This window comes from Rhinopithecus roxellana, chromosome 18 (assembly GCF_007565055.1).
Source record: "Rhinopithecus roxellana isolate Shanxi Qingling chromosome 18, ASM756505v1, whole genome shotgun sequence".
Classification (NCBI taxonomy): domain Eukaryota; kingdom Metazoa; phylum Chordata; class Mammalia; order Primates; family Cercopithecidae; genus Rhinopithecus; species Rhinopithecus roxellana.
Window position 1 is genome coordinate 41,655,816 of NC_044566.1, and position 288,358 is coordinate 41,944,173.

The following is a 288,358-nucleotide window of genomic DNA, read 5'->3' on the forward strand; positions in this document are numbered from 1 at the left end:
TGTGAATATATATTGGTCATCAGTTGCATTCTATGTCGCTATTGATGTCAGAATATGTGTGCATTGTGAGTTATAAGGGATGTCCTCAGTTTGGACTCCGTCCTCATCACTAAAAAGGTGCACAGTTTTAGGCTCAGAATATGAATTTGTTGTTTTGGAGAACGCTGTAATGAGTTAAAAATTTAGACATTTATTTAAAAAGTTAGAGCCATGAAATTTGGGGGTTTAAACTTTTAAAAATAACATTTTAATTGAAAAGTGATGTTTGTTTGGTACATGGTTTTTAAGAAGAAAGTACATATTTCCTTTCATACTTTAGAGAAAAGCATGGGCCGGGCACAGAGGCTCAGGCCTGTAATCCCAGCTCTTTGGGAGGCCGAGGCAGGCGGATCGCCTGAGGTCAGGAGCTGGAGACCAGCCTAACCAACATGGTGAAACCCCGTCTCTACTGAAAATACCAAATTAGTTGGGTGTGGTGGTGCACATCTGTAATCCCAGCTACTACATAGGGAGGCTGAGGCACAAGGATCACTTGAACCCAGGAGATGGAGGTTGCAGTGAACCAAGATCCCACCACTGCACTCCGGCCTGTGCTACAGAGCTAGACTCTGTCAAACACACACACACACACACACACACACACACACAAAATCCACAAAAACCTACATTTCTTTTTTTTTTTTTTTTAAAGAAAAGCGTGATGTCTCTCTTTTATCCCAGATCCCAGGGCGTAACTGTTAACATTTCTTGTCTATTCTTGCAGAATTTTTCCATGCAAAAACAAGTTAATGTCTTATTTTTGCACAATTGAAAGAATAATGTACATAACTCATGCACTTTGCTTTTCATGTTTAATCTCGAAGATAGTTAAATTTAGCAGCACTAAATTTATCTCCGCCCTCTGAAAAGGTTTTTAACTTCAAACCTGTTTCCCATGGGGTGAGACAAATATGCTGCAGTTGATTGCAGGACACAGCTGGTGGAGAAGAGGCCTTTCTGGCTGAGGAAAGGCGCTTCTTGCCAGTTTTGGGGCAAAGAGCAGCAGATTGGTACCGCTCTGATCTTCCCTCTTCCCCAAAACTACTGTAGAAGATGCTGTGGTGTATAGCGCAAATCCCCAGGTACACCATCATCTTACTAACAGCTACAGAAGCACCCCGTTATTCCTACAGAAGCACTACATTATTCCTGTAGGATGGGATCCAAAACCCCCAGTGAAGGCCTAAAACTGCAGATGGTACAAACCCTATATATACTGTTTTTTCCTTTGCATGTATATCTATGATGAAGTTTAATTTGTAAATTAGGCCCAGTAAGAGATTAACAACAACAATAATAAAATAGAACAATTTTCACAATATGCCAGCATCACTACTCTTGCAGCTATTAAGTGACTCATGAGGAGTGACTTCTGCAGTGACTCATAAGTGACTTCTGCAGTGTGGATCCGCTGGGCGAAGGGAGAATTCAGGTCCTTTGCAGGATGAAGCTGGATGGTGCAAGAATTCACACCACTCAGAACACTGCACAATTTAAAACTTACGAATTGTTTGTTTCTGGAATTTTCCATGTAATATTTTTGGACCAAGGTCGACTGGGGGTAACTGACACCTTGGAAAGCGAAACTTCGAATAGGGGGAGCTACTGTACATGAGAAATGTTACCCATTATTCCCTTGCTCAGACATACATACCTGTTTCATTTTTCTCTGATCCTTTCCAGCCTGTGGCTGTATGAATGTGTATTTTTGTGGTTGTTGTCACAATTTAGACTATTTTGTCTGCTCTTCTCACTTAACATTGTCAGAAGCATGTGCTCCTTCATATTGAGAGCTATCAGTGTTAATGGAGGCATGATATTTAACACTGCTGGTGTACCAGGATTAGTTATCCATTCCCTAGTGTGCAGTATTTAGGTTATTTCAAGCTGTTACTATAAATAATGCTACAATGTGTATTGTATATGGGCCATGTATACAGAAGTTTGACACAGTGATTGATGTACATATACAAACAGATGCTTTGTATCTAAAGAAAAAAATTTAGATGCAGGAAATTATTTTTAGCAGAATACCATGTAGGTAAATTTAAAAGGCATAAAGAACAACAGGATGTATTTTGCAAGGATACATGTGTATTTAAGGCCATGTCAAGCACATAAAGAAATGGGTGTCTTTACATACATGTGGCCAACAAACATGAAAAAAGTTCAGCATCACTGATCATTAGGGAAATGCAAATCAAAACCACAATGATATACCATCTCATGGCAGTCAGAATGGTGGTTATTAAAAAGGCAAGAAACAACAGATGCTGGCAAGACTGGGGAGAAATAGGAACGCTTTTACACTGTTGGTGGGAATGTAAATTAGTTCAACCATTGTGGAAGACAGTGTGGTGATGCCTCAAAGATATAGAGCAGGAAATACCATTTGACCCAGTGATCCCATTACTGGATATATACCTAAAGGAATAGAAATAATTTTATTATAAAGATACATGTATGTATATGTTCATTGCAGCACTATTCACAATAGCAAAGACATGGAATCAACCCAAATGCCCATCAATGATAGACTGGATAAATGTACGTTTACACCACGAATACAATGCAGCCATAAAAAGGAATGAGATCATGTCCTTTGCAGAGACATGGATGAAGCTGGAAGCCATTATCCTCAGCAAACAAATGCAGACACAGAAAACCAAACACCGCATGTTCTCACTTATAAGTGGGAGCTGAACAATGAGAACACATGGACACAGGGAGGGGAACATCACACACTGCCGCCTGTAGGGGGAGGGTGTTGGGGGAGGAGATCATTAGGGAAAAGAGTTAATGCATGCTAAGCTTAATGCTTAGGTGATGGGGTGATAGGTGAAGCAAACCACCGTGGCACACGTTTACCTATGTAACAAACTTACACATCCTGCACATCTGCCCTGGGACTTAAATAAAATAATAAAAAACAAACAAAATATGGGTGTCTTTAATATGGAGAGGAATGGGAGAAAGGAATGGGTAAGGAATGAGGAGCAGGAGAAATTAAATGAGAGGGCCAAGCTCATACGGGTAATGGTCACTATACTCTGTGAATGAGAAAACGATGAACTCTGCCCTCCCTGTAAATAATTTCCTTTATCATTAAAAAAAAAATTATATAAGTACCTTTTTGAAAAGGGTACCATTACTGATAGACTGACTCCAGATCCCTATTGTCTTCAAGGTAAAGTCTAAGGTGCTAAACTTTGAACACATGGCCCTTGAGATCCGGTCCTGGCTGGAATCCCCAGCTACAGTTCCCACTACCTACGTCGCTCTCCATCCAGTCCACAGTGTGGCCACAAGGAACTGCTTGTGGTTCTCTCTTCTGTCACATCTAGCACTTGGTATTGTGTCCCCAATGCTGAGGCCATTCTGTTCTCCACAAGCCTCATTCCTTCCTTTCTCCCTTACCCTTTACCACTGCCAGGACAACTCTCACTGATCCATCAGGTCTCACTAAGTGCCTTCTCTTCCTGCCTCCTAATACCCTCCCCAAGAATAAGTGAGATGCCTCCAATTTCACCAGCTGGAGGAACCAGTCAGTTCCTAGAGGGAAGAATAGCATCTAGTAATTCACCACTATATTGTCAAAAAATAACAATGGCTTCACTGAGTACTAACTATGCTGAGCACTGGACTGAGCAATTAATGCAAATGACCTCTTTCGGCCCTCCAACAGCATTAAGGGTAAGTATTATTGGGTCACCCACATTTTACAGAGGAAGAATGTAGAGTCGAGAGAGATCAAGTACCTGCCTATGATGACATGACTAGCAAGTGGCTGAGCAGGAATTCCAACCCGGGCCTTAGGACTCCAGAGATTGGGCTCTTCACCTTCCTTCCCTCCCTGGTGTCCCCATGCCTGGGACAAAGTAATATGGAAACATAGCGTGTGTTCAGCAAATATTTTTTGAGTAAATATTTATGCAGATAGCTAGGCAGTCGTGGCTTGTGGTATTCCCAATTTTATAAATCAAAACAAATTGATTATATCCAGTTGATAATAAAATAGTCTGTGAATTACTTGCAGTACTAGTCTACTAGTTACACTAACAAGAGACAAGCAGGTTGTTCTTCAAACAATAAAAAGAGAGCAGCAACTTTAACACCTCTGAGTAGAATATTTGAGACTCTTCTAAATGCTGGAAACAGTAAATGTTTGGTTTTTAGTAAAAAGAGAAAAAAGAAAAACTGGGTGGAGCACAGGAGAAGAAGTCAGTGCCAAATAACCTTTAGGAATGCTTAGTGGCAATTAGAGCAGACAGACATTGTACTAAAGGTAGTGGAATAATATTTTCTCCTCTATATTATTAGAAACATGTAAGATTGCTTCTTTCAAGACAAAATTAAAATTTAAATCCACGTTTATCACCATTTTTCTCAGGAGAAACGTTTGTTCTCTTTTACCAAATTTTCCTGCCATCAAATGCTCATCGAGTGACAATAGAGAAAGCACCATAGTCCTCAAGCATCAGATTGGGAGAAGAGTTTACTGTCAGGTGCATCAACTGTGTAGAAAGGGGACCAGGGAGTATGAGTAGCACTGAATCATTCTTTCTGGGAAGAATATTCCCTTTCTGTTCTCTCGTAACCAACCCAACCTAAAATTGAACTGTAGTTGGCAGTGTGACAAAAAGGCACACATAAACCTGTGAGCTCTGCCCATGATAGGATAAGAATGACTGAAGCTATTGAGGAAGGAAAAAGGGCAGCCCCTGACACCCAGAAGCTGGCCTGGCTTTCACAGGCCTACCCTGTGATTCTCCTATTAGACATGAACCATCTCACAGAAAACCAGCCTCTGACCAGGCTACTTTGAGACTATGATTAAATAAGACCAAGCAAGGCCAATTCGTAATTTTGTCTAAGCACAGACAAAAGCAAGTCACTGTACCACCCACGAAATACCAAACACCCTATCTCTTGGCCAAAATGAGTGCTACTTTTTTACCAATGACGACTTTATTCTCACTATAATTTCCCCTTCCTATAAGAGTAAGTGAGATCCCCCATTACAGAATTGCTCCACTTTCTAACAGCATCCAATCTAGAGGGAATCCCTGCTGCCTTTGACTCTGCCTCAAATCACCCAGTCAAAGCCCAGATCCTATAAGGTCTTTTCTAACACCCTCTTACTGAAACACCCTTGATTCCCGTGACGTGTGTTCTCCCTTGCTGCAACAAGTAATGAGCCAAACGTGTTCAACTACAGGTGACTTCTGGCTTCCTTAGCTGAAGAGTATTGATGCTATGTTTACACATTTCCATATGCGTATATGTGTGTATAGAGTTATAAGTGTTACATTTATTTATATAAAATCAAGGTAACTAGAAATTCAGGCAATTCAAACTCCAAAGTATACTTTTCTGGCTGAAGTATCTGTAGAGGTAGACTACCAGAATTAAATCAGATAATCAGATAATTACATATTTTGCTGCCTGGCACCCTAGTAACCATCATACAACTCATATAATTTTAATAACTTGATGTCCTAGTTATTCTCACCTAATTTGCTTTTATATATGCTATTAATATTTTCTACAATGCAGTGTGTTCGAGATTTTTTTCAAGCTATGCATTTTTTAACATGATGATAAATGGAGAAACCAAAATGTTGGTTACTTTAAAAAAATTGTTTTTCGAAGCAGGATATAAACTTTTATAGAAAATATGATCACAGGTAAAAAGAATAATAAGAATAAAAGGGTGATTACTAAAGTCTAACCATAGTTGCACTTGAATCATTTCAACTGTGATATATTTTCTAATATTTTTAATATTTTTAATTTGATGGTGGAAATACTATTAATTTCTAGTTTCATTTTACCCTGTTCTTCCTCTTAGGTGCCTAAACAATGATATTCTGATTTGCTTTTGGTAAATCTTAATTACTTTTACCAACAGTCTCTACAATTAAGAGGCTTAAGGAGACATGCATTACTAAAATCAAAGCTGTTCATATCTGTTGCTTTCTCACTATAACTAAAATACTCTTCAAATAGTAATAAGATATTTTATTAATTCATGCTAACAAAACATCTGTAAAACAGGAAATGCAAGTACTAAATATGGTTTGTTGCTTGCCAAAGATTAACAAATTTTTCTGGTAATGTGAGTATTTCACCCAATGTTTTGCTTAAGAGCCAAAACAGGTAATATTGACTGAGTATTTAAAGAGAAAGTGTTGTAACTTCTACAGAATAATGTCAATTTCATGTTGACTTTTGCAATTATGTTGATCCTGCAACAGCAACATTTCTGAAAACTTAGTCTTCTTCATTTGCTCACTACATATCTCTAATTATTTGAGAATGTAATTCAATTAATAAACAAATTATTCTTTAAAAGTCCTTATAATTTCTCTATTTTTAGCATAAACATGCAGCGCATTTAAAAAAATATCTTTATGAAAACATTTAGGCAGAGTAAATGAGTCTTTTTTATTTCTTATTAAGATTATACTAAAGGTGAAGATTGTAACAAAGCAAGCATCCTTTGTTCTGGATTTGGAAAGAACCCAGAGATTTAAAAAGGATTTAATATTGAGTTAAAGTGTAAAAGGATTGCTCTGTACTTAAAGACTACAATAATCGTTCTGTAGGATTTAATATTGAGTTAAAATGTAAAAGGATTGCTCTGTACTTAAGGACTACAATATTTGTTCTGTAGTAATTTCCATAGCAATGGCAGTAATTGATTAAATTGTAACTAAATTGACAAAAAAGTGGCAAGCCTGTAATGAAACAGACTCCTTGTCACCTGCTTGTGGATGGGCACTCTCCAGACATTGCTATCTAATTAAAATGTGGATTAAGATTTAAAAAATTAAGAAGTATGAACAAGCTATGGCATAACATTTCTGGTTTCAGAGTTAAACACTGAGTTAAAAGGAGCTTTATTGCTGAATTGATGTTCAAATTGCTCAGACCGTTAAGTATAGACTGGGACAAAGAAGGTATAAATTTGGGGATAGAAGAAAAAAATACTTTTCTTGTTTTTTACATAATCTGAACAGTAGTTTAAATAAATAACAGAGGTTAGGACAATGATTAAAAGGAGTGGCCAAATCTTTAGACATCCCTTGCTGAGCTTTTGAGCATTTTTTGTTTGTATGCTTGCTATTTTATGATATCAGTGTATTTGAAGTTGCCTCCGTTTCTTATTTCTAACATCAGATGTGTCTTCTGTGAGCAAACATCCAAATGACATTACTGTGGTAACCATGTACAACTCAGAAGTGATTTTCTACCATTTTTTCCGGGAATGATTTGTTTAATAATAATCAAACTCTTGAAAAACAGAAGCTACTTTACGTATGCTTCATATAGCAATGTCCAGATCAAGCTATCATTTTTGGAGTCAGTACACAAAGGCATTGTTGACTTCATTAGGTGCAAATAGCAGCCTGTCTTTCTGGGTATGCTGGAAATTTTCAGGCAGGAAATAAATGAGATGGCCCAAGTACATAACACTCCTGCCTCAGCAGCAGAGCCAACTCCACAGTTTAGTTTATTCACTAAATGTGGTAGCTCCAGCAGGGGCGGGGGAAACTCTGGGCCCATTGCACTGATCCTGTTACTTTTCTTCCTTAGTTTTATGTTGTAAACCAACTATCCCCGAGATTTATTTTCTGATCTTTTTTTTTACTATTTCATTTTCCATGTTGGATAAATAAGTTCAGCAGAAGCACATGTTTTGATGATTTTGCCTAGATTAGCTATATGAAGACTATAAATTGTAAAGAGACTCCTTTTTTTTTTTTTTTTTTTTTTTTAACCTTCAATACACTCTGGGATGAATTCCTAGGAGTTAGTAGAAGCTGTTGCTCTAATATCTTGTAGAGCCAGATGGGAATGGGCCCTACAAGGAGGAAATGTAAAAAGAATAGCTACTTCAAATGAGAGAAGTTTTTCATAAAAGACAGGACATAACTTAAGAATGCACTAGAATCTCCTGTAAATTTGTATTTGATGCTTGGTCAGTCTCTTTTTCTCTCTCTCTCATGATCTGGACCTGAATTAGCTCATCAATATTTAATGATACCTACTTTGTGCCAGACACTGTTCTAGTTGCTTGAATTACATCCATAAATAAAACATATTAAAATACCTACCCTCCTGGAGTTTATATCTAGTAGAGGGAGACAGACAAACAATACACATAATAAATACATTCTGCAATGTGATAGAAGGTGGCTGGTGCTGTGGAGGAAAGAAATACAGCAGAAAAAGGAGATCTGTGAGAAAAAAGAGGAAGGTCACTATTTTAAATAAAGTGGTCACAGTGGACTTCATAAAGAAGCTAACATTTGAGCAAAGACTTGAAGGAAGAAAAGGAGTTAGGTGTGTGAATACCAGAGGGAAGAGTGTTCCAGGCAGAGGGAACAGCCAGTGGAAAGGCATTGCAGCTGCAGCCTGCATGGCACGTTCAAGGACAGCAACGGAGGCTGTGAACTGAACAAGAGGGAAAGGGCAGTAAGAGGTAAGGCTGGAGAAGTGAGGACCTCACATGCCATTGGCAGGGATGAAATGGGCACCACCAACGGGCTGGCCAAGGGGTGGTAAGAAAGCATAAGTGTGTATAAGAGGACAACTTCAATCATTATGCAGCCAAGGGCCAAAGCTAGAACAACTTCAGTTGCAATAAAAAACCTAAAAGAAGCCTGGGGTTTCTCAAAATGTTTTTACTGTAATCCACAGTCAGAAATACATTTTTGGGATGACTTTGCAGTCACACAAAAGATACATACATTATTAAAACAAAGGTTTCATAAACCTACACACGTTGTGCTCAATGTATGCTAGTATCTTTGGTACTATTCTAATCTATTAGGTTTCTTTTCTTTATTCAACCCTAATAAAATCTATTAAATTGATTTTATAACCTAGTAATGACACTTCAAAAAGCATTGCTATAGGCAATGTGATCATTTTGGCTATACGCTAACGGATAACATAATCACATCATTGTCAACCCTGAGCACACTTTGGCTAAAAACCACATTGGGGCTAATTACTTTAAACAGAGAACCACCATTAGCTCATTAATCAAAACACAATGTATATATAAGATATTCTGCTTTCCTGACAGCTGTCATTATGTAAAAATATTGTGTGGGCTGGGTTACCATGAGGAAATGTAAAACATGTGAAATTCGGGTACCTCATTTCTGACAGGCAGCCAATATTTATGGTAGTTGGCTAAAGAGATTTTACTTCAAATAAACAAATGTTTAATGTTTCCATAAACACATAGACATGACCCTAATTAGTAAATTTACTAATAGATTTTGGTTCATTATCTCCAGACCAATCTTTAGATATATTTATTTTTAGAAAACAGTGAAAACTTTACAACCGTGCCTCAAAATATTTTGAGAGTTTCTTAAAATGTTTGAAAGCAGCACGATTTTACAAGTGTATAAGCATTGATACTTTTCCAAACTGTTAAATTGCCCTTTCAAAACTCAGAATTCATTTTCAACTAGATTCTGGTTTTAGATATTTTTTTCTGCTGCAGAAAGTTCTTAGATTTACCATAAGATGGGTTCAAGTTTTTTAATACAGTCATGTACTACGTGATGACATTTCATTAACAACAAACTGCATATATGACAGCAGTCCTGAAGAATATAATATAGTATTTCTACTGGACCTTTTCTATGTTTGATATGTTTAGATACACAAAGACCATTGTGTTTCAATTGCCTACAGTATTCAGTACAGTAACATGCTGTTCAGGTTTGTAGCCTAAAAGCAATAGGCTATACCACACAGCCTGGGTATGTATGCCACACTATTTGGGTTTGTGTAAGTACACTCTATGATAATCACGCAACAATAAAATCACCTAATGATGCATTTCTCAGCATGTGTCCCTGTTGTTAAGTAACACATTACTGTAGATCCATAAGAGAAATCTTAAAAAATACTGTCTTAAGTATAAGAAGGGTCCAGAGTGATATGTAAACTGTGGTATGATTTACATAAAGAATATGAACACTTCAAAATGGTGCATATTGTATATGGAATTTATGTAGATATCCCATGACATAAACATGTATATGATATATATGTGTGTATGAGATATGTTCATTATATGTATTTCTGTGAATATACGTATGTATTATTTTTAAACTTGCCAGGAAAAAAAATGTCCCTGACTTCAGAATAGTCATTACTCTTTGGAAGGGAAAACAGGCAATGGTACAAAGGCATCATTCACCTCTAACTATAATATTTCAAATTTTAAAAGAAAATATTTAAAGCAAATGTGACAAAATGTGTCTCTACTTTCTGTATGTTTGAAGAAGAGCTTACTTCCTTATAGCCAGTACTGTAGATAGCCATTTATTTTCAAACAGAGACCAGATATAAAACACAACACCCATGTCTTTAACTTGTAAAGAAGATAAGCTGGGAATACATGTTTTTAAAAACAGTTATATGGTGTGGACACGGTTTTCAGCAAAGAAAGCCCTAGTTCCTGTTTTCACTTAGGGTTGTGATAAAGGGAACAGACTTGAGTGGCAGACAGAGATTTAGATTAGATATTAGAAATAACTTCATATCTCTGCAAGACACTTAAGACTGCCTGGGGATTTTGAGAACAAGAACTTTGCTGAAACAGCTTAGGCCCTACCCTACTTGGAACTAGAAGAGATTATCAATGTCCCAGTGGTCCTTTAAAATTTGAGATTCTGTCTGCCATTTCTATAGACATGAAGATCTTAACTGATCTACTCAGACTCTATAGCAAGGCAGAAAGAAGGAAGTGGAAGAGAACCAAAACAAACAAACAAACAAAAAAACTTGGTCCTCAGCCGTCAAGAGCCTGTTTTAACATTAGAAGCTAATGGTACTCTAACAGGACAGTGGCAATGAAGGCCCTGGGGAGGGGAGGAAGGCAAAGAGGGCACCACTTCACTTGTACTCTAGTTATTTCTATCCATCAATCAGTAAGCTTGTAGAGGAGCTTTCATCTTCCATACGTGCAAGATGCTCTGTAGAATGCATGTAAGAAAGAAAACCATCATTACTTATTCTTAAACAGCTTATAATCAAATTTGAAAAGATCCACACATTAAATACGGAAAAAAAAAAAAACTGTAACACAACAATCGGTGGCACAGTTGTGAAAGCAAGAAAAGGTAAGGACAATCAGTATGGGCTAGACTCATCATGAATGAGAAGGCATTTATAAAGAGCCCCATAGGATGAATGGAACTTGAACAGTCATGGGAGAGTTGGTTGAGAGGGCATTTCAGGTATAGGCTAAATACAGGCTAAAACCTGAGGGAGGAGTACTCCTGAACATCAGAGCGTGTTGTTAAATGGAAATTTCTGGCTATAGTGCAGATGTTTTAGAGAATACAGGAGGTGATGAAGTGAAATAGCTGAATAATTGGTGGTCACAGATTGCTTTTTATTTATTTATTTTTAAATTTTTAATTTTTGGGGGTACATAGGTGTATATATTTATGGGGTACATGAGAAATTTTGATACAGGCATCCTATGTGTAATAATCACGTCAAGGTGAATGGAATACCTATCACCTCAAGCATTTATCCTTTGTGCTACAAACAATCCAATCATCCTTTTTCAGTTGTTTTTAAATGTATGATTAAATCATTATTGACTACAGTCATGCTGTTGTGCTGTCAAATACTAGGTTTTATTCATTCCAACTATTTTTTTTTTTGTACCCATTAACCATCACCAGTCCCCGCCACCTCCACCACTACTCTTCACAGCCTCTAGTAGCCATCCTTCTACTCTCTATGAATTCAATGATTTTAAGTTTTAACTCCCAAAAATAAGTGAGAACATGCAAAGTTTATCTTTCTGTGTCTGGCTTATTTCACTTAACATGATGACCTCTGGTTCCATCCATGTTGTTGCAAAGGACAGGATCTCATTCTTTTTTATGGTTGAATAATGCTCCAATGTGTGCATGTACCACGTTTTCTTTATCTATTCATCTGTCTATGGACACTTAGGTTGCTTCCAAATCCTGGCTATTGTGAATTGTGTTGCAATAAATGTGGGAGTGCAGATATCTCTTTGATATACTGATTTCCTTTCTTTTGGGTTTATACTCAGCAGTGAGATTGCTGGATCATATGGCAGCTTTATTTATAGTTTTTTTGAGGAACCTCCAAACTGTTCTCCATAGTGGTTGTACTAATTTACATTCCCACCAACAATGTGTGCGTGTTCCCTTTTCTCCACATCCTCGCCAGCATTTGTTATTGCCTGTGTTTTGGATATAAGCCACTTTAACTGGGGTGAGATGATATCTCATTGTAGTGTTGATTTGCATTTCTCTAATGATCATGATTTTGAGCACCTTTTCATATGCCTATTTGCCATTTGCATGTCTTCTTTTGAGAAATGTCTATTCAGATCTTTTGTCTATTTTTAAATTGGGTTATTAGATTTTTTTTCCCTATAAAGTTGTTTGAATGCCTTACATTTCCTGGTTATGAATTCCTTGTCAGTTGGGTAGTTTGCAAATATTTCTGTGGGTTTTCTCTTCATTTTGTTGATTGTTTTCTTTGCTGTGCAGAAGCTTTTTAACTTGATGTGATCTACAAAATACTTTAAAAATCAGCCAGAGAATTCTAAATTTGAGGATGGCAAAAAGAAACAAATGTCTGTTCTTAAGTAGGTCAAGGATATATTGAAAATGACATGTCAAAGACTTCTTTAGCCACAACTTTCACAATTATTTCATAAGGATTCTGCATAAAATAAAATTCATCTTGCTATTTATGCTTTTTTTATATTAAAATGTAGGGTGTTTTGTTAACTGACTACTTGATTATTTTATAACACACTTAAGAAGCCTAAATATAATCAGATAAACTCAACATCAGTAGGACAACTGATGCTGAACCTTAACTTGGAGCTTTAAACTCTTTCCCAAATGGTTTGTCCTTTAGATTTTCACTGCATCTGAGCGCTGTGAGCTAGTTATTTCTCAGAAAACACCAATAACAGTAATAACAGCTAATATGGCAAAAATAAAAAATTCAGACGTCTTAACTATAGACTCTTAACAGTTTTATTTCAGATTCCCAATACAGTGTTTATATAATGCTCATGTGCCATTGAGAAGGGGTGCTGGAAGTGAGTGTGCAGCCTCAGTGTACCAGGACAGCAAGTCAAGCACAGAACTGAAGCCTTGGGCTCTGTCCTATCTCTAGGTCTAGTCTATTGTTTCTTAGTCATTTCCCCATTGTAGGTTTACCTAAAAAGAGGGGATTAAGCTGAATAAACTAAAAGAAAACCACAACATTTTTCAACTCAAACTTTATAAAACTACATTTATTCATGTTTTGGGAGTTCCAGCATGAGCCTAGCTTGACATTGTAGGGCATAACAGGGCCTATTTGTCAGGTGGGTAGGAAAAGTCTAGTTGCATAATTCTCCCAAGAATTCTCTTGGGAGAATAACCCACTAAAAGAGTTGAGCTCACACCCTTGGGTCAACCACAGTGCTCTAGCACTGGAAAAAGAGGACAGCATTGAGTTATATTGTTTACTACTTAGAGCTTCTTCTGGCCCAGTCCTTGGGATTAGTAGTTAAATTCTAGGAACATTTCAGAGACATTGGAGTACAAATTACTCCTAAGACCACTTAAATTAATTAAGTAGTTTCACCTATGAGGAATCAAAATACCTGACTCAAGCTTCTGTATGCAATAAGAACATTCATCTGCATCACTGGATTTCAAAGGTAGGGCAGCATTAGCTTCATCCTAAGACTGGTTCTCCTTGTGCTCACAATATGGCTGCCAGTGGCCATGGGGAATATATACTTCCTGGTTTACAACGTAACATGAAATATGAGTCCTTCTTTTTATTCTGCTTATTTCATCTCGAATTATGGTGCCCGTCCCTGTACTAATCTCAGAGGGTGGAAGACTGCCATTGGCTTCAACTAATTAGGTTCTATCCCCAGTGATCCAGATATGGTCAGTTTCCTCTGAGGTATTTGGAAAATAGGTAGTTTTCTGATAATTACTTTGGTTCTCTAAAGTACTAATGAATATTTTGCAGAAAGCGAACACCTTCCATGACTCTGACTGGTGTCTGGACTGGTGGGAGAAGAGAGCATCTGCTGGCTGATGAAATAAACTCACCTTGAGGACATCAGAGCAGGAGGTTGTTGACAAGCACGGGTGTCTATAATAGTCTTGGAAGAGCTGAAAGTGTTACTGGCGGTGAATCTGTATAGGTCTGCAGCAACCACAGTTCTTGCCTTCTCAGAAGAAAGAATTTGGCTCAGGGGCATAAGGCAGAGTGAGAGACTGAGGCAAGTTTTAGAGCAGTGGTGAAAGTTTATTAAAAAGCTTTAGAACAGGAATGAAAGGGAGTAAAGCACACTTGGAAGAGGGCCAAGCAGGCAACTTGAGACATCAAGTGCACAGTTTGACCTTTCGACTTGGAGGTTTCTATACTGACGTACTTCCAGGGTCTTGGGTCCCTTCTCCCCTGATTCTTCCCTTGGGGTGGGCTGACCACATGTGTGCTAGTGCTTGGGAGGGGTCGCATGCGCAGTGTGTTTACTGGAGTTGTACGCATGCTTACTTAAAGCGCTCTTCTCTTACCAGTTGATTGCTCCTAGAAGGTCATATACCAGTCAAACTCTGCCATTTTGCCTCTTAATGCGCATGCTTGAACCCACTGGCCCAACTCCTGAGGTCTTATCCGGAAGCTGCTGATGACTAGTTTCAGGTGTTTTCTATCTATTGAGAGGCTGCCTTTCCCTGGCACCTGGGTTTCTCGTTCACTGCTATTGACTTGGGCTGAAATTACATGTTACAGCAGGAAGAAAGTTGCCTAAGAAAAGCTATCAAACACATGTGAGGATTGGAGACTACAGCAAATGCACAAGTGATGAACCTGCTGGCTGGGATATGAGATGAATGAAAATTCAAGAAATATATTTGGACAGACCTCTAGAGATTTGGCAAAAGTAAAGAACAGCAGACACTTAAAAAAGTGTTTTTCCTTGATTCGTGGTATAATTATTCTTCAAACCATGAATCTAACCCATTTCTTGATAGGTGGGTTTGAACTGCAGAAATTCTGTTTCAACTTTTACCTCTTCTGATGGCATCATTTTAATGTTAATGCATGTTGATATATGTCTCCTTTCTTTAGCAATAGGACTTCCTTGAGCTGATTAGAGTAGCTGTGCCATCTGCAAAAACCCTACCTTAATGCACTACTTTAAAACCTTAACAACCTTAATGCATCTACTTTGCATGTAAACAGGGAGCATTGCTGTGGCCTAACTGAATTTCTATGCCTGTAAGTGTGGTTTCCTGAAAAAGAAAATGAAACCCTGTCTCCTTGTCTTTACAGCATGCATGCATGCTTTTTTTTTTTTTTTTTTTTTTTTTTTTTTATTCTGTGCGTCTGAGTCACACTGAACAACGCTCTTTCTACTCCAAAGGGAGAAAATAAGTTAAATTTATGTTTCATGCCTGTAAGGCATTTTAAAGTTAATCGGGCCCTTTGGGCCTAATTTAATTTGTGTAAGATTGCTGTTGATGATTAGAATAGCTATTTAAGATTTTTGTTAACAGTCTGTTACGTGGACTTAATGGAAGCACTCCAAAAGCAGTCTGTTCACTTTCCCCTGTCAAATTCAGGTTACAGAGCCTTCGCAGATGTCAGTAGACATCAATACGAAAAGGGGATAGAACACAAATTAAAATCAGAAGTGTACTCAAACTGCCAGTGTTGAGCTTTGGTTAAAAACATCTGTCACATAAAAGCAAACACTCAGAGCCGTTATGTCTTGTAACAGTTGTCTTTATTTTTCATATCTTTGGCATTTTCATCATTGCATGTTAGTGCTGTCTTTGGAATTCTTCATACAAGTGATTGCTTTTTTAACATCACTGATTTCTCTACACAAACATTTGTAAGGCTTTTGTCCCAACACTACAAAGAGAGAATGCCCAAGCAGAGCTGGAATTCTAATGGTCTCATAGAATCTGAAAAATCGGCTGACCAGGGCAGAGCACTTTAGTGAAGTGAATGTATTTGACTCATCCTGGCCAATATTAGATCAAACTCTCCCTTTGATTCCTGCTACAAGGTTATTTTTTGTCATTTCAAAATTTACAGCTACCATTCTTATTTTACAGATGGCAGTGATCATAAGAAGCCCAGGTCTCCCTTTGGTACAATCAAGGAGATTTCAGGATGCTCTTGAGTCACTCTCCTGATATTTGTTGTAAATCATATATATATTTTTTCAGAGTTAAGACTTTATTTCTCTCATTACTTTGTTTCATAGCTTTTACAATTCCATTCCTTTATTCTGTTTTCATTTTCTGTTTTCCAGGCGTTGTATTTCAAAACCATGGCCCTTCTATTTCCTCTTTCTTATTGTTTTTCTATTCCGTGTCTGCTTCTGCCTTCCTTAATTTTCTTTCCCCTCCTTTACTCTCATTTCTTTTACAGAGTGAGTGATTTCTGTGAAAGCCTGGCAGGTGTCTCATGAGCTCCCACTAAGGATGCAACCACCAAAGGCAAGATCAAGAGACAAATGAGTACCACCTCCCCCAGCACCATGTTCCCCTGCCCGGGAAACACCACCTGCTTCCTATGTGGCTGGAGGGGTGGGGGCTGTGCACAGCAGCGAAGATGCTAGAGATTACAGGCAGATATTTTGCAAATAATCTTTAAAGTTATTGATTCATATAAGTGGAATATAAGATTTATGTTAATCCTATTCCTTAAATCAGAAATCGCTACTGTTATACTGTTTTATGCAGTAGGTAATTTACATTAAGAAAAAGGATTAAAAAAAAAACTAATAGGAAAGTTTGTGGATCATCCCATCCCAGCCCACTTTCTTTCTGGTCACCTCTGACTGGTCACCTCAACCTTCTGCTTTCTTATGCTGCCATTTGCGCCATGCATGACATTATATCAGCTCTCTCTTTCTCTTTGTTCAGAACAAAATCCCTTTTATAGTAAAGTGGAGAAAATTCTCAATGCCATGAATGCTGAGTGAGACTCAAATACAAAAGCCCTGCAATCACATTTCCCCCATAATTAATTATGTAATTATAAAGCTTTGTCAAGCCATTGTATTCCCCCTCAAATATATTTTAAAGAATTTTAAAGCTTTTGTTTCTATACCCCTGACAATAATGATAAAACACCCTTACCTCTCCCATTTCCACGTGTCTATCACCTTTTTAATAATACTCTTGATAAAAACATGAGATCACTGACATTAAAGTAGAAAGGTCTTGCAGCTTTTTTCCTATTTACTTAGATTTGCGGAACTCTAATTTGATTGTGGGCATCCTTTATAAGGCTTGTTCCACCCTCTCCTGTGGAGCCGTACCAGCTGTGACTCCTGTTTTAAGAACTGTGTTCTCTTCTCTGTTGCAGACCTACATTATATTTGCCTTAGTGGATGGGCTGCTGATCAATGCTAATAGCTGGCTCTCAGGGGAGAAAGAAAAACCACCTGTGGCATCTGCCGATTTCTGTGGTGTAAATACTCTCAGCTCTGCCAATTTCAAGCCATCAATTTGACATTGCTGAACCCGAAGTTGGCAAGGGGTGTGCACAATTGGCTTTTGTGAGCAAGTAAGAGTTGTCTTGGGGATTATTAAGCTACTCAAGAAGCATTTGCCTACTGGCACCCACTGCTTTTTTAATATACTCTGGGAGGAGAGGGTATATAAAATAGTGCTCTTGGCTTAAGGGGTTTACATTCTAGCCAGGGAGAAAGAGCCCAAAGCAATGACCAGAGAAAGCAGAGAGCAACCGTGATCCACAAACTCCACTGAAGGGATTCAGAGAAAAGCCCTCAAGAAAGGCACTTTAGCAAAGAAAGTGTGTTTAAAGGATGCAGAGGGTTTCATGACATGGAGGAAAAGGGAAAAGGCATTCCAGTCAAGGGAAGGCTGGAAGGTTGGAATAGACATGGAGTGTTCTTAGAAAAGACAAAACAGAGTCTCAGTCACCGAGACTGCCTCATGATCCAAACAGGAGGTTTTTGGTACTATGACAGAATATTCACTTCTCTGTTTACCAGGTACTTTTACACACATGTTTCTTTTGATCCTTCCTATAACTGTAGGACATTGGTAGAATATAATAGGTGTTATTATTATTATATTCACTTAGCAGAAAAGTATACTTAGAAAAGTAAGAAAACTAAGGGAAGTTAAGGGCCCTTGTGGACCCTTTTAAGCCAGGCCCAGAATGCTGTCTCCCCAGCATTGCACCCCAGTCTTATAACAGCCCAGTCTGCTCTGAGGACCCTCATTAGGCAGTCCTTCCATACAGTAGCCTCTCAAACTGCAAGACCTTTCATTGCATGAGCAAGATCCATTTTTCCTTACAACGAAACTGAAGAACTGCCTCAATGGCTTTACAAAGAAAAGCAAAGTCTATTTCTCCTCTAATGTCTGTCCTGAAAAGGGCTTTGGGAGCATGGTGCAGTGGAAGAGTCATTGAGCTGGGTATCAGAAGAGCTAGATTAAGGTTTGGGATCTGATTCAGGTTTGGGATGTGTTGGAGAGCTCTGTAATATTGGGCAGATGGCTTAACATTTCTGGGTTTCTGTATGTCATACAGGAACTGATGAGTTTACTTGCATGGCCTCAAATGTTCCTTTTATCCCTGAAAAGCTGCACTTCTAGATATACTAAAATGCCAATCAAGAACTATATCATTACATGGGCCTCCAGAGAAGCCCGGGAGCCTAGAGGAGTTGAGTGTGTTGAAGGTTGAAGCACAATTACCTTACAAAATAATTGAATTGAAGTTGTTGGATATTACTTCCTCAAGATGGCTTTTTTTTCTTTTTTTTGCCTGGGCTAGAATGCAGTGACATGAACATGACTCATTGCAGCCTCAACCTCCCAGCTCAAGCAATCTTTCCACCTCAGCCTCCTGAGTAGCTGGGACTACAGGCATGTGCCACCACACCCAGCTGATTTTGTCTTTAAATTTTTTGTAGAGAGGGGGTCTCCCTATGTAGCCCAGGCTCAAGATGGCCTTCTAATGGAGCCAATATCTATATATTCATTCAACATATTGCAAATAAACTTTGGAAATAAACCAGTTATGCGAAATAAAGAAGTAAATAAATTATTAAATGAATGGTCTTACTTTATTCTTTCTCCTCTGCAGGCTTCTGCAAAGGACTTGAGACAACTCACGATGAAGTGCTCTGTATTAGTCAGGGTGATATTGATTGCAAGTGACAGAAACCCAATCAGAAACTCACTGGAGTCATGAGGAACACTTATTGGCTCAGATAACCTAACCACTGGATGGGCAGGGATGTATCTGGTTTGGGAGCAAATAGTACCAGGTGCTGAAAGTAGCTGTCTCAGACTCTGGTCTATCTGTCTTTCTGTGTCACATTCTTTCACACCTTGGAGGTTGTGGCCATCTGGCTTATCACTGGTCAAGAAGATGCCTCCTTCATTAGTTCTTTGATTTCAATTTGAAATAATGCTAGTCAAAGACTCTGGCCTTCGGCAAACACCATGGCAATGGTCTGAGAGTGGCAGAAAGCAGAGGTTGACTGCATTAATAAAATGACAAGGTTGGGTTGGGACAGGTGGGGAGAAGGGTTTATCTAAAAGAAGGTGCTGCTGCTACCAGAAGAGGGAGTGTTGGGCTGGGGGGACAAAATAAAAGATGTCCACAACAGATACGTAAATAGAATCATTAAATAAAGCAGGATGGGATGGAAATGAGCAGGGTTTGTTGTGTAAGAAAACCTAAATTAATTATGGTAGCTTCAGTTTAGCTCTCACATATGTGAAAGTCAAGGTAACACAGAGAAACCTATCATTTATAAACAAAAGGAAGCAAACATTCTCCTATGTGTAAACTGTACTATGATACTAAAATAGGTTTACAGGAGTCATTCAATGGACAATATCTTCTACAGTGATTTTCAAAAAAGATGCAAACAATTTTTATTCTGTCATATCTTATGTTAAAAAATTATATTTAGAGCATAATATTAGCTCATATTTCTTTTAGGTCTTCATGGTGTATTTAGGATGATAAATAAGGTATATCTGGGGAGATAAATCCAGGTATATAGCTTTCAGATGATCAAATCTATTAGCACATCCAATTAATGGACTATTAATGATACCACATTTTTATCAATGTGTAAAGGTTATGTTTGCTCTCATTTTGAACTTTTTGTTCGTGTAGAAGACTGGAATGATCATATTATGTGACACTGTGTTGAAGAGAGTCACTGAGAAAGGTAATGTCAAGTTACAGGGAAAGTAAGAAAGACTGGAACACACTGGGACTCTGCCGTAAACATAAAAGACAGGCATTCAGAACAGTAAAGAATTGTACTCAAATTGTTCGAGTACAAACTGTGTGACACTGCGGCACTGTGTTAGGGAAACCAAATAGTGTATTCATTGGCAATGTCTTTTATGGATACCAGGAGATATTGTTAGTCAGCTATAGTGCAATTATTGTTGATTTGTTTGGTGTATTCTTAATTCATTGAATCTTTTGAATTGTGCTACTCCAAGTTCTAGTAAATACTAGAACATATTTACTACTCAAGTATTCCAGTAAATACTAGAAAGTATCCAGCATATTCCAAAAGATCGAGAGTCGTTGACTTAGTAGACAATGAAAATTGTTACCTTAGTTGAACGAATTTCAAACTGTATGTGCTGTATCTCTGGGGGCAGAGGGGAGAAGAGTGACTCCATCACAGTCAGGTAGTTCCAAATGTATCTGTTGTGCATATTTGACTTGCACATAATTGACTTTTAAAAGAAATTGTCTTTAACCCAAAACAAAACACCTTGAAAATCAGTCTTAGACTGTCACTTTTATTTTTCTAATATCTCTTAGTATTCCTGGACTTTCAAAATTGTTCTATTAAGGAAATTCTCAAACATCCAAAAGTAAAAAGACAGTATAATAAACCCCATTTACACAACATTCAAATTCATCAATTTTTAACATTGTGTTTTTCTTGGTTTTTAAAAAATATTTCACATAACTGATCCAAAGGAATTTTTTACACATAATGTCACCATAGAATGTTAGACTTTTTTATTAAAAAAAAAACCTGATTATAAATATTTGCACATGTATAAGAGGAGTTTTCAGGAATTTGACAGGGCACACCTAGAACCACCAGGGTGGTGCTCAGGACCCACCAGGTACACCAAGGACCCACCAAGCACAGGTCCAGCCCCAGTTGTCCATCTTGCTTTATCTATTATTCACTGTTTTTGGTATCATATTGTTTTTATCCATAATTATGTCAGTAGTATATAAATCTAACAGAGGAGGATTTTTAAAAGCCACAAATCCACCATTCCATTATCACACCTGACAAAATTAACATTAATTCTATTATTTCACCTATTATGCAGTCCATGTTCAAATGTCCCCGATTTTCTCAAATATAAATATTTTACAGTCCTGTTGAAATCACAGAATAAAGTCTACAAATTGCATTTGGCTGAAATGTCTCTTAGGTATTTTCTAATCTATGAGAGTTCCCACTTCCCCACTTTTAGTCATTTTTTTGTTTGTTGAAGACATTGATTCATTTGTCCTGTAAAACTTCCGGCATGTCAGATTTTGCTGATCGCATTAGATTAACCAACCCATGAATCTAATAACTTGTTCCTTTGTATTTTTCATGAGCTTGCTGCCTGAGTGTGAAGCTTGCTTAGATTCAGATGCATTTATTTTGGCAAATACTCCATAGGTAGTATCGTGTGCTTCCCATTGCATTCCATCAGGCGGCACATGAGGTCTTGTGGTCCCATTTTTAGAACTGTTAACATTGATCAAGGGTTAAGTGTTGTCATCTAATCTACCCTTTCACTAGTGTTTTCCTGAGCCTCTGACAGATGTTTCATTGAAAATGAGGTCTGGCGTGCCCATTCAGTGGAAGCATTTTGAATTTTTTATTGATTCTTAAATGTCCTTTCTCATGGAAGCCTTCATGCCAGCCAATTAAAATGGCAACTCCCCACTCTCTATTGGCCTTCTCTGCTTTTTCCCTTCCTCCATGGAATGTATTAGTATTTTAATCTTTTATAAACACATTACTTATTTCCCCCAACCATTGTATAAACTCCATGAAGACAAGGATTCTTGTTTTAATTAGTAGACTTTATTTTTTAGATCAGTTTTAGTTTTAGAGAAAAATTGAGTAGAAAGTACATAGAGTTTCCTTATATGCCCTTTCCCATCTCACCCTAACCCCCTAAGTTTCCCTTGTTATTAATATCTTGCATTAGTGTGGTACATTTTCTACAATTGATGAACCAATCTTTATGCATCATTAACTTAAGTTTACTCTTTGTTTCGTACAGTCTTATGGGTTTTGACAAATGTATAATGTCATGTACCCGTATTATAGGATCACATAGATGATCCTAAAAAATCCCCTATGCTCCACCTATTCATCCCTCCTCCCTCTATCCCTGAACCACTAGCAACTTCTGATCTTTTCACTGTCTCTATAGTTTTGCCTTTTCTAGAATGTCTTACAGTTGGAATCATACAGCATGTTGTTTTTTCAGACAGGCTTCTTTCATTTAGCAATATGCCTTTAAGTTTCCTCCACATCTTTTTGGGCTTGACAGCTAATTTCTTTTCATTACCACATAATATTGTACTGTCTGGATATACTACAGTTTAGTTATTCATTCACCTACTGAAGCCATCTTTGTTGCCTCTAAGTTTTGATAACGACGAATAAAGCTGCTATAAACATTTGTGTGCAGGGTTTTTTGTGGACACACATTTTCAACTCGTTTGGATAGATACCAAAGACTGTAATTGCTGGATTGTATGGTAAGACTACGCTTAGCTTGTGAGAAACTGCTAGACTGTTTTCCAAAGTTGCTGTACCATTTTGCACTCCTACCAGCAGTGAATAAGAGCTCCTGCTGCTCCACATCCTCACCACCTTTAGCGAAGTTTCTGTTTTGATCTTTTGCCCATTTTTAAGTTGTGTCGTTTGCTTTCTTAATGCTGTTTTAAGAGTTCTCTGCATATTTTTGATGTAGGTCCTTTATCAGATGTGTTTTGTAAATATTTTCTTCCACTCTGTGACTTGTCTTTTCATTCTTTTAACAGGGACAGTAGAATTTTTAAAAAATCTGCTTTGTTTTCTGTCTTATCTCTAGTGCCTAGAACAGTGCCTAGTTTATAATAGCTGGTCAGTCTAGTGAGTGCTTGCTGAAAGTGGTCTATATGCCTTAGATACAGCTAAGAACAAAGTTGACACTTGATTGTAAAAACAAAAGAGCTGATCCAATTGGAGGACTATTCCCCTCTTCACAGAATTAAAGCTTTCATTGACCAACAGTTCTGATTTTATCAAAACATTCATACAATTGAAAGTCTTTCTTTCAAATTGGAGGTATTCTTAAAATAATCTAATTTGTTTCACAGTTAAGACCCTGAGCCCTATTCACAGAGCGTCAATCTCTGCTCTCCCAACGACCACTTGAGGCCTAACAGAATGACTCTCAAGTTCTTATTTCTCTGAGACATATTCTCTGGTATTTTCTTTTAGGGTTAAATAATGAAGTATTCAGACATAGAAAATTATAAAAATATCACACATTCCTATTTTCACCATATGATAACATTGAACTGGTTTTTACATTTTGTCATGTTTGTTTTAACTCTCTCTCATTCTCTCTCTCCTCCTCCCGTCTTTCTTGGAATAAATATTAAAGGAATGGCTGAAGCCTCAGATACCTCATCCCTACCTCTGTCTCTACCTTCATTTTCCCTCATTAGTACCCATGATAGTGAAATTGATGTATAATTTCCATACAAGTGTTTGCAATTTTTTATGTATTTATATAGACACAACTCGCATATTGTTTTTTGTGTGTTTATAAAATGACCAAATATTATATTAATACTAATTGGATCATTCTGGGTGGTAGACACTGTGGTGTGGCCCACCGGATCTTCAGGACAAGGCACTTGCTCCCTCATTTGGAGATGTAAGCTTAGAATAGCTTCCAGTTGAATCTCTCATCGAGAATTCCCTTTGGCCATAAGCCTTGCCCAAAGTCACACACCATCCCTATGAGCATCCACTGACCATTGGCTGGGAGAGGGGATAGGACATTTATGACACTGGAGTAAGGGAGTATTTATTAAATAAAGTTTTAAAATATAAATCACAAAAAGAAAATGAACTTGAATATCTTAAAATTTTAAAAATACCTCTGCACAATAAATGAAATCATATAGTGAAAAAGCAAGATACAAACTAGCATATTTGCACAGCAAATACAATTATTAGTACATAAACAATTCCTATTCTTTCTTCAATAGGAAGATCTGGCCTTCCTGGCTCAATTCAGGGCTACTCTAAAGGGAGATCCCAGCTCCAGAGCTCCCCATGGGCTTGACTGAAGCCTCTGCTGCAACTGCATTGTGGTTCAACTTCTCCCTCTGCCAATCACTTTCCTCACTCCCTGCAGGGTTTTGTTTTTTTGTTGTTCTTGTTGTTTTGTTTTGTTGTTGTTGTTGAGACAAGGTCTTTCTCTGTCACCTAGGCTGGAGTGTACTGGTGCAATCTCAACCTCCACCTCTCAGGCTCAAGCAATCCTCCCACCTCAACTTCCCAAGTAGCTAGGACCACAGGCATTTGCCACCATGTCCATGGAGTGGATGGGAGTCGTACACCAAAAGCTGGTGCCAGGGTAGGAGAACTGAGAAATATCCTCCCCAGGTACTCCAGGTCATCCCAAAGTACAAGAAAGTAGCCCACTGAGCACAGGAATTAGGCAGGAGAAGTGAGAATGATTCTCCAAGGCATATGAAGTTTATCCGTTGCAAGGCAGTCCCCATTACACACTGGGGGCAAGGCAGGAAAGCTGAAAGAAATCCCTTCCTAAAAACCACGGGGCTTTCACCAAATGCAAGGCAGCAGCCTGCAGTAGCCAGAGGCAAAGCAGGAGAACTGAGAGAAATAGATGCTCCCCCAAAACCCTTTCAACTCTCCAATCCCCTCAACCCTACCCACCCACCTCACCCCAACCCCCATCCCACTACACAGGGTCTTTACTGAGTACATTGTAGCCACCTATTGAATGCTAGAGGAAGGGCTATCTCAAGGCTCTGAGATGTGAAGGCAGAGTTTAGGAAAAGAAAAGGCCCTAGCAGCCCAAGAAGTTGGTGGCTGGGCTGTAAGGCATAAAGAGAACTCCCACAGTTCAGAAAGTTGGGGGCTGGGCTATGTGAAGCTTGGAGAAATTTCCAGAGTCTTACTGTCTCTACGATTCCAAGATATACTGAGAGAAAAGTACTTGATCCTACTTTTCAGATATTAAAACCAGTCAGGAACTGAATTCCAACAAGCTGTGACAAAGCTCAGACCCAGCCCAACCACACAGAGATCAGATGGACCCTGTCTCCAATCACAGGGGACTGACAGAGCCAGGGCTTTGCCATTTTATAGCCATCAGTATTATTTGCCTCAGTCACTATTGTTGTTTCTATATGAAATGGTCAGCATTCAACAAAAAATGTGTATATGTATCAGCAGTGTTTGATTGTTTTAACAATGTTTATAGACAGATGATAGACAAATAGATACTAATACCATGTTCATGGGTGAAAGATTTAATATTATTAAGACATCGGTTGTCTCCAAATTGATCTATAGATTCACTGCAGTCCAAATCAAAATCCCAACAGGCTTTTTTATTTGTTTGTTTTTGTAGGAAATGACAAGCTAATTCTAAAGTTCATAGGAATGTAAAGCATCTAAAATAGGCAAATTAATTTTGAAAAAGAAGAACAAAGTTGGAGGACTGAGATGACCTGATCTCAAAGCAGAGTGCAAGGCTTCAATAATCAAGACAGTTTGATATTGGCACAAAGACAAAGAGATAATGACACAGACATTAGGTCCAGAAGACAGTCCAGTAATAGACTTTCACATATATGGACAACTAATTTTTGACAGTGCCAAGGCAATTCAGTAGAGAAAGGATAGTTTTGCAACAATGGTGCTGGAACATTTACATATCTATATACAAAAAACCCCCAACATTGATCTGTACCTTGCTTCACATGCAACAATTAACTAAAAATGAATCTCATACATAAATGTAAAATGTAAATCTATAAAACTTCTAGACAAAACATAGGAGAACATTTTTGTTACATTGGGTTAGGCAAAAATTTCTGAGATGCATATATATATATGCAATGCGCATATATATATGCATTATATATATAATGCATGTATATATAACCACATGGATGAATCTCAAATCCATAATGATGAGTAAAAGAAACTAGATAGAAAAGACGATATATGTATATACTGTATAATTCCATTTATATAAATTTCTAGAAAAAAATTAATCTATAGTAACAAAAAACTGATTAGAGGAGGGAGCATTGGACTGCAAAGGGACATGAACACACTTTTGGGGGTAATGGAAGGGTTCTGCTTGGATTATGATGGATGTTTACAGGAATGTACATCTGCCAAACTCATGAAATTATACACTTAAAATGGATGTAGATTATTGTACTGTATTGTAGGTTATATTTCAATGAAGTCATTTTTACAAAACGGAAATACACTGTTATACATATGCAAATAAGTAACAAATGGTTTGGACGATCACTTCTGTACAAGAACTTTACATTTTCTTTTATATAGCTCCAGATTTTAAAAATGTGCTAGAAAGTATATCAATGTATTTCTTGTAAAAACTTAAATATTTAAAAAATCCAGTTTTATAACAAAGATTGGGGAAGTTGACAAAGATTCTGATTGGCCACACTTTAGTCAGGCTCCTGAAACTTCCTCTAGGCCCATCTGGGCACTTCCTTGTAAAATCCAGTTTTAGAAAAGAGCCCTGCTCAGTTGGTTTAGCAAATGGTCCCATGCTCGATATCTGATCACCCTTGATATCTGATCGGGTTCCTCATCCTGTACCATTCCCCTTCCCACCCTGGGTGATGTCTGATCACCCTGGCCTGTCTTCAGCAAAAAATCACATTAAATTGGATTAGCCAGAATTCCCCTTACCCCTGCTATTTCCTCCTGGTCATTTTCCATCCACTGACCCCTACCATGCTGCTTGGCTATAAATTCCCACTTGCCCATGCCATGTTTGGAATTGAGCACAATCGCTCTCTCTCACTGCAAGACTCTGTTGCCATGGTTCCTACACCTTTCACAATGCTCTTGAATAAAGTCTGCCTTACTGTGCTTCAACAAGTATCATCAAATAATTTTTTCTTTAACAAAGTACAGAAACCTTTAAGAAAAATTACAGATTACTCATAATCTCATCACTCAGGAAGAGCCTTCTTAACATGTTGACTTAACTTAAATCAGTTACATGTGTGTGTGTGCTTGGGAACATGACTGTACAGATGCACATAAAATTGAGATCATTCTGTATGTAATTTTTGTATCAGGATTTTTTATTGAAGATTATAGAATGAGCATTTCCAAATGTCTGTACTTATTGTTTGAAAATGTGATTCTTATGGGAGCATATGGAATATAGTTTCTACTATATGGAAACACCATAATTTACTTAACTTATTCCTTATGGTTGGATATGTAGATTATTTTGAAAATTATAAACAATGCCCCAATAAATACACATATATGTTAATCTTTTCATGCATCCCTATTTGTTTTCTCAAAATAGATTTCTAGAGGTAGAATTTTTGGATCTAAAGCAATACAGACACTACTCATTTTGCACAGTTCTGATATCATTGAGTTTCTGAAAAACATGGCATCATGCAAAGAAAGAGCTGCCTGCATGTAAAGGCTATTGATGCCTATGACCATATCGCTCTTCCAAAAATAGTACCAGTTTACATTTCCCCCAGCAATCTATGCTATACCCCAGCCAAATCTGGATAACATCACTTTTAAAAGTCTTTGATAATTTGAGAGGTAAAAACATGGCATTTAATTCTTAATTTATTTTTCTTTATTATTAGAATGGTTTAACTTTTGTCATATTTATTGGTCATTTGTATTTCCCCCTTTGTGAACTGTACCCTGCTTTAAATCTTGAAGCAAAATGCTCTCCAAAGGCAAAATGGAATTTTCAAGCTATCTCTATAACAATTCCTCTACTCTCTCTTTCTGTAAAACTTTTAAATCTTTAGAATCACTAACATAAAATATTTAAAACTTATCTAGGATAATATCAGGAAGTACAGAAGCAGTGAATAAATGGTCCATAGTAGACAAATGCTGCTGGAAGAGAAAAAGTGAAACAGAAATCTAAACCTATCTTCCCTTAGCTTAATTCAAAGCTTTCAACCCCATAACGTTTGAGTGGGCTCATTCTCAATAAAACCATATCTTAGATACACAATTTTCCATTTCCTGTAAAAAGAAGTTATAGTTTGTTTCAAACTGTAGTTGTTGGAAATACAAATGTTTCAGGTTCAATGTATATTTATAATATGTAACTTTCTACAATCAATATCATAAAGACCTGTTTATTTATATTTATTTATTTATTTATTTATTTATTTATTTTAAATATTTTTTACTTTTTTTTTTCTTTTTTTTGAGACAGAGTCTAGCTCTGTTGCCCAGGCTGGAGTGCAGTGGCACGATCTTGGCTCATGGCAACCACACCTCCCATGTTCAAGCAATTCTCCTGTCTCAGCCTCCCGAGTAGCTGGGATTACAGGCACATACTACCACGCCCGGCTAATTTTTGTATTTTTAGTGGAGATGGGGTTTCACCATGTTGGCCAGGATGGTCTTGAACTCCTGACCTCAGATGATCTGCCCGCCTTGGCCTTCCAAAGTGTCGGTTTACAGGTGTGAGCCACTGCGCCTGGCCAGAAGACATGTTTGAAATGATGAAGTTTATCATGAAAAGGACTATGTCTGATCTGAAGCACATCTGTTAAGATAGGGCAGACAATATCAAACCCAAATGGTCTTTCAGTTTGAGGGCTCAGCAAAGGCCGGGGGCATAGTAGGCATTCAACAATTAAGTGCATCAACTGGAGTAAAGGATATCTAAGTATATACTATTCCTACATTCTTAGGATTTTTGTTTTCATTTTTTAATGAGGCGATTTACAGACTACATAATTCACAGGAGCTACGTATTCAGTCTAATAAGTTTCGAGAATTATTTACTGCTATAAATACTGATATTATCTCTGTGGCTCTGAATAAAATCCTCCCCACCACCATGCTTTCCCAGATATCAATGAACACTTTTTTCTTTTCACCACCAAAACCAAAATATGCTTTCATCACCTCAGAAAGTTCCTTTGTGTCCCTTTTCAATTAATTACCTACCTCCTAAACCCAGAGGCAACTGGGTTTCTGATTTCTGTCACCATGTAGTTAGGTTTTATTGTTTATTGACTTAAAGAAACTGAATCAGCGGTATGGAATTTTGTGTGTGGGGGGGATTATTTTGCTGAATATGACATTTTAAAGTTTCATCTCTGTTGCTCTGGGTATCATTCCTTTTTACCACTGAGTTGTATTTAACTGTATGGATATCCTACATTTGCTTATCCATTCTCCTAATGATGGATATCAGGTTATTTTCCATTTGAGGCCATTATGGACAAGGCTGCCATGAACATTGCTGCATGTTTTTTTATGGACCTAAGTTTTTTGTTTTTTTAGATAAATTCCTATGAATGGAATTGCTGAGTTACGGTGGGAATGTATATTTACTTTTATAAAAAATTGCCAAGCACTTCTCCACACTGGTTTTATCATTCTAAACTCTCACTAGCACTGCATGAAAGTTTGAGTTTCTCCTCATCCATGCGAACATTTATTGTCAGGCTTTTTTATTTTAACCATTCTTGTGGGCATATTGTGGTGTCTCATTATACGTGTGTGTGTGTGTTTTAATGAAGATACAAAGTTTAATGAGTTTTGACGAGTATATAAAACCAGGTAATCACCGTGTAAAACAATATACAGAGCATTTCTATTATCTCAAAAATTTCCTTCTTTTAGTTGGTTTTCTTCTTTGGGAGACAACTACTTTCTAACTTCTATCATCATAGAGTTTTATCTCTTCTAGTAATTTAAATAAATGGAAAAATACAGTGTGTTAGTTACCTACTTCTGCATAACCAGTTGACACAATCTTAGGCTTAAAACAACAGCCATTTATTTTATTTTCTTATTTATTTATTTATTTATTTATTTTTGAGATGGAGTCTCTCTCTGTCACCCAGGCTGGAGTGCAGTGGTGTGATCTCGGCTCACTGCAAGCTCCGCCTCCCGGGTTCATGCCATTTTCCTGCCTCAGCCTCCCCAGTAGCTGGATTACAGGCACCCGCCACCACGCCCAGCTAATTTTTTGTATTTTTAGTAGAGACGGGGTTTCATCGTGTTAACCAGGATGGTCTTGATCTCCTGACCTCATGATTCATCCGCCTTGGCCTCCCAAAGTGCTGGGATTACAGGCATGAGCCACTGCGCCTGACCAACAACAGCCATTTATTATCTTACATTTCCATAGGTCAGAAATCCAGCAGAGCATGGATGAATTATCTGTTCAGGGTTTCACAAGGCCAAAATGAAGTTGCTGGCTGAGCTGAGAATCTCAGCTGGTTCTCTTTCAAGCACTGATTGTCAACAGAATTCCTTTTCTTCTCATCCTTTCCACTCGGACCCCTCTTTCCTCAAGCTAGTCTGAGTTCTTCTCAAGCTCTGAATTCCTCTGCCTTCCCCTTCGGTCTCTGCTTTTAAGATTTCCTGTGATTAATTGGTTCTACTAGAAAAATCCTGAATAACCTCCCTATCTTAAGGTCAACTGATGAGTAACCATAATTACACACACAAAGTCCCTTTTGCCACATAATGTAACATATTCATGAGTATAACAGCATAACGGTCATAGGAGCCCAAATTTTGAAACCTACAGTAAATACTCTTTTTTTGTTGTTCATTTGCTGCAATCAAATTAATATCTGATTGCAAGATTCAAGCATATTTTTACAGTTATCAGCAGTTAAAAATAAGTTTTGAGAAGTATTCCATTATGTGAATATATGATAGTTTGTTTAATCATTCTCTTCGTGGATTGATAGGTGTTTTTCCAATTTTTGACTATTGTAAATAAGAATGCTAGGAATATTCTTTTGCAAGTTCTTTGTTAACACATGTTTGCGTTTGTCTTGGGGAGTAACTAGAAATGTAATTGTTGAGTCATAAGGGCTTTATATGTTTAATTTTATAAGAAACTTCCATTCTCCAAAGTGCTTGCACCATTTTTTTTACACACCCACCAGCAATATATAAGACTTTCAACTGCTCATAATCTCTCTACATTTGTTGTTGTTTTTTTGTTTTTTTAAATCATTCTAGTGGCTGTAAAATTATATCACACTGTGGTCTTAATTTGCATTTTCCAGATGACAAATGAAATTCACCTGCCATTCTTGTGCACAGTTCTTGCACATCTTTTGTCAAATTTATCCCTAATTATTTCTTGCTTTTTGATGTATTGTTAATGGCACTTCTTTTACAATTTCAATTTCTTATTGTTTGTTGCTGATATAGTAAAAAAATTTTGATTTTGGGTATTGACTTCTATTCTGCGAACATGCTGTACTTGTTTATTAGTCCTAGTGATTGTTTTTTGTAGATTCTCATTCGATTTTCTACATAGATGGTCACGTCGTATGCAAATAAAGATAGGTTCACGTCTTTCTTTCCAATCCATGTACCTTTTATTTATTTTTCTTGACTTATTATGCTGATGAGAATCTCCCAGAATAACGTTGAATAGAAGTGATAGTGGATATCCTTGCGTTGTTTCCAACCTTAGGGGAAAAAACAATCTTTATCATTAGTATGGTATAGCTACAAGTTTTTCATAAAGGCACTTTGTCCACCTGAGAAAGTTTCTTTCTATTCCTAGTTCCCAGCAAGTTTTTGTTTTTGTTTTTATCAGAAATAGATGTAAAATATTGTCAAATGCCTTTTCTGTATTTGCTGATATGATGATAGTTTGTTTTAGACCACTATTTTAGTGTATTTCATTGAAATACTGTTCATTTTTCTTCAGCATCTTTTCTGCTTGTTTTGGTTTGAGTGGGTTCTATTTATCTACTTCCGCCCTACAATCTCCAATCTATCATTAAGCCCATCAGTTAAATTTAAGTTTCAGTTTTTGTAGTTTTTACTTCTAGAAATTCTGTTTTTTAGAGTGTTCATTTCTATGTAGAGATACCCTATTCTATTATTCACTGATACCATAGTTTCCTTTAGAACTTTAAATCTCTTTATAATTGCTGTTTGTAGTCTTTGTTTGCTAATTCCAACATCTGAATCAGCTTGGAGTCAAATTCCATGGACTGTCTTTATTTTCTTAGTATGGTCACACTTTTCTGTTTCTATGCATGTTTAGTATTTTTTGTTTAGAGACTGGACATTGTATTTAGTACATTGTGGTAACTGGATTTTGCGATGTTCTTCTGAGGATGATAGGTTTTTATTCTATGAGACAGTTGATGTGTGTGAATTCCAGCTGCTAACTTTCCTGTTTCACACGCGCTGCTGAGATTGTGCTCAGTTCTCAGGGTTCTCCTTTTCTGCTCTCCGGCCTTGCCACTGCATTATTTGTTAGTCAGTCACGTCTTTGGGTATAGATGGGGCTCACCCTCTCAGTGGTTTCTTTGTTTCTAGGTATTCCCCTAGTTTCCAGCTGTTCTGTTGTTCTTTATTCTTTATTCTGTTCTTTATTCTTCAGGGCCATAATGATTCACCTTCCTGCAGCCCAAGTTGTTGCATGGTTGGGAATGTGCTTGGAGAAAGAAAAGAGAAGAGAAAAGAGAAGGGAAGAGAAGGGGAGGGGAGGGGAGGGGAGGAGAGGGAGGGGAGGGGAGGGGAGCGAGAAGGGATGGAGGGAAGGAAGAAAGGAAGAAAAGGAGGGGGAGAAGAAAGAAGAAATAAGCAGAAAGACAAAGGAAGAAAGAAAAAAACAAAATAAATACGAAAGAAGACCGACACCGAAGAAAGAAGCAGAAGACAAAAAAGAAAAAAGCTGGAAGGAAGAAAGGAAAAGAAAAGAAAAGAAAGGAAAAGGAAAGAAAAGAAAAGAAAAGAAAAGAAAAGAAGAGTCAACGAAGCCACAGATCTGGTCTCATGTAATTTTTGTCTTTCAGGACCAGACTTCTTTCTGCATGCTTATTTGGTGGACCACTAGGGTCTCCTCCATGCCTTTGGAGTTTGGCTGTTAGTCAGGGATTTGAGCAGAGTGTATGTTCAGAACTTGTGTTTCACTTTTTCCCTTATGCTTTCCCTGCCAGGATTGTCCCTTTAAATTTCCAGCTGCTTTTCCGTCCCTCAACTCTTATCTCTGGCACCTTTAACTAATAAAGATGTGGTTTTCTTCCACAATTTTCTGTAGCCATAGACATAGGGATTGGGCCCTGCCCTTGGGCCAGAAAGCCACAAACTCATTTTACCCCTTCTAATTACAGGTTTTTATACTTAAACTTTCCTGCAGTTTCAGTCAGATCCAGTTTTAAGACAGACTCACTGTCTTAAAATATTTTTATTTTATTTTACCCAGTTTTTATAAATGTTGTTTGAAGGGTGGGTTCATGTGACCCACCCTGTTTACTCCTCTGCTATTACTAGCGGTAGCAATTGATAACTATCTTCTTGTACAATTTAAAAAATATAATTGGAATCATTGTATACAAGTTCTGTGACTTTTAAAAAATACATTATGCCTAGACTATTTTTCCATGTCAGTATGGTAAGTCCTCACTTAACATCGTGGATAGATTCTTAGAAACTGCCTGTGACTTTAAGGAAACCAATGTGTAATGAAACTAATTTTACCAGAGGCTGATTGATATAAATAAGAGTTAAGTTTCTATGGCATATTTCTGGTCACAAAAACCACCAAACTTCTAAATAAAGACCAAAACACTTTTCAATATTAAAATTTGAAATAAAGATAAGCTATACATACATTTAAGAAGGATTAATAAAAGCAAGCTAATTGCATTATTTACCTGCTTATTCCATTTCACAGTCCAGACTGGCTGGAGCCTCTCCAGGCAGCGCAGGGTCAAGGCAGGAACCAGCCCTGGACAGGACACTATCCCATTGCAGGGTGCACTCTCATACACGCACACTCACCCAGATTGGGAGACTTCAGACACGCTAACTCACCTAATGCGCACCTCTTTGGGAGGTGAGAGGAAACCGGAGAACCCAGAGAAAACTCATGCAGACATGGGCAGAATGTGCAAACTCCACATGGTCAGTGGTCCCAGCCAGGAATTGATTTCTTTTTTCTCATCAACACGATAACAAAACAATGTTGAACAAAATGACGTTATTTGAGGACCTGCTGTACTTAGATTGTTCTTTTTAATGGTTTCAGTGTATTTCTTAGTGTGATATACTCTAAATTATTTATTCATCTCTAATTATTCAGATGAGGCTAAAGAAAATGAGCTTAACAAAATAAATCAAATGACTGAGGCTTAAAACAATTAATAGTTTGGCATTTACATAATGTAAAGCTGACTCTTGAGCAACATGAGTTTGAACTGCATGAGTTCACTTATGTGCGGATTTTTCTTTCTTTTCTTTTTCTTTTTCTTTTTGATTAATTTATTTTTTTGAAGTCTCACTCTGTCACTCAGGCTGGAGTGCAGTGGCGCGATCTTGGCTCACGTCAACCTCCGCCTCCTGTATTCAAGTGATTCTCATGCCTCAGCCTCCTAAGGATTACAGGCGCCTGTCACCATGTCCAGCTAATTTTTGTATTTTTAGTAGAAACAGGGTTTCACTATGTTGGCCAGGCTGGTCTTAAACTCCTGACCTCAAATGATCGGCCCTCTTCAGCCTCCCAAAGTGTTGGGATTACAAGTGTGAGCCACTGCGCCCGGCCATGTGTGGATTTTTCAACCAAATCTGGATCAAAAGTACAGTATTCCTAAGTATATAAAGAGGGACGGCTTCTCCTGCACTTGGATTCCTCAGGGCCCTGGCAGGACGTGAGTATGCTTGGATTTTGGCACACGCGGACGTTCTGGAACCAGGCCCCTAAGGATACAGAGGGACAACTGTACTGACAACAGGTACACACAGCATACCTAGATATACCCATGCCTGTGTTTGTATATGAAATATAGCCTTGCTGTCAAAAGGATGGGCTTTTTGTACCCAAATCAATTGCTTCTCAATGGATCCTCTTGTCTTGTCTTTCTGTTTCCTAGGGCTGCTCCTGTGCAATGAGGAGTAAGGGAGATGGCTCACAGCTGGTCTCTACACATGTTAGCTATTTGCCTTATTACACTCACAGACAGGGCAACTTAGAGTACAGTAAGTTTCTCTATTCTACATCATTTCTTTGCCACATACAACTATGTCTTTTTCTTCTTTTAGCGATGACTATTACTTTTCTCTGATACCTCTTTAAGCTATATAATGCCCAACATTCTATCTTAAGCAAAATACTTAACCACACCACATCTTTAAAACCGGAAAGACCTACTACAATTTTAAGCTATAACTAAAATTTTGTAACTAAACGCACCTCATATCATATCCCTACAGATCCAACGTGCATTATCAGCATCCCCGAAGCTCAAATTTGTGCCATGCTCCCGTGGTGCTTTCAAAATTCCTGGGGCTGTTAAAAGGCCCTGCAGCTGTTGTTTTCATTAGCACCTGAAGTGCATAGGGGGTGCTCCGACATTATTTGTAAATCATCATCTAACTGCCTCAAAATGATGCCAAACACAAATTTTCCCACAAAGGAAATTGTGTCAAAGTTAATTCTTCAACAGTAGCTCTTAATGCACCAAAGAAAATTTATTTGTATTCGGCTTATCTTCTTTTGAATGTCATGAGTGATATATAATTTGATTAAAAAATTTGCTTCTCCCCATTCCACTTTTTGTTTTTTTGAGGGGAGGTTTTATTACTATTATTATTATTATTATTATTGTGAAAAAACACATAACATAAATTTTAACATCTTAACCTTTTTTTTTTTTTGAGAGGGAGTCTCACTGTGTTGCCCAGGCTGGGGTGCAGTGGCGCCATCTCTGCTCACTGCAACCTCCGCCTTCTGGGTTCAAGTGATTCTCCGCCTCAGCCTCCCAAGTAGCTGGGATTACAGGTGTATGCCACCTCACCCAGCTAATTTTTGTATTTTTAGCAGAGATGGAGTTTTGCCATGTTGGCCAGGCTGGTCTTGAACTCCTGCTCTCAAATGATCTGCCCACCTCAGCCTCCCAAAGTGCTGGGATTACAGGCATAAGCCACCACGCCCGGCCCATCTTAACCATTTTTAAGTGGCATTAAGTACATTCACATTGTCGTGAAACAGCTCTCCAAAACTTTTTTATCTTGCAAAACTGAAACTCTATGCCCATTAAAAAAAATCCTCATTTTCTTCTGCCTCCAGCCCCTGGTAACCACCATTCTGCTTTCTGTCTCTATGAATTTGACCACTTTAGATACCTTATGTAAGCAGAATCACAGTATTTGTCTTTTTGTTAACTGGCTTATTTTACTTAGCATAATGTCCTCATGGTTCATCTATGTTGCAGCATGTGACAGAACTTTCTTACTTTTTAAGGCTGAATAATATTCCATTTTATGTATTTACCACATTTTGTTTATCCATTCATGTCAATGGACATTTGTGTTGCTTCTAGCTCTTAACTATAGAGAATAATGCTGCTCTGAACATGGATGTACAAATGTCTCTTCAATATACTGATTTCAAATTATTTGAATATATATCCAGAAGTGGAATTGCTGGATCATATGGTAGTTCTATTTTTAATATTTTGAAGAACCTCTATACTGTTCCATAGCAGCTGCACAATTTTACAATCCCAGCAATTGTGCATAAAGCTTCCAATTTCTCTACCTCCTCACCAACACTTGATATTTTATATTTATTGTTTTTTTTAGAGTAACCATCCTATGAGTGTGAGGTAATATCTCATTGTAGTTTTGATTTGCATTTCTCTGATAATCAGTAACAGTGAGCAACTTTTCATATGCTTGTTGACCATTTGTATATCTCTTTGGAGAAAGGCTTATTTAATTAATTTGCCTATTTTTTAGTTGGTTCCGTTGATTTTTTGTGGTTGAGCTGTAGAATTTTTTATGTATTCTGGATATTAACCCCTTATCACATATATGATGTGCAAATATTTTTTCCATTCTGTAGGTTGCCTTGTCACTCTGTTGATTGCTTCCTTTGATGAACAAGAATTTTTCAAGTTTGATATAATCCCATTTGTCTATTTTATCTTTTTTTGCCTGTGTTATTGGTGTTGTATTCAAGAAATCATTGCCAAGTCCAATGTCATGGAGCTTTTCCCGTGGGTTTTCTTCTAGGGGTTTTATAGTTTTGGGTTTTACATTTGGTCTTTAATCCATTTTGAGCTAGCTTTTGTGTATGGTGTAAGAGAAGGGTCCAACTTTATTCTTTTGCATGTGGCCATTCAATTTTCCCAACACTATTTGTTGAAGAGGCTGCTCTTCTCTCATTAAGTGGTGTTGGTATCCTTGTTGAAGATCACTTGACCATATATGTAAGGGTTTATTTCTGAGTTCTCACCTCTGTTCCATTGGTTTGTATATCTGTCTTTATCTCCATATGACACTGCTTTGATTACTGTAGTTTTGTAACATATTTTGAAATCAGAAAGTAGGAATCCTCCAACTTTGTTGGTTTTCAAAATTGTTTTGGCTGTTGAGATTGTTTTGTACCTTGAGATTGTTTTGTACCTTGAGACTGCATATGGATTTTAGGACAAATTTTTCTGTTTCTAAAAAAAATGCCATTGGAATTTTGATAGAAATTGCATTAAATCTGTAATCACTTTGGGTGGTATGGACATATTAACAATATTAAGCCTTCGAGTCCATGAACATGAGAGATCTTTCAATTTATTCACATCTTTTTAGTTTCTTTTAGCAATGTTTTATAATATTTGGTGTATGAGTGTTTCACATTTTTGTTTTGGTTTATTTCTAAATGTGTTATTTATTTCGATGCTTCTATAAGCAAAATTGTCTTCTTAATTTTCCTTTCAGATTGTTCATTGTTAATTTACAGAAATCACTTTTTCTTCACAGTATTAAACTAAAGACATATGTGTCACATAAACACAAAACCACCAGTTCAAGGTTTTTTATAGATTATTGTAGTTTTTAAGATAATGTTGCAATGTGTAACATTAACATTTAAAGTGTTCAATCATGTTATTGTCAAATGCCATCATTTTTTAATGACAAACTTTCCTCCATCTTTTTACATTGTATAATTATATGTAAACAGATCACCTGAGTTCAAATTAAATCTTTTTTTTTCAACTTTTATTTTAAGTTCAGGGGTACATATGCAGGATGTACAGGTTAGTTATATAGGTAAATGTGTGTCATGGTGGTTTGCTGGATCATCCCGTCACCTAGGTATTAAGCCCAGCATGCATTAGCTATTCTTCCTGATGCTTTCCCACCCCCCACCCCCCGACAGGCCCGAATGTGTGTTGTTTCCTGCCATGTGTCCACGGGTTCTCATCATTCACCTCCCACTTATAAACGAGAACATGTGGTGTTTAGCTTTCTATTCCTGCGTTAGTTTGCTGAGGATAATGGCTTCCAACTCCATCTGTGTCCCAAAGGACATGATCTCATTCCTTTGGGAGATAATACTGCGTAGTATTCCGTAGTGTATATGTACCACATTTTCTTTACCCAGTCAGTCATTGATGGCCATTTATGTTGATTCCATGACTTTGCTATTGTGAATAGTGCTGCAGTAAACATACACATGCATATATCTTTACAATAGGAAGATTTATATTCCTTTGGGTATATACCCAGTAATGGGATTGCTAGGTCAAATGGTATTTCTGCCTCTAGGTCTTTGAGGAATCACCACACTGTCTTCCACAGTGGTTGAACTAATTTACATTCCCACCAACAGTGTAAAAGGATTCCTTTTTCTCTGCAACCTCACCAGCATTGGTTGTTTTTTGACTTTTTAGTAATTGCCATTTTAACAGGTGTGAGATGGTATCTCATTGTGGTTTTGATTTGCATTTCTCTAATGATCAGTGATGTTGAGCTTTTTTTATATGTTTGATGGCTGTATGTATGTCTTCTTTTAAGAAGTGTCTGTTCACATCCTTTGCCCACTTTTTAATGGGGTTGTTTTCTTCTTGTAAATTTGTTTAAGTTCCTGGTAGACTCTGGATATTAGACCTTTGTCAGATAGATAGACTGGAAAAATTTTCTTCCATTCTGTAGCTTGTCTGTCCACTTTGATGATAGCTTCCTTTGCTGTGCAGAATTAATTAGATCCCATTTAAATGATCTCATTTGTCAATTTTGCTTTTGTTGCGATTGCTTTTGGCATTTTTGTCACGAAATCTTTGCCTGTGTCTATGCCCTGAATGGTATTCCCTGGATTTTCTTTTAGTTTTTATAGTTTTGGGTTTTACATTTAAGTCTTTAATCCATCTTGAGTTAATTTTTGTGTATGGCATAAGGAACGGGCCCAGTGTCAATTTCTGCATATAGTTAGCCAGTTCTTCCAGCACCATTTCTGATAGCCAGAATAGCCAGTTTAGAGAGGAACATAATTGACCTGATGGAGCAGAAAAACACAACATGAGAACTTCACAATGCAACCACAAGTATCAATAGTAGTTTTCTCTCTAAACTGGCTATTCTGGCTATCAGCTCCTGTATTGTCTTATCATGATTTTTAGCTTCTTTGCATTGGGTTACAACATGTTCCTTTAGCTCAGCGAAGTTCTTTATTATCCATCTTCTGAAGCCTACTTCTGTCAATTCAGGTATCTGAGCCTCAGCCCAGTTCTGTGCCCTGCTGGAGAGGTGTTGTGGTCATTTGGAGGAGATAAGGCACTCTGGCTTTTTGAGTTTTCAGCATTTTTGTGATGATTCTTTCTCATCTCTGTGGGCTCACCTACCTTTGATCTTTGAGGTTGTTGACCTTTGAACGGGGTTTTTGTGAGGTCTTTTTTGTTGATGTTTTTGTTGTTTTCTGTTTGTTTTTCTTTAAGCAGTCAGGCCACTCTTCTGTAGGCTGCTGTGATTTACTGGGAGCCTGCTCCAGACCCTAGTTGCCTTGGTATCACTAGTGAAGGCTGCAAAACAGCAAAGATGGCAGCCTGCTCCTTCCTCTGGAACCTCTGTCCCAGGGGGGTACTGATTTGTTGCCAGTCTGAGCTGTACCTGTAGGAGGTGGCTAGAGACTCCTGTTGGGAGGTCTCACCCAGTCAGGAGGAACGAGATCAGGGGCCCACTTAAAGAAGTAGTCTGGCTGCTTTTTGGCAGCATGGCTATGCAGCATGGTGGAGGACCCTTCCTCTTCCAGTCTGGACCCTCCAAAGCAAGCAGACCAGAATAGCTGCGTTGATCAAACTGCAAAGATGGTGGCCACCACTCCACCCAGGAACTCAGTCCATCTTAGGCAGACTTCAACCTGTCACCACTGGCTGGCTGGAATTCCAAGCCAGTGGGTCTTAACTTGTGAGGTGCTGTGGAAGTGGGGCCCACAGACCAAGACTGCTTGGCTCCCTGGATGCAGCCCCCACTTTAGATATACCTCGGGATGGATCTCCCACCTTGCAAGGAATCCTGGGCCTGGAGTATGCAAAACTCCTGGTTCTCTGTGTGACCGACTGGCTGCTCTGCTGGGACTCCATACAGCTTATGAGGGGATCTCTGGATATGCTGGTTGCAAAGATCCATGGGAGAAGCTTGGTTTCCCAGGTGGGATCACAACAATCACTACCTGCTTCCCTTGGCTGGGGGTGGGGGTTCCTTTGGCTCTGTGCTGCTCCTGGGTGGGCCATAGCCCTACCCTGCTTTTCTTTGTTCTCTGTGTGTCGGGCTGTTTGCCTAGTCAGTCCCAATGCAAGAACCTGGATATTTCAGTTGAAGGTGCCAAATTCACTCACCCCTTTCATTCCTCTCTGAAAATGCTGCGGACCGCAGCTGCTTCTAATCAGTCATCTTGGCCCCCTCCCCAGCATAGGTTTACAAGAAATCAGGCACAAGCCATAGCAGTCTTATCAACCAAGTACCTTGCCTTTCTAACCTATCTTGTGTAATGCTTATGGGAATTTATACAGAAAATATGTGAGGAGCAGTAGAAGCCAGATATGCAGATGTTAGGGCTAGAGAAACAGATCTTGGATTTAAGGTAAACATGAGAGGCTAAAAATTAAACTGGTGGATCCAGCGATATTTTAAAAGACATAATAATAACCAATGCTTATGGAGAATTGCTACATAGCAGGCACTGTTCTGACTCCTAACTATCTTAACTAATTCAATTCTTACAATAATCCTGTGAGTGAGCTAGTTTCTGATTCTTGTAAATTTCCAATAGTCCATTTTTCACTTGGCCATTTCATGAGAGCAGGACCCAACGAAGGCACACATATCAGAAGCTACTCATAATCAAATTTGACTGAACCAAACTTGAGCATATACTTTAAGCTTTGAGTCTAGAGATAATACTTCATATTTTCCCCTAGAAATGCCAGATGTTTTTAAAGTTTAACACTTTATTCTTAACTTTTAATTTTTGTACTATTTTAAAATGTATACAAAATAAGGGAGAATAGTATAAGGAATCCCTAAATATTCCATTTCCTAGATTCTGAAATTTTTACAACTTTGTCGCTCTTGCTTTATTGATTCTTTTCTTTGCCTCTCTTCCTCCTCCTTCTTCTCCTCCTTCTTCTTCCTTTCTTCTTCTTCTGCCCTTCTGTCTCTCTCTCTCTCTCTGCTAAAGATTTTAAAATTAAATGACAGATAACAAGTCAGTTTCCTTATACAGAATTTAGTATGCCCCTCTGCTATGAGGATATTTAAAAATATAACCACAACACTATTATTGCACCTAACAAAATATTCATATGTCCTTGTTATCATCTAATATCCAGTCCATACTTAGTTTTCCCAAGTTATCCAAAAAATTGCTTCTTTTGTAGTCAGATTATTAGAAAAAGGAACTGAAGAAATGCTATATACAGTATTTGGATATTATATCTGTTACATCTCTTTCAATAAAATTGTGCATATTTATCAAAACCTATATGGAAATTTGTTTATTATAAGAGGAAAAAACATCTCTCAAGTCTAAACATGGTATACAACTACTCCCTCTACTTTCAAAACCTTTCCATAGATGCTAATAACAGAATAAGTGGATCTTTTGCTAAAAAAGACATTTCAACAAGATTGAAAACAAAGAGAAAATATATAAGACATGTAAGAATGTAAAGTGACTGGAGAGATTGAGAAGATGACTATCCTAGAAATCCTAGCATGAGAAAGTCCTCTGATTTTAGCAGAAAACATTATTTTGAATGTTTGACAGCAAAAGCAGAGAGGGAAAGTGATGGACAACATGACTTCATAGTAGTTGGTCAGGAGAGGCAAAATTTAAAGCTCTAAGCTCCATCAGAAATTTGCAGTGTGGATGAACCTCTATAATGAATGTAGAGGTACAACATGGATAATGTTAATAGCAGTGTATTGGTCTGTTCTTGTACCCCTATACAGAAATACCTGAGACTTGGTGATCTATAAAGAAAAGTGGTTTAGTTGGCTCACAGTTCTGCAGGCTGTACAGGAAGCACAGCATCAGCATCTGCTTCTTGGGAGCCTCAAGGGGCTTTTACTCATGGCAGAAGGCAAAGGGGTAGACAGCACTTCACATGGCCAGAGCAGGAGGAAGAGAGAGACACGGGAGGTACCACACCCTTTCAAACAACCAGATCTCATGAGAACTCACCATCACAATGACAGCACCAAGGGGGATGGTGTTAAACTATAAGAAACCATCCCCATGTTCCAATCACCTCCCACCAGGCCCCGCCTCTAACATTGGGGATTACAATTGAACATGAGATTTGGGTGGGGACACAGATCCAAGCCATATCAGGCAGTCTTTCCGAAACACCATGGAAATGTTCTAGATACAATCTTTGCTTAACCCCACACTCAAAGGCAGAGGAAAACTGACATTTAAGGGTCAAAGAGAAAAAGGATCTCACAAGGAAGAACCAGCCAGAGAACTGGGAGAAAAAAAAATAGACAAAGATAGTAGAAGCCCCAAGAAAAGAAATGCTTTTTCAAGAAATGGTTAAGAGACTGACAAAGGGCCACTGAATTTACAAGCAGGTTGACTGGCTCTTAGGAAGGGCTCTGCTGTGCAGGAATGGAATTAGAAGTGAGGAAGTAAATATAGGGCAAACAGGGAAGCCTTCCAAGGAGTTTGCTTCTGAATGGAGGATGGAAGCAGGCTGGATTGACAGAAGATGGGATTTTTAAGCAGCAAAAAATATTTGCTGTGTATTTGATGAAAAGAAGCTAGCATAAAGAGTGCATTTGGAAACTTATGAGATGAATAAACTTAAAATAAAAATGGATTTAGTGATTGCTTTATGGGCTACATTAAAAATATTTTCTTATTTAATTCATAAATATTAATATTATCCCAGTTTACAGGTGAGGAACGTGAATTTCAGAGAGTTTAAGAAAATCACTCCATTTACATAGTTAGTAATAAGGGTTGTGGGGCTGCATCTGTGTCTGTCTGATTCCAGACCTTGTTTGTGTGTGTGTGTGTGTGTGTGTGTTTTAAATGCCTTTAAAAAATTACACAGACAATTTAAGGACGTACTTTTTTTTGATAAAATATCTAAACAATGTAGAAATCCACTGTTAGTCATTTGGTTTAGATCCTACCAGACTCATATGTAATTTCTTTAAAAGATCAGAATCACACTATTACCCTCCAGTGGCTTCCAGTCATTTAAAATCCAAAGTCCTTGGAACCAGGGAATCAAAGTTTACTGGGGAAACTGAATATTCACACAGTCTCAAAATATGCCTCATAAATGATTTATTAGTTGCAAAGCAGGAAATGTACCTATGCAGGGGAAACCATTTTAAATTAGTGATCAAAAGTTTACACCACCACCACCGAGATACTAATAGAATGACGTCTGGGGTCTCCTAAAGTATGCACTGAGGTCGCAGTATTTATGTAACATTATTGCCAAAAATGCAAATGAATTTAATTGTGAGGGAATTTTTATACAAGCAGAAATTGAGGGAAAGCCTACAAAAAACTTACCTGTACTATTAAAAAATATTAATGTCATAAAAGACAAAGAAAGGCTGAGCAATGGTTCTAGCTTAAAGGAAACAAGGAAGCAAAAGATGCATGACAATTAAATGCAATCCTGAATCAGAACAAAAAGGAGAGAGGGGTCCTATGAAGGGCATTGTTGGGGCATTTAGTGAAATTTGAATGTATTAGACAGTAGTATCTTGTCAACGTTCAATTTCCTGAGTTTGATAATCATACCATTATTATATAAGAGTATGCCCTTGCATTTAGGAGATTGATAAGAAGTATTTAGGGATTAAGGGTCATGATGTACACAATAACTCTCAAATATGTTTTAAAAAATATTTGCTGAAAGAGATTGATGGAGAAATAAAGCAAACGTGGCAAAATGCTAACCACTGATCAGCTTCTAAAGAGTATATGGGAGTCCTTTGTTGTATTCTTACAATGTTTTCTCAAAATAAAGAGTTAAGAAAAAAATCTATGTCCCTATAGAAGGCCCTCTGAGGTCCCAGTGCTCTTCTATTCCATCTAGTCCCCAGTATGCGCTCTGTTGCAGCCACACATCCCCCACAAGCACCCTCCTGCCTCCAGCCTCACTGCCAGCCCTTCCCTCAGGTCCAAATATCTCCATGGCTACTCCCCGACTTTCCTCAGGCCTCTGCTCAGTGTCACTGCCTTGTTGCCTTCTCTAGAGTCCTCACCACTTCATACCCCCTTCCTCTGTGTGGCAGACATTGTTGGTTGGCTGACCCATCCTCCATTTCCAAGTCCTCTTTCTGTCTGCCTCTGCTTTTGATGCTACAAAAATCAAACAGTTTCCCAGTCTTCTGTCCAACCAGTGATGGCCATACCACAGCATTCTGGCCAATGACATGTGAAAATAACTCTGCTGTTGCCCGTGTTTTTCTTCCTTCTCCTTTATGCCTCTAATGCTGACCTATTGCCTAGAGATACAGCAGACATCTTGTAAGCAAGAGGACAAAAGTCATGGGCTGAGGATGGTAGAACAAGAAGTTAGAAGGAGCGTCTTCAATCCTTGATGGTCTACTCCAGCTTCCATTCCCCTCATCAGAGTTTCTGTTACCTACAGTAAATAAATCCTTATTTATTTAAATCTTTAGCCTCAGCTAATCAGGTTTCTCCTAGAGCTGAGCAGGCTAAAAAAGAAATGATGCACCATGCTTTATTTTTCTTCACTGCGTTTATGATTATTGGACATCGTGGGTTATATTTATCTGTTGATTTGTTTATTGTGAAACTTACACTAGAATATAAGCTTCATGAAGGAATTTGGTCTGTTTTACTTGTATTTGTCTCAGTCCTAGAGCAGAGGTTGACCAGGTAAGATACTTGAGTGATATTAATATTTTTCAGGTTAGTGAAATATTTTGTGACTTGCTTTTCTCCATGAGAATAGCTATAGTTTGACCTATTCTTTGTAACAGCATTCTTTGCAACAGGGACATAATACTGCCTTGGTGCCCCGTGATTTTATTTATCTATTCCCTTATAGTCAGAGATTTCAGTTATTTACATCTTTTCCTTTTCTTAAATTACACACACTGTACATACAACTGTGCACACATGTGAATATTTCTGTAGGACAAACACCCTCCAAAGGGGCTAAATCTGCATTGTTCCCCACACAGCTAGCATATGACACTAGCCATTACCCTGCATTGTTGGTGAACTGTGTATTAACCAACCTTTATTTCTGCCAGTGAGGGGTTGAGGGTGGGGGGATCATATCAACAATGGTGATCTCATTTGCATTTTCCTGATTACTCGTGGGGTTGATGATCTTTTCATATGTCTGTCAGACCTTGAATTTTCTCTATTACCCTTCACCTCTATTCAAAGTCTATGCCATTCAGAAACTCTACAAGCCAGAAGAGAGTGGGGGCCAATATTCAACGTTCTTAAAGAAAAGAATTTTAAACCCAGAATTTCATATCCAGCCAAACTAAGTTTCATAAGTGAAGGAGAAATAAAATCCTTTACAGATAAGCAAATGCTTAGAGATTTTGTCACCACCAGGCCTGCCTTACAAGAGACCCTGAAGGAAGCCCTAAACATGGAAAGGAACAACCGGTACCAGCCATCACAAAAACATGCCAAAATGTAAAGACCATCGAGGCTAGGAAGAAACTGCATCAACTAACGAGCAAAATAACCAGTTAATATCATAATGGCAGGATCAAGTTCACACATAACAATATTAACCTTAAATGTTAATGGACTAAATGCTCCAATTAAAAGACACAGACTGGCAAACTGGATAAAGAGTCAAGACCCATCAGTCTGCTGTATTCAGGAGACCCATCTCACATGCAGAGACATACATAGGCTCAAAATAAAGGGATGGAGGAAGATCTACCAAGCAAATGGAGAACAAAAAAAAGCAGGGGTTGCAATCCTTGTCTCTGATAAAACAGACTTTAAACCATCAAAGATCAAAAGAGACAAAGAAGGCCATTACATAATGGTAAAGGGATCAATTCAACAGGAAGAGCTAACTCTCCTAAATATATATGCACCAAATACAGGAGCACCCAGATTCATAAAGCAAGTCCTTAGAGACTTACAAAGAGACTTAGACTCCCATACAATAATAATGGGAGACTTCAACACTCCGCTGTCAACATTAGACAGATCAACGAGACAGAAAGTTAACAAGGATATCCAGGAATTGAACTCATCTCTGCACCAAGCGGACCTAATAGACATCTATAGAACTCTCCACACCAAATCAACAGAATATACATTCTTCTCAGCACCACATCGCACTTATTCCAAAATTGACCACATAATTGGAAGTAAAGCACTCCTCAGCAAATGTAAAAGAACAGAAATTATAACAAACTGTCTGTCAGACCACAGTGCAATCAAACTAGAACTCAGGACTAAGAAACTCAATCAAAACCGCTCAACTACATGGAAACTGAACAACCTGCTCCTGAATGACTACTGGGTACATAACGAAATGAAAGCGGAAATAAAGATGTTCTTTGAAACCAATGAGAACAAAGATACAACATACCAGAATCTCTGGGACACATTTAAAGCAGTGTGTAGAGGGAAATTTATAGCACTAAATGCCCACAAGAGAAAGCAGGAAAGATCTAAAATTGACACTCTAACATCACAATTAAAAGAACTAGAGAGGCAAGAGCAAACACATTCAAAAGCTAGCAGAAGGCAAGAAATAACTAAGATCAGAGCAGAACTGAAGGAGATAGAGACACAAAAAACCCTCCAAAAAATCAATGAATCCAGGAGTTGGTTTTTTGAAAAGATCAACAAAATTGACAGACCGCTAGCAAGGCTAATAAAGAAGAAAAGAGAGAGGAATCAAATAGATGCAATAAAAAATGATAAAGGGGATATCACCACTGACCCCACAGAAATACAAACTACCATCAGAGAATACTATAAACGCCTCTACGCAAATCAACTAGAAAATCTAGAAGAAATGGATAAATTCCTGGACACTTACACTCTCCCAAGGCTAAACCAGGAAGAAGTTGAATCCCTGAATAGACCAATAGCAGGCTCTGAAATTGAGGCAACAATTAATAGCCTACCCACCAAAAAAAGTCCAGGACCAGATGGATTCACAGCTGAATTCTACCAGAGGTACAAGGAGGAGCTGGTACCATTCCTTCTGAAACTATTCCAATCAATAGAAAAAGAGGGAATCCTCCCTAACTCATTTTATGAGGCCAACATCATCCTGATACCAAAGCCTGGCAGAGACACATCAAAAAAAGAGAATTTTAGACCAATATCCCTGATGAACATTGATGCAAAAATTCTCAATAAAATACTGGCAAACCGGATTCAGCAGCACATCAAAAAGCTTATCCACCATGATCAAGTGGGCTTCATCCCTGGGATGCAAGGCTGGTTCAACATTCGCAAATCAATAAACGTAATCCAGCATATAAACAGAACCAAAGACAAGAACCACATGATTGTCTCAATAGATGCAGAAAAGGCTTTTGACAAAATTCAACAGCCCTTCATGCTAAAAACGCTCAATAAATTCGGTATTGATGGAACGTACCTCAAAATAATAAGAGCTATTTATGACAAACCCACAGCTAATATCATACTGAATGGGCAAAAACTGGAAAAATTCCCTTTGAAAACTGGCACAAGACAGGGATGCCCTCTCTCACCACTCCTATTCAACATAGTGTTGGAAGTTCTGGCTAGGGCAATCAGGCAAGAGAAAGAAATCAAGGGTATTCAGTTAGGAAAGGAAGAAGTCAAATTGTCCCTGTTTGCAGATGACATGATTGTATATTTAGAAAACCCCATCGTCTCAGCCCAAAATCTCCTTAAGCTGATAGGCAACTTCAGCAAAGTCTCAGGATACAAAATTAATGTGCAAAAATCACAAGCATTCTTATACACCAGTAACAGACAAGCAGAGAGCCAAATCAGGAATGAACTTCCATTCACAATTGCTTCAAAGAGAATAAAATACCTAGGAATCCAGCTTACAAGGGATGTAAAGGACCTCTTCAAGGAGAACTACAAACCACTGCTCAGTGAAATAAAAGAGGACACAAACAAATGGAAGAACATACCATGCTCATGGATAGGAAGAATCAATATCGTGAAAATGGCCATACTCCCCAAGGTTATTTATAGATTCAATGCCATCCCCATCAAGCTACCAATGAGTTTCTTCACAGAATTGGAAAAAACTGCTTTAAAGTTCATATGGAACCAAAAAAGGGCCCGCATTGTCAAGACAATCCTAAGTCAAAAGGACAAAGCTGGAGGCGTCACGCTACCTGACTTCAAACTATACTACAAGGCTACAGTCACCAAAACAGCATGGTACTGGTACCAAAACAGAGATATAGATCAATGGAACAGAACAGAGTCCTCAGAAATAATACCACACATCTACAGCCATCTGATCTTTGACAAACCTGAGAGAAACAAGAAATGGGGAAAGGATTCCCTATTTAATAAATGGTGCTGGGAAAATTGGCTAGCCATAAGTAGAAAGCTGAAACTGGATCCTTTCCTTACCCCTTATACGAAGATTAATTCAAGATGGATTAGAGACTTAAATGTTAGACCTAATACCATAAAAACCCTAGAAGAAAATCTAGGTAGTACCATTCAGGACATAGGCATGGACAAGGACTTCATGTCTAAAACACCAAAAGCAACGGCAGCAAAAGCAATAATTGACAAATGGGATCTCATTAAACTAAAGAGCTTTTGCACAGCAAAAGAAACTACCATCAGAGTGAACAGGCAACCTACAGAATGGGAGAAAATTTTTGCAACCTACTCATCTGACAAAGGGCTAATATCCAGAATCTACAAAGAACTCAAACAAATATACGAGAAAAAAACAAACAGCCCCATCAAAAAGTGGGGAAAGGATATGAACAGACATTTCTCAAAAGAAGATATTCATACAGCCAATAGACATATGAAAAAATGCTCATCATCACTCGCCATCAGAGAAATGCAAATCAAAACCACAATGAGATACCATCTCACACCAGTTAGAATGGCAATCATTAAGAAGTCAGGAAACAACAGGTGTTGGAGAGGATGTGGAGAAATAGGAACACTTTTACACTGTTGGTGGGATTGTAAACTAGTTCAACCATTATGGAAAACAGTATGGCAATTCCTCAAGGATCTAGAACTAGATGTACCTTATGACCCAGCCATCCCACTACTGGGTATATACCCAAAGGATTATAAATTATTCTACTACAAAGACACATGTACACGTATGTTTATTGCGGCACTATTCACAATAGCAAAGACTTGGAATCAACCCAAATGTCCATCTGTGACAGACTGGATTAAGAAAATGTGGCACATATACACCATGGAATACTATGCAGCCATAAAAAAGGATGAGTTTGCGTCCTTTGTAGGGACATGGATGCAGCTGGAAACCATCATTCTTAGCAAACTATCACAAGAACAGAAAACCAAACACTGCATGTTCTCACTCATAGGTGGGAACTGAACAATGAGATCACTTGGACTCGGGAAGGGGAACATCACGCACTGGGGCCTATCATGGGGAGGGGGGAGGGGGGAGGAGGGAGGGCTTGCATTGGGGAGTTATACAAGATATAAATGATGAATTGATGGGTGCTGACGAGTTGATGGGTGCAGCACACCAACATGGCATAAGTATACATATGTAACAAACCTGCACGTTATGCACATGTACCCTAGAACTTAAAGTATAATAAAAAAAAAAAAAAAAAAAAAAAAAAAAAAGTCTATGCCATTAAAAAATTTGTGGTTGCTCTTCGTATATTAATTTATTAATTTTTTTGTTTATTACTTTGCAAATATGTTTTCTCAGCCTTCCACTGATTTTAAAATGTTATTTATAATGTCTTTTATCAAATTAAGGTTTTAATATTTTATGTGATAAAATTGACCCAGTTTTTTCTTTATGACATCTTGACATCTGGCCGTTGTGTCTTATTTCAAAATGTCTTCCCCATTTAATGATTGTCAATATATCTAATAGTATATTCTTCGAAAAAAATGTTTATTTTTAATTTTTATGAGTACACAATAATTGTACACATTAATGGCATATATGTGATATTTTGATACAAGTATACAATGTATAATGATCAAATCAGGATAGCCGGGATATTCATCACCTCAAACATTTATCATTTCTTTGTATTGGAAACATACCAAATCTACTTCGCTAGTATAACATACATTATTGTTAACTATAGGTGCTCTATTGTGCTGCTAAACACTAGATCTTATCCCTTCTGTAATAACTGTAGTTTTGTACCCATGAACCAACCTGTTTTTATCCCCCTTCTCCCACACACTCTTCCCACCTTCTGGTCTCTATCATTCTACACTGTACCTATATGAGAGCAACATTTTTAACTTCCACAAGAGCGAGAACATGCAATAATTGTCTCTCTTGCCGTATTTCTTATTTGTCTTTCTAGCTTATTTTGCTTAACAAATGTCCTCCAGTTCCATCCATGTTGTTACAAATGACAGGATTTTATTCTTTTTTTATGGCTGAATAATATCCTGTTGTGTATATGTACCACTTTTTTTGTTTGTTTGTTTTTCTTTTTGCGACTGAGTCTCACTCTGTCACCCAGGCTGGAGTGCAGTGATGTCATCTCGGCTCATCGCAACCTCCACCTCCCAGGTTCAAGCGATTATCTTGCCTCAGCCTCCTGCCACATTTTCTTTATCCATTCATTCACTAATGGACACTTAGGTTGAATCTATATCTTGGCTATTGTGAATAGTGCTACAGTAAACATAGGAGTGCAGACATCTCTATGATATACTGATTTTCTTTCTTTTGGATATATACCCAGCAATGAGATTGCTGGATCTTATGGTAGTTCTATTTTTTAGTTGTTTTGAGGAAATTCTATACTGTTACTCCTAGTGACTGTACTAATTTACACTGCCACCAACAGTGTATGAGGGTTCCTCTTTCTTCATATCCTCACCAGCATCCATTATTATTAGTCTTTTTGTTCTTTTTGTTTGTTTGTCTGTTTTTGTTTCTGCTTGAAAGTCTCTCATGATCAAGGTAGACTATAATATACATGATGGATTCATCATATGTATTATATATTTTACCCTGTCATGGAATAACAATTACTCAAAATTCTTTAAAAGTAAGCCACTGTTAAATAGATTGTCCATTAAAATGAGTACAGAGAAAGTATTTGATTTTTGTTCTTATCAAAAGTGAGTAGAACATTAAGAATCACTTCAATGCTTCTTTAACAAATTACCTATCATTAACTAGAAATGATCCATCGAGTCTATGATTTAAACTTTTGAGAAAGTTTAGATTTTTGAACAGAGGCATTTAAGATCCTTATGAATGTGGTTTCAATTTTCAAATGGAAAGTACAGATAAAATAAAATGTACATATGATTTTTTGAACAAAAGCTTGAAATTTCATTATTTCTGTGGACCATTTGCATTTTATGGTCAAATCAGCATCTCTAAGATCCACTTGCTAATTAAGAGTGAATATTAGAGAAACAGATGATGACAATTTAAAAAGAGATATACTTTATGCTAAAAGATATATCATATTTTTATGTAAACATATTTTTAAATATTTTATATTTTTTCCTCCAAGAAAAAAAGAGTCAATTCAATCATGTTCAACAAGTATTTATTTTAAAAACATCTTTTACTTTATTTCAACTCTTCTGACCATTTTTAACAATATTTTGAAACAAAAGTGATCAAAATGACCAAACAAATAAAATAAACACATCTGTTGGCTTCTCTTGTTTTCCTAGCACTCAGAGCCAATGTAGGAAGGCTCTAGTCCAGTTTTCGAAACTGGTTTAGTTCTCCCTTGCTGCACTCAGGGTTTAAGAGTTGAAAATTACATTGAACCTCCCAGGATGAAGATTTAACTTCATGAATATACCCATAGTGATCTTGTAGCAAAAGCTAAACAAAAGAACGATGTGGCCCCGCAACCCCTCTCCTTTTTCCTTGCCCCTGTTTTTCATTGTAATTACCATAGGAAAGGAAGCTTTGGAAAAACAGAAGGAAGAGAGGAGCAGATGAAAGAATAGATAAAACTCCAATGTCTGCTCGGCCATAAAGCCTGCCAGAAAAGAACTTGGAGAACAAAAGTAGAAAATTCCTTAGAGGAAGAGAAGTATGTAAGGGAATGAGGATGAATGTAAGGAAAGGCACTGAGAAGATTTTTTTAAAAATTTAAATATAACGCCAGGCACAGTAGCTCACGCCTATAATCTCAACACTTTGGGAGGCTGAGGCGGGCAGATCACTTGAGGTCTGGAGTCTGAGACCAGCCTGGCCAACATGGTGAAAACCCATCTCTATTAAAAATACAAAAATTAGCCAAGTGTGGTGGTGCACATCCGTAATCCCAGCTATTCAGGAGGCTGAGGCAGGAGAATTGCTTGAACCCAGGAGGCAGAGGTTGCAGTGAGCCGAGATTGTGCCACTGCACTCCAGCCTGCCTGACAGAGAGAGACTCTATCTCAAAAATAAATGAATACATAAATAGAAATAAAAAATAAAAATAAATTTAAATATATAGACCTAAGTCAAGTATTTCTTTCCATCACAGTAGAAGGGTATCTACTGAAACTTGAAAATACAGAATGATCCTGGAAAGTGATAAAGTGGTCACATTTTTTTCATTAAGGATCCTGGAATTAAGTTGGCAAAGTCATTGAAACACTCCTGACCTTCCTCTTCTCCATTTTTATCACTACTACTCTTTCTGCCACCTCATTTCAATACTATAAGCCATATCTACTCAGATAATCAAAATAGTTCAGGAAACCAAGAAGCTTTTAAATTTTTCTCTCCAAGTGAAAGGATATTCCCCAGGGGTTAGATTTTATAATCCAAAATGGAGGGGGAGATCCAGCAAGTTTGTCTTAATGAAATGTAGGCAGCATGAAAATTCATGGCATTCCATCACTCTAAAACTTGAACTCATCCACCAAAGCTACAATAATTAGAAAAAATTATATTGACTTTTAAAAATTCCACTTTTGATTTTTTTCTGCCAATATCAAGAATTCTCCTTGGAAATAAACTGATTACTAAGCTGAAACCAAATAACTGATTTATTAAGACAGAACTAAGCACAATGATTTATATGTCCAGAAAGAATTGCATTTTGTGTTGACAAATTGCAAAGGCACAGATGTACATAAGGTGACATCTGGACTGGCAGGTGGGAGTCAACATTTCGAACTTATTTTCTTTCCGTTTACCCACTCTTGTCTATTTTTCTTCTCTAGCTTCATTAAACTTCACCAGCTTCAGAAGGTCTGGGAAGGCAGTGCATATATGATGTTCTGAAAGCACACCATCCTATGTAAACAATTGTTTTTGGCAATTCAGAGACTTCAGGGTGGTATTGCATCTTTGTTTTACCCCCAAAATAAAATGTTTAGGCCAAAGTTAGAACAGCACGTGCATTTGCTTTCATAACTTGGCATATTCAAACATTACAATGGTACATTGAAAAAAAAGAATTTGATCTTTTTTGCTCTTTCTTTCTTTCTTGGGCCTACACCTTGTCCTAGTTCCATTGTTTTCTCTTTCACAGTACACTTTCATATCTTGGTGTATCTCTTCAGCATCTGTTTCTCCTCAATCATAATTTTCATTCAAGAATAATAACTCTTTGGTCTCTTTGGACGTGTTTTGTTCTGACCTCACCTATGAACTTCACCAGGGTACATTGAAGGTTAACAACTCCATTTCTGGAATTCTCTTGGATCCTTTTTGAGGAAAAATGCCAAAGAATATAAACAGGGCTCAAATGTATCTGGGCTCTGCCAAGTCCTTTGAGGACAGCTCCACAGAGCTATACCTTCTGTCAGCTCCCTTCGGTTCTCACTGTGCCCAGCTTCCCCACGATTCCACATAGGAACTTGCATCTTTCGCTCATGCGGGAAAGGAAACTTTGGATTAATAGAAGTTCCAGAATATTGGTTTATCTAACAACACTCTACCTTGCCCATTAACAGGTAGAAAATTGCTTCTCACTTCACTGAGCTTTCTACCCTCTTCTCTTTTCCATCCCACAGGGTGCTGAATGTTTCCAGTGCTCATTTAAAAATGCTCCCATCAGAGTTACACAAAGAACTTTTCCCACAATTGTTGAAATTGTAGAAAGTTTAGGTGAATGGCATAAGCACTGCTAGAAGTAGTTGGCTGGTTAAGCCGAAATCAAATAACTGATTATTAAGACACCTTCTGGCAGTGCTTTGCCTAAGGGGCACTGGGTCACAGGGTCACTCCATGAACATGCTATCTTTCCTATAACATATGTCAGGCTATTTGCTTCAGCTGTGACTCCTTCTGTTGCAGTAGGCAGTAAACCCAATCCAAAGTGGCTTAAGCAAAAAGAGACTTCATTGGCTTGTATAATTGAGAAGCTCAGAGGTGGTGCTGAATGTGGAGCTCAAAGGCTGCTATATGGCCATCGTTTCTCTCTATACATCTGTTGGCTTTTGTTTCCTGAATGTCTTCTCTCCAGGAGTGCTAGCTCATTCATAGGTGGGCTGTCCCCATCAAACTCATGAGATGGCTGCAGAGGCTCCAGAACTTGTATCCTGTCAGCTTTATTTGCACAGGGGTCACTGAAGTCAGATATTTGACAGTAGAAAGATGAGCCTCATGAAAATGGACTTGCTGTGTATTGAGAAAAAGAAGCAGTCCTGGAGAGCTGATATATTCTTTACCCGGAAACCCCTGCAAAATCCTCATTGTTCTCTGTTGCCATTGCTGATGCTTGGTAACAAAACCTTGCTTCATATCAAGCAGTTTTCATCCTCCCTCCACCAATTGCTTCAAGGGAGCCTAAATTCAGCCCCAACTCCTACACTGAATTCAAGTTCACCTTAGACTCTCATGGTTGCCTCTTTCCTCTTGACTATGATTGATTAGGCAAGAACATATGACACAATTCTGGCCAAGGAGATGTGAGAGGAAGCCAGCTGAAGGCTTTTGAGAAGTGTCTCCTTGCTCTTGAGAAGGAATACACAGGAAAAGATGGCCTTTTCTTCTAGTTGTTGTTGTCTGGACATGATGCCAGCAGCTACTAGTAGCCATAGGAGAATTAGCCCAAAGATCAAGGACTAAGCTGATGTGCTGGGAATGGCATGGCAGAAAGAAGGAAGGAACAAAGGGCTTTGATGACACTGAGGAGCTGCTGTATTAACCAACTCTGGAGCCTTTGGACTTCTTGTGATGTGAGACAATGAATTATTCTTATTGATTAAACTATGTTATGTTGAGTTTTCTGGTTTAAAGGGAATTTGATCTTTTGCTGTTTCATCTCTTGGCCTACACTTTTTGTTTTGGCCTGAACTCTGTAACTGTTGTTTTCTCTTTTACAGTGCATTCAGCTGAAAGCATCTTAAAAGATACTGTCTCGTCGGCTCTAGCTGGGTCACATTCCATTCACTGTGGGATGTGATGTGTGAAGGGACTTAGGCTAGATGATCCAGTAACCTTCTGCAGTGAGATGGGCTCATCCCATCTGACTTCACGGGCAGAGTGTGGAGGAAAAGGAACATCTACTGTGAAATGAGGTTCTGATTTCTATAAAACAGTGAAATATATGCTGTGAAACAAACATATCAGATGTCTAATACTTTGTTCTTTTGAATGTGTCTTACAGAATGGCCTCAAATTGTGAGTACAGTGGGTAAGAAGTAGGCCGCCTCTTACTTCGTCTGGTAGCTCAGTAAACATAACTATGGAGGTGTTTTAGACCACATGTAGATCTGCTATGCCATTGACTCATCCAAATAGACTATGAAAACTTTTCCTGAGTTAGGCTCTCATATCTCTAGCTTTGGAACACAAGCCATTTTGGGGTCATAGCAAAAGACAGTGTGACCCATAGCCAAGACAGACAAAACTGAGTGTTTTACTCAGTTGCCAGATGATCCAGGGTTTCCTAAGAATACTAGAAAAAGCAGGCAGCGATTTAAGCAGCATGTGCCATCCCTCAGGCCCCAAGGTTTTCTGGCACCCTTTTGTCATACTCCCTGAGGTTCAGTTGGTCTCATGGCTCTGACTCAGCGTGGTATGTAGAAGTGTGGGGCCTCAGGTCAGCCTGTGTCTAGTGATTTCAATTCTGCTGTTGGCTGCAATTCCATCTGTCAAGAAAGTTTTGCACTCAGCCATTTGATAGTGGAAGCGTTAGCCCATGAAACTGAATTTCCTGTGTATCTGGAAAGAGAGGCAGCCCTGGAGATCTGACATGCTCTGTGAAAATTAGGGGTTCATTTTTGCTATTGCTGGTTAGTCTCTGCTAAACCTAATATATTTCAACATTTGAGGATTTTTTTAGAAAAGAAAAATTTTTCTATTTTTTATTATGAACTTAAGTAACTTCATGGCAAGAAAATCTAATCAACATTAAACTATTTATTTCCTTCCAAAGTAATTTCCTCTCTGTCAATGCACAGACATGCATTTTTACTTAGTTATAATTAGTGTGAACATACTCGTTTTTGTTTAAGAAAGGTTTTCTTTACCTTGGCATTCAGATTTGTTTTCATAGGCGAAGAAAGCACTGGGAAGGAGAAGGAACCTTTGCTGGCAAGTTGGGAGGATTATATGGGGTCATACTATCTCAGAGTTAAAGAAACCTTAAAGGACCCCACATCCCTCTCCATATCTCTTCTGATGATTCTTTTGTACTCACAGACTAACCAGTGTGGCCTTTTCACTCAAAGGCCTCTCCAGATCTCCACAGCACCAAGGGTGCAGTCTGGCTCCTAAAAGAGGAATGAAATTCCATCCTCAGGTCTGCCATGGCCCACCTGTCTGTCATGGGCATGCACCATGACTCCGGCTTTACTGGGCTGTTGGGCTGTCTAATGGTTTTCCTTGCAGAAAGCAAGCAGGAACAATGCTGCTCCGGACTGGTTTTCCATACCATTTCTCTCAAATATCTTCTATTTTCTTAAGTGTGATCACACACCCATGGTTTCCAATCTATCAAAGCATAACATTGCCAATCGCTTTTTTCTAAGTTAAGGAAGTAGCCATGTTGGGTTTAATTAAAAACAGCAACTATTTGTACAGCTGTCCCTAAGTTCATGGCTCATAAAAGGATTAACTTCAGCCTTGCATGCCTAAGTCTTTTGGGAGTGTCACAAAAAAACATTTAGGCTTTTCTGGGCAGTGCCAGGTCTGGGCCTTGAGGCTTGCTGATGCTAGTTCAGCCACCAGGCTCTCGGTGCTCAAGTGGCATCGAACAAAGCAGAGAAGAGCAGAACTTCTAGATATACAACTCCTCCTTCTTTTGTTTGGCGGATGCAAGGCCTTGAAGGCTGCTTCAATAAGTTTCTGAAAATTCCCCTCGGGTTGGGAAAGGCACAGTCTTCCTTTTGCAAGTTTTTCTAGAGCTCTTCGTACTTTCGCCCCAGGGTGGGTCTGTTGCACCCCCACCTCCCAGACCTCAGTGGTCACTGGCAGGCGTCCTTTGAAGGAGGTGGGGGCTGGGTATCCCCGCCGATAGATGCGCCCGCACAAAGCAGCACGTTTTCTCATCAAAGCCCTGGAGAGAGGGAAGAACGAGTGCTCAGCATTTCGCTGATTTTCAAGTGCACACCGAGCAGCGCGTCAGGCAGTTTGGGTCAGAACGCGCCTGATTCGGACTTCGGGCGAAGGCAGAGGCCAGCACGGGTCACCGATTCAGAGCCGGGGGCGGGGCCGACCACACACGCTGTGAGACCCTGAGGCCGAGGAGCCGCGGGCTGGAAAATGTGACCCTGGAGACCCCCACGCCCCCGCCTCGCTCGCTGCTGCTCCACCTGCACGCGGAGCGCGCCGAGCCGCCGGCGGAAGCGATGGCCAGCCCCGCGCCCTTAGTGGCCTCCATCAGCCACCAAATGGTGGCTCTGCAGACCTTGCAGCTGCTGCAGCAGGAGTGGGGCTGGGGGGACGGTCCAGGCGCCCCCGGGAACCCGCGGGACCCGGACCACGTGTCCACCGCTCCAGCCCGTCGCTCAGGCCCGCCGCGGGCCCGGCCAGGGCCCTGGCGCGAGGAGCTGGGCGGGGGCGTGGGGACCAGGAATCGGGACACCGCGGCCCGGACGAGCTCCCCAGAGGAGGAGGTAGTGCGGGGCGCTGAGGGGGGCGCCGAATTGCTGCCCTTCCCCCGGGACCGCGGGCCCTGCACCCTGGCCCGGATGGCGATGCGCAGCGCGCTAGCCCGCGTGGTGGACTCGACTTCGGAGCTGGTTAGCGTGGAGCAGACGCTGCTGGGGCCCCTCCAGCAGGAGCGGTCCTTTCCCATCCACCTGAAGGTGAGTCTGGCCCGCGCCATCCGCTCTGACGTGCACGGCAACCCCCAGTCCTCCAAGGGTGGGGCTGCTGGGATGGCGGTGGGTTGATCGCAGGATCCCAAACACTGCTGCCCACTGTGATTCAGCCCCAGTGGGAGAAGAAAGGGGGCGGGGGACACGCTGGGGACTCAGCAGGAGGGGCAGAGATCCCCAGACCCACCTGAGGCCCGCCTGGCTGGCACAACCGAGATGTGGGGACTGCGTTGCCAAAACCTCCCCCTGGAACTCCTTCCTCTCTCACAGAAATCAGCTTCCTGCGCTGGAAAGGCCCTTTCCACACCTGCAGCTTGTAGGGATGGATAGAGGACAGCTCCCCCCACCCACTTTCCAAATTAATAACGCTTCCTCCAGAGCCTTAAATACACTTACTAAGTCCTTTCTGCCTTTTGTATGATGAAATCATCTACATTTATTTAAAGTTCCTTCACATTCATGAATCACTATTATTTTTTGCATAAATCCAATTCCCCACGGAGCTAAGGGGTCTTACAGAGTCAACCTAAATTATCATAAAGGGGGGTGAGAGCCGGGTGGCTCCCGGGTGTTAAAGCGTGAATACTAATGCTAAACTCTTGCTAAGTCACCCAGCTCATATAGGTAGGGCACATTTCCTCTTAAGGTACCAAACTGTGTTAGCCAGTTTAGCTGGGGAACGGAGCAGCTGTCTCCCAGGCTGAGTGAGATTGCGGAAATCTGGGGGTCTGCGTTTCAGTCCTGGACTTGCCATTAACTAACCTAATTGGTTTAAGGTCACAGATCTCTCTGAGACATTCTGGCTTTCAGATTTTGACCAGGAGCATTGCTGTATTGATTCCCCTGGGGCATCTAGCAGAAGGGAGTCAGGAGGAGAGCTTAGAATATGTCTCAAGAGTTGCTATTCTGTACAAGCCAAGGTTTGGAAAAAGTTGCTATATATTAAGTTGCACTATACACTGTAAAAGATTTATTTAAAATCAAACATAATAAAGCCTATTATATACCCAAATAGGTATTGTTTCTCTTCATTGGGGTTTCTCAATCTCTGTACTATTCACATTTTGACCTGGCTAATTCTTTGTTGTCAGGGGTTGTCCTGTGTACGATGTTTAGCATCATCTCTCACCTCTGCCTGTTAGACGCCAGCAGCATATTCCTCGCCGCAAGTTGATACAGCCAAAAATGTCTCCAGACACTGCCAAAGGTGGTGGGGGTGGTGGGGTGGGAGGCAAGATGAGAAGCACTCCTACACTCACTTTAGAAAGTTAGAAAATGAAGCTGCATTTCACCAAATGCTCTCCAATGTAAGATGTACTTTTTCTTTTTTTTTGGTATCACCAAAATTTTTTTAATTCTGTCATTAAACTATGATACACCATTGATTATAAGTTACATGCAAATTTAAGGGTTTTTTTTTTTTTTTTTTTTTTTTTTTTGAGACAAGGTCTACCTGTGTTGACAAGGCTGCAGTGTGGTAGCCATTCACAGGTGCAATCATAACACTACAGCCTCAAGCCCTGGGCTCAAGTGATCCTCCCGCCTCAGCCTCCTGAGTAGCTGCAACTACAAATATGTACCACCACATCTGGCTTATTTCAGGGATTTTTTTAAAAATGTGAATAAAAGTGCATTTTTAAATAGATGAAATATGAACTTGTGATGTCAGTAACACATACAGGGCATAGATAAGGCTGGCAAAAAGAGAGACTGATAATCAATTTTACCTAAGGTGACCCTGGAAGGCTTCTCAGAGGAGGCAGCCTTTAAAAAAAAAGTACATATTATTTCCCAGACATTAAAGGGAAAAATATTTCAGGGGAATCCTTTGGTCAAGGCCCAGCAGCACTGAAAGGGCCTGAGGCTCTGGAGGAATGACAGTTAAGTTCAATATGGCAGAAGGCAAAAACTGATGCTGGAGACACAAATGGGGGCCAGTTAGGGAAAGGCCTGTGTGTCATGCTGAGGACCTTGGATTGTCTTGCAAGCAGAGGGTAGGTAGATCAAGGAAGCCTGGATAAATCACAGAAGGGTAGGTTTCCATTTGAAAGTCAGGTCAGAAGACAATTTTCTAAGGGCTTGACCCAACTCAGTGGCAATGGACTAAACCCCATGTCCTCTGCTCTGGAAGCAGTCCACTATAAACTATGCCATTTTAGCTTAATGCCACAGTCACTTCTACTTGGAAATCCTTTTGGCCCTTTCTAACTGACTTTTGATTCTAAACATTTTCCATCCTCCTCAAGCCTTCTTCATCCAAACCTCAACCCTCTCACACCTTTTCTGAGAAAGTAGAGGCCGGTGGACACAAATATCTTTCTATCTAAAAAACTGCATTGCTACTCATCTTCATTTTTGTCTCTAAAATTTAAATGCTGCCCCCCATCCCCACGTATATTCATGTTAATTCCACTGGAGCAAATCTTTCACTTGCTCCTGGACCTGTTTCTATCAATTTTCTCTCTCCTTACATTTTCTACTGTCCCGTCTCTGCTGACACTCTTGGTCCATAACACTCTTTACCTACCCACCCCTTGAATCCCATCCTTCCCTTCCTTGTCATGAGCAAACTTTGAAAACATTTAGATGTATTGCTACCACTTTCTAGAAGTATACAGCTACTGGAGTCTGCTGTTCACCCACAGGGGGGATAATGAGTTTTAGGGCCCCTGGAAACAGTCAGGGCTTTCAAGAGAGAAGCAGAGAGCAGTTTCTCTGTATGATTTGTTCCCTTGGCAGCACCTAGGAATTTTGTTTGATTTGCTGTTTGCAGAACAGGTAATATCTCCGTTTGGTTTGTAGATTAATGATTACACAGCACTTAGACTTGAGGAGATGGCATTCTGTCTTTCCAGGGGGCCGGTTATGCAGACTTAGCTTCCTTAATACTAGTGTTAATTCAAATGACTTGGAAGGATGTTTTGTATATTTTTAAATCAGGAACATACAGATTTTGTACAATAGAATGATTTCAGAAATCCCTGCAGGAGGATTTCTGTGAATGGAAATAACTACTGTGTATCATTTAGAAGTACGTGGGAACCTCTCCAACATCAGATCTCTTTGGTGGTGTTACTTACCACAGAAGGTAGGAGGGAGATTCACTTGAATTAAAGCCCATGGTGCAGATGACGGGCATTAGAGATCCTGCAGTGGAGACAGCATAGCACAGTAGTCACGTCCCACGGAGCATTTCAAACCTACTCTGTCACTTCCTACATTGGCCCTTGGGTAAGTTATTTAGCCTTTCTGTCCCTCAGTTTCCTCCCTGTATAGTGAGGATAATGGTATCTAACCTAAAGGGTTACTGAGATCATGCATTTAGTCAGTGGCTTCCCAAAGTTAGTCTCCATCTATCTGAGTTATTATGATTATCATTATTATTACTGTTAACAGATTGATGCCTCATGAATTCTTATTGACTGTTATTTTTGTGAATTCTATTCTTGATATTAATGAATATGATCCATTAACTCTGTGTCTATTTTTCTGGAACTATTGACAAAAGCAGACTTAGGATGATCTAAAGAGATTTCCAGGAAGCCTACACTATCTAGAGGTCAGCTTTAGCCTCATGCCTAGTGACAGGCTTAGAGGTGTCACCAGTGAGTGACTCACTGATCAATCCACCAGAAGGTTAAGGCAGTGAAATTTGTAGCCATGAAGGCAGAAAAATTCTCACCACAATGATAACAGACATTTTAAAATGGAATTTTACTCTTTAATTAAAGAAACCAACACAATATTCCTTTGAACACTTAGAAATCATCATACACATGCAAACACCCACGCAGTGAGTTTCTTCATGGTGGATGAAAAATGCTTAACAGTACTGAATCTTATTAAATTTGGTGCAGAGGCTAGATTTAACCAGCTTAACAAACATTTATAACAGGAGGAAACTGAGGCTTGGAGGAATTGAGGACTTTGCTCAAGACCCTGCAGCTAAGAAGCGATGGGTTTTATCTAACTTATTCTCCTACATCACAGTGTTGCCCTTAAGGGCGTTATGAACATCATGCTGAAATTGTGTACATGAGAGATCTTAGGGGCGATAGTCGTACATGCTGTGCACTGTGTACACTGCTTGGACTACAACAGTCACATTGTAGCCAGCAGAGCTGCCATAGCAAAATACCACAGACGGGGTGACTTAAATAACAGACATTTATATTCTCCCTGTTCTAGAGGTTGGAAGTCCAAAATCACGGTGCCAACAAATTCCATTTCTAGTAAGAGCTTCCTTCCTGGCTTGCAGACAGCTGCCTTCTTGCTGCGTCCTCACATGGCCCATCCGCAGTGCGTGTAGGCAGAGAGAGAAAGCTTTGCATGTCTTTGGTGTCTCTTATAAGAACACCAGTCTCATCAGAGTTGAGCCGCTTTATAACTTCATTTTACCTTAATTGCCTCGCTAAGACCCTGTCTCCAAATACAGTCACATTGGGGGTTGAGCATGTGAATGAGGGGACCACACAGTTTAGTCCATAACGCTGAATGATCTCTGCACCTCCTTCCATCGTGGCCGCCTGATATAGTGACAGAAAGCACTAGGTAAAATCAGGAAATCACCATCAAACTAGTAATACTAGCAGGAATGCCTTCAACATTTGCCACCCGAAGGGAGCATAGAAGCGTGCAGGACACCAGGAGGAAGCTAGTCTAGGATTTTTTGAACTGCTGAAAATGACTAATTCACATAAGGACCGTTAGCCAAGCCAATTATGAGTTACTCTGATTGAGTTTTGTCTATCTTCCTTTGAGAATTAAAAACATTTACAGTTTCCAAGAGTTCTGTTCTGAAGCAAGTTTCATGGAAATTGTGGCGGAAGCTAACTTTCAGAGGCAGAAGAACGTTTTTGCCCTTGTAGATGAAACCTGCCTGTGAGCTCACCCATTTCAATGAGCGCATTATTATTCCCGCATGTTTGATGGTCCTTGCTGGTTTTCTCATTCTGTGGTGCAAGAGCAGCAGTCATAAAACTGCTGGCTTTGGCTTCACAGTCATTGCAAACTGCAAGTATGAATATTGACTTGTTCAGAGGAATACATTGATGATAAGCGCTTTTTTTGCCCACAGGTAAAAAAAATAATAATAAGCAAATCTTTCACTTGCCCCTGGAGCTGTTTCTATCAACTTTCTCTCTCCTTATACTTTCTACTGCCCCCTCTCTGCTGACCCTTTTGGTTCATAAACATGCTCAAAGCTTTCTCTATGTAGCCAGCCCCATGAGGCCCCATACTTCCCTTCCTTGTAATTAGCAAACTTTGAAAACTGAATGTGCCGCTGCCACTTTCCAGAAGTATCTATATTTGGTAATATCAAGAATAGAATTCACAAAAATAACAGTCAGTAAGAATTCATGAGGCATCAACCTTTTAACAGTAATAATAATAAAATAATAATCAAATCTTTTTCCCATTGGGGAAAAAAGCACTCATCATCATCTTCCTCTGAACAAGTGAAACTAGCTTCTGCAAATTTGAGAATTGTGTCTTCAAAGACTACTAACATACTATTGAAGACATAAATGCTCACGGTTATATAATCAGTAGCCATAGCCAAGGTGGTGCTCATTATCTGTGACAAAATCATGCTTTTATGTTAGAAAAAAGGTGCAGTGATGAGTCACAGAATTTCTGTTATTCTCTCCCCCTAACCCATGGATAAGGTGACTGCTCTAGAAGTAGCTTATGTATAACTTTGCAATTTCTTATAATATGAATGATATGAAAATCAGCACCTAAAAGCTTTCTGAAATGAACATTTGGGGAAAGATACTTCGGAAAAGGCCTAAAACAAAACTACTTATGTTTGACATCTTCGTGAAAATGTTACAGTGTTTTATTTTACAATTTTTGGGTTTGCCTGGTGAGCACCCCTGAATCAAGTGCTTATACCCATCACAAAAGTGCTTTTGACTGGATTTTCAACTGGAAATGGTGCTGTACCCAAAGCAAATGCATCAGGAGCCTTAGTTATTTGTGAGCATTTCCAGTGGGTCTACCACAAGTAAAAATGTTTAATTTCCTGTGGATGATAGACTTTTTAATGGTGACTGGCTAATACTTTGGTTCTTCATTGGGTGTTTTATTAATACACAGTTACACATCTATTGAGACTGACCTTGGGTTCAGGTGATGGATGACTGCTCTGGGCCCTGTGATTTGTAGTTCAAAGCCAGATGTTGATGAACCAAATGAAGTTGGGGCAAATCGTGATTCATGATAGTATGTTTTCCATAACATCCCAGTAAAACAGAAAAAGTCACTCCCCTTTTATGTAGACAGCCAGTGTAGAGGGTGCTAATGGGTCTGGAGAAGGGATTTGTATTCTTTTGTTGGGCCCAGCACTGGACTGCTTTAGTGGAGAGCAACCTGCTGGCCAGGGAGAAGTTTATTAAGGACGGGCCTCAACACAGACTTCTTCCTTCTTTACTCCTTCCTTTCTCTCTTTCTTTTTTCTTTCCTTTTTTTTTTTTTTTTTTTCCTTTTCTGAGACGGAGTCTCGCTCTGTCACCCAGGCTGGAGTGCAGTGGCACCATCTCGGCTCACTGCAAGCTCTGCTTCTCAGGTTCAAGCCATTCTCCTGCCTCAGCCTCCCGAGTAGCTGGGACTACAGGCGCCCGCCACCACGCCTGGCTAATTTTTTTGCATTTTTAGTAGAGATGGGGTTTCACTGTGTTAGCCAGGATGGTCTTGATCTCCTGACCTCGTGATCTGCCCGTCTCAGCCTCCCAAAGTGCTGGGATTACAGGCGTGAGCCACCGCGTCTGGCCTCTTTTTTTCTTTCTTCCCTCTGTCTTTTTCTTCTTCTCCTCTCTCTTTCCTTCTCTTTCTTCTCTTCTGTTCTCTTTCTCTCTGCCCTCCCACCCCCAACTCTCCATCTGTTTCTTTCATGCTCTCTGTAGAGGATGTGAAGCCTTCAGGGAGAGCTAGAGGGGGAAACGTGAGAAGAAACAAGCTTGTGGAGGCCAGTGTAAGAGAATAAAACTCAAGGTACCTCAAGACGTGACTCTTTTGAAAAGAGCCAACTTGCTGTAAAGCCGGTGGTTGAGTACGAACTGATTTACAATTTACGTAGATTTAGAAGTGATTTTGAAGGTGACATGGTAGGAGAAAAAAGCACAATCCATGTGGATTGTTTAAATGTTATCTGCATTTTAGAGCCGATTAAGTCATATTGGGTTTTTGACTTTATTATCCACTGGCATTGGTTTTGGAAAACAGGCTTTCAAATGGACTCACGCTGCTAGATTCTTTTTGTCTTCAAGACTTCAGTTATGATGAGAGTGTTTATTTTCAGTACCAAGCTTTAAAAAAAGGCTTAGCTTGTCTTTCCTTTTAAGACTTTGCAGGTGCATTTTCAGTTGTTCAAGAATTCCAGATGTGTGCATTCCTAATAAATGCACAATGCGGAATGCAGAAAAGTACACGGTGTGGCGGTTTTTCCGAGACCGCCCTCACAGCGGGTAGGAGAGAACAGAGCTGAGGAAAGGAGACCTCCAGCTGGGCGGTCTCTGATTAGCTCAGTGGTTTGTAGTTCTCCTTGAAGAGGTCCTTCACATCCCTTGTAATTTGTACTCCTTGGTATTTTACTCTCTTTGTAGCAATTGTGAATGGGAGTTCTCTCATGATTTGGCTCTCTGTTTGTCTATTATTGGTGTATAGGAATGCTTGTGATTTTTGCACATTGATTTTGTATCCTGAGACTTTGCTGGAGTTGCTTATTAGCTTAAGGAGATTTTGGGCTGTGACGATGGGGTTTTCTGAATATACAATCATGTCATCTGCAATTCTACATGGGGTGTAGAAGATTCCATGCCTTGAATATCTTTCGAATAGCCAAGCCCTCCCAATCACGCTGCAGGGAGGAGGGACGGGCCAACAGGACAGTCTTCCATTTGGATGCAATCCTTGCCAATTTTTGAGCTTCGTACCACTCGTAACACTCAGCCAACCTTAAGAAAAATAGTGTGAAGATGGCCAAAAAAGAAATATGAAACGATTCACCTGTAGGCATTTTGTTCCATCCCAAAACTGGTTTAGTGCTTCTCCCACTTGCTTCCAAGAAGCCCCTGTCACCCTGCTGGAGCAACTACAACTCTATAATTCCTGCCAGTCTTGTCTCCCACACCACATGGCCAAGCTTGGCTCTGTAAGTCATTACTGTACCTGGCATCATATGGGATCTGGGGTGAGTCTGATGAATGTTTGAGTTCTGAAATAGAGGAGTTAATTTTTTAATTATACTTTAAGTTCTGTGCAGAACGTGCAGGTTTGTTACACAGGTCTACGTGTGCCATGGTGGTTTGCTGCACCCATCAACCCATCATCTACGTTAGGTATTTCTTCTAATGCTATCCCTCCCCTAGTCCACCACCCCCCTGCAGGCCCCGGTATGTGATATTCCCCTCCCTGTGTACATGTGCTCTCATTCTTCACCTCTCACTTATGAGTGAGACCATGCGGTGTTTGGTTTTCTGTTCCTGTGTTAGTTTGCTGACAATGATGGCTTCATCCATGTCCCTGCAAAGGACATGAACTCATCCTTTTTAATGGCTGCATAGTATTCCATGGTGTGTATGTGCCACATTTTCTTTATCTAGTCTATGATTGATGGGCATTTGGGTTGGTTCCAAGTCTTTGCTATTGTGAAGAGTGCTGCAATAAACATATGCATGCAGGTGTCTTTATAGTAGAATGACTTATAATCCTTTGGGTCCATACCCAGTGATAGGATTGCTGGGTCTAATGGTATTTCTAGTTCTAGATCCTTGAGGAATCACCACACTGTCTTTCACAATGGTTGAACTAATTTACACTCCCACCAACAGTGTAAAAGCATTCCTATTTCTCCACATACTGTCCAGCATCTGTGTTTCCTGACTTTTTAATGATCTCCGTTCTAACTGGCATGAGATGGTATCTCATTATGGTTTTGATTTGCACTTCTCTAATGACCAGTGATGATTAGCTTTTTTTTCATATGTTTGCTGGCTGCACAAATGTCTTCTTTTGAGAAGTGTCTGTTCGTATCCTTCGCCCACTTTTTGATGGGGTTGTTTTTTTCTTGTAAATTTGTTTAAATTCTTTGTAGATTCTGGATATTAGCCCTTTTTCAGGTGGATAGATTGCAAAAATTTTCTCCCATTCTGTAGGTTGCCTGTTCACTCTGATGATAGTTTCTTTTGCTGTGCATAAGCCTTTAGTTTAATTAGATCCTATTTATCAATTTTGGATTTTGTTGCCATTGCTTTTGGTGTTTTACTCATGAAATCTTTGCTCATGTCTATGTCCTGAATGGTATTGCCTAGGTTTCCTTCTAGGGTTTTTATGGTTTTAGGTCTTACATTTAAGTCTTTAATCTATCTCGAGTTAATTTTTGTATAAGGTGTAAGGAACGGGTCCAGTTTCAGTTTTTGGCATATGGCTAGTCAGTTTTCCCAACACTATTTATTAAATAGGGAATCTTTCCCCATTGCTTGTTTTTGTCAGGTTTGTCAAAGATCAGATGGTTGTAGATGTATGGTGTTATTTCTGAGGCCTCTGTTCTGTTCCATTGGTCTCTATATATGTTTTGGTACCAGTACCATGCTGTTTTGGTTACTGTAGCCTTGTAGTATAGTTTGAAGTCAGGTAGCATAATGCCTCCAGCTTTGTACTTTTTGCTTAGGATTGTCTTGGCTATACGGGCTCTTTTTTGGTTCCATATGCAATTTAAAGCAGTTTTTTCTAATTCTGTGAAGAAAGTCAATGGTAACTTGATGGGAATAGCGTTGAATCTATAAATTACCTTGGGCAGTAAGGCCATTTTCACAATATTGATTCTTCCTATCCATGAACATGGAATGTTTTTCCATTTGTTTGTGTCCTCTCTTATTTCCTTGAGCAGTGGTTTGTAGTTCTCCTTGAAGAGGTCCTTCACATCCCTTGTAATTTGTATTCCTTTGTAATTTTATTCTCTTTGTAGCAATTGTGAATGGGAGTTCACTCATGATTTGGCTCTCTATTATTGGTGTATTGCTTGTGATTTTTGCACATTGATTTTGTATCCTGAGACTTTGCTGGAGTTGCTTATCAGCTTAAGGAGATTTTGGGCTGAGATGATGGGGTTTTCTGAATATACAATAATGTCATCTGCAAACAGAGACAATTTGACTTCCTCTCTTCCTGTTTGAATATGCTGTATTTCATTCTCTTGCCTGATTGCCCTGGCCAGAACTTCCAATACTATGTTGAATAGGAGTGGTGAGAGAGGGTGTCCTTGTCTTGTGCTGGTTTTTCAAAGGGAATGCTTCCAGCTTTTGTCCATTCAGTATGATATTGGCTGTGGCTTTGTCATAAATAGCTCTATTATTTTGAGATATGTTTCATCAATACCTAGTTTCTTAAGAGTTTTTAGCATGAAGGCTGTTGAATTTTATCAAAGGCCTTTTCTGCATCTATTGAGATAATCATGTGGTTTTTGTCATTGGTTCTGTTTATGTATGAATTACATTTATTGATTTGCATATGTTGAACACTCCTCAGCAAATGCAAAAGAATGGAAATCATAACAAACAGTCTCTCGGACCACAGTGCAATCAAATTAGAACTCAGGATTAAGAAACTCACTCAAAACCACACAACTACATGGGAACTGAACAACCTATTCCTGAATGACTATTGGATAAATAACAAAATTAAGGCAGAAATAAATAAGTTCTTTGAAACCAATGAGAACAAAGATACAACATACCAGGATCTCTGGGACACAGCTAAAGTAGTATTTAGAGGGAAATTTATAGCACTAAATGCCCACAGGAGAAAGTGGGAAAGATCTAATATTGACACCCTAATATCACAATTAGAAGAACCAGAGAAGCAAGGGCAAACAAATTCAAAAGCTAGCATACAAGGTATAGAATGAGTCAAGCTTGCAGTCTGGTGCCGAGTAGGTGCTCAGGCGTGTAGGCCAGACCAGTGTTCTTCAAAACAATGAATAACTACAATTAGAGCAGAACTGAAGGAGATAGAGACATGAAAAACCATTCAAAAAATCAATGAATCCAGGAGCTGGTTTTTTGAAAAGATTAACAAAATAGATAGACTGCTAGTCAGATTAATAAAGGAGAACAGAGAGAATAATCAAATAAATACAATAAAAATGATAAAGGGAATATCACCACTAATCCCACAGAAATGCAAACTTCCATCAGAGAATACTATAAACACCTTTGTGCAAATAAGCTAGACATTCTAGAAGAAATGGATAAATTCCTGGACACATATACCCTCCCAAGACTAAACCAGGAAGAAGTTGAATCCCTGAATAGACCAATATCAAGTTCTGAAATTGAGGCAGTAATGAATAGCCTACCAACTAAAAAAAGCCCAGGACCAGACGGATTCACAGCTGAATTCTACCAGAGGTACAAAGAGGAGCTGGTACCATTCCTTCTGTAACTATTCCAAATAGTAGAAAAAGAGGGACTCCTCCCTAACTCATTTTATGAGGCCAGCATCATCCACCAAAACCTGGCAGAGACACAAGAAAAAAAGAAAATTTCAGGCCAATATCCCTGATGAACATCGACGCAAAAATCCTCAATAAAATACTGGCAAACTGAATCCAGTAGCACATCAAAAAGCTTATCCACCGTGATCAATTCAGCTTCATCCCTGGGAGAAGTTAATTTTAACTCTGTCACTAACTTGCTGTGTTACTTAGCTACATCATGTACTCTCCCCAAGCCACATTTCTTTTCATCTGTCATGGATTGTGATGAGCGCTGAGTGAGACAAGGTATAGAATGAGGCAAGCTCGCAGTCTGGTGCTGAGTAGGTGCTCAGGCTTGTAGGCCAGACCAGTGTTTTTCAAAAGCTGGTTTGTATGTTACTCTAATGATTGAAAGTGTTCAGGAACTTTACTCTGACAGTTCAAGGCTTTCCATACAACCATATCCTCATATTCTACACAAAATTCTATTATTTTCAGACTTTCTCCTTCTCCCTGACCCAGCCCCTTCTTGACTCCACACTTTGGCTTCTGTTATTTATTCTGATTACAGGGGCCTATGAGCCAAATAATGCTTTCTTCCACACCACCTATCTATCTTGTAGTATCTAATATAGTCTTTCCCACCTACCACTTCTCTGATACTTCATGCAAGCCTCCATTCTCCTCTTCTGCAAAAAGCTTACTAATGGCCTCCACCTTTGTTGTTGAACTTTAATCTTATTTTTGTGACATTCCTACTGAACAATTGCAAATAAATTTCATCTCACCAATTAGATTCCAAGTTTCTACAGGGCAGATTTTTTTTTGTTTTCTTTCTCTTTTCTTTTCTTTTCTTTTCCCTTCCCCTTTCTTTTTCCCTCTACCCTCCCCTCCCCTCTCCTTCTCCTTACTGATCTCCCAATGTCTAACAGAGTCCGCCATAACTTTAGTTATTAATGTAAAGGAGCACCTAAAAATAAAAAGAGTTTCCATATACACGAGCTAGTTTGACTTTTGAAACCCCTCCATGTGGTAACTATTATTGTTTCCATTTTACAGATCAGAAAACTGAGTGTTCCATAGGCATAATGGCTTGGCCAAAGGGGTAGAACCAGCGTTCAGATGGCAAGTCCAGTGCTCTTGAAGGAATGAGCTCTGTCTCCATCCCCGGGGTCTTTGTAATGGCTTGGAGAGCTTCCTGTTCTAATTAACATCTGCAAAGTTCCTGTGCCATGTGGGGTAACATACAGGTTCTGAAAATTAGGATATGGACATCTTTGGAAGGCTGTTACTCTGCCTACCACGGGCAGATGTATGCTAAAAATTAATAAGCCATAATGTAAAATCTAGAGCTATTTCTTTGAATGGATTGCCTCCTAAGCACATGAATTTCTCTAGTGTGTCCAAATGAATTTTGAACAATAAAACCCCAGCACGCTATAGGAAGGAGTCACATGACAGAATGAGCTTTGCATGAACCCTGTGCTGTGCTTAAATTATGAGTGTATACATGTCTATTCTTCCATAGAATTGGGGTTTTGTGTTTTTACCATAGCCCTCATCATATTGCAATGGATATTTGGTATATGATCTATGTGTCTCATTTCCCCCTAGTAGGTTATAAGCACTTTATAGATCAAGTACCATATCTTACTGCTTTTTATCCAGCCATGTGGTGGAGGCTTGATACACATTTGAAATAAATTTAACTAATTCATTTAGCTGAGTTAAATAGGCCAAGGCCATTACCCCAATAGATCAGTTGAGTCACATGAGAGTATCTCAACTGGCTTAAAAATGTAAATGCTGGCCATCAATTTGGACCGCTGTAGCAATCAATACATTTCATATCTAGAGTCTGAAATTACACAAGGCTTTAGAAGTTTCAAAATCTACTTTTAGATTGCTCAACCATGTAGTTCTAATTCTGGCAAAGTACTCAAAGCATCGTGTAGGATATTACATCATTTCTGGGAGCATCTGGGATTTGCTAAATAAAAGCGGCTGGGAGGATAGGCTCTGTCATTGAATGGAAAGCATCCTGAGTGAAATCATCACCAATATTGATCATGTGATTTTCTACTGAAAGCCTGTGAGCCATTTAATATACTATTGCCTTAATGCTGTGACTTGTGACCCCTACCTTCCACTGCAGACTCAGCAGAAGTTTGGTTGAAGGCAATGATTATTGGATCCAGAGTTGGCCTTCAGACCTTCTTGAATGGTAGAGAAGCACTCACCTGTTTTATTTTTCCCTACCCTGGCTTAAGAGTCCCATGGAAAGCCTATTCCTATTAATTTGTTTTCTTTGACTGCTAATATATTTGAGAAAGGATAAAAAGGAAATACTGTACTAGAATAGTTTGCAAAGCTTGCCAGAGATCTGAAGTTTGCCTAGGGCCTCAGGGACCAGTACAGCCCAGCAGTTGACTTTTATTGTACGTGTAATTTCCCCAAACGATGCCTTCTTTGATTCTTTACAGTAAAATGTGAAATTGACTTCAGGTTTTCGGCCCACAACTATATTTTTAAAGGCATTTTAGTCTTCCTTGGGTGATGAATTCCTTTGCACACTGGCTAATAGGCATACGTCGGCACACGTTTTAGTGGTTCCTTCTATTTTGAATTTCCCCTTGCATGTTTTCTTTGATCCTTATACTTTGTACTTAGTGTTGGATTACTTCTATAAAGCAATTGGACAATTTCCCTTGATGTGGATCTTGAGGAAATAGTCCAGAGTGATTTTTCTCTCCTACTTTCCCATTCCCTAGCAGTATGCTTCAGCACACAGGCCACCCCATAAGCTATGGGACAGGTCATCTACAGCAGGGATATCCAATTTTTTGACTTCCCTGGGCCACATTAGAAGAAGAATTTTCTTGGGTCACACATAAAATACACTAACACTAATGACAGCAGCTGATGAGCTAAATTAAAAAAAAATCTCTCTCACACACACACACTTACAGTGTTTTAAGAAAATTTACAAATTTGTGTTGGGCCGCATTCAATGCCATCTGGAGCCACAGGTTGGACAAGCTTGATCTAAACAGCTCTTTGACACCTTCTGGGCAGAAATGAGCAACACACAAAGGTAGGGAAGCAAGAATGCTTTAAAGAGAAAAGAACAAAAAGTATGGTAGCTTGCGAATCCTTGAGCGTGGTATGGTTCTGTCCCGGCATCTAGCTCGCAGGTGGTCCTGCTGCCACTGTTTGCTAAGTTGAAATGAACATTGGTTTTGTTTCCGGCGGATGTTTTCAAATAAGTACTTTGTCAGAAACCCAGGTCCTTCTCAGTCAAAAAAACAGGGTTTTTCATAGGGAGAAGAATAGTTTCTCCTTATAGACAGAATTAGGAAGAAAACTCTGGTCCCTCATCAAACTTTGGTTCAACTTTTAGTTCTTCCTTCCATTTTCTTTTGAATGACAGTATCTGTTTCTCTTTTCCTACATTATTTAGTTGAATTTTTAGCTCATGAGTTTTCAGAGATTATTCTTTATTTACATAATCATTTAAGTCAAAGCGTTTCTCACTGTGGCTACATCCCACAAATTTGTGATATAGTTCAGTATAAAGTATCTGAAAATTTCAATTATTTTTTTTCACTGATCCATGAATCATTTAGCAGTGGATTTTCTAAGTCACACATGTTTTAGGAAGGGTATCTATGTTATTGATTTCTCATTTATTTGCATTGTGATTTGCATGATAGAGACTTTCTGATATTTGTTGAGATTTGCTTTGTGACATTATAATGTAGTCAGCTTTATAAATAGTCCACATATGTTTGACAATAATGTACATTTTCTTATTTCCATTGGTTCAAGCTTGTGGTTAGTGTTTTTCAATCTTTCTCTGTTTTGTTGTTTGATCAATCTAGTTTCAGAGGAAGCTAGGTTAAAATCAGCTTGTATGTGTGTAGACTGAATGTACGTTATGATTATCATATTAGGGACATACAAGTACAAAATTGTGACATCTTCTTGGGGAATCATTGATTTTATTACTCATAGTTTATTTTATCCCCAATAATGATTTTTTTATGGTTTTATTTTGGCTTCTCTTTGCTTGGCATATATTTTAATATCCATTCATTTTCAATCTTTATGTGGTTTTAGTTTTAAATGTGTTTCTTGTAAACAGCCTATAAAACCAACATAGTAATCACTATCTTCCAAAAGGTGAGTTTATTGCTTTGTTATTTGTTGTGCTTTCTGATATGTGTAGGCTTCCTACTACTATCTTATTTAGTGTTTTCTGTTTACCTTGCCTTATGTTTGTATCTTTATTTCTCCAGTTTACCTTCTATATACATAGGGTCAATAATCTGTTTTTCCTTTTTCTTTGAGACAGGGTCTTGCCCTGTTGCCCAGGCTGGAGAACAATTGCATGATTATTGCTCACTGCAGCCTTGACCTCCTGGGCTCAATGTGATCCTCCCACCTCAGCCTCCTGAGTGGGTGGGACCACAGGTGCATGCACTCTTGCCCAGATAATTTTTGCATTTTTTTTTTTTTTTTTTTTTTTAGAGACAGGGTTTTGCCATGTAGCCCAGGCTGGTGTCGAACTCCTGGACTCAAGCAATCTGCTTGCCTTAGCCTCCCAAAGTGTTGGGATTACAGGTGTGAGCCACTGTGCCCAGCCAATAAAATTTTAATTCATCTTTTCCCTCTGCTGATTTTTAAGTTTTATGTGTTATTTCTCTACTTTTAATAATAACTCTTACATTTTTCACACATGTACCTAACAAGTCTGAAATGTATGAGCTTGCCACCTTTCTCTTGAATAATACAGTGCTTAGAGTGCCACTCCATTCGACATGTCACTGCTGTTCAGCATTTGAGAAACATCTTGCTCAGATGGTTCTAAAATGAACCGTCATTCATTTACCACATTTAGATGTCCTAAACTCCACGTTAGTTGTTATAATTTTTGTTTTAAACAATAAATTCTTTAGATTTATACCATGTTTCTGAGTTTCTTTGTTCACTGTTGCATCCTGAATCTCAACCATTTTCAGTTGAATTTCCTCTGTCAGAATTATGTCTTCAGAAATATCTGAGAGTCTATTAGTGGTAATTCTGTCCTCTTAAATGAGAGCATATTTATTTTTCCCTGAGTTTTAACTGATAGTTTAGTAGGAATAAACAAAATTCTAGGTTGACAGTTATTTGAGGCTATTATTCCATTGTCTTCTCTATTGTTGTGGTATCTTGTCATACCTTGAAGTCCATCTGTATTTTTCCTTCTGATTGCCTTTAAAAGTAATTTTGTCTTGATGAGTTTAGATTTGAATTTCACTTAACTTGTTCTCCCTATGGCATATTTTACTTACTTAATATAAAGATTTCTGTTTTGGATCTACTCTGTATAATTCTAATCCATTGTTCTCTTTAATATTGACTCTTTCCCATTCTCTCTGTTGTTCTCCTAGAAGTGTTTGTCGGACTTTCTCATTCTGTCATTCATGTTGTTCAACCTCTCATTCATATTTCCCATGTCTTCAACTTGTAATCTTGCATTCTAAGGTATTTTTTTCATATTTATTATCTAGTTTCCTCATCCTCACTTTAGATAGATTTAATCAGGTGTTTAAGCTGTCAATTAAGTTTTAAATTTCTACTATAATTTTCATTCTTTTAGAAGTGGATGTGCTTCTTTTACAAGCCTATTTTTTCTTAAAGCACTTTTCTGATTTCTTCTTTAATATCTTTACTCATTTAAGGCACGGGTACCTAACCCCTGGGCCATGAACAGGAACCAGTCTGTGGCCTGTTAGGAACCACACCGCACAGTAGGAGATGAGCAGTAGGTTAGCAAGCATTACCGCCTGAGGTCCTCCTCCTGTTGGATCAGCAGCAGCATTAGATTCTCATAGGAGCACAAACCCTACTGTGAATTCAGCATGTGAAGGATCTAGGTTGTGTGCTCCTTCTCATAGGTGGGAATTGAACAATGAGAACACTTGGATACAGGGTGGGGAACTTCACACACATGGGCCTGTCGTGGGAAGAGGGGAGGGGAGAGGGATAGCATTAGGAGATACACCTAATGTAAATGACAAGTTAATGGGTGCGGCACACCAACATGGCACATGTATACATATGTAACAAACCTGTACGTTGTGCACATGTACCCAAGAACTTAAAAGTATAATAAAAAATAAAAAATAATAATGATCTTAATTAAATTTGTTGTTAAGAAAAGCACTAGGTGTTCTTGTGAATATCTGCAAGAATGATTGCACTTAAATATCATTGTAAAACTAGGGCTAAGGGAATGAAGATTTAACAGAGAAATTCCAGCCACTCATCATCAGATAATAGGTGGCTAATAGAACAAGTATGATATTAGAAATTTTTAGAGTAAATAAGAAGGCCTTATCGAAGCTACCAAATTCACACCACACAACTGGATATTTGGCAGTATTTTAGCAGCAAATTTTCTTTCTTCTAATTCCCAGTTTTATTAATTAAATTCCAGGATATTTTCTGAAACTATACCTGACAGTATCCAGTATGATCAGGAAGTAATTACTGAGATTTTTTCAAGAATAATATTTATTCATCCAATCATTCATTCAATCACTGAACACTTGTGGGCCATCTACTGTATGCCAGCCAGAATAAGGCGACACACGAGTATTAAGGTGACACATGAGTATTAGAATTAGTTTCTTCTCAAAGTATAAATGTACTGCATTTTCTACTTTATTCACCTTCAATTTATTATGAAATAATCAGCATGTTGTGATTTGCCCTTCAAGAAAAAGATTGTTAAAGATTGTTATTTTTTAAGGTGCATACTGGGTTTATTTTATAATTGGTAACAAGAAAATTTTGCCAATCATAAAATAATTTTTATTTGACAAAGCATGCAGACTCAAGGATGACTATTTGACTTAAAAAAAAATCTCATCTCTTAAAAAAAAAAAAAAAAAAGAGTATCTAATGCCTGATGATCAGAGGTGGAACAGTTTCATCCTGACACCATTTGCCACCACCAGCCATGGAAAAAAATTGTCTTCCACAAAACTGGTCCCTGATGCCAAAAGGTTGGAGACTGCTGATTTAAAACATATTTTATAGTCTCTATTTTAAATTCTTCGAGTGTAATCTTGTCCCATATTGCATCTGCTGTATCATGGTAGATTGTGTTTTAAATTTCATACTTTGACTTCATCATCAACATAGGCATTATGCATATACTATTGTAGGGCAATGGTTGCAGACATGTTTCCCTGGAATATGTTTTTGTTTGTTTTTGCCATGTGTTCATGGCTGTTTCAGCCCAGTTCAAAATTTTAAGTTAATTTCTTAGCACGAGTGTTCCCAGGACGTTCATCTGGTACAGAGGGCAATTCCAAAGTCAAACGACTGTGTAATATAGGTCTGCTATTACACATTCCGAGGGACAACTTTACTCTCCATCCCAAACCCGGCTCAAGAGAGACAAACTTTCATATCTTCATAGTACTGGTAGGCAGCTAAAATAATCTTTTTAAAATTTTTGGCTTCTGAGAGATTTCTCTTATTTTCTTGCAAGCTCAGAAAGGATGTTTGCCCTATTTTTATTTAGAATCTTAGGAATTCAGTAGCAAAGAGAATTCCTTGGGAAAACTAAGTTCTCATTTTGTTGCCAGAACCAGAAGTCCTGGGGACGTCATTTCCGTATACTGAAAAGAGATGGTATATTCAACATTATCTCTGATGTGGAATCATCTCAATGTAAAATTTGTGTGCAATGGATTTTAGGAAAAAACCATTTAGGGATTAAAAATATTGAATTACCTCCTTCTTTTAAATTACCTGGGAACTGTTCTTTCTGAATTTGCATTTGGGGATTTCTTGAGACCATGTCCATTAAATAACAAATTCTGTACTGGAATACTGAACACAGTGAGTATGGGATAATAGAAACATAGGCTATTTGTGTATTTGTCACAGTTCTTTTAGGAACAAGTAACAGAAACTCAAGTCCAACTGGGTTAAGTAAAAAAGTGGTATTTATTGACCCAGATGGCCAAAAAATCTTGGGGTTTATTGTTCAAGTATAGCTAGAGCCACGTACTCAGAAAGTATTAGATTAGAATATGTCTCTTTTAATCTCTTGGTTCTCCTTTCTTCTGTGTTGGCCACATTCTCATTTGGATGCTATCCTTATGGTGGCAAGATATTTTCCAATAGCCTCAGTTAAAGAGGATAGCAGATCCTCTTTAGGTCTTGTCTAGCAGATATCCTGGGCCTGTGGCTTATTGGCCTTGGCTTAGATCATCTGTCCATTCTGATCAGTCCATGCTCTGATTGGCCTGGTCCCTGGAGTTGTGATCAGCTTTGGTCCAACTACATAGGCTAAGAATGGGGGGTAGTTTTTCAAGAAAAAAAAAAGAAAACCAGAACACAGAGTGCTGTCACCAGAAGAGAAAGGAATGGAAGTTGGGTAAGCAAAGTACAACAAATGCCCCCCATAACCTATCTAATTTCTTGTTTGTGTTTGTTGTTCATTTCAGGATAGTGTTGAGTTTAGAAACATCTGCAGTCATTTGGCTCTACAGATTGAAGGACAGCAGTTTGACAGAGACTTGAATGCTGCCCACCAGTGTTTGAAGACAATAGTCAAGAAGCTGATTCAGTCACTTGCTAATCTCCCTTCAGATGCCCACGTGGTAGCCTGTGCTTCCTTGAGACAGATCTTACAGAATCTCCCAGACATATGAGTGTTAAAGGTATCGGGAGTAAAACCACAGCCAGCACTGTTAAGAGAACCAGATACTTTCCTTCCTAATTGGGTCAGCAGACAATGGATGTTTTTATATCCAAAGGGGAAAGACTTGATGGCATGTGAAACAGTCTGACCAGTGGCATCTGTAGCCTTCAGGATTATAGCATGTTAGTGAAATTTTTTTAAAGCAGTAGTTCACATTTTTAAGTATATTGACCTATTTGCTGACTTTCTGATTGAAATACATTCTACTTTGTGAAATTGATTTGATTATGTATGTATATATTTATTCATATTAAGTATTAGTTTTTATTGAATGATATCTTAATTTGTATTCATATTAATGTAGTTCTAAAGGGTTTAATGTGGTTATTTATATAATTAAAGTTCCTTGGCTCTTAAAATGACCTTGAACAAATGAGATATTTGATAATTGCTATGTTCTATTAATACTTACTGGACACTTCCTTTTATGTTATAAGAATGACCTTTGTAGGACTACATGTGTCAGTAATCATGAGTTTCAATCCTGACATTAATAACTTACTGTTGAGCACAAGAAGAGTTGCTTCTAAACCTTGTGCTTTTATATACTAATTTAAAAACTTAAAGTAATAGTGAGCTATGACGTACCAATCATGTATGATATGTAAATACAAAGCACAGTATTATTAAAGTCTCACGTGGAAAAGTCTAGCTCTTACTGTTTCTAAATATTCTGATTGAAGTAGGAAATTATTTGAAAAAAGGGAGGGAGTGGATTTACTGGCAGGTTTCCCAAACCATTTAGAGCTGGGAAGAGAGAAGATGATTTTTTTTTTCAACAACAGTCCACACATACTTAGGAAAAACTAAATTTCTTGTTGTTCAATGATGACTGTGTTGAGAGCCAAAGTGAAATGCGACTTTTCCCTTAAAATTTTAATAGAAACAGCAACAGATTTAGAAAAAAAGATTATAGTGTATATGTGCAGCTTGTTTTCTAAAAGAGTCATCAACTAGGTCTGTGTGGTGGGAGTACAGTACTGTTTCTAAGGTGTTAATAGTAATCAAAGCCTTTTTAATCTCACCCACTCTGATCCTAGTTGGTTCTAAATGTTTTCTTCCAGAATCTAAGAATGAAAGGTAAACATTGCTTCTCTTTGGAAATAACTGACCATTTCCAGAGAAGTGAGCTAAGTATATGATACTGAATTCTAAAGGAAAGATGGACGCTTTGTGTGTCTGTGTGCATGCGTGTGTGTGTGTGCGCTCATGTGTTTACATGTGCATGAGTATGTGTAGGGGTGAGGTGGGCCAGAAATAAAGGGCATTTATTTCTTCACTTGATCTTAGCCAAAAGGCTGAGAAGCGGTAGGCATTTATTTCTTGAGAATAATCTTTGCCACTCAGTTTTCCCACACCTAAGAAACATTGTATTCTGGGGGGATGCTTTCTTTTATGATGAGGTCTTTCTTCCCCCAGGGAAATTAGCTCAGTACTTTTCTTTCAAGACCCATGTTACTACCCCATTGTAATTAATGATTCCCTCAATGAATATTAAGGTTGTTTTTTTTTTTAACCTTACCCAAAGAAATAGTGAACATTTTTTATTTTCTATCCGTGCTTGTGCTTTTTCCTCACTTTGTACCATGTTTCCTATGTGCTGACAAAAATCCTATTCATCCTTTAAGATCTGACTTACCCACCACCCCTCCATGAACCCTTACGGGCCATCCTAGCCAGAGGTGAACTCTTCCTCTTCTAAACTCCCATAGAACACATTTTATGCTACTTTTCTGGTGTTTATCACATGCCATCTTAATAGCATAACTGTTGGTAAATCTGCTGTCAAGATTAGCTTGCTGAGGGCAGGGATTACCTAGACATCTTTGTATGTTGCATAGCATCTACAGTTCTTAAAGTTCTATGATGCTACTAGAACTTTGGTTGCCCCACCACCTTTTCACACCCTTCCCCTACCCCATGCTAACTTCGGTGTCTTATGTTCTATGGTCAGTCTACATAATCAATTGGTTCCACATGCCACCATTCCCTTCCCTTTTTTCTCTTTGGTTGAATGTTGCTTGCAGAACTCAATCCCTGGTCAAGTTCAACTCTCTGCCTACTCCACGTCTGTACAGGAGCTCTGAATATGGCTGGAGAAAAACACTCAGCCATACCAACCTCACTTCAGCTCGTGGCTCCCAATCTCCAGGGACCCTTGGCATTCTCCATTAGCATTACTTCATTTCCTAGACCTGCAATGTTCAGTATGGTAGCACTGGCCACACGTGGCTACTGAGCACTTAAAATGTGGCTCATCTGAATTGAGATGTGCTGAAAATGTAAAATGCACACTGGCTTTTAAAATCTCTTTACTAAAAAAATGAATCTAAAATATTTTGGTACTTTTTATACTGATTACATGTTGAAATAATATTTTGAATATGTTGGCTTAAGTAAAATATACCATTGAAATTAATTGTACCTATTTCTTTTCATGTTTTCAATATGGGTACTAGAAAACTTAATATTCCATGGATGGTTTGCATTATATTTCTATGAGAAAGCGCTGTTCTGGAAAATTCACTAGATAATTCACTGCTGGCCTTAACAATTTACTCTCTGAAGGCCCTTCCACACCTTTTCAAACTTTACCCTTGTTTACTCACCTCATTCTTAGCTGATGAGCTTACTTCTGATTGCACAGGGACAGTGGAAGCCATAAGAAGAGCATGTTCCTCGTCTCACTAGCAGATCTACCTACCCTGCATCTGTACACAGGTACTCTGAGTTTGCTTCTGTTATAAGGAGGGCTGCCCTGCTCCTGTGCAAGACTGGTTGGCCACTAAGGCTCTGGACTCTGTCCCTTCTCACTCACTTGTGGAATTCTCTCTTAACATTCATTCTCTTGCTTGCATTATCAATTTTTGCCTCTCATAATATCATTGCGTCAGCATGATATTATGTTATAGTATCTCCAATTCAAAAAAAAAATTCCTCTGGCTACTGCTCTGTTTTTTTTGCTCCTCTTAACAGCAAAACTCACTGGAATAATTTTCCAAATTAGTTACTTACAATTCCTTTTGTCTGATTCCCTTTTGAACCCACTTCAAATGGATTTGTGCCCACAACTCCATCAAAACTTATCTTGTCAAGACTCCTGATGACTGTCTTACTGACAAATTCCATGGTAGATTCACAATCCTCATATTACTTGATCTATTAGCAGTGTTTGATGCAGTTGACCATTCCCTCTTTGAGTCACTTTCTTACTTGTTTTCCAAGTCAGCAGATTTTCATGGTTTTACTTCCTCACTGGCTTGCTTTACAGACTTTTGTCCTGGTTCTTCCACATCTCTTGATTTCTTAATTGTGTAGTGCTTCAGGGCTCAGTTTTAGTCCTTTTCTCCAACTACACCTACTAGTTGGTGATTTACAATACTGGCTATTCACTAATGATGCCCAATATATGTCTTTCACCCTGAGCTCCAGACTCCTGTGTTCAACTGACTACAGAGTATCTCTACTTGGATGCCGAAAGTCATTTCAAATTCCAAAATGGAATTATGGATTCCCAAGACTGCTTCTCTGCCATCCTTCAAATTTCAGTTGGCCATGGTTCTTATCCTTCCAGTCACATAGGCAAAAAACATTAGCGACATCCTTGACTGCCCTAATAGTGTCACCTAAATTCACTCAATCAGCAAATCCTGTTGGCTCAACTTTCAAAACATGTCTCAAATCAGATCACTTCTCCCTACTTCCATAGCCACTATTCGAGTCCTAGGCACTATTGTCTCCCGCCTGGAATACTGCCGTACCTCCCTGAGTGGTCATAGTACTTCTCTGCTCTCTATAGTCTATTCTCCACACATTGGCCACAGTAAAAAAAAAAGTTAGATCAATTACATCTCTGCTCTACCAATGGCTTCCCTTTTTACTCAGAATAAAATCCAAAATCTGCCTTTTTGACCCATCTCCTACTACACGTCTAAGACACGAGTCTCTTTGCCACTCACCTCTTCAAATACGACAATGATCAATCCTAGGGCCTTTGCACTTGCTCTTCCTCTGCCAGAACAACGGTTTTCATCTATTTCAAGGAGGTCTCTGCTCTAAAACCTCCACATTAGGGAGGCCCTCTGTAGCCCCCTCAGCAAAAATAGCATCCCCTATTACTCTCTTATCTCTATTCCCTGCTTTGTTTTCTTTGTTGCTCTCATAATGACCTGAATTTGTTTATGTTTTTATTGCCTGTTGTAGTGGCTAAATGGTGGCCCCAAAAGTTGTGTTTATCTTAAAGTGACCTGTGAATATTATCATATATCACAATAAAGTGAATATTACCTTAGATGGTAACAGATGTGATTACATTAGGGATACTGTGGTGAAATTATTTGGGATTATCTGGGTGGACCCCAGATGCCATCAAAAATGTGCTTATAAGAAAAAGGCAAAGGGAGAGAACACAGGCAGAAGAAGAGGAAGCAATGTGCCCATGGGAACAAAGAGTACGGTGACAGGCCCAAAGTCAGGGAATGCTGACAGCTACCAGAAGCTGAAAGAGGCCAGGAGCAAATTCTCCTCTAGGGCCTTCAGAAGGAGTGCTGCACTGGGGCCATCTTGATTTGGGGCTTCTGGTCTTCAGAACCATGAGAGAAAACATTTCCGTTGTTAGAAGCCACCCAGTTTGTGGTAATCTGTTGCAGCAGCCTAAGAAATGAATACACCTGTTTTTCCTCACTAGAACAAAAGCGCCAGGGATGTTGTTCACAGCTGTATTCCCAGCACAACAGGGTAACAGCTCAATAAATATTTGATGAATGAAGTCATGTGGTTAGTCACTTATGTTTTTTGGTAAATACCTAAACCTAAAAAAAAGTGAAAAGAATAATTTTAAGGATTAAACTGATCGGTGCATTTTAGGCAGGTGTTGAATTAAAAACAATCATGTAGCAATCACTCAATAAATGTTAATAATTATGATGGTCATCCTGACAATGACTGGGCCAGCCTGGGCCATTCTGAGTGACCTTTTCTCCTCAACTTTCCCATGTAGTGCTTTTCCTTTTCTCTCTCACTTCAGAGTCAGACTGTGTTTTTAAAATTTAAGACCATGTAGTACCTTGGGCAATGTGTGACAGTTGCATGAAGACAGGTTGTGGATGTCTTTTTATAACTCTGAAAAAAGTCACATCATCTGATACTTTTTTCATTGAATTTCCTTAACTGTTTCACCCTCCTATTTCCTTTAATTGTTATTTTTAGATGATCCATAATAATGAATTTCTGGATGGTAGAAACTCATTTTCTTATAGAATAAAAGTAGGGGACATACTGATGATCTTTTAATTAGAGCTAGATACGGGCGTGACAAGATGGTACTTGTGCCCTGCTCTTGTCTTGAGATCCTCTCCTCACTGTATTCTGTAATATCCTGGCAGCTCCAAGAGCTCCCAAATCAGCTTATCTTACATCCTTTTGACTGCGTGCCTTACACTGATTGAGGAACTATCTTCAGGTTCCTTTGGCTGTTTTCCATTTCTTGATTTAAATGAAGGCCTTTGGAGGGTTAAAGGAAGTCATCTGGACACTTGCTTCTGACAGAACATAGGACTGTAAGAACCAAATCTTCCACATCTTAAAATTCCCTCCAACAGTTGGCTCCATTTTCCATTTTTCCTTCATGCTCTGGTGCCAGATCCTCATGCAGTAAATCTGTCTGAGAGGAGTACAAATCTTGTGGATCCGTAAGTTTCAAGACACATTTAATTCAGCAGAACTTCAACTAGCAGTGTTCCATATCATCTGGGTATCCTCATCAGGGATCCCAGTGTTCCATTCTACAGCCAAGAAATTACCACAGTCCTGGTTTCACTTAGCTACATACCAGAACCAAAGGTCTAGGCTGTCACAGCCCCAGTATGTGTTACCAGAGAGCTTTACCTTTGTTGGAGGTGACATGTTTACTGCTATGCTCAATAGAAATGGTATTTGAAGCTGAACCATAGTTTATATATTTCATTTCTTGTAGACAAGTTCATATCTGCTCCATGCATACAGTCATAATTCAGGAGACACTTCCAAGGTTGGCAGAAATCTTTCCTGGCACAGAAGTACCAGTAATTTGTTCCCCTTGACTTGGTGGAGACTTTGATAATAATCATGGCTTTATTTTCTTTTTCCTTAAAAAAAAAAGCATTACAAAATGCCTATGGAGCATAAGGGTATCTGGCAGAAAAACAAATTCACAGAGATCCTAGAAACAAGTTGGAGAAGACAGTGTTGGCTTAGGTTGGTACAAAAGGGAGAGAGGAGATTCTGCAAAGACCCCTGCCCCCCTGCACCTGTATTCCAGCTCTGAATGGAGCTTGAGAGTACAGGAGGACAGCAAAGCTTGGCACTGTGTGTGTGTGTGTGTGTGTGTGTGTGTGTGTGTGTGGCGAGGGTAGTGCAGATGGAGGGAGGAGAAGGGAAGAGGTACACTGAGCCTGATGCTGTAATCCCAAACATGAAGAAAGCAGTGGGATAATCTGGAAAATGAATGTCTTTGTGATATCCACAGACCCACCTTGAAGAATTCCTCAAATGCACTTGGTTTGTTGATTTGCCCACATGAAAAAATATAGTGCTCCTCACAAATGACACTTTTCATAATGTCTGGGAAGTGCTGATGCTCTTTTATACACAGCCTCATTCAGTCCTCTGAGTTTGTCTTTGATAACCTCTTGTCTCTCATTCTTTAATTTTATCTCAGCCCCTCTCTGTCATGAGCCACAATCCACAGAATCGTGGCAAAGGCATTTAGAAGGCTATTAATGGCATTATGTTTTTCTGGCTAACTATTCTTTTATACATAAATCAAGTTAACAGATGTTGGTCTTTGTTTCTTTTCCCTCTCTTTTTTCATATATTCCCCTGCCTGTCTTCCAGTCTCGGATTACATGATACTTGTTAGACACCTATTTCCTGTGTAACTCAGAATGGAAGTATATGTGTGTATAGCAGGATTACTGTTTACACTCACATTACATGAATAGGCATACTCAGAGGGAATAGAAATAAGCTATTCTATCCATTTTCTTGCCTTGCAGCAAGTTTAATTGAAGGATGAAAGGGAGAGAACGAGATAAAAGTTATCTCATTCTGTTAACTTTATTTATGTATAAAAGAATAGTCATATAAACCATAATGGAATTAATAGCTTTTTAAATGCCTTTGCCACAATTATGTGGAATGTGACCCAAAACAGAGAGGGGCTGAGATAAGATTAATGAATGAGAGACAAGAGGGTATTGAAGACAAACTCAGAGGACTTTTTGATGTAATTGACCTCACACTTTCGCTTAATTAAATTTAAATGTTTACTATGATACCCACTTTATTCTATATTATAAAATTGTACTTTTCTGCAGTCCCCGTCAAGAATATTTCCTGTTCTTGAAAACAAATTTTTGAATTTTTCATAAAAAAGTGGGGTAGTTTTGTTGTTTAGTAGTATGAGAAGCTCTAAAGTTAACGGGGCTGAAATTACTGCACAGTTATGAGGTTGCACTAAAAGTTGTTTCGCTCCTGTTTTCTGGGACTTAACTTCTTTAGGGAAAATGTTGTACCATTAAATCACAAAACATTCACAAATTCACATGCACCATAAGTGGGCCTGTGGGACAGTCTACTTCAAGTTCATCTAGAGCATTTAGAAGCAAACATTCTTACACTTCTGGGGCCTAGTTCAAATGTAAGCCAGCATCTAGTCTGCGTGCAGAATACAGCTAGTCCATTGTTTCCAGGTGTTTTGATGAATGAACCTGCTCAATAGTTGATCTAGTCAGTATAGAAACAATTGAAAAATAATTGATAAGAAATCCAATAAATTCAGTAAGGCTCTGTATGTGTGCGTATATGCGTGTGTGATTTTTTGTATCAATAAACACATGATTTATAGGTGTTCTCTCTCATTTTCTTCCCCTCATTTCAGTAGACTGAAATATAGGTTGAAAAGATCTTTGAGTGTAGAGATTTTTCTGTCGACAATGGGTACTCATAGAAATGAGAAATTGTAGAATGACATGCAATTGTAAGTAATGATTACATCTCTAACATGCTCCCAAATGGACTTTCTGTGCATTAAGTATCATTACACTACAATTTCCAAGATGTCTTTTAGCTACAGGCTTTAAACACTGTTTATAACAGATAAAATGAGTTCTTGGGGGGAAAAAAGAGGGAGACTCTTAGCAAACCAGTGTCACAAGTGAAAAATAGAGTTTGCCAAATAAATAACTCGGACACATTTATATTTGTCTAGATGACTATGTCTCTATTTTTTACATTTAAAAATAATTATAGATTTATAGATCCTATTCATAAATTATTCACAGATTATAGACTCATAGTGGCAAAATCTAGTACATGGAGTCTGATGAATTCTTCACCCAACCCAAATGATGACAGCTTATATGACTGTAGTACAATAGCAAAACCAGGAAACTTACATTGGTACCGTACTATTAACTGGATTGGTACAGTACATACTTCTTTAGGGAAAATGTTGTAGGATTAAACAGGATTTAAACAGGATTAAACTGCATAGAACTACACACACACACACACACACACACACACACTCACATGAATACATGTAAAAACTGATGAAAACTGTTTTCATCAGCATTCCATCAGCATTGGTTCTGGCTTCTAGACTGAGACTAGATTACCTTGCAGAGGAGAGCTAAGGAATCATAGAGTCAACTTCTATTTTTTTCACTTTCTTCTTTCCAAAGTTCATTTCCTAAATAAAGCTGTTTTTGTAAAATCTGTTGGCAACGTTCATACCTGAATAATGCCATGAAGTTGGTAAGCTCTATATTTAAAAAAATGACTAGTATCAAAATCTTCATCAAAGTAGTTGAAGTGAAAGAAAGCATTCTCTCACCTTGGTCTGACAGAATGAACGTCCATATGTGGACTTCTCTTTCCCAAACCCATATCACAAATGGCATGAGCTGAATATTTCCAAGTGTGGGTCTGACTTTTAAGTGATTTCCCACATTTTCACTTCACAAGAGATCCCTTAAAATATTACAGTGGTGACAATGACTTCACTCAAATAGATGCAGAGCCAGCCTTTCACATTTCTAATGCATTTTTTTCTGGAGTTTAATCTAGACTAAAAAATACTGCTTATTTGGTCTCCTACCAGTTGAGATTGGTAATCCCTCACTAATTTAAAAATTGCCATGTTGAATTTGATCCAATTTAAAAAATATGTATTGCTTAAAATGCCATTTTTGTGATTTCTTTTTTGTTATTCTAGCCATGAAATATGGAAGCTCAGTGTCCTTAATATAAGCGAGTTAATTATTTCAAAGATCAGAAAATGACATTTGCTCTTTAATTTTAAAGTAGATAATAATGCTTTTATGGAAAAAATCTCCTAGAATATTTCAATCTAATCAGAGGGAAATTTGGTATAATTTATAAGAAATAATACACTGTGGAAAAGAAAAAGAACTATTGAAAAATAATGCATGGTATTTCCTAAGTTGAGCCATAAAACATAGCACTTGTTTATTTTACCATATAATTCCAGGGTTATCACTTCAATGTTTAAAGCAAAGACCTCTATCAGTTATCTAAGTATATATACATTAGATATAAAAAGTCTCAAACAAATTACAGAGTTTTTTAGTGATTCAAGGAGGAAATTCAAATTCTCAGTCATCCTTCCTGAAGCTTACAGCGTTTTAGTAAGTCAACTCAAATAGATCAATGTAAGCATATATTTCATATGACACAGCTCTCAAACTACCACACCAAAGAGTTCTGGTATCTGTGCATTAGTCAGAAAAATCTTGGTCTACGACCATACCACCTTGAACATGTCTGGTTACATCTGATCTTGAAAGCTAAGCTGGGGCAGGCCTGGTTAGTATTTGAATAAGGGACCACGTGGGAATAACGGGTGCTGTGGACTAAAAAGAAATTTATTTGGTCTTTTATCTTTTCGGACCATTTTGGTTTTCAAAGGCAACAGCTCAAATCAAACCTTAAGCAGAAGTTTTAATTTTAAGATTTGTGTTTTTTTTTTCCTGTCATTCTACAGTCTGCTACTTTCATGTTAAGAATTTCCTCTATTACTTTAAATATTTATTTATCTATGGCTTTACTGAAAAGACTTATGCATACATATGTATAACTAGATTTATACATATATAGTTATATGTAACTATTCACATCTATCAACAAGTAACACCCTGAATCTTAATTGTGATTGATGTAAAGCTGTTTGTTTTTATAGACTGAAGTTTATGCCCCTCAGCAGACATAGCTGTGGTAGAGGCTGTGCTACACCTCAGATGCATGGAGACAGGACCTTTTAACTGCTTTTCTTGGGCTTAGTTTTGAGTAAACTGTTGATCTTGTCATGGCCTTTCTTGCCTTTACCCTACATACAGACTAAAACTCCCCTTTGAAAATGTTAACCACATGTGTACACCCAAGTGGACTTTCTGTAGCACTAGCCTGGAGTCAACAGATGTGAAGGCTGGAAGAATGTCAGTCAAACCCGAAATGCATCTTTGCCTGAGGTCTCAAGAGTAGTTTATCAGAGCAGGTGGGATCAGCAATGTCCACAGGGGCCCCTCAGGTCTGAGATCCAGTGTCTGCTCCCTCTGCCCCTTCTACACACTATCAAGCTGCTTCTATATTTATGCATTTATATTGATTTTCAAATCGTGGTTCTATTGAAAATAGGGTTCTGCTACAGAAAAAAAGGTAAAAAAAAAAAAAACTATCAATCAATGAATAAAACAAAACACTCCACTGATATTCACCAACTTTCTTCATATTACAGTTTTTTTTTTTTTTTTTTTTTTTTTTTGAGATGGAGGCTCACTCTGTCGCCCAGGCTGGAGTGCAATGGCGTGATCCTGGCTCACTGCAGCTGCTGCCTCTTGGGTTCAAGTGATTCTCCTGTCTCAGCCTCTGGAGTAGCTGGGATTATTGGAGTCTGCCACCATGCCCAGCTAATTTTGTATTTTTAGTAGAGATGGGGTTGGCCAGGCTGGTCTCCAGCTCCTGACCTCAAGTGATCTGCCTGCCTTGGCCTCCCAAAGTGATGTGAGTACAGGCGTAAGCCACCGTGCCCAGACATCTTACAGATATTTAAATATGAAGACAAGTCCAGTTCTTCTAACTTCTGATTCAGGCTTCCCTCTGTAAGGCCCTAAAGCTAAAACACATCAGGCTGTTGGGGCAGCTAGGCTTTCCTACTTAGCCTCTGCAGGCCATGTGGCTAGTGCTGGAAGGCTGGCAATGGCTAGGAAGAGAGCCTCAATGCTAAACCCATTTGATGGGTCCATTTTCTTCCTGGGCTGAGCCACAGAGTTCCTGCCAGGAACGTTTCACAGGTGAGCAGACTTCTCTCTCAGAAATGCCCATCATCACAATCCTTACTGGGACGGGAGGTTTTAGCCAGTTTTACACATGTCTATGTAACAGATAGGAGTGCTATATACAGGAGAAAGCTTTCAGTAAAGCCATGGATTACTGGAGGCTGAGGACTCCTTGTAAGAAGTCTCGCAAATAGGAGCACTCCTTCTTCTTGCTGCTCTTCCTCTCAGCTCTCTGGTTACTTCTCTTTCTAAAGGCTTTCCCTTGGTCCTTAACATTCAGTTTCTGCCTAAACTGTTCTAATTTGTACTTCCCTTTTCTGGTTAGATGTTTTCTAAAAAGGACCAAAAGTGACCTTTATAGTTTGTCAATTTAAGTCAGAGCAACAACTTGCAGTTTTCTGGGGCCCTGACAAGCAAAAGTAGGGCTCTCCCTGGCAGGTGCTTCCAGCTGCCACGCATGCACACACATACATACAGATGCAGGCACACACATGCATACCCATGCAAACACACACATATACACTCTCCTGCACGAAACCCCTAGGAAGTTTGTGTACGTTCACTGGTACCACAAGTTATCCTGAAAATGTTCAGAACACTTTCTATCTCTGTAACACTACTTTTAAAAATGAATTTCTGGGGTAAAGGTCATTAAAAGGAAAACATCATTAAGCTCTTTGAAATTCCACTGGGCTTTAAAGATTTAAGAATCCAGGGATGTACAATATACATTTTGCCAAACTTTAAAATAAAGTAAAAAATTCACAACAGTTGAATTCCTCCCAAGGCCCCTTTACAACACTTATAGATCGCTGAGATACGGGTATGATGAATAGCTATGGGTATGATAGCTCTGCATGAACCACACACAACAAAACACCTCTGCGTTCTATAGCCCTTGGCACAATACATTCCTGGTGGCCTTTCCCCTAATGCATTTCCAAACGCCAGTCTGTGGACCAGGGTCACTTACCGACATACTCTTCAACTTTCAATAGCTAAATGAGAAGGATTGGGCTTTATCCTTTATTTTGAGATTTTTATCCTTGCTTTTCTTGCCTTTCCCTTTTGATACTAAAACATTCATTTCTTATAGAAAGCGAAGGTAATAATAGATTGTAGAAACATTTTGTTTTGTTTAGATGACCTTTCTTTGTAAAATTAAAAGATGGAAACTCTGTATTGGGTTTAAAACCAATTTTAACTCTCCATGAAATTTAAAGTCTGGAAAACATTTCTGCGAGGCTGGGCCAAATCCCAAACCTGGGGGAAAAATAACTTCAGGAGTGAGTGGCTACAACCACTGAAGTTCAGAAGAGAATTTAGCTTTTTAACCTTGTTTTTCAGAATTTCTTTTCCAGAAACTATAGAGAATGAGGATGGTAGAGGACGCATCACTCTAGTTTCCTCTTTCCCCAACATCCACAGACATATCAATGGTCTGAATGTAATGTCCTCTTAAAATATGAAGCAGAAAATGGGTTAGGATAAAAAAAAAAAGTGCTGCCCCAAGAATCATGAGAAAGCTGCTTCTGTTGTTGATCTGTTCTTGTCCCTGCCGGCTCAAAGGATCATGTGTGACACCGTGTCACAAACAGAGTCCCTAACGTGTTTACTTTTCCCTGACAAATACTATAAATTTTCTTTTTGTAGTGAAGGAACATTGTTTATGCAGCTGTGTTTCTTAAATCAATACTGACTTTCTGCCCCACTGTATCCTTTTTGCAAAGACACTTAAGGAGAACTTTCTCCTGGCATTTGGGGAGAACTTTTCAAGTCAGACCTCCTAATTAGGAACAATCACTGTGCACTGGATCCACCAAAAAGAAAAAAGTGTTTTTGGCCTGGTGAAGTGTTTCCATCTTGGGTTACAGGCTTCATCTAAAGCGGCTTCTCTCTTGGCCTGAATGGACTTTTCCATGGAGACTGAAGGTAAGATTGCATGCTGGCTGACCCAACAGAGATCTAGAACAAACTCTCAGGAAATCTCAACCCCTCAGGCAGTTGAATTCCCACTCCTCTGAGACCAGCTGAGGTTATTTTCTTACTTCATTTAACTAGCCAGATGATAGGTTGACTGATGGGGTCATTATGTCCAGCATCAAGTAATTTTAGAATGAAAATTATGCAATAGGTTAGACCACAGCTCAATTTTTATCACCCCAAATGCATACAATGTCCCTAATGTGATTGCCTTTGGGCTAAGACGGAAAGAAATGTTCAGTCCCAAAGTGGCTATATTTTCTGGAGTAGATTGAGTGAAACGTCTCTTTATTTCAACCGAAACACATGGAAATAAAATTCTTTGGTTTTACTTTCTAATATCTGGTACAAGGTAAAAACTGCAGTGATTAATACATCCTACTGGGCTGCCAGTTGGTGAGGAAAGGTTGTCAAACTTTAGCTGACTCCACCAAGTTGCTATTATCATTTTTAGGCCTGGGTCAGTCAACTAGGTAGACAAGCTTCTTGACATGTGGAATTGACTGGGACACTGGTAATTGATCCTATTTAAGAAAATGTCTTCAACACAATGATTTTGCTTAAGTACCTTCTTACTTAAAATGCACCTCAGGACACCATACTTGTTTCTCTCTGTGGCTTTTTAATTTCTCTTTTGGTTCCAATTGACCTTTCTTTTTTTTTTTTCTTCTGAAATAAAGGAAGAATTATAAACTCATGATTTTATAGAAAAGCTCAGTTTGCAAGAATACCAGCAATTTCTTATTTGAATACCGTCTACTATACCCAATTGCTAGAGCGTAACTCTTGACTGCTAAACCTAATTTATAAATCAGTCATCCTTTCCACCCCAAATTTGTTCTTCCTCCTGGCATTCTGTCTTATTTCTTGGCACCCTCATCTACTCAACAGCAGCAGAAGAAAAGAAGAAACTTCATAGTTGGAGGATCTTCCTTCTATCTATTTATTCATCCATTCACTCAACACATAGAGCAGTATCTGCTCCAAGTACTACAGACAAGCATGTACAGGATAGATACGGAACTCTGTTCTCACAGTGATTATACAGCAATTATATTCAAGTACATTTCTTCTAGAAACACTTGCTACTTCTTGTAAGTATATATACTTAAATATGTCTAACAGATCTTGATATGTTACATATTTAAGTAAATAATGATAGAACATGAGTATTCTTACATGGATGCCTCAATTTCTTTCAGCTGCCTCAGACACTCACTGGATAGTGATAGCCAATGATATGCCAGACTTGATATCGATTGATAATGTTATGGCCCCACCAGGGAAGGTTAGAAGCATGGAAGCTTCTTTCAAATTTGAATGAGCAATGAGCAATCAAACATTCCTGTTCCTGATTAATATTTTTTTTGCCTTGATGCGCATATAAGAACTGGGACTAGCAGGAAGGGTTCAGCTTAGGACTGTGGAGAAATGCTTTTCTTCATTTCTGATAAAGCTCCATTTGCTGTTTGAGCCTGTCTTCTTGATCTCCCAAGTTCCTGATAAGTCTACAAAGCTAAAACACTCACAGTTTGATCATTAGCAGTGTAGATCTTCCTCTCGTTCAATGAAAGTCTTCTCTTGGAGGTTAGCAGTAAATGTTTCATTGCCATGACTCACTGGTCAGTCCTTATGCCTCTTTGTCGTTGCACATGCTGATCCCTTTTCTTAGAAAGAAAGTCCCTTTAACCAGGCATCATCTCCTCTGAGAAGCTTTTGCTGACCTCCTCAGACTGGAGAACTCTATTATAGCACTTGTCACTCCCCTCAAAGTGGAAAACAGTAAGTTGCAGTCTGATGAAGTCATATGATGCCCAGGGTGGCTTATGAGTAAAGAGGTGAGAAGGTCTCCTACTGAAACATATTTTCCCTCTTTCTTCCCATTACAATAGCCTTTCAAAGTTCTTGAAATGTCCAGTAAGGAATTCCTATACTTTACTTTTGACTTCACAATTTCTCAGTCAAAAGCTCAGTATCATTGCATAGGATAATACATTACCCTTTTTTTTAAAAAAAAAGAAAAAAAGAAAAACAAAACAAAAACCTCAACACTCAAAAATTAAATCTGTGTCTGGGAAAAGGCTTTATAGATAGTGGTACCTGGATTCTGGTGCTTGAGAGAAGCAGGAGGAAGGAGGGGAGATGTCAAATACCATCTTTTAAAAAATTTGTTTTTGATGACCATCTTTAAGAGATTTTAAATGCCATACATGAATTCAAGAAAGAGAATAAAGCAGGGTTCTCAGAAATAATAGAAAGCTTCTTAGGAAAGCTGGGATAGTATCATTTTATATCTCTGATATTTCTGCTCATCTACTAAAGCTCATTAAAACCTATTAGTGATTAGGAAATACTTATGTTTTATAAAATTTATTTAAAAATTTAAAGATAGCAATCTAAACTCTCTTTAAAAATTAATTTTTATATATATCTTAACACCATTTAACACACTTAACTTTAGTACTTTACTAAAGTTTGCAGAGGCAGACTACTCTTAAAAGTAGGAAAACAAAAGGCAGAGGAGCAGACAGACTTTTTTTTTTTTTTTTTTTTTTTTTTTGAGAGGGAGTCTAGCTCTGTCACCCAGGCTGGAGTGCAATGAGTCTAGCTCTGTCACCCAAGCTGGAGTGCAGTGGTGTGATCTCTGCTTATTGCAACCTCCCACCTCCCAGGCTCAAGCAATTCTTCTGCCTCAGCCTCCCAAGTAGCTGGGATTACAGATTTCTGAAATTCTGAATAGTATAAATACAACTGGAATTACACTTTATTTTAAAATACACATTTCTGGGTAAAAACATAATTAAAGATCCAATAATTTTGGTTAAATTTTAAAATAAGCCCAATATGTAACTAAATAAGTCTTAGCAGAAAAATGTCAGGATAAAGTTGAGATTGCTCCTATTTTTTAATATTTATAGCACGTATTTATTCATAATTACTTGTGAAGTTTCAAGTACTAAATATTACTCTGACCTGCCTAACATGAGTCAGAATTTAGGGCAATAGAAAATATAAAACAAATTTTTCCTTACTAATACAAATCTTTTTAAAGTTGTGTTTACGTTCTTCATTGAGAACTAAATAATCATTAAAAGAATTGCAGAAGTCACAAAATCATTAAATTAAAGAGAGAAAATCTATATATATTTAGGATACAGATATTTAGTATGCTAAGATCTCTATCCAATGGTCAAAAAACAACCAACAAACCAAAGATGAAAATAAAAAACAATTTCTTGGAATATTATTTGAGAACTTCCAATTTTAACATGCAGAACTAAGTGAGTATTTTCTTATTCACACATCAGAAAAATCAACCAAAACATCAAGGGAATCAAGAAAAACAGTAATGCAAAGCTTATCCTTTGTAAAAGTAGGAAATAACAGTTTTAAAACAAGAGAGAGAGAAGACTTAGTGACATAGGACATAGGAAGTGCCAGAGTGAAGATGCCTGTGGATTCTGAACTTCAAGAAAGTCATAAAAGCACAATTCTAAGTGATATATACTCAAATGTAAATGGAGGTTTTTACAATAAAGGACAGCAAACTGCTTCCTATATAACCAAATAGTAAATATTTTAGGATTTCTGGGTCATATGGTCTCTGCCATAACTATCCAATTCTGCCATTGTAGTGCTGAAGCAACCATGTATAATAAACAAATGGGCATATCTATATTCCAATAAAACTTTACTTATAAAAACAGAAAGCTGGCCAATGGGCTATAGTTTGCTGATATTTGTTCTCTAGCAATAAGGGTGTTTCAGCTTGAGTGAATGCTTCCCTGGGCCTCAAAGTGGTGAGGTTTCTAGAAAAAAGAAAGGCGGCAAAGCAGAATGAGAAGTGGTAGGAAAAAGCCATACTTGCTTGAAGCAGTGTGTTTGTGTGTGAGTGGAGACTTTGCTTTGCAAATGACTCAAAGCTTCTGATGTCCATTGGTTGGAGGAAATTAAAGGTGAAAATAACTAACTTATAAATTCAACCCTTTTTCATAAGAAAAATTCCCACTATCTGGAACATGACCCATACTTCTGTCACAGAACCTTTTAAAAATCACTGATTCTGGAAAAACCCCATTGTTTGAGTAATCAAAAAGGAGTCAGTGTAAGATCCACAGAAAGATATTAAAAGAAGGGGGAAAAAAGAGTAAAGAAAGAAGAAAATAAAGTGACAATCAAGAAATAGACACTAGAAAAATGTCTTACGAGGCAGATAAAAATTGTGAGCAAAAGTATTTTTTGAATTTTAAAAAATGAGTAAAGTCACTTCTATGCAATTTCGTTAAGAAACAATCACAAAACAACATAAATAAATTAAACATGTACTGGCAATACATGGCTGGGAAGTTAAGGGAAAAACAAATAAAAATATCAGAGAAATGAAAGTTAAATTGGAAACTGCACAAAGAAGATCGGGCATTGCTGAAAGCATGGCTAGAGATGCAGAAGACAGAATTAGAAAAAAATGAATAAAAAGAATAAATAGACAAGATATTTAAAAGGGTTATATGACAGATATGAAATATTAAAAAAAAACAAACATATGCATAATTGATGTTCTTGAAGAAGAAAACCAAAACAATAAAACAATAACTGTTAGGATTATTACACAAAAATTATGAATATAAAGCATTATTAAACAAAATCCAGTTACACATTAAAAAACTAACACACCATGAGCAATTCTATTTATTCTAGAATGCAAGGATGGTTCAATATTAGGAAATTTATTAATAAATTTCTACCACACTAATAGATTAAAAGTCACATTTCTAGATGCTGAGAGACATTTGATAAACTCCAATATCCATTCTTACTAACAAGCAAATAAACAACAAAACAAAACTATCAATAAATGCCGGTAGATACTTCCTTAACCTAGTGCAATATGCTAATCTCAATATAAAATCTAGTGCTATAATCTATAAGGAAACTCAGAAATATTTATATTAATGTCAGGAACAAGACAAGAATGTCTTCTACCACAACTATTCATAGACATTGATCTAGACGTCCTAAGCAATGCAGTTTTACAAGAGAGAAATAAAATGTATACAAATTGGAAAAGAAAAAGACAAATCATAATTGCTTATAGATTATAAAAGTAAAAATTTGATTATATAAAAAGTGAGCCAACTGAAAAAAAAATTAGAAACAATAGTGGAAGTCAGTTAGGTCTTTGGTTATAAAGTAAATATATACAATCATCATCCTTCTTATATTAAAATAAAAGAAGGCATAATAGAAGAGAAGACTTCATTTTTTTATAGCAATATCACTAGAAAATATTTAGAATAAATTTGTCAGATGTGAAAACTTATGTAAAGAAATCTTTAACCAACTGGACATGGTGGCTCATACCTGCAATCCCAGCACTTTCAGAGGCTGAAGCTGGCAGATCACCTGAAGTCAAGAGTTCGAGACCAGCCTGGCCAACATGGTGAAATCCCATTTCTAATAAAAATACAAAAAAAAAAAAAAAATAGCTGGGTATGGTGGTGCATGCCTGTGGTCGCAGCTGCTCAGGAGGCTGAGGCAGGAGAATCACTTGAACCCAGGAGGCAGAGATGGCAGTGAGCCGAAATCATGCCACTGCACTCCACACTTCAGCCTGGGCGACAGAGTGAGACTGTCTCAAAACACCACCACCACCACCAACAAAAACCCATAAAACAAACAACTTTACAGTGTCTCTTGTGGACACAAAAGAACACTTGAATAGATATAGAAATATATTATTGGTGAGAGAAACTCAGTATCAGACAGTTTTCAATTCTCTCTAAAAAAATGTAAACATTTAATCAGTTCCTATAAGAATATCAATAAAATTTGGGAGTCTATACATGATTCTAAAGTTCATATAAAGGAAAAAACAAGCAAGAGTAACCAGGAAAATTCAGGGAAAAAAATAGAAAATACATGGTACTAGCCCTACCTGACATTAAAATATTTAGGATGTGATGACACTTCAATTAGTGGCAAAAGGTTGAAATCAATCAATGCTGTTTATTCTGGCCCTCTAAAAAATTAATGTTGGATTATAACCTCAGACCTTACATCAAAATGATTTCCTGATGAATCAAAGATTTCTATGTTAATAAAAATATAAAAATACTAGGACCCGCCATGGAAAAGTTTTAAAAGTATTATAGTAAGGAAGACCTCTCTAAGTCCATTATAAATCTCAGAAGCCATAACAAAAAACTGATGAGTCTGACAATATAAAAATAAATTGGGCAAAAAATTTGCAGCTCACGTGGTAGACTAGCACTGTCAATGGAAATACAATGTAAGCCACACTCGTAATTCTAAATTTTCTAGTAGTGTAAAAAGTAAAAAGAAGTGGTTGTTTTTAAAGAAATGCATCACTTTTTTCTTTAATTAAAGAAATTAATTTTCATAATACATTTTATTTAACTTGGCATATCTGAAATAATTTTATTTCAATAAGTAATCAATATAAAATATTATAAATGAGATATTTCTATTCCTTTTTTTTCCAAGAAATCTGGTGTGTATTTTATAATCACTGTGCATCACGATTAGAACTTGCTGCATTTCAAGTGTTCAAGAGCCGCTTGGGGCTGGTGGCTACCATATTTGACACACTTTAATGGGTTACTTTTATTAATATAGAATATTCTAATATAGAAGGAATTATCATATATCAATAATAAAATGTCTAACAGCCTAATAAAAAGGGCAAAGCATTTTAATTCACTGAAGTCGAGAGAATTTCAAGTTAAATTATCAGAAAATACTATTTCATATCAGATTGACAATGATCACACATTTTATGACATGCTGAGTCCACGAGGAAGGGGAGAGTGAGTCACTTCACACACTGATGGTTAAACTACATATTTGTTCAATCTTAGTTGAGGGAAATTTGTCAATATCTATCAAAACGACAAGTGCACATACCTTTGACCTAGGAATTCCAATTTGAGGAATGTTTCCTACAGATGCATTTGCAAATGTGTGAAATGATTTATGTACTAATGACCTATTAAGATATTGGCTATAAATGTAAAAATTTGAAACTGCCTAAATGTTACCAATAGGGAATAGGCTAAATAAATTATGAAACATTACACAGTGAAGTGCCATGTGACAAAAACTAATAAGAAAATATATCATGTAATAATGTAGAAGCCTATTTAAGCTGTATTGTTATGTGGATAAAAAGACAAGGCACAGATAAGTATAAATTTTGTGGTCCCAACTATGTAAAAAAGTACTTGTACATGTATGACATATACATGTACAGACATATAAAACATGTCTGGAAATATCCATATGTAATTAGTAATTGAGGTTGCCTCCTGTGAGGGGAACTGGTTGTCTCTGTGACAGAGATAAGAGGTAGAGTTACTCTTCAGTGTAGATCCTTTTGTGCCATCCAAGTTTAGTACCCTGAATATGTATGACCTACTCAAAATTAAATAAAATATTTAAATGTGTTTTTGAGGGCATCGAAACAACGAAACCCACCATGGAGAAAATTTTATTCAATTTTTGATATATATTGCATTTTCTTCATTTCTGCTTAATATTTCTCAGCATAGCTGTTGACATAGGCACTATTGCGTTCTAAATGAAGACACCAATATGAAGAACACAGGTTTGCTGCCTAAGAGTTTCATTTTTGGCTCCAGCTTTCTTGAGAGTCAGGAGCACTAATTAAATGGTTTTGCTTAGTACTTTCTTTCTGACCTACTGTGTCTAGTGGAACCAAATAGCAGGTATTTCCAAATCATAATCTCTTTCACCAATTGCTCTCTGAACTTGATTGTACCTTCCTGGGTGGAGAAGCGTCAGTTGGGTTTCTACTGAAACCAACAAGTGCCCAGTTCCTCAGAGGCCACTCTGGATTAAACTGCATCAGGCCTGTTCCCGGAAAACTAATGGGCTTGTGCTTTTTAAAATTATTATTATTATTATTATTATTATTATTTAGCGTATAGAGGCTCCCTTGTTCATTTTGCCTTGTATCTCTCCTGAAATCCTGGCTGGTTCCAAGTCCTGACTACCCCATGAGGAGAATCACAGCCCACCTTTAGTGGCACTGATCCAAGCGGGCCTTCCTTACCCACCTCCAGACAACTAAGGCATTGGCAACACAGCATCTGGCACAGATTCTCTGCAGGCAAGATTATTATACCAATTGAAAATGGGGTCACAATGGCCAATTGGAGTTTGAGGCATTTAAAAGGTAATAATAAATCTATTGGCAATTGAATAGTCATTAATAACACCATCATGGAAACAGATTGACATAGATTTCTCAGATTCTCATGAATTCAATTTTGAACTCCATAACTTGGTGTAAACAAAATGATGTTGTGGTTTGTGGTGGTACAAGGGCGCGCTGAGGTCTCAATGTTGGATCAGAGTTTTCCAGAATCTATATATGTGCTTCTAGGAAGGTAATTTAAACTCATATAAAATCTCAACCAACAGTGCAGTGCAACGTGCTGAGGGCTCCCTGTGCACACCGTGAAAATGGCCAAGGCATTGAAGGAAAGGGATTAGGTATTTCCATGCCAACCAGTGGAGGTCAGTGTTGAGTCGTCAATCTCTTGCCTTAACTGGGTGCATTCTGTTGCCACAGTAGACCGGTCTCTGCTCAGAAAAGGGATACTCAAAAATGAAAATATGGGGCTGATGACACTTCCAAGTATGAGCAGCAGCTCCGTGCTGCTAAATAATGGTCACCTGGAGTAGCTGAAAACATCTGAAGCGACCTCAGGAAGGCTTGCTGCACTGGGAGCAGGTAGATGGAGGGGTAACAGTGTAGTTATGCAGCTTCGGCTACTAAGAGCTCACTTTGCCTTTCAAACCAACTCCCTTCCCAAATTCCTCTCCACCAAGAGGCACTGGGATCCAAGATGAGCATGTTGGTCTCTTTATTAGCTATGCGAGTTGTTAAAAGCAAGAAGTGGACAGCTAAATTTGCTTCCCAAGAGTAAAGGGACCTTCTTGTAGACAACATCTTTTTTTGTACGGCCACAATCCTCATTTCTGTGAAATTTGAAAAGGCTCTTCAAACATTCATTCCAAATTGAGAGTCAACCCCATTGCTGGCTTGCTAGTGGTCACTCTCAGAGTGGGTATTTCTTATTAATCTCTAGATTAACACACATGGGGAAACAGAAAGTTTGAGGGAAGAGACTAGCACTGTATGCTGCAAAACTAACCACTAGAACACCAGGAAAACATAAGGAGACAGAAAAGTCCAAGAGGCCGTTGAAATCTCTGCACTTTCTTCAGCTCGCCTCTCTCTTCTCCTTAAGGGCCACAAGCTTCCTCTCCATAATTTGAGGATTTAGGGTATAAAGCACTAAGCAAAGTATTTGTCCAAATCAAATACTTAAGCTCCTGGACATCCATTCAGCACTATTATTTTGGTCTTCATCATGATTAACGTGATTTGGCTGGAGGGGAGGATGGGCAGAAGTTTTAATGTGTGGGAAAGCCCCTGCAGTTCTATTTTTAGATGCTTATGTTCTTCCTCAAAGGGCAGCCTAGGAGGAGTGAAGGCAGCTCTGTTTGTTTAATGCCAGGGGATGTAGGTAGCAATTAGTAACTTAAAATTATCCTTAATGAGGAGGCCTCTTCATTCCTCAGGGTGTGGTTCCTGTTCAAAGCTCAGATACACAAAGTGTATTTTTTGAAACTGAAGGGGAAGGAGTGCTTTCCCACTTTCTGAATTTGGTATTCTGTTTTACATTTTGTCAGTATTTTTGAATATTTTAAATCTATTTTTTACACTCAGTCAACCAGGCTGAGCATTAGCCATAGACAGGAGTCTTCTGATACAAGTACCATGTGTTTTAACTTCCAGATGCCACCTCTGTCCTTTTCATACCATGAGCTTTAATTCTCCGGTGCCCTTTCTCATACTATTTTCTATCTGTCACACTCCTTTCTTTGTGCTTTCTTAATCTGCCACCCCCAGTAGAGGCATCGTACCCACATGCTGAAATTCTATTTATTCTGCAAACTTAGTTCAAATGTCATCTCCCGCATGAAGACTTCAATGCCCCTTGCCAATCCTTTTTTCACAGGCAAAATTAATCATTCCCTTCTCCATACCCCCAGAGTTCTGTGTACAATTTGTTAGTGTCTGCACACATATATGTGGACATCCAGGAGTTACACAGTAAATCTTCAGCAATGCAGGGAACAGATAATCTAAAACTTGTACTGTTGCTATTGAGAGAATGAAGATAATGCAATACAGTTAGTAATCACAGAGTAAAAGACTCCAACATAAGCAGAGGAAAGAGAAGTATCTAAATAGAAAGTTGCAATTGATGCCCACAAACAAGAGGTTCCTAATATAATACCACTCCATTCCATAATAGTGAAGAGAGTAGCAGTCATCTTGTAGAGTCCATTTTAAGGCAGACCCACTAAGTTTCTGCATTGGCTCGAGACCTGCTACAGTAGCAACTAGGAATGGAAACTGCTGGTGCTACAGAAATGCTGTTATTAAAGGATCTAGAGTTTAGAATCTAAACTACAATGTCAAAGCTTTTTACAATTGCAGAGAGAGACAATTGTCTGTGTAAAAATCACTTTGCTACAAGGCAGTGAGTTACTAATCTGACCAACCTGCTGGAGTGAAGGTGAGACATGGACCCAAGTGGAATACAGAACAGGATCAACAAATAACACAAACCTGTGAAATGCAATATAATACAAGAATCCACACAGGAACAAGGCAAGGAACAAGGCAAGGGTGTTTTACACGGCCATTTCTGTTGAGGATTGTATCAATGCATTAATGAAGAAGGGCTTGCATTGAGTCCAGATTGTGATTATCTCTGTGTTATTTGAAGGTTGTAATATGTATATATGTGTGCATGTGTGTAGGAGGATAAAACTGTTACTTCTTCACCAGTCCACTGCCCTACCCCAACCAAGGCAAAGCTCATTGTTTGTGGTTAACTGACTCAGGGAGAGGATGTATTAATCAAAAGCAGAGAATAGGGGCCCTGCTCTGGCTTTGGAGGTTTCAAAAACATACCCCAGGGAAAGGCAGGGAAAATTCAGAGCAAAGATCCTCACTTCCGGGAGAAAGATAAAGCTTCTCCAGCTTGGGTGAAAGAGGAGAGTTGGAGGAGAAGCAAGAAGCCCTGGACAGCGGCATGCCTTTTCTGCAGCTGGAGTGAGGAGAGAAGGAGGCCCACACAGGTGTGTGGGTCCCAAGAGCTAGGGAGAACCAGGGTTCCAGAATACAGAAGGCTCCAGGAGCAATGACTGTGAGAACTAGTGCTTTGACAGTCTCCTCGAGGTTCCAGCACTCTGATGTAGGGAGAGACCAGCAGAATTGTCCTGCTTATCATTCCTAGAGTGGCCTGGAGGTTGACACGAGACCTGGACAGCCTCAGAGAGCTTCTCTTGCCTCATTGCATGTTGCGAGCACCCAAATAGCTCGCATGAACTCAAGAATCGCCGAAATATAGTACAAAGAGTCCCCAGGCTGGACAAGGCCCTGCACACACGATTTAAGGATCGTGGGTGGAGACCCAGAGAGATGGAACAATGGGAGCTGGCATCATCAGGTGAGAAAGGACTAAATGCATTGGACTCCTAGTCCTGTCCCCATGCCACCTTGAACGTCTACGGCATCACAAATTGCTAGGTGTCAGTGTATGTCCCACTGGATAAAGGGAACTTAACTTATAAATTAAAGTGAATAACCAAAAATATTAAAAGTCTAATTTTTGCACAACTGAGTTTGCAGTCAGGTTTGTGAATGTGCCACCCACACTGTGTTGTACACATATGTGTGCTATTTATTCTGAATGAGTGGTAAATATACATTTCATTTCGTGTGGGTTAGGTTACTTTCAATGACTCCCTTAGTTATCATATTATGAATATTAATGAGTGGTTGCAGAACCAGGTAGATTGAATAGACAACTGCCATCAGGGTGTCCAAAATGGCATACCACTTGCAGAATGGCATGTGAACCAGGCCTGTTTGGTGGTGCCACTTATCATAATGGCACTCTGAAATCTGCTCTTCTGTACAATTGCTTGATTCTTCGTCTACCCATCTGTTAGACTGTGAACTCCTTAGTTAATAGGTTTCCCTGAGCTAAAATAGTGTGATCCAGAAGAGGGGCTAAATCAACATTTGCTAAATGAAGAATGTTCCTAATACTAGGGGACAATAATACATTCTTACAATTCCTCTGTGGCCCCCATTAGATTCTGGCAGATTTGGGAGTACAGAATCTGAGCTCTATACTTGTTGAGTGAATGAACATATAATAACTTTCAGGCAAGATAAAATATGTGACCCCCAAAGGGATATTGAGTGTACTCCGCATTTTGCAAGCGTGTAAGTGAATACACATCTCTGTCCATTTTCCTTACTTATATGCCTAAAGATCTAAGCAGGAAAACACCCTTAATCTTTTCATATACTTTCCTGCCATGAGAATAAACAATTGTCATTGAGGTCAAGACCTACCAAAATACAAGAATGCTTTTAAACATTACAATGAAGAAACTAACATCTACTCTTTTTCTGTTTCCTAGTCCTACTTAAAAAGTGTTTCTGATTCTTCTTTAAAATGTAAAGGCTTGTAAAGAAAAACTACTTCTTGTACGTGCTGCTTAGTGATTGAAGCTTTAAAGTGCAATAGAAAGCTCCCGTGTCTGGAACCCTTATTATATTAGCACGTTCCAGAAAAATATTACATTTCTCTCAAGATTGACTTTGGCTGAGTTTCCTCCCTTATGTCCTACTCCCTCAGTGACTGAGCTTCCTGCCTTGGACTCCAGGCTGTGATTCTTACCACTGAGCCCCAGTTTCCTGGAGGATGAATCCCAGCACGCTTTTTCATGCCAACTGCTTCCCCTGGGTTGAATCCAGGTTCTAGACCTACTCTCTGTACTCACGTTTCTACCCTATTTGTCCCAGAACAACCAACTCCATCCAATGTACTCCACGTTTGGATCTTACATCTTCTCAAACCTGATCATGCATCAAGTCTGTTTCAAAACCTGTGATACATCTCCATTTTCAATTGCAGAATTTTCCTTCTGCTTGTCTATAGCACATTTTATTCAATGTATTAGTTAGAGTGTGTTAACTGCATTAACAAACAACCCCACATTTGTAATAGTTTAACACAAAACATTTTACTGCTTGCTCACAATACAGTTCAATGCAGGTCAGATGGGGTGTTGGCATCCACTCTACATGGTCTCTCAGGGATGTGTTTTCCTTCTATCTGATGAATCTGCTCTTATTAGGGTCTTCATAAAACTCACTGTTGAATCAGAGGGTGATGGAAGAGCAAGGATCGGACATAAGAGGTTTGCATAAGCAGGCCTGGAAGTAGCGCACCTCACTTCCTTTCACATTCCATTGGCCAGAGCTCAGTCACTTGACTGAGTGGGAGTGGAGTCACATGACCACTTCTAATTGGAATACAGTAGTTCCCACTTATAACTGGTTTCAGTTTCTGAGTTTTTTGTTAACTGTGGTCAGCTGCAGTTCAAAAAGATTAAATGGAAAATTGCAGAAATGAACAATTCATAAATTTTAAATTGCATGCCATTCTGAGTAGCATGATGAAATCTAACACCATCCTGCCCAGGCCCACCCCAGGACGTGCACCCTCCCTTGGCCTAGCAGATTTGCACTATAGAGGCTCCTCACCTATGAGTCACTTGGAGGCCTTCTTGGTTATCAGATTGACTGTTATCAGATTTTACTTAATAATAGCCCCAAAGCATAAGACTAGTGATGCTGGCATATAGTTATAATTGTTCCATTTTATTATTAGTTATTATTAATCTGTTACTGTGTCTGATTTATAAGTTAAACTTTATCGTAGGTATGTATGTATAGGAAAAAACATAAAATATATAGAGTTAAGTACTCTAAGGGTTTCAGCATCCACTAGTGGCCTTGGAACATAGCTCCCTCAGATAAGGGGGGACTATTATATATATCCTGGTGGTATGCTGAGAAAAAAGGGAAAACAGATACTGGTGAGCAATGGTAAACTGAGTCACAACTGTATAACTTTTACTATGAAAAGTACATAGTTCCTAAAACTTTTAGGCCAAAAGTGTCTACTGATGCATAAGATAAATCATACTCTGACTCAATTGCCCTAACATATTTGCAGTCCCATTTTTTTAAACTACAAGGATAGAAAAATGAGTGAGTAGAGATCATTAATATGAATCAAACTGATCATCTTTAATTTCCAGTTTATGTACCTAATCTCAGTTCTGCAGTTTGCTATAAAAAAATCGCAGTGTGAGTTAACATTTTAGCTTGCTGATAAAAATAATATTAAATAAGATTTGCTGTTTATTGATAAATGTAATAGAAACACAAATGTGTGTAACATACATATACTACTGAATGATTCAAAGTAGAGAATTTTAATATTTTAACCATCTGAAGTACAGTTTAAATTTAGAAATATTGAAGAAAAACAGGATAAATGTCATACTCCTATTTGGCATATGATGTCCTTCCCAATCTAACCTCAGTCTACCTTTTTCACATCCTCTCCACTGCTCTCTCAGGGAATAGAACTTGCTGGAATGAAGAGAACCAAGGTCAGGGGCTACATTTCTACTGTCTTCCCCTTTATCATCAACTGCATTTGCTGCCTGAGAGATACTGTGAGATACTGGACCACTCTGGAGACATGCATGGACATGAGTTCAAGGTGAGTCTGCATCTGTCCTTTTGCTATAATCCCTGATCTCACAGGTAAGGTTGGGGAGGAGGCCGCTGGAGCCCAAGAGGATCTGTTTGGCTCAAAAAAATATATGACCCCTGACCAGAGGCTACTTTTCCAGGGTTGGCCCCTTCTCTATGAAAGCACTTATAGATCTCCTATAGATAATATGAGCTAGTATACCTCTAGCTTTTGGTTAATCATGGTAATTCCCAAAACAAGCCAAGGATTTCACACTTTGGGGCCATTTTGTGTGTTTTTTGAAGCCAACCCCATCAGTAATAGAATATTTAATTCTTAATTAGATGAAGATCACATGTCAGCCTAGCCTTCACCAAATAATTTTGTTGTAATAATATATAATTATACATATTTATATAATAATGTATATATAATCACATAATTTTATTATTTTATCATGTATGATAACTATATACTTAACTTCCAACCTAGCCGGCCAGCTTCCAAATGTGGACCTTTAATCTCGTGTGTGAGAGTCATTTGAAGGAAATCTGGGTATAAATCCTCTATTTAACATTGATTGTGAACTCCAGCAAATTAATCATTTGAGCCTCAGTTAAAAGGAACTGCTCAATAATGCCTACATCAAGGGTTATTGTGAGGTTGGATGAGAGCATGTAAAGAACACCTGCTCTTCTCTTTTGAACACAAATCTACTACAACTACCAATGTCTTGCAACAGCACAAGTACAAGTAGCTAGTCAGTCATGATTCTCATATTAAAAAAATTAAACATTTTCACCAGATGCTAGTGGCAGCCTGAAGTAGTAAGTGGAACACAGGAATAGGAGTCAGAAGCCCTGAATTCTATGTCCAGTTTGGCTCCAATTCAACTGTGTGGCTTTGGGTAAGTTAATTTTTCAGCTTCCCCTTTTGTAAAATGGAGAACATAATCCTGCTCTGATGACCTGGATTTCAATGTAACAATGATTGTAACGCCATCATTACTGTGACCAAACACTCCATGTTGAAAAAAAAAAAAAGTCTTTTTACTCAACTTTTTAAGGAAATGTAAACTCTTACAACAAGGGCCTGGGGTGTGTAACACATTCACTCAACAAATATCTATTGACCTGTTATTGGCTGGGCATCCTTAAGCTAGGATACAGCGGTGAATACAAAGGGAAAGTCAAAGTGTAAACAATAAGCAAGTAAACAAATAAATCAACTAGATGATTTCAAATACTTACAAGTTGTTCAAAAACTAAACCATGTCTATCCATATGCAGAAGAATAAAACTGCACCCCTACCTACCACCATATACAAAAACTAACTCAAGATGGATTAAAGACTTAAATGTAAGACCTCAACCTCTAAAAATCCCTGAAGAAACCTAGGAAAAACGCTTCTCCATATCAGACTTGGCAAAGAATTTATGACTAAGTCCTCAAAGGCAATTGCAACAAAACTAGAAATTGACAAATGGGTCCAAATTAAACTAAAGAGTTTCTGCACAGCAAGAGAAACTCTCAAGGAAGTAAACAGACACTCTACAGAATGGGAGAAAATACTCACTAACTAGGCATCTGGCAAAGGCCTATTATCCAGAATCTATAAGGAACTTAAATAAGTCAATGAGCGAAAAACAAACTATCCCATTAAAAAGTGGGCAAAGGACATGAACAGACACTTCTCAAAAGAAGACGTACAAGCAGCCAATAAACATAGGAAAAAATGGTCATCATCACTAATCATCAGAGACATGCAAATTAAAACCGTAATGAGATATTTCATACTAGTTAGAATTGCTTTTGTTAAAAAGTCAAAAAATAGCAGATGTTGGTGATGCTGCAGAGAAAAGGGAACACTAAGACACTGTTGGTCAGAATGTAAATTAGTTCAGCCACTGTGGAGAGCAGTTTGGAGATTTCTCAAAGAAATAAGAGTTGAACTATCATTTGACCCAACAATCTCACTACTGGGTATCTACCCAGAGGAAAATAAATCATTCTACCAAAAAGACACATGCACCTGTATGTTCCACTGCAGCACTATTCACAATAGCAATGGCATGGAATCAACCCAGGTGCCCATCAATAGTGAATGGAATTTTTAAAATGTGGTACATATACACCGTGGAGCACTACACAGTCATTAAAAAAAAGAATGAAATCATGTCCTTTGCAGCAACATGGGTGCATCTGGAAATCATTATCCTAAGTGAATTAATGTGGAAGCAAAAAACCAAATATTGCATGTTCTCACTTGTAAGCGGAAGCTAAACATTGGGTACATATGGACACAAAGACGGGAACAATAGACACTGGGAACTACTAGAAATGGGAAGGAGGGATTCAGGGAAGGGTTGAAAAAAACTACCTATTGAGTATTATACTCAGTACTTGGGTAATGAATTCATTCATATTCCAAACCTCAGCATCACACAATATAATTTGTAATGAACCTGTGCATGTACACCCTAATTCTAAAATTAAGTTGAAAAACAAAAAAAGAAGAGCAAAGAATGCAAAAAAACCCAAAAACCAGAAGACAAACTAAGCTATGTGAAGAGAGTAAGTAGGGAGGAGAGGGCTGGCTTAAATTGATTGGTTAAGGAAGGCCTTTCTAAGGAGGTGACATTTGAGTGGGGACTCAAAGAACATATTCAGTTCTTGGACACCTTATCAACAATGGAATGATGTAAAAAACAGTGTGCAAGCACCATTAACAAGTGTGAGCTAAATTTGACTGATTAAGTTCAGCTCTTGGAAGTGAATAGAGAAGCAGAGTGAGACAGTAGAAGGATAAAACAGGCCAAGAAAAATAAGACAGTCAGTTGGGACTGCTATCTCCTCCCAATCTGTCTTCCCCCAGCATACTCCTATCTGTGTGGAGTGGTGCTGGGGTGCTGGACATTTTAGGGAATAGCTAAAGGGAAGTTCATTGGGGATTCATTTTGTTTGGGTTTAGTGAGTTATGTTTATGAGACTCACAGGCACTTCTCTGTAGTTATTGAGCTAATATATTTCCTATGTAAAAATATCTTCCAGGATGGAATGTTGGACAAAAGTAATGGGTAGATTCTTGGATTATTTGATAATTCAATTAAAAAGAAGACTAAATCACATGAGCACATTGAAAAGATATTCCTACTGATCTGACGCAAAATACTGGCATCAATGAAGAAAACGGAAAACTCATGTTCACCATTACAATAGGATATATAATACACTGGTTCTGAGTGTTATCAATTTAAAGAACATTTAGGCATTAATATATAAGAAATTGAGTTAATATATAAGAAAACTTGAAAAGTCCTTAAATCCTACAGCTCATGTATGAGAGAAACTTGATAGAGTTTTCCCCAGATTTGACAACAGTCCTAAAAACATGTAAAACATTGCCAACAAGAAGTTGTGAAGTGGTAAGTTTTCAGTTTGGAAGGAAAGCCTGAAGCTAAATTCTATTTCTTTGTGTAAAAAAATGCTGTTACAATATCACTGTCATAGGAAAAGGTGATCAAAGAGCAGCCAAGAAAATGTGGAAAACATGTAAAGGCGTCAGGCTGTTAACTAATAAAAATACATTTCTGGTTCTTATGATTTTTTTGGTATTTGTCAGATCTTTAAAACTGTCATTTGCTGTGTTTTCTTTTCTCATTTTAAATAGATGTTTACATTCGGGCCAATTTGTATTCCTCATTTTGGGAGGATTTTTCCTTAAAGATTGAGTCCTTCACTTGAGTAATTTTTAGGTTCCACAAAACTTGGCTCCAACCCTGCAAGCTGGCCTGGTGGAGAGGTCAGGGGAGATGGGGATGTTTCCAGAGTGATGTCCTAGGTAAGGGGAGATTCTGGATGTTCCTAGAGTGGCCCAGAACAAGTACACACTGTCACCAACACATACACATGTGTCCTACTCTACCCTGTCCCGACTGCTCCCCAGAAGATCACCAAGGTGGCTTTTCTCACCCACCTGCAGCTGCTGAAGGCCCAAGTGTCACTGCCCACATCCCTGAACCTCACATGGTCACCTCCCGTCAGGGGCATGGAGTGGGTGGGAGAGCACTGGGCAGGTATTGGGTGTGCCAGCAGGAGAGAGCATAGGTGCCCCGCGTGTGTACAACCCTGCCTGACCCTGCACATTGCTCAGAGAAGAGCCCAGCCAAACCCAGGGGACACATCTATGCAGCAGTGATTTCTCCTGGAACCTGGTGGTATTCATAGGTTGATTGAATGAGTGTGACTAACAGCTCCACAGGTTGGATACAAGAATGGTGAATTTTGGCCAAAGCCCCTGGACTCTTCCTTTGTGTCCTCCCCCCCTCCCTCCCTCCCCTCTCCCACTGGGTCTTCTTACAAGTCACCATCCAGAATCACCTCATTCTGCTCCAAGACAAGGTAGCCGTGTCCCCTTCCCTGCCACCTTTCCTGCTTTCCTTGGGTATAGGTGAAGTGAGTTTGGTAATAACATGCTAAACTTTTTTCTTTTTAATTTGAGGAGGGAACACCTTTTTCTAAAGAGCACAAAGCCTCTGCTCTGGTTGTTTCTTCTGGAATGCACCAGGACCTAGAGAGACCGTCCGTGACTAATCTCTACAGGAAGCCCGACTGGCTTCTATTGTCTCACCTGGAAAATGGGGTTATTGTTAGTTTATAGAGCATTGGGTTGAACAGAGTCCTCTTCCTACCTCAGCCAGCATGTTCCCCGCCCAACCCCCACCCCCGGCATCCCACAGACTAACCATCCCAGCTTGGCTGTACCAAACTTCCCCCAGACATGCCTCCTTTCCACCAGTGTGTAAGAGAGACCAAGGATTCTTCAGAGCTGTCTCTGAACAAGAATGATGGTCAGACTCCATGGAGAATGCCTCAAAGATAACACGAAAAAGCAGCAGGGGTCTCCTTAAATAGAGAGTGTTATTTTGGTTCACATGATATCCTTGCGGGCCTGAGAGGGCACCTCTCATTTCATTCACATCATGTCATGAAAAAAATATAAAAGGATTTGGGAGAAGGAAAACAAACTTCTCTCCCATACAACTCCCTTGCCCTTCAGATCTTTTTTCTTTTCTTTTTTTTTTTAACAAAAGAAAGAGATATTGATGGTAATGGACACACAAATACTCATGCGACAAGATGGCTCTGGGAGGCCGGGTGTGGTGGTTCATGCCTGTAATCTCAACACTTTGGGAGGCTGAGGCGGGTGGATCACTTGAGGCCAGGAGTTCGAGACTGACCAACATAGTGAAATCCCATCTCTACTAAAAATACAAAAATTTGCCAGCCATGGTGCTACGTGCCTGTAATCCCAGCTACTTGGGAGGCTGAGGCAGGAGAATCACTTGAACCTTGGAGGTGGAGGTTGCAGTGAGTCGAGATCACGCCACTGCACTCCAGCCTGGGCGACAGAGCGAGACTCTGTCTCAAAAAAAAAAAAAAAAAAAAAAAAAAAGAAAGAAAGAAAGAAAGAAAAAAGATGGCTCTGGGAAACAAACAAAGACTTGTGGAAAGACTTGCTGTTTAGTTCTGAGATGTTTCAATTTACCTGATCAGACTTTAACATTGTGAAAAATTCTACACAGACATGTTTTGAAGTGGGCAATAATTTACCTCACTTGGGTTTAGCTTCCTCAGATGCTATGAAAAGTTAGAACAAAATGATTTCCAGGGTCCGTTATAGGGCTAAAATTCTATAATTTCATAATGATGATATATTCTGTTTAGGTAACATGTTGTTCTATATTTTAAAGATGCCTTGCAATCAAGTAGGCATTGATTGATTAAGCACTAATAGGACATATAACTTAGAAGAGTACTTTTCTGTAGAAAACAATTGTGTTCCTGAAAATGTGCATTAAATATATGTGTGTATACATATTTAAATAAATCAACATCTATGTTGTATATACCATGAGTTTTCTGCTCTCAAGAATCTTGTGATGAAGATTTTACAGGGCTTAGTCATCTAGTATGTCAAGTTCAATTTTCTTAAAGAAACATTCACATTGAATGTTTGCATTGTGTAGGTCTCATCATCTGGAGAATGGCATTGAGGCACTGAGAGGTTATCTGGGTTGTTCAGGAGCATGGGCAGCAGCAGAACCAATACAAGACCTCGGGAACTTAGGCCCACACTCTGACCCCAATGTCGCACGCATTCTTCCCTGGTTACAACTGGAGAATTAACAGGCTAACCTGCACGTATGCTATCCACACTCTGCACACACCAAGCTCCGAAACACTGAGTACCCTCTAGCAATGTTTCATGCAGAAAACAGACGACATTCTGGATGATGCTGTTGTGTTGTAATGAGGCTCTGTCTGTTTGGCAATATGACCATGTTCCAGATGTATGTTTTCCAAAATTGAAGCCATTATTTACAGCCATACAGAGGGAAAATAAACTTCACTCGGCGCAGACTTCCTAGAAGCTACTCTCTCCTTTGATATAACCCAGGCTCCCCTCTCTGGGTTTACAGCTGAAAATAAAGCACAGTTGGTACGGTGACTGCTTCCACAGTCCCAGGGGTGTGAGGGTGGAAGGGTGTCCATGCGGATGCCGGCTTTTTCTCCTCATTCCTAAACATCACTCACTGTTATGATGAAGTCTTAACCTAGCATCTCTCATCATCTCTGTGGGAGGGATTTTCCTATGAATCATTTCCACATTTGAACATCCCAGGCAAGGGCCCCTGATGCTATTTTCCTCTCAGGAAATGTTTATTCCCTTATAATATTTTCATTTCTTGGCTCCTTGAAAAGTGATAGAGTCTCACTGTGCTTTTCACTCCAGGACACAGAGGACAGAGTGGTTGCTCTGTGTTCTGCCTGAAGCCCTGGAGTTGAAGAAGTAGGCAGCCGTTGATGGAGGCTCAGTATTTAGAGTGTCCTCGACAATGAGGTTCTTTCTGCTAAGGGTCAGGAATTGTTCTTTTGACTTCATCCTTTTCTGTCATGGCCTTGGTATTATTTGTCCATGTTTTCACACCCATGCACAGGAGAGTCTAGGGGAATGTGTTGGGAGATGTCACAGGCCAGCCCAGAACTGGTGCCCACATTTCCACCCCCTCTCTAAGAGGAGGCTGAGGAATGTGGCCCAGCCATGAGCCCTGAGAGGTGGGGAGATTGGTTTGCTGGGTATCTAGCCAGGCTCCCCCCAGGGTAAGCGTTGGAAAACAGCAAGAGAGTTGGTTAAGAGAATACTTACGAGGCTGAGGACAGAGCCTGCACACAGCTGCAGACTGGGAAATGCGAGGTCCAGTGGAACTCAGCCCCTGCCCTCAGGAGTCACAGTTGAGAGACAGAGATGCTATCAGATTCTCTAACTGCAGGAGAAATCTATGGTGCTGGGGAAACACCTGCTGTGCCATGAACACAGCTGTGAGAGTGGAAAGGAGGGAAATGTAGGCCACTGGCTTGGGCTTCGGGGAGGTTTCACAGCAGAGGATCCATCAGAGTGAGTCGGACAACAGTGAATATGGGTTTGTGAGGAGACACGGACAATGGGTATGAGCAGAGGGAAGGCCCTGAGCTGGGTGGTCCAACACGAGTGGAGAGTGAGGCCACAGAGTCCATCAGGGAGATGGGGGTGGAACTGGTCTGTAGGGAGAGATGGCGGAGAGTTTTGGGCACTGCTATGTAAGTAGTAAGTCATTGTTCAAGGTGTGGGGGCAGGGGAATAACATGATTGGATCCATGTTTTAGGGAGTAGGTCTGGTGACCAGTTGAGAATGAAGGGAAAGTAGGAACAACAGGGTGCAGGGAGGTCAGTGAGGAAGCTGTTTCCACACCTGGGGCAAGAGGTGTCAGCAAAGACGCAAGGATGGCAAGTGGGAGGTGGTTCAGGTGACTTCTGCAGGGATTCCATGTGGCCAGCGAGGGGTGCCGCCCTTTGATTCGCTCTGTCTTTGCTATCTCCCTGCCCCCAACACATGCTAGTGTTCCATTTCGCTTGGAGAGTCATGGGACATGAAACCCCAAATGCTACTTTAAATGTTAGTAATTACAACAGAGAATGCAGACAATGTTATTCACCTGTCTTCTGATTTAACAGTGGGAGGTCCCTCTTGATTGGAGAAGTAATGCTAACAGTAACATTTCTGAGCTTTGTTTTTTAAATCCCCTCCTGGGTATTATTAAGTGGGCCTGATCTCAGCAGGAAAACTCATAGTCAGTATAGCATTTACTAAGTAAATGCCAGGTACTGTTTTAAGGACTTTTCGTTACATTAACCCATTTCATCCTCATAATAAGAAAGGTGATGCCAGAAAAATTATCAAAAACTTGGAACAAAGGCAAAAAGGTGAGAGACATGTTCTTTCAATATCATAGGAGAGCAAAGGCCACTCAAAGATTTTCTTGAAGAATGTCCTTGATTTACCTCATCACTCAACTTTGATTAAAGTTCCAAGGCTTAAGGAAGTCACTTGTTAATTTGAAGACTGATTTCTCATCAGGGAAACCGAGAACCCCAGTGATTTATGGCATGTTGGACATTACCCAGATTATATCTAACCTGGCAATCTTATCCTAATATTTCTCTGTTAAATTGTCTGTAAATAGGCCGGGCGCGGTGGCTCAAGCCTGTAATCCCAGCACTTTGGGAGGCCGAGATGGGTGGATCACGAGGTCAGGAGATAGAGACCATCCTGGCTAACACTGTGAAACCCCGTCTCTACTAAAAAATACAAAAAACTAGCCGGGTGAGGTGGCGGGCGCCTGTAGTCCCAGCTACTCGGGAGGCTGAGGCAGGAGAATGGCGTGAACCTGGGAGGTGGAGCTTGCAGTGAGCTGAGATCCGGCCACTGCACTCCAGCCCGGGCGACAGAGCGAGACTCCGTCTCAAAAAAAAAAAAAAAAAAAAAAAAAAAATTGTCTGTAAATATCCTTACTCCCCAGGTGCTCTTTGAGAGAGTCATAACATTCATTTTTAACTCGCTCAAAGAGTTAACAAATAAAGGATTTTATATTTTCTAAAAATTCTGTTTTGAAAATTATTATTTGCACTTTACAGATGAGGTACAGAGAAATTATGGGGCTTACCCAAGGACAGAGAGATACAGTTGGTAAAGCTGGGATTCTAACGCAGGAAGTCTGGTTCCAGAGAAGTCTTGTATCCACCCACCATGTATTAGTGAGCAATTTTCTCCATTCTTAACTTTTATGATTTCTCTTGCTGCTGAATCCTAGGAGTATTTATTTCATTTAACAAATATTTACTGAGCTGCTACTATGTGGTAGGTTCTGGATTAAACTACATAGTAAATTGTATTAGTGTTGCACAGTACAAGTATACAAATTAGCTCTTGTCTATATGTTCAGGACCTAAAAAACAAAACAAAACAACCAAAAATCAGGCAAAGAACCTTCTGGGCAATCACATAATTTGCTGTGTCCTTTTGTTAGAGTCTTGTGATTATCTATGAATATGGCATATGGTGAACCAAGTGTATTTGCCACACAGGTAGAGAGAGAAGCCAGAAGGGGTTAAAATCAGACTCTTTGATGACGCGGTTCAGGCCCATGTAAAGTCCAAGAGTTAGGTTTTTTTTCTAGAACCTGGAAACCATCAGTCTTATTAGTAAAACCACACAGGCAAAATGATGTCACATGAAGGTCTCCTTCTGCCAAATCTCTGCTACCTATGATCTGCTTCAAAATGATGGCTGCCTTGAGTTTCTCCACCTAATTTTCATCTTAATGTTGGTCCTTTATGCTAGAGTCTGTTCAAGCAATTATGAGTAGTGGTTTCCTTCTGTTTTGGCGGTCAGTATGTTCTGTCATTTTAAAGGTGTTGCTGCCTTTAGACAATGAAAGCATAGAATAAAGGGCCTGGAATATCCATGGCCACACCTGTATTTCTATCTCTCTGTTCCCTGAGAACATTTGGCAAGTGTTGGTGATAAATGCCCTATTCTTGGAGAAAACTGGTTCTTCCCATGATGTTTTGAAGTGTTTATCTCCAAGTCGTGAATGGCAACTTCAAATCCCAAGTCAGGAATTTCAGCTACAGCCTGGAGAAGAAGGAAGCGGTACTATAGGAGTGTTTCCCAGTAAGGTGGTTCAACAATGAGGAAGACAATGCTTAATTTACCATTTAGCTTTGCAGCCTCTTAATCACCCACTAGTTGGCCAAGTTGCCTTAAATGATCCTTTTTATAGCTGAGGATAAGGCTGTAAGGACTATTCAGCACTCAAATTTTCAGATTCCAATTTTCAATTTCCAATAGGTCATATTAACTCCAGGATCAACTACCATATTTGGCTTCTAATAGAGCAAAATTCTAGACAAAACCTGTTCTGTACTCCCCAGGTATTCCTCTCAAAGCCAAAATTTAAGAAAATTGTAACGTTACACTGGTTACTATTATCACTGTCACATCTTCTGATTTAATCTAAAATTCCTCTAAGATGTGAAATAATTGAAAGCTAGTGAATGCCTGGCCTCATTCCTGATTCCTGGTGCATCCATCTCTGTGTCTCACTTACTTGTCCCAACCCCAGGTGCCCATTGAATTTGGGTTTTCTCCAAATGATTTGCTGTCACATCTGGGTGAGTTAGTCTTCAGTTTAAGTCAGCAGGAAGGAACATTAACCCAGGTCATCTAGTAGATTATCCATTGGCAAAGCTCAGGCTTCAGAGGACCAACAGTCATGGCACTTCCATAGGGCATGACGTAAGCTGAGGGGCTGTTTCTTCTCCTTCCATAACCAGCCCAATTATGTTAAATCTAGAGAAGAACAAGGAGTCCCCAGATTCTCTTCAGTAAGAAAAAGCTAATTTGCACATCTGAAGACTGCCAGTTTTAGGTTGATAACTGACAGCTCTAGGGAAGAAGCGTTCACCCAGAGCTGTGGGACAGGTTCCAATATGAATCATTTACTTTTATAAAGCACTGAACTGTTCACACAGATGCAGGGAAGGAGATTGACCACTCTACTACAGATCAGAGAAAGAACCCAGACAGTCCGAGCAGCTTGTCTCGGGTCCCTGCTAGGGAGAAGTGGCAGATCAGGGATGGGAGTCCACGCCTTCAAATGCAGTGGCCATTCAATCTCTCTGTGAGTGTCTCCAGGACAGGTTGCCATTTGTGTCCATAGAGAATACACTTGAACACTTCTTCTGAGTGTGACATGCTCTGTGGAGGGAAATGTCCATTACCTGGGGGCACAAACATCTTTCTTGGAGAATAATACGATTGAAAAATCCCATTGCTTCTCTTCCTTTGAGATGGAAACAAGTTGGGGAGAGGTATGCAGTGAACAACTCAGAAGAACCAATAACCAAGCTAAGTTAAGGCATATATTCAGATGGAATTCCAGTAGGTTTGATTTCCACATGAGATGCCCAGCTGCATTTTTCCATAATTTTTTATGGGCTTCTAAGGAGCTGTGAAAAATACCTGGTCTCTAGGGACCAATGTTCTGAAGTAAGCAGCTAGGAAAAAATCCTTCTTTAATATGTCTTGAAGTGAATTCATGATTGCACCAGAAATATATCCTAATACAACATGAGCACATCAATAACCCCAAAAGCAGAAGTGCTTCTAAAGCACTTCAAGTGGATGTTTGATTAACATCTCATAGCCCTAGACATTTGGAAACTCTCTGCATCCAGGTTGCACAGAAATCCATGTGCCTGGCAAAACACGGGGTGGGTCACTGACCTGAAGTTAGAGCTTATGGCTTTGCAAGGAGCAAGGGTTGGCAACCTCTTAAAAATGGGGAGTGGTAAGTCTGTGATCTTTGTTCTGGCAGAGCAGTCACAGCACAGGCCTAGGGGGCCTGGCCATATCTCTATATGCATTCCTTTGGGCGTGGTATGGGCGAGCATGGGGAGAGCCTATGGTAGGGATCAGGGATGGGTGGCTGGGGATGAGTGTGTAAAAAGTGTCTGTTACTGTTGTAAATTTCAGAGGACTCACCTCAGCTCACCAGTATGACTCCAGCACTTTGTGTTGAATTTGTGAGCACGGATTTTCTTTATATTTTACCTTTCTGCTACCTGTTTGTGGCAGACACTATTGGCTGTCAATGCATGAGCTATAGCCTGCACTTTCTTTTGCTCACAGGACTTTACTGTAGTCATCCTCCTCTGAGAGGTTGCAATGGCTGGGTGCCTCCCCATACTAGGGAGGGAAGCTCCACTGGTCTAAGTTAATTATAGTGGTGCCATTCTAAGTGAATGAAACTACAGAATAATCATAGCTTGGAGTGAGATGGTTTGGGGATCAACAAGGCTTCCAGTTGGCCAGAGGGTGGAATCTGTGTAAGATTATGTGTAAGACGATGTAACCTGGAAATATAGATTAGAATCAAGCTATTGGGGTACTTTGAATGATAGGCCAGGAAATTTAGATTTTGTTCATATCATTGTTTGGTTCAGATAGTTTATTTGGAAGACTATCTCTGGGAGTACAAGGGAAGAAGTAGGAGAAGTGAGATAGGGAAAGGAGAAACCAATGAAACATTTGTTAAATGAGTGATTTGCTTCTGTGAGCAATGGGAGCTCAGTCCTGCTGGGCCCCCTGAGAAATGGAGAAAGAAACTTCAGAATTCATCTACTGGGGATGAGGAGACTGAGAAATTCAGCAAGTGATTCCCAACCCCCATCAGCTGAGGCTGCCCTCAGCATTGTTGACTTTTCCCAACTTCTGGGTTATACCTTTTGTAAAACAAGCTCCTTTGATGCTGGAGAAAACTTTTAGGAAGAATAGAAAAGAGACACACGCCTTTGAAGTGGGAAACTGTCTTGGGAGCTGCATGTTGTAGGTGAACCCATGCTGAGGGGAGGTGGACCCAGGCACCGACAGCATCTGCTACATTCAGACACAGAAAATGTTTGAATAGGTAAAGGACATGATTAGAAGTTATCCTGAGGATTTTTTTTTTTCTGTAGACAGTGTATATGATGGGTGGGAATTCATATTTTTGTTCAAAAGACAATTTTGAGTCCTGTGCAATATGCTAGGAATATGATAAGGAATAAATCTTCTGACTTCAAGAAGCTCACTATATGGAAACTAGGGCTATTTTGTAGAAGATGAGGAGGTTGTGCTAATGGTCAAGTGTGAAATAATGAGGAAGCAAATTAAAGCCATGGCAAGGGAAGGCAGAAAGGACAAAATGGTTGGAGATAAAATTGCAGAGATCAAATGAAGAGGTCTCAATAGTTTCTTGCACAAGGAGGTTGAGAGTGAGGGAGAATTCATAGATGGCTAAAGTTTTGGTTATGGCTACTTGAGAATATCACACTGCCAACAACAGAATCTCAGATGCTGAGAAAAGAGCTATATTGGAGGATGGCACAGAGGCTGGGAAAATGATTACCATGGCAAAGAGACAACATATGCATATGTCTGATTTCCATTAGCCATTTATTAGAAATGGCTTTTGTTTCAGGAACCATGCCAGTCACTGTACTAAAGTCTAGTTACAGAGACTAATGGAAAATGGTTTTTGTTCTCAAGGGACTTACAGACCCTTTGTGAGGGAAGTGGTCTTCTAGATATGTAAGGAGTCATGATCAGACCACTAAGGGAGGGAAGAGAGTGTTAAGAAAGGCTTCTTGAAATATATGACATTTGAGTCGAGTTTTTTGGGGGGTGTGGGGGAAAGAGATAGATAAAATACTTTTATTCTAGAGGGCAGTCACTACGTATATAAATAAAACCACAGTTTGAATACCTATGGAGAAAGACATACTAAATGATAAAAGATATTCATGGCTTTTAGGCTGAAAAGTTTAGTGGGCTCTTGATTTTCTGACTTCTAACATAAAATCTTAAAATCAAAGTCGTCTAGTTTTTTAATCTCACAAATATTTGCAAATAAAACAATTAAGTAGAATTTTTAAAAATTTGTTCTATTTTATCTAAGGCAAAATCTTGTCAAAATTATCACAACTTCCTAGTGTTCTGAGCTGAGATGTGAAGGACAGATTGGAGTCTTCCAGGCAAAGACAGGCATGGTCTAGATCATGGTTGCTATTGATAGTTTATGCCACAGATGATAAAAAGCCATAAAAAGGGCTCCACGTAGGGGAGTGTTACAATCAAATGTGTGTTTTAGGAAGATCTATGAGGCAGCGATGTGGGGAACAAGGGACCAAGGCAGGAAGACCATTTGCAAATGCTCTAGAGCAGCCGTTTTCAAAGTGTCTAGGGATGCTGGTGGTGCTCAACATCTTTGTGGAGGTCCATGAGGTCAAAACTATTTTCACAGTTACTAACATGGCATTTGCTTTTTCACTTTCATTCTCTTACTGGTATACAGTGGAGTTTTCCAGAGGCGAAGTGGCTGGTCAAATGTGCTTCATTATTTTTGTGTTTTAAACATTCCTTTCTACTTTCTAGTTAATTTCTAAAGTGGCCTATGTCCAATATGGTAAATATTGATTGGTATAAACCTCATGAACAAAAGCACTTTGAGATTCTCAACAATTACTGAGTGTATAGAGTTTTAGGACCAACAAGTCTGAGAACTGCTTCAGAAGTCTGCAAACTGATGTTCACTCTCAACAAATGAGTCATTAGTAACAAACAAAATAGATATTTACCAACTTGATTTGGAAAAATAGCCATTTAAGGAAGGCAGGCAGAAATGCTCCAGTTATTTGGGTAAGAAAATACAGGCAGAAAATCAGAGAATGTTTGATTGATTGCTTGAGCAAACCCAAGGATAGATGAACAGATAGATGGATTGGGAACTCATCTGAAGAAAGCCAGTGTTTGAGTGCCAGCTCTGGGTGGGAGGAATGGGAACCTATCTGGCAGAACAGGGGAAATGAGCGGAGACAGGAAGGCAATATATCATACTTATTGACTCCCAGCCCATTCTCTGCCTGGCCACAGACTCTACCCCTTCTGCATTTGCACACTCACAGATTCCATCTCCGTGAGATTGACCACAGGCCTTCTCCACCTCACTCTGCCCTATGCCTTATCTCATTTCTGTGGTAATCCTTTTGGGAAAAGACCAATGATGACTTTACTTTTGGGACTGAGTTTATTTCACTTCAGCAACCATGTAGCTTGAGGATGGTATTCTCCTTCCACCCCAATTCCACATAAGGCAAATGACTACATCATCACAGAGGCAAAGAGCACATATATTTCTCCAGAAATGTAGTAAATGTTAAAGCTGGTTTTATGAGGGCTCCTTAGCTGTAATCTGATTCCCACATGATAATGTGTTGCAAATTGCTAGTACATGCTCTTTTCAGAAGTCTGCAAACTGATGTTCGCTCTCAGCAAATGAGTCATTAGTAAAAAACAAAATGACCCTTCACGTTTCTGAATGCCAATAAACCCAGGTTTTAAATAAAAAAGTCCTTGGTGAAATACATTTGGTGGGCTCGATTTGCTAAAATGCACAGAGCAGTAATCTCTGGCATGCAGAAACTGCTATCTAGGAGTGATTCAGACAGAGGTGTTTTCACTCCTAGGGTGAACTTCTAGACCATGCTGTCCTGGAATGGCGAGGGCTGCAGCACTGCTCAGGTGCTCCACCATGGCTGTACTTGTAAGCCTATTACCTGAAGACCTTAACCCCTGATCCCTTCTGCCAGCTGTTCTTCCAAATTGACCACAACCTTAAGCTTTTGCAGGGAGGAACTTGCTACTACTAACATAGAAACTCACAATCTCTGTTAAGATGGTAACAGATTAATCTCTGTTAAGATGTGTTGACAGCTTAATAGGGCATTCTTCAAATGTGTTAGGTAGAACCCACAGTTCTGGGAGGTTAGAAAAAAGTGTGTTATGGTAAAATAATTTTTAAAACCTCTCTTTGACGAATCAGAACATATAAGCATTTTAAAGGCTCTGAAGTCCTTCAATAAAGATGCCCATTTAAATTACACTCATTTGATCAGGTGGCAGAGTCTATGTGCCTGCTTCCATTTTCCAAAAAGTTACATTTCCCAGGATTCTCCTGGAGGCTGCATACAGGCATATGACCTAGACAGGACCAGTCCATGAGACCTGGGAGAGGAAGTCAGCACGTCCGGAAGGAATTGCCCCTTTTGATAAGCATGGTGCTGCAGGTGTCCGGTCTTCCCGAGGTGGCTGTGATGGAGTGCCTGGTGTCCACTCTCAAAGGCTATGGTTGCTCAGTCGCATGTGATAGCAGTGGTAGTGATGTCTCTGCTTGAGATGTACCACAATGCAATCGTGCATCATTTCCTGCCTGGTTTCGGGCCTGTTTTATTCTTGGCTGTGTAGCACACAAGTCTGGCCTCCCAGGGAATAATAATAACAATAATAAAGAATTCCCTTGCTAATTAAGCTAGATAGAGTGAATTCAGATTGCAATTAAACTTTGACTGGTACACTATGGCAGCTATCTAATACTTAAGGATATCTCACAAAATTACTGGTTCAAGGTATGTAAGTTTGGAAATGCTTTTCTTCAAAAATAGGACTTGGGGAGAGTCCGAATCCTAATTCAAAATAATGCAAGCTCTAAGGGTTGAAATTTCTGCTCCTGTGCCAGGTGATATCTGTCATGCTGGCTGTACAACGTGCTGTGCTTTTTGCCGTCTTTGGACTAGAAGCCTTTGACGTACTTTCTAGATCTACAATCTTATGAACACGTTAGCTGGACTAAGCATCTGTTCATTATCTCACACCCTAGCAGGCCTTTGTGAGAAAATACAAATGTGTCAATAGCTTGATTGCCTATTGGGACTAACAAGAGGCTAGAGATTTATACGTGAAATCATTCCACAGTGCAAAAAGATACAAAATTAAATGCTACATGTTTAAGCTTAATATAGCTAACTTATTAAACACATAAATCAAAAGCATTTTTTTCCATTATTTAAGATTTCTTTCTTTAAATTCATGGCTCATAGGCTAAATCAGTTTTATCTAAATTGAATTCATAGACATGTTTTATTTTGCCCAGACAGGGTTTTGTTTAAAGGGAATTAGTGGACATTTGGAAAACTAGGAAATTTGACCTTAAAAGTGAAAAGAGCTGGCACTATGTGTGGAGATCATAATGTTATTCTCTGATACAAAGAATGTTTTTCTTTTTGTTTTATGATCCCTAAAATTATTCTTCGCAAAAAGACAACAGCTATCTGGTTCATTTTTATTTTAAGTTCCCCAAATGCAAACATGCCCAGTAGCTCATGAGATGAATAGAAGAGCACCCACCTGATTTCTCATATAAATGGGATGGAAAGAAGAAGGGGGAAGCAGCAGAAGATGGAGGAAGTCAGAGATGGAGATTGACAGTCTGAGTTTTAATCTGGTTTGGCTGTGTCCCTACCAAAATCTCATGTCAAATTGTAATCCCCACATGTCAGGGAAGGGACCTGGTAGGAGGTAACTCGATCATGAGGGTAGTTTGTCCTATGCTGTTTTTGTGATAGTGAGTGAGTTCTCACCAGATATGATGGTTAAAACTGTGTACCAGTTCCCCTTTTGCTCTCTCTCTCCCCTGCTACCATGAGAAGATATGCCTTGCTTCCCCTTCACCTTCTGCTATGATTGTATAATAAGTTTCCTGAGATCCCGAAGTCATGCTTCCTGTTAAGCCTGCAGAACTATGAATCAATTAAATCTCTTTTCTTCATAAATTACCCAGTCTCAGGTAGTTCCTTATAGCAGTGTGAAAATGGACTAATCCAAGTTTGTCACTTGATCTTCCTGAGAGTGAGATATCCAGCTGGTAAGAGATAGGTCTGGAAATGGAATGCATTCTGATGCCCACTGTAGTGTTCTGCTTACTTTATCATGCCCCTCCTAATGCAATATAAAGTTAGATATTTCTTAATACAGGGGAGGAAAAAGGTTAGAAGGGTGAGGGCAGGTCTATGGAAAGATGAAATTTACATAAACTAAAGCTCTCTCCTTACCTAGAACTTTGTGACATCTCATTGCTTCTTAGGGACATCTTTGATCTAATTCTGTTAAATGATGAGAGAAAGATATTACTTTAAACAATGGATTGTGGGAATGTACAAAAAAGGCTTCCCAAAAGAAGAAATTCCTCATGTGGTGCCATGCATAAAAATGTGATAGTCTTCTATTAGTCAGGGTTCTCTAAAGGGACAGAACTAATAGGATATATATGTATATATATGAGTTTATTAAGGAGTATTAAACTCATATGATCATAAGACCCACAATAGGCTGTCTGCAAGCTGAGGAGCAAGGAAACCAGTCCGAGCCCCAAAGCTGAAGAACTCATGGTCTGATGTTCAAGGGCAGGAAGCTCACAGCATGGGAAAAAGATGTAGGTTGGGAGGCTAAGCCAGTCTAGCCTTTTCACGTTTTTCTGCCTGCTTTATATCCGGGCCATGCTGGCAGCTGATTAGATGGTGCCCACCCAGATTGAGGGTGGGTCTGCCTTTCCCAGACCACTGACTAAAATGTTAATCTCCTTTGGTAACACCCTCACAGACACACCCAGGATCAATATTGTGCATCCTTCAGTCCAATCAAGTTGACACTCAGTATTAACCGTGAGAAGTCTATTAGTTCAGCAGTTAGAAACTTAAATACTTTCTGTAGCCAGGAAAGTAAAGCAGGTTAGTTTTAAGTCTGTAGGCTGATGTGGTGGCCATGGTATGCTCTGGATTATTTATCCCTTTTCAAAGGGGGAAGTCACTACTAAGTTCCATCCTACTGGTACCATGGGAGAATGAGGCCTAATATCACCCAAGATTGAAAATTTTCAAGAGAAGATGGAAATCTGGATTTTCATGTAAAATGTTCAGCTTAAAATACAAACAAACAAACAAAATCTATGAACCACCAATATGTAGTCTCTGTTTAAAACCATTATTTGACTAGGCTACTTACAAACAAACGTAGAAACAGGGTTTCTACTCCAGAACATGGCAAAAAAGATAATAGAAACCCTCCCTTAGTAACAGATCTAGTAACTGTAGATGAGATATGAAAATCAACATTTTAAATCTTTAGCCAAACTCTTTAAAGAATGAGATAAAGCCCTGGAGTTGTGACCCTAAGAGCTGATGGTATGCCTATCCTCGATTTGGGGGTGAGGTAGTTTCCTGTCTTAGTGACCAAGAGACTTGGGTTATAATGACTATTTAGGAATAGGAATTGAGATCTGGGACCCACAAGAGGCTCACGAGCCTCCTATGGAGCCATGACTCTTAAATGGTTAATCCCTTATTAAAAGGAAAAACTATAAATAAATCCACCCATCAACATAAAGATATGTCAGGGAATTGGCTATTTTAGCCTTGACTGTGGTTGGAAAAGAGTTCACAAAGGTGCAGGAATCCTGAAGCTAAGAAATTAGTGAAAAGTGTGCCCAAGGCAGCGACAGCACTGGGCTCTCTGGCAATGCAACACAAAACCTCTTTGGAAGGCAGTACCCTTCACCAAGGACCATAGATCATTTCCACATGAAAAATGCCTCAAACTATTAAAATTAAAACCCAGAGGTTATGCCTTAAGGCTCAGGACTAAGGATTCATCCTAGGCTAGTTGCAAAACTAAAATAAAACTACTCCAACAGCCTAAAATCAAGCTTCATAAATCAAGTTCATCTGCCTGTAATTTAAACTACCTTCTAAAACAAAAGTTAATGTTCTTCAGAGAAAGATAACAGAATCCAGTCTCTATAAAGTATCACCCACAATATCTAGTATGAAATTAAAATTTATTAGACTTACAAAGATAGTATGACACATAGTCCAGAGTGTAATAGAAATAGAAAGAGACCTACAGAAAAATGAAATGTTGAAATTAACCAGATGTTAACACTGACAAACATTTTTAATATAGTTATGATAAATATGTTAATGAATTTACAGGAAAGCATGGGTATAAAGGGTGAAAAAATAGGAAATTTTCAGAAATGATATGTAAGTTGTAAAAAGAAGCAAATGGGAGTCCTAGAAGTGAAAAACAAAATATTTTAAAAATTCATTTCCTGGGATTAACAGGACATTTAACACAACAAAAGAAAGGAGTGGTGTCCATGAAGAAAGGCCAATAGCAAGCAACTAAACTGAAGGACAGAGAGCAAGAGATTTTTCTTTTAACTGAGCAGAGCCCCAGTGAGCTGTGCAATTGTCTCAAAAGGTCTGACACATATTTAAGGAGAAGAGGAGAGAGAATATGGAGCAGGAAAAAAAATTGCAACTATATTATCTCAAAAATTTATAAATTTGATTGAAAACAGCAACCCACACATTCATGAAGCTCCACAAACCCCAAATAGGGTAAGTGCAAATAAAAACATAATTAACTGTATCATGGTCAAACTGCTGAAAACCAAAGAATAAATCTTAAAAGCATCAAAAGAAAGAAGACATATTATGTAGAAGTGTATAAACATCATGGCTAGTTTCTATAGGAAAAAATGAAGCTAGAAGACATGAAACAAGATTTTTAAAATCATGAATGGAGGGTCCATTCCAAGATGGCTGAATAGGAACAGCTCTGGTCTGCAGTTCCCAGGGTGATCCATGCAGAAGATGGGTGATTTCTGCATTTCCAACTGAAGTAGCTGGTTCATCTCAATGGGACTGGTTGGACAGTGGGTACAGCCCAAGGAGGGTGAGACAAAGCAGGGCGGTTTATCACCTCACCCGGGAAGCGCAAGGGGTCGGGGGTCTTCCCTTTCCTAACCAAGGGAAGTCGTGACAGACTGTACCTGGAAAATTGGGTCACTCCAGCCCTAATACTGTGCTTTTCCAACAGCCTTAGCAAATGGCACACCAGGAAATTATACCCCACGCCTGGCTCAGCTATGGAGCCTTGTTCACTGCTAGCTTAGCAGTCCCAGATCGAATTGCCAGGTGGCAGCCTGACTCAGGGAGGGGTGTCAGCCATTGCTGACAATGTTTACCATTGAGTAGGTAAACAAAGTGGCCTGGAAGCTCAAACTGGGTGGAGCCCACCACAGCTCCTGCCTGCCTCTGTAGACTCCACCTCTGGGGGCAGGGCATAGTTGAACAAAAAGCAGCAGAAACTTCTGCAGACTTAAACGTCTCTGTCTGACAGCTCTGAAGAGAGCAGTGGTTCTCCCAGCATGGAGTTTGAGCTCTGAGAATGGACAGACTGTCTCCTCAAGTGGGTCCCTGACACCCAGGTAGCCTAACTGGGAGACACCTCCCAGTAGGGGCCGACTGACACCTTATATAGCTGGGTGCCCCATGGAGACGAAGCTTCCAGAGGAAGGATTGGGCAGCAATATTTGCTGTTCTGCAGCCTCCGCTGGTGATATCCAGGCAAATAGGGTCTGTAGTGGACCTCCAGCAAACTCCAACAGACCTGCAGCTGAGGGACGTGACTCTTAGAAGGAAAACTAACAAACAGAAAGGAATAACATCAATATCAACAAAAAGGACATCCACATAGAAACCCCATCTGTAGGTCACCATCATCAAAGACCAAAGGTAGATAAAACCACAAAGATGGGGAGAAACCAGAGCAGAAAAGCTGGAAATTCTAAAATCCAGAGCGTTTCTTCTCCTCCAAAGGATCACAGCTCCTTGCCAGCAACGGAACAAAGCTGGATGGAGAAAGACTTTGATGGGCTGACAAAACTAGGCTTTAGAAGGTCTGTAATAACAAACTTCTCTAAGCTAAAGGAGGATGTTCAAACCCATCTCAAGGAAGCTAAAAACCTTGAAAAAAGATTAGACGAATGGCTAACTAGAATAAACAGCATAGAGAAGACATTAAATGGCCTGATGGAGCTGAAAACCATGGCATGAGAACTATGTGACACATACACAAGCTTCAGTAGCTGATTCGATCAAGTGGAAGAAAGGTTATCAGTGATTGAAGATCAAATTAATGAAATGAAGTGAGAAGAGAAGTTTAGAGAAGAAAGAGTAAAAAAATGAACAAAGCCTCCAAGAAATATGGAACTATATGAAAAGACCAAATCTACATTTGATTGGTGTACCTGAAAGTGACGGGGAGAATGGAACCAAGTTGGAAAGCACTCTTCAGGATATTATCCAGGAGAACTTCCCCAACCTAGCAAGGCAGGCCAACATTCAAATTCAAGAAATACAGAGACCACCACAAAGATACTCCTTGAGAAGAGCAACCCCAAGACACATAATTGTCAGATTCACCAAGGTTGAAATGAAGGAAAAAATGTTAAGGGCAGCCAGAGAGAAAGGTTGGCTTACCCACAAAGGGAAGCCCATCAGACTAACAGCGGATCTCTCGGCAGAAACTCTACGAGCCAGAAGAGAGTGGCGGCCAATATTCAACATTCTTAAAGAAAAGAATTTTCAACTCAGAATTTCATATCCAGCCAAACTAAGCTTCATAAGTGAAGGAGAAATAAAATCCTTTATAGACAAGCAAATGCTGAGAGATTTTGTCATCACCAGGCCTGCCGTACAAGAGCTCCTGAAGGAAGCACTAAATATGGAAGGAACAACCGGTACCAGCCACTGCAAAAACATGTCAAATTGTAAAGACCATCAATGCTAGGAAGAAACTGCATCAACTAATGGGCAAAATAACCAGCTAACATCATAATGACAGGATCAAATTCACACATAACAATATTAACCTTAAATGTAAATGGGCTAAATGCCCCCAATTAAAAGACACAGACTGGCAAATTGGATAAAGAGTCAAGACCCATCAGTGTGCTGTCTTCAGGAGACCCATCCCACGTGCAAAGACACACATAGGCTCAAAATAAAGGGATGGAGGAAGATCTACCAATCAAATGGAAAACAAAAAAAAAAGCAGGGGTTGCAATCCTAGTCTCTGATAAAACAGATTTTAAACAAACAAAGATCAAAAGAGACCCAGAAGGCCATTACATAATGTTAAAGGGCTCAATTCAACAAGAAGAGCTAACTATCCTAAATATATATGCACCCAATACAGGAGTACCCAGATTCATAAAGCACGTCGTTAGAGACCTACAAAGAGACTTAGACTCACACACAATAATAATAGAAGACTTTAACACCCCACTGTCAATATTAGACAGATCAACGAGACAGAAGGTTAACAGGGATATCCAGGACTTGAACTAAGCTCAGCACCAAGTGGACCTAATAGACATCGACAGAAATCTCCACCCCAAGTCAACAGAATATATATTCTTCTCAGCACCACATCGCACTTATTCCAAAGTTGACCACATAGTTGGAAGTAAAGCTCTCCTCAGCAAATGTAAAAGAACAGAAATCACAACAAACTGTCTCTCACACCACAGTGCAATCAAATTAGAACTCAGGATTAAGAAACTCACTCAAAACCGCACAACTACATGGAAACTGAATAACCTGCTCCTGAATGACTACTGCGTAAATAACAAAATGAAGGCAGAAATAAAGATGTTCTTTGAAACCAATGAGAACAACGACACAATGTACCAGAATCTCTGAGACACATTTAAAACAGTGTGCAGAGGGAAATTTATAGCACTAAATGCCCACAAGAGAAAGCAGGAAAGATCTAAAATTGACATCCTGACATCACAATTAAAAGAAATAGAGAAGCAAGAGCAAACAAATTCAAAAGCTAGCAGAAGGCAAGAAATAACTAAGATCAGAGCAGAACTGAAGGAGATAGAGACACAAAAACCCCTTCAAAAAATCAATGAATCTAGAAGCTGGTTTATGAAAAGATCAACAAAATTAATAGACTGCTAGCAAGACTAATAAAGAAGAAAAGAGAGAAGAATCAAATAGATGCAATCAAAAATGATAAAGGGGATATCACCACTGATCCCACAGAAATACAAATTATCATCAGAGAATACTATAAACACCTCTACACAAATAAACTAGAAAATCTAGAAGAAATAGATAAATTCCTGGACACATGCACCCTCCAAAGACTAAACCAGGAAGAAGTTGAATCCCTGAATAGACCAATAACGGGCTCTGAAATTAAGGAAATAATTAATAGCCTACCAATCAAAAAAAGTCCAAGACCAGACGGATTCACAGCCAAATTTTACCAGAGGTACAAAGAGGAGCTGGTACCATTCCTTCTGAAACTATTCCAATCAATAGAAAAAGAGGGAATCCTCCCTAACTCATTTTATGAGGCCAGCATCATCCTGATACCAAAGCCTGGCAGAGACACAACAAAAAAAGAGAATTTTAGAGCAATATCCCTGATGAACATCCATGCGAAAATCCTGAAAAAAATACTGCCAAACTGAATCCAGCAGCACATCAAAAAGCTTATCCACCATGATCAAGTTGGCTTCATCCCTGGCATGCAAAGCTGATTTAACATATGCAAATCAATAAATGTAATCCATCATATAAACAGAATCAAAGACAAAAACCACATGATTATCTGAATAGATGCAGAAAATGCTTTTGACAAAATTCAACAGCCCTTCATAATAAACACTCTCAATAAACTAGGTATTGATGGAACATATATCAAAATAATAAAAGCTATTTATGACAAACCCACAGCCAATATCATACTGAATGGGCAAAAACTGGAAGCATTCCATTGAAAACTGGCACAAGACAGGGATGCCCTCTCTCACCACTCCTATTCAACATAGTTTTGGAAGTTCTGGCCAGGGCAATCAGGCAAGAGAAAAAAATTAAGGTATTCAATTGGGAAAAGAGGAAGTCAAATTGTCCCTGTTTGGAGATGACATGATCATATACTTAGAAAACCCCATCATCTCAGCCCAAAATCTCCTTAAGCTGATAAACAACTTCAGCAGTCTCAGGATACAAAATCAATGTGCAAAAATCACAAGCATTCTTATACACCAATAACAGACAAACAGAGAGCCAAATCATGAATGAACTCCCATTCACAATTGCTTCAAAGAGAATAAAATACCTAGGAATCCAACTTACAAGGGATGTGAAAGACCTCTTTAAGGAGAACTACAAACCATTGCCCAATGAAATAAAAGAGGACACAAACAAATGGAAGAACATTCCATGCTCAAGGATAGGAAGAATCAATATCATGAAAATGGCCATACTGCCCAAGGTAATTTATAAATTCAATGCCATCCCCATTGAGCTACCAATGACTTTCTTCACAGAATTGGAAAAAAACTACTTTAAAGTTCATATGGAACCAAAAAAGAGCCCACATTGCCAAGACAATCCTAAGTCAAAAGAACAAAGCTGGAGGCATCATGCTGCCTGACTTCAAACTATACTACAAGGCTACAGTAACCAAAACAGCATGGTACTGGTACCAAAACAGAAATGTAGACCAATGGAACAGAACAGAGGCCTCAGAAATAACATCATACATCTACAACCATCTGATCTTTGACAAACCTGACAAAAACAAGAAATGGGGAAAGGATTCCCTATTGAATAAATGGTCTTGGGAAAACTGGCTAGCCATATGTAGAAAGCTGAAACTGGATCCCTTCCTTATACCTTATATAAAAATTAACTCAAGACGGATTAAAGACTTAAATGTTAGACCTAAAACCATAAATACCCTAGAAGAAACCCTAGGCAATACCATTCAGGACATAGGCATGGGCAAGGACTTAATGACTAAAACACCAAAAGCAATGGCAACAAAAGCTAAAATAGACAAATGGGATCTAATTAAACTAAAGACTTCTGCACAGCAAAAGAAACTATCATCAGAGTGAACAGGCAGCCTACAGAATGGGAGAAAATTTTTGCAATCTACCCATCTGACAAAGGGCTAATATCCAGAATCTACAAAGAACTTAAACAAATTTCCAAGAAAAAATCAAACAACCCCATCAAAAAGTGGGCAAAGGATATGAACAGACACTTCTCAAAAGAAGACATTTATGCAGCCAACAGACACAAAAAATGCTCATCATCACTGGTCATCAGAGAAATGCAAATCAAAACCACAATGAGATACCATCTCATACCAGTTAGAATGTTGATCATTAAAAAGTCAGGAAACAACAGGTGCTGGAGAGTATGTGGAGAAATAGGAACACTTTTACACTGTTGGTGAGAGTGTAAACTAGTTCAGCCATTGTGGAAGACAGTGTGGCGATTCCTCAAGGATCTAGAACCAGAAATACCATTTGACCCACCAATCCCATTACTGGGTGTATACCCAAAGGATTATAAATCATGCTACTATAAAGACACATGCACACATATGTTTATTGTGGCACTATTCACAATAGCAAAAACTTGGAACCAACCCAAATGTCCATAAATGATAGATTGGATTAAGAAAATGTGGCACATATATACCATGGAATACTATGCAGCCATAAAAAAGGATGAATTTATGTCCTTTGTAGGGACATGGATGAAGCTGGAAACCATCATTCTGAGCAAACTATCGCAGGGACAGAAAACCAAACACCGCATGTTCTCACTCATAGGTGGCAATTGAACAATGAGAACACTTGGACACAGGGCACAGAATATCACACACAGGGGCCTGTCATGGAATAGAGGGAGGGGGGAGGGATAGCATTAGAGGAAATACCTAATGTAAATGACGAGTTAATGGGTGCAGCACACCAACATGGCACATGTATACCTATGTAACAAACCTGCACATTGTATACATACATGTACCCTAGAACTTAAAGTATAATAAAAAAAAATTATAAAATCATGAATGAAAAAATAGCAACTTGAAATTCTATATACAGCAAATATATAGTGTATATGTATATATGTGTATGTACACATACATAATTTAGATAAATAAAAGCTGAGAGAATTCGTTGCCAGCAGCCCCATATTACCAGAAAGCCTCACAGATGTTCTTTGACTGAAAAAAAAAATACCAAATGAAAATTCAGAGCTACAGGAAGAAAGGATAAACATTAAAAATGGTAAATATTTGGGTAAATATAAAAGACTTACTGGACTTGGTTAACAGTAGCATCTATTCTTCAAAGCACACCACTAGGAAAGCAAAAGCAAGTCACAGAATGGCAGAAGTGTTTGTCCCGTGGGACTGCTGACATGGTTCTCACTGCTGCCACCCTGGAGGGACTGGCTGGGACTAGTGCTAGAAAATAGCCAGAAGAAAGCACCACGGGGGCTTGACCTTCGGGAGCTCCCATTTCCACTCTTCAAGCCAGGGCTAAGGGGTGTCTCCTGGAGCTTTCTGTGTACATGCTGGCCCTGGTTTCACTTCCAGGTTTCTGGCTGCCTTGAGTCTCTGCTAGGGGACACTGGAGGAAAAGTGGGAAGCTCACCACCTATTTGGTGATGCCTTGAATTCTGGTCCTATTTCCCAATTTCCAGAATCCTACCCCAGGTGGTAGAGCTCCATTGGGGAAGAGAGACAGGGTTCAGTATGCTTTTCCCTCTTGAACCATGGTCCCATGAACTAAGTCTTGAGCATGGTAAACCTGAGATTACCATGGACATCCAGGTGGAAATGCATGTCTAGAGCTTTGAAACGAGCTCTGGGCTAGAAATAAGCATTTGAGCCTTCAATGTATAGATGTTCTCATTTATGGAAGTGGATGAGAGCCATCAGGGATAGTGTGTAGGATAACAGAAATGGACTGTGAATAGAACCCTGTAAACGAGCAACATCTAAGTGGTGGGCAAAGGAAGAGAAGCCAATGATGAGAGGTCAGACAGGCAGGAGAAAAACCAGGACACAGACCCAGGGGAGACAAGTCTCCACTCCAGCTCTCGTCTCGCTGTGCACACCAGTGTTGCTCTCTGTGTTTGGCCAGCATTTTCCAGGGTTCTGTCTGTACAGCACCTGTATCAGAATCACTGGCGGGGGCGGGGTTGGGGGGGTGGGATGTCAAACGTGTTGAGTCTTAGGCCATGCTCCAAACTTCTTTAATTATAGGCATAAGCGGTGGGGGCTGCCTGCCTGAGTTTAAACTAGCTGTGCAGGGATTTCTCCTGAACAGTTGGAAAGCCACTTCCCTAGGCCTAGGGAATGTAGGGACTCCTAAGCCTGTCACCAGCATAAAGAGAAGGTGCTGAACAGAGGGAAAAAGTAAGAGAAGAGGAGGAGAAGGGAGTGATGATGAGGGAAAGAGAGAGATCCCCAAAGTTTGGTAAGTGGTGTGGAAGGAGAAAGAAGAGGAAAGGGAGATTAAGAGGAAGAGAAGGAAGAGGAGGAAAGAGACCCTTTATTCTCTTATTCTCATTATTTCAAAGCAGACGTACTTGGAGTAGATGAATCTTGGGTTCCTCTTCCATGTTTGTAGTCTGCTAAGAGTCCAGCACAAGCCTGCAGGGCTCCAGGCTGGGTGAGAGGACAAGGAGATGGGTGGAGTGCACCCACTGCAGCTGTGCTGAACATGATGCTGAACGTGATGGGAGTGAGCAATTTGGACTGACACTATCCTTCTTTAAACAGCATCCAATGCTAAGTGAGCCCTGTTGCTTTTACATGACTCAATCAACATAGGTTAATTGGTACATTTTGTGCCAAATCCAGTAGTCATGTTTTATGCTGTGCTGCTCTAGCCAGACAACATCTGTTTGGAAGGGGAATGAAACTTGCTGAGGCAAAGCTACACACATCCTTTTCTCTCCACCCCACCCCCAATCCCCCTACTAAAGAGTACATTTGAGAAATCTTTGAAAAAGTCCAAAAGCTAATGTCAAGTAGAAACCACATTAGATGAAGTGGGAATTCATCACCAAAAGTGCTTAGAGAAAAAGCATTTGACTCCTTTTGAGCCTCCAAATAATCCACGCAATGCAAGTTTTCTTGGCCTTCACTTGCTTTCTTCTCAACCTTGGTTCTTTCCTGTGAGTGCCTCCACAACAGTGGCCATATCTCCTTCATCTTCACATTGCTGGCTCCCAGCACAGTGCCTGGCACATGTGAGGGGTTCAAAACTTTTGCTGAACTAAGCTTAACTTTCATTCTAGTGTTACTTTAACATGTCTGTGTTCTCGGTGTCTTCTATATCTCTTCTCTCCTCCTTCAGATTTCTCCTGATCTTCTTCTTTTCTGTTTATTTTATTTTCTTCATCTTTGTCCTTTCTGTCTTTTACTCTTCTCTCTCCCAGGGCTTGATTATTGCCAGAAAAGGACCAAACTGGGAACCAGAATGTGGAGAAAGCAAATTCTTCTAGCCTCTTCCAAACTTCCTCCCCTCCCTCCTCTTCTTTCTCCTTCCTCCCCTCCCTCCTCTTCTTTCTCCTTCCTCCTCATTTTCCCTTCCCTTGTCTTCTTCCATTTCTCTTCCTTTTTCCTTCCCCCATCTGCACCGTTCAGACTTCACTTTCTAAAATCCTCCATGTAGAAACATCTTATTAACATGACGTATGCAGTGCTATCAAGTCATTAGAGTAAACGCTATTTTCATTTCCTAATAATACCCTGTCTTTAGTGATTCTTAATTTTGAATAAATTCTCCTCTACATCACAAACACAAGTTCATTCTAAGGTGCAACATGGCAGTGGCTCATGCCTGTAATCTCAGCACTTTGGGAGGCCAAGATGGGGGGATCACCTGAGATCAGGAGTTAGAGACCAGCCTGGTCAACAAGGTGAAATCCTCTTTCTACTAAAAATACAAAAATTTACCAGGCATGATGGCACATGCCTGTAATCCTAGCTACTTTGGGGACTGTGGCAGAAGAATTGCTTGAACCCAGGATGTGGAAGGTGCAGTGAGCCGAGATTGCCCCACTGCACTCCAGCCTGGGCGACAAAGTGAGACTCTGTGTCAAACAAAACCAAACAAAACAAAAAAACAAAAAAGGTGCAACATGACCCATTTGATATACTTCATTCTTTAGTGTTCTTAATTAGTGAATACTCTAACTTTATGGATAATTATATCTTCATCAGCATTTCATGGACTATCTAATGAAGTGAGCACTCAATGGATTTGACTCAAATCCCTTGAACAAGCTAAATGGAATAGTACACTGTCCCTTCATCTCCAAGACAATCCATTGTGTTATTTTGTTTGATCTTCTATGAATGATGATCAAATGCTTATGAATAGCAACTGTGCCGGAAATTACTAAGATTAGGGGTTCATAGGTAAGTGTTTTAAGAAACACTTAAAGACTCCGAACTTATTTAATTCCATTATTCTTTTGACTCACTGCGTTCTCATTGGCAGTTCACAGCTTTCAGTATAGCCTAGGTCCTTTGGCCATCCGGAGGTTTTGTTCATTGATAGTTAACGATTCCTGGAAATGAGAGAAAGAAAACAAAACTTCAGACCAGTTCAGAAAAGATGAGCTTCTGGTGGAACTATATTATTTTTCAGGAAGAAATAATGTAAGAGTGGAAGAAGGAAACCAATATTGTTGAACTCCTTTTACGGAGTTCACAGAAGCAGCTATGAACAATTATATGTTATGATACAACTTGTAATGTGTTAACTCTTTTAATCCTCTCAAAACACTGTAAGGGAGGAATTATTATATTATAGATGAAGGAATGGAGACTCAGAGGGGTGAGCAGACTTGTTCAAAGTCACAGAGCGAGACAGTGGTGAACCCAGGATTCAAACCCAGGTCTGGCCAAGTCCAAAGCCCATGTGCGTTCTAGTGCACTCTACCTGCAGTGCCTTAAAACCAGTGTGGGACTATAAACACAGTCTTTCTGCCTGTCTCTTGTCTAATATTGTCTCTTATTTTATTTTATCAACAACAGCACCTCCCATTTTATGGTGCTTTACAGACATTTATCAGGTGTTTTCACAGACACTGTCTCACTTGGTCCCCACAGCAATCTTGGGAAGTACTAGTGTTATTGTTTGCAGTTTACAGATGTAGAAACTGGGATCTGGAGTGATGATGGGGTTGGCTTCTGGTCAGACAGCAACTCAGTGATGGGACTGATTCTGAAAGGAAGATGGGACTGGGCCAGGTCACTGGGAAGCCTGTAGGGCAGATCTGGAAGCTAGGATTGGGGAAAGATAGGTAAAAAGGGTGAGCGCAGGAAGGGCAGTGTGGCTGGTTGAGTATTTCATTCAGAGGTGAATTCTATTTTCTGTGAATTGCAGAATTTTCTAATAGTTCTGTTTCCCATTTTGCTGTTTAGGGCACTTATATGATCCCCCCAACTCCTGACTCTGAACATTCTTGCTTCACCCAGGGTCTTGTGCTTTTCTTTCTATGTTCATCTCCTTAAAGCATGGCTCATTTTCTTCTTCCATCTGCACAGGCTTGATTTCTGATGCAGGGCCTCACCATGTCTTACTTGAATAACTGCAGAGCAGTCTTCTGTTAGGGCTTCCGGTCTTCAGCCAATTCCACTGCCCTGCTGTTCACACTAGACTGATTTTCCTAAAATGCAAATGTGGTCATAGTTCTCTGCTTAACATTTGTTAGTGGTTCCCAATCTCTTTTAGGACTAGATTCAGCCTCCTTATTACAGTGAATGGTATCCTTCATAACTCGAGCCCTTCCCAGCCTCCCCGGGACATCAGTGCCACAGCAGTGCCGAGCTGCTGCTTGATCTCACACCCCTCTGCATATCACACATCATTGTCCCTCTGCTTGTAGTTGGTGCTCTCTCCTGTTCTCCTTCAATTAACTGCCAGGCAGCTGCCTTCCCACCTCTCTGGCGTTGTCTCCTTTCCTAAAGACCCAAGCAGACCTAGGGCTACCATTACATATGCACTTGTGGGTCTGCAGGGCACTCTCCACCAGTTGCAGGCACACTGGTGGGAAGAACTTTATCTTTTCATCTTTTCACCTGTGATTCTTTCGCTCCCTGCAACATCCTTTCCTGGATGCAGGGAGACTTTTTGTAATCATGAGGAGGCAGCTGTTGTTTTTTTTTTTTTTTTTTTTTTTGCACAATAAAGGGCAGGAGATTAACCTCTTCAGTATGAGAGTGTGTGTTTGTTGTTTTTCTGCTTTGTTTTGTGGGGTGGCCTGGGGTAGGGAGAGTTCCATTCTTAAACCACCTTGGTGGCATCTTCCCCTTTAATCCCTGCCTTTAAGATGTATACAGCTTCTTTCTTTCTCCTCCATTTAATGTGTTGACACTCACAAAAGTTGTGAAAAGAATGCAAGCTTCCATCAAGTTCAAAGTTATTGGATTTAGATGAAAAAGACATTTGTAGGCCTTCAGAGTCAAAGCAATGCCACCCACAATAGTGAGGGAGCAGCCAGGATAGGTTCTGACCTGGGCTTTACCCTGTTCCGGGAGTACAGCAGGGATATAAGCTGTCTAGATTCTGAGAATGATGAGTCTGTATTTTAATTATAATGCTCCAGGAATAGTCATTAATTCATATAGTCAGCATCCTGGCTAAAATCCCTGCTTGTGATAGTCGTAATCCCCAAACATTGCATAGTCAGAAACCCTGGGAAGACACAGAACTAAACATATAAGTCTTTTAGAGAATCAAAACTGTATCACTGATATTTTCTAGTTAAGAATCTCTACTTATTTGGTATATTTCATTAATGTTTTAAAGAAATTGCATATTAGAATAACAAGTCAGCTTTAAAATGCCCACTTCAGAGGCATAATTGAATACTGTTTGACTTAGACTTGTGGTTTTAGATAAAACTTTAATATGTCAAAGAGAATTCAGCCTCACCAGATGCCTCTAGCAGTCAGATTGGGGCCCATGATTCATTTGGGTCAATGAAAACTTGTGGTACTTCCAAGTAGAAGCAGTCAAGAGCAGGCATGTCTCCTCCATCTCTCCTTTCCTCGTGAAAGCGATCTGGTTGGTGCGGGCATTGGATGGGAGAGGCCATGTGATCCACACTGGATTTGCCTGAAGGAGAAAGACACCTGGATTGTGTTGTGAGAGAGCATGAAAGACTGAATTGTCCACTGGGGGATCCCACATGTCCTTGCCCCAACAGCTGGGCTTCTTGCTCCCTCTTTTATTTTTGCACATGACCTTAGCCCCTAACTGTTCCACTCCACCCCTTGTGATAAAATTCAGATCACCCAAACCATCACTGCTAATTCACTAAAACAATTCCTCCCCCTTCTCAAACTCTTTTGACAAACCACTGCTGCTGATGACTGAACTTCAGCTGACACCTTCTTGCTAAAGCCCTACAAAACATTCTGCCCTCCTTCCCCAAGTTAGAACTCCCCTTTGGATCCTTCTCATGCCTGGCATTTTTGAATAAAAGCTGATATGAATGGTGTTCTGGTTGATTTTTCCCGAGCAAGGACGGGATCAAAAGACAATTCAGTCTTTCATGGTCTCTCACAACACAATCCAGGTGTGTTTCTCCTTCAGGCAAATACAATGTGGACCACATGGCCTCCCCCATCCAGTGGTTGCACCATCCAGGTCACTTTCACAAGAAAAGGAGAGACGGAGGAGACGTACTGTTCTCAACTGCTTCTACTTGGAAATACCACAAATTTTCATTGCCCCAAATGAATCACAGGCCCCACTCTGACTGCCAGGGGTATCTGGTGAGGCTGAATTCTCTTTGACACATTTAAGCCATCAAGATTTCAGGCTTATTTGCTACCATACCATAGCCTAACCTATACTGGCTAATAAATTTACTAAATTTGTAAACAACGTATGAACATTTTCTTAAATTTAAGATTCATCACATTTAGAAATTTGCTTGATTAAATTTTCAGTAAATACTTAAATGCATGGGAAGTTTTACTATTAGAAAATTGGGCCAGACACAGTGGCCCAACACTTGGGAAGCCATAGCAGAAGGATCACTTGAGGCCAGGAGTTTGAGACCAGCCTGGTCTATACAGTGAGACCCTCATCTCTACGAAAAATACAAAAGTCAGCCAGGCATGGTGGCACATGCCTGTAATCCTAGCTACTTGTGAGGCTGAGGCAGGAGGATTGCTTGAGCCCACGAGTTTGAGGCTGCTGTGAACTATGATCACACCAGTGTACTCCAGCCTGGGCAACAGAGTGAGACCCTGTCCCTGCCCTCCTAATGCCCCACTCCCCACCAAAAAATGAATATTGAAGTGCTTAAAAGTACTTATTTTTGTAAGTGTAGTTGAAAGTATTCAAAGATGTTTAATTAACTTGGTTTATAAAATAAGACCAATTATTATTCAAGGACTCCTTAACTGTGACTGCTAAAATTTGCCAGAATTTTTTATTTTACAAGCAAAATAGGATTTATAAGGCAAACACAAAAGGCTAAAGATGAATTACATTATAAAATATGGAACTTTAATAAATCTAACATCGCTGTCTAAACACCAGACCAACCCCTGAATGATCTTTTCTATGCATAAAGTGTATACTCAAGAATATGTAAAAGATCTCATATTTAGTAATTTGCTATAGAACCAGGTAGAGCTGACACTGACTGATGAGCTACATGGGGGGGTCACTATCCAAGGAACAGTGAGATCTCAGAAGGAAGGGTCCAAAGGATGGAAGGTGGTTGGCAACGGGAAGAGAGAATTTGCAGGAGTGGGCTCCAGGAGAGAAGTTCTTGCTGTAGAGGGGTGGCCAGAGAGTGTGCATGGAGATACAGGGTAACTCAGAGAAGTCACAGAAGCCCCCTGAGTTCATGGCACGTTGAGAATCTAAAATAGGTTCAATATTTCCCTCACGGGTCACTTCCCCCGCTGACTCCCGTTCTGGTGTTTTTCCACTGGGAAAGAATGGCTCTAAGAGAGTGACACTGGGGGCCACCTGACTAGCTGAATAAGAAGACTACTATCACTACTGTGCCCTTCTGCCCTGACCTCTTCATGATAAGGGCTAAATAAGAATAAGCCCTTACATGTGCATAGGACTTTAGAGTGTACAAAGTGCTTCATAAAACTCCCAAAACTTACTCATTTAACTTTCACTATAGACCTCTGAAATCTTTATTTCTGCCACACATTTAATTTCATCCCTAGTTTGCACACATGGAATCAAAATCTCATAAATTTCTAAATCTGTGGGAGACCTAAGAGATCACCGGGATCAAGCCATTCTTTCAGTAGATGAAGGAACCAAGACCCATAATAGTTAAGTGATTTTACTGAAGCCATACAGCTAGTATGTATGTCAGTCAGATATTTTTGTGTTTGTTTTTTTGTTACTTCCAGATATCTCTGAAGTTGATAGACTGGGCTTAAAATAGAAAATATGTATATAGGGGAAGTGGAAAAGGAGGTTAGAAAGGTGAGGAATAAATCGACCCCCGTCTAAGGGCATGTGTTTGCAAATTGGATGGATTAGTTTGAAACAATGAATTTCCAAAGGAATTCAGATTTTCTTATGGTAGTTAATGATCTATGAATCTCAGTGACACTAGTTCAAGACATTCTCCATCATGGATTACACATTAAAATATTTGGAAATGGGGGCTGTGGTAAGCCTAAGATGGGCTCCAATTATCCTTGCTTCCTTCTGCAATCTTCTCCCCTTGAATGTGGGCTGGACATAGTGACTCACTTCCAATGAATAGAAAACAACAGAAGTAAAGGAATGTCACTCCTGAGATTAAGTCATAAAAAGACTATGGCTTCTTTCTCGAGTATGCTCTTTCTCCTTCTCTCTCATCCCTCACTCTGGAGAAAGCCGGCTGTGTTTATAGTCAGCCCTGTGGAGAGGTTCATGTGACAAGGAACTGAGGGAGGCCTTCAGCCAACAGAGGGAAACAGAGCCCTCTGTCCAACTGCCCATGAGGCCTGGCAACCACTAGGTAAGTAGGCTTAGGGCTGGTTTCGCCCTGGTGGAGTCTTCAGTGGAGACCACAGCCCCAGCTCTAGGTGACTGCTTAACTGTAGCTTCATAAAAGCCACTGAGCCAGAGGCACCCAGCTGGGAAATCCTGGGATTCCTGATTCACAGAAACTGTGAATACTATGAAACTGACATAATAAATGTTTTTTTACACTGCTGACATTGGGGGCAATTTGTTCTGCAGCAGTGGATAACTAATACAAGAGTGAAATAAGGACAAAAGAAACTTTAATTTACTGGTTATCTTCTCACTTTGATCAATGTGTATCACAGTCTTAAAGATATACTTTGGAGTGTTTTTAACTTTTCTTTAGCACTGTTAACAATAAGCTTCCAAATCGCAAAATTTAAAAATTATCTATTTTCCCCATTAAACATGTTGCTTGCCCCAATTATGGTTAAAAATGCATCTTGGGGCCAGGTGTAGTGACTCACACTTATAATTCTATCACTTTGGGAGGCTGAGGTGGGAGGATTGCTTGAGGCCAGCAGTTTGAGACCAACTTGGGCAACATAGCTAAACCTCACCTCTTAAAAAAACAGGAAAAAAAAAAACCCAACAACTTGGTAATGAAAAACAATACTGGGGACCAAGTTAGGTATAAAATATTTCACATTTACCATATTTAGATGCAAAGTCTAGAAGAATTGTTCTGAGGATATGATGGAGTTGGTATTTTAAGTGTAAATCACTATGTAGATCGGAGTGCTTCTCTCCTTCCTGGAGGCCACTCCTCAGCAGCTGGTTAGCCCTGGAAGGTGCTCAAGGAGCCCCTGCACTTTTGCTAACATCACATTGCTTATTCAAAGAGCTGTGGATATGCCTGAAAAAGACATAACAAATTCCTATTTTATAATCACATTTAGAAAGAGAAACATTTCCATATTCTATCCCCTACCCATCCTTTCAGCCTGTGATCAAGTGCAGCCTGAAAGATGGAGGTTTAGAGGAAAGTAGAAATTGATTGCAGTAACAAGCGTGACAAATAGTGTGCCAGGAGAAACAAACCTAAACTGAAAGTGTGAGTGTTCATGTTTACAAAGTCAAGTTTTGCATTGGTTTGGCTGGTGGGGAAACTCCAGAATGCCATGCAGCAGAAATGAAAAAGTAACATCCCAGAATCTCTGATCATTCTAGATGTCTATCAATAAACCTAGCGTGGCAGATTAGGGGAGAATAAGTCAAGAAGAATTACGACCAGTGAAGATTAAAAGTCAAGGTTCTTATGACGAAACAGTTTGTTTGTATCTAGGGGCTGAGTTAGAAGCCCAACTAGTTCATCTGCCTCACTTTTGTGTTGCTAATTTCTTTAAAAACAACAATAACAAAAAAAGATCATCATGGCAGGTGGGAGGTGGGACTAGATTGCAGATCTGACTCAGATGGACAGAGCAGTGTGTGGAGGCTTGCATCGTGAATTTTAGCTCCAGAATGACTGCAAGAATAAACCAGGAATCTTGAGAGGACCCACAGACCCTCTGAAGGAAGCGGACTGCTCCTGCAGGACCTGGGAGACATTTTAAACACTGTGAGTGCCCAAACTGCAGAAGTGGGAAAGGGAGACCCTCTGCTCCTGAACACACACCCCCACTGGAGTGAAGGAAGGCCTAGTTTGCGGGAGAAGTTTTCAGCCTTACCTGGAGCTGAGCCAACTTAGAGAGCTGAGCAAAATACAGGGGTAAAGGAAGAAGCAGGAAAGGCCCCAGGAGCTTGCTGGGTTCCCAAGCAGGCCATTCCTGCCTGGCACCACAGGGATCCTTCAGGAGGACAGCCAGAGGTGTGGAGGAAAACACCACAGGGAAAAGGAAGTTTCCCGCGGAAATCTGTAACCATTTGAACCGAGCGAGAAGCTTCCTGGCCGGAACTCAGGGGTGGGCACAAATCTGGTGTGCAGACTCCACAGGCAAGGGAAGAACCAAAGCTGTGTTCTTTCACAGCTGGGAGGCAGGTAGCCTGGGCCAAGTTCTCAAGCCCTGCTCACCCACTGCCTGGAAACAGACTTAGGGTTGTTAGTGGGTCACAGTGGGCGTGAGACCGGCCCTTTGAATTGTGTGGGAGCTGAGTGAGGCCTGTGACTGTCAACTTTCCCCCACTTCCCTGACAACCTGCATGACTCAGCAGAGGCAGCCATAATCTTCCTAGGTACACAACTCCATTGATCTCCATTGATCTAGGTACACAACTCACCCTCATCCCCCACAGCAGCCATAGCAAGACCCACCCAAGGAGAGTCTGAGCTCAGACACGCCTAGTCCTGCCCCCACCTGATGGGCCTTCCCTATCCAGTCTGGCAGCTGAAAGCAAAGGGCGTATACTCTTGGGAGTTCTAGGGCCCCGCCCACCACCAGTTTCTCTCCATACTACCACAGCTGATGTTCTCTGGAAAGTGCCACCTCCTGGCAGGAGGCCAACCAGCACAAAAATAGAACATTAAACCACCAAAAAGCTAAGAACCCTCACAGAGTCCATTTCATCCCCCTGCCATCTCCACCAGAACAGGTGCTGGTATCCATGGCTGAGAGATCCTTAGACAGTACACATCACAGGACTCTGTGCAGACAACCCCCAGAACCAGCCTGGAGGTGAGGAGACTTGCTGGGTGGTTAGACCCAGAAGAGAGATAGCAAGCATTGCAGCTTGGCTCACAAGAAGCCACATCCATAGGAAAAGGGGGAGAGTACTATATCAAGGGAACACTCCATGGGACAAAAGAATCTGAACAATAACATTTAGCCCTAGACCTTCCCTCTGACAGAGCCTACCTAAATGAAAAGGAAGCAGAAAAACAACTCTGGTAATATGGCAAAACAAAGTTCTGTAATAGCCTTTCCCCGACCCCAAAATCACATTAGCTCATCAGCAATGTATACAAACCAAGAAGAAATCCTGATTTACCTGGAAAAGAATTCAGGAGGTTAGTTATTAAGCTAATCAGGGAGACACCAGAGAAAGGCGAAGCCCAATGCAAGGACATCCAAAAAGTGATACAAGAAGTGAAGAGAGAAATATTAAAGGAAATAGATAGCATAAAGAAAAAACAATAAAAACTTCGGGAAACATTGGACACATTTATAGAAATCCAAAATGCTCTGGAAAGCCTCAGCAATAGAATTGAACAAGTAGAAAAAAGAAATTCAGAGCTTGAAGACAAGGTCTTCAAATTAACCCAATATAACAAAGACAAAGAAAAAAAGAATAAGAAAATATGAACAAGCCTTCCAAGAAGTCTGGGATTATGTTAAACAACCAAACCTAAGAATAATCGGTGTTCTTGAGGAAGAAGAGAAATCTAAAAGTTTGGAAAATGTATTTGGGGGAATAATAGAGTAAAACTTTCCCAGCCTTGTTAGAGACATAGACATTGAAATACAAGAAGCACAAAGAACACCTGGGAAATTCATCACAAAAAGATCATCACTTATGCACATTGTCATCAGGTTATCTAAAGTTAAGACAAAGGAAAGAATCTTAAGAGCTATGAGACAAAGGCACCAAGTAACCCATAAAGGAAAACCTATCAGACTAACAGCAGATTTCTCAACAGAAACCTTGCAAACTAGAAGGGATTGGGGCCCTAGCTTCAGCCTCCTTGAGCAAAACAATTTTCAGCCAAGAATTTTGTATCCAGCGAAACTAGGAATCACATATGAAGGAAAGATACAGTCTTTTTCAGACAAACAAATGCTGAGAGAATTTGCCACTACCAAACCACTACAACAAGAACTGCTAAAAGGAGCTCTAAATCTTGAAGCAAATCCTGGAAACACATCAAAACAGAACCTCTTTAAAGCATAAATCACACAGGACCTATAATACAAAAATACAATTTAAAAAGCAAAAACAAAAAAAAACCAAGGTACACAGCCAACAAATGGCACAGTGAATGCAATGGTACCTCATATCTCAATACTAACATTGAATGTAAATGGCTTAAATGCTCCCCTTAAAAGATCCAGAACTGTAGAATGGATAAGAACTCACTGACCAACTATCTGCTGCCTTCAGGAGACTCACCTAACACATAAGGACTCACATAAACTTAAAGTAAAGGGGTGGAAAAAGGCATTTTATGCAAAGGGACACCAAAAGGGAGCTGAGGTTGTGCTACTGCACTCCAGCCTGGGCAAAAGAGCAAGACTCCGTCTCAAAAAAAAAAAAAAAAAAAAAGACTGAAAGAGCACAAACTGGCACAAGGTCACACCTCAAGGAACTAGAGAAACAAGAACAAACCAAACCAAAACCCAGTAGAAGGAAATAACCAAGATCAGACTAGAACTAAATGAAATTGAAACAACAACAAAGAAACACAAAAGATAAATGAAACAAAAAGCTGGTTCTTTGAAAAGAAATAAAATTGATAGACCATTACCAAGATTAACCAAGAAAAGAAGAGAGAAAATCCAAATAACATCAGCAGTAAGAAATGAAATGGGAGATATAACTGACATCGCTGAAATACAAAAAATACAAGGCTACTATAAACACTTTTATGCATATAAACTAGAAAACCTAGAAGCGATGGATAAATTTCTGGAAAAACACAGCCCTCCTGGCTTAAATCAGGAAGAATTAGATACCCTGAACAGACCAATAACAAGCAGTGAGATTGAAATGGTAATTAAAAAATTACCAACAAAAAAATTCAGGACCAGGTGGATTCCCAGCAGAATTCTACCAGACATTCAAAGAATAATTGGTACCAATCCTTTTGACACTATTCCACAAGATAGAGAAAGAGGGACCCCTCTCTAATTCATTCTATGAAGCCAGCATCACCCTAATACCAAAAGCAGGAAAGGACATAACCAAAAAAGAAAACTACAGACCAATACCCCTGATGAACATAGATGCTAAAATCCTTAGCAAAATACTAGCTAACTGAATCCAACAACATATCAAAAAGATAATCCACCTTGATCAAGTGGGTTTCATACCAGGGATGCAGGGATGGTTTAACATATGAAAGTCAATAAATATGATGCACCACATAAATAGAATTAAAAACAAAAATCATGTGATATCTCAATAGATGTGGAAAAAGCTTTTAGCAAAATCCAGCATCCCTTTGTGATTAAAGCCTTCAGCAAAACTGGCATAGAAGGGACATACTTCAGTGTAATATTGTCTATGACAAACCCACAGCCAACGTAATACTAAAAGGGGAAAAGTTGAAAGCATTCCATCTGAGAGCTGGAACAAGACTAGGATGCCCACTCTTACCACTTCTCTTCAATATAGTACTGAAAGTCCTAGCCAGAGCAATCAGATAAGAGAAAGAAGTAAAGGGCTTCCAAATCAGTAAAGAGGAAGTTAAACTGTCCTGTTTGCTGACGATATGATTATTTACCTTAAAAACCCTGAAGACTCCTCCAGAAAGCTCCTAGAACTGATAAAAGAATTCAGCAAAGTTTCTGGATACAAGATTAATGTACACAAATCTGTAGTTCTTCTATACACCACAGTGACCAAGCAGAGAATCAAATCAAGAACTCAACACCTTTTACAATAGCTGCAAAACAAACAAACAAACAAAAAAACAAAAAAACAAAAAAAAAACAAAAAAAAAACAAAAAAAAAAACTTAGGAATATACCTAACCAAGGAGGTGAAAGACCTCTACAAGGAAAACTACAAAATGCTTTTGAAAGAAATCATAGATAACACAAATGAAAATACATCCCATGCTCATGAATGGGTAGAATTAATGTTGTGAAAATGACCATACTGCCAAAAGCAATCTACAAAGTCAACACAATTCCCACCAAAATATCACCATCATTCCTCACTGAATTAGAAAAAAAAATTCTAAAATTCATATGGAACCAAAAAAGAGCCCACATAGCCAAAGCAAGACCAAGCAAAAGGAACATATCTGGAGGCATCACACTACCTGATTTCAAACTATACTATAAGGCTATAGTCACCAAAACAGCATGGTACTGGTATAAAAATAGGCACATAGACCAATGGGACAGAATAGAGAACTCAGAAAGAAATCCAAGTACTTATAGCCAATTGATCTTTAACAAAGCAAACAAAACTATAAAATGGGGAAAAGATACTCTTTTCAATAAATGGAGCTGGGATAATTGGCTAGCCACATTAGGAGAATGAAACTGGTTCCTCATCTCTCACATTATACAAAAATCAACTCAAGATAGATTAAGGACTTACACCTAAGACCTGAAACTATAAAAATTCTAGAAGATAACACTGGAAAAACCCTTTTAGACATTGGTTTAGGCAAGCATTTCATGACCAAGAACCCAAAAGCAAATGTGATAAAAACAAAGATAAATAGTTGGGACTTAATTAAACTAAAGATCTTTTGCATGACAAAAGGAACAGTCAGAGTAAACAGACAACCCACAGAGTGGGAGAAAATCTTCACAATCTATACATCTGACAGAGGACTAATATCCGGAATCTACAATGAACTCAAACAAATCAGTAAGAAATAAAACAAATAATCCTATCCAAAAGTGAGCTAAAGACATGAATAGACAATTCTCAAAAGAAGATATACAAATGGCCAACAAATATATGAAAAAATGCTCAACATCACTAATGATCAGGAAAATGCAAATCAAAACCACAATGTGATACCACCTTACTCCTGCAAGAATGGCCATATTAAAAAAAAAATCATAAAACAGTAGATGTTGGCATGGATGCAGTGATCAGGGAATATTTCTATATGCTGGTAGGAATGCACATTAGTACAGCCACTATGGAAAACAGTGTGGAGATGCCTTAAAGAAGTAAAAGTAGAATTTCCATTTGGTCCAGCAATCCCACTACTGGGTATCTACAGAGAGGAAAAGAAATCATGATACAAAAAAAATACTTGCACACACATGTTTATAGCAGCACAATATCTATATATCTATATATATAAAACTAGATGTATAAACATATATATATATGATGGAATACTACTCAGCCATAAAAAGGAATGAATTAATGGCATTTGCAGCGATCTGGATGAGATTGGAGACTATTATTCTAAGTAAAGTAACTCAGGAATGGAAAATCAAACATCATATGTTCTCTCTGATATGTGGGAGCTAAGCTATGAGGACACAAAGGCATAAGAATGATACAATGGACTTTGGGGACTTGGAGGGAAGGGTGGGAGGGGGCGAGGAATAAAAGACTACAAATAGGGTGCAGTGTATACTGCTCGGGTGATGGGTGCACCAAAAGCCACCACTAAAGAACTTACTCATGTAACGAAATACCACCCATACCCCAATAACCTATGGGGGAAAAAGCATGTAGATTGACCTGCCTGAAGACATACAGTCTCATGAAGCATAGACAATCAGCATACTGAAGAATATCTAGATATTTCGCCTCTCTTTTCTCCAATTCTCTCTTCTCTCTTTTTCTTCTCCTTCTCCTTCCACTTCTTCTCTCTTGCTTTCTCTCTGTCTCCCTGTCTCTCATTCTCTCTTCCTCACTTTCTTCTTCAAAAACATTCACAGACTCTTAGACCAGCCTCATTGGGTTCTATAATAAGGAAGCAAACAATCCTTTAAAAAAGGTGGATTGGGCACCCGAGGTAGGACCGTCACCTGAGGACACCCGCATGGCTTGTGACTCTTTCCATCTTTATTTGTTCTAAAAACCATATTTATCCTTTTTAAAAAATTAGAGACTCTATTTCTAGACATGGACTTCTAAAAATTTATTTTCCTCTCTAGTAGAGTCAAACTATTAGACTCATGTCCTTTATAATCAAGGAATAAAATATTTATGTTTTTTAAAGTATAATTTACTAATGACCCAGGGTGGCTTCTAAATATAGAAGACCTGTTGGGGCTCTGTCTTGTGAAAGCAGCAGTCAAGATCCCTGTCCTGGTCAGCTGTGAAACCTGTGATTGATTTCTGAACAACCTATACAAAAAAAAAAAAAAAAAATTATTTAAGGAGTCTGTGTAAGAGGTAAAAGAAATAAATTGAACACACATGTGCAATCATTATTCATATGAGCCTTCTCTGTATTACTTCATAATACAGCTGTGTACACACAAAAAAACTCTTTGCTTCTTCCTCTTGGAGTCTTATTAATTTCTGTTTAATGAAATACAAATGTTTGTGCGCTTGATTTTGAGGAGCATGGTCTAGTGGGGTGTTTGTGAAGCACTAGTCAGGATGGCTATGCCCACCTAATACAAATGTCTTTAGGCCTTTCAGAGCCCCTGACAGGGCATCTTTTGAACATGCCAGTTGCCATGGTCACCAGTATGCCCATTTGCAAAAAAAATTGGAAGCCATGCTCATTATGTCAAAAACTACATTGGGGGATAAAGAGAGCATGTTTACTTCAAGAGTTGGCAATTGGCTGTTTGTTAACCTCCCCGCCCACACACTTCCATCAAACAATGTCTCATTCAACTGCATAAGTCAAAGTTTACAACTCCCATCTTTCTCGCTGGCATAGGCTGGGGGAGTGTGGATGCAAAATCATCACTTACAGAAACACAGCGCAGGCTCACAGGCTGACAAGGACACTAGAGGGGCGTCAGATGGGTGGCGGAATGGGAAGTGGTGACAACCTGTTTCCTGTGACTGGCTCCAACTAGATGTTTGACCTGGCTGTGAAATTTTGGGCTTCTCCATCTATGAAAGGAGGTGAGGGAGAGAGATCATCTGTACAGTCCCTCTCATCTTCCAGATTTCGTGATCCTAAAACACATTCTCTGTACTTATTCATCCATGTGATGGGCCCCCCCCCACACACACACACACACTCTTTCTCCCTCTCTCTCGCTTTCTCTCTCACACACACAGTTTTTCTTTTCTTTTTAAAATATGTATTGTTTGGAGAGCATAAACGGAATGCCTCATATTTTTATGTGAGTTTTATATACAAAGTCCACTCCTTTCCCGAATATAGTTTCCCAACTTGCAGACAGATTGCAGCCACAATAACTTGAGAATTAACCTCGGAAAGCATTGATTTAATCATCTATGATTGCTTTTACTTAACAATAATAATTCTAACCCATTCAGAGATTATCAAAATTCTATCTTTTGTGAATTCTGGTTCTTATTTTCTTTACCTTTTGGTTATATTGCATGAGAATTTATGTCTGTGAGTAGTTTCAGGGTTTATTTTTCACAAGGATGCTTATATTCACTATATATATATATATGTTCGTGTGTGTACGTTCCACAAGAAGATGCTTATAATAATTATATAACAATACGTATGTATGTATGTAGAGAAAACTGTAGTTAGAAGCCAGGTAACTCACCCAAGGCCTTGCAGCTGAGTGACAAGGCTTGGGTTTGAATGTCAATCCTTTTATGATGTCAAAATTCATTTCTGTCCTATGTACTAGGCGGCCTCTCTTTATCTTTGTGCCATCTTTACCTAGAAAGCTCTGAAAAACAGTATGGAAGTAGAAAAGCGTATCATAGAGGGATAAATCTAGTGAAAATTCACAGGGCCGAAATAGAACTTTCCCAGAAAAAGTACCAATTGCACCAATGAAAGCAGTGTATATGTGTACATGTATAATACTGAAAAGTGATTCATACTCAGAGAGGGAGGTATTAGTCAAAAATGCCCAAATGTTCAAAATGTCTTTACTTTATTGATTCTATTTAAATAAAAATGACTGAATTTTGATAGCTTACCTATTCTATCGGGAAATTAAATTTATCCATTGACACCTGTGAGAGAAGACTAAGGCCACGGGATAGCTAATTCGGAAGTAAAAGAAAGTAAGGCCCAGTAAGGCTTAAATCACGTTGACTCAGCTGAATGAGGCGACAATTATTTTTTAGCATTTCTCGAGCTATTTTCCTTTCATTGTAGGATTGTTTAAGAATCAAAAGAGTTAATGGACATGAAATTGGGTTTTAAAAAATACCTAGCCAGTATTAATTGCTATGAAATAAATATGTATTTGTTTGTTTTAACAAATGCTTGCACAGAACTTATTGTGTGCCAGGTACTACTCTAAGAGCTTGATTCTGCTAAAGACCTTAAGAAGTATTGATTGCTATTATCTCCATTGTGTGAATAAGGAAACCAAAGCCCACAGGTCATAAGTTGATGGAGCACAGCTGTCTATGGCCTTGGTCTAGAACACAGTTATCAGGCATTACAGTTCCCTAAATATACAGGAGAGTTGGCTTCATGATGGTTTTCAAAATATTTATTAAATTGTTTCAGTTTCCATCTGAAAAATTTGCCTTGCTATAACTACAATTAAACTGTTGGCTTGTTTCTCTTGTTCTAATTTGAATTCCCTTTGAATATATATCCTATCCTTCCTATTAAATAGACTGAAAGAATCAGGAAATTCACTGCCATTCGGAGAGCACCCACCACAGGCATAAATACCCATCCCAAAGGGGATCGAAAAAAGAGACCAGGAAGATAAATTTCCTTTCAGTGCTGTCACTCGGTTTCATTTAAGCTCGTCTTGACTTCTTTCAGCATTTTAAATTTGAGGCCTGGATATTTGACAAGATAATCCATCTAACAAGGATATTATAGGAAGAACAACCACAAATGTGTATATGTTTTTTCTTTTTTTATATTGTAAAATATACATAAAATTTACTACCTCTAAGTATATGTATGGCTTGATGGCATTAAGTATGTTCACATTATCACCACTATCTCCAGAATTTTTTCCACCTCCCAAAACTGAAACTCTGTACCCATTAAACACTAACTCCCCATTTCCCACACCTCCTAGCCCCTGATAACCATCATTCTACTTTCTGTCAGCAAATTTGACTACGTTAACTTCCTCATATAAGTAGAATGAAACAGTATTTGTATTTTTGTGACCAGTTTATTTCACTTAACATAATGTCCTCAAGGTTCATCCATGGTGCAGTGTCAGAATTTTCTTCTTTCTTAAGGCTGAATAATATCATTTTTTATGTATATGCCACATTTTATTCATTCATCTGTGGACATTTGGGTGGCTTTCTTCTTTTGCCGCTTGTGAATAATGCTGCTGTGAACATAGGTGTACAAGCATCTGTTTGAGTTGCTGCTTTCAGTTCTCTCGGGTATACACCCAGGAGTGAGATTACTGGGTCATATGGCAATTCTATTTTTGCCTTTTTTTTGAGGAACCACCATATTGTTTTCCATAATGGCTGCACCATTTTACATTCCCATTAACAGTACACAAGCGTCCTAACTTCTCCACGTACTCTCCAACACTTTTTAGTCTCTATTTATGGATAATAGGCATCCTAATAGGTGTGAAGTGGTACAACATTGTTTTGATCTGAACTTCCCTAATGATTAGTGATGTTGAGCACCTTTTTATGTGTGTTTTGGGCCTTTGTATATCTTCTTTGGAGAAATGTCTATTCAAGTACTTTGCTCATTTTTTAATTGGATTGTTCGTTGTTGCTGTTGTTGCTGCTGTTGCTGAATCATAGAAGTTCTTTATATATTTTGCATATTAATTCATTATTAGATATATAATTTGTAAATATTTTCTTCAGTTCCATGGATTGCCTTTTTACTCTGCCTTTCTATAAACTGGCTTTTTATTTTCACAGTGTTGTACCTTGACAAGATTTCCTCCCTTGTCTAAAGCATTCACCCACAGAAGTATGCTTACTGAGCCTGTTTCTTGTGACACAGAATTTGTGAAATTGCTAATAGACCTTTGTGAGCTTACATTGAACACTTACACAGTCAAAATCCAGTCAGGAGTTAGAAACCACACCAATAACCTTAACAGAGTGAATTTAATATAAGGAACCATTAAGCAGGTGCTAATGAACTGAAAAGACAAATGAAAGAAAACTTAGATAACGTAGAGATAGTAACTGTAGAAAGTAGCTACCATCCTTAGGGCTGGAGGAATCAAGTTAAGAGGTTGGGATTTATAAAATTTAGAATGTGGGAGAGAGGGCTTGTGGGGTTGACTCAGACCTTTACTTATATATCAGAGATCAGCGATGAGTGGGTCTAAGAGTGTGGAAACACTGCAAGTAAATTGTTGCTGCCAGGGTGAAGAAGCCTTCTGGTGGTGATGCTGATATGACACAAAGCAAATGGGAACAAAAGCATATATCCCTTCTCCTTACTCGAGCCTTCCAGTCTCCCTTTAGTATACCCATTGGCAGAGCCTGATAGGGTACAGCTGGCAAATGAGAAAAGTGGTTTTCTGAGTATCACTCCCAGCATCACCAAGCAGAGTATGGAAGGATGAGTTTGCAGTTCAAAAACACAACAGCTTCATAACAGGCATAGACACCAAAGAACTTTTAACTTTCTATCCTCAGAAGTGAGGAAACTTTACTGATTTTTGTAACCCCAGCAGAGTGCCAGGAATATAGTAGGTGCTTCAGAAACATTTGCTGAATGAAACAATGAACAAGCCTTGAAAACAAAATTCTAGAAAGGAAGTATAATGCATGAGCTTATTGCTTTGTTCTTCGCTCTCTTAGAACCTTAATCATATTTTAATTCTTAGTTGCTCTCAATATAAATTTCCTGCTCAAAAACTAATTAATTACAGTGGTTTCCATTTACTGGGTCTCTATGTTATGTTAAAGGTTCAACACATTTTTTATTCCTTTTAAACATCCTGCAAGGTGGGGTATCCTCACTCACATTTTACAGATGAGAAAACTAAGGCTTGAAGGTTGAGCGACATGCTCAAGACCTACCAGCTGTAAAGAATAGAGCCAGGATTTAAATCTTAGGTCTGTTTGTCTCCAGAGCCTATACTCTTAACCACTAACCTCAGATGCTCACAGTCCTTCCCACAGTATCGACCACTGTTTATAAAGACATTCACAGGGATACTCTAGCCTTCTCTTCTATTTAGATGCCCTGTCAGCAAACCTGCTTGGTCCCACAGGCCTGTGCATATAGAAACTGTCCACCAGAATATGTTCATTTCCTTGGATAATCTAGCCAGCCTGCCCACCTTCCCTTTCTCCCTTCCTCCCTCTCTCCCTTGCTTCCTTCCTTCCTTCTTTCCTTCCTTTTTCTTTCTCTTTCATTCTCTCTCTCTATCCTTTTTCTTACAGATGCCATTAATGATTCAGCCACAGGGCTATTTAAAGGAAAGAAAGAATTATTCACTATGAAAAGCAACAGGCCTGATCACTCAGTACATAACCCTTTCAGTAAGAACTTTTTGCCACCTTTTAGGGAGAGTGACTCTCCTCTGGAGGTGCATCCTGTATTGCCCTGAATTCCAGACATGAGTTTTATCGTGCTAGACTCCTTCTCATCCCACAAAAAGGGTTTTATACTCTATATAAGTGGTCAGCAAACTTCAGCCCATGGGTCACCTGTTTTTGTAAGTTATGTTTCATTGGGAAACAGTCTCATTCTTGTATGCACTGTCTCTGGCTGCTTTCACAAAACATCAGAGTTGAGTAGTTACAACAAAGACTGTTTAACCCCAAAAGCCAAATATATTTCCTATCTGGCCCTTTACAGTTAGTTTTCTGGCCCCTGCTACCAGAACAATGACCCAGCTGATCTCTCATCCACCTCATCAGTGTTTGCAACTAGTTCTTCTTGGTGCCTTGGGGCTGAGAGTTTCTCTTCAGTCATCACCTTCATAAAGAAAACAGGGCTGCAAACCACATTAAATACAAATCATAAACCTTGAACCCTGAGTGTGGCTTCCTGTGTTAGCCTTAAAATGGTGTTCCCTACTCCAAGAAATATACACTCCTTGGGTAAGTGGAAGGTGTTGCCTGATTTCTAAAGAACTTGGGTCAATTATGACATTTTAGGGTTTCTTTAAACATAAAAAAGAAGAAAAAAGCAAATGCCATAGTCTTCAGTTTCAAAGAGTACACATAAGAGGACAATAAACTTTCCACCAAATGCTCTTACACAAAAAAGCAAGTAATTTTTAATTTTGCTCTTTAATTGATTCATTGATTGCATTCCTTTGCTTTCCAGAAAACTGGAAAACACAAATATATCTGTATACTATTACTCTTGTTCCAAAACCATAAAAATCTCTTGTACTTAAATTTCTCTGTCAATCTTACAGACTTGTCCCAATTCTGGGACAAGCAATTTTAAGTAATATTAGAAAAATTTTTTGAATATCTTAGGGCACAATACATATTGCTTAATTTATTTAACTGACTAGATGTACTCATGGAATTGTGTTGAAAGTGAACATCTATATGTGAGATCATTTCCAGTTTTGAAGAAAGTCAATTTGGCTGCAATACATAATAAAATCATAGTAATGCACTGAAGAGCATACTAAGTTTGACAATTTGCATGTACTGTGCATTTGGCCCTCCCATGGAAAAACTGAAAGAAAAGTCTAAAATGGACAAAGGCCAATGAGTTACTGTGTTTTTGGATTCTTATCTAATTCATATGTAATTTAAATATCTGATTATGTCCACTTCATTGAATTATCATGGTTTCTAGTGAGAAATGCTATTTCTCTTATTATAATAATAGGGAAAGCTAAGCTCTCCTCAAATGTAAAATCGTTAAAAAGCTAAGGTAGGAACAGCATTGGGGAGTTCTTCAAATATGGGATACAGTCTTGGCTCTCAGGCAGTTTATAATCTGGCTGGGAAACAGCAATAAAACAGGAAAAGTGTAAATGTTGACATAGATATATGTGCTGAGCCTTTATTTTGAAACAGTTGTCCTCAAATTTATTTTTGTAAAAGAACTGCCCTGGTCAGAGTAGGAAAGCTTGATGAATTGCACATTCCTGGGGCCCAGCCCAAGAGATTTAGATTTTTAGTTTGAGGAAAGAGCTCAATCATCTGCATACTTACCAAATACCCATGGCTTTCTGATTTACGTGGTTCATGAGCCATATCTTCAGAAGAGATGTTCCAGGTATTTTAATAGATGGATATAAAGCTGGCATTTGAGGAGGAGGATTAGGCATACATCTTCAGGGAATAATTTAGGGGAACTGAGAAGGCCTTTCTCCCTTGTTGCTCCTCCAAATAACTTTCTAACTCTTCTAATTGGAAAACAAAATAATTATACAACTAGAAATGCATCCGTTCTCTTTGGAGCATTGTTCCTAATACAGTAGAAATACTTTGAGAAGAGAACACCGTTTAAATGTTAGCTTTCAACTATATCTGAGTTTGGCTGACTTTATTAGATCTTCTCTGAGGGAGATTTTGATGGGGAAGCAGGTGGTGGTAGGGACACGGTTGCCCAGAGTGTTGAGGGGAGAGGTGCCCAGGATGAACAAGGCTATTCCAAGTGTTTCTATGAGTTCAGGAAGAATTGAGGATGTAAGGAGGATAATGGAAAAGAAAAGTGTGGCATACAGAAGGCTTTTCACTTATAAGCAGATACAGTACAAAAAGGATGGGGGTTTCATTTACTCACAAGATCAAAGTAATATTATTAATATAAGGGTTTTTAATAGAGTTGGTGCATTTTTGCTTTGGTTCATTTGTTTGCATCTATGAAAGTTCTTAAGCTGAGAGCTTGTAAATTTATATGTTTCTGTATTTGAGACTATCGCTTCATATAGGCTTGGTTTAGAACCATAGATTTGAGAGATTAGCTATAAAAAGGCTTAGGGACCTCTTTATTCCAGGACAGCAAATAGATTTCAGCTCATGTATAGTCTTGAGTGGAATGGTAGTGACTGCCTGGTATACTGTGTTGTGAAGTTTTCTGTAAGTGATTAGCAATGCCTGTTTTACCTGTCATGGGAGTAGGCAGAACTTCATTAGTCTAATATCCTAATTTTATGCACACCAGGAAATTGAAATTCAGGTTTAGTCGCAGAGAAATTTCAGAAAAGATTAAAAGAAATAAGCCTATGGTTTGTAAGTCTTTGTGTGGACATGGATTTAAACTGACTTGATTTTCTTATTAGGAAAGTTGCCCACAGGACTCCAGATGTTGAGAGAGTGGTTTACTGTTACATTATTATGATTTGGGGTTGTTGTGCATACTGTTTTAGTTTTCATCCTTTTCCTATTTGCCCATCATTAGGATGGAATGTACCAAGGGATCAATAAATAGAAGCCTAAATACTCCAGGAAAAAATATGTGAGCATCTTTTTGGAATAAAGATTTTCATACATGTTCAGGCTTAAAAGAATTTGAAACATTTAAATCCTTGTCAGCACTAAGGAAATGGAGAGAAATCAATGAACTAGTGTGTGGTCTCGATAACAAGGCAGGGATCAACTCTCTACACATTCTCTCTCTATATGCCCTACCATTAACCCATTTCTGATTTAATAAAAAAAAAAAATCTAGGCATCTAGAATCATTTCTTTGGGAAGCTTTACATGCCCTCAACAGGGAGTCTAGTGTCATTATTTATCTAAGCATTTGGCCAAAAGGGACTAGGTAGGGTTGGACTGTGCTGATGAGAAAGTGAGAATTCTCAGGGATCTGGCCACATCCCAGTTTGGGTCTCTTTGGTGTTGTGAGATGTAGTAGAAAAAGAATATTCCCTGGAAACTCTAATTAGAGATATGGCTGGTGAGAGAATTTTTGCAGATTCTCTCTTGTTCCTCTAATCCACCTATTTCTTACAAAAGGTAGTTCATGTCTGGTCCTCTCCAGGATAAGCACAAAAGACTCTTGAGAGTTGATTTTTAAAATTCCATTAAAAAAATCACTCTCAGAAAGTACCTATGACCCATGTCTTTGTTTCTCTTCTCATTCCTTCCCACTCTGGGTTTTGGCTCAAGGTTTGCCTGTCTCCAGATGGTATTCGCCTTCATCTCCATTCATAACTGAGTGTTAAAGGCCTGTCCTTTGTTCATTCATGGATTCACCTACTAGGCCATCCAGGTCTATTCAGTCAACAAATATTTATTGAATGCCTACTGGGTTACTGTAGGAAACAAGCCAGACTTGGTTCCAGATGACACAGATCTTCTAATCTGGACCACAGTGAAATTTACACAGAAATGGTTTAGTAACAGTTGTGTTCTGTGACCTAAAGAAGAAAAAAGGGGGAAGCAACCCAGCCTGAGAGGTCCGAGAAGAATTTATTGAGAAAGCAGTCTTTTATCTAACTGCTGAAGCATGAGTAGGATTGAGCTAGGTGAAGTAGAAGGTGGGAGGAGAGAAGGAAATAAAGGAAGAGCATTCCAGGTAGGGTAGTGCCCTCGTAAAGCCACAAGGCAGGAAAGAACATGGTAAGAACAGAAATCAGGCAGTGTGGCCAGTGATTGTGTGTGTGTGTGTGTGTAATTTTTTAGGGGGTGCTCACTGGGAGATGTCCAGGATGAGGACAGAGAGGTAGAAAGGGACCAGATCACCTAAGAACTTGTAGACCATGTTAAGAATTCTGAACTTAAGCTTATGAACACCGCATGAGTTTAAGTAGCAAACACAGTATACCTCAGACACTATCTCTTCCAAGAAACTTCCCCCATTTTCTTCCAGCATGTTATTTGAAAATATATAATATTCATCTTGTATCACAAATATATAAGTATGGATCTGTCTCCACTATACTATGATCTCTTTGGGAGCAAGATCTGTATCTTTTTCATCGCTGTGTGATTTGCTGTGTAGGTAGCAGAATAATGTGGAAAGAGTTTGTTAGCATGGAAAGAACTTTGGAATCAGGCAAGTTTTTGTCATTACACTTTTTCCAATTCCATGACACTAATCATGTACCAAAAGCAGTAGGAGGGCCCACCCTGAGAGCAGGCAATAAGGTGTGCATTGCCATTGAGAATTTAAAAACAAGAATAAGCCTGACTGAAAGTTGATCTGCTTTTTATTACCACAGTGTACTGGCAATTCTAAACAATGTCAGTGATAAAATACTCCTCTCCCAAAAAAGTTTTTGTGAGTCTAGGTTTGAAACAATGGCAGTGGTTACTGTTGAGGTTTTTTTCCCCAACATTTTATTATGAAAAATTTCAGACATATAGAAAAGTTGAAATAATTTTATGTTAAGAACTCACCATCTAAATTCTACCATTAACATGTTATACTGCTTCATCTATTAAACTTCATAAACCAACCTCTGCTAGTTCCAAGCATTTCTTCTGCAGCTATCTCAGACTTTATAGAATTGAAAAGAGTCAGGGCCTTGCTCTGAGTTAGGCTTTGGCTTAAGGGAATGTTGTGGATGGTTTGATTTACTATCCAGACCATTCAAACTTCCTCCATATCAGCAATAAGCAATCACTTTCTTATCATTCGTGTGTTTACTAGAGTAACACTTTTAAATTGCTTCAACAATTTTTTCCTTTGCATTCACATCTTGGTTTACAGTTTGGTGCAAGAGGTCTAGCTTTTGACATATCTTGGCTTTTTACATGTCTTGCTTACTAAGTTTAATCATTTCTAGCTTTTACCTTAAAGCAAGAGACATTAATTTAAAGGAAGAGAGACATTTTCCTTTCATCTGAACACTTAGAGGCCACTGTAGGGTTACTAATTGGACTTACTGCAATATTGTTGTGTCTCAGGGAATACAGAGGCCCAAGGAAAGGGAGAGAGGTGGGGAATGGCTAGTTGGTGGGGCAGTCGGAACACACACAACACTGATCCATCAAGTCTGTCATCTTCTATGGGCAGGTTTATGGTGTCCTAAAATAATTACAATGGTAACATCAAGGATCACTGATCACAGATCACCATAATACATATAATAATAATAATAATAAAACTTGAATTATTGGAAGAATTACCAAAATGTGAACACACAAAACAAGCACACGCTGTTGAAAAAGTTGGCTCCAATAGACTTGCTGACGCAAGGTTGACACAAAACTTAAATTTGTAAAGAAAAACCCTTAATATCTGTGAAACACAATGAAGTGAAGCATAGTAAAATAAGGTATGCCTATAATTGGTTAAATTGCAAATGTTAAACCGATCTTGAATTCCTAGGATAAACTCCATTTGGTCATAATGTATTATCTTTTTATATTTTTGACTATTTCAATTTGCTAATATTTTGTTAAATATTTTTGCTTTTATGTGCATGGGAGATATCAGTGTAGCAGTTTTTTCTTTTTAAATGTCTTTGACAGGTTTTTGTATTAAGGTTTTATTGACCTCACAAAATAAATAGGGAAGTGATCTTTCTTCATTTTCTGAGAGATTTTGTATGAGATTAGAGTTCCCCCACCCCACAAACTCATTAAATATTGGATAAATTTCTTCCTGTGAAACTATCCGGAAAGCTGTCCCGAAATTTTCATTGTAGCAATTATTTTAAAATAATTCCTACATTGCTATTGGGTCATTCAGATTTCAGTTTTCACCTTGTGTCAGACTTCACATTGTGTAAGTTGCATTTTTCAAGGAATTTGTTAACCTCAACTAAGTTGTTAAATTTTTGGTGTATACTTCTTCTCATCCATTTAATATTTGTAGGATCTGTAGTAACAATCTTTCCTTCATTCTTGGTGGTATTAATACTTTGTGTTGTCTCTCCCTCTCCATTTCTCCCTTCTCTCCAATGGGGTGCTTATCAATTTTTGTATTTTCCAAATATCAGCTGTGTTAAATTTCTTTACTTTTAAAATTATTTCCTTTCTTTTATTGATTTTGAAATTATTGTGTTTTTATTTTCTTTCTTCTTGAAACAGAATCTTGGCACCAAGTTTAGATCATTCCTCTTTGGTAATCTAAACATTAAAAACTATAAAATTTTCTCTAAGAATTGTTTTTGCTACATTTCACAAATTTAAATACATCTTTCTTTTTTTTTAACTTTTATTTTAGGTTTGGGGTATATGTGCAGATTTGTTATATAGGTAAACTTGTGTCACGGGGGTTTGTTTTACAAATTATTTTGTCACTCAGGTACTAAGCCTAGTACCCAATAGTTATTTATTCTACTCCTCTCCCTCCACCCACCCTCCACCCTCAAATAGGCCCAATGTCTGTTCCCTTTTAGGTGTCCATGTGTTCTCCATTATTAAGTTGCCACTTATAAGTGAGAACATATGGTGTTTGGTTTTCTGTTCCTGCATTAATTTGCTAAGGATGGTGACCTTCATATTCCTGAAAGGACATTATTTCTTTCTTTTACTATGGCTGCATAGTATTCAATATTATGAGATATATGTACCACATTTTCTTTATCCAGTCTACCACGGATGGGTATTTAGATTGATTCTATGTCTTTGCTATTGTTAATAGTATTGCAATCAACATATACATGCATGTATCTTCATCATAGAACTATTTATATTCCTTTGGGTATACATGCAGTGATGAGATTCCTGGGTTGAATGGCAGTCCTGTTTTTAGCTGTTTGAAGAATTGCCACACTGCTTTCCACAATGGTTGAACTAATTTATACTCCCACCAACAGTGTATAAGCATTCCCTTTTCTCTGCAACCTTGCCAGCATCTGTTATTTTTTGACATTTTAGTAATAATCATGCTGACTGATGTGAAGTGGTATCTCATTGTAGTTTTGATTTTCATTTCTCTAATGACTGGTGATATTGAGCCTTTTTCATACGCTTGTTGACAGCATGCATGTCTTGTTTTGAAAAGTGTTTGTTCATGTCCTTTGCTCACTTTTTAATGAGGTTGTTTTTTCTTATAAATGTGTTTAAGTTCCTTATAGATACTGGATATTAGACCTTTGTTAGATGCATAGTTTATAATATTTTCATTTTGTTTCATATATTTTCTAATTTTTCTTATAATTTCTTTTCTGAGACATAATTATAATATTTAGAAATTTGTTATTTAATTTCCAAATTTTGGGGGTTTTCTATCCTATTGTTATTGATTTCTAATTTAATTCCATAGTATATAAAGAGTGAATTTGCTACAATTTTAATTTTGTTTAATTTATTGATGCTTGCTTTGTGGCCAAGTATACAGCCTCCCTTGGTGAACATGTACTCTTGAAAGGAATGTTTATTCTGCTGTTGCTTGATGAAGTACTCCATAAATACCAATTAGGGTAAGAAGGTTGATAGTGTTACTCATATGTTTTATGTCTTTACTGAATTTTCTTGTCTAATTGCTCTACCACTGTTTAAGAGAAAGATGTTAAATTCCTTGAGTATGATTGTGGTATTGTCCATTTCTTCCTTTAATTCTTTCAATACTTGCTCCAGGTATTTTGAAGCCCTGTTATTATACATACACATTTATAACTAAAAATCTTCCTGGAGAATTGGGTATTTTATCATTATGAAATGTCCCTTTTTACTTTGGCAATATTCTTTGTCCTGAGGTCACTTTGCCTAATGTTAATATAGTCATATAGCTTTCTTAAGATTTACTGTTTGCATGGTATATATTCTTCTATTCATTTACTTTCCTGTCTCTTTAAAGTTTATCTCTTACAGATAGGGGTAGGTATGCCTTATCTTTATTTTGTTTGAGGTTTATTAGTCTTCTTTCAGTTGTAAAACTATATATTTCTCCAAATTTTAGACATTGTTACATATTATTTCTTCAAATACTTCTCTACCCTATTCTTTTATTTTCTTCTAGGATTCTAGTAATATGCATGTCAGACTTTTAGATATTAACCACCAGTCCCTGGGACTTCATTGTTGTTCTTCCTCGACTTCTTCCTCATCTTCTTCCTCTTTTTATCTTTTTTCTCTCTGTTCTTCAGATTGGGTATTTTTAATCTATCTTTAAGCACATAGCTTTTTCTAAATGTTAATATTCCTTTTTTTCTCTAAATGATCACAATTTGAGTGTACTTTGGTTCCCAAAGGAAATGAAATGACTGATCTTTATTTTTGGGGAGATGGGGGTATTAGTTGGAGATGGGATTAGCTACAGAATGGAAATAACAAAAAGCTAGATCATTAAGTTTTAAAACAATGTATTTTGAGGGCCAATATGAGTAAAATTAGGTTACTCAGAGGATAAGGTGGAAAGCAGCCTTAGTGAGGATTTTGAACATTTTCTGAAACTTCAAAGGTTAGCAGTACCAATTCTCTATCAGGTCTAATTTCACAATAAAACATACTTTTTTTCTTTACTACACTCCTTTTATTCTAAGTGGTCATGATTTGAATACACTTTTGGTTCTCAAAAGATATAGAGTGACTTGCCTTGATTTGTTTTTGGCAGGAGCAGAAGAGCAGGACTCCTAATTTGTGGAGTCCAGTGCAAAAGAAAAATGTGGAACTCCTTGTTCAAAAATTATTCAGAATTTCCAGACAGTGACAGACAGCATTACACCAAGTTTGATGCCCTCTGAGCACAGGACAGTATGTCCTGTACAGTGTGACTGTATAAGTTGCACATCAGTGAAGCCAGAGAGCGTGGTAGTAGAGCTTGGAGCTTTCAGAATTGGAATCAATATAACAGAGTCGGAATCCCAGACCTGCTACTTGCTACCTAGGTTATATTAAGGAGGCTGTATTTTCTCTGCAGCCTTTAGTGTCCTTATCTGCAAAATGAGTCTATCCTAGGTTTGTTGTGAGGCTTAAATGATCATTGTATAAAATGCCTACCTAGTAAATATGTGATCCTTAACATGGTCAAAGCGGAAGTTACTATTATTATTTTGTTAAGTGGGCTTTATTAGAAGAAAAAACTGTGGAAGGAAAATTGTTAGATCAGAAAGAGAATGTTTCTAGTGTGATCAACTAAAGATTGAGAGATATGAGACAGGAAATGTGTGTGTGTGAGTGTGGGTAGGTCGGGGACAGAGTTGAGGCGTTGGGTGCCCCCCTTAACGAGTGGGGAGAAGCTGGTGGGGAGATAGATTCCCTGTACCAGTCTCCGGGTGGTGCTATGAGTCCAGAAGAACCTGGATGCATTCTAAGCATACAGGTAAGATCCATGATTCCACCACGCATTCCTCCAAGCAGAACTTTTGAAAGCTGCTGAATACTGAAAGAGTATGGTTAGTGTTTCCAAACTTCCTAGCAGATACAGGACATTCAATTCATCTAGGAAGAAATATGAGGACATTTGGTTTGTGTGCAATAATCTAATACATGGGTTCTCAGGCTGATTAAAAATTAGAATCACCTGAGGAGCTTTCAAATCTATTGATGCTCTGGCTCTACCAGAAATAAATTCTGATGTATTTGCTCTGGGTTAAGGCTTGAGCATCATCGCTGGTTTTAAAATACTCCTCAGATGGTTCTAATATGCAGACAAGTGCTAAGAACCACTTATCTAAAACAATGGCATGCTGTTGAGATCTTCTATTTCCTCTGAGAAAAAGAAAAGGTAGCCAACTGTGTGTGAGAGTGTGCATCCATGCGTGTGTGTTTGATAACCAGCAGATTAAGCAGCAGTAAGGCACACACAAGTAGAAGCCATCTGATGCCCTCAGGACACCACAGTGAGTGATGTTTTGTCTGGTCCACAGCCATATCTGCTCAGGGAGGCTACTCTGTCACACTCTGGAAGCACTCTTGAGAAGAGACCCTTACGTAAGTTACTATGCATAGTGTGTTTCAACAGTGTTTGGCAGATGACAAAGGCTCAGGAAATGTTAGTTGTTGTTACTACCGCTATTTTGTTAGGTCATCTAATAGAATTCACTTTGAATTTTTAAAAAAGGAATCAAAGAAATTTAACATAGTATGATCATTTTTCCTTTGGGAGTTTAAGTCATTCTTTCAAGTCTTGTATACCATTGAACATAAGCACACAAGCTTTTTTTTTCTTTTTTTTCTTTGAGATGGAGTCTCACACTGTCACCCAGGCTGGAGTGCAGTGACTCGATCTCAGCTCATTGCAATCTCTACCTCCTGGATTTAAGTGAATCTCCTGCCTTGGCCTGAGTAGCTGGCATTACAGGCACCTGCCACCATGCCCACCTAATTTTTTGTATTTTTATCAGAGACGGAGTTTCACTATGGTGGCCAGGCTGGTCTCAAACTCCTGACCTCATGATTAGCCTGCCTTGGCCTCCCAAAGTGCTGGGATTACAGGTGTGAGCCACTGTGCCCAGCTCGAACATAAGCTCTTTTAAAAAAGCAGTACAGTAAGTGAGACATGATGGAGATCACTAAAACATGGATGATGGATCATAAAAAGAAAACCTGTCCTAGCTTATAGAAATGGATACTTGTACATGGCACATGTATACATACGTAACAAACCTGCACATTGTGCACATGCACCCTAGAACATAAAGTACAATTAAAAAAAAAAAGAAAAAAAAATGGATACTTGTGGTCTGGGATAAAATTTTCCGTGATAGCATTACATCTGTATTTAAAAATTGCTGTGTTATAAAAACGTGGGTGGCAGAGAAGATAGTGTGTTTTGGAAAACTGAAAAAATCAGAAAGGGTTTCCAGTGATGGCAAAGTTGCTGACAGCAAGATGCACGTGACACATGTGAACGGATTGTTTCATGAAATATCAGAGTATAATAAAGCAATATTGCAAAGTATGAGTATATATAATTTTCTTTTCAGTTTTATGCAATTAATATACATATGTGTAGATTAATAAATGGAATATTATCAGTCGATTTTTAATGATTTCACTTAGAGGCTTAAATATATGTTCAAGTTGGCAAAAAATACTTTTAAAATTTTGTTTCAGAAAATAGGCATTGGCTTTGTAATCGGAAGGGACTTGTATTCAGGTGTGTAGGTAATTAAGGAAAATGTAACGAAAGGGACTAATTAGGAAGAAAGGCAAACACAAACAGCCTCCCTTTCCTTTGTTTATACTTCTTAGCAATTATCACTGCAACATTTTAGAATAAGAAATACTTCTAAGTCATTGAATTGTAGACTTGCCTGGGCTTGTTCTTGGGCCAGTGAGGTTTTTAGAAGAAAGCTCACTTCCTGCAGTAGCCATGGCAACTTCAACAATACAGGCCCTACCCTGCCAGCTCCAATCTGTCCAACAGATTCCCAGGGAGGAGAAATATATTATCACAATAAGAGATGATTTTCAACTTTTAACATTTTTAAGTAGGATATTGTTACTCAATTCATAAATCCACTCATCTTCAATCTCAGCTACCTACTACCTCAAAAACACATACACATGTTGCCAGTGGAGGGTCTTGACTACAAGTTGTCCAGGTTTTTGGCATTTTGAACAAAGAATTGGACAAAACACACACGCAAAGCAATGAAAGAATGAAGCAACGAAAGTACAGATTTATTGAAATGAAAGTACACTCCACTAAAGAGCACTGGTTAGAGAATTTTCTGCTGTTTAAATACCCACTACAGGTTTCCCATTGGTTACTTGGTTACACTCTATGTAAATGAAGACTTGGCTGACGACCAGTCTGGTTACAGGAGGTGACCAATCAGAGGCTGAAGTGAAGTTACAAAGTTAGACATGAAGACTTGGGCCACGACCTGTCCGATTGGTTGCAGGAGGGGACCAATCAGGGGTACTTTCAATTTTTCATCGGCTATGCAGTGCCTCTGATCCTTTTGTTATGTGGGTGTGGAGAGCTGGGGTTTTCCTTTTGATTCAGTTCTAGGAAGGCAGTGAATCAGCCTTGGAATCCCTGTCTCCAGACTCTATTTATTCTCCTACCTCACACCCCCACACAAACACACACACCTTCATTTGCTCCATCTTTTTTATCTAATTCTCTCAAAGACTACCAACAGAATTTTGGTGATCTTGGGATGCAGAATTTTGGGATGCAGCCATCAAGTGAACTGGAGTCTTCCACCCTGCCTACAGATTTGAAGTTGTAAAATGCCTTTTCTGCCTGCCTGAAACACAACCACAGAAATTCCAGTTGCATGCCACACTCTGATTTAAAAAAGAGGGGATTCCCTAGAAAATATTTTTACTTTTATGTTCAAGGAAATATTCACCTGGATGGAGATCCCTCAGCAGAATCTAGAGGAAGCATTGCTCTCCGAGTTCACTTATCTTATATTTTTTCTACTATCTGCCCAAACTCTTGAATCTGAAAGAAAAATTCTTAAGCTTACTCAAAAATGTTTAACCAAATCAATCTGCTGGGCTTTTCTAATTGCAAGTGATAAGGCAATGAGGGGAATATATTGCTCTCATTGTTTTAAATATTTTTTCTCTTACCTTTCCCCTGCTCCACCTCAGCCATTCTACTTACATGGTTGACCTTTGAACAACATGGGTTTGAGTTGCTCAGATCTGCTTACTTACAGACTTTTTTCAGTAAAAGTTACACTGAGTGTGCTGCCTCTCCTGCCTCCCCTTCCACCTCTTCCAGCTCTGCCACCCCTGAGACAGCAAGACCAACCCCTCCTCTGCCTCCTCCTCCACAGCCTATTCAACATGAGGACAACAAGGATAAAGACCTTTATGATGATCCACTTCCACTTAACGAATAGTAAATATATTTTCTCTTCCTTATGATTTTCTTAATAACATTCTTTTTTTCTAGCTTACTCTATTGTAAGAATATGGTATATAACATATATAACATACTAAATATGTGTTAATTGAACTGTTTATGTTATCTGGAAGGCTTCTGCTCCTAGGCTATTAGTTAAGTTTCAGGAAGTCCAAAGTTATAGAACACACATAACCCCGTAAAAAAGTAGGCACAGGACATGAATAGACACTTTTTAAAAGAAGATGTACGCGCGGCCAACAAGCATATGAAAAAACGCTCAACATCACTAATCATTAAAGAAATGCAAATCAAAACCACAGTGAGATACCACCTCACAACAGTCAGAATGGTTATTATTAAAAAGTCAAAAAATAATAGATGAGGGCAAGGCTGCAGGGAAAAGAGAACACTTATACTCTGCTTTCACACTGTATTATAAATTAGTTCAGCCACTGTGGAAAGCACAGTGGTAATTTTTGGTAATTTTGGTAAATTTTTGGTAATTTCTCAAAAAACTTAGAAGTACTAGTCAGCAATCTCATTATTAGGTAAATACCCAAAGGAATAGAAATATTTCTACCATAAAGACACATGCAAGCAAATGATCATTGCAGCACTGTTCACAATAGCAAAGACCTGGGGTCAACCTAGGTGCCCATCAACAGTAGACTGAATAGGAGAAATGTGGTACATATATACCATGGAATACTACACAGCTATGAGAAAGACTAAGATCATGTCATTTGCAGCAACATGCATGGAGCTGGAGGTCACTATCCTAAGTGAACTAACAAAGGAACAGAAAACCAAATACTGTATGTTCTTTCTTATAAGTGGGAGCTAAGCACTGAGTACACATAGACATAAATAAGAAAATAACAAACACTTTAGCCTAATTGAGGGTGAAGTGTGGGAGGAGGGTGAGGATCTGAAAACTGCCTATGGAGTACTATGATTATTTTAATACCTGGGTGATTAAATAATTTGTACACCAAACCCACGAAACCAATGTACCTATGTAACAAACCAGCACATGTCCCTCTGAAATGAAAATAACAGACGAATAAATAAATATATCTGATAGGATTCTGAAAAAAAAAAAAGTTATACAAAGATTTTCAACTGTGCAGGTGTGGGTGTCATTGCCCCAACCCTCACCCCTGTAAAGGGTCAGCTGTATGTTAAGGAGGGGAGACAGTGATAAAGGAATACCTTTCAGTAGTGAGTATGATGTGCACATGAACAGGTGACATGATGACATAATTTTTATATTCCAGGCTTAGCATTTGAGAGAAATGTGTGCTATTTGTAAAGAAAAAAATGTCAATGGACTCATGAACATCCTTAAAATGACTAAATTATCACAAATGACTCTGAGAAAACAAACACTTTTGTTCTGTAATCTTTGGGGCAGGCAAAAGAAGAGCTGAGAAAGGCTGATGAAGTCAACGCTTGGTGGGTGCCTATGATACACTTTCCCAAAGAACTTGGCCCTTCCCCATGGAGATTTAGTCCTATTAACCTCACTGAAAAAAAATAGGGATTTCCTGGAAAAATACTTTTGGGGAGTGTAGCATACTTTATGTCCTTCTTGGAGATCTATAATGTAAGTTTACTTATTAAAGCTTTTGAAAAGTTCTACAGTATAAAACCTATTAAACTTTATTTAACCTTGTGTTTAGATTTTAAATTCTAGAACTCATTTGAGCATAGAGATCCCTTTTGCACATAAGACCTATTAACATCACATAGGACCAATATTTCGCAGACTATATCTAGGGAACTGCAATGTTAGTCTGTTACATTTCTTGTCTTTAAAATAACTAGTTTCTTATCTGTAATTGGAAAAAGCTGCAGACACTCATCCCCGCCCCCACCAAAGCCCAATCTCATGTGATTCCTTTACAACCTAAGGACTAGCTTCTTCCTATCTCCTGATAGGTGTTCCTGCGGCCAGTGCTGGACCCAGAGGCCAAGAAGGTGACCCTGCCAGGTATGAACATCTGCAGCCTGAGGTGCACTTCAAAATCTTGCTCTCAAAAAGTCAGGACTGCACCTGCGAGCTGTTAGAAATGCAAACTCTCAGGCACCACCCCAGATCTACTGAGAAATAAACTTTATTTTCATCAGATTCCCAAGGTGACTTACATGCAGTGATCCAGCGCCCTCAGGGGAGAAGCAGGGAGAAGATGTCTCATTCTGGAAGATGGTGCAGGCTGCGGAGCCAGCTTGCCTGGCTTTGACACTGAGTGTTCGTGCAGAATAACCCGAAGTCACAGCAATGTGTGGCTCTGCACATCTTGAGGGTGTAGTGGGGATCAGTGTAGGGTCTGAGAAAAGCCAGGAGAATAACTTGGAATCTCTTCAGGGAAGTGAAAGAAGACTGGCCCAGGGAACTGAGACCAACAGACACAGGAACCCTGCAGGTATTCCTGACGTGATTCCTTGGGAATCACAGCGAGCCCAGGCTTTGGGGGATGTAGCTTCTCATGAGAGTCAGGTGAGAATGATGGGCACAGCCCTTCACAGGTGTGGCACCTCAAACCAGTTGGGTGTTAATGACCCCCACCTCCCAGATGACCAACTCGGTGGCAAAGAAAATACTGTGATTGCATGCAAATGTGAAATCAGGCCTCATCCTGGATTACCTTCACATTCACTAAACAAATTAGTATTTGGTTGGAGCTTTTGTTAATTCTTCAATCCTCACCCACATATGCATGCACACATGCTTACTAAAAACAGAGAAAAAAAAATACCTAGAGCTCATACTTGTGAATGTCACAAGATAATTTCTCAATCTCTGCATCTTCATACATTTGGAAACCTCCTTGCTCACACACACACGCACATGCACATGCACACGCACACATGTATGCAAGGGTGTACAGAACTTCTGTTTTGGGTAACACTTAGCACATATTAAGGACAAAAAAGTCATAGACCTCACAGGATTATAGTCGTCAGCATAGCAACAATTCTGTAGCTCGGAGGAGGTGGCTCTTCATTCCATTGCCTGCTGTGAGTTTTGTCTCACATTGCTGGGTAACTCTAGCAGATGTACGGTATGTGCAGTGCTCAAAACATTGCCCAGAGAAACATATAAAATTGAGGATATAAATAATTTCACCTTCCCCATGCCCCTACTTTCCTCTTGCCTCTTGCTGATAAGAAAAAGATTAACTGGATTAATTGGCATGTGTCATCCAATAACCTCAGTAAGTCTAGAAACATAAAATCTCCAGGCTGTTATGAGTGAAGCTGGTTCCATTTTCATTCCCTAAGGGCCCGGAAAGTAGGGGGCGTGGTCAAGGTCACAGCCCTAATTAGAAACTGCCACCTAGACTCATAGGTACTCAGCCCATCCCCGAGGTGCACCCATGCCTGGAGAAGTAAAAGGCACAGCCAGTGGGCTCTCAGAACGATGATACTCATACATGAAGACCTCCCGTGCGATCCACAAATTTCACTGCAGATGGGAAAACCTTTCAGAAAGTGTCTCAACCTATTTTTTTCAAACATTGTGAATTTTGGCAAAAACTTTTGCGATTTGAAAATGCAACATTTACCCTTAATTTAAACCCTTGTGTATTTTCAAGGGAAATTTAAGTTAAAAAACATGTCTTTCTGGTTAAATGGAAGCCTGTGCTCCGTGAAAGGAGGGGGGAAAGTTAGGGGGCTGTTGCAGGCTGGTTCTCAGGGGGATTTGGGGAGAAGCTGTTGAAGTTGGAGAAGTAAACTGTCAGCTGAGGAGGGGTGTGTGGGGGAGCTAGAAAAACAGAAAAAGGAACGGGCACGTTGCCCTGGGGGATGGTCAAAGAAGGCAAATCAACAAAGTATTGAGGTGGAGAGGCCTGGCTGGGGATCTCATGAGTCTAATAGCACCCAGAGGTTATCAAGGCCATGTTACTCAAGTGTCCTGAGGCCACAGGACAGGAGTAGGGAAAGCAGTCATGTAGTTTGTTGACTATGATTTTCACCATTACTTCTCCAAGACACTGACAGGTCCCTCGAAGGCAGGAATCACACTGCCTTGATCTTTGTATCCTTGAGGCCTGACATAATGCTTAGTTGCACACAAATGATGCTGCAAAAATGCTGCAAAAATAGATGATAAGTAAACGAGAAAAATAAGGTATTTCCAATCCAAACCACCAAAAACTAATTAAGCCTACACCAAGACCTTCATGATTAGGGTTCCTTGTTAGTAGTTGTAGAATACCTCTCAAACTGGTAAAATAATTGTTTGACTTATTGAAATAAAAAAAAAATCCACTGGTTGATGTAGTACAGAAAAATAAAATAAAATAGAAAAACTTTGTCAAACTCTGTTCAGCTTGTCAGATTAACCCAGCAGCTGAACCATGGCTCTAGGTGGACACAGCATCTCCTTCCCCTCCCATGCCCCTGCTCCTGATCACTACTTGATTTCCTGCCTTCTCTTTGTTAATTTTTAAAATCTACTAGCTCTTGATGAAAACATGAAATTATGCTACATGGGCTCACTTTTCTTTCTGAATATCATAGATAGCTAATTCCTTTGTAATCTCGTAGATAGCTATTTCCACAAGCCTTGGGGGTGGAGCAGCTGCTGTCTGGGCTCAGACCTGAGGCAGAGCTGGGCAGGAGCTCCATGCATGCAGAGCCTGTCTTGATTAAGGAGGGAAAAACCAAACCTCAGATCTTAAGCAGCACACAGCCTCTCATCCTCCTACAATCTGGCAAAGTGGTGCACAAGTGCACATCACTAAGGATCAAAGCAGGTTAGAACAGAAGGAGATTTTAGGAATTTCCTAATTTTGTCAATGAGGAAATCACAGCCCATGACCACTTGACTGGCTGGCAGAGATTGGGATCTGGATTCCCTTCTTTTTGGGTCAGTGGGCTTTCCTTTGCAGACACTTCATACCTGTGGCCAGTGGAGGCAAGGTAGCTCACTGCTGGCACCAGGCCAAGACTCAAGGACATTGCAAATGGGGAGCTGGGCATTGTGGTCAACTGACTTTGGCTTACATACATACAGTCAGACCAGACCATGGGCTATTGATATTAGTGCTGTTTGGAAAGTATTTCCAGGTCTTCTGGAAGACCTGTGGTAGGAAGGCCTTCTGCCCTTTGTTGTGGGATCATATAATTAGTTTGAGGCAATGTAGGTTACAAGCAGAAATGATGTATGCCACTTTTAGACTGAAGCATTTAATTGCTGATATGGGACCCTCAGAGTCGCTTTCTTTTTCCTTTTAGTGTGGCAACCAGTGACATTTGAAATGGTGGTTGCTCCCACAGTTTGGGCTCCTGAGTAATGCTGATGAGCAGAGCTCACCCTGATGCAATGGGCTGCTAGCTTGAGTGAGTGAGGCATGTGCTATAAGATCTGGAGGGCTTTTGTTACTGCAGCAACACCCAACATATCCTGGTTGACAGAATCTCCTCTATCATTTCCAAGGCAATTGACTCTTTCTCTGTGCCTCTCTTCCCTTTCACTATCCCAACTTTCCCTCTAATTCACTTTCACCTTGTTCGGGGAGTCCTTTAATTTTTGTTGTTGTTGCTTTTTTTTTTTTCTGCCAGATTTCATCAGTAGGAAAAGAGGAAGAGGAGCTGTGATATTGTGTGCTTTCATCAACCCTCCACAGCATCTTTTTAATAATATCTGAGACTAATGAAAAGATCTCACTCTGATTGCCTTGGAGCCCCAGAGATAAAAGATGAAGTATGGTGTGCATTCACAAAAGAAAAAGGTAACTTTATAATATAAGTTAATAACTAGAACACTGGTGGCAAAGAGATTCAGCCTTTGATCATTATTTTGAAAAACAGTAAGACGAGAGTGATAGCAACTATCATCACGAACAAGGGGATTTCATTAGTTTTAGGTTAATTTGTTTAAAGGACTACATAATCTAAAGCTTTTTCTTCAATTAGTGATGGGCTATGTGCCATTCCAACCTTTATTATTAAATGTATCGACCCTCTGTACCTCATAATTTAAAACATCTTTTTCTTTTAAAAATTTAATATTTTATAAACACAAGGGTAGTACATGCTCAGTGAATAAAACCTGGAAAACACAGAGAAACACAAAGAAAAAGTTCTAGAATTTGCTCTCCTTCTATGACCCAGAAATAACCATTCAGCATTTTGTTCATGATCTTGGAGACTTTCAACTATATAAGTATATATGAATATAAATTATACATATATGTGTGTGTGTGTGTGTACATATATATATTATTTTTTATTTTTTATTGCTATAGACTGAACTATACTGCACCCCAGAAATATTCATAGGTGGAAGCCCTAAGCTCCAATGTGATGGAATCTGGAGATGGGGTCTTTGGGAGATAAATAGGTTTAGATGAGGTTTTGAGGGTAGGACTTTCACGATGTGATTAGTACCCTTATAAAAAAAGACACCAGAGAGGTTTTTCTCCCTCTACTTCCCCTCATGTGAGGACACAGCAAGAAGGTGACTGTCAATAAACCGGAAGAGGCTCTCAGCAGAACCCAACCACAGTCACACCCTGGTCTCAGACTTCCAACCTCCAGAACCATGAAAAACAAATTTCTGTTGTTTAAGCCACCCCCTCTATGGTATTTCGTTATGGAAGCCTGAGATGACAAATATGTGTGTGTGTATGTGTACAATTATTGTTTAAAACTACTGAAGAATATTATGCAATGGTAGCTAATAGATATAGAGGTCCACAATCTTTGTTGTTTTTTTAAACTAGGGGATGTTAATGTATATTGGGAAGAATATACATTAATTATCAAACAAAATCGATAGGCTAATTATCAAATACAATTGAAAGTCTAGTTACCAAATACAATTCTTCCTGCTAGGTTTCACTTCTTTAATAAGAATTATTAGAAATAGGTAATTTATTTGACTTAACATTTCCACTTGAAGAAATTTAATCTGTAAAACAGATGTATGCAATAAAATTTATATTAAAATGTTTATGAAATCTTTATTGCACTGAAAGTTAGAAACATACTAATGTTTAGTATTAAGGAATTGCTTAAGAAAATTTGATACATTTATCAATACAATAGAAGATTCCATAGCCTCTAAAGTTATTTTGCAAAAGACTGCAAGTAAAACTGGAGAGATCTGAATAAGATCAATGGAATGCTATGATGTCAATATCCTGGTTGCCAGGTTGTACTGTGGGTTTTCAAAATGCTACTATTGGGAGAAATTAGATAAAGGGTACACAGAATCTCTGTAGTATTTCCTACAACTACATGCAAATCTATAATCATCTCAAAATAAGTTTAATTTTTTAAGTAATGAAAAAAAATTGTGGGAATGGTTTATGAAGGACAATAGTACTTGAGGATGAACTTCTTGTTCTGAAACTCTAAAGTAATAGATTAATGTTATGGTAGAGAATTCCGTGAAGGTAGCCAAGTATGTTGCTAAGTGTTCTTTAAATAGATAAAATTATATTTTGGAAAAGTAATTCCACTGCCTAACCCACTCTGCAATACCGTATTTCTTGTTTTGTGAAATTTTTTTATTTAATGTAAATAAGCAGAAAAATAATACATAGAAAATGTAATTTGTTCATTTATTTACCAGAAATATAGTGGCAAGAATCTCCAAAAAAGATATTATGGAAGAATATTTATTGACTTGGGGATTTGTTAACAAAGTCAAAATACAGATTAGAAAAGGGTATAATGTAATAGAGAAGACGTTTATGGCTATCTCAGTGTTCCCACTGGTTCCTCCTCCTGGAAAAGCAGGTGAGCCCAGTCATGCTCTCACAATGAAACAGAAACACAGGAGACCAGGCCTACCTCTGGGCTTAAAACCAGGACATCATCCCTTCCACCTTATTCTTTGGGCCAAAGCATGTCACATGGCAAGCTGAAAGTCAAGGATGGGGCAGGTCACTCCAGCCATGTTGGGAGGACACTGCAAGTTACCTGACAAAGGGCTTAATTCTAGAAATGAGTGAAAAAACGGGGTCATTCTCACAATCCACACAGCCCCATGTTCTTCTCTACTTGCTATCACCTTCCTCTGTGAAGGAAATGTAAATGGCCTTTACAGAAAAGTTCTTCAAAAGGGTTGTCTGGCTTCTGGCATATATTTGATGAATGAATGGAAAAAAATGCTGGAGATTATATTTTCAGCCTTTGGAGCCTGATATAAATCTCTTTAAAATTTGCATTTCTTACGCAAATCAAAACCACAATGAGATACCATCTCACACCAGTTAGAACGGCAATCATTAAAAAGTCAGGAAACAACAGGTGCTGGAGAGGATGTGGAGAAACAGGAACACTTTTACACTGTTGGTGGGATTGTAAACTAGTTCAACCATTATGGAAAACAGTATGGCGATTCCTCAAGGATCTAGAACTAGATGTACCATATGACCCAGCCATCCCATTATTGGGTATATACCCAAAGGATTATAAATCATGCTGCTATAAAGACACATGCACACGTATGTTTATTGTGGCACTATTCACGATAGCAAAGACTTGGAATCAACCCAAATGTCCATCTGTGACAGACTGGATTAAGAAAATGTGGCACATATACACCATGGAATACTATGCAGCCATAAAAAAGGATGAGTTTGTGTCCTTTGTAGGGACATGGATGCAGCTGGAAACCATCATTCTCAGCAAACTATCACAAGAAGAGAAAACCAAACACCGCATGTTCTCACTCATAGGTGGGAACTGAACAATGAGATCACTTGGACTCGGGAAGGGGAACATCACACACCAGGGCCTATCATGGGGAGGGGAGGGGGAGGGATTGCATTGGGAGTTATACCTGATGTAAATGACGAGTTGATGGGTGCTGACGAGTTGATGGGTGCAGCACACCAACATGGCACAAGTGTACATATGTACCAAACCTGCACGTTATGCACATGTACACTAGAACTTAAAGTATAATAAGAATAAAAAAAATAAAGAAAAAAGTAATCGGAATAGTCCTGTATTTACTAAGGAAAATAAATTCATTGTTTCAAAACTTAAAAAAAAAAAAAAATTTGCATTTCTTTTCTAGTGATTTTGAAGGTATTATTCATACTTATTGGATGTTGTGTTGTTCCTGCTGTGAAATACTCTGCCTTCCACACTAGCTAGTACTTCCCATTCCTAGACTTTCTAGTGCTGCCTTGCAAGGGTTGGCTTGCTTCTCACTGGCATTTCCTTCACAGGCATTTGGCAGTTGAGTTTTCAGTTCTGTTGATCTTTTTACCTGTTCTCCATCTTTCAAAAATTTGACTTCCTTTGTCCGTTGTTTCTTCTTCCGTTTATAATTTAGTATTATTTTTATTCATTTTTTGCCATTTTGGTAGTAACATAAATAATATAACAAAAAATAAGCACACATTTAAGTCATATATATTATGAATATTATTTCCCAGTTTATCACTTGCATTTTGTTTTTTTTAATGCTAGATGTATTAGTCAGGGTTCTCTAGAGGGACAGAATAAGATAGATGTATATATGAAGGGGAGTTTATTAAGGAGAATTGACTCACACGATCACAGGGTGAAATTCCACGATAGGCCGTCTGCAAGTTGAGGACCAGGGAAGACAGTCCCAGTCCCAAAACCCCAAAAATAGGGAAGCTGACAGTGTATCCTTCAGTCTGTGGCCGAAAGCCCGTGAGCCTCTGGCAAACCACTGGTCTAAGTCCAAGAGTCCGAAAGCTGAAGAAATTGGAGTCTGATGTTCGAGGGCAGGAAGCATCCAGGAGGGGAGAAAAGATGAAGGCTGTAAGACTCAGCAAGTCGGTTTCTCCCATCTTCTTCTGCCTACTTTATTCTGGCCGCACTGGTAGCTGATTAGATTGTGCCCACTCACATTGCGGCTGCGTCAGCCTCTCCCAATCCACTGACTCAAATGTTAATCTCCTTTGGCAACACCCTCAGACACACTGAGGAACAATACTTTGCATCCTTCAATCCAATCAAGTTGACATTCAATATTAACCATCACAATGGGCTTTAATATATAAATATTCTAAATTCATATATAGCCAAATCTACATTTTTTTTTTCCTTTAGGGCTCCTGCTTTTGACATTCAGTTACTTAGGAAGGGCTTCCCTTCCCTGATTTATACAATTATTTGCTCACCTTTTCTATAATTTTAGGGAGTTACTTTTCTTCATCTTAAAAAATTTATCGTGTCAAATTAAGTATAGAGAGGATTGTGACCAGTTCTTATTCCTCTCTGTTAAGAAATAAGTGAGAAAGTGGTCCCACATGTCTACAGGACAAATTTAGGAGGAATATTAGGATAGAATTTAGTTTGAGAATGTTAATCTGCTAAGTAAATTAAATAGCTCCTCTCTATGAAAATAAAACAATAACAACCACAAAACTAATAGTCTGGGATGGTACCTGTGTGTCTTTCATACAGGTTACATGTTGCAGTTAAGTGGTGCTCTCACATACATCATCACATTCCCAAAATGCAGGAGGCAAAGCACTAGATCTGGCTCTCCTAAAGGATGTTTCAGCCTGATCTTGCCCTGATCTAGTCATTAGGCTTGCAAGAGCCCCATTTTTAAAGATCTTACAAAGTTTGACTGGCATATGAAGAAGGAAGGGAAGAAAGGAAAAAAGAAAACACACGGAAACATATTGGAGGTTGTATCTATGCCCCTTGACTCTCAGCTTGCCACATGATGTGCTTTGGCCCAAAGTAGAAGGCAAAAGGGATGATGTCCTGGAGGCTGGCCTGGTCTCCTGTGTTTCTGTACTACTGTGAGAGCATGCCCAGGATCAGCTGCCAGCCCAGGAGGAGGAACCAACGAAACCACTGAGATAGCCATAAAAATGTTATCTATTACACGATACCGGTTTATAATTTGCTTGTTTTTCAACTTTGTTAACAAATCCCCAAGTCAACGGATATTCTTCTACAATATTTGAATTGTGCCTACTCCACAAAGTGAGAACTAGAAGAATGTGATGTTCGGGTCAGCTTGTTTTAGCATGCTTCTTCAGGCTTGCCATCAGCTCCAAAGGAATAGAGAAACTGTAAAAGATACTCTAATTCAAGTGATTATATTCAATTCATTCCATTTTTCTTATAAAACGGTCGAAAGTCACGTCTAATGTGAGTCAATTCTAACTTGCTAACTAAAGCACGTATTAATTCCTACGGACATTGAACCACAGCAGTATATTCACCTGGTTGTTGTAACACATGAAAATTCACAAACACGACTCAAATCCAAGATGACTGCACCTAAACCTACACAGAGAAAAGAGATTTTAAAACAGTTGTTTCCTGTCTGTTCATGCTGGGACCCAAATACACATTCAAACATAACAGTTGCCACATTATTCTCCAAAAGTGTCAACACAGAGCTCAATCTTTTAGCTAGTTTAGGTACCTATTAAAGTTACTCTATATGAGGAAGGAGTTTTTAAATTTTTTAATTAATTGAAAACCTTACTAAAAATCTCCATGCTTAAATGCTCAAGAAGAATTTTCACCTCTGCCAACTAAAAGTTACTCATGGAGTTAAGACTTTGGTTCCATGTAAGTACATTTCCACTCTCAAAAATGTCATCTGTTGTAACAGAATTCCTTAAATCACCAAAAATGTAACATAAAGTTGGCTTTATGTCTGGTTTACTATATAGGCACTTTCCAGAAGAAATTACTCATGATAATGGATTATAACCTGGCCCCTGCAATTAGAATGATGAGGGCCTTCCACATCGCAAGTGACAGTTACAAATGATTTTTCTTTATTATTCCCAAATTCAAAATAAAGAGTCACCTGCTGATTGCTGATGTCCACTGTTTCTCCAGTTTGTTTCCAAGTGGGACAGGTCTGAGTATTTCTAGGTGTGTAGGTGAATTCCTAGTGACTTTAACTGAATTGTTAATGGGAAGACCTCATTACAGAAACAGTAGGAAAACTTCCTATTTTATAACCCCCCTTGTTGACCTTAGTCCTTCTTCTTACCTTAGTCCTGAGAAATTTCACTCAGGTTAGCAATGGATTCTTGTTCATGTGCACTATTAGGGAAAGTCCTTGAGTTATCTTCTAACCAGACCAAAACCATATATGGAAAACTATATATATGAACTAAATTATTAAGTTTCTTTGCTTCTGTCTAGAATTACAGCAAATCTAATGGTCACACACATTATCTCACACTGATCAAAAGGACTTTAATGGATAAAAATGGGGAAATGCTCCTATTTAGCAAAAGGGAGTATTTGATAGACGAAGCCTTTTAAATCAAGGGCCTATGGTGGGGAAAGCAATAAAAGTAACTCTTGGTTGTCAAACAGAATGACTGATTCAGAAAATGGACAATCCCATGAAGAAAAATCCCAGGTTTTAAATGTCCTAGTTTGGCGCTCCATTCTGTTGGTACCTCACTAGTTAGTAGGTTCCTTTTTCAGCTAATAGCCCCTCATTCTAATCACCAGAGGGGAATCTTCGGTCTTCATAGGACTTTATATTCAACCAATTGCCAAGACTTAGAGCCTCCATCTTTGATCTTCTTTTTCTTCTATTTTCTTCTTTAAATTTCCATGGCTCCCAAATGCTTCCACTGTCTCAAAGCTTTTTCTTTGGAAATGTGTTTCTATGTTATGTTTTGGGCTGAATTTATGTATTAATTATTTATTCTCAAGGAAAAATCCAAAGTTGACCATTTCTCATTTCTGAGATAAAACAATTGCTATCTTTTCATCAGCAACATTTTTTTTTTTTTAAACCTGGAGCACACTGATACATTTAAATTAGTGCTTCTCAAATTTCAATATTCATAGAAATCACTTAGGGATCTTGTGAAACTAAAGATTCTGATTCTGTAGGTCTTTGGGGAGGGCCTGAGATTCTGCATTGGAAACAAGCTCCCATGTGATGCTGATGAGGCTGTTTAAGAACCACTTTGAGCAGCAAGATTTAACATTTTCCCATAGCTATGTCAATATTACCTATAGTGTCTTAGCATCAGTGGTGATTTCTGCATGTGATAGTTCGAGTTTTTGTTCTGTTTTCATTTTGCCTGCTTTGTAAATGTCATTATAGGTGCTTGCTTTATAACAGAATAGCAGAATTGATGCAACTACATTAAAACAGAAAGGGAGACATAGTGTCTGGCTGCCTTGGGCATTGCTGTTAGCAGAAATGGAAGTCTTTTAGGGGTCTTAATTTTTAATAGCTATGCTATCAGATTCTCAGTCTTGGCATTAGGGCTAGGTGTTAGAATTTCTCATAAAGTGTTCTGATTTATGGACTCACTGCTCCTTACCATAAAATGAAGAGAAATCCTAAATTTGAAAAACAAAACAAAAAAACCCCCACAGCCTAGCTAATGAGATTTCATGCTATTTGTTAATTAATAAGCATTTAATAGCATGAAGATCAGAATAACTCCAGTTTGCAAAATGTACTTACCATTTTGGAAACATCAGCAACTGAAAAGTGGGTTACATGATATAATGAGTGTAGTTGCCTTTCTCCAGACCTGTTCTGTTTCCTTGCCCTCTCTGGCCTCTTTCTGGCTCCATTTACCTTTTCCACTAGTTTACCAGATGATTCATCAACTTTCTGGCATTTTCCACTTACCATCTGTGTCCAACATCCTGGTAAAATCCAATAAACTTTCTAATATCCAGCATCCCATTAACTATATCCTTGTATATAGCAAATTCACTGGGAGTGGATAGTCATATCATGGCTTCAAGGCAAAGGGCTCTACCACTTTTTGAATACCTACTATGTGCCAAGTTCTGTGTTGGTTGTATCAATTAAATCATCTCATTTAAACCTAAAGTATTAAAGATCCTAAAAAGCCATTTTACAGAAAGATTAGATTATTTTCAATTTATTATTCAGGATAGATATAGCTTTTTTCTTTAACTTCTCAAATAGTTATTGAATTGTATTGGTTTAAATTAAATGCATAATGTGTTTATATAGTATTAATTCAAGAGATACAAAAAGAAATTGAGTGAAAAATAAGTCTGCCTCCTTCCCATCACTCTCATCATGTCTCTACCTAGAAGCAATTATTGTCAACAGTTTTTGATGTGTCTTTCAAAAACTAGGCCATTAAGCATGGCGTACTAGATCTCTTTAAAAGTTTACAACCTGTTACAGAATATATATAAATGTTCAATTACTCGTAACACCTTATTATACAGATTACAACTTAGAAATATATTTTCACGACCATTATGTCATTTGATTCTCCCTACAATCCTATGAACAAGGCAGGGCAGACATTGTTGTTACCACCTTACACATGAAGAAACTGATGTTCAAAAACGTAAAATGATCTGCCCATGTGTATATAGTTAGTGAGAGATCCAGTTCTAGAACAATAACTAGTCTAATGCTCTTTCCATGACATCACGGAAAAGGTAGTCCAAGGATTAGAGATCAAAAAACATTAGCCTTCCTTGATCTCTCAAAGTACTCTTTCTGTATAGTGTCAATTATCAGAGAATTTACTATGTTCAATATGGTACCAAGAGGGCATTATTCCATGTAAATAATATATCATATAAAAACTCAATATTCTGGCTTTGCAATTGTGGTCATTAAGCTGTAACCAAACATTTCAATGAAACAAGGGCTTGAGTTCCTGTTAATGGAGATGTTTGGCCCTTCTCTTGAGATAGCCCTTGGTAATCAGAACCTACACGTTGCTAGAGAAGGGTTGGGGAATTTGTGAATCTGATCTATTAAACAAAAAAGACCAAGCAGGAGGCAATTCTATTCTTTCTTAGAGCTGCCTAATGAACTTGTTTCCTTATTTGGCGACAAAATCCGAGTTGATCTAAAATTTATGCCACCTTTCAGTTACTAACAAATACTTTGTGTTTTAAGATCTTGAAGGTCCAGTTCAGTCTAAAATCAAAGCTTCTGTTGCTCACCCAACTCAAAGCTTCCTGTGTCCCCAGCCCAGACCTGCCTAGGCAGGGTATAGAGGGGAAGCAATACATGGCCAGGTGGCAGGAAGCTGCAGGGTAGCAGCAAGGTGTGTCAGGGCATGACAGCCAACCTTGCCTTTCTGCTACTCTTCTTTGACTCTTCTGCTGCCTTTGGGTCCTCCCACTTCAAAACAACAGTAGGGAAGAAAGGCAAGGTTGCGATTTGGTAGCGTTATCCAGTGTAAACGTTGTCTGAAGGCCGATGCTTTTCTCAAGGGGCATCTTCAGAGTTCTTCTGAAACACCGCCACTAGGGAACTGCCACTGCAGTTTCCTAACACACGTGTCTCCTCCAGTTATGACTTCCCCTCCTCCATCTCTGACTTCTTCCTGCGGGGGTTCCTTGCGTCTCCTGGTGGTTCCTCCTTTTGAGTGGAGTCCCATTCTCGGCTGACAGCCCAGCTCCATTCTCCGAGTCCTCTGGGGCAACATCCCCTTTGCCATGCCATCAGTGGAAGTGCGACTCCTCCAGCTCTCGCCCCCTTTCTCCTTTAGCTGCCACCAGCTGCTCTGTCTAGCTTCTCACCTTCTGGCTTTTCAGGTACTAATCTCTATGTGGTAGGCTGAATAAGGCCCCCACCAAAGATTTCCTTGCCCTAATCCCCAGAACCTGTGAATAGCTTACATTACACGGCAACAGGGACTTTGCAGATGTGGTTAAGGTAACAGATTTTTAGATGAGGGGATTATCCTGGATTATCGGGTAGGCTCAAAATAATTACATGAGCCTTTAAAAGCAGAGAACATTTCCCGACTGAAGTCAGAGAGACGTGGCCTCGTGAGAAGGATTCCACACGCTCTTGCTGGCTCTGAGATGTAGGCGCCTTTGTGCAAGAATCAGAGAGAGGCTGCAAGGAGCCAATGGCAGTCCCTGCCGACAGCCCGCAGGGAAGCAGGGACCTCAGTCCAGCAGGCAAATTGAACTGAATTCCGCCAACAACCTGCAGAAGTCTGAAAACAGATGCTCCATTAGAGCCTCTAGGAGGGAGTGCAGCCTGGCCAACACCTTGATTTCAGCCCTGTGAGGCTTGAAGCCCAGACACCAGCCGTGCCCACTGGACTTCTGACCTAGAGAACTGTGAGGTATAAGCTGTTAAATGTGTGCTAATTTGTTTCAGCAGCAATAGACACTAATACATTCTATGTGTCCCGAAGCCTAAGGGTCCTAGGTCAGCTCTGCAAGTGATTCTCTGGCCCCCTCTTATTTGTGTAAGATGAGGGGAAAACACATGAGAAGGGAGGAGGAAGCATTTTAGCAGCCTGAAAGCTCTGTCTGATAAAATCCTTGCCCTCCTCATTAATTTACAAGTCTCCCCTTATATAGCTAAGATTTGAGCAATGGTTTCTGGGTTATTGGACCCTTTTTTGGGTCACTCCTTAGCAGATGACATCTCTTGAGAATAGATGAGTATTTTTCTTATTTTTATTTTTCTGAGATGGAGTCTCGCTGTGTTGCCCAGGCTGGAGTGCAGTGGCATGATCTCGGTTCACTGCAAGCTCTGCCTCCCGGGTTCATGCCATTCTCCTGCCTCAGCCTCCCAAGTAGCTGTGACTACAGGCGCCTGCCACCACGCCTGGCTAATTTTTTTGTATGTTTTTAGTAGAGACGGGGTTTCACTGTGTTAGCCAGGATGGTCTTGATCTCCTGACCTCGTGATCCGCCTGTCTCGGCCTCCCAAAGTGCTGGGATTACAGGCATGAGCCACCGCGCCCGGCCATAGATGAGCATTTTTAACAACATTTTTTTCTCAGTTCAAAGACGTCAGCTAGCACTGAGACAACAGGAAAGGTCTCATTTTAATATCCTGTTACATAAACGTACTCACAGAATGGCTTTTCCTTTTAGGTTTAACATTCTAATGATATGCCAGATAGATTAGGGTTGCTTGGAAAAAGCTGGATGACAGGAGTTGAGATCCCAGAAAGAGAATTCACCACTAGAGTGGGAAGGAAGACAGGTCAGAAAATAGCTACGTTGCCCAAGACCTGAATTAATGTGGATGAAACAACGCTTCTAGCTCTAGACCTCAGGTATGGCGGGATCCGAGGCAGAGGTGAGAAGGGAGTTTGTGTTCAGTGGCTCACCAGTAAGCAGGATTCTTATGCCTTCCTACAATGATCCTGCAAGAATGGAATAAACTGAGACTACGTAGCTTGAGTATGTGCAATAGTTGACCACTTCCTCTCTGCGTCTTGTGATTTCACAGCTTGAGTTTCTAACAGAGCACGGGAGTGAGAGGAGTCAGGGACAGAGCAGCAGTTCTGTGACAGAGCCCGCCATCTTCATGAGGGTGGGGCAAGGCCCTACTTCCTGGTCCTGGAGGCCACATGCGGGCAGAGTCTGGGTCGTTTTCACATCTGCAGGATGATGTGTCTGAGGAAGAAGGCAGGTGGGAGGCAACATCCTTACAGTCCCCATTCCATGTTGCTGCCTTTAATGAGCTTTTAGGAGGCATGATTTGATAGCCTAGTTTATTTCATAATCAAGCCCAGCTTCCTCTGTTAGGCCAATCAGTACCTATTAACTGAATGCCTACTGTATGAAGGTTTATGACTCTAGGCACAAGTATGTCCCTGATGCTGTTGCTGTTTAGGAATTGTAAGATCATGGATAGAATCCCTTTCCTGTCAGGAGCTCACTTTTTCCATAGAGTGAAGGGCAGCTGTAAGATTATTTCTAGAATTCTATTTTCCTTCCCTTCTCATTTCAGGCAGAAAAAGATGAATATAAAGTATAAAGAAAAAGATTAATATCAAGTATAAAGATAGCTGTAGAAAAGTCTTCTTCCTGGGTTGTTTGAGCTCAAAATTAGGGCCCTTCTATGCATATTTTGTGTTTCTCATGTAATTATCTATAATGGGTAGCCAAGAAATGTGTGTTAGCCCATATCTCCAGGACCTAATGCCATTCCTAAAATGTAATATAGTGCTCAGTAAATATTTGTTGAATCAATGAATATAAAAATGCAAAGCAAGCATTTGAGATATGCTACATTTCTTTCAGCTTCAACTCCTGGCTAATGAGTGAAGAAGGTCACTGTAGGAGTATGAGGACCATCAGGAGCTTCATATTTCAATAACCAGCGCCAAATTCTGAATGCCAGATGGGATGAGATGGGATGTTAAACCGCTTCTTATTACCACGTTGTTGGCCTCCATTGCCTCCGTATTGTTCTCCAATTGCATGGTCTCTGTGGATCTCTGAATTCTTATTACCTCTGATTGGAACGCGCCACAAATCATCCTGCTTTCTTTATCCTCTCTCACCTCCAAGTAATCCTGTCATCTTGCTCCAGTTAGAGCCGCTTCCATTAAGAAGATCATGACAAACTCTCTCCCTATGCCTGTTTGCTCTTCAGGAAAATTATCCCCTGGAAAACTGGATGTTTTAGTTGCTTTTCAGAATGTATTGTCTGGATTTCTTCTGTCTTCCAACATTCCCCCAAGCCAGTTACCTTTGCATTGAAGTAGAATTCAAAAGAAGATAGAGGTTCTGAATTTCTTCCTTTGACCAGATGGAAGTCGTTACATCAGAATGCTGATGACTGCAAAATCTTGGACATATTGTTTTCACAATTAGGAAATGGCAAACACAAAGTTCTTCAGTGCAAAGCCAGCATGCAAGTTCAGCTTCCATTTGCTGCTCTAAATTTTGTTCTTGTTGCTGCCAGTAAACACCAACTGTTCAAGTGAAATCGTAAATCCAAATGTGCCTGTTGGATGAGAGTAAAAAAAATTATATGCTGCATAAATGCTGATGTGAAAGGAGTTTTCAACACACTAAACCAGGGTAGGGGAAGGAACCGAGAAAGAAAGTTGAACTGAATGCAGCTCTCACTAAAAACTTCTTGGTAAAAGCACTACAAAGCCTCTTGATAGAATGTTGATTCAACATACTGTTTAAACCTCAAGGAAAAAAACAAACGCAGATTTGGGATATCAGCCTTAGGATATCTGCAGAAAGTCCTACTTTGAGCACTCATCAGGGTTACCAAAGAAGGCATACACAGATTGTTACAAATCAGAGCAAAGAAAAATCCCGAAGTTCACTCAAAGCTGATGTGGGCATTTGGCCCAGAAGTTGTTTGCTAATGATCAGTCTAACAACTGTAAGTCAAAGTCAGTAGTAGCTAGTACCATGTGCAACAGGATTTAGGAAGTTTTGATCTCACAAATTTACTGTAAGGCTAAGAATCAATGAATGTTTGTACTCAGGTCTCCCTACAGTTAAATTTAATTTGTAACTGGAATTATGATTCAAAGAGATAATTTCATAAATGGTCCCTGAAATTTAATTTTTGATTACCTAAGTTTACAATGGGTTTCTCTTCTCCTTTCCCCCATCATTTTTCTTATGCTGAAACAAACAAACAAACAAACAAAACCTGTGTGACCTTGGAGCTGGCTGCCCTGAGTCCCAGGCTCTGATTTGATTCTGATGCTCCGGAGCCTGCTTTCTCATGTGGGTAGTAATGCCTACCCCGCTGGGTCATTGTGAGGGTTGAACAAGGTAATACATGTTAAATGCCTGGCACAGCCCTTGCACATAAAAGGTCCTTAATAATATTAATTCCCCTTCCAGATTAGACTTTGCAAACAAATGCTTGAAAAACAGAACATTCACGTAGATTGGATTCTCTAGCGTGATGAGGCGCCAGGCCAAGAACCATGCAGTAAAGATCTTCCAAACCAAAGTATTTCAGCATCTGAGAATGGCTAGGGCTTATCTTCATGGCTAAAATAAGCATTTTAATATAAAGCAGGCTTTTTTCTTCTTCATTTTCTTATGGAAAGGAAAGCATTTTCAGAATAATAGTTAAAATCTGTCCTTTGTAGATCTGAAAATGTGAGCAAGTTTCATACTGAAGTCAAGATCTACTGAAAGTGTTAGATGAATGTATAAGGACCAGACGCTGCTGTCAAAAATAAAACAGATGCTGGTGTCTTGAATGCCTCCACGTGCCAAAGCTGAGTTCTTTGACTTATTTTTGTCATTGCATTAATTGATGTATCTGGTTTAATTGGCCAAATTGTTTTTGCTTAAATGTCCGCATTTTCAGTGTTATACTGATATAGTCAATGTTTTTGAGGGTACGGAAAATACCAATATTGGCAAATATATGTGTTCAGAAGAAGAAAAATTGTTCATTTCCACATCCCAGATTTACGGCAATTTAAAAATATATAGTAAAGTGTTGGTTTCTCCTTATGGTTACATCTGAATGTGTATAAATTATCAGAGTCTGTGTGCATTTATTTCCATAGAAAATAATACCAGCAGAGACACAGCCAAGCCAAGCTGAACCTTGCTGAGTGGATTTGAAGAAACACAGGCCAACTCAGGGCAAGACAAACCCAAGAGATAGGAAGTCTAAAATAGTAATAATCAGCCTTTGAAACATTTTCCCTTGGAAAAGGCATCTCAGTCCCACCCTATATTAACAGACCAGAAGAGACACACATGTGTTCTACGTACGACACAGAACGTAAAACCAAAAGGCTCATTCTGAATGCCCAGTCCAGCTTTGAACTGAAACCTTCGTGAAAAAGTAGTGCTTTTGATTCAAAGGAGCTCCGTTTTGAAAGGGAGATGTGAAGCCTAACATCCCATCTATCTGATGCCTGGTCTTCCTTTACACAGCTCTGGCAATGATGTCAACCAATTGATACTTGAACATCTATAGAAATGAGCAACTCAAGCCCCACAGCAGACCACTCTGCCTTTGAATAATATTATTAGAAAATGTGCTCTTATTTTGGACCAAGGCCTATTTCTCTGTAACTGCCACTTACAGGTTCTATTCCTATCACTCAGGGGTCACAGCCAGGCAGAATTCCATTTCCAGTGGCAATTAGTCTTACAAACATTAAGGCAAAGCTCACAAAGTAGCCCACATAGTATTTTAGATAATTGTAAATTAGCTACTGACATTTGAAAATTAGAAAACTACCCATAGAAATTTGTATTTTCAACTAATGAAATTGTTGATTCTCTGAAAGCAATGGGCCACATTCCCAAATAGTAAAACTAGTGCCCCCTTATCCACAGTTTCACCTTCTGCAGTTTGAGCCACCTGTGGGTCAACCATAGTCTGAAAATATTAAGTGAAAAATGCCAGAAATAAACAATTTATACGTTTTAATTGCACGCTGTTCTGGGCAGCGTCATGAAATCTCTGAGTCCCACTCTGTGTTGCCTGGGATGTGAATCACCCCTTTGTTCAGCATAGATGCTACCTGCCCTTTGGTCACTTAGTAGCTGTTTCAGATATTAGATGGAAAAAAAGCCATAGTATATATAGAGTTCTGTATTAACCATGGTTTCAGGCATCCACTGGGAGGGGAGTGTCTTGGAACATATCTCTCTAGATAAAGGGATACTACTGTACTTGGCTGAGCTGAGTAGCAACTGCCACTTTTAGACAGGGAATGTACTGGCCTTTTTGCCACACTCCCTGTTACCTTGCACTGAGCCTGCTTTCCTCATTTTCTGCTACTTAACTGGCCTCTGAGACATTTGCCTTTCTAGTTCTTATTGTGTCCTCTCTAAGGCTTCTTTGCTTCAGGAGATTTACCCTCATTTCCTCACTCTTCCCCTCTGCAAGACAAACCTCATGCATGCCTGAAGCCTAGACCTGCTGAATGACACGACACCTAGAAAACTGACAACTGATTCATCCAGTCTCACAATCAATCCTCAGAAATGTGCTGGGGTAAATATATAGCTATAGACCTTAGAATCATTTTAGATAGCATAAGAGTGGGATATGGAGGTTGTAAAAAGCCTGTGCACATGGAACAGAGTAGCTTCTCATGCCTGCTAAAGGCCTAATTCCAGATCTTTGTTATTATTTGCAGCTGTAAATCCTCATGAGCACTCAAATCAGTACCTACAACCAAGAGCATGCTATGAAGTTTTCTGCTCTGTTTAGTTGCCTCTGTGATGTTTAATGCCTTCGGTATTAAAGAAAATCTCACTCAGCCAGTGTCTGTTGGTGACTTACTATCAGTTGTATCATAGTCCTCCATATTCTGGAAAGGTGAAGAGTTCCTGATTTTGAATCCCAGCTGAATGACTTTGGAGAAATTGCTTAACACCTCTAAGCCTCAGATTCTCCATCTGGAAAATGAGGATAGTAATAGTTAAGCCCTATTACTATTCTCATGGTGTGAGAAATACATAAGATATACATATAGCGCATAGAGCCACTCTTGGTTCATATTAATCACTCAATAAGTGTTAACTATTAATTGGTATCCATATATAATTCCTGCACATTGTAGCAGACCACTCCCACAGTGCCTCAGCCTTTCCCACATCTGGGTATACAGGATCAACTTCTGAGGGCCAGCACTTGTGAGTCTTGCCTGAAAGTTTTCTCCTACACCCAGTTTTTTCAGTCCCTATACACTGTGGCAGGCTGGAAATGTGGGGGAGTTAATAGCCCTCCTCTCTTCCCCCAGGAGTTGCCTCTACCAATGACAGATGGGAGCTGATAAATGAATGCCCCAGCTTCCTCTCCCCTCAGAAGAGATAACTCAGGAATGGGCACTACTTGGTCTTCCAGAGTTCCCTTTAGTGCATTTTGCTCCAGTCGCCCATGGTTGCCAAAGCTCATTTGATAATGTGCCCTTTATAGACAGCCTTGCTGTCCCTGTCTCCTTTCTCCATGCTGTTACTGACATTTCCTGGGGTCAATTACACAATAAACCACTTACACTCAAAAACTGAGCTCAGCATCTGCTTCTGGTAGAACACAAGCTAAGACAATTGGTACCAGAAGTAATCCTAGGAAGCAGATCCTTAGGATACAGTCTGGAGCTACATCACTTGCTTGATAAGTAGCAATAAGCAAATCCCATTGCTGGTGGTAAGTGGTGTGGTGGCAAGCCCCAACTTAATGTGGCATTGATGATAGATTTGGATGGGATATAAGTGGCAGGTAATTATCCTGTGTACTGTAGTATTTGCAATGCATCTGGATGGGATATTGGTGGATTGTCTTCTGTAATACCACTAGCATTTGAAAGATATTTGAGCACTCATAGAGGGTCTGATTAGCTTTTCAGGATCCCACCTAACATTTCCTGGACCAACAGACTTGCTTCTCAGGGAAGGAAGCATTATAATTGACACACAGCGATGGTATTCACTGGTCCTACTCTATACTATATCACCCTAGAGGTAGTCTGGTAGAAAATTTGAATGGTGTTTTAAAGGTACAACTGGAGTTCCAGCCTGAGGATGTCACTTGCAGCGTTTGGGTGGTGTCATTCAAAATGTGGCATATTGTCTAGATCAATGTTGTTGAGGGTACAATGCCCCCAGCAGCAAGAACTCATGGGTTTAGGAAACGAGGGGTAAGAGGAGGAGTGGCTCCTGACACCGTGATCTACTTGGGGAGTTTGTCCCCCACCCCTCCCCAGTGTTAGAGTCTGCTGGACCAGAGATTATGGTTTCTCACTGGGAAATGGGGAGCTCCTCTGCCAGCAGACACAGGAAGTACTACATTAGCCCTAAAGTGACGGCTACCATCTAGTTATTTCGGGTTCCTCATGCCTGTAGAGCAACAGGCAAAAAAAGAAGTTACCTGATTGTCAGGAAGAGATAGAGTCGCTGATATATTATAGAGGCTGATTCTTAAGGGGATTTGTTGGAATGTTTTCTTTCCTGGTAGTAACCAAATGGGCAGTTACAGAAATTGTGGACTGATAGAGATGAAGTAACTCAGAGGTCTCAGACCCTTCAGACTTTAAGGTCTGGGATCATAAATATGAATTATGACCTAGGAACCAGCTTCTGTGTAGGGACTGTACCCTGGCCCACTAACCTTTCTGCAGTAATTATTTTCCATTTTTTTTTTTGAAATGGAGTCTTGCTCTGGCATGATCTCGGCTCACTGCAACTTCTGCCTCCTGGGTTCAAGCGATTCTCCTGCCTTAGTCTCCAAAGTAGCTGGGACTACAGGCATGCACCACCATGCCCAACTAATTTTTGTATTTTTAATAGAGATGGGGTTTCAGCATGTTAGCCAGGCTGATCTTGAATTCCTGACCTCAGGCAATCCGCCAGCCTTGGCCTCCCAAAGTGCTGGGATTACAGGCATGAGTCACCGTGCCCAACCTATTTTCCTTTTTAAAAGTATTGACAGTCATCTCCACTAAGAATCAGTGACAAGACAGATTAAAATTAAGAGGGATGTAAGTGTATGAGAACGAACCCACCGGGGACTGTGGCAGATGCTATCAGTGCTTTATTCACATCCCTTCAGTTCCTACTGGCCCAATTTCCAGCACCTTCCAGAATGTACCACCCTCCAGTCCTAAGGCACTGCCAGAGAGAAACCATAAATATATAATAGTTTTCCCTTTTGCTTACCCTGAGCTCTGGCTGCTATAGTGAAAAATTATCTAGAAGTCATAAACTCAAGTGCTTACTATCCAAACCACGCCAACAACTTGAGTGAAGTCCATGGACTCAGATGTAAACCCCGGGTAATGGTCAGAACTGGCTTCTCCAATGGCTCCAGCCCAGTGGACACTCAGCCAATACTGCTACAGGAATGATCCAGCCTTCTGATTGCCTTAATATTTCTAGCAACAACCTGATGACAGCCCTTCACACTCTTGGAGGGGACAGCAGGAAGCTGAATGCCATTGATTAAAGGAAAATACAACCAGGTGAGGTGGCTCAGGCCTGTAATCCCAGCACTTTGGGAGGCTGAGGTGGAAGGATCACTTAAGCCCAGGAGTTTGAGACTAGCCTAGGCAACATAGCGAGACCTTATCTTTACAAAAATTTTAAAAAAAACATTAACTGAGCATGGTGATGCATGTCTGTAGTCTCAGTTACTTAGGAGGCTCAGGTGGGAGGATTGCTTGAGCCCAGGATGTCGAAGCTGCAGTGAGCCATGATCATGCCATTGCACTCCAGTGTGGGTAACAGAGTGAGACCCTATGTCAAAAGAAAGAGAGAGAGAGAGAGAAAGACAGAAAGACAGAAAGAAAAAGAAAGAAAGAAGGAAAGAAAGAAAAGAAAGAAAGAGAGAGAGAAGAAAGAAAGAAAGAAAGAAAGAAAGAGAAAGAAAGAAAGAAAGAAAGAAAGAAAGAAAGAAAGAAAGAAAGAAAGAAAGAAAGAAAGAAAGAAAGAAAGAAAGAAAGAAAGAAAGAAAGAAAGAAAGAAAATACCCTGTCTGAGGTGGCATGGCTCCAAACACCCTAGGGCCATGTCTGAGAGAGTCAGCCTAGGCAGGGTAGACTCTTGCATGTTTGAAGACAGCTGTTGAGAAGTTGTGAACCAAGTCCAAGGACCCAAACAGATAGGGAGTTAAATCTTATTCCAGAACAACCACCACATTTATATGAGAAAAGTTAAATAAGGTTATTCTGAACACAATTTGCAGGTACCTTAAAAAATTATAGCACCAACATTGCACAGAACATATGAGAAGCTATTTGAGGTAAAGAACCAGTTTTCTCTAACATGAACATGATCTTTTACTGCACTATCTGGTGCTACTTTGATCTAAAGAGAAGAGCCACAAAGAAGGTAGCTGCACCAGGAAAGGGAACTATGGCATGCTAACAGCTGCAATTGTAAAGCTTCAGGCCAATGGAGAGAGTAATAGTGAATTTCCACTGATGTGTCAGGCTCCATTCTAAGCATTTTACATATAGCAACCAGTTAAATATTTATAACAACTTTATGGTAGAGGTATTATCATCATCCATTTTGTACAAATAAGGAAACTGAGGCACAGAATACTTTAGATTTCTTTGCATCCCAATAGCCCACTCCAGAGCCTGGGCTCTTAAGACTTCCTTCTTTTCTCCTATTTACTTCTAATAACAACCCCAATAAAAGAAGGATTGGGCCAGGCGTGGTGGTTCACGCCTATAATTCCAACACTGTGAGCAGCTGAGATGGGCAGATTACCTGAGGTCAGGAGTTCAAGACCAGCCTGGCCAACCTGGTAAAACCCCATCTCTACTAAAAATACCAAAAATTTAGCCAGGCGTAGTGGTGGGTGCCTGTAATCCCAGAAACTCGGGAGGCTGAGACAGGAGAATCACTGAGCCCGGGAGGCTGTGGCTACAGTGAGCCGAGATTGCGCCATTGCACTCCAGCCTGGGCAACAAGAGCAAAACTCCAGCTCAAACAAAACAAAACAAAACAAAAAAATAAAAGTAAATAAAAAAAAGAATAAGGATTGATTTGGATTCCTTAATATTGGATGTGTATGTGATGCATGGTAGTTGTATTTTTCTCTGCCGTGTGTGTGTGTGTGTGTGTGTGTGTGTGTGTGTGTGTGTGTTGTATCTGTTTTTCTTAGGCAAATTATTAAGCAAAAGACTCAGTTTAGTCTGAAGCTAGCTGATCAGACACATAACTGAATATCAGGAGGCTTAATCAGTGGCACCACTTGCTACTAACTGGCTTTAAAGTTAGATCTCAAGGGTTCATTTCCTCATCTATGTAAGAGGGGATTGGACCAATCACCTTCTCATCTTCAAGATGGGTAAAACTACAGCTGTGTCACCTTCCAATAGGACTGAAAGTTTGGGAAGTGAGGCAATTACCTCCCCTGCCCTTAGTACTACCACCAATCAGCTGCCATAAAGACAAATCTGAACTGAGGGTAAATTCTTTGGTGGTTTAAGTGAGTATGAGAGTTACACTAGACACCCTGACCTCTCTCCATAGGAACCTAGGAGAGACCCTGGTTTCTTCCGGGCTGTATGGTGAGTGAGCAACCATTCAGGGTGGCTTCTATTCATAGAAGGATTTGTTTCAGCAATTTCTAAAACTTAGCCACTTTATTCTCTTGACTTGTGACTTGATTTCACCAAAGTTTCTACAAGGCAGCCCTCTAAGCTGCCATGGCCTCCTCGGGGTACGGCCTGAGATATAGTCTATGATGGAACACAAGGCAGTCTGTGGAATCTGGAGTTAAGCATCTTGTTATCATCTCCTCAGTAATCAATTTTATCACCCCAGAGATTTGACTATGGACAGAGAGTGTGGAATGCTCAGGTGTGGCAGACCAACCTGCCTCAAGCACATATTCTTTCTAAAGGGAAATGGAAGAGGTTAGACACATGACCTCAAAGCTCAGAAAGTGAGCACTTCTTACATCTATTGCTGTAGAGAACTGCACAACAGGCATCATCAGCACTTAAGTAATTTAAGATTCATTCTGTAGGACACATTTCTGGAAAAGGAATCTGGGGAAAAGAGTACTAAAATGTCTAAGCTTTTGGTTCAAGATGTCTTTTCTAACAATAGCTGTTGACTGGAAAGACTAAGAAAAGGTGGCACGTGGCTCAGCACATGCTTAGCGGCTGGAACAGAGGCTTCAGCTACACACCTAGTTAGTGATGTATGACGTACATCACTAAGGCTCTGCCTTTTGCTTCCCTGGCTTCCCTTTTCTTAAAGTCAGGTTTTTCAAGGTATAATTTATATACAGTAAAATTTACCCTTTTTAAGTGTGCAGTTTGATGGATCTTGAAAAAGACATACAGTTGTGTAACCAGCACCACAATCAAGACCTAGAGCATTCTCTCTGCACCTTTGTGATCAGTCCTCTCTCTCCATTCTCAGCCCCTGGCAATTACTGTCCCTATAGTTTGCCTTTTGTGGCATGTCATTCATATGAAAGAACAGAGCAGATGGTCTTTTAAGTCTGGCTTTTTTTCACTTAGCATTTTGCATTTGAGTTCATCCATGTTGTTGCATATATCACCAGTTATTCTCTTTAATTGCTGTCATAGTCCATTGTATCAATGTACCAGAGTCTGTTCATTTATTTACTGGGCGGTTATTTGAGTTGTTTGCAATTTTTTGGAGGTTATTAACGCCGCTAAACATGAAGATTTTTTATATCTCTTGGGTAGATACTCAAATGCTTTATGTTTTCATTTTTCTTGGGTAAATATCCAAATGCTCAGTCATGTAAGTGACATTCAACTTTACAAGAAATTGTCAGACTGACTTCTTAAGTGGCACTTAGCATTACCACCAGCAATACCTGAGCGTTCCAATTACTCTATATCTTTATCTGCTCTTGACCTTGTCGTTTTAAAATTTCAATTGTTAAAAAGAGGTATGGCGGTATTTCACTGTTTTTAATTTGCATATCCTTAATGATGAATACTGTTGAGTATCTTTTCATTTGTTCATTTGCCTTCCACATACCTTCTTTGCTGAAGTGTCCAATTCTTTTACCCATTTTTTATTAGGTTGTTAGTTTACTTTTATTATTATTTGTCCGAGTTCTTTATATATTCTGAAAACAAGTCTTTCATAATATATGTATTTTATAAATATTTTGTCCCTGTCTGTGTCTTGTCTATTTTTTTTTCTTAACAGTATATTTCAAAGAACAGCACTTTTTATTTCAATGAAGTCCTACTTATTTTTGTGTGTGTGGCCTAGCTAAGAAAGTAGCACTTATCCATGGTTGCAAAAATCTCTTCCCTATGTTTTCCTCTAGAAATTTCTTATTGTTAGGTTTTACACGTAGGCCTATGTTCTATTTTGAGTTGTATTTGAGGCAAGGGATGGGTTGAAAATCACATTTTTGCATATAGGTATCTGTTTCACTGACATCTGTTGAAAAAAACTATCCTCCATTGAATTTCCTTGGTTCCTTAGTTGAAAATCAATTACCCTTTTATTTGTGGATTTATTTTGGATTCAGTTTAATTCCATTGACTTGTGTTGATTCTTTCACCAACATGCATGCTTTGCTTTTCCATAAAAATTTCAGAATCTGCTTGTTGACTTCTACAACAGATCTTGCTAGGATTTGGATTGAGGCTGCATCAAATCTACAGATCAATTTAGGAAGGACTGACATTTCTGGCCACCTTTTTCTTTTTTTTCAGACAGGGTCTTGCTCTGTTGCCCAGGCTGGAGTGCAGCAGCACAATTACTGCTCACTGCAGCCTTGACCTCCTGGGTTCAAGCAGACCACCCACCTCAATCTCCCAAGTAACTGGGACTACAGGCACATGCCATTAAGCCTGGCTAATTTTTTTTTTTTTTTTTTTTTTTTTTTTTTTTTTTGTAGTGACAGACAAGAGTTTCTCCATGTTGCCCAGGCTGGTCTTGAACTCCTGGGCTCAAGCAACCCACCTGCCTTGGCCTCCCAAAGTGCTGGGATTACAGAAGTAAGCCACTACCCAGCCCTGGCCACTTTTTGATACTAATTTATTTCTTCTACCTTGGTTTATGAAGCCAGCCACCAAGGCGCCTGTTGTTCTTACACAGCTTGTCCTCATGATTGGATCTGCACTGGATGTTAGCTGTTGGTAAAACAATTCATACTGACTTTAACCCTACATGACACTAGTATCACCTGGTATATGGACCCAGATTTTTACCATCCCTTTAACGAGGTCTTTGCAGGTAACTTTATAATGTCCTACTATGGATAAGGTAACCTGCTCCACCACTTGAAATCGGGCTCAAAATTAGCTTTGTCCCATGGAATTTAGGAGGTATGACACAATCAAAGACTTGAAATGGCCTTGTACACTGAGGCTTGCTTTCTTGTGCCTCTGTCATTGCCTCAAGAATATGTCTGCTAGAGAATGAAAGACAATTGGAACTGAGCCAAGTTGCCCCAATCATCCCAGTCAAGCGAAGCCTTGATCAGCTGACAGCCAATTTACCTCCAGATATGTGAATGTCCACGGCCAAGATCAGCATACTGCTTAGCTAAGCACTCCAAATGTAGGAGTTATAAACATCTATTATTGTATTCCACTGAACGTTTGTGTTTATTTTTTATGAAGCATCATGGTAGCAATAGATAACTGACACATGTGGGTAACAACAGGCTCTTTAAATTCATTACAGACAGCATCACAAAATAACTTATAGGGCTAGGGCAGTCTTTAACCAAATATAGCTAGTTTCATGGGTTAATCACATCTCTTGATTTTTTTCCCATCATTCTCAATACCAAATACTAAAGAAACTTATTATAATAGAAACTTTTCTAGGTCCTGATCACCACCTCCAACCCCTGAGTCAAGTAAAACTGTAAAACTGTGAAGAACTCCATTCCACTTCATTTTTATTCTTAATCACACGGAGGTTATATTGCCTTAACCCTTTTAGTAAATGATTGAGCATCCCAGATGTGTAATGGTTTTGGAAAAGGTCAGGAAAAGGCCAAAAGAAAGGCAAGCAACAAGAAAATGATTAATCAACTTTTCTTCTCATCAAAGTTGTTGAACTGTTTGCTGAATTGGGGTTCTTAATTTTTTATGTATTTAAATTTTTAAGCAGTTATCCTTTGGAGTAGGAATGCCATGGCATAAAGATAAGAGTCATAACATTTAAGACATGTTTATGAAGTTTAAACCACTAACTTGGCTGCAGTTGAAATGCATTAGGCTCCTTTCTGCTGTGCTCACAGCCCTCCCAAAGGCTGTACTGGCAAAGGTTTCTGTTACTGCTGCTGCCTCCTCCCTGGATGGCACCATGGGCTATAAGACAAATGGAGGCATATAACCCACATTAAAGGGCATTGAGAAGTATTAGAATTTGTGCTTCTCCAGGCTTTCACATCTGACACATTTCTAATCACTGGGGTGAGCTTGGGTTAGAGGCCGTTTACATCAGGATCATTTTGCACAGCTTCAATTTCAGGGTCTCCTATTAGAGCCAAAGAGAAGACAGATCCCCAACCCACAGCCATGCTTCTGTCAAGGGCAATACCTCCTTGAAGAGGGGCCTCTGGGTCCCAGGGACAGAAACCTGCCACCACCACCCATGGTGGCCTGGAATGCTTGAGACCTTGGCCTCAGCAGTAGTCTCATTTGATTGATTTTATTCACTCACCCTTACCCAGTCTTTTTGATTACTTTTTTTGCATTGCCTCCTTGAGAAACAAAAATAGACTGGGTAAACTAAATTTGGTTTAGATTTAAGTTCTTAGGCAAAAAATAGCACTAGTCTCTGAAGCCAGTGCAGGGCTTTGCTCATAAGTTGAAGGGGCAGTCCAAAGAAAAAGTTAGGGTTTGTGAAATATTCTAAAACAGCAGGGCAGGCCTAAGCTGATAAGGGCTACTAGTGTGTTTACATGGAATGAACAGGTCGAAGCACATTCAATAGAAATTATAGGAAACAGAGAGTGGAACAGAATCACATTCACCCGGTTTCAAATTTCTTCTTTACTCATTACCAGCTGTGGTATCAGAGTCTCAGTTTTCTCAATCGTAAAGCAGGGATAATAATAGAACTTATTTCATAAGGCTGTCATGAACTTTAAAATAAATAAATAATAAATATAGTTTGCCTGATACTGCTTCTGACTCATTAAGTACTCAATAAATGGCAGTTAATATTGTTAGTACCGATGCCATTACTTATAGGGAAACTGCTTAGGATGTGATATTATGTAAAAAGCCACCAGAATACAAAGTTGGATTGGCAGTATAATTAAAACTATGCTAAAAAGAATAATAAGGAAAAGGCTGGAAATGCATTGGAATGATATTGTGTGAGTCAGGTCAGTGGGGTTATTGGTGGCTTCTCTTTCTTTTCTACTTTTCAAGTTTACTGCCACAGTACTATACTATATTTATGATTAAAATAATTTTTTAAAAATGTAAATTATGTGCAATATCTTACCAAATAGGCTAACCTGAATCCAATCATGAGAAAACTATCATATAAAGCCAGACAATGGGACATTCAGGAAGACAATTTCCTTGAATTCATAAAAACATCATTAAAAAAAAAAGTACAAAGGATCCCAACTTTGGGACGACAAGGCGGGAGGATTACTTGAAGCAAGAGTTTGAAATCAGCCTGGGTAGCAAAGTGAGACCCCTGTCTCTACAAAAAACTTTTAAAAAGTGCAAGGACAGGAGAACTGAGAACTATACTATAGTTAAAGAGATCACAGAGATAATAGCACCCAAATATAACGTGTGAATCTTGACGGGATCCTGGATCAGAGAAAAAATATATGAAAGTCAATTTTGGGAAAATTGGGGAATTCAAATATGGCCTTTATATTAGATATGTTATATGTTATTTTTTCTTGGCTATAATAATGAAAGTGTTATTTATGTAGTAGAATGTTCTTATTCTTAGAAAATGCATGCTGAAGTACTTATGAGTGACATGTCACAATATTGATTATATAGATATAGTTATATCTATTATTATTATCAATAACATATTATCTATGGCTGAAAAGCATTATGTTTCCAAAGTGATTTTTATATCTGTGAAGTTTTTTGAGTCTCACAAGAAGCCAGTTGGAAAATGATCATTAGTTTTATGGCAAATTTTGACTTTGATTTATCTTACACAGATTTATTTCTTCTACAAATAATTCCCAGAGGACTAAAACTATGCCATTCCAACACATCTAATGTATGTATGTACATGTGTATACATACACGCATATATGTAGATACATGATAGATATACACATATATATGTATATACTGACATATTTTATTTCCTGATTCCCTAAAATGCTTGGCATCAAATTTTGATTTTGGTTGCTTCTCACTGTTGCTTATTTGATTCAGCTGGTCATAAAGTCATGCTAAAATACAACCCCTGCCCTAAGAAGCTTACAGCCTCTTGGGAGACTGATGTGTAAACAAGGAATTAGAGTGATGCCTTATGAGGGAGATCAGCATAGAGTGCTACAGAATAGACGACAGGTATTCAGTCACAGGTTAGGGACAGCAGACTGGGGGTGACCTCTTCCACAGAGCTGCCTGGGCTCTTGAAAATGGCTGCCATCTCCCGCTCAGGTGACATCTGTGGGGAAATGTCCTTACCTTGCAGTGTCTCAGCGAGGAGATAATGTGCAGACTGGCAATCACCAGACTCTGGGTCGGCTTCTTTTTTCCTGTCAGCCCCAAGGTCGTTTGTGCAGACGGGAAGGGTGTGTCAATACACATCTCTGAGCACTAATTGATGTTTTCGAAGGAATGACAGGGCAGGAAATTTCTTGAGGTACAAGAATGAGAGGAGAAGGATTGGGAAGACTTCCTCTCCACCCACCCAGCCAGCCCCAAGAGCTAATATAGAGTAAAGAATTAAAATGGAACTGCTCAAACATCCTGCCAGGCATCTCCAACCTCACAGCATACCATACTAGGGGAATGACTGAAGAATTACAAAGATCAATGTGGACATTGTGAACAATTCAATGATTTTATCACTTCAAAGCAAAGTGCCCCTTTTGAATATCCTTATTATGAATTGTTTATAGACCATTTCCAGCAATTGTGCTTCAGCGGGCTCTCAGCTCTACAGCCTCGTACATAGTAAACACTCCAGCATGTCATGAACATTTGTCTGTGCAACCCCAGAGCTGACCCAGAGCTGCTTTGTTCAGTTTCTTTACAAGAGCCAGAAAGAATCATTATAAACTCACCTGAACTGAGAGAGTCACTGGGCAGACTTCTGATGTTTGAACCTTACTAACAAAACCAGTGATGTATAGGGACAAGTACCATTTAATTGTAGGAATTCACACTGAGAAAAGTGTTTGCTTGCAACTAGCATGGGTTCATGTAGTTTATAATTCCCCCAAACTAGTCTCTGCCACAGATGCTGCTGCACCATTTGCAGGGCAAGAACAGAACAAGCACAAAAAAGCCTATCCCACATGTGTGTCAAAGAAATGAGAACACACCATCTGCTTTGCCAGTGATAGAGGGTCTGCTCCCCCCACTCTGGCATGCACACTGGAAGTGTCCCCCATCTGAGGAAGGACATGGTGGAGAATGAACTTAGGGAGTATTTGAGACAAAGCAAAATTTATTAAATATTTGCCTATATTCTCCAGTATTGCAAAATGCAAAGACAGGTAGAGTCTGTGACAAGTCTCCTCTCAAATAGATGGAAAAACCTTGAGTCACTCTTTGGAATAGCATTTTGGTAAAGTACAAACTCTTGCAGGGGAGTGGGTTAATCAGGGAAATAGAAGTTATTTTGGAGACAAGGCTGGTGAATAAGATTAATAATGCCACTTGCAGAGGCCTGAAATGAAATGTACAAGGGTGCAGGGATACTGTATGTTACTGTATGTTAGGGAGAGAGAGAGGGGAGAATGATTGAAAATGTGAAAGCATCAGATGAAGAGTAAACTCACTACACAATTCTATATTGGCTCCAAATTCAATGCTAAAAAGAAAAGTGCCAAAAATATTTTGAGAAATGATGGTGACAGCAACAGGAGACAGACAAATTCCTAGGCAGACAGGGATGAGTCTCTGGTGAAACCTGACCTTCAAGCCAAGAACAGTTTAAAACCTGAAAACCAAGCTGCCAGTTCCAGATAGAGTCCATGACCAGAGTGAGAACTTCCATCCCCATCTTACTCCCTCTCTTTCTATTGGTTCCTTCTGAATAATGCCTTTTAACCAATCAAATAGTGCTTTCCAAGACCACCCATGAGCCAATCAGCATGCAGTCCCCCATTGTAAGCCCATAAAAACCCTGGACTCATTCTCACAGATGGCTACCCACTTCCGGGTCTCCTCTCACATCTGAGAGCTTTCTTCCTGTCACTCAATAAAATTCTACTCTGCCTTGCTCACTCTCTGTTGTCTGTGTACCTTATTCCTTTTGGATGCAGGACAAGAACCTGGAACTCACCAACCTGTGGGAGTGAAAGAGCTGTAATGCTTCTGTTTGCCAAGCTTCAGGCAGCAGGAATAAAAGAGCTGTAAACCTCCCTCCTGCTCAACAAACAACAGGAGAGAAGAAACTGCTGGGTGCCACTCCCTCCTGCTTGCCAAACTACAGGAGTGAAAAAGCCCCAACAATGGTATCATTGGAGTATATTTTAATTCTTCAGAGACTACTTGAAAAGGATGGCACTATTTAGATGTGTGGGTTCTTGGGATATTTGTTTAAATAATGAATCTTCATATGTCTATTACAGATATAGATCTTGTGGAAATGAAGACTATCCAAATGAAAACACATAAGTCTATAGTAAGAGAGTCAGCTGCATCACTTGTATTAATATTTAACAGACTCACAGACAGGTGGAAGAGTGGGCATCCTCCATGGTGAAAAGAGAAGCCTCAGGCATGCTCTGATTGGAGGTCACTAGCATAGGCCATTCAGAGTCAGGCTAAATAGAAGTGGTGCATCTTATGTGATTGGTTTGGGGACCATATTTGACCTTCTCTGAGTGGTTTAGAGTTGAAAGTGGAGGCAAAAAAATAGTGAAGCTGACCGTCATTGATCAAGTCCTTATTGTTCTGGGTCAATTGCTGCAGAGGTTGTGGGTATAAACCAAAAATAAAATTCTAAGGCCCCGTAATCATCTGAATGGACCTCCTCCTAAGCCAGGGCACTCTAAAATTTAACCTGAAAGACTGGTTCAGGCCATGAGGGGAAGTAGAGGTCAGACTTGCCTCACTATATCCTCCAGCATTAACATCAACACAGACCTTGAGTCTGATAAGAAACATTACAATCTATTCTCTCTGAAGCTTGCTATCTGGAGGCTTCATCTGCATAATAAAACCTTCATCTCCACAACCTCTTATGGTAGCCTAGACATTCCTTTCTATTGATAATGCCTTCGACCAATTGCCAATCAGAAAATTTTAAAATCTACCTATAACCTGGAAGCCTCCACAACCTCCTTCAAGTTGTCCCACCTTTCTGGACCAAACCAGTATATATCTTCAATGTATTTGATTGATGTCTTATGACTCCCTAAAATGTATAAAACCAACCTGCACCCCGACCACCTTGGGCACATGTTCTTAGGACCTCCTGAGGGCTGTGTCATTGGCCTTGGTCACTCATATATGGCTCAGAATAAATCTTTTCAAGTATCTTACAGAGTTTGACTCTTTTCATTAATGGGTCACAGCCCTACAGGCATGTACGGGTTGACAACTGTCCATTTGCATATTTTCCTGGTCTGGGGCAGGTCCTCAAAATTGGTATTTGGTGTCTGGAGATATTTGCTTTCTTAGCTCTTTTCATCAGTCCACCCATTCAGGCTCAAGCCACTGGGTGCCACATTAAAAGCCTCTGCAATGACACACTGTGATCTAGGGAGCTTCCCCAGGTCTCAGCCTGACCTTCTGTTCTGATCATTTGCCTCATACTCTGACCATGTGGCTCCCCATTCTGAGCTGATTCTCTTGGGCTCCCTCCTGATTCTAGGCCTTGATTCTGATCATGAGAACTCATGGGAAACAATGTCTGGCAGATCATTCCACCCCACCTCTGACTATGCTCAGACTAGCACTCCAGGACCTCATCAACCAGACTTCCCAGTGCATTCATCCAAGGAGAACATCAGGTAGGCCTATTTTATAAAGTTAGATGAAAACCAGAAGGCCATCTGGGCTATCACTTAAGACATTAAGACACAGTGCAAGCTTAAAAATCAAGTTTTTAAGTATGGAGTCCATGGAGATAAAAGTTGGGAGTTCTACTCTCAAAGAGGGAAAGAAAATAAGCCAGAAACTAGGGGATCTATGGTATGGGGGCCTCCACAGAATTGCCCTCTGGCTATGATATAATCAGAAACACCAAGTACACCTTTGGTCTTGTAGGTGAAAAATAATAACCCTCTTAATTTCTCAGCTGGCCACCCAGCCAGCTTGTTTCAAAACACAGATTAATAAGAGAGAAACAAGTTTATTAACATGTATATTTAAATATACATAGGAGACACACAGGGAAAGAGTCCATCCCAAAGAGATGGCTTTGAAGTACAGCTTATATAGCATCTTCAACAAAGAACAGTAAATCTTTAGAGAAATGATAAAACAGAGGGAAAGGATTCTGAGTTTGTATGGAGTGGTGTCAATTTGAAGGAAGGGTTAGTTAGTAAAGCTTGTCTTCAGTGGTTAGCCTTTGCTTTCCGTGGGAGAAGAGTGGGGAAGAGAGGGAAAAGGATACCTTTTTGTCTCTGTAAAAGTATTTTCCTGAGGGAGGAGAGCTTTCTTGTAATTGCTCTTTCTTAAATGCCATCAGCTCAGCAATCCTTCATATTTTGGGGTAGTGTATTCTGGTCTCTCACTGTCCATTTTTTCTAACACCAGCAAACTTAAATCTATAAAGTAATTGTATTCTTCTTTATTTTAAATTTTATGCAAATTTTCTAGTGGAAAGCCAGCCTGCCAAACCCAGGAGGAGAAATTCCCAAGGCTGGCCTGAGGAAGAAGGAATGTGGTTAGTGAGGCCGCTCTGTTCTGGGGCTTGGCCAGCCTCGCTGCACTGTGCGCTGGGATGTTGTATTGCTTTCCTGTGAAATGTCACATGGGTTTTTAAAATGCTATCACTTACAAGCCAGTCCCCATGCAGTCTAGGGCCCAGCTACTCTCAAGACTTGTTGACATCTTACTCCCCGTGATAAACTCTCCACTGGGTATGGAAAGCTAGTTTTGCTTTTCCTTTCAAAAGGAATAAACAGAACATGGGGAAAAGAAAAAGGAACTAAGCTTAGCGGGACCTCCTCATAGAATATTTAATCGTCAGGATGCCTAGGGCAGGATGACTCCATTCTTTACGGGTGGGCGCTGAATTCCTGGTTTCCTCAGGAGTCACTTTACAACTGAATTTTGTTGTCTTTCTCTTTGCAAAAAAAATCTAAGCACTCGATGGCTGTGCAATTACCAGCAATATTAATACCTATTCCAGGCTCTCCCTGACAGTTTACAGAGAGGGAGGGTGGACAAGTCAGGCTCACAAAGCTCCCCCCTGAGCAGTGGCTTCTGGACTATTGGTCCACTGTAGGATAAGCATGACAAGGCACAAGGGAGCTAGATGAGACCACTGAAATTGGTAACTAGTTGCTTTCTTTTAAAACTTAAATAGAATTTGAATTAAATTGTCTAGTAATGAAAAGTAGAAGCAAAAATAGAATAAATGGGGAAATATAGCTCAGTATTTCACTGCTTTCATTAGCTAATATAATTTCATTCATAAGCTCCATTGCTAAGTTTAAAGATTGCAAGTTGCTCTAAACACACACCAGTGTCATGTATCAGGAGCCCTGTCCTGAAAAAAGTTTAGGGTCTCTGTTTGTGGCTCTAGGATGGATGGAAGTGGGTTTCCAGGAGCTCCTCCTCTTTGCCTCCCTCTTATCTCCTGGGGCTTCCGATGCTGCAAAGGAAGGCAACAGGATACTTGTTTTTTCTTCAATATTTTAACCTATGTGGCTAGTGAGAAATCAGTGGATTGCTATTTTAGCCTCACTCAGCTTCCACTTTTCCATCCATCTTTCATCTTATGGTTTTAGCATCTATTGTTCACCCATACCAGTATCAGTGACTTCACTAGGGATTATACAATGGTGATTCTTAATTCTATCATTCCTTCTGTATTTATCAGACGGTGTTCTTCTATAAAGAAGCATTTTCTTTCTTTTTTTTTTTTTTTTTTTTTTTTTTTTTGAGACGGAGTCTCGCTCTGTCGCCCAGGCTAGAATGCAGTGGCTGGATCTCAGCTCACTGCAAGCTCTGCCTCCCAGGTTCACACCATTCTCCTGCCTCAGCCTCCCGAGTAGCTGGGACTACAGGTGCCCACCACCTCGCCCAGCTAGTTTTTTTGTATTTTTTAGTAGAGACGGGGTTTCACCGTGTTAGCCAGGATGGTCTCGATCTCCTGACCTCGTGATCTGCCTGTCTTGGCCTCCCAAAGTGCTGGGATTACAGGCTTGAGCCACCGCGCCCGGCCTGCATTTTCTTTCAAACAAAACAAAACAAAACCAAACAAAACAAAACAAAACAAAACAAAAACACCTTTCACATGTGTTCCTTTTGTGACTAGCAAATAATCTGGGCTGATTCTTTAACACTTGCAACAAGTCATGGGAAAAAAATGTAGAACATGCTACATATTCAAGTGCCTCTCCTATTACCTCTTCCCACCATTTTTTTTAACCAAAGGCACAATGCTACATGCTTTAATTTTGTTATTATTTAATATCCATTCATCTAACACATATTTACTGAGTGCTATGTGCCAGACAGTATTCCAGGTGCTTGGGATATAGCAGGGAACAGAAAGAAACCCTTACCCTCACTGGCTTTCATTCAAGAAGAGAAAGGCAGATAATAAACGTAATAAATGAGTAAAATACACGTGTTATCTGGTGACAAGTGCTCTGGAGAAAAATAAAGCAGAAAAGGAGGAAAGGGGTTGGGAAAAGAGTTTGCAGTTGTGAACAGGGTTGATAGGATCCCCGAGAAGGTGATATTTGGGTAGAGGTCCTCAGAGCTAAGGATCTAAGCCATGCAAACACTTAGGGGAGAAGAGCTCGAGGCAGAAGGAATAGTATGTGTCAAGGCCCTGAGGCAGAACCACGAGCAGGGGCCTGCCTGAGCAACAAGGCAGCCAACACGGCTGGAGGTAAAGAGGTCAGAGAAAAGGTCAGAGAGGAGGGGACACCATATCCTGCTTGGTCTTGCTGGTGGACCACTGTCTGGATTTTAGCTTTTACTCAGAGTGACACAGGCAGCCATTCAAGGATTCTGAATAAAGGAGTGACATTATGTGACTTATATTTTATCAAGATCTTTTTAGCTGCCAATTATCCCAACTCTCAGAGAGAAGGCTGTTACTACCCCCTTTTTATACTAGAAGGAATGGGGACTCACAGAAAGTAATGTGATGTGATCCAGGTCACCATCTATGAGGGAGGGAAGCTGTGATTCAATCGAGGCCATTACATATCAGTTTATAAAGCAGAGGGGACTAACAGACCTTGCTATTAAGGAATGAAGTGGGGTTAAGGGGTGTCTGTGCGGATGGATGGCACAGCCCCCCAGCACACTTGCTCTCCATTTTCTTCCCTGTTTGGCAACAAATGCTAAGATGCTTAGCACTGGGCAAAAGCTATGCTGTTAATCTCGTCTTTTCTCATTGAGGCTTCTCATCTTTCCAAAAGATGACATTTCTAGAATCGTGAGTGCAATAAACTTAAGGTCATAGAGCACGGCTCTTAAAAAGACAGTTTCATGAGCTGTAAAAAGTAATCACGGTTTGTCAAGTCAGCAGATCTCTCCCCTTCGGCCTTCTAACTGTCACTAATGCCTTTTTTGGAGAGAGCACACTTTTGTTTTTTTACTTTTCAGAATTGTTGAAGGGGGAGAACTATTTCTTTACACAGAGGGCCCTGCATGGCAGCTTTAACCACTTGAGACTGATAAGAGAATTCTACTCAAGAGTTTTGTTTTGCTGTTTGTTTTCCTGACCTCTCTGTTGAGACAGGCCACCAGCTGACCAAATAATTGCAATAGTGGTTGGGAGATGGTAAATTCCACAGAATAATCCAAGGACATTCTGGTTTTTCTAATAATTGAATGATAAGAATATCTATGTGATCTTTTCTGCATTGCACTGGTCTACTTGAGGAAAATCAGGTGATAGCATAATTCATACAGAAATAATCAAGCTCCCTTTTTAAAAAAGAATGACACTTTGGGAGGCCAAGGCAGGAAGACTGCTTGAGTCCTAGAGTTCAAGACCAACCTGAGCAATAGCAAGGCCTGTCTCTACAAAACAATAAAAAATAAAGCAATTAGCCTAGTGTGGTGGTGCCTACCTGCAGTCCCAGCTAATTGGGAGGCTGAGGCAGGAGGATCACTTGAACCCAGGAGTTCGAGCTATGATGACACCACTGCACTCAAGCCTGGGCAACAGAGTGAGACCCTGTCTCTAAACAAAAATAACAAACAAACTAAAAAAAAAAAAGAAGAATGACATTTAAGTAATGTCATATTTGAAAGTGTACTGGGAATATAAGCATACTTTTTGTACCCAAATTACATAAATCTGAACATTATTTGTACCTATTACTGAATCCTCAATGCTGAGTGTTTTGGCTGGAGTAAGAATCCTTTATAAGCAGCAGAAGAGCCATGTTCTATCAGTTAGATGTAAGAAGACAATGTGGGTCCCAGCTTCCTCCATTGCCAAAATACTCCTTTAGATGAGGGATATAGCCACGTGGCCCACGCCAGTGTGGCCTGCTCTGTAGTCAGAGTCAAAACTGCAAAGCACCCTCACACACAATATCCCATCTGAGCTTCATAATGAACCCATGGAGCGGCTATAATCTCCTTTTTCTTATAGACAGGGCAATAGGCTCAGAGAAGTCAGCAATTCATCTGAGGATGCTCAGCAAATAAGGAGTAGAGTTCAGGTTTTAACCCAGGCCTTCTGAGTCTAAAATCCAAAAGCTTTGGGTACCCCACACTGTTGGCATGGTGTTGGCTACAGCTCTGATTTAACAAAGCAAAATCCCCATCATCCCTGGTGACCCTTCTCAGGCATCCTTTGGTTGCTGAGGATGACTGAGCACCAGCTGTGCATTTGATGGGCTGTCCAAGCATTTAATATGCCTGGAACAGAATCCAGGCTACACCCCACGCTGGGGAGACTAGTAGTGAATTAAAAGTATCAGATGGACTCTATCTAAGGAATGTAATAGGTTTGAGTCCTAATGACTTAGCCCATTATCTAGCAATAAAGGCTTTCTACCAAGCTATTTTCTTTCAACAGAGCTTTAGTCATGTTAATGAAATATTCTAGGGAAATAAAAAAGTGTTTATTTATGGGAATAAAAATGGTTTATTTTCCACTGCCCATGATATTTTAGTCTTAGAAATTCATAGTGCACTTAGCATTTTTAAAACTCTGGAAATCCTGCCACAATAAACAAATAAATAAACAAAACTTTAATTTTGTTTAACACTCAATTTCCTAACTTTATATGAGCACAGTCTGTGTTTGCCCGTATAGTCTCTTCCAATGTCTTGAAAAATTCTAATTTTGGAACATGCTTTGAAAACTCTACAGGAGACTCTTTAGAATAGAAGCACCTTTGGAACAGAATTTCTGTTTCTTTAGTTTATTTCTGAGTGCTCACCATTAGAACAGTGCCTTCCATACGGAAGGCTGCTACTAAAAAGTATTCAAATGAATATATAGATCTTTCTCCTTCATTTTAGCCCTAGTCTTCTAATGTTCAAGATAAAGTCCTCAAAGTAAAGTATTCTATAATTAATCACTTAACATCAACTGAACAAAGGCCATCCTGGTGGAAACATTTATGCCAAAACTTTCAAATCAAATGACTAATTTTTTTCTATATTGCTTATAATATTGAAGATAATAGTTTTTTAGCTAATGATCAGACACAAATACTAAACTAAGTATTTTTCACATGGTAAGTCTACAAGACACCCAAACTTTTGGGGAAAAAAGTGAAAACTTTGATCCCTCTGATACCCTGCACACATGCCAAGAATCTTTATATTGAAACCAGCTGCTTGACTGGCAATTTTTCACACGTCTTCCAACTGTTGGGTGCAGGGAAGGCTCCACTGCAGCAAAAGGAAAATGGTAATAAGCTTCCCCTTCCTTGAACGAGTGTTGTGAGAATTCAGAATGTTTTCAAAGAAAACATCACAGACGACACAGTACCAAAATCTGCTTGACCCAGCATCATCAGGGAGGAGTATTTTAAAAATGACATTCTAGAATTTTAGAGTAAATCAGGCCTTGGAAATTGTTCAGCAGAGTGCGTTCATTAGATAAATGGGCAAAAAAACTCAAAGTAATTGAGTGACTTTTCCAGAGTTATATAGCTTGCATTGAAGGGCTGGGACTACATGCAAGTCCTCTAAGTTCCAAGAAGTTTTCACCAGGTCACCAGTGCCTTTTCTCACCACAGGGGCTACCTGAGAGTTGTACAGATGTGGCCCCCAGGTATTAGGAAAATGCTTGCGATGAGAATCTCAGAAGTGGGAGGATCCTAGAGACTTGGTGATCTCACCTACTTATTTCCTAGGTGAGAAAATGCAGAGATCAAGCTAGAGTAATTACTCAGTGAATTTAGGATTCTTCAGAGCAGCACCTTCTACTAGAACTTTCTGCAATGGTGAAAATGTCTAATACGGTAGCTTTGAAGCACTAGTGCAACTGAGAACTGAATTTTCAACTTCAATTTAAATTAAAGTTAACTTACATCAAAGTAGTCCCTTGTGGCTAGTGACCACCATATTGGATAGCACAGCTCTAGAGAGCGAATCTAGTTATACCATTAACTGGCCTTGTTGTACTATTCTGTTAGGATTTGGGCATGACAAAACTACCAAAATATACCACTTGTTACAACATTGCAGTATGTATGTTTTACAAATACCAGGAGTTCAATATAACAAAGTGAAGAGAAAAATCATCTGCATTTGTGATTAAATGAGTAACACTAAATCCAACATTAAGAGTCAAGCCATCACAAACAGTTATTTTGCTCCTACTAAGTCTATGATTTCTGTAATCCTGGTAAAGAAGTAAAATTAAGGAAATGTGTAGTAGCTGTATTTAACCCTCTTGCATCTTTTTATTTTTTAGCTATTCAGATGATCTATAAAATGAATACTAATTATTTATTCCAAATATAACCTCTAAATAATTAGTAAAGGCCAATCTTTCACCCTCTTGACAGTGAAATAATCCTTTGTAGAGATATACGCTAAGTTAACCACCTCATTAAAACCTAGGTCAGGCAGTTTTGCTTTCTTTAGCTATATGTTGCCTTAGAAGCTAAGTAAAACATCTTCGCTTGCCCACCAGTGAGCTGTGTCCTGTATTCAATTAGTTTCAGCAAATTATTAGAAAAAGAGGAGCATTGTTGAACCAAGAGCTGCATGCAATATTTAGATTTACAAACTAATACAGTATAAAGACTCCCTAAGAAGTTCACATGCCTCTTTCTAAAAAACCAGCTCCTTCAAACGATACCATTGATTCCGGACGTCAGACAGTCTTCCATAGAGAAGTCAGGCAGTGGATACTCAGAAAACAAATTCAAAGGCGGGGCGCTTGCTCCATGGCATGTTTCTCCTTAATGGGCTCAAAAGGCCAATGTTCTCTCAGACAATTAGGCCTTCTCATCCTGGCAAAATCTGGCCATCACGACTTGTTTTTCAATGTCTATCTTCCAAGACAAAACAAAGTTTTAACCAGACAAAATCTGCCCATGTGACTACTTCCCCCATTCTGGGGTGACTGAATCACCTTTTTAAAAAATGTCTTGGATGTCCTTTTGCATAAGCCAAGAATGGCCTACCCATAGGATGCTCTGTTTGCATCTGTAGCAAGAGAAAGTCAGTGTAGTTTGAAACCAGAAGTTCAAGATCTATTAAAATAGATCATTCCACCAAAAAGACATATGCACTTGTATGTTCATCACCATGCTATTCACAATAGCGAAGACATGGAATCAACCTAGTTGCCCTTTCAGTGGTGGATTGACTAAAGAAATTGTGGTACACATAGACCATGGAATACTATGCATCCATAAAAAAAAGAATGAAATCATGTTGTTTGCAGCAACATAGATGGAGCTGGAGGTCATAATCCTAAGTGAATTAACACAGGAACAAAGAACCAAATACCGCAGTTCTCACTTATAGGAGAGAGCTCAACATTGAGCACCCACAGACATAAACATGGGAACAACAGACACTATAGACTACTAGAGGGAGGAGGGATTGAGGGTGATATGGGTAGAAAAACTACCCACTGGGCACTCTGCTGACTAACTGAGTGCAATATACCAGTCTAAGAAACCTGCACATGTATCCACTGTATCTAAAGTAAAAGTTGGAAAAAAAAGGTTTGGGGAGAAATGAAAAAGATGTGTCCTATTATGGAATTTTGTTTAAGACTATTTGCTCAATAATGGAGAGGTTAAAAGCAGGGAACCAAAAAGAAGCTGTAGACGTTATCTCTGAGAATCTGTGGTGAGAACTGTCTCAGAAAGCACTCTAACCACAGAGAAGATGAGGAGACCAGATGAGTCTCACGGGCCCATGAACACTGAAATACTTATGAACTTTTTTGGGGCACACATAAAAGAGGCAAAAAGCAAGTTGTACTGTAGCTAAAAGTTGAGACACTCATTTATTTAAAAGAAAGGAAAATCTTTGTCACCTTTTGAACATTTTTGGGGGTCAAAATCAAGATTCCTAATATTAAAGTAAATAGTGATTTGTTTTTGGTGGGAGCTGTATTTTGAATCAGATTAACACAGAGATCCTAAAACTGGCATGTCAAATCATGTGGTCCCAACCTCAAGGTATTCAAGCTGGGAGTATTATTTTTCCCAATCAAGCAACAGAGAAGATACACATTTGAGTATTTTACTGACTTGTGAATACAGATTGTTACTTCTAACAATCAGGCAGAAAATTGTATCTTGGTTCAATGTAATGCCACATGGTATATAATGACAAGCTGCTTTGAAATGTAATTACTTTTATAGAAATAAAATCCTTTCACATTTTGTTTTGTTGACAAATAGACAAGGCAGCCGCCAAAGAAGTGTCGATGGAACACTTTTCTCAGAAGCATATGCTTCACTTCAGCCAAGAAAGAAGAAGAGACTTGATCAACGTATATGTGTGTATCCTGAGACACTTAATCAGAAAGATATACAGATCTTTATTTTCCATAATCATGAGACCTGAGATTTTTCTCGAGGGAAGTGTTCCAACATGAGAAAGAAAATACATAGTTCAAAAAGCCCATGTTTTCAATTTGCTGCCACATGGTTTAAATTATCTATGTATTTATTAAGGGCGCTAAATAGGCAGCTTAATTTAGGGAAAGGGGTCATTCAAGTTGAGAAAAATCATGTTTAATCCCTCAACTCACTACAGGTTGATTGTGCTTTTTAAATGCATATAGCCTCAGCTAACAAAATTCCCCATGATAAGAAGGTCCCCTGTCTGCTTCTAAATTTGTCGGCTGCCAATAACAATGGAAATTTGTTAAGCTCCTGGCTCCAGGCCCAGCTGCTCTGGGCATCTTCCAGAATTAGGGATTTGTCAGTTACTTTCTCTTTATGTTGCCAGTGTGCTTGCCTGCAATTTGGGGGTCACCTCTCTGTTCCTGGCATATCATGTGCTTGTTACATTACTACAGTGTAGAAACCAAAGGGCCAGAGTATCAGAGCTTGTTTGCTTGTGTAAATCTGCTTTGGTTTTTTTCTCTGGATGGGGGTAGAGTAGGTCTGAAGGGAACCATGAGGAAGACATTATTAGATGTAAAAGACTGGAAATTTGAACATGTACTGGCTATTTGATGACAAGACAGAATTCTAATTTTCTAAGCTTCAGAATGGATAGTTATGTTTCTATGAAGAGTCCTTATGTTTTAAAAATACAACATGAAACATTTTAGATAAAATTATATATTATCTGTAATTCGTTTCCATATAATATGGGAATAAGACAGTAGATGTGGATCCCGATGAAGTGAGATTGGCTGTGAGTTGATTATTGTTGGAGAGTGATTGGTGGGTACACAGGGGTACATTAAATTACTATGCATATTTTTGTATTCATAGTTGATATTTTCCATGATACAATTTATTTTAACTGAAGGAAAAAAGTGCCTGAGAAGAATGCAAGATCCCTTAATAGTCCTCTCTGGACTATCAGCAAATCTTAGGGAAATAGGGTAAGAGTTTGCGAATCTTTTGGAAACATGGCTTTCCACTTTTTTTGCCAGCATTTATGAAAGAGGATTTGATAGTGCCCCCATGCTTTGCCCTGTATCTTCTACCATATTGTTTTTATTATATGGTTCTCAGGCTGAGAACCTGAGACTGATAGACTGTGAAACTCTTCTCCAGACGCCTTAGAGCATGGTTAGGGTTTCATCAGCCCCACTCCTTGGGTCTTTGACTTGCACATGGCTTCTTAAGTCCCATTTTCACTGGGCCAAAATGCCCTGAATTATTCCTTTATGGCCTCCAAACACAACCCTAGTGAATCCTCTGTGTGGGTCTAGCTCAAGATGTACACATGCATATCTTCAATGCCCACCTATTTTTATTTTCATCTGAGCCTGTATAGCCAGACAATGGCAGGAAGCGTTTCTCTTGGTGACCCACAGTGGCCTTCCTTCCTCCCGGCCCATTGCTGTGGCTGTGGTTGTCTCATTGCCTTCTGTGTGCTAAAATCAGCCCCACTCAGAACCTCCCCAGACTCTGGTCTGTGTCTTTTCCTTGCCTTGTGTGGTTATTTTGACTGCTATAGCAAGAACCCCATTTGTAAGCAGGCTGAGCAGTGTCAAGCATAGATGACCTGGGTGACAGCCCCAGGCACTTGCCTCTTGGTGCTTTGTGTCTAATTCAGAGGCATGAGGTGTTCTGCCTTATTTAGGGCAGCATGTGAGGGGCACATCTTGGAGAGCAGATGTTAGCCTTCGTCTAAGATAGTGGACATCTTGGGCTTTTGATATTGGCATCAAAGCTCCTACAAAGTGCTCTGGGCCCCATTGCAATATAGTCTTCCCTGGACCACTCTAAGCAGAGGTTCTTGAGAGAGAAAGAAGACAAACATGTTATGAGAATAAATCATCATTAAGGACTAAGAGACTGAAAAAGCAGAACAATCTTGAGCAAAGGATGAGGACACCAGTCATCTCTTTCTACACCAGCATCTCTAGTGCCCAAGAACTTCTGGCACATGGTATTACATTTTATCCTTATTTTTAAGGGAAGGGAGAGGTCAAGCATGAGAAGGACTGATGTGAAAGTAAAGAAACCTGAATTCTTGACCCAGCCGTGCCACTAACCAACCTTCTGATATCAGGTATACTTTTATTTCATGTATTTATCAAGCATCCAGTACATAGCCAAGCATAGTACTGGCGCTTCAGGGACAACACAGATGAATAAGAAATGGGCTCTGATTTTAAAAAGCCCATGGGGAAGCAGACCCATAAATAAAATCTAAGCCACAAAATATTGTAGGATCTACAGTGTGGGGTGCTTGAGTGTAGGTCCCAGGGGTCTCCAAGAAATGCATGATTGATGGTACCTGGTTTGTGGAGGGAAGGACTGGGATAGGCTCACCTCAGTCTTCCTGTTACCGTAACAAAGGCAGACTGCAGTATCTATAAAACCATTCTTCTAGAACTGTGTCTCTGAATGTATGTAATTGGGGAACCACAGCACAGAAATGTTGGGTATTTTTCCACAGTCCTATGAAGATTTTGTGGCAAGGCCAAGGCTGAGACAGAAGTGTTGGGACTCCTGACACAGTGCTCCTTCCATCGGCACTAATTCAGTCTCCGTGCTGAGTTGCTTTACAAAGTTAATTAATTCAAACACGTCTGCTTATTTTATCCAAAACAGAACTTGAAATATCCACAGTGGTTCTCAGCTTGAACCTAATTTTGAACAAAGAGAAAGAACTGTTCTGCAAACCATCTCCATTTTTCTCGCAGCACATGATGAGAACTGGGGCTCTTTGCAGAAGTCCCTTACGGTAAAAACAAAACAAAACATAGTGCTCAGTCCAATAAACTTGCAGTCAACCCTAGCCCAGAAGCAAAATCCCATGCAGAGAATACAATCCCTTGTTCCTCACAAATCTAAAAGGGAAAGAGATTTGTGAGTAGAGCTTTCAGCTGTGCGAATAGACCATTGTTCATTAGGCATCTCATTGTAAATTCTACTTTAAAGCTTGTTTGTTTCCACTGAACCCCTGAATTTTGTATTTGTGTACCTATCTGTAACAAAAAGGAGAGTTCCAAAAGCACAAAGGAAACGTAGAGGATGAGAAAGAGAGAGGGAGAGGGGAAGTGAGGTGGGGGGTGGGAATTGAACTGTGGAGTTCAAATGAACCTGTAGCTAGCGACATCTGCACTTATCTAACTCCGGTTTGGCCATACCCTATAAACATGCACATGGAAGAGTTTAATGAACCTTGATTCCTTGTCAGATTAGCAAACTTTCCACTATCTGACTGTAATGTTTCCAATGCTTAGATCTCAGAGGCTCAATGTTGAGGGAGACAGAAATCATAGGAAAAAAAGAGCAATTACACAGTGTCTCAGTTGCTCACCCTCTGGGTTCCAAGAACTCAGCTAGAAGCTGAGGCAGATCCATTCACTGTGCTCCCAGATCTCTTGTCCCAGTTTTAGCTGAGCCCATGGCTGTCCTGGTAACTACTTCATTTTCTATCAGCTCTGTAGGTAGGTAAAACCAATGACTAGATTCTGACCAATGAGATGTGACCTACAATGATCTTGCCCTTCAAACAACTGGACATACATTCCCCAGATCATTTACCCCTTCCCAGTGTCTGTAAAACAGCAAGAACAAGCATTGCCACTTTGGACCCAGAAATGGAAGCCATTTGTTGAGAATGTCAGTAGTGCCTCCCCATCAGCTCTGAAGCATTCACATCTGAGTGGTAAAGTGAGAGAGAAAAAAGTTTCCAACTTAATTAAGCCACTGTATCCTAGGATCTCTTTGTTATAGCAGCTTACTTCAACCCAAACTAACTACCCCCATGGTGTGGGGTCAGAGTCTGGCCAAAAGATGCATTCATGCTTTTCTAGTGACATTGACTCACCCTTTCTGTTTGTCATTGACAGTGGGGAAGGCAGAGCTAAGCCAACTTTCAATACCACGTGGAGTATTCATTTCTAGATGTCTGTCCTAAGGAATATTGAAATTAGAAAAAGATTATGGTATTATTTATGAACCTAAAAATTGAACTCAATCAACTTGACCAATAGTGGGATAATTAATTATAATATGGGTTATCAAAGATGGCCGAATAGGAACAACTCCAGTCTCCAACTCCCAGCGCGAGCGACACAGAAGACCGGTGATTTCTGCATTTTCAACTGAGGTACTGGGGTCATCTCACTAGGGAGTGCCGGACAATCGGTGCTGGTCAGCTGCTGCAGCCTGACCAGCGAGAGCTGAAGCAGGGCGAGGCATCGCCTCACCTGGAAGCGCAAGGGGGAAGGGGATCCGTTTTCCTAGCCAGGGGAACTGAGACACACAACACCTGGAAAATCAGGTAACTCCCACCCCAATACTGTGCTGTAAGCATACAGGCATTCCAGGAGAATATATCCCACACCTGGCCGGGAGGGTCCCACGCCCACGAAGCCTCCCTCACTGCTAACACAGCAGTCTGCCGCGATCTATCCGCAAGGCAGCAGCGAGGCTGGGGGAGGGGCGCCCGCCATTGCTGAGGCTTAAGTAGGTAAACAAAGCCGCTGGGAAGCTCGAACTGGGTGGAGCTCACAGCAGCTCAAGGAAGCCTGCCTGTCTCTGTAGTCTCCACCTCTGGGGACAGCGCACAGCTGAAGACCAACAGGGGAAGTAGCGGGAGCCGGTGCAGACGCGAACGACTCTGTCTGACAGCTTTGGGGAGAGCCGCGGATCTCCCAACGCGGAGGTTGAGATCTGAGAACGGACAGACTGCCTGCTCAGGTGTGTCCCTGACCCCTGAGTAGCCTAGCTGGGAGAAATCCCCCACTAGGGGCAGTCTGACACCCCACACCTCACAGGGTGGAGTACACCCCTGAGAGGACACTTCCAAAGGAAGAATCAGACAGGTACACTCGCTGTTCAGCAATATTCTATCTTCGGCAACCTCTGCTGCTGATACCCAGGCAAACAGGGTCTGGAGTGGACCTTAAGCAATCTCCAACAGACCAACAGAGAGTCCTTCTGACTGTCAGAAGGAAAACTATCAAACAGGAAGGACACCTATACCAAAACCCCATCAGTTCGTCACCACCATCAAAGACCAGAGACAGATAAAACCACAAAGATGGGGAAGAAGCAGGGCAGAAAAGCTGGAAATTCAAAAAATAAGAGCGCATCTCCCCCTGCAAAGGAGCGCAGCCCATCACCAGCAACGGATCAAAGCTGGTCAGAGAATGACTTGGACGAGAGGAGAGAAGAAGGCTTCAGTCCATCAAACTTATCAGAGCTAAAGGAGGAATTACGTACCCAGCGCAAAGAAACTAAAAATCTTGAAAAAAGAGTGGAAGAATTGACAGCTAGACTCATTAATGCAGAGAAGATCATAAACGAAATGACAGAGATGAAAACCATGACACGAGAAATACGTGACAAATGCACAAGCTTCAGTAACCGACTCGATCAACTGGAAGAAAGAGTATCAGCGATTGAAGATCAAATGAATGAAATGAAGCGAGAAGAGAAACCAAAAGAAAAAAGAAGAAAAAGAAATGAGCAAAGCCTGCAAGAAGTATGGGATTACGTAAAAAGACCAAATCTACGTCTGATTGGGGTGCCTGAAAGTGAGGGGGAAAATGGAACCAAGTTGGAAAACACTCTTCAGGATATCATCCAGGAGAACTTCCCCAACCTAGTAGGGCAGGCCAACATTCAAATTCAGGAAATACAGAGAACGCCACAAAGATACTCCTCCAGAAGAGCAACTCCAAGACACATAATTGCCAGATTCACCAAAGTTGAAATGAAGGAAAAAATCTTAAGGGCAGCCAGAGAGAAAGGTCGGGTCACCCACAAAGGGAAGCCCATCAGACTAACAGCAGATCTCTCGGCAGAAACTCTACAAGCCAGAAGAGAGTGGGGGCCAATATTCAACGTTCTTAAAGAAAAGAATTTTAAACCCAGAATTTCATATCCAGCCAAACTAAGTTTCATAAGTGAAGGAGAAATAAAATCCTTTACAGATAAGCAAATGCTTAGAGATTTTGTCACCACCAGGCCTGCCTTACAAGAGACCCTGAAGGAAGCCCTAAACATGGAAAGGAACAACCGGTACCAGCCATCGCAAAAACTTGGCAAAATGTAAAGACCATCGAGGCTAGGAAGAAACTGCATCAACTAACGAGCAAAATAACCAGTTAATATCATAATGGCAGGATCAAGTTCACACATAACAATATTAACCTTAAATGTTAATGGACTAAATGCTCCAATTAAAAGACACAGACTGGCAAACTGGATAAAGAGTCAAGACCCATCAGTCTGCTGTATTCAGGAGACCCATCTCACATGCAGAGACATACATAGGCTCAAAATAAAGGGATGGAGGAAGATCTACCAAGCAAATGGAGAACAAAAAAAAGCAGGGGTTGCAATCCTAGTCTCTGATAAAACAGACTTTAAACCATCAAAGATCAAAAGAGACAAAGAAGGCCATTACATAATGGTAAAGGGATCAATTCAACAGGAAGAGCTAACTCTCCTAAATATATATGCACCCAATACAGGAGCACCCAGATTCATAAAGCAAGTCCTTAGAGACTTACAAAGAGACTTAGACTCCCATACAATAATAATGGGAGACTTCAACACTCCGCTGTCAACATTAGACAGATCAACGAGACAGAAAGTTAACAAGGATATCCAGGAATTGAACTCATCTCTGCACCAAGCGGACCTAATAGACATCTATAGAACTCTCCACCCCAAATCAACAGAATATACATTCTTCTCAGCACCACATCGCACTTATTCCAAAATTGACCACATAATTGGAAGTAAAGTACTCCTCAGTAAATGTAAAAGAACAGAAATTATAACAAACTGTCTCTCAGACCACAGTGCAATCAAACTAGAACTCAGGACTAAGAAACTCAATCAAAACCGCTCAACTACATGGAAACTGAACAACCTGCTCCTGAATGACTACTGGGTACATAACGAAATGAAAGCAGGAAATAAAGATGTTCTTTGAAACCAATGAGAACAAAGATACAACATACCAGAATCTCTGGGACACATTTAAAGCAGTGTGTAGAGGGAAATTTATAGCACTAAATGCCCACAAGAGAAAGCAGGAAAGATCTAAAATTGACACTCTAACATCACAATTAAAAGAACTAGAGAGGCAAGAGCAATCACATTCAAAAGCTAGCAGAAGGCAAGAAATAACTAAGATCAGAGCAGAACTGAAGGAGATAGAGACACAAAAAACCCTCCAAAAAATCAATGAATCCAGGAGTTGGTTTTTTGAAAAGATCAACAAAATTGACAGACCGCTAGCAAGGCTAATAAAGAAAAAAGAGAGAGGAATCAAATAGATGCAATAAAAAATGATAAAGGGGATATCACCACTGACCCCACAGAAATACAAACTACCATCAGAGAATACTATAAACGCCTCTACGCAAATCAACTAGAAAATCTAGAAGAAATGGATAATTTCCTGGACACTTACACTCTCCCAAGGCTAAACCAGGAAGAAGTTGAATCCCTGAATAGACCAATAGCAGGCTCTGAAATTGAGGCAACAATTAATAGCCTACCCACCAAAAAAAGTCCAGGACCAGATGGATTCACAGCTGAATTCTACCAGAGGTACAAGGAGGAGCTGGTACCATTCCTTCTGAAACTATTCCAATCAATAGAAAAAGAGGGAATCCTCCCTAACTCATTTTATGAGGCCAACATCATCCTCATACCAAAGCCTGGCAGAGACACAACAAAAAAAGAGAATTTTAGACCAATATCCCTGATGAACATTGATGCAAAAATCCTCAATAAAATACTGGCAAACCGGATTCAGCAGCACATCAAAAAGCTTATCCACCATGATCAAGTGGGCTTCATCCCTGGGATGCAAGGCTGGTTCAACATTCGCAAATCAATAAACGTAATCCAGCATATAAACAGAACCAAAGACAAGAACCACATGATTGTCTCAATAGATGCAGAAAAGGCTTTTGACAAAATTCAACAGCCCTTCATGCTAAAAACGCTCAATAAATTCGGTATTGATGGAACGTACCTCAAAATAATAAGAGCTATTTATGACAAACCCACAGCTAATATCATACTGAATGGGCAAAAACTGGAAAAATTCCCTTTGAAAACTGGCACAAGACAGGGATGCCCTCTCTCACCACTCCTATTCAACATAGTGTTGGAAGTTCTGGCTAGGGCAATCAGGCAAGAGAAAGAAATCAAGGGTATCCAGTTAGGAAAAGAAGAAGTAAAATTGTCCCTGTTTGCAGATGACATGATTGTATATTTAGAAAACCCCATCGTCTCAGCCCAAAATCTCCTTAAGCTGATAAGCAACTTCAGCAAAGTCTCAGGATACAAAATTAATGTGCAAAAATCACAAGCATTCTTATACACCAGCAACAGACAAGCAGAGAGCCAAATCAGGAATGAACTTCCATTCACAATTGCCTCAAAGAGAATAAAATACCTAGGAATCCAGCTTACAAGGGATGTAAAGGACCTCTTCAAGGAGAACTACAAACCACTGCTCAGTGAAATCAAAGAGGACACAAACAAATGGAAGAACATACCATGCTCATGGATAGGAAGAATCAATATCGTGAAAATGGCCATACTCCCCAAGGTTATTTATAGATTCAATGCCATCCCCATCAAGCTACCAATGACTTTCTTCACAGAATTGGAAAAAACTGCTTTAAAGTTCATATGGAACCAAAAAAGAGCCCGCATTGCCAAGACAATCCTAAGTCAAAAGGACAAAGCTGGAGGCGTCACGCTACCTGACTTCAAACTATACTACAAGGCTACAGTAACCAAAACAGCATGGTACTGGTACCAAAACAGAGATATAGACCAATGGAACAGAACAGAGTCCTCAGAAATAATACCGCACATCTACAGCCATCTGATCTTTGACAAACCTGAGAGAAACAAGAAATGGGGAAAGGATTCCCTATTTAATAAATGGTGCTGGGAAAATTGGCTAGCCATAAGTAGAAAGCTGAAACTGGATCCTTTCCTTACCCCTTATACGAAGATTAATTCAAGATGGATTAGAGACTTAAATGTTAGACCTAATACCATCAAAACCCTAGAAGAAAATCTAGGTAGTACCATTCAGGACATAGGCATGGGCAAGGACTTCATGTCTAAAACACCAAAAGCAACGGCAGCAAAAGCCAAAATTGACAAATGGGATCTAATTAAACTAAAGAGCTTTTGCACAGCAAAAGAAACTACCATCAGAGTGAACAGGCAACCTACAGAATGGGAGAAAATTTTTGCAACCTACTCATCTGACAAAGGGCTAATATCCAGAATCTACAAAGAACTCAAACAAATATACGAGAAAAAAACAAACAACCCCATCAAAAAGTGGGGAAAGGATATGAACAGACATTTCTCAAAAGAAGATATTCATACAGCCAACAGACACATGAAAAAATGCTCATCATCACTGGCCATCAGAGAAATGCAAATCAAAACCACAATGAGATACCATCTCACACCAGTTAGAATGGCAATCATTAAGAAGTCAGGAAACAACAGGTGTTGGAGAGGATGTGGAGAAATAGGAACACTTTTACACTGTTGGTGGGATTGTAAACTAGTTCAACCATTATGGAAAACAGTATGGCAATTCCTCAAGGATCTAGAACTAGATGTACCATATGACCCAGCCATCCCACTACTGGGTATATACCCAAAGGATTATAAATTAGTCTACTACAAAGACACATGTACACGTATGTTTATTGCGGCACTATTCACAATAGCAAAGACTTGGAATCAACCCAAATGTCCATCTGTGACAGACTGGATTAAGAAAATGTGGCACATATACACCATGGAATACTATGCAGCCATAAAAAAGGATGAGTTTGCGTCCTTTGTAGGGACATGGATGCAGCTGGAAACCATCATTCTTAGCAAACTATCACAAGAAGAGAAAACCAAACACCGCATGTTCTCACTCATAGGTGGGAACTGAACAATGAGATCACTTGGACTCGGGAAGGGGAACATCACACACTGGGGTCTATCATGGGGAGGGGGGAGGGGGGAGGAGGGAGGGATTGCATTGGGGAGTTATACATGATATAAATGATGAATTGATGGGTGCTGACGAGTTGATGGGTGCAGCACACCAACATGGCATAAGTTTACATATGTAACAAACCTGCACGTTATGCACATGTACCCTAGAACTTAAAGTATAATAAAAAAAAAAAAAAAAAAAAAAAAAAAAGAGAAAAAAAAAAAAAAAAATATGGGTTATCTATTTACATTTTATATTATTCCACAGAAGAATTAAAGTGTGCCCATTGGGGGAAAAAATCATGTTTATGGAGAGACAGAGAGAGAGAGAGAGAGAGAGAGAGAGAGAGAATGTTTGCATGCACTCCACTGGCTTTATTTAGTTTGCAACCAGATGACTCTTTTATTTAAAAGTCTTTTGGCCTTTGTTGTTTTGATCTCAGCTGGGCATCATTATTTAATGGTGTACATTTGAAACCATGACTCTCAGTTCATTGACAATGTCAGTAAGATGATAGATAAAAATAAGAAGGCTCACTGGGGCTATTGTATGAATACTGATAAAAATGTAGAATCATATTCCCTACAGTTAAATTTCCCCACTAAATCATAATAGATTATACTTTTTTGACTTGCTAGTTTTCTAACTATTTAAAAATTATCTGGCCGGGCGCAGGTGGCTCAAGCCTGTAATCCCAGCACTTTGGGAGGCCGAGGTGGGTGGATCACGAGGTCAGGAGATCGAGACCATCCTGGCTAACAGGGTGAAACCCCGTCTCTACTAAAAAATACAAAAAACTAGCCGGGCGAGGTGGCGGGCGCCTGTAGTCCCAGCTACTCGGAGGCTGAGGCGGGAGAATGGCGTGAACCCGGGAGGCGGAGCTTGCAGTGAGCCGAGATCGCGCCACTGCACTCCAGCCTGAGCGTCTCAAAAAAAAAAAAAAAAAAAAAAAAAAAAAAAAAAAAAAAAAAAAATTATCTTTAGTTTCAGCCTTTAACCACATGATGTTTAGAGTAATCCACCCTGTGGCTTGTCTACTTCTTGCACTGAATAGATTTCTCCTATTTTTTTGAAAATTTCAAAATTTTTAGAAAGCTTTTTATTTTGAAAATTTCAAACCTACCAAGAAGCTGAAATAATATAATGTATACTTTTCACCTAGTCTTATTAATTGTTAAAATCTTACAAAGCTGCTTTATCGCATTCTTTCTATCTTTCTCTGCTGAACCATTTGAAAGTAATTTTCAGGCATCATGTTTAATAAAATGAAAATGATCACAGTGTAATATCAATGGAGAAAAATGGTTATCTATGAAAATGCTAATTATAATCATTTCTGAATGGTAAGACTGGGTGATTTTTCCCCCTATGTGTTCCAAAGTTTCTAGACAAAAAGCTTGAAACTTACATTTCACTAAACCAATACTTCTACTTGAAAGTTTGATTAAAATTTGCTACCATTATATTATATTTGTTGCAATTATTTCCATTTTGTGAACATAGACAGTACTAATAGTGGCAGAAGTACAATGAATATTATTAAATCACGAGGATGGTAGTATTTTTACACTAACCAAAACATGACAATTTGTATCTCTTGCATCTAACTAAATAGATACTCCCATTGTCTTTCAAACATGCCTCAATAGGCCCTTTGGGGCTCCTGGTGGCCCCTCTTGAAATGATTCACCCACCTTCTCTCTATCACTGTCATGACTTAGTTTTGTGTAAGACCAATATTATCTGCAAGGAAGCTATAATTGATTTTGCTCAAGATGAAGTCATGTGCCACATGTTTTTCCCACAATTGTAGGAAAGTCTTTCCCTATAAAAGTCTGTTCACTTGGTATTTTGGTGCACAGAGAGTTTCTCTAATAAAATGTTTCCTTAATGCTGACTGCATATCAGAATCACCATCTCAAATATGTAGTGGTCTCATCCTAGACCTACAAAGGCACAGTGTGTGTGTGGGCTGTGTGTGTGTGTGTGTGTGTGTGTGTGTGTGTGTGTGTGTGTGTGTGAGGGAGTTGTATTTGTTTGTTTTAGAGAGAGACTATTCTTATAAAGCTCCCCATGATGTTGACATACACACAAGTTTGAGAACCACTATCCTAGACACACACTTGTCTTCTCCTTTCAAGACTGAATATCGGAAGGTATTCAATAAAGACTTGCAAAATGAATGAGTAGATGAATGCCAGTTCTCAGGACATCTGAACCTTTCCTAATCACTAATGTTGACTATGCAGAACTACAAAAGTGTTGCTTAAGTCACCTTAAGTCTAAACCAGTAGTTTTTTCACTTCAGTATGCCCAAAAATCACTTTCAGGGCTTTTAAAATATATATACATATCCCTGGGCCCATCTGCAGAGGGTCATATTGAGTAGGTTTAGAGTGGGGACCAGGAATCTGCATTTTTATTAGCACCCTAGGATATTCTCCTGAAACAATGTTTTTTGAAAAACACCACATTCAAATCATGGGTAGAAGATGTTGTAGCATAGTTTGAGAGAAGCTCTAGTATCCAATCCAGATAGATCACTGGCGTTCAGAGATGTGGTCACATTACTAATTAAAATTTCATCTAAAATTTTATCAAGAGTAAAGAACCTGGGATACTGGCTCAACTAATGCTCTGACCAGTACTGTGGATTTCCAGTGACCATTTATGCCTCCATCCCTCACTATCTGGTGCCTGTCCCTGGGGCTGTCTTCAAGTCAGGTGACATCAAAAAGAATGGAGGTCAAATCAGGCAGTTCTAGCCAGAACATTTTAGTGAAATGAAATAAATACAAAATCAGTTTTCTTTTTATAAGGTATATATGGATTCCTGCCCTATCTCCGAAGTAGAATAAAGATAGGAAAATGCTGATGCAATATAGTGTGAGATTATTCTGGGTCAAAATGACTAATGCTGGATCAAAAATCAGAACAGGAAGGAGACAGGAATTTCAAAAATGAGCAACTCTAAAATAATAGGAATGAAAAAAATAAAAGTTAGTGTCACAGGTCAAATGTTTAGATCCCACATTGTCACTCCATTCTGGTTTTCTTTTACACCCCTGCTTGAACATTTTTACAAATTTCTCAGGCAGAATCATAGTCTTGTTTTTTGTTTCTTGGTGTCTACTGGTGTGAAAGACAGAGCTTTTCCATGTTGCGAGAAAACAAGCTGCTGAACCTGATTTCAGGTCTTGTCTGACACCGTATCACAGACCACACACAAGGGGCTGTTGGTGTCAGCACTCTGCAGAAAATTTGTCTTCATGTCCTCAAGTGTTGTGCACAGGGTTATTCCACAGGAGCGGGGAAAAGCCTGACAGCCATCTGCATACCGTAGCAGAACCAAGGACCCCAAGGGCAGCATAGCCATGGCCAAATGTGAGCCCCAAGGGCCCCACATTGGCATGAGGTCCCTTTTAAAAGGTGAGGGAATTTCTTGACAAGGATCAAAGCAGTAACATTTCTAGGAGACATTCACAGTTTTCCATGCTGGCTGAATCTCTCATTGTATCTTATGCACTAGACAACTTGTGTCTCAAAGCTGAAGTGACGTCACAGAAAAGAACCCTCCCTAACCAACATTGCTGAGACTGGCACCATGATTTGTAACCCAGACGGAAAAAGCCACAGTCTCTTTTCACTGTCTCTTTTGTTTGTTAGCCTGCCTGCCCATCATCCCTCCCACCCCCGGGCCTGCTGGTCACTCTGTAGTAGGCAGCCTGAAGGGGGCTGCCCTCTGTCACTCCCTTTACTTTCCTCTCTTAACAGCGAGCCCTTCCTCCCACACACACCACAAAGCCAAAAGAATGGGATTAAAGCTGATGACACACAAGGCGGATGTGTGACCAGCTCAGGTTCTAGGGCCAGACAGCCCTGGATTCCAGTTCAACTGGGTCATTCACCACAGTGTGACCTCAAGCTGGTTATTTCAACCCCCTGATCCTCAGTTTTTTCATCAACTTTGATGTTTAAATGAGGCAACACATTCAAGGCATTTAGCATGGATCTAGCAAGCTCTCCACCCCAATATCTCAGCCAAAGGGAGGCAACTAACAATTGCAGGGGTAGCAATGACAATGGAGGCTGAGAAAAGGTTTCATCCTGTGGTCTCTCAGGCTTGCCACAAGAAAAAGAACACAGAAAATTCTTATTACCTGGAGAGGTACATCCATCCACTACTTGGTCAGCAGGAGTCTAGATATTTATAGACCTGGCAGGCCTACAGAACAATTCCCTGATTGATTCGTAGCGCCTTGTTCTCAACCAAACTCTTCCACTGCAACGATGCTTCTCTGAAGAACAAACCGTCATTTGGTTTATGATATTGTCTACTCATTAAAGGAAGCAAAGACCAACCAACAATCCAGGATTCTCTTTCAAGGCTTCGTGAGTCTCCTCTGCCCTCTGGCTGGCTGAGGAGTCACCAATGACATCAGCCAGATGGCTGACACCACACACAACCCCCAGGCTGGTAAAGTTTAAAGGGTCCCTGCTTTCTCCTCCTTGGCTGCAGACGGAAAATTGGAGTCTCTGGGGGTGGGGAGTATGGGGGAGAATCCAGCCAAGAAAGGGAGTCGGCAGAGAGAGGAGGCAGTAGTGCCAGCTATTCATGTTTCTGCGACTCACCACGCACAGTATGGGCATTGTTTGAAATCACACAGACATTGTCCTATCCAGCCCTCAATCATATTAGCTCCCCAGCCATTTTTCCACATTAATCATTCAAACTGACATGAGTAAATAATACCACATGTGGTCATGATGACAGTTGTCTCCATAATGTATTCATCTCAAGGTACTCGTGGTTTTTACTAAAATAAAAGTGCAAGTGAATGACTTTAGAAAAATCTGCAGTCAGGATAGCAGCAGCTATCTTTATGAGGAGCAGCATAAACACTCAAAAACATGCTGAAGAGGATGAGGAAAGGCAAGAGTGGTGAATTGCACTCTTAGCACCGGGAGGCCTTATGACTTTGGTGAGACATAGAAACAAACTAGTAACACTCAGTCCCCATTTCACATGCACAAGTACAGAACCACTCCCAACCCACTCTGTCCCTTGCATTTTTTTGCACAGGATTCAAGCAATCTTTGTTGAAATTGATATGATCCTTTGGACAAGCATATCCTGCCTTCCCATCTTCTCTTCTTCCTTCCTCAAGTACTGAACACTTGGTTTATACCTAGTTTTGTGCTGGATGCAGGAAATCCCGAGAAGGAAGACACAGTTCTGGCCCTGGCGGAGCTAGAGCATTGTAGGGGCTGGGACAGGAGGGAAGGAGGATGTGCAGACAAACAATGACCATCCAGTGAAACATGTACATTAGTTTCAAATCTCAGGTGAACATTGTGTAGAAAGAATTGAAAAACTTTAGTCATCCTTATGGGGCATAGTGCCTGTTGATTCAAGCTTGATAAAATAAGGTCAAACTAATTCTTCCCAGTGGATCTTTAGGGGTTTGGTTGAGGAAAAGCTTAGGAAAGTGTTCCCAAACATGACTATGAGAATCACCTGGGAGCACGTTTACAACTTTCTACCCCAGACCTGCTGAATCAACATTGCATCAGAGATGTCGGAAATCTGTTTTGTAAGAGCTAGAGAACTTGTCCCAAAGCCAGCCTGCCGAGTAACCACACTGGCTTTACTGAAGCTATCCACTAATCTGTAAGAGTTGACTGAGATAGGAGTGAGCTGAAGCCCAGCCAAGTTCCCCTGAGTCATTGCCACTGTCACGGGAGAAAACCTTCTGAAGCATTCACACTGTGGTGAGAATTGTTAATGTTTGTTCCCTCAAAGGGCAATGTGGGAAAGAGGGAGAGATCTGCTGTCTGCAGTGATGGACATGGAGCCCTGGGTCACATGGGGGTGGGCAAAGGGGATATCACACCTTTAAGGAATCTCAAGGCTGGAAGAGGACATCTAGTCTTTGCCTCCGTGAAATGAGAGTCAACTCAGCAACATGCCTGTTAGATAAGGCTCTGCTCAGACACATCTAGAACCAGGAAACTCACCACCGTCAGGGGAAATCTGTTCCATTGTCTTATAGCTCTTGCTGATTAAAAGAAAAGAAAGAAAACACCTGTGCAACTTCTTGTAACTTCTTCCTTGCTTTTCCTGCTGATACTTTGAAGAATATGCCTAATTTTTCCTTCAAATATTTGGAGTCCCTTATTAAATGCCCTCAATCTTCTCTTATGTCAGACTCTCAGGCCTTTCCACCAACTCTTTTATGACAAGTTTTGAGACCTTTCTCAAGGCGTCTAGATGTTACAATCACAGCATGTAGGTCCCCACCTTTCCTTTTCCCCACAAACCAACACACATGCTGGACTTCTGTTGCCCATAACTTGCTTGGAGTTGCAAAGACAAGGACGTCTCTCAGGGCAGCCTAAGCAGTGGTCTCTGAAGAGGTGAATAAACTCGGATCCCATCCTCTATCCTCAGCATCGTGGGAACACTGGGGGAGGAGGCTGAAGTTTTTGGCTTCCTGTCATTATAATTATAGCAAATACAGGGCATAGATCTCCTCCTCTCTGAAGAAGGGCTGTAGGCCTCTCTTACAAGAGTCCCAAAGGGATCAGACCTTGTCTCTAAGTCTTGGATTCTGGCCTTTCAGCAAAGAAAAAGGAACTGAATAGAGAAGTCCAGTGACTGCTTTCCCACCTAAGGTTCTGCAGAAGCATTAATGTTTTGGGCTAGCAAAGCTCTGGGTCTGCACACGGCCCATTCCTGGGTGGCCTCTGCAGCTTGCAAAGGTGTTCGCCTTTGTCTTGGGACAGGATAGTGACTGGGAGGTGCAGGTCTACAGTCACACCATAAGTGAGCCAAGCCCATGTTCCTGGTACAGATAGTTACCAGAGGCTTGGAAGGATGGAGTAGGGTGGTGGGAGGGTGGCAGGCAGGTGATGAGATATTGGTTAGTGGGTACTAATGTACAGTTAAATAGAATTAATAAGTTCTCATGTTTGATGGTAGAGTAGGGTGACTATAGTTAACAGCAATAGATTATATATTTCAAAATAACCAGAAGTGAGGACTTAAAATGTTCTCAACACATTGAAATGATAAATGCTCAAGGTGATGGATATCCTAAATGCCCTGACTTGATAATTACATATTCTATGCAGATAACAAAATATCACATGTAGCCCCAAAATATGTAAAAATATTATGTATCAATAAAAAAGAAAAAAAAAATGGAATAGGGCCAACCCCTGTCACCTTGCTCCTTGACACTGAAACTTCTGGGTTGAGAACAGAGGGACTTCCTGTCCAGAGGGTTGGGTATCAGAATTGCCTGGGGAGATGTTGAAAATATTCTTCCCTTGAGGGAAAAGGGAGTGGGTTTGCACAGAGATGCTCTATGCTCTCTATGTGTTATTGTAGCTGGGGGCAGGTGGAAGCTGCCATATCTCCCAGCCGATCTTTCCTTGTTGAGAACCACTGGTTCAGAGGGTACAGCGAGCCAAGTCTACACTCAGGTGTCTCTCTTGTACGTCAAGACACACAATAAAAGCATCATTGTCACCACAGCTAGAATAATTTGCAGTGGGGCCTCCATAACACCTGGAAGCAAAGAGGTGAAGGCTGATGGGACTATCTCTCTGGACAATGTGAGCCTGTTCTGGACATTTTCATTATCCTCTGGGTCACCTTCATTCCTACACTGGGAACATGGCTGCCAAAGTGTTGTAGGTGTCCGATTCCACAGCTCCTCTGCCAGAGGAGGACTCAGGTTTTCTCTCCAGCAACAGTTAGATCTAAGGCTTCCCCAAACTCATTCCCTTGACTTGGGGTCTCATAAGCTCCTTCTTATCCCAAGCAGAGAAGCATGAGCTGAAGTTGAAGGGTGACAGAAACTTTTGCTCTATGACAAATACTGGGAGCCACCTGCCCTGTGTCCATTCCTCATTAATGAAATTCCAGTTTTTGTTTAGTGCTGTAGCAAGGGGTTGCCATGCCACAAGGTTCTGATTAATGAGATATAAGTTGAGAGTTTCTGGGAAAGTTTTTGCTTTCCTAATACAAATGCTGCCATTTCCTATTTTGCATTGCATTTCTTCCCCCTGCTTTGGAAAGATCACGTGTTGTCTGGTGGGGCAGCAGCCATTTTGCAGTCATGAGGCAAAAACTTACTTAAGTATGATGAAATGAAAAAATTGAAAACAAAACAAAACAAAAAAAACTGGGCCTCTGATGGCATCGTTGTAGAGCCCTAGACTGCCTAATCTGAAACTTCTAGTTGTGTTAGGTTTCTATTCTCTGTTTAAACTACCGTAGTCAAGGGCCCATGGTGGCTCATGCTTGTAATCCCAGCAGTTTGGGAGGTCGAGGCTGGAGGACTGCTTGAGGCCAGGATTTGAAATCAATATGGGTAACAGTGAGATTACATGTCTACACAAAAGTTAGCCAGGTGTGGTGGTGCATGCCTGCAGCCCCAGCAACTTTGGAGGCTGAGGTGGGGGCAGGAATCGCAGGAGCCTAGGGAATCAAGGCTGCAATGAGCTATGATTGCACTCTAGCTTAGGTAACAGAGCGAGATACTGTCTCTAAAAAAAGAAAAAATAAAAACTGTGGTCAGGATTTTATTTTTGTTTGGTCATTTCAGTCATTCATCTGTTAAAAATTGTTTATTGAGTACTTACTTTGTGCTAGGCACTGTCCTGAACAAAATGTAAGCTTCCTACTCTCACAGAGCTTACATTTTTATAGGGAAGAAAAATAAAACAATAAGTCAAATATATAATGTATCAGATAATCCTAAATGCCAATAAGAAATAAAGCAGAAAACAGTTATAGAAAGTATATGGGGAAGAGTGAGAGTGGAGAACAGGTTACTATTTTAGGCCATGTGGTCAGAAAAGGCTTCATTGAGAAAGTAACATTTGAATCCAGACCAAAAGGAGCTGAGGGAGCCAGCCTTGCAGGTGTCTCGGGGAAGAACGTTCCAAGAAAGATAACAGCAACTGCAAAGGCCCCGAGGCAACAGGTTACCTTGTATGTTTAAGGAACAGTGAGGAGGCCAGAAAAGAGTTAAAAGAGAGAGGCCGGGGTGGGGGAGGGGATTAAGGTGAGGCACAGAGAAAACAAGGGGTGACAGTGTGGAGAATCTTGCAGATCATCGTAAGGATTTTTGCTTCTAAAGTGGAGAAGCCCTTGGAGAGTTTGAACAGAGGAGTGACTTGATCTGATCCACACTTTAGCAGGATCTGTCTCGGTACCCTGTTGAGAATAAACTCAAGGGGAGTGTGAAAGCTGGGGGCAGAGTGAGGAGATCCATTTGGAGGCTATTGAACCAATCTATGGAGAAAGGATGGCAGCTTGGATGGAGCAAGGCAGTGAAGTGGAGAGGAGTAGTGGGATTCTCAGTTTGAAATCAAGGTAAGGTCCAAGACTGTGCTGATGAAGTGAACGTGAAGGGTGTGACAGAGGAGCCCAGGAAGGCTCCCAAGGCCTTCGCTGGAGCTAGCAGAAGAGGGAACTGCCATTGACTGAATCGGAGAGAACTAGGAAAGGAGCAGGCTTGCAGGGATTGGGCAAGCAGCACCATCCTAACTGGGTGTGCACAGACAGATGGGCCTACAGGATGTGTCTTGGCCTCCCTGGACCCGAGTTTCTTCTCTGTCTCCTTCCCAGTGCAACCTCCTCTTCCATGTTCCTGTCTCTAGTGTTGATCAGCAATGCTGGAACTCCTGCAAGTGCTGAAATCAATACTCTGTTCTGTCCCTTATGTTTAACTTAATAAGGCCAGAAAATGGGTCAAATGAAACTTTTAGAAATGTTTTGAATTAAAAGAGTGGGAAAGCTTCTGTTTGTTCAAGATTTCCCAATGAGCTCATGTTTCATAAATTTTAAAAAATCAGTACAAGGACTCCCTGGTTTTTCATGGGAGAGAGCTGGCCCCTGAGGAGCGGTCAGCCACAAGCTGGGCATTGATGATGACCCTTTCATGTGCACTGCCCATCACAGTTATTGAGCATCCTGTTGTGCTTTCATTTGTTACTATTTGATTTTCAACTAAATCTCATAAATTTCCTCTCGTTTGTGAATAAGGAAACTGAGGGTTGAAATGTTCAGGCAATCACAGTCTATCTGATTAGAAATCAACAGGGGCAGAATTTTAATTCTAATATTTGGACTCCAAATGTGCTTTCTTACTTTCTATTGTATGTTTTACCCCATGCAACGTGAATTAGCTTGGATTTATGGAGCAGCAATGAGACTTTAAGAGGGAACATTATGCAACTCTTTGTGTAGCGGGGGTGCCTTTGCTTGGGTCAATTGTGCCTCAAGGCCACAGTTTCCCTATGACCCAGCTAGCAATTATGACCCACTTGTTTCAAAGGAATGTGGATTGATTTGAGATTTTGAAAAGATAGATTAAAAATTTGACCTAAAGCATCTCCTTCATAAAGGGGCCACTATGCTATATACTAGGAAGATTCACCAAACTCTTGGTGAAGAATTGTGGCTTGAAGCCCTCTTCTTCATCTGCTGGGTCTCCTTCCATTTCCATTTGACTAACACAGAACAAATCCTCCCTTCTCTCCTTCTGCCCTCCTTAAAGCAGTGGGATACAGGGGAACTTATTCTAGATAATCTTTGAAGGACTTTCAGTTTTCTTGTTAATTTTGGCCCTAACCCCAAACACCTTAATAGCACTTCTTTTGTCTCTTCTCACAGTCTCTTCACAAAAAATAGAAGGCAGAGAGGAAGAAGTTGGCAAAGTGTGAAAAGGGAAGGGAAGAAGATTCTCACCTTTGTCCCCACCTAATCCTGTAAGATCACCCCCTTCCACAGATTGCCTGGTTTACTCTTTCTTTTTCATAATTCCCAGAGATCTTTGGTCTGACCTTTTGGTCAAAGTCCGTATGTGGCCTCAGGAAGCATCCTGCCCTGTGGGTGCTTATAAACCCATGGGTGTATTGGAAATGATGAGAAGCTGGGAGATACGAGCTTTTCACCAAGGGTATGACTGTGCCCAGAGCCTGCCAGGCAGTTTTTGTCAAGGGAGTTTTACTCACAATGTACTACAAATATTTCAAAAACAATGAGGGATAGAAAAAACGAAAGGCAGATGTTGGCTTGTTTTGAGAAACGGAATTAGAAAATGAGATGTTCATGAACCCTGCAAATGTAATTTGATACAGAAATATTAAATGTTGGTTTTCAGCCCTCTTGCTTCCTAAGAAACTCCCTGGAATTGGGTTAGGAGCCATGCAATACAATATATTGCACCATTCAATCCATTTCAGGACACTAGAGAGAGTGAATTAACATTTCTTCAAATTTGCTCCAAAATAGTCTCAACTGCGTGAATCCCAGGCAACAGGAACCATGTTGAAGGTGATGTCAGTGTAACCATTGTTTTGGATGTTATCTTAAGGTGGATCACTCCTGTAGGAAAAGTTCCAGGCTTCCTTTTCACTCTCTCTAATATTTTCCCTCTGGGTGGGGTAATGTAGTGGTGTGTATGCTGGACATGGGGTCAGAAAACATAGGGGGCTCCTTCCTGACAGCTGTGGACCTGGAGCCTTTGTGGGCAATGTTTCTGGGCCTCTCGTGTCTTTAGTTGTAAAATATGGGAAATGATCACTAAAAATTCATCTCCCGCAACTCTATGGCTCTCACTCTTCATTGGCCATTGTATCTACGTTTATTTACCTTGCTCAGATTTTTCTCTCTTCTCTATGAAAAGGAAAGTAAGACAAAAGAAAACAAAAGTAAAACCCTGTAATGATTCAGTTTTGAATTGAACATCTCCCAGTAAGCACTTGGATTTTCAGAACATTTTTATAAGGAAAACTCAAGATGTCATCATGGTTGTCTTTGTTTGGGTTGCTATAAAGCAGAGGTCCCCAACTCCTTTCACTCACCTCCTGCTGTATGGCTCCGTTCCAAAAAGGCCACAACTGACCAGTCAGTCCATGGTCTGTTAGGAACAGGGTCACACACAGCAGGAGGTGACCAGTGGGCCAGCGAGCAAAGCTTCATGTGTATTTACAGCTGCTCCCCATTGCTCGCATTACCGCCTGAGCGCCACCTCCTGTCAGATCAGGAGCAGCATTAGATTCTCCTAGGAGCATGAACTCTATTGCGAACTGCACATGTGAGGGATCTAGGTTGTGTGCTCCTTATGAGGATCTAAAGCCTAATGATCTGTCACTGTCTTTCATCACCCCCGGATGGGACAGTCTAGTTGCAGAAAAACAAGCTCTCCACTTGTTCTACATTATGGTGAGTTGTATAATTATTTAATTATATATTACAATGTAATAATAATAGACATAAAGTGCACAATAAATATAATGTACTTGAATGATCCTGAAACCATTCCTAGGCCCTCACCCACTCTATCTGTAGAAAAATTGTTTTCCATAATACCCGTCTCTGGTGCCAAAAAGGTTAGGGACTGCTGCTGTAAAGGAATACCTGAAGCTGGGTAGTTTATAAATAAAAGAGGTTTATTTGGCTCACAGTTCTGCAGGTTATGCAAGAAGCATGGTACCAGCATGTGCTTGGCTTCTGGTGAGGGTCTCAGGCTGCTTCTGCTCAAGGCTGAAGGCAGAGTAGAGTTGGCATGTGCAGAGATCACACGGAGACAGAGAAGGCAGCATGAAGCCAGTTGGGCTGGAGTGGTGTGGGGAGGAGAGGTACCAGGCTCTTTTTAACAGCCATCTCTTATGGGAACTAACAGAGCAAGAACTCACTCACCACCTCAAGGAACCCAAGCTATTCATAAATGATTTGTCCTTAGGAGCCGAACATCTTCCATTAGGCCCCACCTCTAACAATGGGGATCAAATTTCAACATGAGATTTGAAAGAGGTAAACAAACCAAACCCAAACTAGCTATGGTGTTTTCCATCCAGTGAGATAGTTAAAATATATATACATACACACACATATATATTTACTGCTAAGATGTACATTACAGATACGTATAGTTTTGCTAGGATTATAACTGTAAAATTAAATAAACTGGTACCAAATTTACATCTTCTCTTGATTGTCAGCAAAGGAACATCACAACTTCCCTCAATATTTTGAAATCTGCTGCATCATATTCAGTTCCTCTAGCAACTAACATTTCCAGGCACTGCCTTCCTCTGCCACTGATTGGACAATCCTAGGGGGCCACTTTCCTCTGTTAAAATTGGAAATGAACTGCAATTGGCAAGAACACTGGGACAGGTGGGCACTGCATCCCTTTACTTCATCTTTACCCCAAGGGAAAATGGAAAAATTCACGAGACATGTTATGTTATTTACTTGCTTAAGAACTTCCCTTCTGCCGTTCTCTCCATCTGGTTTATGTTTTCCTTCTGAATTGGTGCTTTCACAGCACAAGACTGCCTTTGTTGAGAGGCAGCAACAGGTGTGTTGTGAGAGAGAAAGCTCAAGAGAGAATGGAAGAAAATGTACATCTGTGCGTGAGAACATGCAGGGCAGAGTATGAGTCCTGTGTGTGCAGGTGTCTGTGTAGTCTATGGCTCAAAGACCCAGTGTACTTGGTGAATTCCTCAGGAGAATATATTCACAGCATATTTAAGAGCCCTTGGCAGAGAAATCTATGCACCATCTGTGAGTACATCTCCTCCATAAAGACTGCAAAGTCACCTTTGATTCCTGAGATAGACAAGGCAAGTGCATTTCAGCAAAGGAGTTCTGAGGGAATGTGAGCTCCACAGATGACACTGGCTCAGCCATATTCACCTTGTTTGGCCTGTCTTCTTAAATTTTGCATTAGACAAAGTGTGGGCTTCAGATCAGCCAGACTGCATTAGAAATTCTGCCTGGTATTCCTTAGTGTGGGGACCTTGGGTGATTTACTAAATTTCCCCAAGTTCTTGATCTCCTTATCCATAAGTGTCAGCTAACAATGCCCAACTCACAGGGTGATGGAGAGAGTTCATTTGTAGAGCTGCCTTGCTTGGAATCTAGTGTGCAGTAAGCACTCAGTAAATCTTAGTTCCTGTCCCATAAATGCAATTCTCATTTAATTAAACAGATTAAATAGATATTAAAAAATTATTTCCATACGTTCAGGTAAATAATTGAAAAGGTTTAAGTTGCCTTCTAATTTGCCAACAGAGGTTTCCACCTCATGTCCTTTGGTATGAGGAACTTGCTTAAGATGTTGCAGCTGCACGTGTTAGTTGTGAGCTTGCCATCTGGGCAGAACATGGGAAGGACAGTGCACTGCTTTTAAGACACAGCGGCTCTCTTCCTGCCCTGCTTTCAGCAGGTCCTGACCTCCAAGCTGTTCTTACGGGAATGGTGTTGGAGCTTTGTCCAGCCTTCCAAGTCTATCTGAACTGATTCTCATTGTTTCTGGTGGCACATGGGACGGACTGCTACCCAGGATGTGCTCCATGGCAGTGAGACCACACACATCAGAAGCATCTTTGGGGGAAATATAAAACCAAGACCCTTTGTTTCATCAGACCCACAGAGCAATCAGCTCAACTGGACTCTGGTGGGAAAGGAGGACTTGCTCTGCTTTTCAAGGGCCATTGCAGTATGGTGGAAAGAGACTTGGCTCAGGAGTTAGAGGCAAGTTCAAATGCCACTATGATTTTTTTTAAAAAGATAAACTCCTGAGTCTCTGTTCCCATTTTTCTAGTTGTTTATACCCAAAATATAAAGTCACTGTGATCATTTTTCAGGAAATCACACCATGCCTGGCATTGAGTAAACCATCAGTAAATATCAGTGTCCGTCACAAAGCCCCAAAGTGTGCATGAATGAGAGTTATTCAAAGCACACAGTTTGAAGAATATGCTACTTGGCCTGTCGGCCATGCTTAGTCAACTCCAAAGGAGAAACCACTTTGTGCTGACAACTAGAAGAACAAAGACATTGAAGTGGAAGCAAGCGTTCTCTCCACTCTGAGAGACGGCAATTAACAGCCAGCATTTCCTAACTTAAGATGTCAGTCGGCACCCTGGACTTCTTAGTTGTATCTTTATGGGCTGGCTTAGCTGATAATCTGATTAGCTTCCTTTGCATGTAGTCTGTCCCTATTCTGGCATGCTTTCCATTAATTCAGAGTTTTCAAGGCAAATTACTACATTTCTCAGATTTCTTCCAGATAACATTTCATATGCCTTGTAGACTGCAGTCAGAGGCACTACATGAAAGCTAGATTAGAAATCAAGTTACATCGTGTCTTAGGTTGGGTTCCTTGGAAACAGATTCTGAGGCAAAGGTTGGCATACAGAAGGTTTATCATAGGCTGCTCTCAGGAACAACACCCAGAAGAAACAGTGGAAGCAGGACTGGGCAGAGGGAAAAGTTGGACTTCAATGTAGTTGCAAGAGAGATCTCAACCAATCCCCACAGGAGCTGGGAAGGCCATTCAGAGTTGTCTCCAACTGAGGCAAATGACACCAATATTATATTCCCCACACCTCTTAGTCATTGTATGTGGGCTGCCCCCAGACCAGGACATACTTTGGGCAAGGTGGGCTCTAATCAGTCAAGGGCAATTTTCAGATACAGACACAGCCATCAGAGGTCAACTCTCCTGGCAGTTGGGCAAGTCAGTCCCTGGGTCCTGATGGGCGAATGTGGATGGCACACTGCAGATCCCCAAAGCCCAGTAATAAGCACCCAGTTTTTCAGACCCACTTACTTACACTATTTACCCCCATCTGCGGTTTCTCCAGGATTCCAGTCGGTCTCATCTCTTGAGAAAATATATAAAAGAAAGGTTAAGCATATGAACTTTAGCCCCCACTGATATACATGGTCTTAGGCTGCAACTGATACTCATGGTCTCTCTTCTCTACTGCCCATTCTAGATTCCCTTCACTCTTACCCATTACATCTGCTGTTCTAGGTGGTTCACAGATGGAATGACCAAACCATCATTCTTGAAGGTCTGAATCCTTTGTTAGCAAGTTCTTCTCAGGATGTTGCTACTGTACTTGCTTACATATTGCCAAAATTGCATATAGTCATACTAAAACACACTAGTCCAGTGGATCACCAGTGTATTAGTCCATTCTTACACTGCTATAAAGAACTGCCTGATACTTACTGATTTATAAAATAAAGAGGTTTAATTGACTCACAGTTCTGCAGAGCTGGGGAGGCCTCAGGAAACTTACAATCATGGAGAAAGGGGAAGCAAACACATCCTTCTTCACATGGTGGCAGGAAGGAAAAGTGTCAAGCAAAGGGGGGAAGCACTTTATAAAACCATCAGATCTTGTAATAACTTATCCACTATCACAAGAACAGCATGGGGATAGACACCTTCATGATTCAATTACCTCCTATTGAGTCCCTCCCATGACACATGGGGATTATAGAAACTATGATTCAAGATGAGATTTTGGTGGGGACACAGCCAAATTTTATCAACCAGTATGCCAGACTTTCAGATTGTTGCATCTTTTGTGTAACACGTCCCTACCTCCTACTGGTGATCAGGGTCAGTTATTCCTACCTGTATAGTGACTCTTTTCCTTTAATGCTGGTATTTTGGCATGATAACCCATACAACCTAAAGTTGCAGGGAGAGGAAGCACAAATTCCCATGAGAACAGACTTGTTCTCATGTTGCTAATAAAGACATATCCGAGACTGGGTAATTTATAAAGGAAAGAGGTTTAGTTGACTCACAGTTTCACATGGCTGAGAAGACCTCACAATCATGGTGGAAGGCGATTGAGGAGCTAAGTTTTACATGGCAGCAGACAAGACAGCTTGTGCAGGGAAACTTCCATCTATAAAACCATCAGATCTCATGAGATTTATTCACTACCATGAGAACAGCATGGGGGAACCATCCCCATGATTCAATTATCTCCACCTAGCCCCATCTTTGACATGGGGATTATTACAATTCAAGGTCAGATTTGGGTGGGGACACAGCCAAGCCGTATCATTCCCCAGGTGGGTCACTGGGAATGATGGTACATTGGGCTACTCCTACTTCTACCCCTTAGTTCCTAGGCACATTTAATCTACCTGTTGGAGTCACAGCACCATATATAATGTTGTTGGTTTCCAGTGTACAGTATTGTGTCCTAGAGAATAGCATCCCCTCTTTGAATGAAGCTTAGCCTTTTGCTTCCTCTATCAACTAGTAATACGGGATTCACCAAGTGGCCTCATGTTTCTGCTGAAAGAGACACCAGTGTAAGACTGGAGGGTGACATGGGTATTGGGATCAGGGTCATCTGTTTGTGCAGCTTATTGTGCCTAATCCCAGACACACCATGTCCATCTCACAATAGATTGCTGCTGGCCACCCAACCATATGACTTGGTGGATCTCACAGATGGGCAGCTCTGACCAGATGGTCGCTTGATACCCCATGGTCAGGGCCCAGTGGCATGCTAGGAACTGCTTGCCAAACAGAGCACAGGAGGATAAATGGCATCCATTTCCTCAAATAAAAAGGTACTTTTATTTTTATAAAAGTATAACCTTGATAACAGTGCTTTCCAAACTTACCTGAAGATAAGTTTGAAAAGTTACCTGGACTTTTGTTAAGCCCTAAATGCCCAAGCCTGCTGAATCAGAATGTCTAGTGGGAAAGACCTGGGAAGCTATAGTTTAACAAGTGCCCAAGATGATTCTTATCAGAAAAGTTAGGAAACCAAGCCCTTCTCTGCAGCCCTTTCTCTGGCCAGTATTGTAAGGTGACAGGTCTTACAAATGACCTGCAGGTATCTTCACCCACACCAGTGGCACAGATGGGCTCCCTGCCTGGGTGAACAAAAGCGGTTGTTAAACAGACCTCAATATTCAAACAAACCAAGGAAACTTACATCAGCCATGTATTTATATCAAGGGGATAGGATAAAGCTAGATGAACAGGCTAAAAGCAAGTGTGCTAAAGTATGATCACCTTTCAGGCCAGTTTATAAATAACATATCGGACAGTACTGATGCATTGCTTTTACCTTTAGTCCAGGATTCTTAGAACTCTCTCTGACTTTTCTTCCCTAATGAGAAATAATTCTGTAGAACATGAACTTAAAGCTAGGCTAATTTTTTCTTTCTTTCTTTTTTTTTTTTTTCTTTTTCTTTTTTTGTCATAAAGGCAGAGAGAAGTGTGGCTTGACAGTAATGAATGTCTATGTTACATAATTACTTAAATATAAGTCTTCAGCAAAAATGAAATGACTTGAGGATTTTCAGCAAACACCAGCTTTAAGCTCAGTAAATAATGGCTTGTGTCAATTTTGTTTATTAGCATGCGTGATTTGTTCTTAACTAGACATATTTTACACTTGAAGTAACATTTTACTAGAACTACATAAAGCAATTGTACAATTGATAATAAATATGTCACCACTGGTAAGTAGTTAATTCACAAGCCCTGACGAGAGTGTAGAAAAATGATGTATAAATAAATAAAGTAGATGGAGTTAAATAACAGATGGTATGAAATAGGCAGCAATAAGAAAAATAAAAATATGGACAAAGTATGTGCATATGTGTGTGTGTCTGTGATCATATTTATCAGGCACCTGTAACACTATTGACATCTTACCAGACCCTTTTCTCAGAACTTTTCAGAAAAGAATTGAATTCAGTTATTATAGATGAGGAAACTAAAGATCTCAAAGGTTAAGCAGCTTGCCCTATGACATACTATTAATTAGTGATGGGACTGAGATATTAACTCAAATATATCTGATCCTAGAGAACCATGCTTTTCTTACCAGTGTTTAATATAGAGTCAAATAAGCATGGGTTTTAAGGTCATATATACCATGACTGTGTCCTGCATCAGGCACCACCACATATATGATCTTGATAAAGAAACTTAGTATCTCAGCCTGAGTAATAGCAGCATCTAAAAATGTTGTGAGGGTTAAATGGGAAAATATATAGGAAGTGCTTAGCATAATTCCTGCCACATACTGAGAGCCAACTAAAGTTAACTAATATTATCTCCAGGAAAGTCAGTACAGAGTGAATAATTTATCAATACACTAAGAATTGAGCATCATTTTCATACATAGTAAGAAAGGTAGTATTTTTCTTACTAATTCAGGTAGATATAGACCGAATGTAACCAAGGCTTTGGTTAAACCTAGGCTACAGATTTCTGGGATAGTCTTGCTTTCATGAAATTTTATTAATTTTGAAAAATACGTTCCATTTAAGTCAATAATTATTATTTAAGCACCTTTGCCAGTCCTTCCAGTAGATTATGGCCTTAATAACTGGGTTTAGAGTGCTGGTAGGGGGACAGAATAGGAAGAAATGAGAAGCATCTTAAAGGAAAATAAATATTACTTCAGACTGAAAGAACATCCAGAGGACCTCATGTTGTCCTATAAGATAGGCAGCAAACAGCTCCTGGTAAGCTGGGAATCCTGTCTCACAAATGAATGGAAAGGACACACAACAGTTCAGTACAGTACAGGAAGAGGTGACACATAAAAAGAAACAAAAGGGATGAGTAAGAGTGGGCCAGGCAGAGAAGCAAAAGGTTAAAGATAAGAGATAGCTTTGTGGCCTGCCACGTCAGAAATGAGAAGTAATTCCATAAGTCTCGAAGGCATATGGGCTTTGGTGGCAGTGAGTGGAGAAAGTGCTTTGGTCAAACATCAGGCTACATAGGTTTGAAAGAGTCAACTCATGAAGAATCTTGCATTCCCTTTATGCTAGATGTCCATGGTTTATTACTTTAGCTGCCCATTAGAATCACCTAGAAATTTTTTAGAAAATTTGATGGACTACTGAAGCCAGAAACAACTATCTAGACTGTTTTAGGCCCACTATCCTAGCGAGAAAATTGAAAATTAGTCAAAATATATTTTAAAAATCTGTTTGAAAGCATCTGAGAGCCACAAAGAGAGTGAGAATTTGGAGAACCAAGATCTGCAAAGAGGGAGAAAGCCAGGAGTGATGAGCTGATATTTCGGGAAAATTTTTCACTTGAGGATTCACTGCCAGTTTCAAAACCAGTGCCTGAGAGATTGAGAATGGAAGGGTTTTTAATAGTCTTCTAAAATTGGGGCTAAGGAGGTGGTGAAAATTGGAGTAGAAATCCCACCAAGGTGGAGTGGACCTGGTAAATACTGACTGGATTTCATCTGGAACTCCAAAGATTGACACACTAGGAGTAAGGATGGCCTGGAAATAAACCAGACCTCAGAAGAACTGAAGTTTGGATTTGATCATCTCATTCTCTGATTGGATTAAGATAATCTTATTCTAGTTTAGCTGCCTTTCAGAAGCAAAAGTAAATTCTTGGCTGAGTGTGGTGGCTCATACCTGTAATTCCGGCAGTTTGGGAGGCCAAAGTGGGCGGATCATTTGAGGTCAGCAGTTCAAGACCAGCCTGGCTAACATGGTGAAACCCTATCTCTACCAAAAATACAACAATTAGCCAGGCATGGTGGCACACACCTGTAGGCCCCAGCTATTCGGGAGGCTGAGGTATGAGAATCACTTGAATCCAGGAGGCGGAGGTTGCAGCAAGTCGAGACTATGTCACTGCACTCCAGCCTGGACAACAGCAAGAATCTGTCTCCATAAAAAAAAAAAAAAATGTAAATTATCCCTGGGGAAAAGTAATAATTGCTTTATGTAGTTCCAGTAAAATGTTACTTCAAGTGTAAAATATGTCTAGTTAAGAATAAATCACACATGCTAATAAACAAAATTGACACAAGCCATTATTTTAATGGCTTTAAATTTTTCCATAATGTTTCATACACAATGACCAGCACTGAATCAAAATGAGTAAGACATACACAAAAATATAACTCTTGACTGAAAATCAGGAAAAAAAATCAGACAATATAAGCAGACTCATGTAATAGTTACTATAAAGTCTATGTCTGGAGTTATATGTCTGGATAATTCCAGACACAGACTTTTACTAACCATGTTAATATGTTTGAGGAGTTAAATGACAAGAGGGAGTATTTCAGAAATAAGGAAAATTATAACAAATAAGCAAATGGTAATAATGGAATGAAAAATAGAATAACTGTGATTAACAAATCAACAAATGTTTAACAGCATAGCCGAAGTACAGTGAACTAAAAAAATTTTTAAAATCTAGGTAGAGATAAAGAGACACAGAAGTAGATAAAAATAGAGGAAGGAACCCAATAGAAAAGATGAACAGGTCTGACATTTATATAAGTGGAGTCTCAGAAGTAGGAAAAGAAAAGAATCTGGGAAAAGTATTATTTGAAGAGATAATGGCTATGAATTCTTTTTTAAATGATGAAAGCCATTGATACAAGAAATTTCACAAACTCCAAATAGGATAAATACACAGAGTATCACACTTAAGCATATAATAGTAAAGCATCTGAAAACTCAAGACAAAAAAAATCCACAAAAAATTTAGAGAGATACAAGAAATAAGACATATTACCCTCAATGGAACAACAACAAGAATGACAGTTGTCTTCTTGAAGAAAAAAGTTGAAAGCTAAAAGCCAAAGAAAAAGCAGTATCTTCAAAGTGCTTCAAGGAAATAATAGCCAGCCTATAAATTATTTATTTTATGCAAATGTTCTTCAGGAATAAAGGGAAAGGATTTCACTTCCAAGAATTTGTAATAAATTATAGCAGACCAATGCTCTTGCTGCAACAGTGAGATTCGACTGTACACCTATTAGAATGTCTAAAAATTAAAAACTGACCAAATGAAGTATTAGCAAAGATGTAAAGCAACTCAACTAGAACTCTTACACATTACTTGTCAAAACGCAAAATGATACAGTCACTTTGGAAAACTGACAGTTTCTTATAAAGTTAAATATACACTTATCATACAACCCAACACTCCTAGGTATTAATACTTAAGCAAATTAAAACTAATATTCACATAAAAACATCTATGTTAATATTTATAATGGTTTCATTCATAGTCACCAAGAGCTGGAAACCACCCAAGTGTCAATCAACAGGTGAATGGACACACGGTGTGCATCCGTACAATGGAATATTACTTAGCAATAAGAAGGAACAACTGATACTCACAACAGCATGGATGGCCTCAAATCAATTATGTTAAGTGAAAGAAGCAGATTCAAAAGGCTACACTGTGTATGATTTCATTTACTCAGGAAAAGGTAATACTACAAAGGCAGAAGACAGATCAGTCATTGCCAGGGCCTGGGGTTGGGGGAAAGGGTTGACTATAAAAAGGTATGAACATTGGTATGTTGGTACATGTTTAACAAGTTCTCTAAATCAAAACTCACTGGTTTGTAGCACTGCCAATTGCCAAAGTGTAAATATTCTCAGTATGGCCAATTTTAAGCTGCTAAAGTGATGACACTGAAGGTACAGTTGGGAAGAGATGCACAGTAGCACAGTATTGTACAGTATTTTCACCATACAGATACAATAGATATAAATAGCTTCATGAGTATAGATAATAGCAAAATATAAAACAATTAGAAGTAACGAGTTTTTAGTATGTAACACTTTTGGTTTTGGTGTAATATATCAATACAGTGCCGTATTTGTTTTAGGACAACATATTAATTTGAAGTTTATATAATTTAATTTTAAATTAAGTTTTTACTAACAGGCTTGGAAAATTCCTGAGACTTTAACAATCAGCTCTCTCAAGCTAGTACATACTGGCTATAATACATCTCTAGACATGGGGGAAGTTTTTGAGATGATGGAAGTGTTTCATATCTTGATTGTGTTGGTGTTATGCAACTGTATGCACTGGTCCAAACCTGTAGATCTACACACTGAAAGGGTGAATTTTACTGTATGTAAATTATAGCTCAAAAAACCTAACTGCAAAATATGCTATTATCCTTTGACCCGCCAATATTAGTTCTGGAAATCTGTCCTCAGTCATATCCAAACATGTTCACCATTGATTTTAATAATAAAGTAAGATATAACCTGATATTCTCAAATGGGAAAATGAATAAATTATCATATATCCATACAATAGAACACAGTAAGTCCTGACTTAACATTACTGATAAGTTCTTGGAAACTGTGATTTTTAAGCAAAACAACATACCTCAGGTCCTCAAATAATATCATTTCCTTGTTTCTTTATAACATTGATAAGAAAAAAATTGGTTTCATTATATATCATTTTGCTTAAAGCTGCAGTTTCCAAGAACTTACAGATGATGTTAAGTGAGGACTTACCATCTTACTTAGCAATTAGAAAGAGTGAGGTCCAAAAAGGTGGTTGCTTCTGGAAGGTTGATTGAAGGATAAAGATTAATAGAGACTTACTTTTCACACATAGCCTGTTGTACGTTTTGAAATTTTACATGTACATCTATTACCTATTCAAAAGGTAATGGAAAACTAAATTCATTTTAATCAAAACAAAATAAAAACATTTTTCTAACAAACAAATGCTCCTAATATCATTTATTGCCAGCACATCTTTGCTAATATTGAAATGCCTTCAGGTACTGTCTCATGCACTGCTCACCATCCTATGGATGAGGAAACTGAGACCCAGAGGCTGAACATCTCTCCCAAAGGCACACGGCAATGAAGTGTAGGTCTGGGCTTGGAAATGCACAATCTTCATAGCTTCGCTAGATTGCCTTTCAGGAAAGTTCAGGGAGGATCTGGGAATCCTTATCAGAGCGATGATAACTGAAGACAAGGAGAGGTGGAACATCCCTGAGACGGACTTTTTAAAAGAGAAAGATGAAGCAAGGATAGAATCCTGGAAATATGGATACTTCAGGTAGGAGGGGGAAGAGAAGGCTTGGAAGAAAACTCTAATGTTGGGAGAAAATACATTTGTAGAAAACACTTTCTGTTGCTTGTGTTTTGTTTTATAGTTTTTTTAAATTTGTATAAACATATGGGATACAAGTGCAATTTTCTTACACGCATACATTGCATAGTAGTCAACTCAGGTCTTTAAGGTATCCATCACCCAAATAACATACATTGAGCCCATTAAGTAACTACTCTCTGTTGTTTAAACTGTGTTATTCAGCACTTAACTCTGATTTTCTTAAGAGAAAGCATGGTGATCACGTCTGTGAGTGCATGTACAATGGAGCACACTAGGCCAACACCATGCCTAGGAGTCTGGCTTTTCCACATTGTAATAGTAAACAGTTAGAAAAGCGATGTTCTCCACGTCAGTCAGCAATATGACATCAGAAGTTGAACAACTCTGTATTGTGTGAGAGCCTAATTTATTGGGACCATTTAGGATGAAGTTATGAAGAGATGGGTTAAACTCATTGCTTCACATGTTTTGTTTACATTTGACTGTGGGAAAGAAAGAAGAATGATAGTGCCTCCCTGCCCTACAAATAAATGAACCCTGTAACACTCTGTGTGGAAGTAAGTGGGGCTAGGAACTTGGGAACACCCGGGCCTAACACAGGGCAGTTATAGACGTCCCTTTTGAAAGGCAAATTGAAACAACTCAAGAGAAAGGTAGCAGTAATACACAAACTTCTAAAACTCTGAACTCACCAGTAGGAGAAAGGGATTGTGCTGGGAGAACTTAAGAGTCACTGGAGAGAGGGAAAGTGAGAGGGAGACGGACGTTGAGAGAACGAGGAGGAAGGAGAGAAAATGGCGTCCACGGATTACAGTACCTATAGCCAAGTTGCAGCGCAGCAGGGCTACAGTGCTTACACCGCCCAGCCCACTCAAGGATATGCACAGACCACCCAGGCATATGGGCAACAAAGCTATGGAACCTATGGACAGCCCACTGATGTCAGCTATACCCAGGCTCAGACCACTGCAACCTATGGGCAGACCGCCTATGCAACTTCTTATGGACAGCCTCCCACTGGTTATACTACTCCAACTGCCCCCCAGGCATACAGCCAGCCTGTCCAGGGGTATGGCACTGGTGCTTATGATACCACCACTGCTACAGTCACCACCACCCAGGCCTCCTATGCAGCTCAGTCTGCATATGGCACTCAGCCTGCTTATCCAGCCTATGGGCAGCAGCCAGCAGCCACTGCACCTACAAGACCACAGGATGGAAACAAGCCCACTGAGACTAGTCAACCTCAGTCTAGCACAGGGGGTTACAACCAGCCCAGCCTGGGATATGGACAGAGTAACTACAGTTATCCCCAGGTACCTGGGAGCTACCCCATGCAGCCAGTCACCGCACCTCCATCTTACCCTCCTACCAGCTATTCCTCTACACAGCCGACTAGTTATGATCAGAGCAGTTACTCTCAGCAGAACACCTATGGGCAGCCGAGCAGCTATGGACAGCAGAGTAGCTATGGTCAACAAAGCAGCTATGGGCAGCAGCCTCCCACTAGTTACCCACCCCAAACTGGATCCTACAGCCAAGCTCCAAGTCAATATAGCCAACAGAGCAGCAGCTACGGGCAGCAGAGTTCATTCCGACAGGACCACCCCAGTAGCATGGGTGTTTATGGGCAGGAGTCTGGAGGATTTTCCGGACCAGGAGAGAACCGGAGCATGAGTGGCCCTGATAACCGGGGCAGGGGAAGAGGGGGATTTGATCGTGGAGGCATGAGCAGAGGTGGGCGGGGAGGAGGACGCGGTGGAATGGGCAGCGCTGGAGAGCGAGGTGGCTTCAATAAGCCTGGTGGACCCATGGATGAAGGACCAGATCTTGATCTAGGCCCACCTGTAGATCCAGATGAAAACTCTGACAACAGTGCAATTTATGTACAAGGATTAAATGACAATGTGACTCTAGATGATCTGGCAGACTTCTTTAAGCAGTGTGGGGTTGTTAAGATGAACAAGAGAACTGGGCAACCCATGATCCACATCTACTTGGATAAGGAAACAGGAAAGCCCAAAGGCGATGCCACAGTGTCCTATGAAGACCCACCTACTGCCAAGGCTGCCGTGGAATGGTTTGACGGGAAAGATTTTCAAGGGAGCAAACTTAAAGTCTCTCTTGCTCGGAAGAAGCCTCCAATGAACAGTATGAGGGGGGGTATGCCACCCCGTGAGGGCAGAGGGATGCCACCACCACTCCGCGGAGGTCCAGGAGGCCCAGGAGGTCCTGGGGGACCCATGAGTCGCATGGGAGGCCGTGGAGGAGATAGAGGAGGCTTTCCTCCAAGAGGACCCCGGGGTTCCCGAGGGAACCCCTCCGGAGGAGGAAACGTCCAGCACCGAGCTGGAGACTGGCAGTGTCCCAATCCGGGTTGTGGAAACCAGAACTTCGCCTGGAGAACAGAGTGCAACCAGTGTAAGGCCCCAAAGCCTGAAGGCTTCCTCCCGCCACCCTTCCCACCCCCGGGTGGTGATCGTGGCAGAGGTGGCCCTGGTGGCATGCGGGGAGGAAGAGGTGGCCTCATGGATCGTGGTGGTCCCGGTGGAATGTTCAGAGGGGGCCGTGGTGGAGACAGAGGTGGCTTCCGTGGTGGCCGGGGCATGGACCGAGGTGGCTTTGGTGGAGGAAGACGAGGTGGCCCTGGGGGGCCCCCTGGACCTTTGATGGAACAGATGGGAGGAAGAAGAGGAGGACGTGGAGGACCTGGAAAAATGGATAAAGGCGAGCACCGTCAGGAGCGCAGAGATCGGCCCTACTAGATGCAGAGACCCCGCAGAGCTGCATTGACTACCAGATTTATTTTTTAAACCAGAAAATGTTTTAAATTTATAATTCCATATTTATAATGTTGGCCACAACATTATGATTATTCCTTGTCTGTACTTTAGTATTTTTCACCATTTGTGAAGAAACATTAAAACAAGTTAAATGGTAGTGTGCGGAGTTTTTTTTCCTTCTTTTAAAAATGGTTGTTTAACTAAGACTTTAACAATGGGAACCCCTTGTGAGCATGCTCAGTATCATTGTGGAGAACCAAGAGGGCCTCTAACTGTAACAATGTTCATGGTTGTGATTTTTTTTTTTTTTAAATAAAATTCAAAATGTTTATAAAAAAAAAAAAAAAAAAAGAGTCACTGGAGGGTTATTCAGTTTTCCAAGTGAGTAGCAAAACTGTGCTAATGAGGTCTTTAACACCTGTACTCCAACCAGCAGCTGAGTCTAAGCAGAACCAGGTGGGGGTGTGCCAACAGCTTGGAGGTGGCTGGAGGGAGGAACAGAAATCGCTCTTCCTAGTTGGTAGGATACAAATGACGTTTGTTAGCCTTTTTATGCTGTTCTCTCCTTTCCACATTTTGCACATATGAGTGTATATTTACTCATAAAATAGGGCAAAATGTTATTTTGAAAAACAAAAGACTACATTCAATTTATTTTTCCCAGATATTCATTCTTTGGTCACTTCTTTTTTGTCTCTGAGAAAATGTAATTGGGTCAGGCACAGCTCTGATTCTGTCAATTGCCACCTCCAGAAAGAGTATTCTCACAGATGGCAGAGATGGAGAGATGGGAGGAGGGAGGAGAAAAGATCTTTCCAGGACCAGCCGCCTTGGCATGCTCTGGCCTTGCTTTACTTAGGTTTCCTTTCCTTCGAGAATTAAGTAAGTCTTTCTATAGCCCTTCTCCTTCAAAAGACATCCTGGCAATTACTTGTTCCTCATCCCCCAACAGGTTCTGACAAAGCAAATAGTGATGACTAGATAGATGAGAAATGAGATAATGTACTAATCTAGGTAAGTAGCTGAAAACTAGGAAAGGCAAGACTTCAGGTAAACCTGGTAGGCGATGACTTAGAACCTAGGCAAATGTGAGACCTCCTATCTTGAATCTAAATTTTGAATTCTTTATGGGGAGGTGTCCTATGGAGAGGAGAGAAACTATGTCTGCATCTGTAGGGCTCCTGGGCACAGGTAGAACAACAGGTAGTTTGCCCTGCTCCCTGCAAATGTGGTCCCATAAATTTCTCCGACCAATCAGATTAGCGACTCTGCCTGTATCAGAGGGGATGAAGAGAGTCCCCACCTTGGGGAGAGAGTTCCTTTATGGGCTGGGGAATAAAGGTGGGACATGAAGGACAGAGGAAAAGGATGTTCCTCCTTATCTTCTCTTTCTGACAAAGAATTCAACCCATTTTAGAGTCCCCCATGACTGGATTCTTCAGCCCAAGTGGTTCAATTTTTTCCTGAAGAAAATCTTCATTTCAATAAAACTGTAAATGTCACAAATTGTACCCTTATAACAAACATAAAGCTAGAATTTACCACAACCCCTTCAGCTCCAAATCTGGCTTCTATAGAGATATCAGCAATAAACTGTATTCTACCTACCATTTTTTGAGAATAGGAAAGGTACCTCATGCTATGATTGTATTTGGGAAGAGCTGTGCATTATGAGCAAGACGAAAGCCCAGAATTAGGATGGTCAAATTAAGTGTAATAGGTTATCATTGTTTGAATAACTGGACTTTTAATCAGGACTCCTAGATGCTACAGTAGTTAATAGCTCATGATTAAGTTTCTGTTGGCAATTAATGTTAGCTTTTAAATCAGTGTATGTTACCTGCATTATGCATTACATTTACATTTTTAAAGCAATAAAATATTTATGTTTATTGCACAATGTTCTTATGAATGTTTACAAGCATCCCAATTATAAAGCAGTGCTATGGCAAATAGTTTTTGTGAGAACATTAATATTTAGATACTTGTCTCCCAGTATAAGTTTGCAATGCCTGTATTGTCTAATGTTTGCACATTGTGTTTGATAGAAAAACAGGTCTAAGTAAAGGCGGTATCCCAAGTAGCCTAATGAACAGAGGCAGCTTACACCTTCAATTGAATTGAATCAATGAACTCTCAGGAAACATTCATTAGTTGGAAATGAAAACGACTTTTTTCCTAATTATTTTTGGGATTTGGTTCATGAAGATATTTTTTGGAATTGACAAGAAAGCAAATTTATATACAAATACATGTCCTTTCCTTAACTGAAAGAAGTAGGGATGTTCTAAATGCTTATTTAAAAAAAAAAAAGCAATAAAAAGATGTTCTGCTTCTTCTACTCTGATCTAATTAATTTTAGCTATGTTTTGAGATTGGGCCATCAAAGTAATTATGATATTGAGATAATTTAAATAAAAACTACAATAAAAAGTCTTTCCGTTGGGGACAAAATGAACTTGGTCTCTAATGATGTCTATGATGTATATATTGCTTTAGGACTTTAAAATGTTCTTTCATGCCCTAAGGTGTATTTCCTTTTTCTGTTTTGACGCTGAAGAAACTAACACAGAGCAGTAGTGTCCCACAGCAAATTACTGGCAGAATGCAGGGTAGACCCAGGGCAGTTCACCCTTTACTCTCAGACTCCATACAGCTCTCTTGTAGTATGCTGCTAATTTGCAAATTCTTTGGGGTCACAGAAATCTTTTTTCAATGAAATTGCATGAGGAAGCCTAATATTTAAAACACACTGGAGCTGCTTGATAATTCTAAGCCAATTTCAATGCTTCCCTCAATTTTCAAAATACCTGCCAAATGGCAAGAGTTTCCAAGCAAACTGATTTTTCCCTACTTCATCTCCAAAAGAAATGAAACTCAAAGATCTTCTAAAAGCTGCTTCCACTACTACAGGCTCCATCACTGCTGATGGACAGTTCCATCACCCAGGCAGGTTAACACCTAGGGACCTCACACACTTCACCAGAACCAAAAGATGGGAAGCTCAAATTGTTGTTAGTGAACAGGTGATATTTGGATCAATGGCCTGACGCAGCCCCTATCATCAATATTCTACCTGGGAATGCCCAAGCACTCTCCAGATACTAGCCTTGAATTCTGGACCATGCAGAAAAATATGAAAAGGGAGACTTGCTGAATCTTCAAGATTCCTAAACTTAACCACTGGATAAGTTAACACATCCTTTCTTAATCTGTCTGTAGGAAGAGGAGGAAAGAAGTTAACCTCATATATTTGAGTGTCTACTGTAGGCAAGGCATCAAGTCTCAACTTGATGATTTCCCTATTTCATTTGACTTTATGAGATGAGGAGTTTTGTTCTCACTTAACAGATGAGGAAAATAAGACTTATGAAATCTTGGCTTCATACCTTACCAAGATGACTCTGTTAAGAGTTGGAATTTGAATCTAGACCAGTCAAATTCCAAACCCATGTTCCTTCCGCCATTCCTCTGAGGCTCTTACCACTGGTGCCTCTCCTAATCACCAGAAATAAAAGACTACTGAGCACAGGTTTTACATCATAAGGTACCTTTTCTATTGGAAAAGCCAGATAGCCTTAGTAGACTATATGCACTTTTGAGGAGCTCAGATTGTAGCAGACTTTGCTTCAACAAGTGTCTAGTACAGAGAAGGAAATTCCTTAGTTTCATTCCCTCTTATTTTATTTTAATTTTTTGATGGAGTCTTGCTCTGTAGCCCAGGCTGAAGTGCATTGGTACGATCTCCAGTGACTGCAAGCTCTGCCTCCTGGGTTCACACCATTCTCCTGCCTCAGCCTCCCGAGTAGCTGGGACTACAGGTGCCCGCCACCACGCCAGGCTATTTTTTTTTTTTTTTTTTTTTTTGTATTTTTAGTAGAGATGGGGTTTCAGTGTGTTAGCCAGGATGGTCTCGATCTCCTGACCTCGTGATCTGCCCTCCTCGGCCTCCCAAAGTGCTGGGATTACAGGCATGAGCCACCGCACCTGGCCCGCATTCTCTCTTTTCTAAAGAATAATACTGCCTGCCATTATAATTACCTGCTATACCATGTACCTACTTGAAAGATATTAATGCACACTAACAATCAAGTTTTCTAAACCTCTTTCCATTTTATTATAGGATAGTTTGTTTTGATAAGATATATGGGTCTATGCACTTGAGTTTCTTTTGATTAGGAAAAAGAGTCACTCAAATCAAGGACATAGCTATCATTCATATACAGGGAGATTCTTTGACAGGAGAGGAATACACATTTATAAATACACTAATTGACTTCCCTGTTCTTGAGTTTTCATAACTAGGGATGATGCTTTGCATCTGGCCACACAGAAAACATACCAGAGCTGTAATTTCTGAATGTGCTAATGATGAATGTCTCCTCACTGAGTAGCTCTTGCTGAAGAGTTCCTAAAGGGGCATATCATTTGAGCTCTCAATAGCCATTGCAGTTACCCATACTTAGAAAACAATTGTTGTATTACTTTCAATTTTTAAATAATATAGACTTTGCTCTATTCTCTGCAGTAACTAATATTAGGAGATAGGAGAATGGTCATTTTGCCAATTTCTTAGAAATGCATTTGATTTTTCCCAAAAACTTTGCATTGCATTTGGCATTAGATGACAATACTTAGAGCACTGATATCCAATAATGAGCCTGGAAAATATCTATACACCTATACACACAGATGTTTGAATAAAAAGAAATAATTCCTGTTTTTCTGAAAGTGGAGTTTCTCTGGTCGGAAGAGGGACGCTGAAGTTGCCCCAAACTTTTCTTGCCCCCCTTTCTCCTCTCTTCTCCCTCCCCACTTCTTATCCCCAAAGGGACTCTGCAAAACCAGGTTTGGAAACTCCTGTCCCAGACCTCCCTATGATTTATTCTTCTTGAAGACACTTCCTGGACAATGAAATCATTTTTTTCCCTTTGTTCAAATAGACGCATAGCTTTGCTGTACCAAAGCAGCCCCCAATCCCCACCCCACACTCCATGTTCCAGAATAGTTCCCACTGAAGGAGCCAGAATTCTGTAGGTGGCCCCAGGAGCCAGGGGAGGGGAGAGGAGTACAGCTGGAATATAAGCAGATTTTTAATCTTTTAAGACCCTTTTTTTGTTGTTGCCACAATATTTTCTTTTCTTCTTAAGGAAAATATTTGTTCAGTGAATAGTTTTGGTCAATTTAAAAATAATTCTCAATATTACAAAAGAATTTGTGCTCATGGTAACTTAGTACAAATAAAGGATATGTCCACAAATTAAAATTTGGGTTTTAAAAACTTGCAAAAGTCTAGCTATTTGGGGGACATATAGAAGAAGCTGCAACTCCCTGTGGTCAGATATTGTTAATTAGAAGGTTCTGTGATGTTTCAGAAATATGAAAAGTCTTATGCTTTGAAGACCATTGGCAACAGAATTAAAAAACACACACACACACACAAAAACAAAACCTGGTAGGGTCAGAGTGATGGGTATTTACCTGCACAAGGGCAGCCTGAGGCAAGAGGATCTGGCTCAAAAAAATATGAAAGCTGAGAGCAGTTTTCCAGATTCTGCAACAATCTTCCCTGCATATTCCCTCCTGCCGCTCCCATCCTCCCTGGAGGCCTGATGGGACCTGAAACTGTCCAGAGGGAAGGCTACCCCTGCCTAGCTCACTCTGGATGAGAGGGGACAAGGAAATGCCTCCATGGCCTCCATCCCATACTCTTACAATGACAGGTTGCACCAACAGATCTCAGGGAGTGGGGGGAGTTTGGAATGCGTAAGTTATCACTACAAACAGTTAGAAGATACCAAAGTTTTTAGGTAACAAACACAAAAACTCTGAGTGTAGATTCCAACAAGAGGACATCCCTATGATAACACCTCTTTTGTTCACTAGCATTCTAATTCACTTTCCTGAGCAGGCGAGAAAGTGGTGGGCTTTCAGCCAGCACCTGCAGAATTAGACTTCACTCATGGTCTATTTTATTCATGCAGCAGCCTGCAGTGTTGGCCCACGGGAATAAGTCACCTGGGGGCATCCGCCACCACATAAGGCTGAGAATTGCAAGGTGATGAGACACCCAGCTGCTGCCCTCTCTGCACACAGGGACTCTGCACTCTCTGAGGTTTTGCTCCCTCCACTTCCAGAGGCCACAAACACATGTTCACTAAGGAGCATCAAAACCCAGAGGAAACTTGACCCTTTAACCCCATCATTGAATTCCCCTAGAGAATTTTAGTGGAAATTTAATAAGATTAAGCTGAGGTTCCAAAGGAAATTAGAAGTGCCCACATTCCCAAATGAGAATGTATACACCTGTTTTGGGCAGCTCCTTGGCTCTGTTCCTGGCCTATTTTTCTACTATTTTCATCATGGGAATGGCTCAACTTATTTGAATAAAGAAATTGTAGTATTTTATTGCTCTACTAGAGTATACATAGTTAAAGTGTTTTATGGCGACTTTTTTGTTTCTTGGAGACGGAGTCTGGCTCTGTCGCCCCGGCTGGAGTGCAGCGGCGCCATCTCGGCTCACTGCAAGCTCCGCCTCCCGGGTTCACGCCATTCTCCTGCCTCAGCCTCCTGAGTACCTGGGACTACAGGTGCCCACCATCAAGCCCGGCTAATTTTTCTATTTCTAGTAGAGAGATGGGGTTTCACCGTGTTAGCCAGGGTGATCTCAATCTCCTGACCTTGTGATCTGCCCACCTCGGCCTCCCAAAGTGCTGGGATTACAGGTGTGAGCCACCACACCCGGCTGGCCACTGTTTTTTATAAAGCAAGTAATTGTGTTGTATATTGCCTTAACCATGAATTTGGCATTTCATGTATTTTATCAGGTTAAAGTAGGGTGTCTCTATATTGTAATCCAGTCCATGAAATCTATGATCTATTGAACATTTCATAAGAAATGCAATATTTGTGTCTTTTATTCAATGAGTGTGTCAGTGTCTTATATAAACACAGATTCTGAGAAAAGGATGAGGCTGAACAAGAGAGATCTGAACTCCTACCCTGGCCTTCGTTCTGTGGCATAGGAGTGGCTGGGGGAAGTTCTCACGGGGGTAGATTCAGAGAGCTTTCTTCAGTAGCATGCCTGCAGCTCAGATGTAAATCCATTTTAGGATAGAATCCTGCTTTTATTCTACAAAGACAGCTTTATCTCTGCACCAGGGCAGCTGTTTCTCTGTGGTGGTCATGAAGCCTTCACAAAACACATGTGGAAGTCACCAGCTTGAATTTTGTCCTTTAGGGTGCAGTTCAGTCCTCTCAAGGCCGCTGAGCCCTGGGATGCACTCCTCAGGCAGGAAGGTCCATCACGAGGTAGTTTATTTAGTTAAGGAATCATGAGTCAGGAGACAGGGAAATTCAGAAACCGAAGTCAAAAGTGATTGCGTGTAGAAGAGGAAACCAGCTGCACCTGGCAGCCTGCTACCAAGTCAGAAAGGGCTGTAATGGAAAACGGATGCGTTTATAGAAAGTCTACCTCCCTGTCCCCAGGCCAGAGCTGCTGCCCTCGTCACAGGGAGTCAACGCATTAAGTTTGGCAGTTCTTGCAGCACTTGCCATGCCAGGGAGGTTATTAAAACTGAACTGAAATGGTTTCATAACTCAAACTGGAAACAAGAGTGAGGAAAATGCTAACACTAAAGTGACAGACCAGAACGAAATGGAGCTAGATCTGTAGGCTCTCTGGCTCAGGTTTCAGGAGGTTCCACGTGTTAAAACAGGCTGAAAAGTTAGTTAAATAAAACAAAGTGCCAAGCCAGACATTTAACACCCTCGAAAGGGGGCTGGCCAACGAGAGTATTCTGTGATTCACACTGTTTACTAAGCTTCACTTTCAGAAGTCTGAAAGCAAGATTAATTATAACTACATGCCCTAAAATGCCTGTCACATGCAAGGGACACCCCCAGCCCCAATCTGCTTTTCATTTATTTGAAGGACTTCAAGGCTATTTCTTGATTCTCAAGGATAACCCCTAAATAAAGCCCGGATACCGAGACCGCAGATGGGAAAAGCAGATGCATCAATGCTTTCACTGTCACAGGCTTGAAGGTGTAGGTCAAATCCTTTTTGGAAAACATACTCATTGCAGAATAACACAATTTAAAACACTGAAACACTTGCTAAAATTCTGGAGGATCTGATGCTAGCACAGTAGTTCAGGAGAGCCACCAAAGGACAAGGGGCAGAACTTAGTCTTCTAAGTGGTATTGTGCATGTCCAGAGAATGCCATTGCTGCAAAACGTCTATAACATCACAGAGCAGCTCTCAGTTGAGAATCGGCACATGGCTTTCATCTTCACAGCCAAAGTGGAAGTTTCCAGGCCCATTGAACAAGGTAGTTTCAGGCTTTACCTGCTGGTAAGACCAAATCATGCCAATGCAGCTCAGAGGAGAGGAAGGGCTGAGTCTGCAATACCAGTGGCCATGGCCAAAAATGGTGGTGAGAATTCTCATCATAAAGAAGACAGGGAACATTGCCAATGGTCAAAAGCTAATGCTCTTTGTGGCTTCTTGGGATATTTCAGAGTATTTTTTGTTCATTTCAAAAATAAAACATTTTCTATGTCCACTTTTTTCATAAACTTGTTGCTTTTTGTTTCTCAGTCAGCAGTAAATCCTGGTGGCTTCACCTTCACAGATGTGTCCAGATTGCAATATTTATCACCACTACAACTGATAGAGGTGTTTGAGCCATAGCAACTCCATCTTGAATAAGGGCTGGGTAAAATAAGGCTGAGACCTACTGGGCTGCATTCCCAGGAGGTCAGGCATTCTTAGTCATAGGATAAGATAGGAAATTGGTACAACCTACAGGTCACAAAGACCCTACTGATGAAACAGGAGGCAGTAAAGAAACGGGCCAAAACCCAAAAAACCAACATGGTGATGAAAGTGACCTCTGGTCATCCTCATTGCTCATTATATGCTAGTTACAATTCATTAGCATGTTAAAAGACACTTCCATCGGCACCATGACAGCTTATAAATGCCATGCCAATGTCAGGAAGTTACCCTATATGGTCTAAAAAGGGGAGAAACCCTCGGTTCCAGGAATTACCCACCCCTTCCCCAGAAACTCAATGAATAATCCACCCCTTGCTTAGCATATAATCAAGAAATAACTATAAGTATACTCAGTCGAGCAGCCTAAGCCACTGCTCTGCCTATGGAGTAGCCACTCTTTATTCCTTTACTTTCCTAATAAACTTGCTTTCACTTTACTCTGTGGGCTTGCCCCAAATTCTTTCTTGCATGAGGTTCAAGAACTCTCTCTTGGGGTCTGGATTGGGACCCCTTTCCAGTAACACAACCCTATGGCAATGAAGCACATCAAATCTTAATTGGATTATTGGAGCAGCCTCCTATCAGGAGAGCCTCCTATCCCGCACCCACCCTTGCCTCCCTGAGGTCAGTTCTCAAGGTAGTGTCCACAGTGATCCATAACCTTGGTGAGGATCTGTTCAAAAATTCACTGAGTTCTAATGTTCAACAGCAGAGTGCGGTGACTATAATTAGCAACAACATACTATATATTTCAAAGTAATTAGAAGAGAGAACTTGAAATTTTCCCAACACACAGAAATGGTAAATAATCAGGGTGATGAATACCCCAAATACCCTGCCTTGATCATTACACACTCTACGCATGGAACAAAATATCACATTTATCCCATAAATATGTAAAATATTATGTATATATGTGTATTATTGGTTTTGACACTGCTAATAAAGATATACCCAAGACTATGCAATTTACAAAAGAAAGAGTTTTAATGGACTTACAGTTCCATGTGGCCAGTGAGGCCTCACAATCATGGCAGAAGGTGAAAGGCACTTCTTACATGGTGGTGGCAAGAGAGAAAATGAGAACCAAATGAAAGGTGTTGCTCCTTATAAAACCATCAGATCTCTTAAGATTTATTCACTACCATGAGAACAGTATGGGAAAAACCACCCCCATGATTCAATTATCTCCCCCCAGGTCCCTCTCACAACACATGGGAATTATGGGAGTACAATTCAAGACGAGATTGGGTAGGGACACAGAAGCAAACCATATCAGTATGTATATAATTTTAATCCATGATTAGAATTCAAAATGTATTTAATACATGGTAAAGGAGATTTGAAACTAACCCAAATATGATCTTGTTTTTCCAGGACATTCTCTTAACTCACCCTAAAACTGTGACATATTATTTGCAATACAAAATTACTAGTAAGGTCCCAGTGAACACATTCTGTAAGTTTCCCCACACTAACTCAGTTTACAAACAGTTACCAAGTCAGATATGACCCAGCAATTCTACTCCTAGGTATATGGCCAAAAGATTTGAAAGCAAGGACTGAAAGAGGTATGCGTACACCCAAGTTCATAGCAGCATTATCCACAACAGCCAAAAGGTGGAAGTAGCCCAAGTGTTCAACTGACTGAAAAAATGGATAAACAAATCATGGTCTATCAATACAGTGGAATATTATTCAGCCTTAAAAAGTGAACGTTCTGACACATGCAATGTCATGAATGGATCTTGAGACATTGTGCTAAGTGAAATAGGCCAGTCACAAAGGGACCAATTTGTACAAATTCACTTATATGAGGTAACTAAAGGAGTCAAATTCCTAGAGTCACAGAGTCAAATGCTGCTAACCAGGAGCCAGGGGAGGGGTAAATGGGAAGTTGTGGTTTAATAGGACAGAGTTTCAGTTTGGGAAGATGAAATAGTTCTGGAGAGGAATGGTGGTGATGGTTACACAACCATGTGAATGTATTTATTACCATTGAACTATGTACTTAAAACTAGTTATGATGGCAAATTGTATGTGATGGGTATTTTATCACAATAAAAAATGGGGAAAAAATTACTGATGACTTTCTATTTCACTCAGAGTAAGACCCAATCAGGCCGCACATCAGTGCTTCACAGTTCTCACTGGGCATCAAGGTCATCTACAAGCTTTAAATAACACATATGACTGGGCCCAGCCCCACCATTTAGGTTTGGGTTAGTCAGGCTGGGGCCCAGGCAGGCTCTGCTCCCTGTGCAGCAACATCTCCTACTGCCCTCCCCTCTCACCACAGGTGCCATGGTCTTCCTCCCAGCCTCTTGAGGCTTCACTCTGGTCTCTCACACGCCTTTCTTCTTGCATGCCTCCTCTTTGAGCTGATGCTTGTAAATATCTATTAAATAAATGAACTATCCTGAGTTGAACAATGAGAACACATGGACACAGGGAGGGGAACAACACACACCAGGGCCTGTCAGGTGGCAGGGGGCAGGGGGCAAGGGGAGGGAGAGCGTTAGGACAAATGCCTAACACATGCAGGGCTTAAAACCTAGATGACGGGTTGATGGGTGTAGCAAACCACCATAACACATGTATACCTACGTAACAAACCTGCACATCCTACACATGTATCCCGGAACTTAAAGTAAAAACAAAGAAAACCTTAAGAAAATGAATGAATTATTCTAAAGAATACATTATGGTGGGGGAAAGAGCATCACTGTTTTTGGGATCTGACCTACTAAAAATTATACTCATTGACTTGCATATTTTGAACTTCTCATTCCTTTTGAGAAACATAGGTACTGTCTCACTTGAGAGGCAGGTGCATTTGGAATGAATACAGTCCTGGCCTCATCATTTTTGGAGCTAGAAGGACCTGGTAGGATGTTTCTGCTCAGCGCTTTGTAAATAACGATGAGAGAAAAAAACCGAGCATCACAATACCCCTCCATGACGGGGGATTTTCTTTGGGTTCTCATATCTTAGTTTTATCCATATAGATTTTTCATTGTATGTCATAATATGTTCACGAATGTTTAAATGTTTAAAAGTTTATGAAATTACATGTCATAGAAACATGCTCGCTGTTTCTTGTAGCCTAGAGAATCCTTAACTGCTCTGTACCCAGGAGCATAGCTTCCCTAAACTGAAAAGTTTTATCTTACCCAACTCCCTAATCAAATCTGAAGCAACTTAGGCCCTAAAAGGGAAAATTACTTAACCAAGATCATCCAGTTAATTGGAAATACAGCTGGAATTTGCCTGCAGCCTTTGGACGCCAGGCTTTTGCTGTGTGCCTATTTTCTACTCACGACACGTGCGAAGTCTGTGTCCGATGGAACACACTTCACACCACCTCACACTGCCTAAGCACATTATTTCGTGAGACCAAAGTCAAGGGAGAAGGGAAGCTCAGGGCATTAGGGAAAAGCACAGAAAACCTTTTCAAGCAAATCTCCATTTTCTGATGATGAGTCAGAATTTCTGCAAAAACACTCAACAGCAAATCAAGTTATCTAAAATGCTCAATAGAACTACAGTCATGGAATGGGGAATGTCAACCAACGGTGAACAGAGGGTGAAATTCTGTCTTTCCATAGAAAAATGGGTGAATAAACTGTAGCAATATGTGTATGATGGAATCTCATGCAACTTTTAAAAACAGTAACACAGTTCTTACCTGTTTTCACTAGAGGGTTATCCATAAGGTAACATAAATTCAGAAAAGCAAGGTAGAGTCACATATGTAGGATGATATGAAGTTTTAAAACAATTAATCAAACAACAATCCTATAAATATTCTTGTATGAGTATGGAGAAAATCCTAAGGGACAAATGCCAACTGGTTTTCATAGGAGTGTGAAAATGGAAGTAAGCCCAAAAGGGGTCGTTCACTTTCTCTTAAGGCAAGAACTGGACCACTTTCCCCTCATGCAAGATTTTCTCTTTCAAATTCCAGAAAGTCAGGTGAAAATCAACTATTAGAAAAAAAAAAAATCAAAGCATCCTAACTACCTCTTCAGAGGAATAGTAATCTGATTTGGCGGTTAAAGATACTTATGCAAAGTCAAGAGGGTGTTAATTGTCACAGGTGAATGTCTCTAAGTCTCTACCTGCTGGTGGTCCCTCACTGAGAGGGACCAGTGGCGGAAAAAAAAAAAGGACAGCGTGGAGACCATGAGGGCATCAACAAGATTCCATCAGAGAGAAAATTAATTCAGGTAGAATCAAATGAGAACTCCAACTGTAAGTTAAGGATGGCAACTCGATAGGGCATCTGTCTTAAGTCAAGGACTAGACTGGGCGATCTTGTGTGAAGGTATTAGTCTAGGATCCCCACAATTTTCCACAGACAACAGTGACTTGGACGATCCTCAGAGAACAAAGTCTGACAATTATGACAAGTATGCAGCCAAGGAAGAATAGTCTTATTTCCTTAAAGGTTAAATGCAGGTCACTGCAATGTCTCAAAAGAAATGTTGAAGTCAAGGCTCATTCATTCTTTTACAAATATTATTAAATTCTGACTTTTGGTCAGGCACTGTCCTGTGAGCAGAGTGGTGACCAAAGAAAAATTCTCGCCTTCCAGGTGTGTCCATTCTAGTTTGTAATACAATAATAAGCAAACAATCTAACGACGGGAAGGAATAGATGCTATAGAGGTGCGAGCCAAGATAAAGGAATAGTGGTGGACAGGTGTTGCTTTAAATAAGGTGGCCAGCAGCAATCCCCTGAAGCGCTGACATACAGCAGAGGCATGAATGGGATGAGGAAACAAGTCAGGTGAAGATGTGGGAACCCTGGAGAAGGCAGAGGAAATAGCAAGCAGCAAGGCCGGGGCAGGACCAGACTGGTGTGCAGAAAGCGCAGCTGGAAGGCAGGTGTGGCTGAGGTAGCCTGAGCAAGCTGCAGTTTAGAGGAGATTGTTACTGGCCTGCAGGCCACTGGAAGGAAGTCAGATTTTATTCTGGAGGGTTTTGACAGAATAGTGACTTGATGTGACTAAAATTTTTAAAAGATTATGCTGATTGCAGGGTAAAGGTTAAATTGCAGAGGAACCAACACGGGAGCACAGACTGGTATGAAGGCTCTCACATTGCTTGGGGCAAGAAAAGTTATTGGTCTCATTAATCTAAAGCCATGTTGACTTAGACTGGGGTGATGATGATGAAGATGGTGAGAAATTGTCAGATTTGGGGTATGTGTTTTTCTCTGTCCCGGTCTCCCCTACTCCCATCCAGTTATCTTGGTTTATTTCTTCCCTCTACATCATCACTTCCTTAAATATGTTTACATATTTATTTAGTTCACAATCTCACATTCTTCACTAGGATGTATGTTCCACTTGGTTCTGTAACTCATTGCTATTTACTCTGGTGCCCAGAGCAGTGTCTGGCACATAGTAGGTATTCAATAAATATTTGCTGAATAAATTGATTACCAAGCTATGGAGCATTATTTTGGCTCACAGGATATATTTTGAAAATAAAACCAACACAACAAGCTAGTGCATTGGATTTGGGATGTAAGAAAAAGGAACAAGGATGAATTCTAGGATTTTGGCTGGAGCAATTGGGTGCAATTTACTAATTGAGACAGGAGCAGGCTTTGGGAGTGGGAATCAAGAGTTTAGGTTTGGACAGATGCCTTGGTTTGAATGTTTGTTTCCTCTGGAACTGGTGTTGAAACTTAATCCCCAATGTGGCGCTTTTAAGAGGTCTTTGGGTCAGATGGTTAATGGATTAATGAATTAATGGATTAATGGATTAGTGTGTTATCACAGGAGTGGGACTCTGGCTTTATAAGAGGAAGTGAGACCTGAGCTAGGATGCTCAGCGCCCTCACCATGTCATGCCCTGTGTTGCCCCAGAACTCTGCAGAGAGTCCCCACCAGCAAGAGGGTTCTCACCAGATGTGGTGCCTCAGCCTTAGACTACTCAGCCTCCATAACTATAAGAAACAGATTTCTTTTCCTTATAACTTATCCGGTTTCAGGTATTCTGTTGCAAGCTACAGAAAATGGACTAAGACAACAGGTTAAATGTTCATGCTTCTCTCAGACATTCAAGAGGAAATATCACATCAGCAGAAATACATGCACCTGGAGTTCAGCGGAGAAGCTCTGACTAGAGACATAAATTGTGCAGTTCTTGACCTCAGACAGCATGTAAAGCCACGAAACTGCAAAACAAAGTGCAAATAGGAAAGACAAGTAGGAGGACTAATTTGGGGGCCACTCAAACTTTTAGAAGCTGAGAAATGGAGAAAAAGCTGGCAATGCAGCCTGAGAAGGTGGGGACAGTGAGGTAGGAGGGATACCAGGCCAATGGAGAGTTCCAGGATACAAGAGAACAGTGTCAAGGAGGAAGTGGTCAGCTGTTTCCACTGCTGCTAAGAGGTCCGTAAGATAAGGTATTAGAAGTGATTATTTGATTTGGTTACATGAAGATCCTTGGTGACTTGCATATGCACAGTGCATTTGTTTGCTAAGGCTATTGTAACAAAGTACCACAAATTGGTGACTTAAAACAACAGAAATTCATTCTCTCACAGCTTTGGAGGCCAGAATTCCAAAATCAAGGTGTCAGCAGGGCCATGGTCTCTCTGAAGGATCTGGGAAAGAACACTGCCTTGCTTCTTCTTAGTTTCTGGTGTGGGCTGCCAGTGCTAGGTGCTCTTTGGCTTGTAGACATGTCACTCCAATCTCTGCCTCCATTGTCACATGGCACTCTCCCCTCATGTATTTCTCTCCTCTCCCAATGAGGACACAAGTCATACTGAATTAAAGGCCCACCCTGCTCCAGTGTGACCTCATCTTCACTATTTACAACTGTGATAACTCCATTCCCAAATAAGGTCCAACATGTCTCTTCGGGGGACACAATTCGACCCACAACACACAGTTGCAGAGAACCAGTGGGTGAGGGCAGAATGTGAGATGAAAGCAGTGAGTAGAGACAACTCTTGAAGATTTTGGTTACTAAGAAGACCATAGCAATGGAACAGTTGTTGGTGTGGGGTATGCAATATCTAAGAGAGTTTGGGCTTTTTGATTTTAAAATGGGAAACATTACACTGGGATTGGATACTGATAAGAATAATTCAGTATAGAGGGAGAAATTATGATGCAAAGAAAAAGGGAAGAATTGCAGGATCAAAGTTCTTGCACATGACAGGGACGATGAGATCTAGTGTGCCAATTGAGCTATCTAGAGAGAATGGCAGGATCAGTTCATCCTCTGGTAGCAGGAAGAAGGGCAGAATACAGACACAGGTGAGTTGAGACATACATATACACTTAAATGTATACTGAGCAATGTGGATACTACAGGGAATAAGACAGATGTGTTCTCTCTGCCCTCAGAGCAGATAAATCAATAGGTTGGAGGCAGTAATTCAATCACTGAATGTATTAAACCCTGGTGAGTTCCACGGCGAGCAAATGCAGGTAGTTGTTCTTGGATTTATAGGTACTCATCTCCATTGACATCTCTACCACCATCCTCTGGAATCTGCATGGGGGCTCAAACTTCCTGCACCACCAGTCAATGTTGACCTCCTCTGTTCCTCCTCACTCTTATCTTGGTTTCCAGGGTAGAGCCAGTTGCCTGGAGTCGCATTTCCTGGGATCTACATTTCTACAATTTTGGCAGGCCTGATATCTGGGACTTTCTACCCAGGAGTTCTATTGGAAAGTTAGTCTAACACTTTTTTTCATAATGGAATTCAGTGATGTGGACAAGTTCATCTGTAATTAGTCAGCTCAGAGCCTCCTCCTTCCTACCTGGGAAAGCTTAGCTTATAGAGGAAGCTGAGCTCCTTAGAGAAAGGAGGGATTTGAATTTCAGATGAATATTTTATATAATGCAAGATAATGCTATTATTATCCCAGCCCACCCAAAGTTTCCCTGCAAATACCCATATTCACCCATACCCAGCACCACCACTCTCTGCCACCCTCACCTGCCACCAAACACACACACACACACACACACACACACACACACTGTTTGGATGAACGGAGGCAAGATGGCGCACTTCCGGGTTCTTCATCCCCCCAATTTTTCCCGCGCGCGCGAAAATCCAGCCGGCGACCCGGGAAGGTGCAGACCAACTAGGCATGCGCCAGGTGATGTCAATCTGAAGAGACCAAGATTTACCTGGTCGCACCTGTGGAACGCCCCCTGACACGCCCGTGCCCCGCCTATTGCCCTCCCACTCCTAGAAAAGCCGCTCCAGCGGCACGCCACGCGCGGCCTTCCTCAGTCCTCCACTCCTGTCGGGATGTTAGGACTGCGGGAACTCCGTCCGAGAGCTGTACCGGTGACTCTGGGGGCCCCTTTTGTTGGGGGGCCAACAGACCTCTCCCTACCCACCTTCTTCCCTTGAAGCTAGGTGACCAAAATAAACTTGCGGTTTTGCTCCTACCCCTTGCCTAGTCGCTGGTTCTTTTGTACCCGCTCTGGTGGTCTTAGAAAAACAAAACAACACAGCCTTTGGACTTGGCAGATTTTTTCCACAAAGGATTCTTAATAATCATTTGAAAAACAAACTTTTCTCAAAAACAACAGTTGTTGCAAGTCTGCAGAGAAAAGGGAACAGTTAGACACTGTTGGTGGGAATGTAGATTAGTTCAGCTACTATGGAAAGCAGTTTGGAGACTTCTCAAAGAACTTAAACAGAACTAATATTCGACCCAGCAATCCCATTAGGATAGATATCCAGAAGAAAACAAATTGTTCTACCAAAAAGACACATGCATTTGAATGTTCATTGCAGCACTATTCACAATAGCAAAGTAATGGAGTCAACACCTAAGGTGCCCATCAGTGATGGACTGGATAAAGAAAATGGGGTACATATACACCATGGAATGTTACATAGCCATAATAAAGAAGGAAATCATGTCTGCTGCCACAATATGAGTGCAGCTGGAGGCCATTATCCTAAGCAAATTAATACAGGAACAGAAAACAAATACCACATTCTTACTTATAGCTGGGAGCTAAATATTGGGTACCCACAAGACAGTAACAATAGACACTGGGGACTTCTAGAAGGAGAAGGGAGGGAAGTCGGCAAGGCTTGAAAAACCAACTATTGGGTACTATGCTCAGTACCAGGTGATGAGATGATCCAAACCTCAGTATCATGTAATATACCCAGGTAACAAAGCTACCCATGTACCTGCTAAATCTAAAGTAAAAGTTGAAAAAGAAAATAAAGACATTAAAATACCTTATTCAATATTAGTTATTCCCCATTTTTCTATTTTGAGTCTATTTATTATGGAAAAAACATCACTAGGACCATTCTTTCTTTTGGAAGGTATTTGTCATCTGTCATAAATCTGTATGGCTGGCTTTCAATAGGGATATTAATTTTAAAAACATGAATTATTTATTTGATATTCTTCCTTTTCGCCATTCTCTGCATTTGGAATACAAATTAGGATGATTTAGTCATCTGTATTCTTTTTTTATTTTACCACAACCAGACAAGTTTGCCTAGAATTTTTTCTCTTCATTGGAAAATATTTTAATTTAGTACAAACATAAAAATATTTGTCAAGTTGTATTTCAGAAAATCTTGAGGCAATTTTCTCCTGCTTGTCTCAATTCTGCCTGGCATTTATTGTGCCCTTCAAGCAACAAGATAAAAGAACAATAGATTTTTAAAATAAATAAAAAGCTTTTCAATGTTGATGTTGATTTCTGTTATCTTATAGAAATAGGAAGTCATAGAAGGCATAGTAAGTGGAGAAGTCAAAAGATCTTGGTCAACTCTGGATTCTCTAATTGACCAACTGTGTGAGCTGGACAATTTGGTAAATTGAGCTTCATGTTTCTCGTCTGAAAATTAGATAATTCATCTAGAATCAGTAATCCTCAAACTGTCTATTATTGTGAAATTTTATTTTAAGAAAAAAAAGATTAAGTGTTGGAGGAAAGGATCTCCAAATTTAAGGCAGATAAAATCAGAACTGCCCTGTAAGAGGTAAAAAGAAGCCTATTCAACTTCCTTTTTTCTTTCTGTGGTGGCCTCTGCTTTCTCCGAGGAGACCTGTAGTTTGAAATGCAGCCAGGAGACCACTAGCCTAGAAGATATCCATGTTTCTTTCAGCTTCAAAAGCTGGGATTCTACTCAAACTGAGCTAACAGAGCTTAGATATGTGCTTACCTGTGAAATGGAATCTGACCTCAAGAAGCTCCTCCACCCAGATGGTTTGGAAAGAAAAGAAATCACATAGGTTAAGAAGGAATGTATTGAAAAAATAAGTTCTAATTTCAAGAGAAAAAATACTTTTGGATAAAAGAATATAGGATCAGGAAAGGAATGTGTGATTTGAGGACATGGGAGGTAGAGAACATTTTAAAAAGCAAGCAGAAAGCTAGCAGCCATTATTATTAAATTGTAAAGGCAAGTCATCCTATATTTTTTCTGCCAAAAATGACACCATGGATGACTGAGGCTACAGGCTCTAACTATGTTCATAAGGTCAGGGCTGCCTGAACTCCAAAACAGCAATCAAGAGACCAAGAAAAACTTCCAGGAAGGTTGAGGGCAGGAAAGATACACTTTCGTCCTCTTGTCTGCCCTTCTCCCACCCAGCCCCCTATCAAACTTAACACAAGATTCCAAATTCAAGATGTTTCCAAATGACAGGAAAAAAGAGACCTTCTGAATCAATTTGAAAATGAAAGACAATTTAATTTATTCAGAAATGCTTTCAATTGATTCCAGAAATATGTTACAGCACTATGTGATGAAGCCGTCCTGATAGCCCACTGCATATGTCTCCTGAGGGATATTAAGCACTATGTCATAAAGGACTGAAAACTGCACTTCAAACATGATGCAGCTTCCTGATGTGCCAACTTTTGTGATGGCAAGTTACTTAAAAAGCAATTTTTTATCTTTATATAATGTGCATATTATTACGGAGCAGAATGCAGTATTTACTTTTTTAAAAGATTCAATTGTGAGACTTTAATGATATCTAGCACGCATGACAGGTTCTCACCACTGTGTGCCCTCATTCAATCTCTTCCCCATTAGGCATATGTCTTTTGATGGCACAACATCAACGACACCCTACCCCTTCAAGGGATTTGGTATGTCTGCTATAGAAAACAAATCTCTCTAGCGTAAAACAATTTGAGAGCAATCAGGGCAACATCATGTCCACAAAGAGAAATAATCAACTGGATCGGATCTTTGCATCCATCATATGTTCAACATGTGTTCTCAGAATAGGAAGAACTTTCTAGCATGTAATCATCCTTTTGGGTGTTCTCAGACTTTTGGATATCACAGGAGTAACTTAGCATTTCTACATGTAAAGATTTTTATCCATTAATTTCTGATAATTCTATAAAGCAAAGTAAAAATTTTATAAAAAGCAATCCCAAAGCATAAAAATAAAATGGAGCCTCTGAGCTTAAATCTAAATGTCACTTGGAATAATTCTTTTCTTTGTGGTCAAGCCTACCTTGGTTGCCAGCTTGACTCAAAATAAAAGAACTATTTCAAGTGATTTTTAAATTCGGTAATTGGTATGTTCTTGCCACTGCACTTCAGCCTGGATGACAGTAAGCCTTTGTCTCTGAAAAAAACAAAAATCAGTAATTGGGATATACCCTACAGCCAAAACAACTACAAAAAAAGAGAAAATCTTAAATTGTTTTCAGAAATCACAGTATTGGTAGTAGTTTTGGTGTTGTTATTCTTAAGCTGTTTCAAAGACATGGTAAGATAGAAAAAAGTGGGTGGGTAATTATATGATACTCTAATCATCAATCCCACTGTCATGGAAAACTTAGATACTTAGCATAGAGAAAGGAGATATAGATGGAAGATCAAAAAAATAAGACTCTACAGAACTAAATTTGCTTTGGAAGTCTCAATATGAACTCTCAATATACTTCATGCTAAAAAAAAATCCCAAGAAACAGTGAACAACCTAGTAAGAATGAATGTTCTTAGTTTCTGGACTGTGGCCCCAAGATACCATTTTTCAGTAAAAGAAACCAAGATTCTCAAGAGAAATGGTGATTCCAGATCTGAAATACACAAGATGAACCAAATGATTCAAGAGCCAACTCAAATAGGCTCCCACTGGCCAAAGATGTGAAATTTATGCATTCAAAAGAATAAAGGCTGCAATTAGCCAAAAGATGCAAAATATATTTAAATTCATGACTTCATAATGATTTTTTAAAAAAGAACTCATTAGTCATCTTCAAAGATTTTTCATTATTGAAAACAGATAAATTAAGGGAGAGAATCAAGCACCTATCCTGCCTTCCCCATAAGAAACAGCTCTGAATATCAATGAGGGAAAGTTTCTCTTTATAGAAGTTATTATTCTGGTTAATAAATGAAGAAGTAACATACACTAACACCATTTTTAAAATCCCTAATGAATTAACAGAGAAACATGTTAATTAACGCCACAAGGATACAATTGACAAAATCCAAACCAGGGGAAACTTTACAGGACAAACCTGGTTTATTCGATAGATAAACTGAAAGTACTACGTAACAAGAGGTAGAAGTAGAACTTATTAATTAATAATGACTTAGGAACATATCCACTAGTCACAAGATTTCCAGTGATCTCACAAATATAATTTTTAAAGTTTGGTTTATTTGAATCCCATTTCAAAGAAACTGAACTTTAAAAATTATATTTATGAGAACACTGGAAATTTGAAGACCGAGTTCTCTAATCAGCAGAAACAGATCTAAGCAGCAGAAATGGATACTGAAGATTACTCTGAAAATACAGCCCATAAGGAATTTGCAGAAATCCTTGGGAGGGTATTGGACTTCCCATGATCTACGGGAGGGCTACTGCAGTTCCAAAAGCTTATGTCTAGCGCCTTCCACCCCACAAGCCCTAATACATGCATTAATCACCCTTTTTTTTACCCTAAGTGACCAAATAACCGATTTGAGGAAGCACCCAGGAGGCTTGGGATATACTCCTGATTGTCATTCATTACCATGTGACTTATGACCGGCACTCAATTTATTTGGCCCTCAGTTACCACATTGGTACAATGAGAATAGCTTCAGGTTCTAAACATGACAATGACTGTATTTTAATTCGTGGTGTTGTGAATTGGGGCGGGGAGGGGGTAATCAGCAGCGAGCAGGCTAAAACTCACAGACAGGTCTGCAGGTGAGGTGTCCTTTCTTGTGTTGGCATCCCCAGAGAGTCGGACTATGGCCAGAGCAGGGACAGACACACGGAGGGGCCGTGAACCAAGGGAGTCATCCCACTTCCTGCTGTTTTCCATTGTTATGGGAGTGGGGTCTATCTCAGAATCACAGCCTCTTAGGGTGAGAGCAGTCTTGCTCTGAGAAAATCAGTATTTTGGGTTCAGCTACCAAGCTGCCTCAGCTTAGGTTCTAGCTGTTTAGGGGATTGCTGGCAAATGCCAGAGGCCCAGCACCTGGAGGCCTTAGGGGTCCTAAACCTGTTGGAAGTTAGTTTGAGACAGCCCCTCCCACTGGAGAAAGGAATGTCCCTGGTCCTGTGGGAGCTTGTAGCCTCTCCTAGGAGAGGTGGGGCTTTCAGGCTACCTTGGTTGCCAGGCAACCCAGAGGCAGCTCTGAGGCCAGGGTAATTTACATACTCATTCTGCTTGTCTCCACAATTAGGTGCCTATGTAGATAATTTACTTAAAAAAAGTTTGTCATTTATTCGTATTGTTACCAAGCAAAAGGCCTTGCTGGCTGATGTGCTAGAAACCAATACTATGACACTGGGGATTTGAGAAAATAAAAACTTTTTATTGTAGGTCGACCAACACGGGGACAGAAGTTCAGCTCAAATATGTCTCCCTGTGCTGACTTTAAGGCAGTATTTTTATTAGAAAAGGTGTAGGGGCAGATTCTGAGATTAACAGTGCCTTCCACTGTGCTTTTTCTCCACGCCGTGGTCACTTCCATGGAACCTCCTTAAGTGCGCTGGTCAGGTCCCAGAGCGGGTGACAGAATGCTGGGTGATGAGTCTGTGCCTAAATCCATGTTTAGCTGGTGACGTTGCCAGCTCCTTTCAGTCTAGGGAAAGTCAAAAGCCACTTTGGGTTAGATACTTTCTGTTCTTCATGAGTCCCTCGGCTGAACCTTCTCAGTTGAGCAAGTGCAAGGTAAGCACACATTGCTTGCCCTTTTCTGTCACCTGTCTTAGTTTTCTGTTAGTACACAAAGCTCAGAGAAGTGAAGCAGTTTGCAGAAAGAGTTCTGAAGTCTTGTGAAGGAAAAGATTCTAGACCCCCAGCCCTTCCTTCTCTGCATTTGGAGTTTGGGAAACCTGTTCTGGTAGAACAGAGTCGCCCCATCTGAGAATTTTGTACGTTCAGGAGAGAGAATCTAGAGCAGCACTCCCAGCCTTTTTGGCACCAGGGACCAGTTTCGCGGAAGGCAATTTTTCCATGGACCCGGGGTGGGGAGATGGTTTCAGGATGATTGAAGTGCATTCTGGTTTATTGTGCACTTTATGTCCATTATTATTACATTGTGATATATAATGAAACAATTATACAATCTGACATAATGTAGAATCAGTGGGAGCCCTGAGCTTGTTTTCCTGCAACTAGATGGTCCCGTCTCGGGGTGATGGGAGACAGTGACAGATCATCAGGCATTAGGCTCTCATAAGGGGCATACAACCGAGATCCCTCGCATACGCAGTTCACAATAGGGTTTGCACTCCTATGAGAATCTAATGCCGCCTGCTGATCTGACAGGAGTTGGAGCTCAGGTGGTAATTGCGAGCTGTGAGGAGCAGCTGTAAATACGGATGAGGCTTCTCTCACTTACCTGTCCTCACCTCTTGCTGTGTGGCCCAGTTCCTAACAGGCCACAGACCAGTACCAGTCTGTGGCCCTGGGGTTGGGGACCCCTGGTCTGGAGAGTATAGAGTAAACTCTAACAGGAGTGCAGAGGCTGACTATGGTACTTTGGGATACTGTGGGGTGGAGAGCCTTGTTTTTACCTCAAAATATAAAATTGTATGCCCCAGTTAATCTGATTAGAAATAATATCATTGGCTCCCTTTAGCATAGCTGTGATAGGCTGAGAGCACTCTCAGAATTTAATTAATTCTCAAGGAAAAGCAATGGGGGTAAAACACAGATATATAAGACAGGATTCAATTTCCAAAGATTACCATCTGATCTAGTCACACCAGGTTTTTCCAGGCCTTAAAGGCCTTATCATCTTTTCAAAGTCACATTGTCTTGAAACGCCTGTATCCTATCCTGCATCGCTGTAATTCTGTGGAACCTCATGCATGATTCTACTTACTAAGTCTGAGCATGTTTATGACTAGAGAGTACCAGGTTAACAGCAACTTTTCAAGACCTATCTCATAAACAACTGGAAGCTTCTGAAATGAGGGCAAAGAAATTCCAGTTCCCCATTGTCCTCCAGCTAGGGCTCTCCTTCTGAGTTCAGTTTTCATTTGACTCTTTTCCAGGTGTCTTTTCAATTACCATAACATTCATACAACAAGACTTCTGCCCTGAAAAGATCCTTAGAGTCTGTCAATTCCAATCTGTTCCCTTTACAAAAGAAGAAATGTTACAGAGAGATTGAGATAAGAGGAAATGAAGAATCCATACCCTTTTGTATCTTTCGGGCAAAGCATTACAGCAAACATAGGGAAATGAATGGAAAATTATAGACACTTTGGAGATGTCATAGTCTAGAAGGAAAATTCCATGAGCCGTCTGGCCTCTTCATTGCTGTGTCTCTGGTTCCACTCTCATGCTAGAAACTTAAGACATTTTGTAGTATCGAAACTGTGACCCAAACAGTTAAAGAAACCAGTGACTAACAGAAATTATTAAATTTATAGGATGGCAGATAAGAAAAGAAAAAACTTGCTGAAATGTGGAAACTCCCTCTGCTTGCAACATAACAAACCTAGCTGAAATCAGTTGGAACCAATATGGCCAACGGAAGTCAGTGCAGAACAAGCTTGCTGATGTCACAACCCGAATTTCCACTGCATGTTTCACACTAATTTCCCCCAAATTTGCAACATGTGACCCATGAGGAAGCATGCAGAGATAACTGTGTATGCCAAGGATTTTCTAGATCTTCCCTTTCCTTCCACCAGGACAGAGTGGGTGCTGGGCCAGCTGGTCTCTAGACTGCAGAGCTATGAGACTTCCTGGCAGTCTTAAGTCTTAGAGCATTGGCGTTTCATTTTATTTAGAGGCTGCCTTCTTCCATATAATCTTCAGAAATGGGAAAGAAAGCCGGGTGCTGTGTCTTACATCTGTAATCCCAGATGCTCAGGAGGCTGAGGCAGGAGATTCGCTTGAGGGCAGGAATTTGAGACCACCCTGAGCACATAGCAAGACCCCATCTCTATTTTACACACACACACACACACACACACAAATAAACTTCAAATATTAAAAATGGGAAAGGATTGTGTTCTCTTTACTCTCTCTTTGTCATCTCTGACTACACTATACTTTTATGATTAGTGAAACACAAAATAATCACATAGCTCCAACACGGAGTTGAATATGTAAAGGAATTTTTTAGAAAACAGTGAGTTTTGCAACATGAATAATTTTCTCCAAATTCTTCTGATTGTAAGTCCCCATTTTCCCTGCATATCTGTAGTCAGACTGTTTCAATGAGGCAATGGAAACTTATTACAGGTGTTTGATCTAGGGGTAGATCTAGGATCTGTCTTCTTTTAAGTAGAACATTGTGCTATGCCTCCAAGGGTAAAGGCTCAGAAGTGTAATCTCCATAGAGGGACCTCTGAGCTGGGAATGTGGTTGTGAATTTACTTGGACAACCTTGGATAACATTGAGAGATGTATTCTAAACTTGCCCACTTAGGAAGCTGCCTATCTGAAGCACTCGCTCATCTGTAATTTGGGATAATTCTTGTCCTATTTATTACACAGAGATGTATATATTGTTCTGGCTGTAAATCAAAATGGATGCTCTCATATGAGGAAGGGGAAAGAAAGCACCAATAGGAAGCTGACTGAAACTTTAGAAAACGAAGGAGAGTAAGTTTGTAAAGCATTGAAGGGAAGTGATGAAGACACAAGATACTGCTGGGTGGACAAGCGGGAACAGCCATGTGCAGGGCAACAAGAGACTGATTAAAAAGGCAGAATATGCCTCTTTTTGGTCCTAGATGTCTGCTGGGATGAATAATACCTTATACAGAATATAAAACAAAAATTCTTCCTTCATAACCTTTATCTCATGTGAGTCTACATCCCTCCCCAGAGGCAACCTCTGGTATCTGGTAGGGGCTATCCTTTGAGACTATACCTATGCAGTAGTGATAGTAAATGTACATGGATACCTAAATTAAAATTTTAAACCTATATTTCAGGAAACCAGACTTTAAAAATAAATTACTTTAATAACTTGTAACTGCACTAAGACTTTCAGGACATGCAATATCTCTTTATACAATTTTAACTCAGAATTTTTATTAATTCTATCATTTTAATTATAAGGATATATTAGGTACATGCTATGACACCAACATTTTCATTAGGATTTTATGCACATTGATTAATTTTTCAAAGTGAATTCTACTACCCATACTTTAATTATATGGCCCATTTTCTATATGATGTGGTTATGTTTGTTGTTGTTGTTGTTGTTGTTTTTCCTGGGATGGAGTCTCACTCTGTCACCCAGGCTGCAATGCAGTGGCACAATCTTGGCTCACTGCAACCTCTGCCTCCTGGGTTTAAGTTATTCTCTTGCTTCAGCCTTCCAAGCAGCTGGGATTACAGGCAATCACCACCACGCCTGGCTAATTTTTGCATTTTTTAGTAGAGATAGGGTTTCACCATGTTGGCCAGGCTGGTCTTGAACTCGTGACCTCAGGTGATCCTCCTGCCTTGTCCTCCCAAAGTGTTGGGATTACAGGCCTGAGCCACCACATCTGGCCTGGTTATGCTTTTCTATCTTGTATTTGTGTTCAAAAAGTTATTTGAATTAGTATGATTTGTCATTTCATCTTTTAAACACCTTTTCAAGATTTAGATTACTGATTTATCATAATTTGTAGAATTTTGCCAGTGTGAATTTTGTTCTGTATCTTTTTATTTTACTCTTACAAAATCCAACTTTCTTGTATCAAATTTTGCAGATCTAAAATTCTTCAGGATTTTATTATTTTCTGTTTACATTTGTGCATGAGCAAATCTCACCTTGTGTAGTTTTAGCTTTTGTCAGTTCTCTGTTCTTTTCACTGGCGACATTTGTTATGAATTGAATACATTACTGATTGTTTTCATTCAATTCTCAGATAATCCATGAGGGAAGTATGAGTAAGTCCTTCTTCTTTGTGTTTCAGAATTGCTCTGTTGCTTGAGTTATTCTGTTGTGTTGCTCATCCTAGCCTTCTTGCTTTCACCTTTTGAATACCAGTGTGGAACACAGAGCAAGCAGTGGGTTGACAAGTCCTGAGCTGCTACAAGAAGTAAGAAAGAAAACTGCCATGAATACATGTCTACAAAAAAAGATAATTCGGCATCTCTAATGCCAGCTGGTCAGCATATGATGCCACAGTGAATTCAGAGCTCTGCCCATCTACTGCCTTCTCTAGGGAAGGTGTCACTTTGACAGTGAGGCTTAAGTGGCATCTGGGTCCAATTCATCCATGAGGCCCCACAAGCATAGTACTAGGGCCACCATCCTTTAGGGGCCTACACAAATGTCCTAAGTTCTTTTAAAATCAGAAGGAAAAGATGAACTATTAGGTCAAAGAAAGGTTTTATATTCATCTATATACCAATACTGTCATAAAATACAATTCTAAAAAGTAAAATTTTGAAATATTTTGAAATTTAATTTTTAATTTTTTAAAGGGGTCCACAAAGGTAAAAGTGCCTAAGGCCCATGAATATCAAAATGCAGGCTTCTTGGCATGAGGGCATCAAATCAGTGCAGCAGCAGCGCATACCACACACCTAAAGAATGAAGAAGAATTCTTGGGGACAAGCATTTCATAACATGATAAAAATAAAGCTGACCAGTGTAAAAATACTCAACATTAACATGGCTAGTATTTTCCCATTTTTCTTCCAGGGAAAATTAGCTCAAATACTAGACTGTCTGGTCCAAGGCCAGACACCTGGCTACTCTGGCCCCTGGCTGGCCCTGGTACATCCAGTCTCTGTATCCCAAGTGGCTGGTCCTGGCCTTGAACAGATGAGGTCCTGGCAGACCCATGCCTGGCCAGCTTGAATATGCTCAGAGAGATCATATTTTATAGGGGCCTTGCTGCTGGTCCTCTGTGTGGGTTTGTCATTTGTATCTTTGCAGCTCAGCACCTGATGTAGGGAACTCAGTAAAAAGTGAATGAATTGCTTTCACTACTCTGAGGTGCAATCACACATCATTAGAAGTTGTATATATTGTCTTGGAAAAATAAATAGTCTCTGATAAAATTTTGGTGAGAACTGAAATAACATGATTTCTTCTGAGGAAGTATAAAGTGCTTTCCCCCATGAATTTCTATTGCTGTCACTCCCTATGTTTCCTTCCCGCTTTCTTCTTCCCCCTTCCATGAAGTCAGGCATCTAGAAAGAATTTTGCAGGGCATCAGAGCCAGTGGCAATATGTTCTTTAACTCCTGGGTTAGGTCGCTTCAGCTTCTTATAATTTCACTCCTAAAACCAAGGATCAGAATTTGGAAGTTTCTGCCCATGTCTTCCAGAAACAACAGATTCGTTCTTCTACGTCCCCCTCTTTTCCCTTTTTTCCTTTTCTTAAAGGGCACCAGATCTGAGTTCCTATCAATTTCAGGCCTATTTGGACCCTCTGAGGTGATGGCCAAAAGGAGCCCCTATACAGTGAACTTTGCCAATATGCTCACATTCTTTTCATCTCAATGTCATCAAAGGCATTCTAACTGCTTAACACTCCACTGTTCTTCCAAATCGTGCTATACCGTAGACATGACCTCCAAGTTATTTACCATTAGCCCTTTAATGACATCATGGCTTGGCAATTTGACCTTTTCTCCCACTAGCTGGAAGCAGGAGTTTTGTTTTGTACAATAAATAAATACGTAACTTTCCTTACAGGCAGGCAATAGAGAGACAGGGTGAGAAGGGGTTACACTATGATTGATGAACTGTTTGCTTTGGAGTCAAGATAAACTGGCCAATTTGGATGTACTTTGGGACTGCAACCTGATTCTGGGCAACCCACGGACGCCCTCTAAAATTGTGACATCTGCACTCCTCACCAGATGCTGCCACTGATATTCCTGGGAGCCAAGCAATATTTTAAAACTAAGGCCGGGCATAGAGGTTCATGCCTGTAATCCAGCACTTTGGGAGGCTGATGCTGGAGGAGCACTTGAGCCCAGGAGTTTGAGACCATCCTGAACATAGAGCAAGGTCCCATCTTCACAAAAAAATAAAAGATTAGCTGGGCATGGTGGTGCCCATAGTCCCAGATCCTTGGGAGGCTGAGGTGGGAGGATCACTTAAGCCTGGGAGTTTGAGGCTGCAGTGAGCTGTGATCATGCCACTCCATTCCAGCCTGCTGACAGAGTGGGACTCTGTCTCAATAATAAATAAATAATAAAAATTAAAATACGCAGTTGTACTTTGAGTACCAGTCTTTCCCCTCAAATCCTTTAGAATACTAGGAAAGGGAAATTAGTCCAATACTTCCTCATACTACTGAGCTACCTGAAAAAGGTTGGTACACTGCTTTGCAAAATTCTCTTTCCACTGAATAATCTCACAGGAGAGACCTTGTTTCTGTTACTTAACAACCTATTTTGGAGATGTTCCGTGTTACTACACAGAAAGATTTCTCATACGTTTTTTAAAAATAGACTTTATATTTTAGAACAGTTTTAGGTTCACAAAACAAAATTGAGCAGAAGCTCTCAGATGCCCTGCTCCCTCACAGGAACAACCCCTCCCACCATCAACATCCCCCACCAGGGTGGTACATTTGTTACAATTTGTGAACCTACATTGACTCTTCCTTATCACCCACAGTCCATAGTTTGCATTAGCGTTGTGTCTTGGTGTTATACATGTGTGGGTTGGGACTAATGTATAATGGCATTCATCCACCATTACGGTATCATGCAAGACAGCTTCACTGTCCTAAAACCTTTCTGTGGTCTGCCTATTCATCCCTTCCTCTCCTTTAACCCCTCTCCTTTAACCTCCTTTAACCAATCTTTTCCTATGTCCATAGTTTTACCTTTTCCAGAATGTCATATAGTTATAGTCATACAGTATACGGCCTTTTCAAATTGGCTTCTTTCACTTAGCAAAATGCATTTAGGTTTCCTCTGTGTTTTGATAGCTTATTTCTTTTTGGTGTTGAATAATATCATCTGATGTACCACAGTTTATTGACCTGTTCACCTACTGTTGAACATTTCGGTTCTTCCAAGTTGTGGCAATTATGAATAAAGCTGTTAAAAATATTTGTGTGCAGGTTTTTGTGTGGACAGCTTCATACATTTTTACAGCTGTATAATTTTATATTATGAAGATACACCATAATTTTTGTACCATTCCTCCACTGATATTTAGATTATTCCAATAATGGAATAATGGCATTTTCCATTATTCCATTTCCAATGGCATTCCAAAAATGGAATAGTGGCAAAACACTACAAGTAGTGTTGCATTGAACAACCTTGTGCATACAACCTTTCACATGTGTGAAAATGTATTCTTAAGACAAATTCCTACAAGCGGAATGTTTGGGTCAAAGGGTGAAAGTATGTTGTAATTTTTATGTGTATTGCCAAATTGACCTCCATGGAAGTTGTAAATACCCTCCCACCAGCAATGTGTGAGAGTGCCTGTTCTTTCCCAATGGGAAACTTTATTTACCATTCCTTCCCAAGGCCCTTGCAGGTAAGGCAGACCTGCTGCCCACTGACCCTACGTAGTATTAGCCACGTGTATTTCTTTTTTGGGTATTGTCAGTTTTGGTCATGAATTTAAAGACTTCAGAAGGCAGAAGTGTTCTTTTCAAAGCATCTTCTGTTAATGGTCTTATAATAAATATAAGTACTACTGTACAGATAGTTTGAGAAGGCCATAAAGTTTTAAAAACAAAATCTTGTTCACATATTTACTAAGAAATTCCCAGTGAATGCAGAGGCAGCTGACCACAGTGTGATGCAGGTCCCTTGAATATTTTCTGTGATAGCTGTCTCTCTGTGAGAAATCCATAAAACATGGAAACATGCATAGTCTCTATGGACATCCCACCTCATTGTCTTTTGGGGGGGGCTGTTTTCTAAACAAAAGTATCTGAAAACTTAGCATCACTTGTTGAGGGATCACTGAGTTTAAGCAAGCCAGAGCTACGCTGATCATGGGCGTAAGGATAGCTCCCTTTCTAACTTTCTCTGCTCATTATTTGTGCCAGACTGACTATAGCAGTTTGGTGTTAGATCTACTTCTTATGGTTCTCTTTTTGAAATGTGCTCTTTTTACTGGAACTCTCCATGTCATCAGAAAACTCCCCAAGCAGCCCTGTCATGGAGCAAGGGTTTCATTCAGGTCCAGCCTTTTCTGGGGGGCCCAGGCACTGTTGGGCATATCCATGTTTAGTAGGTAGCTTCCAAGATGGTACTCAGTGATCCCCACCTCCTGGCATTCATGCCCTTGTGTAATTCCCATTGAGTAGGACTGGATCTCATGACTTCCTTCTAACAAAAAAAAGAGAGAGAGAGAGAAGCGATGGGATGACACGTTCAAGATTAGATTATAAACAACCTCAGCACTGTCTCAGATCACTGTCTCTTGTTCGCTCTTGCATCACTCAGTCTGCGGGAAGCCAGTTTCCATGCCTGAAGCTCTGACCAAAATCTTGACTGTAATCTCCTTAGAGACCATGAGTCAGACCTATCCAGCTAAACGTCTTCTGGATTCCTGAACCTCAAAAATTATGAGCTAATATGGGTTTGTTTTTTCTAATTTTGTGAAAAATGATGTTGGTATTTTTATAGGAATTGCATTGAATCTATAGATTGCTTTGGGCAATGTGGTCATTTTCAGGATATTGATTCATCCAATCCATGAGCTTGGGATGTGTTTCCATTTGTGTGTGTCATCTATGATTTCTTTCAGGAGTGTTTTGTAGTTCTCCTTGTAGTGATCCTTCACCTCCTTGGTTAAGTATATTCCTAGATCTTTTATTTTTATTTTTATTTTTTGCAGCTATTGTAAAAGGGGCTGAGTTCTTGATTTGATTCTCAGCTTGGTTGTTGTTGGTGAATACCACTGCTACTAATTTCTGTACATTGGTTTTGTAACCTGAGGTTTACTAAATTCTTTCATCAAATCTAGATATCTTTTAGAGGAGTCTTTAGGGTCTTCTAGATAAATGATCATATAATCAGTGAACAACGATATTTTGACTTCCTCTTTTCCTATTTGGATGCCCTTTATTTATTTCTCTTGCCTGATTGCTCTTGCTAGAACTTCCAGTGCTATGTTGAATAGAAGTGGACATCCTGTCTTGTTCTAGTTCTCAGGGGGGATGCTTTCAACTTTTCCCTATTCAGTATGATGTTGGCTGTGGATTTGTCGTATATGGCTTTTATTATTTTGAGGTATGTTCCTTCTATGCCTAGTTTGTTGAGGGTTTTTATCATAAAGGGATGTTGGAGTTTATCAGATGCTTTTTCTGCATCTATTGATGATCATATGGTTTTTATTTTTAATTCTCTTTATGTCATGTATCACATTGATTGACTCACATATGTTAAATCATCTCTGCATCCCTGGGATGAAACACACTTGTATTATCTTTTTGACGTGCTGTTAGATCCAGTTTGCTAGAATTTTGTTGAGGATTTTGGCATCCTAAAATTCATATGGAACCAAAAAGGGCCCAAATAGCCAAAGCAATCTTATGCAAAACTTCAAGTTATACTACACGGCTGTGGTCACCAAGACAGCATGGTAGATACACAGATCAGTGGAACAGAATCAGTGGAACAGACTTCAAGTTATACTACACAGCTGTGGTCACCAAGACAGCATGGTAGATACACAGATCAGTGGAACCCAGAAATAAAGCCAAATTCTTAAAACCAACTGATCTTTGACAAAGCATACAAAAACATAAACTGGAGAGGGGATACCCTATTTAGTTAATGGTACTAGGAAAACTGGATAGCCACAAGTAGAAGAATAAAACTTATACAAAAATCAATTTAAGATGGATCAAAGACTAAAAATAAGACCTGGAACCTCGAAAATTCTAGAAGAAAACCAGGAAAACTATTCTGATGTTGGCCTAAAAAATTATGACTAAGACCCCAAAAGCAAATGCAACAAAAACAAAAATAAATAAATGAGACCTAATTAAACTAAAAAGCTTCTGCACAGCAAAACAAATAATCATCAGGGTAAACACACAACCCACAGAATGGGAGAAAACATTTGCAAACTATGCATTTGACAAAGGACTAATATCTGGAATCTAAAAGGAACTCAAACAAATCAGCAAGAAAAAAACAAATAATTCTACCAAAAAGTGGGCAGATGACACAAATAGACATTTATCAAAATAAGATATACAAATGGCCAACAAACATGAAGCAATACTCAACATCACTAATTATCAGGGAAATGCAAATTAAAACCATAGTGAGATAACACCTTACCACTGCAGGAATGGTCATTATTAAAAAGTCAAAAAACAACAGATGTTGGTGTGGATGTTGTGAAAAAGGAATGCTTATACACTGCTGATGGGAATGTAAAATAATACAACCTCTACAGAAAACAGTATAAAGATTTCTTAGAGAATTAAAAGTAGATCTACCATTCAATCTAGCAATCCCACTACTGGGTATCTGCCCAAAGGAAAATAAGTCATTATATCAACAAGATACCTACACATGTATGTTTATTGCCACACAACTCACCATTGCAAAGGTAATGACCTACCTAAATCCCCATTGACCCATGAGTGGATAAACAAAATGTGGTATATGTATACCATGCAGTACTACTCATCCAGAAAAAAGAACAAAATAATGTCTTTTGCAGCAACTTGGATGGAGCTGGAGACTATTATTCTAAGTGAAGTAACTCAGGAAGGGACAACCAAATACCATATGTTCTCACTTACAAGTGGGAGCTATAAGTATGGGTATGCCTATAATGGACTTTGGAAACTCAGAAAGGAGAGGGTGGGAGAAAAGTAAATAAAGAGGCATTATTGCAGTTCAACCAGAGCCTGCAGAGCAAACTCAGTTTTCTAAAAGTCAATTCACTGTATCTGCCATCTTGGACTCTGAAATGACTAGCACTGGAGAGGTGAGAAGTGGGAAGTTGCTTTTGTTCAGCTCTTCGGTCAGTGTTTAATACTCACATTTCAATATTTTTTTGAGGTAGTATAGAAAATCTAGGAAATCAATTATAGACTAAAATTGTCTTTTTTTAAATCCTGGCTCAGTCATTTTCTAGCAATGTGACATTTAAAACTTAGTCTAATTCTCTCTCTCTTTTACTGTGAGGAATTTTTTTAATGAACATGAATAGTCACTGTAGTACAGGGTCCCCATGTACCTATCACCCAACTTCAACAATTATTAACTCAGCTGATCTTGTCCACTCCCCAGCCTCCACCATACATTACTTTGAAGCACATACCATATATTATTTTGAAGTGCAATATATCATTTTATTCATAAAATTTCAGTATATATCTTTAAAACACAAGGATTCTCTTCAAACAAATAAAACTACAGTACCATTATCACACTTTAAAAATTAAAATAATTCTTTAACATCATAAAATATACAATTAGTGTTTAAACTTACAATTATCATAAATTTCCCATTTTTATAGTTTGTTTGAATCATTTTGCAAATAATGTTCACAAACTGCAATTGGTTGATATATCTTGTCTTGTCTCTTTTAAGCTGTGCATTCTACTTTCATATTTTGTCTATGCAATTATTGGCTGAAGAAATCGTTTGTCCTATAGAGTTTTCCACAGACTGTATTTTGCTGATTGCATTCTTGGGTGTTTAATATGTTCCTCTGTCTTTTGGGTTTCCTGTATTTGGATCAAAAATCGATCAGATGCCAATTCAGGGTGATTTTTTACTTTTTCAGGGGGACTTTTTTGGACAAGAATTCTTCATAAATTACATGACATTAGTTCTTCCAACAGGTAATGCATATTCATTTGTCTCTCTTGGTGAAATTAGCAGCTGTTTATGTTCAATGTCTACATTCATTAGGGGCTACAAAATGGTGATATTCTAATTTTGTATTCCTTCTTCATGTTTTAGCTGGAATATATCTATAAAAACAAACTTCCCCTCACCTACAATCTGGATACCCAATAGTACTGTTTATTTAGGAAAGGCTATAAGAATGATCGATGTTCAAAATAGAGTTCATTCTCTCCAGTGGTGACCAATTAGTCATGATTTGTTTCATTTTTTAGTGTCATCATGAACTCATGGATGTCTACATATTTGATGTATTTCAATTTATTTTTGTCCCATGGGAGCCTACTGAAGTTGGCTCCTGTGTCCTTTTGAAATGAGCTTATTATTATTTGACATGACCACTGTCCCAGTTTGCCTGAGAATAAGGGGGTTCCTGTGACATGTGACTTCCCATTTTAAAAGAGGGAAAGTACTGGACAAATCGGGACAAGTTGGTGATCCTAAGCTTATTAGTCTTTACAAGCTCCACTGCCGTCTGGTAAGATGAGGTATTATAGGCTCATTGTGTACATTTTCTGCTCCAGACTTGAAGTTAGACTTTTCTCCAATAATAGATGGTTCCTTTTAGTGGGAAATGAGATTTGAATAACCCAATCTTCTAACCTCTTCTAGCCATCAATTTCTGCTTCTGTAAAATGATAGTAGTAATAATCCATACACACTGGCTTGTTGTGAGGGTTTATATGCAAAAACACTTGCAAAGCTCTTAGCACAGTGCCTAGAACGTAGAAACTGCTCATTAAAGATTAGCTGCTGTTACAAAACTCCCACAGGCAATATGGCCAGTGCCAGGGCTCATTCACGCAGCAAAACTCCATCATCTCAGGGAAATATTCACACATTTGGGGGTAAACCATGTTAAAGAGACACAAATGAGAACAGGAATGCATTCTTTAGGAGTTGCTGTACAATGGCTACAGACTGCAATGTGTTTTGTGCCATTCATTATTTTCAAACTTCAAAATTCAAACCATCAAAGCTGTCCAACCTTCAACAACACAAGGCTATGCAGCTGGACATAAGACTGTTTCTAGAAATGCCTTGAAATGTTTGGGTTTGACACCTGAGATGTCCATATTTGTTGTAAGTTTGTCTTGTGTGACAAGGGAAAGAAGTCTCTTCTAATAGTTGAAAAATTAGTGAAAACTCATGCATTGAAAGGCATTCTCAAAAAATAACATTGGGAGATTCAGAAAAGAACCGTCAGTAAATTATTGAGAAAATGATGTGATCCACACCAACCCTCTCAATGTGGGTATTCAGCGGAATCATCTGAGGTTGATGGCTGTGGTGAGCGTCCCATGTTTATGATGTACTTCAAGGAGAAATAGATCAAAGAATTCTTATTCTGTGAATCATCGCAAACAACTACAAAGGAATTGATGAGTTCAGTCCTGTAGTGACTGCTTTTCTTTGAAAGTGTAAGTTAATGCTTGACATATGTGAATCAATTTGCACTGATGCTGCCCCTGATACACTAAGTTCAAGATCAATGTCTTTATAAGAAAGTAGACCCTCTTATCATTATCACACATAATATTCTACCAGGATGCTTCTGTAGCAAAGAACTTCCCCAAAATATTGACGTCTGTCTTGAATACTGTAGTGAATACAGTACATTGTGTCAGAGGATGTGTTTGACAAAGAAATCAGGATCAACCATGTTATACAGAAACAAGATGGCTTTCAATGGCCATGTGCTGACTTGATTTTTTTTCTCAACCAAATGTTATTTTTTAAACAACTGTTTACATATAAATTAAGGTGAAAGATATTAATATAATATAACAACTGAGTAGTACATGCACAAACCAGGCTGCAGGAGGAGAGGATAATTATTAAACATTAGATGACAGTGCCTGAAGAAAATTCTCTCAGCAATGTTTCTGGGCCATGGACTTCAGCTCTGCCCACAATTTACAAGAGCTCCTTCCAGGGAGTGAGTGGACAAGGCCGCGAGTAGATCAGAAAAACACAGACTCATCACACCTGGCACCTCCAGGGGCTGGTGGTGTGAGCCAGCTGCTACATACCCAAATGTGGGAATGGGCTATTATGTATTTTCTAAGCACCCAAG

The 288,358-nt window shown here is 39.7% G+C and overlaps 1 protein-coding gene, 1 long non-coding RNA gene and 1 pseudogene across 4 annotated transcripts; all 3 read left to right on the forward strand.

The window, feature by feature from the left end:
* Positions 1-58,360: 58,360 nt before the first annotated feature.
* DLEU7 (deleted in lymphocytic leukemia 7) lies at positions 58,361-189,320 on the forward strand. 2 transcript variants are annotated; one of them, XM_010363819.2, is made up of 2 exons: positions 58,361-59,111; positions 187,110-189,320. In XM_010363819.2, the coding sequence occupies exons 1-2, from the start codon at positions 58,653-58,655 to the stop codon at positions 187,131-187,133; spliced, it is 483 nt and encodes a 160-aa protein (XP_010362121.1). In that variant the 5' UTR covers positions 58,361-58,652; the 3' UTR covers positions 187,134-189,320. The 2 variants fall into 2 exon arrangements, with proteins under 2 accessions (XP_010362121.1, XP_010362120.1); XM_010363818.2 differs by lacking the exon at positions 187,110-189,320 and adding an exon at positions 79,113-79,729.
* LOC104662727 lies at positions 92,529-108,239 on the forward strand. The gene is made up of 3 exons (XR_748032.2): positions 92,529-92,637; positions 107,260-107,405; positions 108,184-108,239. It is a non-coding gene; the product is annotated as an uncharacterized LOC104662727 (long non-coding RNA).
* A 59,863-nt stretch (positions 189,321-249,183) lies between the features above and the next one.
* On the forward strand, positions 249,184-251,379 carry LOC104662730 (annotated as a pseudogene). The gene has a single exon (XR_748033.2). The product of XR_748033.2 is annotated as an RNA-binding protein EWS pseudogene (transcript).
* Positions 251,380-288,358: the final 36,979 nt, after the last annotated feature.

What these genes read in the sequence shown, in the direction of transcription:
- DLEU7 (XM_010363818.2), top strand. Translation starts at nt 58,653, where the DNA reads ATGGCCAGCCCCGCGCCCTTAGTGGCCTCCATCAGCCACCAAATGGTG. An exon ending in CCTTTCCCATCCACCTGAAG is followed by an intron (nt 59,112 to 79,112) that starts GTGAGTCTGGCC and finishes TGTTCATTTCAG; the next exon opens with GATAGTGTTGAGTTTAGAAA.